Genomic DNA, 288358 nt, shown 5'->3' with positions numbered 1-288358 from the left:
ACATAAATCGGTTCGCAACAACATGCTACTTGCAATTAATTCTTTAAGGCAACCTTCTAGGAAAAACGCAGTTCCATGATTTAAAGTTAGCAGACACATTCCTAACTCGGCCTACACAATCCGTTATCCCCACCTGGGCCTCTGTAAGTTTCGAGATGTCACCCCCTAACTTTGGCAAACAGTTTAGCTTGTTAGGCCTACATCATTATAGTAAAGAAAAGAATACATTTTCCAACTAAACATTTCTATGTCGTTACATGAATACAATAATGAATTACTAAACATGCATTGGAATACATGATGCCTCTCTATGCACGCTTTAACTGAACTAGCATTACTTTCACAAATACATTTCTAGGTTGCATGGCATTAGTATTTCAAAAGCACGTTATGTTGCAGCTATGGAAAATTCTGGTACATGAGTTCATAGCTTTGTGTCACACTTAAACAAGATTATAAGCCTCTACATATGCGGGTGCGGATTACTTGTGAATATGATGCACCCCTACAAATTCTAACATAGTTTTGCGCTCTCTCAACATCATAAAGGAAGAAAACAAGAACCCACAAGAGTAAGATAAAGGGGTGTATGGTAGTGGATTAAAGAGGTACGAGGTGGAAAAAAGACTACACAGCCTTGGAATTGGGCACACCAACATTTAATTGTACTGACTATGGGCTTCTGAGCAGCATTTTGGGCTCCAACGCTCATTCTTTTACAAATTAAGAACTGGGTGTATGTGTAGGTAGCAAGCAAGAGGCTAGCAGGCGACAGGCACACACAGCCATAGTGCTAAGGACTTCACCCCCTGTGACCTGTGTTAGCCAGGGGTGCTGCAGCTTCTAGGACTCACACACACTCACACATGCTGGCCTTCCCTAAGATTGTGGCCTCAGTGAAAGCCTACTACAAAGTATTTCACAATTCATGCAGTATTTTTAATTTAGGGCCTTATTTAGATTTTGGTGGAGGGGTTGCTCCATCACAACGGTGACGGATACGATGTCCGCCAAAATTTAAGTCCCATAATTTTCTATGGGATTTATGTTTCGGCAGATGGGACAGAGTAACCCGCCCACTGAAATCTGACTCAGGCCCTAAGATAGCATGATGATCTAAATTGGTGGGATGCAATTGAATGTCAGATGCCTGAGCAGTCTGCTGCCCCTCATTGATCATCTTCTTTACAAACATACTTATTCAGTGCATGTTCAAGCTAATAATCTGATCAGTTTAGTGCACCATGCTATCTCAATCTCTAGACTAGGTCTCATTTACACGAAACACTTAAGGCCAGATTTAACAATCTTTCATGCAACGCAATGCAGGAAGACAACATGCTGCATGAAAGGGAGAGGGCAGGAATGAGTCATATTTACCAAGATATTGCAGACTCCTGCTCTCTGCCTGTGCTAGCACACAATTAGCTGCCTAGCGCCAATGCAGGCACCTTTGTCCTAAGGCCGTGGTTCCCAAACTGTGCGCCGCGGCGCCCTGGTGCGCCGTTATGACTTGCCAAGGGCGCCGCGGCACGATGTGGGCAACATGCAGAGTGGAGCTGCAGGGGCTCTTAGACAGGGTGAAAAAATAGCATCGCTCATTAACACGCAAATGGTCTTTTAAAGACCTGGAAGCGTTCGGGTGCGGCTGTGTGTGCACCTGGGATGCTGTCTCATCCTGGGCTGCCACACACGAAGGGGAGGCGGAGGGGGGGGGGGGAGCAAGGGGCCTTGTTGCTCCTCGCCAATGTCACAGTGATTGTTCCTTTCTTGTGCAACAGCACACAAACCAGCATGCCAACCCCACCAGCTCAGTGACAAAATGCGGGTTTTAGTCCAAGTTATCCTTCCTGTTTCTTTTCCCAGGTCACCTTAAAGCCCCTCATCTGATTTTTTTTAATGCGTATTTCACACCAGGTTTGGGGCTTTCATCCCACCCCAGTATTAACGTAACTCAGCTTTTCTAACCTCCAACACGTCCCTCTCTCCTTTGTGTGGCCAACGTTGAAGTCCCTTCTGGGTAAACCTGCCAGGTGCCTCTTTCCTTGGCATTGCAGTTACCCTTCCCACCCCATCTGATACTGCAGTTGCTCCTCTCATCCCAGGGTCATTTCCCCCCTGTGCTGGTAGGTCTCCGTTCTCCACAACCTCTATATTAGCTTAACTGGTGCCTCTCACCTGTCTGCTCCTATATCAGAAGCACAGACCACAGCAGGGTGCCCTCTAACACTGTTAAAGCAGTGACATTGAAATATCCTTGGAGTGGACGGACTGGACTGCAGGGGTGCAGGAGGCACCGTACACCCTCGCTGAACTGAATCACACCTATTTCAGGGATCAAATTCGAAAAGGACATCGTCTCCTGGGGTTTGACCGATCGCATCCCTTCCAGCTGAATAGCAGACATGATGTCAACCCCATTCAAACACGCCGAATCTGTAAAACACAGCCTCGACACTAAATGCCTTCTGTCATAGCTCCCTCCTCTTCCCACCCAAATGGATCCCAGCCCCATGAAAAACTTGGCACAGTCCATATCCAGTTTCTAAGCTGCCAGCTTCACAGATTGACACCCGGGGAAGGGGGGACGATGTCGGGGGCTGAAGCCCTGTGAGTCCAATGGGTGTTGCGCACCTGAGTCTGAGGGCACAAAGACAACAGGCATGGAATAATGGATAGAGGGCACAAACACGAAGGGAGCAGACATGGAGGAAAGGGGCAGTCTCAGGGCACGAAGGGAGCAGGATTGGAGGAAAGGGGCAGTCTCAGGGCACAAAGGGAGCAGGCATGGAGAAAAGGGGCAGTCTCAGGGCATAAAGGGAGCAGGCATGGAGGAAAGGGGCAGTCTCAGGGCACGAAGGGAGCAGGCATGGAGGAAAGGGGCAGTCTAAGGGCACGAAGGGAGCAGGCATGGAGGAAAGGGGCAGTCTCAACGCACGAAGGGAGAAGGCATGGAGGAAAGGCATGGACATACGAGGTAGTCTGAGAGCATGAAGGGGGCTGGGATGGACAGAAGGGGAAGTCTGAAAGCACAGTGAGAGCAGGCATTGCCAGACGGGTCAATCAGGGGTACAAATGGAGCAGTCATGGATACAAGTAGCAGACTGAGTGCACGAAGAAAGGAGGCATGCACAGAAGGGGCAATCTGAGGGCGTGGGGGCTGGCATGGACAGAGGGGGCAGTCAGAGCGCACGGGGGCAGGTATGGACAGAAGGGGTAGTCAGGGGTATGGGGGCAGGCACGGACAGAAGGGTAGTCTGAGGGCACAACGGAAGCAGGCAAAACAACAGGAAGTACTACCGAGGTCGGGCTTACATCCCCACCCACCCGTCCACCGGTAAAAAAATGGGGGGGGAGCCACGGCCAACTGCCAATTAGATCAAGGGAGCCACGGGTCAAAAAAGTTTGGGAACCACTGTCCTAAGGTGTTGCAGGCAGGATTGTTTTTGTACAGGAAGAGACACAACTTCCTGCACAAAAAACATCTTTTGAGGCATTTTCCTGTTTCTAGGTGTGCGGTAGAATGCCACACATTTATAAAGAGGAAACAGCGAGGAGAAATTAAGATATTTCTCCCCATTACACCTCCTCTGGGAAAGGATAGCATTTTGATGCATTCCCATGTTTACATGTGGGAGCATCTAGTCTCCGCACATGTAACACCTTCCTGACATAGAGCAATGAAAGGCAGCGATTTGCACTGCCTTGCTTTACTCCTGATTTACCAAACAACACAAGGCCACGCAAGGTGGCCTTGGGTTGCTTAGTAAATCTGACTTTAGTATTGTGTTGCCCTTGCGACACCCAATGCAATACTTTGAAAAACCTGGCAATGATTGGTCAATTATCTATACCGTACACATTCCAGTCCTGAAGATGGTCTCAATTATTCAGTAGGGCAGAGACTGCAACGTCAACGTTGTTCCACTTCTTGTAATAATTAAGGAAACATAAAATAAAGCATGCATAACTGACGGAATAGACTATTGGTACCCGTCGGCAACAGTGGATCAGCATACAGATGTCCAAAACAACTGGATCTACTCATTTGGTTTGCTTCTTATAAGCCAAGTGTACGTTGTTTGCTAGTAATTGCACCCCTCACACATCTTTGTGTGTTCTTTGACTTAAAGAAAGCCTACACATGAAGGGGCTCATTAGGATGGCGGACGGAAGTGCCTCCGCAGCCCCGGAGCATGCGGAACATGGCTATTCTGCGTCCGCCCGTCGCGGACACTCCGTCCGCCAGATCAGGATAGGAAATATGGGCAAAAATCCGTCCGCGGCGGTAGATCACGGTCCGCCGCCCAACTACACCCTACAACGCGGCGGATGAAACCAATCCAGAGACTCCGCCGTACGGACTGACGTCTAGGACCGTCCTCCAAATCAAGATGGCGGAAAATACACATAAAAGCGTTGCGGAAAAACAACCTGCCTGAACACTGCGGATGCCCCACAGCGACCATAACCACCACGAGACGCTCGCCGACATGGACCCAGCACTACACGCTTACCCGATACTCTTCGCGATCCACCACGTCCTAGTCTTGGCCCACCATCGAGGACGACGCAGGTAGGCAACAAACCATTCGCTGTCTGGAGAGGAGTACCTGCAAGGGCCGTGACGTAGGGAGGGGGGAGTGACATGTATCTGAACCCACTGCCTTGAAGTAAATACAAATACACATCAGCATCACACGCGCAAGAATGACTCCGACAACCCACGACACATGATTGACAAGTTTATTTACACATAATCGGGGTAACATCACAGTCTAGGCTTGAGCATGGGCATTGTGGACACCAGAGCAGGTACATCAGAGGCAGCACATGAGAGGGCATACAGCAGTATCAGAACAGCAACAGGGCATTGTGGACACCAGAGCAGGTGCATCAGAGGCAGCACATGAGAGGGCAGAATGCAGTATCAGAACAGCAACAGGGCATAGTGGACACCAGAGCAGGTACATCACAGGCAGCACATGAGAGGGGCTAAGTGCACCAACAGTCCATGGCAAGGCACAGGTCCATCAGAGGCAGTACATGAGAGGGGCTAAGTGCACCAAAAGTCCATGGCAAGGCACAGGTCCATCAGAGGCAGTACATGAGAGGGGCTAAGTGCACCAACAGTCCATGGCAAGGCACAGGTCCATCAGAGGCAGTACATGAGAGGGCATACAGCAGTATCAGAACAGCAACAGGGCATTGTGGACACCAGAACAGGTACATCAGAGGCAGCACATAAGAGGGCATACAGCAGTATCAGAACAGCAACAGGGCATTGTGAACACCAGAGCAGGTACATCAGAGGCAGCACATGAGAGGGCAGAATGCAGTATCAGAACAGCAACAGGGCATAGTGGACACCAGAGCAGGTACATCACAGGCAGCACATGAGAGGGGCTAAGTGCACCAACAGTCCATGGCAAGGCACAGGTCCATCAGAGGCAGTACATGAGAGGGGCTAAGTGCACCAAAAGTCCATGGCAAGGCACAGGTCCATCAGAGGCAGTACATGAGAGGGGCTAAGTGCACCAACAGTCCATGGCAAGGCACAGGTCCATCAGAGGCAGTACATGAGAGGGGCTAAGTGCACCAACAGTCCATGGCAAGGCACAGGTCCATCAGAGGCAGTACATGAGAGGGGCTAAGTGCACCAACAGTCCATGGCAAGGCACAGGTCCATCAGAGGCAGTACATGAGAGGGGCTAAGTGCACCAACAGTCCATGGCAAGGCACAGGTCCATCAGAGGCAGTACATGAGAGGGCATACAGCAGTATCAGAACAGCAACAGGGCATTGTGGACACCAGAACAGGTACATCAGAGGCAGCACATAAGAGGGCATACAGCAGTATCAGAACAGCAACAGGGCATAGTGGACACCAGAGCAGGTACATCACAGGCAGCACATAAGAGGGCATACAGCAGTATCAGAACAGCAACAGGGCATAGTGGACACCAGAGCAGGTACATCACAGGCAGCACATGAGAGGGTCAAAGTGCACCAACGTCCATGGCAAGGCACAGGTCCATCAGAGGCAGTATATGAGAGGGGCTAAGTGCACCAACAGTCCATGGCAAGGCACAGGTCCATCAGAGGCAGTACATGAGAGGGCATACAGCAGTATCAGAACAGCAACAGGGCATTGTGGACACCAGAGCAGGTACATCAGAGGCAGCACATGAGAGGGCATACAGCAGTATCAGAACAACAACAGGGCATTGTGGACACCAGAGCAGGTACATCAGAGGCAGCACATGAGAGGGCAGAATGCAGTATCAGAACAGCAACAGGGCATTGTGGACACCAGAGCAGGTACATCAGAGGCAGCACATGAGAGGGGCTAAGTGCACCAACAGTCCATGGCAAGGCACAGGTCCATCAGAGGCTGTACATGAGAGGGCATACATCAGTATCAGAACAGCAACAGGGCATTGTGGACACCAGAGCAGGTACATCAGAGGCAGCACATGAGAGGGCATACAGCAGTATCAGAACAGCAACAGGGCATTGTGGACACCAGAGCAGGTACATCAGAGGCAGCACATGAGAGGGCAGAATGCAGTATCAGAACAGCAACAGGGCATAGTGGACACCAGAGCAGGTACATCACAGGCAGCACATGAGAGGGCACAATGCAGGATCTGAGGCACCACAAGTACGAATCACAATTAACCCGTCCCAAGGACCACAGCAGTGGAAGACTGTTTACAATGGACAATGTACACACCATGTCCAATGACATGTGAGTGAAGTCAACAGCACCTTACATCACACTATCAGGTGGATTGCATGAAGTACCTGCATCGGACAGACTGCCAGCACCAGAAACCGGAGTGTGACACACAGCCACAGATGTAGTGACTGACACGTGAGCCACAGACCCAGACACACTGCCAGCACCTGATACAGGAGTGTGAGACACAGCCACAGCCTGAGTGACTGACACATGCGCCACAGACCCAGATACACTGCCAGCACCTGATACAGGAGTGTGAGACACAGCCACAGCTTGAGTGACTGACACATGGGCCACAGACCCAGATACACTGCCAGCACCACAAACAGGAGTGTGAGACACAGCCACAGCCCGAGTGACTGACACATGCGCCACAGACCCAGATACACTGCCAGCACCTGATACAGGAGTGTGAGACACAGCCACAGCTCGAGTGACTGACACATGCGCCACAGACCCAGATACACTGCCAGCACCTGATACAGGAGTGTGAGACACAGCCACAGCTCGAGTGACTGACACATGGGCCATAGACCCAGACACACTGCCAGCACCAGAAACAGGAGAGGGCACAACTGATACAGTGCCACTACATGATGCATGACAGCAAACAACAGACACAGTGCCACTATCTGACACATGCGAGTCAACTGCAGCTGCGTCACTGGGACCACTGAAATGATGAGCCACAGGGCTGTATGGGCCAGGAGGCAGGGTGGCTCTGGGAGCGGGGGATAGTTGCAATTGGCCGACATCGGGGTGGGCATGTGTCAATGCTGTGTGTCTACGTTTCTTGGGGACATGTGACTGCACCCTGGACAGAACAGGACTGGCAAGTGGGCCGGACTGAAAAGAAATATCACCCACCATGGGAGTTGCATCTGCTGGTGGGGGAATGCTCTCTGGGGACGTGCTGGAGCCTGCTTGTCGTTTGCTGTGTGGCTGCCTTCTGGCCTCTGCAACTTGTGTCATGGGGGATGCTACTACAGGGTCCACCTGCATCTGCTCCTGACGGGCCCTGATGGGAGTGGAGGTAAGGGGTGACTCCACTGCGGAGACATCTGTATTCCGTTCCCTCAACAACAGCAGCCTCAGTGCATCAAGGGGTGATGTATGCCTGTCCTTGACAGCGCCACTGTCCATGGGAGATGCCTTGGCCCTTGGATGTTCCATTTCCATAGGAGGAATGTCGTCTGTGGACCTTCCCTGTTCCCTGGATGGTGCCCTGTTCCAGGCAGCAGACTTGTCGACTGTGGTATACCTATCCCCAGAACACACCTTCTCCCTGTGTGTGTCCCTGCCCCTGGGAGTGTCCGTGCTCTTCTTAGGTGCGTTTGTCTTGCGACTGTCCTTGTCCCTGCCCTTGGTAGAAGCTCCTTCCTTCCCAGTCTCCCTGCCCTTGGGAGTGGGTCCTTCCTTCCTAGTCTCCCTGCCCTTGGGAGTGGCTCCTTCCTTCCTAGTCTCCGTGCCCTTGGGAGTGGGTCCTTCCTTCCTAGTCTCCCTGCCCTTGGGAGTGGCTCCTTCCTTCCTAGTCTCCCTGCCCTTGGGAGTGGGTCCTTCCTTCCTAGTCTCCCTGCCCTTAGGAGTGGGTCCTTCCTTCCTAGTCTCCCTGCCCTTTGGAGTGGGTCCTTCCTTCCTAGTCTCCCTGCCCTTGGGAGTGGCTCCTTCCTTCCCAGTCTCCCTGCCCTTGGGAGTGCCTCCTTCCTTCCTAGTCTCCCTGGCCTTGGGAGTGTCTCCTTCCTTCCTAGTCTCCGTGCCCTTGGGATCAATCAATCAATCAATCAAAGACATTTATAGAGCGCACTACTTACCCGTAGGGTCTCAAGGCGCTTGGGGGGGGGGGGGGGGGGTGCCGTTACTGCTCGAACAGCCAGGTCTTGAGCTTCTTCCTGAAGGAGAGGTGGTCTTGGGTCAGGCGCAGGTCGGGAGGGAGGGAGTTCCAGGTCTTGGCGGCCAGGTAGGAGAAGGACCTTCCTCCTGTTGTCGCTCTTCGGATGCGGGGGACGGTGGCGAGGGCGTGGCTGGCTGATCGGAGGTGGCGTTTGGGAGCGTAGAAGTTGATTCGGTTGTTGAGGTAGCTCGGGCCTTGATCGTGTAGGGCTTTGTGTGCGTGGGTGAGGAGACGGAAGGTGATTCTTTTGTTGACGGGGAGCCAGTGCAGGTCTCTCAGATGTCCGGAGATGTGGCTGTTTCGTGGGATGTCCAGGATGAGTCTGGCTGAGGCGTTCTGGATCCGCTGGAGTCTCTTCTGGAGCTTGGCGGTGGTACCGGCGTAGAGGGCGTTGCCGTAGTCCAGTCGGCTGGTGACGAGGGCCTGGGTGACGGTCTTCCTGGTCTCGGTGGGGATCCACCAGAAGATCTTCCGTAGCATGCGTAGGATGTTGAAGCACGACGAGGAGACGGCGTTGACTTGCCTGGTCATGGAGAGGGAGGAGTCCAGGATGAAGCCCAGGTTGCGTGCGTGGTCCGTCGGTTTGGGTTGAGGACTTCCGTCTTGTCTGAGTTCAGTTTCAGGCGGCTGGTCGTCATCCACTCGGCTACATCTTTCATCCCTTCGTGCAGATTGGCTTTGGCGGCGGCGGGGTCGTTGGTCAGGGAGAGGATCAGCTGGGTGTCGTCGGCGTAGGAGATTATGTTGAGGTTGTGCTGGCGTGCGATGGCCGCGAGGGGGCTCATGTAGACGTTGAAGAGGGTGGGGCTCAGCGAGGATCCTTGAGGGACGCCGCAGATGACTTCGGTGGCCTCTGACTTGTACGGTGGTATTTATTTTAGAAGTTTTCTATAGCGCTAACAAGACCCGAAGGTAGCAGAGCGCTTTACAGTAAAGGCATGAAAAGGTGGACAAAAAGACAAGTAACAAATAAAGGTGATCATCAAATGACAGTTCGTACAGTAGGACTTCTTGGCAATAGGATACTGAGTTCTCACATAGTTCTGGGGGTGGATGTTGATCCTAGTTACCCAGGACCTAGGGAACGGATGAGGAACAAGGATTTGAGTTGGCTCTTGAATTCCGCATAGGACGGTATGGTTCTGATATGCGGGGGGATAGAGTTCCATATTTTGGGGGCATTTCCTGAGAAGGAGCAGTCCGCAGTTTTCTTCTTTCTGGTTTTTGGTAGGATGAGCAGCAGGGAGTTAGAGCTTCTCAGGATTCTACTTTGGCCAGCTTTTGTGAGTTTGTTTGCCAGGTATTCTGGCTTTCCGGTGTGAAGGGCCTTGTGGGTTAGACAGGCCGTTCTGAAGGTGCTACGCATATCCATCGGGAGCCATTCAAGATCTTTGAGTGCAGGGGAGATGTGGTCGGATTTTTTGCATCCTGTGATCATTCTTGCTGCCGCATGCAATGTTGTTTTTAATGGGGCCAGGTGTGATTTGGGGATGCCTGTTAGGATTGAGTTCCCATAGTCCAGTCTAGATAAAACTAGTGATTGCGTGGCTAGTTTGAGGTCCTTGTTGGGAATGAAAGGTTTGATTTTGTTCAGCAGTCTGAGGTTAAAGAATGCGCTTTTTGCCGAGTTCTTAATGTGGTTTGTCAAGGTTAGTTTGGGGTCTAAGGTGAAGCCCAGAGATTTTACGGAATCAGCTAGCGTGAGAGAACCTTTAAGAGCATCGATCGACTTCAGCCACTCGATGATTTGAGGGTTGTCTTCTTTGTTTGAGATGAGAAGAGTTTCGGTCTTGTCGGGATTGAGTTTCAGGTGGTTCTTTGTCAGCCAATCTTGAACATCATTTAAGACGGCGTTTACTCGGTGGATGTCGTTAATTGAAGAGGTTTCCAGGTAGATCTGTGTGTCATCCGCGTAGAGGTGGAAGTGGATATTGGCATTCCTGAGTAGTTTGGCGAGCGGTTCCATATAGATGTTGAAGAGCTGAGGAGAAAGTACTGATCCTTGGGGGACACCCCTGTTGACTTGCTGGGATTCGGAGGTGAAATTCTTCATTTTTATTATTTGCGAGCGGTTGTGTAGAAAGGAGGAAAACCAATCGAGAACTACCTCGTCGAGGCCAGCTCTTACTTGCAGAGTCTTGATGAGGAGCCTATGGTCCACCGTGTCGAAAGCTGCGGATAAATCAAGGAGTATGAGGAGGCAGCATTTGTCAGCGTCAAGGGAGCCGTGAATATCGTCTATGATGTTCAGCATCGCGGTTTCTGTGCTGCGGCCTTGTCTGAAGCCGGATTGGAGGGGGTCTAGGAGATTGATGTTATCCAGATGATGAGTCAATTGCAGGAGAACGCATCGTTCCAGTGTTTTGGCAAGTAGAGGGAGGTTAGATATCGGTCTGAAATTGTTCAAGTCAGTAGAGTCAAGACCGGGTTTTTTCAGCAAAGGGGTGACTTGTCCCATTTTTAGACAGTCGGGGACCACTCCGCTTTGTAGGGAGCTGTTTATGATTTTGCCCCAGATAGGTGCTAAGGTGAGTTTCATTTTTTTGATTAGTGAGGTGGGAATGGGATCTGAGATGTGAGCTGATGGTTTGGAGGTCGAGATCAGCGAGATTATCTCAGTTTCCTGCACGTGGCGAAAGCTTAGCCAACGGAGGGGGGAGGAGCCGGAAGGTAGGGCCTGAGGGATGGCCGCGTTGTCCTTCGGGAGGTGTGAGTTGTTGATGTCTAGAGATAATTCGATTTTTAGGACTTTGTCGTTGAAGAAGGTGGCGAAGTTATCGCATAGTTCTTTGGACTCCTGCAGGGGTGAGGGTAGAGGCTTGGATGTTTGACGTCTGATAATGTTGTAAAGCTCCTTAGGTCTGTTTTTGGAATTGGCTAGTGCCTCTCGGAAGAAGCTGGATTTCTTGTTTTTGATGTGGTTGTTGTATTTCCTGCGTGCTGTTTTTAGTTGTAAGCGAAGGATGGCTGTTGGGTTGTTTCTCCACTTTCTTTCTTTGGCTCTCAAGGATCTTCTTTCTGCGTTGAGGTCCGCATTGAACCAGGTTCTAGAAGGGGTGGCACGGCTTCTTTTGAGCTTTAGTGGAGCTAGATTATCGAGAATGGAGACTAGCTCGGAGTTGTAGTGGTCGATGAGATCATTGGTCGAGAGGTGCAGAGAGTTGTCTGGAAGAAGTGAACTTAGTTGGCCTTCTAGAATGTCTTGGGGTACTTGGGAGAGGTTTCTTGACCATTTGGGGTGGTCTTGGGGAGGTTTGAGCGGGATGATGGGATGATTGATGTGAAATAGGATCATATGATGATCTGACCAGTCAACAGGTAGTATGTGGTTGACCGTGATTGAGTTCTTTTGTGCGATGATGGCGTCCAATGTGGCTCCTTTGTAGTGCGTCTCCTCAGTGCAATGTTGAGTGAGGTTGTTGTCGGCGAGGAGGCTGGATAGCGATTTGATTAGAGGGTTGTGGATTTCGTTCCATCGGAGATTCAGGTCACCAAGAATTATGTTGTTGGAATCACCGAGGGCGACTTGTGCAATCAGGTTGGATAGTTGATCTCCAAACTCGTTGTTTCTGCCAGGGGGGTGATAGAGTAGATGACACAGTAGAGAGTCGTTGTCTTTGGTTTTGATGACAGCGGATAGATATTCGAATGAGTTGTACTCGAAGGAGGAGGTTTCTGTGATGCTCCAGCTGTCCTTGTGGATGATAGCAACCCCACCTCCTCGTTGATCAATCCTGTCTTTGGAGATGAGGGAGAAACCAGGAGGTACCAGCATGTCAAGGCAGGGAGGAGATGTCTTGTTTAGCCAGGTCTCCGTGAGGAACGCAACGTCAATGTCATGTGTGAGGATAGCTTCGGCTAGGTCCGTTGCATGTAGTGAGGCCGATCTGCAGTTGATTAGGAGGCAGTTGGTGATTTTCTCCTGATTGCTGGTGGTTTTGTCTTTAGCCTCTCTAGGTATAGCGGTGAGGACTGGTAATCTCTGTCGTTTGAAGGTGGGTAGGTCTTTCCGGTAGCTCGTGATTACTTGGATTTTAGATTTAGGTGAAACTGAGATGGTAGGGTCGTAGGAAGTGGCTAGTAAGGCTGCTTCTCTGTCTGACATAGGAGCTTCTGATCTGCGCGGTCTGGAGGTCCGGTGTTTTGAGCCTGCTGGGGAGTGGGAAGAGATAGTGGTCGGGGGCCTGGTGCATGGGGCTCTGGAGTGTTCGAATTTTTTGGGACTGGAGACAGGGTCCTTGGGATATGGATCGATCGGGTGGGCATTGAGGGCTACTGTGGGCCCCTGGGTGGTGTTGGTGTTGGCGTTGGCGGGGAGGGGGGTTCGGAGAGGGGGTTTGTGGGGTTTGCAGGCTATACCGAGGTTAAGAAGGATTTCTATTAAGCCTTGGGTGATAGTGTCGACCTGGTTTTCAAGAGCTGTGAGCCGTTTTGTTATGGAGTCAATGGGGGGGTTGTGAGCAGCTGTGGAGGGGCCGAGCGTGTTATAGTTAGAGAGGGTGGGTTGAGAGATAGGGATCGGGATAGTGGGAGGGGGGGGTTTGGGGAGAGGGCTAGGGGGGGGGTTAGACATGGGAGAGATAGGGAGAGGAACAGGGGGAGGATTGGACAGGGGAGGTTTAAGAGTAGGGGGGAGACTAGAGGGGAGGCTCGTTGGCTGGGGACTGCCTGTTGGCAAGAGGGGAATTGTCCTAGGCGGTGGTCGGTGGTTGTGGCTGGGGGGGGTGAGATGGTTAGAGGGCGGGGTAGGGGGTGAGGGTTGGGATTCCTGTTGGAGGTGGATGGGTGGGCGAGGGGGATGAGATGTGGTGGGCGGGGGGGGAGCCTGGCGGGCTGTGAGTGGATCGAGAAGGGGCGTGTCGAGGTCTTCTCTGTGTGCTGAGAGAGTGGTCGGTGAGGGTGAAGAGGCGAGGTGTGGAGGGGTAGGGAGGGCTGCCTTGAGAGAGGGAAATAAGGAGTCAAAAACTTCCAGGTTATCATTGTTGGCTTGTATGAGGACTGTGCCGTTGGTGAAGATAGTCACGGTAGTATAACCTCTGCCAGCTGATCTGAACGGAAGAATCGCAGTTAGTTTGCAGCTGTGAGGAGTGGAGGTAGTTTTGGCGATGAGCATCCGCGTTCTGATCGTGGAGATCCAGTATTCGGGTCTTTCGGTGTGAAATATTAGATCCATCTTCATCGGTCCTAAGGAGGTCGAGTGGTAGATGTCAGTGATTAGGGTTTCTTTATGTTTGCAGATGAGTTTCTGTTTGAAGGTGCGCCGAAGCTTTGTAGAGAGAAGGGGGGGGTAGATGATGGTGAAGGCGTTCCGACTGTGAGGTTTGAGGTGGGCAGGGGGGGCTGGAGAAGGTGGAGGAGGCTGGTCCCGGGCCATCATGGGGATGGAGAGGGGGTGGGTGGTAGCCTGATTGAGTTGCGATGAGGGGCTTGGCGCTATATGGGCCCAGGGTGGCGAACCGTGGGGTACCAGTGGAGCGAAGAGTAGAGCGAAGAGGGTGAGGCTCCAGGCCTAGGAGGGGGGTCTTAAAGCCCGGGTGATTCTGCTTAGGAGTTTGTGGGTAGCCAGGCTCTAATTGGCAGTTGGACCTTTGTGAGCTAGCACCATGGGACTGGTGTATGGTGGAGACTCTGCGCAGGAGAGGATATGCAAACTGCCTCCCGGGCAAGCACTTCAACAGTCGGAACAGTGCAGGGTCTAGTCTGACGCCGTTCTATGGTTGCTGTAAGTGGGCTCTACCAGCCCTGATCTTTCTGATAGAGCTGCACCCTGTCTGGCGTAGAGGTAGGCTTTAAGTCACAGGACCTCCATGGCTAGTTAGGGGAAAGGTGGTTGTATTTAAAGGGAGAAGGACGTTCCGTTGCCCCCCTGTTTTTTTCCCCGCACGAGTTTAGCAGTCAGTAACTCACAGCGAGGTCAGGCAATGTCCTCCTTGGTCGCCATTTTGAGGTCAGGCACGGAGTCGGCGGCGATGGGGAGCAAAGGGAGCCGGTGAAGAGACTTCTCCTAACAGAAAGGTAGTTAATAAAGAGAGCCCCCCTTAGCGCTGCCCTACACCTGGAACGCGACCGAAGCTCAAGATGGATAAGTGCAGCCTGTCCCGCCTAGGAAAGCAGAGTCCCGCCGCCTGATCTCGCTCTCCGGTGATCGGCGCCCCTCTGCCTTCCTCGCGACCCCAGGACACTCACCCGCTTGCTGCAGACCACCGACCGGATCCAGCATTCCACCATCAGCGCCACCACCAGGAACCACGAACTCCTCAAGCAGGCTCAATTCGCGGAAGATATCTATCTCTCCACCGGAGCTCCGTGACTCCCGGCACTGCTAAACCCCGCGCCTGTCTCCAAAATGGCGGCCAAAAAGGACACCGCCTGACCGGAGCCCCCACCGGAGCCGCCTTCTTCACCCTGCAAGGTCACGGACTGCCCAGCTAGGTCACGGGCGCCAAGTTACAGCCCAGACCATCATTACTAAAAAGCTATTAGTCCCGGTGACTCTCGGCACTGCTTATTACGTTGCTGAGGCGCTGCACTAGGGTGCGGTGGCAGACAGTGTCGAATGCCGAGGAGAGGTCTAGGAGGATGAGGGCCGCTGTATCTCCGTTGTCCATCAGGGCTCGGATGTCGTCGGTGGCAGCGATGAGGGCGGTCTCGGTGCTGTGGTTGGCTCGGAAGCCAGACTGTGAGGGGTCGACGGATCCATTCGTCTCGAGGAAGGTGGCCAGCTGTTTGTTGACGGTCTTCTCGATGACTTTGGCTGGAAACGGGAGGAGCGAGATGGGGCGGTAATTTTTGAGTTCGGTGGGGTCTGCTGTGGGTTTCTTGAGAAGAGCGCTGAGTTCGGCGTGCTTCCAGCTCTCAGGGAAGGTGGCGGTGTCGAAGGAGGTGTTGATAATGTCCCGCAGGTGGGGTGCGATGACAGCGTCGGCCATGTTGAAGACGTGGTGAGGGCAGGGGTCGGTCGGAGATCCGGAGTGGACGGAGTTCATCATGCGGACGGTGTCTTCGGTGCTGATCGGAGTCCAGGCGCAGAGGGTGGTGGTGGGCGGCGTTGCTGCGGTCGTGGCGTGCGTCGGTTGAATGCTGAAGCTGTTGTGTATGTCCGCGATCTTGTTGTGGAAGTAGGAGGCGAGGGAGTTGCAGAGGTCTTGCGATGGGGTGATGTCGTTGTTTCCGGCGTTGGGGTTGGAGAGCTCTTTCACGATGTTGAAGAGTTCCTTGCAGTTGTGTGCGTTGTTGTCCAGCCGGTCCTTGAATGCAGTTTTCTTGGCGGCGCGGATCAGTTGGTGGTGCTTCCGGGTGGCGAGCTTGAGGGTGGTCATGTTGTCCGGTGTTAGTTCCCTTCTCCAGACTTTCTCGAGGGCTCGGCAGTTCTTCTTGGAGCTCTTGAGTTCGTCGGTGAACCATGGGGCTTTCTTGCTGCCGGGTCTGCTGGGCGGGGTCCTCAGAGGGGCGAGTTCGTCCGCGCAGTTGCTGATCCACTTCGAGAGGTTGTCGGCGGCCTGGCTGGGGTTCGCTGAGCTGGCAGGAGGGTGCTGGCTCAGGGAAGCGGCAAGCTGGTCGGCTGTGATCTTGTTCCAGCTTCTTCGGGTAACCTGTTGCTGGTGGTGGTGGATCGTCGTTCTTTTGAAGGTGAAGTGGACACAGCTGTGGTCCGTCCAGTGGAGTTCTGTGGCGTGGCTGAAGGCGATGTCTTTGCTGGATGAGAAGACGGCGTCGAGTGTGTGTCCGGCGAGGTGGGTGGGGGTGGACACCAGCTGCTTGAGTCCAAGGTTGGCGAGGTTGTCGAGCAGGGTGATGGTGTTGCGGTCGTTGTTGTTCTCCAGGTGGAAGTTGAGGTCCACCAGGAGGATGTAGTCAGCGGAGGGGAGGGCATGCGGGCTGACGAAGTCGGCGATGTCCTCGCTGAATTGTGTGCGTGGTCCCGGGGGTCGGTAGATCAGGGTGCCTCTGAGGGTGGTCTTCGGGTCGGTGTGGATCTGGAAGTGCAGGTGTTCGGCGGTCGTTAGGGTGTCGTCGGTGCTGGTCGTGATGCGGATGGTGTTCCTGTGGATGACGGCGATGCCTCCTCCCATCTGGTTGGCGGTGCGGTCCCTCCGGGTGATCTTGTAGCCCTCTGGAATGGCGATGGCGATGTCGGGCGCTGAAGAGGCGTTCATCCAGGTCTCCGTGAGGAAGGCAACGTCAGGGGCTGTGGTGTCGAGGAGGTTCCAGAGTTCGATGGCGTGTCTGTGGACGGAGCGGGTGTTGAGCAGGATGCACTTGAGGTGGTTGCTGCTGGTGTTCGGCTTGGCAGGTGCTGGTGCAGGGCATGTCCGGATGCAGGTGAACTTGAAGGCGTGGCAGCTGAAGGGTCCGTGGGTACGTCGTGGGGTGGCTCGGTAGCATCCTGGGATTCGGCCGGTGTTGAGTGCGATGAGGGTGGCGGCGGTGTACGTCAGGCGGGTGGGCAGGGGTCCTCGGGGGCCAGGGGTTCTGGCACTGGGCGCGGTCCAGACGCGGACGGGCGCAGACGGGCTTACCTTTGGCGCGCCTTCGGCGCACAATCGGAGCGCCCGCTGCGCGTGACCGCTGCGCGTTCGCACGGTCGCCATATATGGCGAAGTGCGCGGGGGGCGGAGCAGCTGGGAGGCGGGAGCGGGGAGGGTACAGAAGGAAAAAAGGGGCGGGGTTAGCGGCGGTGGCGGGAAGCGGGGAGCGGGGAGGGAAGACGAAGGGCAACTTTTAAGCAGGAAAACAGGCACTACAAAAAGAAAAAATACAAAACAATTACTACAATAACAACAGGGGCACAGGGCTAGAAGCGGCGCCCAGGAGCCTGCAGGTCAGGCGAGCACGGACCACGCCGCTCGAAGGCAGGGGGCGTGGTCACGCAGCGGCAGCCGGACAGCGAGGCAGTCAGGCGGGGAGGCACACGCAGCAGCTGGTGGCCGTGCGGCGCGGGGGTGTCCTAAAACTAGGTCACACTCACCTGCGTCGCACGGTCGCCATATATGGCCAAGTGCGCGGGGGGGCGGAGCAGCTGGGAGGCGGGAGCGGGGAGGGTACAGAAGGAAAAAAGGGGCGGGGTTAGCGGCGGTGGCGGGAAGCGGGGAGCGGGGAGGGCAGACGAAGAGCAACTTTTAAGCAGGAAAACAGGCACTACAGAAAGAAAAAATACAAAACAATTACTACAATAACAACAGGGGCACAGGGCTAGAAGCGGCGCCCAGGAGCCTGCAGGTCAGGCGAGCACGGACCACGCCGCTCGAAGGCAGGGGGCGTGGTCACGCGGCGGCAGCCGGGCAGCGAGGCAGTCAGGCGGGGAGGCACACGCAGCAGCTGGTGGCCGTGCGGCGCGGGGGTGTCCTAAAACTAGGTCACACTCACCTGCGTCGCACGGTCGCCATATATGGCCAAGTGCGCGGGGGGGCGGAGCAGCTGGGAGGCGGGAGCGGGGAGGGTACAGAAGGAAAAAGGGGCGGGGTTAGCGGCGGTGGCGGGAAGCGGGGAGCGGGGAGGGAAGACGAAGGGCAACTTTTAAGCAGGAAAACAGGCACTACAGAAAGAAAAAATACAAAACAATTACTACAATAACAACAGGGGCACAGGGCTAGAAGCGGCGCCCAGGAGCCTGCAGGTCAGGCGAGCACGGACCACGCCGCTCGAAGGCAGGGGGCGTGGTCACGCGGCGGCAGCCGGGCAGCGAGGCAGTCAGGCGGGGAGGCACACGCAGCAGCTAGTGGCCGTGCGGCGCGGGGGTGTCCTAAAACTAGGTCACCCAGGGAGTGGGTCCTTCCTTCCTAGTCTCCCAGCCCTTGGGAGTGGCTCCTTCCTTCCTAGTTTCCCTGTCCTTGGGAGTGGCTCCTTCCTTCCTAGTGTCCCTGTCCCTGGGAGCGGCTCCTTCCTTCCTAGTGTCCCTGTCCCTGGGAGTGTCCCTGCTCTCATGAGGTGCCTTCGTCTTCTGACTGTCCTTGTCCAAGGTACTGTCCATGGAACTGGGAGTGAGGCTTGCCTTGGGAGTACCTTGTGTGTGGGATGCCTGTGCAGCATGTGTAGCCATTACACCCAACCCCTCTTTTGGATCCTGTGTGTGTACTCCAGTGTATCTGATGTTGTCTTTGTGAACAGATTTTGCTGACCTAGGGGATGGTGTCTGAGCCCTCCGTGCCTTGACGTGCTGGCTGACGCTGCTTCTAGTGCAATAACCTGTATTAGAGTCCTGGTCAGAATATTCACTCCCCCCTGAGACATCCAGTGTTGTAGATGGTGGAACAGAAGTAGCACCCAGTCCATGCGACTGGACAATGGCAGACGACACACTGTTAGCCAATGACTGCACCAGTCCTGTGTAGACCAGCCAGATCGCCATGCATCCCTTCCATGAAAGCCACCACCTGCCCCAACTTCCTATCGTGGTCTTAGAAAGCATTTATCATATTGGTCTGCCCCACACACAGCTGTCGCAGCAGATCAACAGCCTCTGCACAAAGAGCATTTTGGCTCACCGAGGCTGGGGCAGCGGTGCCGACACCGAACGCCACTCTGCTCCCCCTACTCCTGCGTGCACGAACAGTACATGGTGCAGTTGGCGCCAGGGTGGGCCCTGTGTGCTGTGTCCCGACCGAAGGTGTTGATTGCCCACTCCCAGTCTGTGACAACAGTGCTGACTCACCAACACTGTCAGAAGATGATGACGATGTTGTCTCCACATGCGAGTCCTCCGGGACGGTCCTGTCCCCCTCTCCGGCGCTGGCCTCTTCTGTGTCAGTCTGCGTGTGCGCGACGTCTGATCCGGATGCATTGCCTTCAATCATTTCCTCCGTCTGTGGCTGAGTGCCCTCTGCCAATGCTGCAATGTGGGTGTAAGTCATGGGCACACTCACGTACAGTACTGCTACGGAATCCCTAATGCCATTTATGACAATGTACATCGATCCCCCAACCTGCACACGGGCCACCCCTACCAGTCATCCTCACAGGAAATAAGTGGTGTTGGCAGTGCTATATGTACAGCATGCGGACAGGGCATGAGCACGTACATCTGCACACCAATCTTGCCATGGGGTGACAGAGCACTACAGCATGTGCATCAACACTCAACTGCTTAGCGAGTGGCGTGTCAACATGCCGGACCTGGAAGTGACATTTCACTGCGCCAATGTCACCAACATGCCATTGCAACGAGACACACGATACACGGAAGTCACTAATGTGTCTGCCCAACAATACATGCATTGCACTCACAAGCAACATACACTGACAGTATGCTTACCGCCACGTTGCTGTTCATCCACACGCAACCGCTCGGACAGGTCAGGATGCGTCACAGCAATGATACGGTGCATGAGAGGGGTCATTGAGCGTCGGGCCAGACGTGCCGTTCTTGGAATCATCCCTAGTGTCACTTCCGCTACATTCTTGCTCAGCCTGGAAATGTCGTCCGAGCGTTTGTGGCAGTGTGTATGTCGTCTATTGGAACCCCCACTGCTCATACATCACGTGCAGTGCTCCTTCACACGTCGTTGCGAAGGTGTAGCTTGACCTACCATGATGGGAGACAAAAGGGTGCAAGTCAGTGGACAGTTGGCCAGTCACACAGATAGGGGCAACACGTTTCTCTCTGCAGCCATGCGCATTTCGACTCATGTGTTGGTCCCACATCACACCGCCAACATTCCAGAGCCCAAGTGTCATGGACCACCTCATGCGCACCAACATGTCCCCCACTGCACTTACCACCTGTCCGGGTGCGCCGTACAGGCGTCCGCAGTTGCGGAGCACACCGTCCACGAGGACATCCAGCTCCGCGGCGGTGAAGGGACGAGACCGGATCTCTTTGACTCTCGACATGGCAAGGTCACGGAGTATGGCACTAGAGCGGCAGTCGGTGGTCAGCTCCGCAGCAGCAGGTGGAGGTGATGGTCACAGGCAGCAGTCGGTGGTCAGCTCCGCAGCAGCAGGTGGAGGTGATGTCACAGGCAGCAGTCGGTGGTAAGCTCCGCAGCAGCAGGTGGAGGTGATGGTCACAGGCAGCAGTCGGTGGTCGTCGTAGAATGTGTGCTTTTGCACATCACACATATATAGGGCCCTGTGGCCATGTCAGTGGCATACGGCGCCAGCCATTGGTCAGCCCTGGATGCGTGTTTGGAAATGGGCCAATGACTGGCCCTGGTGTTGCGGTGCACAGCATACGCTACATTCGATTGGGCATACGCGGGCTTTGTTCACACCTCCCATTGGCTGCACGTGCACAGACCGTCACGGTCACACACCGGCACCCGCATGTGGAAGCTTCCGGGACGGATGCTTCATTTGCAACAATGTTCAATCACTGGCGCCAACATGACGGGGCACGTATTCGGCGGGGGAGGTGCAGGCCAACACATCCATTAGCTGATGTCAATGGACATGGCAGGTCATGACCCCCCTTACAGTGACATTGCATCATCCAGCCTACACCGGCCGGCCCAGCCCTGCCCAGGACCGGCGTGCCGGCCATGTCAACTACCGCCATTTCAGGACCCGTCCACTACCGCCGTGCCAGGCCCTGCCCAGGACCGGCGTGCCGGCCATGTCAACTACCACCGTTTCAGGCCCCGTCCACTACCGCTGTGCCAGGCCCTGCCCAGGACCGGCGTGCCGGCCATGTCAACTACCGCCGTTTCAGGCCCCGTCCACTACCGCCGTGCCAGGCCCTGCCCAGGACCGGTGTGCCGGCCATGTAAACTACCGCCGTGCCCTGGCACGGCGGTGGTGGACGGGGCCTGAAACGGCGGTAGTTGACATGGCCGGCACGCCGGTCCTGGGCTGGGCCTGGCACGGCGGTAGTGGACGTGGCCTGAAACGGCGGTAGTTGACATCGCCGGCATGCCGGTCCTGGGCAGGGCCTGGCACGGCGGTAGTTGACATGGCCAGCACGCCGGTCCTGGGCAGGGCCTGGCACGGCGGTAGTTGACATGGCCGGCACGCCGGTCCTGGGCAGGGCCTGGCACGGCGGTAGTTGACATGGCCGGCACGCCGGTCCTGGGCCGGGCTGGGCTGGCCAGTGTAGGCTGGATGATGCAATGTCACTGTAAGGGGGGTCATGACCTGCCATGTCCATTGACATCAGCTAATGGATGTGTTGGCCTGCACCTCCCCCGCCGAATACGTGCCCCACCATGTTGGCGCCAGTGATTGAACATTGTTGCAAGTGAAGCATCCGTCCCGGAGCCTAGCACATGCAGTTGCCGGTGTGTGACTGTGACGGACCGTGCACATGCAGCCAATGGGAAGGTGGAACGCGGGCCGCGTATGCCCAGTCATAAACAGCGGAAGCAGTGCACTGCCATGGGGGGGCCAATGATTGTATCTTTGCTGACGATGCACCTTGTTCCATTGTCTACAGCTGCCTGATGACGGTTGTGTGCGTGATTGCGTGACTCCACATGTCATGCTCTATCCCATGTGTGTCCATACCATGGCCATCGGTGTGCCACAAATGTGCATCACATGTGCATGTCGACATCGGGTATTTCCTTACACAAGTTTGTAGTACCTCACATCTACACAGTAGATCCCGGATGTATCGGCACATTCTGATTCAGTTATCAGTGAGTGGTATATGTGAGATAATGACTATGGAGGGGGTACACTTGTGTTCAGTGCATGTGTGTTGCCTATTGTGTCACCATGCATGTGATGTACGTATGCCCACCATTATTGGTGTTGCCATTGGTGCATGATGAAATGGTGTGTGTGTGTGTGTATCTTTTCGTTTGTGTGCATGCACTTGCATGTGTGTATGTGATGTTGCGCCTACACATTTGGGACATGTCACATGTCTTGTTGGCAGTAATGTTGACCTGAGACAAAGTAGCATTGCACATGTTGAGACACATCATGTTGCTAGTGGCTGCACATTGTGGCTACGTCAATCCATGTTGTAGTGACAATCAGAGATGTCACACATATGGCAATTATGCACTGCATATTACATGTTGGTAGACTTTGTTGACATGTGAGTGAGTTGCACAGATATGCGTTGTATGTGAATTAACTTCCATTCCATCTACTCCCACACAGGAGGGCTCCAAATGTCCATCGCCCATACACTGTGCTTGAGGATATGGTTGACGAGGAGGTGATCAGGAAATTCAGGCTGGATCGACGTCGATTGATGGACCTTGTGAACCAATTGTCTCTTCACCTGCAGCCGCGAAGAACCTATCCAGGTTCCATTACACCCACGGCAAAGGTGATGGCGGCACTCCACTTTTTTGCTACAGGCACATTTCAGTACACAGTTGGACATGCCAGGGGGATGTCACAGTCCATGTTCAGCACGGTACTTCGGGATGTACTGAGAGCCATGATGCTGTACAAGCATGACTACATTCATTTCCCACAGGCGGCAGAGTTGGCAGCGGTCAAAGCAGACTTCTATGCACTGGGTCGAATACCACACGTTGTGGGTTCCATTGATGGCACGCATATCGCAATCATTCCACCACGGGCACGTGAGCAGGTGTTTAGGAATCGGAAGCACTTCCATTCCCTCAACGTGCAGGTGGTGTGCCAGGCCGACAACATAATATCACATGTGTGTGCAAGATTTCCAGGCTCTGCACATGACGCCCACATCATGCGGAGCAGCATTGTCCCCCAACTGATGGCAAATCTGCGTCCGGCACAAGCGTGGCTTGTTGGTGAGTATGCTGTGGTGACAGGAGTGATATCTGTGTGGCATGGTGTGCCCACCAATTCAGGTTGTGATGTTTCTGTCTCTCTCTCTCTCTTCCACCAACATAGGCGACTCGGCTTACCCAAACAGGCCTTGGCTGCTGAGTCCCATACGCAATCCAACTACAGCGGGAGAAATGCGATACAATGATGCCCATGGAAGGACACGTCGAGTGGTAGAACGTACATTTGGCCTGCTTAAGTCTAGGTTTCGGTGCCTGGATAAGACTGGAGGGGCCCTGCCTTACTCATCAGGCAAAGTATGCAGGATCGTGATTGCCTGCTGCATGCTCCACAACCTGGCTGTGGCCAATAACATTGAACTGCTCTTGGACCCTGATGAACAGCAAGTTCCTCGCCCTCCCGAGCCACCCATGTCAACTGATGAGGATAGTGGTGAGGAGGAAGGTGTGGACCAGAGGCGCCAGCTCATTGATTGCTACTTCCCTTGAATGTGAGTGTGCTCCTCTTGTGCTGCTTGTGTATGCCCTGTGTATGTTTGCTGGTGTTGTGTCATTGTGGTGTGCATCATCTATGTGTTCTGCAATGTGATGTATGCATATGGGTGTGTGTGTGTTCATTTATTTGTACATGCAAGTCTCCATGATGTGTCTACTCTCATCCATTCATGTTGTGATGAGTGTGGTTTGTGGAATGTTGCACTGCAGTGTGTTGTGATGAGTGTGAATCTGTTTCCTGACGTGTCTTTGCGGTTTCTATATTTTCCTAGGTCACTCCCGCTGCGGCATGATTCTGTACGAGTTGGATCCCTGAACCTGGTAACGTCTGTTTCTGATGCAATCATGTGAATAAACATGGAGGCAACACATCATTGAGTGAGTAAGTGGTATTTATTTACAGATTGTGCATAGGTGTTGGTGCATATTTACAAATGAGTGAAGGGGTGGGGGAGTGAGAGTTAAAGGTTATGGCAGATGAAATGTCCGTGCTGACACCACATAGGGTGGTGTCTGCTCAGTGCAGCAGGCCTGTGCCAATGATTGGCTAGGTGGGACCGGATAGTTGGCAGGATGAATAGCAGGCTCAGGTAGTGTAACAGTCATTGTCGGCTCCTCTTGGAGCGTGTGGAATGAGCATCCACACTGCTCTCGCCCACTTCCAGCCTCGGACGGCCCCTCCGTCTTTGAGTCGGGACGGAGTCAGCTGGGGGCGCAGGCTGATCAGGTACCACATCCGTCGCCAGGGGCGCAGGTGGCGGTGGTGTTGGTGGCCGTGGCGTTGTTTGAGAGGGTGTGGGGATGGTGGTGTTGGCGGCTATCCATCCCATCCACATGGTATTGTTCAGGGTCAATATGTCCACTAGTTGGCCAAGCCGCCTCTCAATGGCCCCCAACATTGCAGTGTTCTCAACAGAGTCCTGGTGGGCACGGTCTGCCTGCGCCTGGCCACGTTCATAGGTTTCCTGGACCCTGGCTAGTGCTTCCAGTGACTGTTGCACGGCATTGGGTGGGTGTGGTTCCTCAGGATGTCTTTGTGCTGTACTCCTGCCTGCCGGATGTGGCCTTGCATCTCTGCTTTGCCTCACACTCTCCCTGCGTGGCTGGGATGGCGCAGGCCCGGCGTCGTGCGGTGGGTTGGCCAGGGTGACAGGGGCAGGAGTGGTGGTACTGGTGGTGGTGGAGGTGGTGGTGGTGGTGCTGGTGGTAGCTGTGCAGGTCACAGTGGCCGGTGTTGTGGGAATGGCAGAGGCCGTAGTAGTCGGTGCTGGTGTGACCTGGGAGCCAGATGGCCCTAGTTGCCTGCTTGTGCCCGCACCATCCTCAGCACCGGAGCTGGCTGGGCAATCGTCCCCTGAGACTCCTGAGTGAGGCGAGTCTGGAGGCCGGGTGGTGGTTCCAGCTGTCAGATTACGATCACCTGCAAAACAAAAATGTGAAGATGAGTCATGTGGGCATTACGTGTTATTTTCATTTTGTTGACTATTCAGTCGGCACTGGCACTCACCCCACCCACCACCACCGCCATCCCTATGCACATGGGGGCCTGGTGAGAGTTGGACTGAGTGACCTCTCACACACCCCACCCACCACCACCGCCCTCCCTATGGACATGGGGGCCTGGTGGGAGTTGGACTAGTGACCTCTCACACACCCCACCCACCACCACCGCCATCCCTATGCACATGGGGGCCTGTTGGGAGTTGTAGTGCCGTCCCCTCACACACCCCACCCACCACCACCGCCATCCCTATGGACATGGGGGCCTGTTGGGAGTTGTACTAGTGACCTCTCACACACCCACCCACCACCACCGCCCTCCCTATGGACATGGGGGCCTGTTGGGAGTTGTACTACTGACCTCTCACACACCCCACCCACCACCACCGCCCTCCCTATGGAAATTGGAGCCTGTTGGGAGTTGGACTAGTGACTTCTCACACACCCCACCCACCACCACCGCCATCCCTATGCACATGGGGGCCTGTTGGGAGTTGTAGTGCCGTCCCCTCACACACCCCACCCACCACCACCGCCATCCCTATGGACATGGGGGCCTGGTGGGAGTTTGACTAGTGACCTCTCACACACCCCACCCACCACCACTGCCCTCCCTATGGACATGGGGGCCTGGTGGGAGTTGGACTAGTGACCTCTCACACACCCCACCCACCACCACCGCCATCCCTATGCACATGGGGGCCTGTTGGGAGTTGTAGTGCCGTCCCCTCACACACCCCACCCACCACCACCGCCATCCCTATGGACATGGGGGCCTGTTGGGAGTTGTACTAGTGACCTCTCACACACCCCACCCACCACCACCGCCCTCCCTATGGACATGGGGGCCTGTTGGGAGTTGGACTAGTGACCTCTCACACACCCCACCCACCACCACCGCCATCCCTATGCACATGGGGGCCTGTTGGGAGTTGGACTAGTGACCTCTCACACACCCCACCCACCACCACCGCCATCCCTATGCACATGGGGGCCTGTTGGAGTGGTTTAGACGTTGGTGAGTATGTGGACTGCATGCATGGGTTGGTGTCTGGGAGATGTGTCTTCTGAGTTGTGTGAGGCACACCATGTTGTTGTGCTCGTGGTGCTTGGTTTGTACTTACCAGCCTCTTCTCCATCCTCAAGTCCATCAAGGGTCTCAGGGTGCAGGATGCTCAGCACCTTGTCCTCCCACTCGGTGTACGGTAAGGGCTCCGGGGGGGTTCCACCGCCTGTGTGATTAGCCCGGAGATAGTTCTTTGCTCGGATGGATTTGACTCGGGTCTTCAGGTCATGCCACCGCCTCTGAATCTCCTGCTTCGTCCTCGGGACGGTCCCAGACACATTCACCCTGGTGACTATCCGGTCCCACATGTTGTTCTTCCTGGCTATGCTGGTCTGCTGCACTAGGGCCCCGAATAAGTGGGGTTCTACACGTATTATTTCATCTACCATAACCTTTAACTCGGTGTCAGTGAATTTGGGGTTCTTTTTTGGTGCCATGGTGTGTGGTGCTCGGGGTGTGGGTTTGAGTGAATTGGGAGGTGCAGGTGTGTGGTGTGTAGGAATGGTGTGGTGGGTCTTTGTGTAGTGGGTATGTTTGGGTGTGGGTTATGTGTAAGATATCTGTGTTTGCTGTAAGTTCTGTGGTGTCTCCTGCTAGCAGCTATGCTGTGATGCAGAGGATTTCTGGAGTGGGTGGGAGTTATTTCATAGTCTGTGTCTTGGCCCAGTCTGAATGGTTATTGGCAGTCAGGTGCTAGGCGGGTGTGTTGCCAGGTGTGCATTATGTGGTACTAGGGGGTGGGTCATTGTGTCTTGTGATTGGTTTTGATGTTTCAGGTGGGTGGTCGTTCATTTTCCTGTGTTTGGTATTAACTTCCGTCGCAATGTATGGCATTGGTTTGACGGTAGGGATGTTGTTCGTGTTGGCCTTCTGCTGTGGAGCACGGTTTCTCGTAGCATTGGTACCACAGCGGACGTGGATCGCGGTGGTACTTGCGGAGTTATCCTAATTGCGGACAAGGACACTACGCAGGTATCGCGGGGGAAGTGGATGTTCTCGCGGTCATGTGCGTACGTGGCGGTCGGTGTTCTTTCGGTTCCATCCGCCTGCCACGGTCTCAGGTGTACTTCGACCGCCGCGGACGGGGTTTGGTGTGCTCCGTCCGCCGCGATCGGTGTTTCAATCATATATTATCCTAATCGCTATTGCGGTTTTTCCACGGACAGGTCCGGAGTATCTTGCCACCTTCCTCGGCGGACGGAACACGTTTCCGTCCGCGATCCTAATCGACCCCTAAATGTAGCAATATGTGTCTGGTGTTCTACTTTTCTATAGTCTAATACTGGTTCATTGATTCCTCATTCATAGCTTATTTGAGTGTTTGGTAGCACCACCCTTTGGTTTGATGCAAACACTAAGTAATTTGTGAACCTTTTACTAAATGTTCCCCTTGTTTGTTGTTTGCCTCAGTATATACTGACACCCAAGCTCACAAGGGAGGTTGGGTTGCCCTCATTTCTTACTCCTCATTAAGTCTAGGAAGCACCATGTAAATACATATACAATATTTTATTCAAATTTACTTAGACCATAATTCAAGGTACAAATGGCAATTCAGATTGGAATTCTGAAGTGTGAACCAATTACCACACTGCATGTTTCCCCTGATTTAACCAGAAAAAGCCTGAAGAATCTATCAGAGTAAGATGCTAAGATATAAATACAAACCTCACAGTAATCGATGTGGTAACCACCTATTGCTAATTCTGCACCAAGATGCTTTTTGGTGTTCGTTGCCCTTTATAAGTAACTACTCAACTCATATTGTGCATGTATGATTTCTCAATATTTTTAATGGGTACCCTCAGGCACTAAACTAAGAGTCAGTGGTAATTCTAGAAATAATTGAAAACTGAAGACTTAACATATAATTTATGTATAACCAGAGGCCTCTGTCACTTAAAGCAAACACCTCCATGATCAGATAATCATAGTGTATTTGAAGATTGAGCGTTTACCTTGTGCATTTTTCCCAGTAATGGTATCTATGCAGAAGAAATACTCCAGCACTTCCCTTGTGTATGCATTGTATCGCTCTGTCCTGCCTCGCCAAACTGGTCTCGTTTGACAGCAAAATGCTTCTAAAGCCTTATTATGCTGTCAAACTAAGCCTTGGTGTGTCTACAGCAGCATAACTCAGATACTGGTTATAACACCAATAAAAAAGAACTGCACAACGAAAATACTACTTTGTGCATTACTTGTTCCAGTATTACAATGACAAGCTGGTGACCATGTTGTCCATGAGGTCCAGTCCCTTTCACTACCAGGCAGGAAGCAGTAGGCAGCAGGCTAACACAGCAGAGCAAGTTGCAAAGTGGCTATCCCTCCTGTAGCTCAACAATCAGCAGGCCAAGACAGCAGTGGACATAGCAAAGTGGCATCCTTTTCTACGGCACAGCAGCTCTTCTTCCAGTCAGAATGTCCTTGCTTCCAGTAGAGTTCTCATTTGGTGGTGGTGTCAAGGGTCCAGTACTTATACCCAAATGTGCCTTTGAAGTGAGGGAGACATCAAAGGGGTCTTTGAAGATCACAAGGTCCCTGCCTTTCCTGCCCTGGATCCAGACACACTACAGTGGGGAGGCATGCACCTCTTTGTGGGGTAACAAGCACAGCCCTTTGCAGCTCTTTGTGGGGGAACAGACACAGCCCTATTCAGGTTTAAGTGTCAGCTACTCTCTCCCAATCTACCTCAGGAAGGCCTATCAGACTGGTGATGACCCATCAGGTTGCAAATGTAACACCCCAGCTCCCTTTGTGTGACTGACCACAGGGAATGCACAAAGCCCAGCTGTCACCCTAACCCAGACGTGTTTTCAGAGACAGGCAGAGGCACAGAATGGTTAAAGTAAAAAACTGGCAACTTTCTAAAAGAGCAAAAAGAACAACTGATAGATGGACTGCTGAACAATGTCAAAAATTCACCCCGAGTGGGAAACAGCCATTACAATGCAACTTTCACAACGCACTACCATCACAATGAAACTTTTACAACGCAGGATCCATTACAACGCATGTCATTACAACCCAGATGCTATTACAATGCATGCCATTACAACGTAAGTATGGGTTAGTATTTAATTTAATTTTAACCCCTACACTATCCAACACTTACCCTACTATTCCACCCCCTGGAGTTAGAATAGTAATTTTAACCCCTACACTATCCAACACTTACCCTACTATTACACCCCCCTGGAGTTAGAATAGTAATTTTAACCCCTACAATATCCAACATTTACACTACTATTACATTCCCATTATTTAAATATTTTTTAAAAACTTACCCATACTTACGTTGTAATGGCATGCGTTATTTATTTATTTATTTATAACACTTATAAAGCGCGCTAATACCAATCGGTGTCCTGGCGCTGAAGTGGTAACTCCCTGAGATTAGACCTCCCGGGCTAGAGGGTAAAGAGCTAGAGGGTAAAGAGCCATGTTTTCAGGTTTTTTCTGAATGCCAACAGATTGGTGTTTAGTTTAAGGGAAAGGGGAAGGGAGTTCCATGCCTTTGCAGCTCCCCTAACAAAGCTCCTGCCCCCCCAGCGTGCCTTCCTGATCCGAGCTGTTTTAATTAATCCCATACTGGCCGACCTTAGTTGTCTCCCTGGTCTGTACCATTGGAAATGATCCTGAAGGAACAACGGGCCCAAGCCATGCAGTGCCTTGAAGACAATGCAGAGGGCTTTAAACAAAATCCTCTTCCGCACCGGGAACCAGTGCAGCTTCTCCAGTTCCCTAGTAGCTGAGGAAAACTTAAGCAAGCCCCCAAGCAGGCGGGCTGCCGCGTTTTGCAGGACCTGAAGTTTATTGAGCAGCCCCTGTTGGGCCTCAAGAAAAAGGCTGTTACAATAGTCGAGGCGCGAAAGAACGAGTGCTGTCACCACCGTCTTTATGCTTCCATCCGGTAAGAAGGGGAGAACCTTCCTAATAGTTTTCAGAATCCAATGTATGGAGGAGGTCAATGCCTTGACTTGGGGTTTGAAGGAGAGTTGGTTGTCAATGATGACTCCAAGGTTCTTCACCTTTGGAGCCAGAGATGGCGGAGGTCCCATATCTGTAGGCCACCACTTAGAGCTCCAAAGGTTTGTGTTTGACCCAAAAATAAGCACCTCGGTCTTGGTGGAATTCAGTTTTAAACAGCTTTTTTGCCATCCAGGAGCTGACTGCAGACATGCAGTCCTGAAACCTGGCTGCCACACCCAGCTCTTTCCCCGGAAGCACCGAGACCGTTGTAATAGCATCTGCCTTGTAATGGCATGCGTTGTAATGGCATGCGTTGTAATGGATCCTGCGTTGTAAAAGTTTTGTTGTAATGGTATGCGTTGTGAATGTATTCGTTTTAACGTCATACATTCTATGCAAATAAGTCTTGACCCTGCGCCCCATGGAAACAGTGCAACCCGAACTACCAGGCAGGTTCTCCCTGGACCAGAAACAAGCATCCTAGGGCCAGTTTTGGGGTATCACTCCATATCAGTCAGGCTAGCTTGAAGCCAGAGGCATGATGAGCACGGATCTAATTTCTGGGGTGTGGAACAGGTATGCAAAAAAATGCAAAAAGAACAATGGAAGGACGAAATGCTGAACAATCTATTTAAGCTAGCCTAGTTGATGAGGGGTGAAACTTTTCTTGTCCGGAAAGGACCTGGCTTTGCGGTTCAGGCTGGACTGTTCCCATGAGGTGCAGGGTCAAAACTGATTTGCATATGGCTGGGTCAAAACTGGGGTGGCATGGTGAGCAAAAGAACAATGGATTTACCCAGACCTCTGTCTGGGGGTGAATGTTTGATTTGTTCCGCTTTCCGTCCATCATTTGTGTGTCTTTAACTTTCTAAAAGTGGCATTTCCAGACCTGCAATTTCAAAACCAACTTTACTAAAAGATGTGTTTTTAAATTGTGAGTCCAGAGACTCCAAACTCCAATTTTCCATCTGCTCCCAATGGAAAATGACACTTAAAAGATATTTTAAAGGCAAACCCTATGTTAACCTATGGGAAAGATAGCCCTTGCAGTAGCAAACAACACATTCAGCAGTTTTTTACTACCAGGCATGTAAAACTTAAATGTACATGTCCTACATTTTAATTACGCTGCACCCTGCCCATGGGGCTACCTAGGGCCTACCGTAGGGTGACATATATAAGAAAGGGAAGGTTTGGGCCTGGCAAGTGGGTTAACTTGCCAGGTCGAAATGGCTTTTTACAGGCTTTGCAGTTGCAGGCTTGAGCATTGTTTAAAGGGCTACTTGGGTGGGCTGGCATAATCAATGCTGCAGGCCAGCTAGTAGCATTTATTTTACAGGCTCTGGGCACATACAGTGCACTTTACTAGAGACATATAAGTACATTAAATATGCCAAACATGAAAACCAATTATACCATGTTTCAGGGAGAGAGCACATGCACATTAGCACTAGTTAGCAGCGGTAAAGTGCCCAGATTACTAAAGCCCAAAAAATGAATTTAGCAAAAAGGGGAGGAGGAAAGCAAAATGTTTCGGGGTGACCTGTCAGAAAGTGGCATTTCCAACAGCTTTCTTATGAATTCACACCTGGAAGCTACTAAGGTAGCAGTTAAGTCACAAGTATCACCCCAAATCTCTGAATATCTTTGCTCTGAAATTTATGTTCGATTTCCTCCTCTCTTACTGAGGTAAGAGTCTTGGGTGGAATCCTCAGTGTCCTCTAATTTTAGAGGACCTGATTGATTGTTATTTTCAGCGGATGGTGAGGGAGGTTTCCGGGGTGGATGGTACATATAAAGAAAAGGTCTATTACAATGTCATGGCTAGTCGGGTCTTTTTTTAACTGCTTAAAATTTGCCCCTCCCTCAAACAGATCTAAATGTTACTCTAGTTTTGCTAATGAACAGAGTTGAGGGGACTTTCTATAATTGATTTCAAGTCTCTCAATGTTATTAGTTTTCATTTCAAAACTTGCCATGCTATTAACACATCTGACCAAACAGAAATCCACCTGATCCTTTTTATTAAAAATCTGATATACAAGTATCTGTTTTCTTACACAATTCCTTTCTTTTTACTGATAATTTAGGAGTGAATGTGTAGTCTTTCTTTGTGATTTAGTGTTAGTAATTTTCCCGTTTGATCGAAATTAGTGTTGCTTCCTGTATGAGAATTCCTTTCTTGTGGCATGCATGCTTCCTTCCCTCCTAACAAACTCTTTAAGTCCTCCTATAGTTTCTATCATTACTTTTTTCTTGTGAAGGCTGCTTTTTCCTATGCTGTTCTTCAGTATAATAGTACTTATAATTAAGTTGTTGCGCATTAATACTGTCTTATTTTTGCTATTCTCTCTGTTGTACACCTTTGACAATTCTTTTAACCCAGATGAGCTTTTGTTCTTACTAGATTGGGGTGACCAATTTTTCAGGAGTTCTCCCCCACTTGTTACGGATCAGAATTTAAAGTAGCGGCCTGGGGTTCTCTTATTAGGCCACCCATCATTTTAATTTTTTTGTGTTTTTCACAGCAATAGGAATCTTTCGGGATTGGCCCTCAACCAAATTAATATTGGTTGTGGCTTGGGGAATCTTTGGGCCAAAATTTGCAAGGGCTGATTACCAGCTAAATCTATCAGGGTGTTTAGGTGCTATTCTTCTGTACCTACAACTAGTTTTTAATACTTAGCTAATAATTTTGAGAATGATGGAAGGATTGGTTTTACCCCGCTCAGAATATCCTGTTCATTTACGATCTCATTATTTGATCATTGAAAAATATTTTGCATCACATACCAAGTACCACAACCAGTGCATGTTTGAGGAATTGAATGAAAGAATTAATTACATTTTATACAGCACACTATCACCTTGGCATAGAGTATTATGATACTTGGGAGTCAAAACTGACATGCAGGGAGAACACCAATCAGACTGTTATTCAAAGAACATGATTCTAATTTTAGATTCGAGAACAGATTCTTGCGGGGTTGAGTGGAGCAGGTGAGGCAGGGAGAAAGTTTCAGAAATTGGATACCAGAAAAGTGAAAGATCTTCCATCAATGCAGGAGTATTTGATTGCCGGAGTACAGACCAGCTTGGCCGAGAAGGATCTAAGGTGTCTCCTGAGGATCTAAGGCCTGACACAATCCATGAGATATTTTGGTCATCTGTTATTAGGATGTGGAAAACCAGACATGTTATTTTGAACAAGATTTTTAGGTCTCACCTAGGCAGCGTATGCACAATATCTCGAGATATGCTTTATCTACAGTATGGGCTTTTGGCACATCCATCCAATCGATTTGTTTCTTCCTGGGCCATTCGAAATTCCTTTGTTTTTAATGGGGAATAGTGTACATTTGTCCATCCTTTTGCTGTTTTGCTCGTGCCCTGGAGACTGGCTCAGTTTCATGGACCACTTCACTATGGGCCATATAAGGAAGTTTCGGTGCGCTACTTTTTCTTTTGCCTGGGCTTGTTTTGGCTTTCCGAACGTGCTCAGCCGAGGTTTGCAAATCATGTCCTTATCTTGTTTTCCATTTTCTTTGGTTTCACAAGCACTTTTTCAGCCAGAGGCTATGTTGTTTTTCATCTTATAATATTTTTGGTTTAATTAGCGCGAATGTCTAAACCTTAAATAATATACTTACTTAATCGAAGTGTAGTTTAGGAAGACAATCAACCGTAGGATCAACCTATTACATTGTGCTTTTGACAGTGTGATTATTTGGATACAATGAAAGATATACACATGATGTTATTTCTCCATTTTATGAAAATAGAAGGAGTTTTATGTTGCGCACTTTTAACTTTTGATGCTTTCTTTTAGGTTTCAGTGTAGGTGAAATAAAACCAATATCAAGGGATGCCTCCACATGCTCTCCAACCGCAGCATGTAATGTGAGATTACTTAACAATATATTTGCAAATAGACAGTGCAAAACCACTTCAGCACCACTTCAGCATCCCTCAGCATCACTTGAGCAGTACCATCTGAGCATCACTCAATAGCACCTCTGCACCAGACCACCAGCCCACCACCACCTCATCATCATCACTTAGCCCCAGTGCAGCACCAATGTAGCTCCAGCGCAGCACCAGCAAAGCATTGTCTCAGCACCAGTGCTGCACCACCACAGCACCACTACAGCACCACCTCAGCACCAGCACAGAACCACCTCAGCACCAGCACAGAACCACCTCTGCACCAGTGCAGCACCACCTCTGCACCAGTACAGCACCACCTCACTACCGGTGCGGCACTACCTCAGCATCAGTGCAGCACCACCACCTCAGCATCAGTGCAGCACCAGCAACGCATCACTCAGTACCACCACAGCATCACCCAGCACACCTCAGCAGCACCAGCACAGCATATCCTAAGCATCACTCAACACCATCACAGCACCACTTCAGCATCAGCACAGCACCACCTCTGCATCAGTGCACCAGCACAACATCAACTCAACACCAGAGCAGCCCCATCAGAGCATTGGTGCAGCACCACCTCAGCACCAATGCAGCACCAATGCAGAACCACTTCAGCATTATCGCAGCAACACCTCAGCACCAGTGCAGCATGACTTCAGCAGCAGCGCAGTACCAACACAGCACCCCCTGGGCACCAGCTTGACACAAGCATACCACCACCTCATTATCACTCAGCTCCACCTCAAAACCAGCCTAGCATCAGTGCAGCAGTGCAGCAGCACCTAAGCATTGTTGCAGCAGCACATCAGCATCAGGACAGTACCACCTGAGCAACACCACATCACAACCTCAGAAACACCACAGTACCACCTACTCATCAGTGCACCACCACTGCAGCATCAACTCTGTATCAGTGCAGCACCACCTCAACATTAGCACAGCAGCATCGCAGCATCAGCACAGCATCACGTCTGCATCCGTGCACCATCACCAGCGCATCTCCACCTCTGCACCAGCACAGCCCCACCTCAGCAGCAATTCAGCACCAACACAGCACCAATGTAGCATCAGTGCAGCACCACCTCATCATCAGCGCAGCATTACCTGATCATCAGCGCCAACTCAGCATCATTTAGCACTACATGAGAACCAGCTCACCACCCACTTAGCATGACTCAGCACTACCACAGCATGACACAGCACCATCATAGCATGACTGAGCATCACCACAGCACCACTTGAGAACCACCACAGCCCCACCTCAGCATCAGCACAGCACCACCTTCTCATCTGTGCACCACCTCCAGTGCAGCACCAACTCAGCACCATCACAGCCCCACCTCAGCATGACTCAGCACCACCACAGCACCACCTAAGCATCAGCACAGCACCACCTAAGCATCAGTGCATACCTCCAGTGCAGCACCGTCTCAGCACCAGCACAGCTCCACCTCTGCAGCAACTAAGCACCAGTTCAGCATCAGCGCAGAACCACCTCAGAATCAGCGCATCAGCAACTCACTATCACTCAGCACCACCTGAGCACCAGCTCAGCTTCACCTGAGCACCAACTCAGCAGGGCTCTAAATCACAGCCGCAGCCTTACTCAGTTCCTCAACAGCATTACTCAGCACCACCTCAGCACCAGCACAGCATCTCCTCAGCACCAGCGCAGCATCTCCTCAGCATCAATACACCTCCACCCTCATATCTGTGCACCACCACCAGTGCAGCACCACCTTGGCACCAGCCCAGCAGCAATTCAGCACCAATGCAGCACCACTGTAGCATTAGCACAGCACCCCCTCAGCACCATCACATCACCAACTCAGCAACACTCAGCACCACCTGAGCACCAGCACTGCGCCACCATAGAATCACTCAGTCCTACCTCAGTATCATTCAGCACTGCCTGAGCACCATCTGAGCACCACCTTCAAACAAACACACCACCACCTCAGCACCAACTCAGTATCACTCAGCACCACCTCAACATCAGCACAGCGCCACCTAAGCATCAGCGCAGCTCCGCAGCTCCACCTCAGCATCAGCACGGATCCACCTCAGCATCAGCACTGCTCCACCTCAGCATCAGCACTATCTCAGCATCAGCACAGTGCCACCTCACCAGAGCACCACCAGTGCAGCACAACCTCAGCACCAGCACCGCAACACCTCAGCATCAGCACAGCATCATCTCAGCATCAGCACAGCACCACCTCGGCATCAGTGCACCACCACCAGTGCAGCACAGCACTGCACCACCTCCACATCAATGCACCACCACCAGTGCAGCTCCACCTCAGCACCAGCACATCCCCACCTCAACAGCAATTCAGCACCAACACAGCTCACCACCGCAATCAGTGCAGCATCCCCTCAGCACAGCAACCAACTCAGCACCACCTGAGCACCAGTGCAACACCACCACCTCAGCATGACTCAGCACCACAGCATCACTCAGCACCACATGAGTATCACTCACCATCACCCAAGCAGCACCTCTGCACCAGCACACCACCACCTTAGCACCACCTGAGTATCATTCAGCATCACACGAGTTTCACCACCACACCATCACAGCATTACTAAGCACCACCTCAGTCTGTCCTCTGAATCTGGCATCTGTGGATTCTCCCCTTGAGTCTGTCTGCTGATCATGTGGTAATTCAGGTACTATTTCCCAAACGTCACCCTCCCCATTGTTTATGTCCCCCCCATAACAAAAAAAGCTATTAAAACAAGCATTAGATCAGACAGAAAGAAGTTGTCAGCCTTGCAAGGACAAAAAAACGAGAAAACATTTATGGTCATTATTTTTTTAATATGGTCGTTCAGTTGTACATAATTAACCCAGGCGGAGTATGGGTAGTAGAGCTCTGCATAGTTCCACGTAGTAAAAAAAAAAAATCTCCGCTCCGGGAACATCACCCACACAAAGCAATGTCATTTTTTTCTTGACATGTGTGCTCTGTGTACACAGGACCCACTCCTTCCTTGCACTCCTTTCTCTTTCATTCAATTTTTACTCCATAAGTTCAAATGCTTGTTTGTAAATTGTATTCTCATTTTCAAACATGGTTCTGTAGCAAGTTTTTCAATCAGTGTAATTCATATTTCATTCATAGTTTTTACATGATCGTATTTAGTCCCAATGCATTTCAAGCATTACGCTCTTCATCGGGGGATTATTTGTCTGAAAATATAATACACATTATTAAGTACTGAGGTCCATTCTTACAAAAGCTCTGCCTAGAGCTAAATCATATGTACTAACATTTGTATGTATCTGCTAACAATGCAATGTATGCCTACTCCACAAAAAATGCTTATTGTCCATTATTGGTAAACCGTGCACATGTTGCACCTTATAACCCGTGACCACATTAAAACACATATTGCACTGACCTTTACTGCTTCTCGCAGTCGGACTCTGAGGATTCCTTTGCCGTTTTGAAACCCTGATTAACTTTGCCATTTCCGTGACTTGAGAGCCCGTGTGCTCAGTCACAGCGAGGACCAAGGAAATCACGCCCAGCGACCGGGAGCGGGACTGCGAGGACCAGGAGCGCTTGCAGTAAGATCATCCCACGCACATGGTGCCTCTTCCCGCCCCCTCCTCCCTGTGAGTTCAAAACGACTCGCGGCCCCCGCTTCGCGGGAGCCGCTCGCAGTCGGACTCTGAGGATTCCTTTGCCGTTTTGAAACCCTGATTAACTTTGCCATTTCCGTGACTTGGGAGCCCGTGTGCTCAGTCACAGCGAGGACCAAGGAAATCACGCCCAGCGACCGGGAGCGGGACTGCGAGGACCAGGAGCGCTTGCAGTAAGATCATCCCGCGCACCTGGTGCCTCTTACCGCCCCCTCCTCCCTGTGAGTTCAAAACGACTCGCGGCCCCCGCTTCGCGGGAGCCGCTCGCAGTCGGACTCTGAGGATTCCTTTGCCGTTTTGAAACCCTGATTAACTTTGCCATTTCCGTGACTTGGGAGCCCGTGTGCTCAGTCACAGCGAGGACCAAGAAAATCACGCCCAGCGACCGGGAGCGGGACTGCGAGGGCCAGGAGCGCTTGCAGTAAGATCATCCTGCGCACCTGGTGCCTCTTCCCGCCCACCTCCTCCTACTTAGCCCAGCCTCCAAACGCGAACGCGGGACGCGCGCGGACGGCGGCGCGGGCGAAGACCGGGCAAAGAGCGGGCCGTTTGAGGCCGTTCGAGTACGTGAGAGTCCGGTCCGGGCCCTGTCTCTTTGCCACATCAAGGACATTTAAAGACCTGTGAAATGAGTACCAGGGAAACCAGAAGCAAAACATCTTCCTTAGCTGCGGCCGGAGTAGTCAAAGGCCCCATGGATACCTACTTTGCTAAAGCTGGTTCCCTCCTGATTGAGGAAATCGAGGTCCTGGAGCGAAGAATCTCCCAAGAAATAGACTGGGTAAGGAGATCTTCAATGGGCCCAGTGGCCCAAGCTAGAACCCCAGAAGATAGATCTGGTTTTCCAACTAGTGGCAGCACTGACCAGGCAACATGCCTATTTCCAGGTACCTCAACCACCAACCCAGAGTCCACCATCGAGGTCCCGAGTGACTTTGAGGATATGAGCCTCATGACCTTACCCAATACCCAAATCCCCCAACCCACATTAACAGAGAATACTGAGGCAGCCAAAGTCACAGAACCTAACACAGATTGCAATAGGGGGGCTAGAGAAGGGGCTATACAAAAAAAGAAGCGGGGGCCCCAAAACAAAGAAGACAATAGGATTAAATCTCCCAAACCCAAACAACCTAGAGGTAAAGGGGGGAAAGGAGCTACCTCTGTCACCACGCTAGAGAGGACGGGAATGTCATCCCCCTCTAGAACTACTAACTTAACCCCACTACCACAGCCCACTAATACCGCGCCAGTAGATATTACCTCCGATGACATCACACTGGAGGACATAGGTACACTGCTTAGGTCCCTATTGAGTCCCCTTGAGGCTAGATTGATTAAGATCGAAGCTAGACTAATCATCATCGAAAAGGCAACTGTGCAACTTGCCGACTCAAGGAAACTCGATAACAGCAGACCAAAAACAGTAATAGAGGGACCAGGACCAAAGCCCACTAAGGGCAATGGACCTCCTACAACAACAAACAATAAGCTTCCACGACAAACCCCAAAGTTTCACAACCCATACCAAACAATACTCTACAACTAGCAAATGCCAATAAGGCCCCTATCCCAACACAACAAACAGCAACTGCCACCCCAAAAATAATCCCCCCATCGAAAGACAATGTTTTGCCTTCGACTAATGCCAAGGGTGACCCATCCTCTATTGGAGAGAACTCAAATACCTACCGTAAACACAAGCCTATAAACCTCCCCCCGGAGGCAGCACCCTACACCTTAGTTCTGGCGGGGGTCCCGGAATTAAATTCTTCTATATTTGAATCCACTACCTCACTTAAAAACAAAGTCATCAACTGGCTCTCTGTAAATAGACCACTCCCGAGAGGAACAACCAGTGATATCGCTATGGCCAGAAGGGCAACGTGGGTGGGTTACACTAGGAAATCCATCAGGGGAGACTGCATTCTGGTCACCTTCAGAGACCCGAATACAGCCGCATATATTTGCACCTGGGCTTCCGATGAGGATTTTGGCAGCAATATTCAACCACTTCCTCTTTCATTTTTCTACCCCTCAAATCTTTACAACCTAGAGGACCACAGATGGGGGCATCACCAAGAGTTGTTGGAGGGCTGGGAAAATTGCCCTAGGGAAAGTAACGTCCACCCACAATACAGGGGAAGGCCTATAGAGCAATTCTCTTCGTATGGGGATGAGGCTGGCTGGGAAACTGTTACAAGAAGGAGGGGGGGGTGGTGGCTATAGGAGAGGAATCCCTGGGCCACACAGAACACACTATCCAGCCTATCTATCTACCCACAATAGATACAGTAGTTTAGAGACGGTAGACTGACAGGTGGCTGAAGAGGGGAGTGTTCTACAAGCATCTCACATGATCGAGAGCACTTCACTCCCAGCTCCAGATACTCATACTAAGGCATCCAATACAGTTGAACTTAATCAGGTCCCAAGTATGACGGATCCTATCCTATCTCCTGCTAATATACCCTCCGGTACTAATTACTTTCTCACAAGCCAACTGGCGCCCATTGAGCTTATCCCCAACAACTCTGTTTCTACAAACCCAGCCACTACCCAACTGTCACATATAACAGTGATCTCTTGGAACGTGGCAGGCCTAGCCAACAAAATAGATTGCACAGTGTGGGTTTCTTACATCAGCTCCAAAAATATACTCCTTTTTCAAGAGACTTGGGCCCGTGAGGAAATAATATTCCCGGGCTTTGCCTCTTTTTTCAAAGCCGCTAAATGGGGGGGCAGGGGTAGGCCGTCAGGGGGACTCACGACCTGGGTAGCAACGGGCCTAGGATGTCAAGCTACATGTCTAGAGACCGCCTCAGATGACATATTGGCTGTTTTACTTGAGTGGCCAGATTCCACGAAGTTGCTTGTCATTAATATTTATTCAAGGCCGGTACCAATGCATAAAGAATCTGGCACCATAGATGAATTAGCTGGGCTCTTAGAAGGCTTGCCATGTGAACTTGCCTGCCTGGTGGGAGGTGATTTTAATTCCCATTACGAACCACTGCCTGGACTACGCGATGGCCCTTCCCACGAGGAAGATTCATGTTGGTTTATCCCTGAGACGGCGGCCCCACCCCCAAGGGCCTGGACTCCTTTGGCCTTGCAGATAACCGCCCTCACCCTTAACCTAGGTTTAAGGGCGTGCAATGGCCGTTGCAAATCAGATATACCCAGTATCCATACTTTTAACAAATCAGGTAGCGAATCTAGACTGGACTACATTATGGTTAAACTGTTTATGTGGCCAGCAATAGTCGATTTCAAAGTTACTGAAAGAACGGACAGTGACCATAACGCCTTGGAATTGACTTACTCCCTGCCTGGGGGTGAGGCTACATCCCACGGAATGGACAAAGATAAGGTGGGTCTCCTACTTGAAAATAATCGGAGGAAAGTCAAGTGGGAGAAATTGGCCAACAGTCTCGATAGAATACCCCAGCTATATGAAAGGATCATCCCATTTCTGGAGAATGCCTTCCAGTTAGGAAATGAGGTGCAAGATGATGCCAGCAGAGTAAAGCTTGCACAAATACATGCAGATATCATAAACACCCTAGAGCAGGATCTGTTCTCATCCTCAGGGAAAAGGAAAGGCCCCCGCCCAAGAGGTCTTGGTATAATGCCGCTTGCAGGGAAGCCAAGGCCCATCTGTTACTTGCTATAAAGGTACGTCTTAACAGGGAAGAAATCCGCGCCAGGAGAAGATCGTACAAAAATCTCCTGGAGAATGCGCAGGCAGAATGGGGCCATGATTACTGGGAAAATCTTGTTAAAGCACTAACAATCAGAGATTCCCGCAAATTCTGGCGCGTAGTGGCCAATGGCACGGAGGACTTATCCTCCGCAATAGAGCCTAACATAGCCCCTATGGTATGGCAGAGCCACTTCGAGGCGCTGTATGCGGAGGGAGGGGGGAATCAAAATATGGCTGGTATTATAAAGACGCCTAGTCCCACAGGGGTTCCTTTTACAGAAAAAGAGGTGAGGGAGGCCATTAAAGGCTTAGCAGCTGGAAAAGCCCCGGGGCTTGACGGGGTGCCCGGGGACCTGTTCAAGCAGGAACCAGGGATATGGGCACCTTATCTCACTCTGATATTCAATGCCATTCTGGGGGAATGGAGGTACCCGATACTTGGAGGGGAGCAGAGGTGGTCCCAATTTATAAAAAGGGATCCCCTCTGCTTCCCGCCAACTATCGCCCGATCAGTCTCATCGACATATCCCAAAAACTCTTTGGTAGGCTGATTCTAAATCGGCTCCAGGCCTGGATAGAAGAGATGGATATTCTGTCCCCCTATCAGGCAGGATTTAGGCAGGGAGTATCGACTATAGACCAAATCTTCAGGCTAAATCTCCTTTATTGGAGAACAGCTGTAATCGAGGGCGGCACTCTGTATACTATTTTTGTAGACCTCCGTGCCGCCTTCGATTTGGTACCTAGAGCGAGGCTGTGGAGAGTTATGGAAGAGCTGAACGTCCCTGTTGATATTCTGGCAATCCTGATGAGACTACACGATAACAACTACGCCCGCGTAAGGTGTGGCAAAGGTGGCAAGTTAACCGATAGGTTCCCCGTTCGCAGAGGGGTGAGACAGGGTTGTGTGCTTGCACCGACCCTGTTTTGCCTCTTTGTGAACGGGGTTGTTGCCCACCTAAACTGGATTGCCAATACTGATGCCCCAAAGTTGACAGGCAGCAGGGTGCCTGCAATTATGTTTGCAGACGACACCCTGCTGCTGTCTAAATCCCCTATGGGGATTCAACGCATCTTGGATGGTTTTCTAGAGTTCTGCTCTGAACGAGGATTGGAAATAAACCCACAGAAAACTAAATTTATGATTCTGAATCCCAACCCCCAAAATCGAGCCCCACCTAGGCTAGGCACAGTTCAATTAGAACGTGTGCACAACATTGAATACTTGGGGATTACTTTAAATGAACATCTAACATGGACGTCTCACCAGACCAAAGTGACCATCAAACTGGCTCAGTTGGCGGGTGGCACTATGCGTCTGGCGAATAAATCCCCCTATCGTCCACTAACCCCAATCATTCATATCTACAAAACTCAAGCCCGTGCGGGTGTCACATATGGGGGTGAACTGTGGGGACACTCTCAACTCCCTAAACTACAGTCAACCGCAAACAAATTTTTGAGACAGGTCGTTGCCCTCCCCCAGAGTACTCCACTACTTCCCCTCAGATTTGACTTGGGAATTCGACCTATAACGGAAGAGCTTGGACTTAAACCCCTAACATTTTGGAGGCGTCTCTGGTGTAGCCCAGATCTTATAAACTATAGAGAGGAACTACAAGAATTTCTGGAGTTACGGAATGCCAAGAGGATCCCGTGGATGATGTACGTCAAGGGAATGCTAGAGGAAATGGGCCACCCGGAGCTATGGACGGATCCTTTAAACACCTGCCTAAAGACTCCAAAAAAGGTTCTTGTGAGAGCATACCAAGAACTGATGCTTACAAAAGCCATTGATGCCACTCGAGAAGGATCCTTGACACACTTGTTCTTAAAAGCGAAAGACTCCTATTGTCTCGAAAGTACTCTAGACGCTATTTCCCCTGTATTAACGAGGAAATTATTTCTACAGTGGAGATATGGAAGCCTCCCCCTAGCTTCATTTACGGCGTCCTGGTCATCCCGCTCCACCATAGAAACCTGCCCAGTGTGTGCTCATCCGAAGGAGGATGATGTTCACGTTGTTTTCTTCTGCAAGGGATATGAGAGGAGCAGGAAATACTGGTTAGTTCCGTTACTCAGGAATTTGGGCTTTAGATCTTTCCAACCTGCTTACAGAGTTTTAAAGACAGACCTCTCTCCCATTGTAGTGTTTGCCCTCTCGAAATTTTTAACCGCCATGTGGTTCACCCGAAGCCGAGTGGTAAAAAGACTTGTATAATAGCCTCCTCGAAAGTTATATTCTATTTTCACAGTACCCCTTGTTTTTAACAATGTCTTAATCATCGGATCACATCGTGTTTAATCCGTTTTTAATTGTGTATAAATGCTATGTCTCTTTTATGATCTGTGATCGAAATAAAGATTTTGAAATGGAAAATGGCCTCACTTAAACTTTCAAAACTGTGAAAAAGGGGAAAAAAGACCTCTCAGTAAATTTGTTTCTTGGTCTGAGTATAACGCGTGTAAACGCTCGATGTTACAATGCCTTACTCTTACCCGGTACGCGCTCGTGATCTTCTTCCCTCGCTACCTCGGCGTGCGTCGCTCTATCCCTGAGTTTGTTTACAACTCTATATCCTCGTTCCGATCACGTGACTATGTGCGAGTCCGTGTAAAGATTCTAAGAAAATTTAAAGTGACATGCTCTTCTAACGAGAGTTCACATATCTGCATATATATGCATTACATTTAAATCCTAAATTAGGGGTTTAAGGTGACCTGATCTTATAACGCTTGTGCTCTGTGTTTACTACCGATGTTAATGGATACACACATTAGTTTAGTCTATACTTATCAAGGTTTGACACAAAAATACATATATACATATCAAAGCGGAAGCGCAAATCTGATGTTACATGTGTCCTTATAGAAAACAATTAAGATCGATCCGTTCATTAAGACCTTTTGGCTGCATGGTGCATAAAAAGTTTATCCAAAAGACTTCTCTCCTTAATAAGTGGTTGTTATTGTCTCTTCCTGGAATGGTTGCCACTATTTCCAGTATACAGAATTTCAGTTGACTTGCGTTGTGGTTAACTTGATTGAAGTGGGTAGCCACTGTCGATTTTTGATTCTTCAATCTGATGTTGCTCTTATGCTCTATTATGCGTGTTTTTATTTTTCTTTGCGTTTTGCCCACATAGGATAACCCGCATGGACAACGTAGCATATATACCACATTTTCTGTGTTGCATGTGCCGGATACCTTTAAGTTAATAGGAGTACCTTTAGTTGGGTGGTTAATGGTATTTCCTTTGATGATGGCTGAGCAATTACCACAATTATCGCATGGTAGAGTTCCACTGTATTTAATTGTTTCTTGCGTTTTAGGTTGTTTAAGCAGTTCTTTTAAATTCCGTGTTCTTTCATACGCAAAAATTGGAGGTTTGGAAAAAATTCCTTTGAAGTCTTCCTCTAATGCTAATAATGGCCATTGCTTTCTGATGGTCTTTTTTATCTTGACACTTCTGGTGGAAAATTTCGACACAAATACACTTCTTTTTTCTTCTGGTTTTGTTACAGATCTTAGCAAATATTGGCGCTGTAACCCAATCCAATATTCAAAACCTTGACAATCAACCAGGCGCTAGCACATCTGCACAAGCACAGGATAATTTTTTAGGAGTAGGCCAAGAACCACAAACAGAACCAGGAGGAGCAAAAAAACAAACAAGTCGAGAAACTGTAGCTCAAAACACCAGGAGTCAAGTCCTGAAAATCTAGTCATAAACATATCAAGTCAAACTTTATCAGAGCAAGAATTAAAAACATTACAAAAAGGATCATCATACGTCCCCACGTATCATTCTAATCTTTTGGAAACCAAAGTTTGTCTATACAAATTTTTAAGATCATTGAGACTAAAGCATTTTTTTGATAATGTAATTGAACCAATGACTACTCAAAGCAAAGGAAATACACTATTAGGTCTGAGAAGCAAAAGCAAATACATAGCTCCAGTGAGCCATAAAGTGTTAGACGCATTTGAAAAAGTAGTAGTCACAGAAATTGAAGAAATATTCAAATCACCAAGGACAAAACAATCAAACATGACTATTCAAGAAAAAAACATTCTGCAAAAATTAGCGAATAACACTCAAATTACAATCAGGCAAGCAGATAAGGGCGGAGCCTTAGTTATCATGGATACCAGTTACTACCAAAATAAAGTTGAAGCACACGTCCAAGATCCAAATACCTATACCATCATGACAACTGATCCAACTAAAGAATTCATCAAAACTTTGAAGACAATCATTGACAACGCTGTAAGCAAAGGAACTATCGGTCAAAAAGAGAAAGACTATCTCATCAAAGACAATCCAACGGTTCCATATATATATATATGACTCCGAAGATACATAAAGACCTGTATCACCCACCACTACGTCCAATTGTATCAACCATCGGTTCGATACATGAACCCATTGGGAAATATATAGATAAACATCTGCAGAACATAGTTCAAAAAACAAGTACCTCCATAAAGGACACAACCCATTTTCTAAATATTTTGGAAGAAGAGCAAGAAAATTTTACTAAAGATATGATTATGGCAAGTATAGACGTGAAGTCGTTATACACTTCAATTCCTCACGACTTGGGCATATCCGCAGTTGAAAGCTTGCTGATACAGGAAGACAAAACGGAAGATCTCAAAATATTCATAATGGAATTGTTGCACTTTACGCTGTTTCACAGCTATTTTAAGTGGGAAGAAAAATTCTATATACAAGCATCTGGTACTTCCATGGGCAATTGCGCCGCACCGGCCTATGCGAATATATTTATGCACAAATTTGAGGTTGAGCATATATTGGAAAATGACATATGGAAAAACAATCTAATTGTATATAAAAGATATATTGACGATATCTTTGTCCTTTGGAGAGGAAGTGAAACAGCGTTGAAACGAGCATTACATGAATTAAATGCAATAGATGAGAGAATTCAGTTCACGAGCACAATGAGTAACAAAGAATTGTCATTCCTGGACGTGCTTTTAACCAACACAGATGGAAAAATCACAAGTGTGTACACCAAAAATACTGACAGAAATAATTTACTACACTACAACAGTTTTCATCAAACTTCGCTAAAACATCATCTGCCATTTTCGCAAATTCTCAGAATAAAACGAATAGCATCTACTGATGAACTATATTCAAAACATAAACAGGTGATATTACAGAAATTTAAAAAGAGGGGATATCCCGATCCCATTTTGGAATCAGCAGCAAACAGAGCAGACAAATTACAGCACCAACATTTACTAAGATATGTAACAAAACCAGAAGAAAAAAAAGTGTATTTGTGTCGAAATTTTCCACCGGAAGTGTCAAGATAAAAAAGACCATCAGAAAGCATTGGCCATTATTAGCATTAGAGGAAGACTTCAAAGGAATTTTTTCCAAACCTCCAATTTTTGCGTATGAAAGAACACGAAATTTAAAAGAACTGCTTAAACAACCTTAAACGCAAGAAACAATTAAATACAGTGGAACACTACCATGCTATAATTATGGTAATTGCTCAGCCATCATCAAAGGAAATACTATTAACCACCCAACTAAAGGTACTCCTATTAACTTAAAGGTATCCGGCACATGCAACACAGAAAATGTGGTATATATGCTACGTTGTCCATGCGGGTTATCCTATGTGGGCAAAACGCAAAGAAAAATAAAAACACGCATAATAGAGCATAAGAGCAACATCAGATTGAAGAATCAAAAATCGACAGTGGCTACCCACTTCAATCTTCAAACTGCGCATGCGCAGTTCACGCATGACGTAATACCTGCAGGGCGGCGAGGAGAACGGCTCCGGAAGAAGGGAGACACCACAGAGAAGAGGAGGGAAGGTAAGTGGGGTTTAAAAAATAAATTGTATATGGGGCGAGCCTCGTACTCCTCTCTGCCACGGAGGGGGAGATTTGCCCCCCTTAGCATTCCCAGCGGAGCGCGGAGTTGGTATCTCCTCAAACTCCACTGGTGGAGTGGAGTACGGTGCCAGGGGTTATACATAATGTCTTTTTGGTTATATGGCAGGTAACAAAAATGCTTATTACACTTTTTGTTATAACTTTTCAAGATGCTGCACAGCAGCTACAATGCTCTACAAAATAGTTTAAAGACACTGTCAAAGCCAATAGCTCTGGCTAAACACTTATAGGGTCTGAAAGGTGAGAGCTATTGGCTATGCCAATACTAGTTTGTACTGGTAACTAGTGAAGATATTTCAGGTACAATTATGTGAGACAATGAGAAGGTAAGTTGAGAACTAAAGGGGCATCCCCATTTTGGGTTCTCTGGAGTTTAAGTATCCCGAGTTTGGGAATGCACAGATATAGCGAGTTACCGTAGTCCAGTTTAGATGTAAAGAAGGTGTAGACCACAGTTTTTCTGTAGGATACAGGGTGCATCAGAAGCACCCTCCTAAGCATTTTGAGTGAAAGAAAAAGAAAAATACTGAGATACCTTAAAACAAAAAAGGATTTCAGCAAAGAGGAAGAATCCCCATTGGGAAAAGTATCTAAAGATGTCAACCATGCACAGGGGCTTCCAGGGCGCATGTCTGATATCCTAGAGGATAGACAAAGCACCAAATGCCAACAGATGATGCCTAGGGAAATTTAAAAAAAGAGGAAGAGAGGAGTACCAAGAAGATTCCGGGTCAACCACTTTATGGCAGAATAAATCACAGCATGTCAATCCAGACACTCTCCAAGCTGCTAAACTACTCATACTGGTAAATAACCATTGTGTTTTATAACATGAATCCTTTTCTGTACTCAAATGCTGTACATTGATTTAGTATAGTTTTTAGTATAGTTATTATTAAATTAGCGCAGTTACTTAAAACCATTGCTATAAAATATCAGCATTAGCACAATTATCGTATTAGAAAGCGAAACTGGAAAAACAAAGTAGCAAGGTTTAAGATCCTATACATATAAAAACAGTTTTGTAGTTACCAGTGTGATCACATTGCTGTGCTAGGCCTGAAATAAAATTGATTAAGACAGAAGGTACTAAACCAAGGGACAAAAAAAGTCTGTAATGAGTTTTTGCAGGGGAAGAGCTGGGAGCACAGGGTCCAAAGAGGGTAAAAAAAGATTGTCCAAGAGTCTCACAAATTTTCCAGTCCTTGCGAGCACTTTAGTATCTGTGGACGTACAACACAGGGCTGATGCCTCCCAGCATGACCTAATGCCCCATTTTAAATATAATGGTTTTAAGAGAAATCTTCTAGGCGCATCCAGGGCAGGGCAACAGCACAGAAGATGCAGCCATGATTCGGTATTGTAGTTGCACAGTCTGCAGGCCCCCCCTCGCTTGTTGGAGCCCATCGGTTAAAGGCCGTAGAACGCAGACCTAGAAGGCGCATAAACATTATGTTCTTCCAAGCTGCTGCATTTAGATTTTCTAGGAGATAAGATTGCGGTTTCCGGGGAAGGTATGAGGTATTCAGGGGGAGCAAAACGGTAGATGTTTTTAAAGCCTGAAGGTCCATCCAATGGGAGATTAGTTTGACCTGCTTATTATAACCTTTTTCCAGACTAGGTATGGAATAGTGTCTGAAAGTAGTAATGAGTTATTAATCTCTAGCGTTTTTATGTCCTTTATAATCTGACGATTCCATGGGTTTCCTGGACTGGCAAAAGTTTCTTTTAGCCGGGATTTTAAGGTATTATCTGCAGATTTTAGTAACCTTATAAAGTCTTTCAGAGTGTCTGCCTCGCAATAGATTGATTGTCTTTGTAGGCCCAGCTCCAGACGTAGTCTTGCCCGCTGAATGAAATTCGGAAGATGAGGAATTTTTTTATAGGTGGAAACTTGGGCGAGGTCAAGACTAATGGAGCATTCGCCAGGGAATGCCTGATGCCCATAGTGTAAGGCAGGGAGAAGAGTAGCTTTAACCACCTTCAAAATGGGTTCTGCGGAAGGGCTGCTCAGGGACTGGTTTAGTCGGGCCAGGGAGTATGTTATTGCTCCTGCTCTTTTTTTCAAGGCGGCTAAATGAGCTGATGGTCTAGAGGACTCGCTAAACCAGACTCCCAAATAATTATATTTTGAAGTTGTATTGATTTTTGCAGGCCCAATATGCCACTTTAAACTTTTCTTGTTCTCACATTCACCGAATACAGAACCTTGGTCTTTTCCTGGTTGATTTTTAAGGCGTTGGCGGTGTTATATGTATTGAGCATACTTAGCGCTCGTTGAAGACCCGATTTTGCCTGGTCCATTATGACGATATCGTCGGCATATTGTAGTATGTGCAGATTCCTTTTAGCAGGGCCCCATTTTGGCGGGAGAAGTTTACTATTCTCCAGGATTGTTCCAAGGTCGGCAGTGTAAAGATTGAACAAGAGAGGGGCAAGAACACAGTCTTGCTTTAAGCCGTCTTCGATGGCGATTTTTGTAGAGACTGTCTTTGGGCCAGTTTTAATTCGCACCCAGGTGTTCTTGTGCAAGGAGATAAGTGCTCCTAGCAGGCTCTGTGGAATCCCCCACTTATCCAGCTTCCTCCATAGGATGTTACGAGATAATTTATCAGAGGCTGCGCTGTAGTCTATAAAGCAGCAGTAAAGGGGAAGATTATTTTTTTGTGCTGCTTGTTGACTCAGAATGGCTAAGGTTGTGATTTTATCTATTGTGAAGGCTGAGGCTCGAAACCCTGTTTGGAAGTATGGTAGGATGTTGTTTTCTGCTACCCATTTTTCTAGCAACCTAAGAAGACACCGGGCATATGCCTTGGTCTCAAGATCTAATAGGGCAATAAGCCAGTAGTTAGCAGGGAGCGTGGCGTCTCCTTTCTTAAATATGGGGCATAAAATTTAGCCTAACCATGAATCTGGTAGCTGACAGGTCGTAAACATGTTGTTATATAAGGGGGCCAAAAGTTCCACCCACTCTTCCAGAGCACATTTGAATACCCTGGCTGGAAGGCCTTCGGGCCCGGGAGCACCATCATTTTTCATGGCTCTCAGATACTTGGAGACCTCGGCTGCAGTGGTCAGCTCATGGATTTCTGTCTGGGTGGAATCGACACGGTCTCTTAGTTCGATCACCACAGGGTCCGGGGGGTCACAACGGTATAGTTGAGTCATGTGCAGGGCCCATTCTTCTTCACGAACCACGTTTCCTCTGTTGTTGTTCGAGGAACAGACCTTATTCATGTGAGTCCAGAACTGGGACTGATTATTGCCCCTTAGCAAGACGAATATTTTTAGCCACTCAATCTGTTCTTTTAGACTCTTGGCCTCCCATGACGATTTTTTGAAGGCCTTGCGCAATAAGGCCATGTTATTGGCAGAGTGCGCAGTGCCAATCAATTTGTGCAGACGCACGGCCCTCCTTAGGGCTATTCTTTGGGTGGCTAACACTGGATCAAATGTCCACTTCGGACGTGGCCCATTGGATCTGTGTTGAGCCACAGGACCTGTTAGAAGGTCTTGTAATTTGACGATAGCGTTATCCCACCGGTGATGCGAGTCTGTGGGAGCATTGTGCCTGAGGATTGGAGTTTCTCCCATAAGCCAAGAGCCCACCTTGGCAGAACCCGATGAGGCCCATTTGATTCTTCTGACTAAGGTGTGGAGTTCAACCTGCATTGAATGCCCCACTTCAGATGTTTCGGCAGCAACTGGCGTTTGCAGGTGCATTTTTACCATTAAGGGATTATGGTCGCTCTCCGAACGATAGGAGATTTCCATCCTGAATAGTTTATTTCCCAGAAGTGGTGATAGGAAGATATAGTCAATAGTCGAGATGTTCTTAAATGTTGGTAAAAATTGAGCACCCGGGTTCTGTTCCATTGTAATTTGCTGAGCAGAGCGAAGGTTGTGATTAATTAAAAGGGTGGTCATAGCTTCTTGCTCTTTGGTATTAGTGACTGGGAGGGCATTGGTTGCCAGGTCTTTGATGTTGAAGTCCCCTAGTAACAGTACCTCTGCGGATGCAAATTCCAATAGAAGATCTTCCAGATGTTTTATCAATAGATCTGTTGCAGTTGATTTTGTAGTTTTCGCTGTATTATGATAGCAGTTAATTAGGAGCATGGAGAAGGCCTTGCCTGAAGATGAAAGGCCGGTACTTAGTACAGTCTGCCCTGTCTTCAAGTTCCGAAGAATAGGGGTAGCCGCTATCTTACACCTGTGCTTGATGAAAATAGAGAGGCCGCCAGAGGGTCTCCCATGGGAGTTGGCCTGGGTGGCTGATTGAAAGAGTTCGTATTAGCCGAGCAGAGGCGATGGAGATAGAGACCAGGCCTCCTGAAAACAAATGATGTCACTTTTGTTCAGAAATTCCACGGCTGATTTAGAGGCAAAAGTTGACTTTAGCCCGGCCACATTCCAGGACGAGATGGTCAGTTTAGAGTCAGACCAGTTGGCTTTCCCGTTAGGAGGAGCGCTGCTGGGCACATGCGGTTGCAGGCCCTGGTTCAGGATACCCATGGCGGCTGTCAGAAGCATGGGAGACAGGGCGGCTGGATTTGCAGCTTATCAGGCGTTGGTTATTATTACATGAGCTGTTTATGAGATTATCCACTTTCGACGTTTCTGGAAGCCAGGCATGGGTAGCACCCCGGCACCCCTTCAGAAGGCTAATAAGCTGCCTCACTGGGGCCACCGGAAGAAGAACATGGGGATATTTTGTTGTGTAGGAACCCACATTTCTATGCCCCAGTTTTCAAATAGGCTGGCTTCCCTGAAGATTGCGTCCCTAACTTCGCAAAATTCGCCCATGCCTACATCGGTTGTGATGGTCACTATTAGAGCTGGTTGCTTGAAGGACACGCCTAGTGTTATGTTGACCATGTACCACCATGTCATCTCTTCCTGTACCCTTTCAGTTACACCCACTAAATCCTCCCCACTCCCCATTTCCTGTGACCATTGGTTATGGATCCACACTTGAAGTGGTATAATATGTAGTCTTGCATGTGGAATCAGTGGGATGTACTAGGCCATCATGCCCATCATTTTTCCCACAATCCTCACTATGAGAGACTGGCCCTTGTGGTAGTGGTGAGCCTGTTCAGTGATTGGTTGAATTCTTTTGAGAGCAGGAAAGGCTCTCACCCCATGGTCTTTATTCTTGCTCCCAGGAAACAACTCTCTCTCTCTGGATTTGTTGAGACTTTTCTAAGTTGATTGTGAATCCTAGTCTATAAAGGGTGTCCTGGCCTGTCCTGGTGTTCCTTTTGCAATGTAAAAATGAGCTTGCTTTGATTAGCTAGTCATCTAGGTATGGGTAGACATGTATCCCTTTCCTTCTTAGCTTTGCTACCACTGAAGCTAAACATTTTGTCAACACTCTAGGTGCTTACTTGATTCCAAAGTGGAGGGCACTCTGAATTGGCAGTGGTTTTGGTGACTATGAACAGTAGGTATTTTTGTGTTTGCAGTTCATTGGAACGTGTAGGTAAGCATCCTTTGAGTCTATAGTTGCCATAGAGGGATGACCTCCTGCAGTGTGATCATTTTTACTTTTTCCATTTATATAAACTTGTTTAAGAAGCGGAAGTCCAAAATTGGTCTTAGAGACTTGTCCGGTTTTGGGACGAGAAAGTTTGTTGAGTAGTTTCCTTGATTGATTTCTTATGTGGGCACTCTCTATAGTGCCCTCTATTCCAAGAGTTCCTGCAACTCGCATTGTAGGCTGCTCCTCTCCTCCTCTGAGTGCAATCTTTTCTTTGGTCTGACCCCTGGTGATATCTTTATAAGTTCTATGCAGGGATCATGTTGGACGATGTTGAGGTTCCATTTGTGTGACGTGACCCTCCTCCACTCTTGAAGGACGTCCTCTATTCTGCCCCCAATGGTGTTATGTGGTGGGGAAGCTGGTAAATAGTCAATTGGTTGGCAAGCTGGCTCCTCAAGAGGTCTTCCTTTTCCTCTCGCTTGGCCTCAAAAAGGCTGGTACTGTGCTGATTGGGGCTGCCACTGTTGTGTTGATGGTTGCTATGCGGTGTGGTAGGTCACATATGGTGGGGCATTCTGGAAGCATGCCTTTGCAGTTGTCTCCTTAAGGGGGGTTGTCTCTCAGCATTGTTAACCTCAAAACTAAAAAACTACAATGCCGCCATGGCCTTGTACTTAAGTTGTTGCGATGTGTCATCCACTGCTGAGCTGAACAGATATTCTCTGATAAAGGGGGTATTGGTGATGCTAGCCTGTACCACACTATTGGCACACGTAGCCAGCCGTGCCTCCTCAGGGTTGTGCCAGTGACCATCTGTCTGCTAGCTGTGCCGGCTTGATCAAGGGCAGACTTCAGGCATGTATTGGTGATGATCTACCCCTCTTCGACTAGTTTGGCTGGTCACTTGTGGCACTGCAGTGAAAGGTGATTCATCAGCTCTCTCACTTCTTTCAAGTGTGGGTCGGCATATTGAGTTAGAGGGGTAAAGGAATTTTTGGTGTTCCACTGTGTTGCTGCACCTTTCTCCATTTTTCCCCCATTTCCGCTCTCTTTCTCATGGGTAGGCTCGTGGATGTGGGGATGTCGGCTCTTTCTTGCTGTGGCCACGATTAGAGAATCTGCCATTGTATTTCCCCGATGTATAGTGGGTCCTTTAGAGGACTGTTTATACTCCTTTTCACCCTTGAGGTTACTGCAGACTGTTGGCTATCTAAGAGCCTCTTTTCCTTATTCCAGAGTGGCTGGTAGTATTGGGAGGCACTGACTGTTGCTTTACGAGGTCACAAGCATTTCAAGAAGAAAGCAATGTATGTGCCTTCTCCTACTCCAGTTGGACAACATACCTGTCTGCTGCCCTTTTGACCACTGAATTATACATGGCAGTGTCTTCTAGCAGTGATAGCCTCAAGGGGTAGGAATTGACTCCCTCCTCTGGTGAGTCGCGGTTAAGCTCTTGCCACTGGTCGTTGACGCTTTTGGCGTCAGGGAATAATCTCAAGTCCACCTCGAGCATTTCTTGTTCTTCCTCTTGCTGCTCTTGTGTAGTCGTGGTTCGAGTTCAGCTAGGCCTAAGGGGAGTTCACAAAGTGACCAAAAACTCCCCACACTACACGAAGTTCCGCAATCAGCGCAGTGCATTACATTCCGCCATTTGCACTGATTTTTAGCACCTGGTGTTTGTCCGGCGCTGTAAAATCAGCACAAACAGCACCACATGCTGCTCAAGAAAGCGATGCTACTTTCTGCTTCTCTAGTAGATATTCTACTCGAGTGGCAGCTTCCTCTATGCGAATGTAGGATTCTCAACGCGAGCAGTAGCGATCATCTGTGACGGCCCATGTTGAGAAATCGCGCCGGGGGAGGTCTGGAGTAAGATTTTCCTCGCTTGTGCTCACCAACTTAACATTGGCAAGTGCGAGCAGGGAAAAACTCTGCTCCATGTATTTCAGAACTCCGTGCTCTGCGTGGAGTTGTAAAGCTTTTCAAATTCTGCGAGCGGAGTGGAATTTCATGCTCTGGCCTACTCTCAGCTTGGTTCACCAGAAGCCTTTGGTGGGATTCGAAATTCCTGACCAGATGGCTTTGAAATACTTTTTCTTTTGCAGAATAGCCAATATTTCGGCTTTGAGCCGTCTATCCTTTCTTTCGACCTCAAGTGACTTCTCGTCTGCAATGATCACGGTTGGTGGTCTTTCCTTCAGAGCCAGGGCTTTGACGTCTACTGGTTCCTTTGCCCTCTCTTGCACATTTCTCGACGTTGAACGCTTCTCCTGTCGATGTTCTCCACCAGAATCCCTATGATTGGACCAATGGGGCTCTTTGTGTTTTGTCTTCCCTTCGGTCGACGATTCTTTTGGTACGAGGCATTTTTGTGGGACTACTAGCCCGACGTTTTCAGTCAGCTGCTCTATGTTTTCTCCTAATTACCAGAGTGCATCTGTGGAGCTCTCCCTCCTCATGGCTCTTCGACTGGATGTGTATCTACAACTTAGCTCTCTGTGTCGGACCCTTCGCTTATGCTGCTTTTCTACTACCCACATTGTCCTCTTCGCTCAGCAGTCTGAGCTCGCTTAAGCATGAGCTCCCCTTCTGTGTCTTCATAGTGACATAATGTGACGGTCTCTGCTTGGCTGGTGTCCTCAGTGTCTTCAGGAAGAACTGAGCACATGCCTTCCAGCCTTCGGCACTATGATGTCTCGGCAAGCAGAGGTTGCCGACCTGGTGGTTGTCCTTTTAGGCAAACTTATGGTGGTACTTGGATAGAATCTATCTAAAGGGAGTGTTCTCTATTTCCCTTGAAGGATTTTGATGGAAGAGCGCTTAGTAAAACTTGGCTTGGATGTTTTATTCTAGTTTTAGTGGGCTGCTTGTGTCAGTACTGTGTATGTGTAAAGTTTTACTGTAGGTAAGTTGCGTTTGTATACCTAAAGTTCATATCTAGAATTTGCCCATGTAACAATCCAATTATAGGTTGTCCCGGTGATGCTGCATAAAAGCTATTTTACAAAGAAACACTTGTGCAATACGTCACATACCCTGACAGTATCCAATCTGATGCCCGGACTAGCCACAATGAGACACTGTTGCCCTGGTGTCATTCAGTTCCCCGCAGGACTTCATCCTGTGTTGTCCTCCAGTTGGTGCCTTTTTTCTGTTCACCACTGTTTTACTACGAGAGCTCTGCCACGCCTCACTAGTTATCCAGCTTTGTATTATCAAATTTACCACAGGCCTATAATTTACCTTTGCATCCGTTTTTGTGATCCCACAGCAATACTACAGTAGAGGCAGCAGCTATCTGTGCCACCTCCACTGTATATTCATTGCATGGGTACAAACTTAGCACTAGACAATGGCAACTGGGCATTCCCACATTTGCATGTGGAAGTACCACTTTTTTTTAGGTCAAAAAATACCTGACACCGCTGCAGTCTAATTACGAAAAGAAGTCTTGGGGACATTATGAGGGCTTCCCTGGGAATGCATTCCACACATTGCTTACCATTGGCTTTATGGTTTGTAGCTCACATTTGCTAGCTTTATTTGTTTTAAGATGTCAGTATGTCTTTGTCCCTTACCATTGATCCATGCATTCTTCCACCAGTGCTCGCTTTCTGTAAATAGGCTTCTAATTTTGTTCTTATTTTGTCACACTTAATGTGCATTCAAAGACAGAGGTCAAATGTCAGGCTCTGTCTTTGAGAAAGCTTGGTTTTTACTTTTCCTTCACTAACTTCAAAGTGAGAGGATTTATGTTCCAATCCTGCTGGATACTGGTGGTGGGAAATGAATTATTTTTAGCACACATTAACTGTGCACATATTTAAGAATGCCAGAATTAGGAAAGCACAAATGAAGCATATTTATTGAAATTCTGAATTGCAGTGGAAACAAATATTTTAATAAGATTAAAGATGCCATTTTCACATGTTATCATTTGTATGCTGTACAGTGTTATCAGTAAAACTGTATGTGCAAATGTAATGGTAATTTCAATTGAAAATGTGTGGTCTTTAATGACAGTGTGCTACACCATCACCAATTATGTAGCTCCACTCTACGATTCTCTACTCCGCTCTACACCACTCCAATCTATGCTACTCTACTCAATGCCACTCTATGACACTGCAGGCCACTCCACTCTAAGCCACCTCCCTCTAGGCCATTCAATGCCACTTCACTATATGCCACTCTACACAACTTTACTCCACTCTGACACTTTACTTCATGCACCGCCACTCCACGGCACTCCACTCTATGCTACTTTACTCCACTCTTCGCTCCTCCACTCTATGACACTCTACAACACTCTATGCCATTCTACACCATTCCACTCTATGTCTCTACTACACTCTATACCACTTCACTCAATGTCACTGTGGACACTCCCATCTATGAAACTTTACACCACTCTATGCCACTCTACAATACTTTATTCCCACTCTACGCCATACTACTCCACGACAGTCAATGATACTCTATGCCCCTCCTCTCTATGACACTCTACTATGACACTCTCCCGTACGGCATCCTAAAACACTGTATGCAATTTCCTCTATGCCACTTAATGGCACATTACTCCACTCTATGCCACTCCACATACATCACTTTACTCCAGTCTATGCCACTCTATGACACCCTACTCCAATCCACGAAACTACACTCTACTCAATTATATGCGACTGTACTCCCACTCTACGACACCCTACTCCACAACACACCCCTCTACGACACACCGCTCCACTGTATGCCACTCTATGCAACCCCACCCTACACCACTATATGCCACTCCACTCTACGACTTTCCACACAACTCTCCTCTACACCACTTTCGTCTATGCTACTAATGTTTAGCCAAGCTTAACAGCAGCCACGCTGGTGTACAGCATGGTTAAAACACATTGGCAAAGGCTATAGCTTTTGCATAGGCGAGATCTATTGGCTTTCCCAATGCCAGTTTGTTATTGCAGATCATGGAGCATAGCAAGGGTGCAATGGTCCCTAATGCAAGCAAAGAAAATAAGCATGTCTGTCACTTGTGCTCCTTATGAAACTGCCCCTGCTGCATGAACGATAGCAGTCCCATGGAGTGCGTCCCCTCAGAGAATCTGTCTCTAAATGGACCCCGCTTGCCACTGCTAGACTGTTGTTGGCCTACTTGCTGCCTCTATGTTCTGTAATAAGCAACATACTTACACCTTGTAGAAAGCAAATGTTTTAACCTCCAGATTGTGATGCAGAGGGGTAAAAAAATACTCACCCATTATCCTCTTTTGTGACCCAATTTCACTAAATGCAGAGACAAACCATGAGCGAGAATTAATTACATTAAAACAATTGAACAATAGAAAAAATGAGAATGGACACATCTATTTTTTTTACATTTATTTTTTCATTAAAATATTACGGTCTGTCTATACAAACACTTTTAAACTATCAAGCAAATAAGGCACATGTGGGAATGCCAACGTATGGAAAAATCCACAACAAATGTTTAGAGCATTTCGGGAGTCCCGTGAGCTGCCTGTCACTTCGGTGAACAGCAACAGCAAGGGAAAGCCTGACTCTGCCCACTGGTTCAGCTGTACATACAATTCTCTTAAACAAATATATATGCATAGTAATCAGAAAATAAAATATACACAATTACGAGCTGGAGTTCACCATACCTAGTGACAACAACCAGTTATAAAGCAACCCAACACACAACATGTAAACTGGGCTAATACTTAATGCAGTTAGTTTACTATACACTGTAGTGAATGCTCCAAGGGAAAGTACGCAATATCAGCCCTTAGTTGTGAGTACTTTCGGACCTGGTCCGATACAAGTCCGATTGCCATTGTAGAGCGGCCACGGACAGCTTTTAAAAGGATGTCGGGCGGATTGCCCCCGCCAAAAAAACTACAACTGTAAGTGTTAAATGCAGGTATACATACACACAATCTATAATCAAACCATGCTTCCAAAACCAAACCTGTTTATAAACTTATATTTGTATATTTCTATATTTTTGCCCTTTTTACCCTTACAGAGAGGGTTCGCCTGCTAAAGCTTTGCCCCAGGGTGCATTGGACGTTCAGTCAATCACATTCTGCTACTTCTATTACTTTGTGCAAACACCCCAAAAGGAAATCCCAGATACCCCCAAAAATGTGCAAAGGAAAGGGGAGGAGTGAAAGTGGTGAGGGGAGGAGACAGTAAGAGAGAAATGGTAAAGAGGGAAGAAAGACAAAAAAAATTGGCTAACAAGCCACTAATTGGAAGACCAGCCCCTTATGCTCTGAAGGCACTATTCCTATATGGGTGTACGGAAGAGATGTGCCTAATAGGAGCACAGTGTGTTCAAGTAGGTTGCTGAAAACCTCCTGAATGTGTATAGGGGTGAGCTCTACTCCCCAAGAGAATCCACCTGAGTACAAATGTAAGAGCCAAATGTGACGCTATTCCTGCAACCCAAAGAGTGGGCAAGACAAAGCAATGACCCCCCCCCCCCAAGCAGAAAATAAAGTGATTGCATTAATTAGAAGACTTAATTCCTTATGGACTAATCTGCCTACCGTGGTTCTTGTGGAGAAGCACCTTTTAGTGTAATGCACTAAACCAGCATACATTAAAATGTGAGTGTAAGCACTCGGCTAATATATTTGTTACCTAATACTGACAATATTTTTCTCCAAGAGAAAAATGCATATAAAATACATATGGCTTTAAAGACGAGGGTTTTTTCCCCATCAGAAATATGCACCCACCTTCATATAATAATCTGCATAGACATCAATATTTCCTTCTTGCTGTAGTTCTGATGCATACTTTATACAGATAAAAAGCATTGTAAAAAAAATCCTTTTTTTATAAATATGTTCCTTAGGATAAGCCCTTTACTTTGTAATTCTTGAGAAACTCATAGCTCTGATAGGATCCAGCCTTTTTGAAGGCGGTCCACATTGTTAAAAAAAAACAAAACGATGAAAACATTTCTCATAAAACAAAAAAATAATACTCCGATGTTTTTCTTTTTTTTAAAAAGCCCTCGAATATATACAGAATAAAAACCACATTACTGCAAAGAATTTTCGGATCAGAATAGCATAATTCAGTACTATAAGAAATATTTGTAACCATTCAAAATAAAGGACTTTTAACATCTAGAAAGGTTTTTCCAAAATACACACATACATTATTATTTTTCTAAACTGAAAAAGTTACTCTATGTCAAGTATAACTGAAGATAAATACACATCTGCGAGCAAAAATGTAGAATATTTCATACATGGGTAAACATTAATATGAATGCAAATAATACATCCAGTAACACATTTCATGCGATTGTCCCTTTAAACATTGTCTGAAATACAGACGCACCACGTACATACACACACAGGCACATATATACGGCAACTCTCACATTTCACATTCTCTCATACATTTCTTCTCTAGACCATTTTGAACAAAATCTCAGATGAATAAGTTATTTGCTCAAAACGTTATGGTGAACATTGCAAATGTAGATGGCCGTGTGGATGGAGCTCTTTGCCAGAAGACACTCCCATCTCCCCTTTGGCCTTTGATCACCTCTTGTACAGTGACATGGTCTTCCCATATGAATCATGATTGGACTGACCTCCAGGTCGGGCCACTCGCATGATGCCCTCCTAATGTCAGAGTATCTTTGGCAACCTACAGTATCACACAAAAGATGTGTTGCTGCAACAGGTGGGTGATATGTGCATAGGACCATACAGTCACATATCCAGGGTGTGTTGTCACTTAAATCTGTAGTGGTACCAAGGACATTGTCATACTGGTAAGAAGATATTTCCTTCTATTGCTGCCTCTGTAAACCTAACATGAGTCAATACACCCAACACCCAAAAAAATATTGTGTGTCCACAAAATATGATTTATTCTCTTTTATGAGGAGCATCCCACGTACCCTTCAAATGGAATAACGTAATTCGGACACAAGCGTAACTATACAAAAGTCACCCGCTATAGACAAAAAAATATATGTTCTCCACTATAGGGTGCAATGATTGTATGTTAAGAGATCTTGGAATCTTCAACATCACACAACCACGGTCAAGGATTTATGGTTTAGAGACATAGTAATTGAGGTTTAGCCTCCCATTATTTTGCATTTATGGGTTTAGGTCTATGATCGAGAGACTCCTCTTGGTACATCAGAACCCAGCATGTATGTGCAAAAGCTAAAAGGGCATGTACTAATGTTGGGCTGGGGGAGGGAGATTTTGCTGTAAAACATTTCTGATGTATCCTGACAACTAAAAGTGCCTTACAAAAATATAACAGGGATAAAGACTATGTAACGAATGGATGCTATTGCACGTGAGCTGATCATATCTTATTTGGAGGAAACAATCTTTGGGCAATGAGGTATTTGTGTCTAAGAATCTGCACTGTGCCTGGGAAAGTGTGATCGCAGGGCAAAAGAAAACTGTAGGTTTCTCGAGTATTGAACAACAATCCACGAAGTACCAAATCAGATCATATTTTACCATTCTTTTGTAGCTCTAGACTCACTTTTCTTTAAATACATTCAAAATACGCAATCAATACTATCCAAGTTCCATACGAGCTGATGGATTGTTCCACTGAGCCAGTGAACATAGCATCCATAAACTAATATCACAGAGTAAGAATCCAGTCTGGTCAAATTTAAAGCCTCTCCTCTGCCAACCAATATGGTATGGCCACAGTTCTACTTCTCAGGTTGTCTCCACAGTAAAGCAGCAACACAAACTGCAGCCATCCTCACTTTGAGGGGCTGTGAGGGATACATCAAGCCTCTTCACGTACTAAAGCCACACAAGAAAGAGCAAACATCCCTGAGTGCTTTCTGAAACCAGTGACACTACCTTGATAACTACAAAAGTGGATAACAGCAGCTACCCTCACCACTAGTCTCACCGGTGCACATCCTTCTGTCTTGTTTTCCCGATTGCCATAAAGTAAGCATGTCATACCTACAGGTTAAGAAACCATTGGCATCCACCCAACAATCATCCCAAATCAGACTCGGGTTTCAGAGCCTTCCCGCTTCTTCCTAAGATCCATCCTGCTAAATACTGAAATATCAAATCAACTCTGAAGAAACCAACGAGAAAAGTTTGGAAGCCAGAACAATCCTCTACACCTTGATCCTCTCAGTGGCCCGACTCAGATCCCTCAATTCACATAAACAAGACAATCTCATCAGCTGTTCATGATGCGGAATATGTTTTCTTCATTCATCTTCCCATAACAGAAGACAGCTGAGTGTGGACTTACTCATACACGGACCTCTAGCCTAGACCACTGGTTGCACTCTTTCTGAATCGTCATTATTAAGACTTCGCCATAGTGAACAAAATCTGAAAATATATTCTTCAAAAGCCGTACTGAGGATAGGGAAGTGTTAAATGTCAAACTCAGACAATGGCTCAAATAAAACTTAAAAAATTTCTAACGGCATAAGGGAGATCATAGCTCTTCGGGGGTGGGAGGTTGGTCAGTCTACTGACGAATACGATGTCAATCAGATGTTATAAACAGAGATCAATGAGACAAACCACCCCCTATCTATAACTGTTTGTGATGTCAGTGAGAGATTCTTTTATCAATGACTCAGTTTGTGACTCTTTGTGAAGTCATAAAAGGAGATGTGTAAAAAAGCATCATGGTCTCTCATTGTGATATTTCCAAACAGTCAGATGAACGCTCACAGATAAGTCAGTACATATGTATATTTGGATAAACTTAAAGCACGATATGGGATATTAATATGTATTTACGTGTTTAGGTGACACTGGCTCCTCATGAGTAGACGTATACTTAAATAATTTCTCTCACTCTCAATCTAGATACACTTGTTTGAGAATGAACAACTCCAGTTATAAAAAGGACCTGCACCATAATGTCTTTGTTATAGGAGCAACATATTGTGTTTAGTGTTGGAAATTGATTTAGTTTGAAAAGTGGAGAAGGTGTGAGATAACACCAAGTGAACAGTGCATGACTGGACTAACTTTCCGGCTAGTCTTAACAATAGTTCAACCAAGGAGTGACAACCCTTATCAGTCATAGCACCGATTGATTAGAAAGTTAAATTTCATTATATTTGGAGTGCTCTTCACGCATATCCCCATTATCTTTGTTATAGGAGTAACATATTGTGTTTAGTGTTGGAAAAGAAAAATGTCCTCTCTCAGCATCAGAGAGGATGACTAATAATAATAAGTGCTGGGCTTAGGAGTAGAGTTTGGTATGGTGTGGTGAGGAACCTGGGACTACTGTCCCGTTTGTTCAGTGAGACCTTGACATAGTTAAGCGTTCTTAGGGTGAGTAATGTTCATAGCTGTGAACAAGTCAGGATCATAGCCGGGAATAAGTGGGGAGGGTTGGGCGAGTGGTTGCTGAAGGGAAGTGGTGGGGGTTGCCGTGGAGGAGAGATGATGCTGTGTGAAGTGTCTTTAGGTAAGTGGGGTGTATGTTGCTGTGGTGGTAATGGTATCTGCAAAGTAGTGGCATCAGACAGCTAGCAATGAGTGGCGGATTAGGTAGCTGTGGATAGGTAGACGAAGGAGTAGTAGTAGAAGAAAGCTGTATGGTGGTTCTTAGTGTTATGTATTGTAGATATAGCGCTAGTGTGTGGATGGGAGGTTGATCGAGAGATTCAATGCAAGTGTGATTGGGGGTCAACGGTGAATTGCTAGCCCAGGTCACTACTTGTGGGAATTCGTAGGAATGGGTGGGGATTCAGAGATTAAAGTACATTAGGCTTGACTTTGTGAAGTGATGACTTAGTTCTGGATGTTTAAGTGGATGTTTAACTCTTGAAACTGAGATTTATATACTTTAAAGGTATGACAACTAGTTCTAATAAAGGTAAATATTTGTCATAAAAACTAATGGGGACACATCACCTTAGATACTGGATGTTTTCGGAATACCAAAGAAGTCTTGTGTTTATAAAAATATGACCGAACTTTAACCTCAAGTCAATGCATGTCCTATAGAAATGTTACAGAAATTAGGTCCACAAAAGCACCAGTTGCAAACCTTTCACTTCTTGAGGCATCCAAAGGTTGCTTCATTTTTTTGATGTTCGTAGGTAATGACTAATAGGAAAGATGCTCTATACCTTGAATAAACTGTGAAATTGAAGTATTTTCTTATTCTATCATGGTCGACTGAAAATTCTGAAGCTCACTCATCATAGCAAGCAATTTTTCCCTCAACTGACAATTGGCATGTTAAAATATTGATTTGCAATTTTAAGCTCATTTTTAAATGTGAAACTTTACATTATGAGAATTGCTAACACAAACATACTTGACATTGTTGTTAAATGGTGTACTGTGTAGCCTACTGCATGTAAAGATTGAAACATCCCAAATGTCTTTTGCAGGTCTTTTTGCTTTGCATCAAGATCCAGCCTGAGGGTTTTTTTGAAAAGTGAGTAAACAAACTAGCCCTCTTTCTTGAGACCAGAGGGTGCAAGTAGATGAAGGAAGCTTAATTGTGAAGAAGCCCGTCAAAATCAACTGATATGAAGACTGTGATTTTTCTGGGAGGGCGAGAAGAATGACCGCAAGCAGCAAGAGGTCCCAAAATATATTTTTTTCTCCCAGAAGATTCACACCTTTTTACATGAACAACCGAAGGCATGAGGTTTACTGTGAGTACTATCATTTGAAAGCAATATATTGTGATACAGTTGAGGTGTCTGTCACTTCTTGTACGAGAGAAATCATCTTCCACTGTGTGAAACAGGTAATTCTCAAAAGTACAACTCTACTCTTTTATAAACCATAAAAGAGACCTTTTAGGCATCAAGAGTGCATATAGCTCAAAACATGGATTCCTTTGGCAAGGTTAAATCTGCCAGTGTGTGTTACAGATCGTTGGGCGAAAAGAGATCTAGATCGCCCTAAAAAAAAAAGAGTCTACATCGGCTGTGACAGACAAGATAAAAGTTTCAATGGGAGTCTTTTGTGTTCACTGCTGATCCAAAAGGTGGATGATGTCTTTTTCCAAAACTTGCAAATACACTCACTCAGACACAAAAAACAGCAAGCAAACAAACAAGTGTCTTGAGTATTTGAATAAAATCACACTTAAGTCAACCACATCTTCTGGAAATTACTCTGTCAAGCTCTGAAGGTATCATACAAACATTTTTTTTTCTGACCTGGATTATTGTAATCGTGTCCCAGGACTTTACCCAGAATCTTGGCGACTGAACAATGATTCCTCCTACACTGCTGCATTTGCATTTAGAGATTTAGACACATACACATATGCGCTCACGCAGACACACTTACACACACATTCCAGAAAGTGGCTTTCCAAATTAAAAAAAGCTTATAAATAAATGTGTCTAGTCTCAAAATCAGGGATTCCTGGGGGGAAGGTACATTCCAAATCCCACCATGCCCCCTGTTTTTCACAGTAAAAATTTAGTGGCCTAATAAACTATGTGAGTTAGAAACAATATACACACACAGCTCTATTGACGAAAACTCATAATAAAATCACGTATCGCCACGTAGCCAGCGTGTAGGAACCGTGTAAACAAGACCTCCGACGGTGTGCCGCTGTCCATAACACTGTAATGGTAAAAAAGTATCTCTCTAGAGAGGGAGAGAGGCCCTCACACTATATAAATAATATATCTTGCAGTTATACATACACATAGGCAGTGTGTTACACTCTAGTGATAAGGCATATTATTAGGTTGCAGGTGGGTAGGTAACATTGGCGGGGATTTCATCCCAATACGGACTGCTCCGGTTGTCGACAATGGCAGCTGGTGGGAAGATTCCCAGGGCCCCTGCGGAGACCCTGCCTTCATGTCCAGTCAACACTTCCGCTGTTTTATTGAACTCGCCGGCAGTAGTAGCCGAGCACTTTGCACTTTTCACACAGGTGCTGCGGGTGCTCCTTGCTCTGGTCCGATACATCCAGGCCGTCCGGTTTTTCCAGGGGTCTCTGTAGAAGATATCAAATGAAGAACAATTAGATTGTACGCGATCTCCAAGAAATAGGTCATGCAACAGAAGAAGCGACAGGAGGATCTGAGTACTGCCTGAGATAGTTCACACCTTCATACTGGTTTCATAATGCTTTACCTCACTTGTTGGAGACTATGGGCTGGATAATACATTATTTTACTGACATCTCTACCGATAGCTTTTTACATGGCATTGTCAATAGATCTATTAAAGTAAACATGATATACAGAATACAGAACCACAGAATTGTATAAAGCGGTCTGCCAAGAGGCGGGAAGTTGTCCTGATAATTGAAAGTACTCATTGAATCAATATATGACCATGCTTTGGATGCCTGAATGTCAGCAGTCTTTTGAGCAATTAAAAGTTGTGCTTTCCTCTGCTCCTGTGCTTGGCACGCCTGACTATGTGAAGCCGTTAGTGCTGTATGAACACAAGACGGCTGGTTTTGTGCTTTCTGTTTTAACACAGGCCTTTGGAGATGAGCAACAGCTGTGTGCTTATTTTTCTGCTTTGCTTGATCCAGTCGCCAGAGCCCTCCCGAGCTGTCTAAGAGCGGTCGCGGCTGTGACCAGCTCTATAAGGAAGTCAGCTGGGCTCGTACTTGATACTGACCTCACAGTCATGGTGCCCCATGCTGTGGATACCCTATTGAATAAGACCAATACACAGCACCTCACCAGTGCACGTCTGACCGGTTATGAGCTAACTCTCTTTGCACCACATGTCACGATTAAAAGGTGTGCCACTCTAAAACCATCCATGTTACTGCCCCTCCCTTCTAAGTGTGTGGAAATTGACATACATGATTGTCTTTTTCGAACAGAGGAATAGAGGAAGGGACGGGTAGGCCTGGCTGATGTTCCCTTATCTGACCCCTAAGGGGAACTATATGTCGATGGCTCTTTTTTCAAATTACCAAATGGCACCACCACCGCAGCATATGCGCTTATTACATTGCATACGGTAGTTGAGACATCACGTATTCCTTATCAGTCCGCTCAGGCAGCTGAACTGGTCGCCCTTATTAGAGCTTGTGAATTGAGCGAAGGGCTGGCTGATAATATTTATACTGACTGCCAGTACGCCTTCGGGGTCACCCATAATTTTGGGCGCTCTGGGTAGAGGGAGGGTTCCTTACTTCCCGTGGGACGCGTATCAGACATGGTCCTCTTATTCATAAGCTTCTGTCTGCCTTGACACTTCCTAAGAAATTGGCTATAGTAAAGTGCAATGCCCACAAGGTAATTACTGAGGATGTGGGAAGAGGGAATGAATTTGCAGACCAGACAGCTAAGGAGACAGCTCGACAAAAATGAAGAGGATGTTTGTAGCGGGTCCCGCTAGGTGGGTGCCCAAGGTCACTATGTTTGAGGATACTCTAGACAATGTGAAAGAAATCCAAAATGAGGCAATGATTGAGGAGTTAGCAGTATGGCAGGAAAGCACAGCACACTTAGACGAGGATAGATGTTGGACGGACAAGTCAGAAAAACAGAGATGAATGTTACCAGATGCATATGTCCTCCCTGAGGTCACTATGGTGCACGGGCTCGCCCACATTAGTTCAAAAGTTATCTGTAAACTGTTAGATCCTGTATGGCAGAATGACAACATTCCCAAGGTTGCTGCTCATTTAGAAAAGTACTGTATGGTATGAATGATGTATAATCCTGGAAAAGGCACCCCTACACCCCCTGGAAATGTTGCACCGCCTTCCTTCCCTTTCAAGGTCCTTCAAATAGATTTCAGCGAAATAGAATGAGTCAACAATCTGAAATATGTGTTAATGGTTGTTTGTGCATTTAGTAAATGGATTGAGGCTTACCCCACTAAAGAGAACACAGCCATGGAGACAACAAAGGTACTCCTGAAGGAGTTCTTCCTGTGTTTTGGGTTGCCCTGTTTGATTAGGAGTGACAGCGGAAGTCACTTCAATTCCATGGTTAATCAGCTAGTGTGCGACGGTCTGCACATCAAGCAGAAATGTCATGCTGCAAACCACCCCCAGTCAGCAGGTCTGGTTGAGAAGTACAACAGTACTCTCAAACTGAAATTGGCAAAGATTCAGGAGAGCACAGGATTGGAATGACCAGATGCTTTACCATTAGCTCTTTTGTCTACAAGAGCTATGGCTCACTGTAGGACAGGGTTGTCACCATTCAAGGTCGTGTTCGGACGCCTGGCAAATGTCTGGGGCGTCCCACGACCTCAACGGTTTTCAGAAATTGAAAACCCTTTGCTAGTGGATTACCTGTATGAGTTGACTAAAAGCTTACGTTCTATTCACCGACAGATCCACAAAGTCCTACCACCAGCACCTGAAGGGCCAGGACAAGATATTCGGCCTGAGGACTTTACGCTGACCAGGCATTTTCAGAGGAAAGGCACTTTGGAGCCGCACTGGAATGGGCCGAAACAGGTGCTCCTCGCTACCTGCACTGCTGTGAAGGTGGCTGGCTTGAAGAATTTGATTCATTCCCAACACTGCCGCAAAGTGCCTCTCCTTTACCCTATTACCAGTGGGTGCTTGATGGAGTAGGTGACTCCAAAATAGAGCAGGTGCCCCGTTTGGTTCCTTTTTCGGATGCCTGCCGGACGTGAGCAAAATCGGAAGAGGTAAATAATGCAGTGTTGAACGAGGCAGTGCCTCCTGAGATGAGGGCCATCCAGGAGCCTCAATCTGCTTGCCCATCTGTGCTTGAACCCCAGCCTTTGGCCCCTCTGTGTCTGAGCCCCTTTTTACAGACCCCTCTGTCCCTGGAGTAGCTAGGTATAATCTGCACCCCCGACGGAGGAACAGTGCACCAAAGGAAAAGTCAGATGAGTAGGGATGGACTCGATAAGTCAGGCAACAGCAGTATAGGGAGAGAAAAGATTGGTGCATTGCTCGGACACTGGACAGGATTGATCGAGCGTGCTACCCTGGGAAGGGGGGTGCATCATCCTGAGCAACGTGGGTTTATTCAAGAGCTGTTAGGATAGCTCCACTGCCAGTGCTCAACAGCGCCAACACTGATGAACAATACGAGTCTACCAGTGCGGCTCTGAAGGATACTGGGAACATTTGCACCCTTTTGTTTTCTTGTCATTGTCCCCATTGCAAGTCCTTTACTCTGGTTAAAATGTATCTATTTGGTCGCTCCATTATGGAGGGGGCACAGCCATTTGCAGCCCCATGTGTTGGGCAGAGTGAGTCTGGTTGGACCAGTTGGACTACAAAGAGTAAAATAGTTTTTGTGGTAATTGCCCTGATATCCCTGATAGCAGTACTATGGTTTCATGAAGAGAATTAACCTATGCACTCTATGATTGGTACAACGCCTGTTCCCCCTGAACACATATTTGTTACTTTGGCCCAGCAGAAAGGTGAACACTGAAAAAGGTATATTGATAATGTGTTTTTGCAAATGCCCCAACAGGCCCATGATATATCCAATGTCAAAAATTGTTGGATATGCAGACTGCTCCCTTCTGTTACACATAAGAGTGATAGCTTGTTGTTGCTGCCTCTGTCTTATTTAAGCAGCTATGAGGGATGGTTTGAATTGCTCTCTATGGTATACATTCACTATATTTCTTGTAATATGACTATGACATCTGCCGATTATTTCACAGTGTTAGAATATGTACGTGTCCACCAAGGATTTACCCCGGGAGAACAAGGGAACCCTGATACATTATCCCCAGCAGCCTGCATAAATGTTTATGAAACAGAGAAAAATTTAATATGGCTCCAAAATGAACTGTTGAATTTTCAGGGATTTAATGTCACTGAATACTTTCATTCATTCCAGATGTGCAATATTAGTCAAGATGAGGCAATACCGGTGCCAGGAGTCAACACAACAGCTGGGTTTTGTGCTCGTGGGTTTGGGACAGTGAGAGTAGGTGAGAGTAATTGCAACTATACATACACATTGAGCCTGAGTAAGAGCCCGCCTTGGCTCCCACTGCATAATATTTACTTTGTTTGTGGATCTCAAGCTCATGTTTGGCTTCCTTGGGGATGGTCAGGTGTCTGTTATCTCTCTTTCCTCCTTCCCCCAGTGTACAAATCACCGTCCAACTATCATAGGGACCATCAACTGCATTGTTGCAGTGCCTATCGGTTCCGAATTAAAATGGTTATTAAACCCGAAGACATAGACCAGACAGACACCTCTCTGCAGCAGTTCACAGATGCTATGAAGGGTATTTTACCCTTTTGGGGCCCTATGTCCAATAGCCTTAACAATTGTCAACTCACCAGTTGTGGAAAGGGTCATTAATACCACAGCAGGAATTTTGACAAATATTACAGCTGAGCTCCAGGCTACGAGACTTGTTGTTCTTCGGGACAGAATGATGTTAGACGTCATTCTTGCTGATCGGGGAGGGGCCTGTTGCATTATTGTTAGCAATGCTGTGTGTACAAATCGGACCATGCCCCTAATGTATACACTGCTATACAGAAGTTGCATAAGCTTACATCTGACATCCACCAAGAGAATGGTACCGGGACACTTTCTGGTTGGTCCTGAGGTTTAATAACATCCTGGGGGTGGAAGATTCTTATCTTTCTGATAATAATAGCAGGCGTCATTTTCACATGTTGCCTGTGCGTACATTGCCTTCCTGCCTGCTGTGCTTACTGTGTTGGAAAGTTGACACCCACACCAAAGGCCCCAATACATGATGCTAATTCTTCAGCCATGATGATGCTGGCTGTCCAAGACTTAATGTCTATTGATGAGGGTATTTTTGAATATTGACAGTGTATGTATTAACTTATAAAAATTGTTTACTTAATATGTAAGCAGTTATTGGCTTCCTGGCACTAGACATAATTGTTAGCAAATGATAAAAGGAGGGTCTGTTGGACTGAGAATGCGTCTAGCAGACTCCTAGCATTGTGCAAGTTAAGTTAGCATTTGCGGCACCATTTTGTATCCAGTCGCCATTTTGTACTATGAATGGAATTAAGCTTCTGTCACTGAAAAATGATCCAACTGGCAGCTCCACAAGGTCAGACTGAATTTATCATTTGTCAGGTCCAGAGAAGAGTTTTCCTTCTGAAAAACAACAGTCAAGTTTCAGATTGATTTAGAAAATGTTTCAAACTTCCCTACTTCAAAGACTTACTATGACCAATCTACTTGTCTCTAACCAATGCTCCATTGCAGTTGGCCTCAAATCAAGCCTGGGTTCCGTTCTGCAGGGGCCATTAACCAACATTGGTGCTTTATGCTTTTGCCACTATTTTCACTTAAGCCTTTAAAACTGCACATCTCCCCTTCCCCTTTTTTGATTTTTCATTTTAATCTAATTCTAGTTATTACATTTTACAATAATTATCAAAATTGGAGTTAGATTTTTAATGTGTTTCTTTTTCGTCTTTCTAACTGTATTGGTACTTCAAAATGCTTTACGCAGTTTCTCCAAGTTAAGCCTATCTATCCTGTGCCACAACTGCAAGATGTTGAGCTCAGGTTTAAATGACTGAAACCTTTGATAAGACCTAGCAAGAAGGTTACTATTACTTGTGGTGGACACCAATCTACCCCAATTAATAAACCAATTTCTCACAGACACTTTCTTAGACCTACCAGCAGCTCTGTGTGGAGATCTACCCACATGATGTGCTTCAGATGAATTCTTAGTGGAGCACATGCCACCACAATATTGAATACATTTCACTTTTAGTCATTTTGTATAAAAGAATGTGCCCCCAAAAGCATTCTGTAGGTGTGTAAAGAGTGACAGATGCATTTCTTGGACTCAAATTTCACCCATGATTATCCTTTGGTCCAACTTCACTGTGGTAAATATATCCCCAGCTCTTCACTATTGAACTAAAGATATCTATCTTTATACATTTGTTTACTTGGCTTAACTCAGTGCATAGACTTAATATTAATTGATGCATTTCTAAGCACCATAACAAGATGGTCCCACTCACTAACATCAAAAGGTCCAATTTCCTTTGCACACATTCTATCAGACTTCTTCCCTCATGCCTATCAGAATGTTCCTCACTGTCTGTGCCACTAGACTCCCTCCAACAGTTACCATAATCGGGTACACAAGTCCCTTCAGATTTCACTGTCCATTATTAAAAACTCCAGGAAATCCTCCTTCTCCTATCCATGCTTCATACTATTCTCAAAACAGGTTTGGACCTCAGATGAACCACTAAGGTTCATTTTTATTCCTAAGGGTTTCTGCTGCAGCCACCCTGACAAATCATCACCTTCAATTCTGACATAGAACCTACAACCAAATCATTTATTTCTAAAGTCTGTCTTTGCCCCAAAATAACAAACACATCAAAGGGAAATCCACCATACATCCTTGGCCTTATAGTGACTTATCTGAAGACCACTACACACATAAGCAGGTAATGACAACGCTTTTTGGCTAAAGAGGCACATTTTGATACCTAATCTTTCACTATTATAACGTTGCACCTTTTATGTTACACCTCATCCCTAGGGCTGCCATAACCACATTGACCAATGCAAAGACAATTTCTTCAAAGTTCTCCTTCAACTCACTACTACCCTAGGTTTCGGCCTCTGACTACTTTTGCAACACTTCAATCAATTACGTTTACCGCCACAGTTATTGCAGCTTTGCATACAGGCAACCTGTAAAACAAATCAAATGTATTTCACTTCTACACCTAAAACAACATTTTGTTTCCACCACTTCAGTTTTTTCTGTTCTGTTTTTCAACTTCACTTCCTAGAAAATCACCCTCTTTACTGACAATTCAGTATTGCTTCCCTTTCTATCATGATCATGTTCAGTCTCCATTACATTCAATCTCTTTTACTCTTTTACAGATTCCAGGGATTGAGCTATCCCTTTAGAAATGTCCATCCTTTAGCCACAGTGCTTCAAACAATTGAGAAATAATGTAATTACCATGAACTGATCTCTCGGTCTCTGATCATCCTCTGCCTAAAATGTGCATGTCTTGGTCAACTTGCTTATGCTGTAATATAATCCTCTGCATTGTGAATAAATTGGCCATTCCTCAACTTTGATCATTTCCTGGTTGGCTGCAGGCTAAGAAGGTGCTTTTCGAGGTGGAGGGGCTGCCGTGACCCAGTCATAAACTCTCCCACTGCCCAATTCTAGTTATAGCCTCCTGCAGTGTGGGGATAATTTGAACATTTATGGTTTCCTGTATGGCTTGGTCCAGGGTTTCTCGTGATTCTTATTTTCATACTGAAATGATGTCTTTGCAAGTCGGTGCCCACTTTTTGGTGTATACACACACAACATCCCACTGCCCATAAGGCTAGGCTAGTGCTTGTTAGCTGACCATATGTTTAGTCTTTATCACAAATATAGTTTGACAGTCTATCTTTCACATACCCTCAACACAACACGCCATCAGGTGCAGCATCCCATATTATGTCAACCTCATCTTGGTGGACATCATGCATGACATGGAAACACATCCCATAGACGGAAAAGAAAAACACCAAGCATGGTGTAGCTTGCTATCCATGTGGGTAGGCTTTTCAGCAACTAACCTAGGGGTAGTAACCAGTTTATTCTGAAATTAAATGAAAAGACCATTTGTTAAGCGCGATAGCTACCCTTAGGCGTCCTAGCACTACAGACAACGCATGCAGGTGAACAATTGGATACTATTCAGATTTATTAAAAAGCAGGGTTTTTAGATGTTTACGGAAGGGGAGTAAGTTGGGTTCTGGTCGCAGAGGAAGGGGGAGGGAGTTCCAAAGTTTTCCCGAGTTATTGGAGACCGAACGGCCCCCACATCTGGCTCTCTAAATCTTGGGTACTGTGGTGAGGAGAGAAGATGCTGATCTGAGCTGTCTATTCTGGTGGTAGAGGGTGATCAGTGATTGATTGATGAATACGAATACGAAGAATTCGATGGTTTTTGCTTGAAAAATTGACATTTCTTTTTATGGAGGGTCCCTCCGTGGTCTGCAAGTCGCTGGAGAGTGGCTCGCAGCTGAAGGTGATGGTCTTCTATTGTTGCTGAATGTATAAAAATGTCATCGCTGACGTTTAAAACACCTTGAAGCCTCGACAGAACTTCCCTCACAGCATTTTGGAATATTTCTGCAGCTGACGATATTCTGAAGTTCAGCCTCTTGTAGCGTCGAAGCCCCAGATTTGTTGAAAATGAGGCGATATACCTACTTTCTTCTGCTAGCTTCAGCTAATGATAGCCAGCATTTAGATTCCAGTTTAGAAAGCCCTCTAGAGCCGTTGAGGTTGGCTAAGATGTCGTCGACCGTTGGCATCAGATGTCTCTCTCTCTGTATTGCTTGGTTGGGCATTCGCATGTGAATGCAAATTCTGTTTGGTCCTGGTTGCTTTGGCTTTTCAGTTATGACCATGGGAGAGACCCAAGGGGTTGGTCCTGTTACTTTTTCTATTACCCCTTGCTGCTCGAGCTTTTGTAGTTCTTGTTCCACCAACGGACGTAGGTGGAATGGTAAGCGTCAATGCCTCAACGCAATGGGCTTTACTTCTGTGTCGATGTGTAACTTTAAGGCAGGTCTTTTTATGCTTCCTAGACCCTTGAATAATTGTGGGAATAATTAAAGGATGTCTTCTGTTTGTAATGTTTTCACAGAATTCACAAATGTCACTAGGCCCAGGTCTTCGGCAGTGTGACTTCTTACTAATATGTCTACTTCAGTCAACCACATGGAACGTTGTTGTGATTTCGTGATTTTCAGATTTCACGTGGACCGACATTTTTCCTTTCAGTGGAAGCGGCGTTTGGCTCCCATACGCGGGGGGGTTGACTTTGGACGGTGTAAGTGATGGTCTTGGATTTAGTCTTTTGTACTGCTGGCACCCCATGACATTCACCGATGCCCCTGTGTCAATGAGTGCTGTGACTGGCAATCCTGCTATCTCTATGGCACACGTTAGTTGAGGGCGCCGTCTTCGCTTGAGGTCGCTTGCAAAAGATATGAGGTAGCACTCTTCTTCATCATCTGTGGATGAGTCTTCAAGACATTGTTTTCGGTGTGTCTGAGTTGTTGACGTTCTTGCTGCTGCGGGCTCTTCAAATCAGAGGTGTCTTACTGCTTTGAATGGCAGTCTCCTTCCGGGAGTCTCTTTGCTTCGTAGTCCTCATAGGCATGCACTTGCGAAGTGATTGGGTATTCCGCATTTTGCACATGTTTGTCCTCTAGCGGGGCATTCGTCTTGAGGGTGTTCCTCTTTTCCACAATATCCGCACTGTGATCATCGCAGACTCCTACTAGGCCATCGCCCTCCTCCCCCAAGAGTGGGTGTTCGAGCTGCATCTACTCGCACTGTCTTTACTGTCACAGCTTGCTCTGTTGGGTCGGTGAGCACTGCTTTCATGGCTGTTGACCTAGCATCCGACAATTCGTGTGAACGTGCTAGGATGAGTATATCCTCCAGGGTAATACGAGGTTGCCGAAGGATCAGGGTTTGTAGAGTCTTGTTACGGCACCCTTGAATGCTTGTTGTACTTTCCTGTTGCAGATCGTGTTCCTCTGCTTTGCTGATTCCTACGCTTGTGTGGGATTTCAGCACTGCCTTTTTTTTTCCTCTTGCAGTCCCAATGATGGGTGTATCAGGCAACTGCTGGGCATGCGCATTCAGTCCCCATTAATGTATGCTCGACCGGGGCTTCGCCAGGAGCATTAGCGCATTGTCACGCCCATACTTTGCATTGTTCACAGTCTATTGTGTGCAGGCGCATGGTGCCTTACTTGCGTCTCTGATTACCGGCCGGTGATCGTGGTGTCTTCTTGCTGCGGGTGGGCGGGCGATCCGTTTTTTATTCAGCGGCTTCGCTCGTTAGTTATGGGGACAGCGCCTCCGCGGCTCCGATGTTGTGCTGGCAGGCTCGACTGAGCAGCTTTGATTTTGAACCGGTGGAGTCCTAGTCATCCCACCCTCGTCGCCAGTGTCAAGATGTCCACAGGATAGTGGACATATAGGAATAAGATGATTGTGACGCACAGCGGCTAACAAGTAAGAGACACACACACCATGATACTGGTGGTGAGCCGGAAGTCCCGAGCGACTCCGGCCCATTTATTTAAGCTCTCTGGCCACGAATGGCCAGAGAGTGATACAAAGTGTGAGAGAGCTTCCTGCCTGGGGGTCTCGTGGTTGGCGAGCAAATAAACTAGACCGCGACAACACGGTATAAGCTGCATCAATCCATTCTCATTTCCTCCTCCTATGACATCACCGCCTTTCAAGTGGAAACGACCCTCAACATGCTCCAACCTAAAACAATGGAACATTGTGCTACATTGTAAGTAAGATCTGAGTGTTTATCCCTCCCGACAGAGTGATTGCAGAACTGAGCGGAGATGTATTGCCTTCACGGACCCCTTTCAAACAAATTAACTGTAAAGGAAATTCCATACACTCTGGGGCATCCAGTATGGGGAACTACACTTGCCAATTTTCATGCTGTTTTTCTTCTTTGTGACTTTTAATATTCAGTGCTGCCAGGCGCATTTCAACAAGGAATTGGCTTTCGAATTTTAGCAGCACAGAATTCTGTGCGTGTGGAAATCTGAGTTCTTCAAGTGTCAATTGACTCCACTAAGAACTATCGGCCTGATTCATCAATCTCCCGTTTTGCGAGGCCCTAATAGCGAATCATAGCGAATCGCTACTAAGGACTCGCATAACGGGATTCAAGTAGGATTAGCAAAATTTTTTGCGATTCCTACGGATTCCTTATTTGCGATTAGCAAATTGCTAATCGCAAATAAGGAAAAACTCCCCATTCATTCCTATGGGCCAAAAGGCCCATAGGAATGAATGGGGAGTATTCCTTATTTGCGATTAGCAATTTGCTAATCGCAAATAAGATTGCGATTTGAAGGGTGCCAGGGGTGTCCAAAGGACACCCTGTAGCACCCCTCAAATGACATTTGACACAGGTGTTGCACACACACATGTCCAAAGAACATGTGTGTGTGTAACATGCAACTCAGAAAAATGCATTTAAATGCATTTTTCTGAGTTTTCACAATTTACCGCGAGGTTTGACCTCGCGGTAAATTGCGGCCAGAAATTGCGAATTCGCAAAAGAAATGTGGATGATGAATTACATTTAAGGAATCTCAAATAGAGATTCCTTAAATGTAATTCCTCGCAAAATTGCGAGATCGCAATCAGCGATTTTTGCATTTGGGATGATGAATCCCAAATGCAAAAATCGCACTCGCAAAGGGCCAGATTCTCAGAATCTGGCCCTTTGCGAGCCGATTTGGCCTTGATGAATAAGGCTGCAAGAGTTTCTTCTCGAAAAAAATCAAGACGGTAGGAGAAATGTGCATCAGCCAAAAAATGATTTTTCTTTAAAAAAAAAAATCCCCGAGTGTCTTTGAAATATCAGCATTTTGCTTTACCACGTGAACGCCTTTTGTTCCTGTGGTAAAAAGTGTTGTTAAGGCCTAAAGGAATTGGTGTGATTCGCCTTTTCGGAAGAAAAGCTTTTTTTTAAATTTACTTTACAATATATGTGTTTTTCTCCTTTTTACTTGCCACGAACGTACATGTTTTCCATCACAATGCGTGTTTTTTAGGGGTTGTCATGCTTCAGGCTGGGTAATCTTTCTTTGAGAAGTGCGCGAGCAGGCAGAGGCGGGATCATTTTACAGTCCGTCCAAGAGTAGAGAACCCCCGAGAGCCCCCGTTATCCTGTGCTTATTGATATAAACCAGCTTTATTACCTAAGGCCCTGGGAATCATTTTTTTCCCTAGAAATGCCGCAGAGGTCGCTGGGAAAGTCCAGCCAGGCGCCAGCAGCTCCCTGGATCGTGGTCAGAAACAATACTTCGGAGTAGTCCCGCGTGCAAGGCGCTGACCTCGGTGTTCTGGCCCTCAGGCCGTGCGGTTCAATGGGGGCGCTGAGTGGCTGGTGGTTATTGTTGCATGACGGGGTACTCATGGTTGATCCACTTTGCTCCAAGGTCATTTCACTAGATGTATCAAGGCAATTTTTAGTCGCAAACGCTGCGATTCGCAAAAAAGCAGGGTTTGCGACTAAAAATTTGCTAAATGGTATGCATTAGGTATATCGCATCGCAAAATTAAGGAATCGCAAAATTTGCGATTCCTTAAATGCTATGCAACAAACACTTAATTTTTGAGAATTCTCCTTAAGAAATCGCAAATTACCACCAACTTCAAGTTGGTGGTAATTTGCGATTTCTTTCACACATGCACTTTTTGGAATTTGTGAAGGTGCCATATGGCGCATATACGCAGAAATGTTCATTTCAGGGGTGCATCAGGGTGTCCTTATGACACCCTTGCACCCTTGAAATGATTCTCAATTTGCGATTCTCAAATTGCGAATCGCAAATTGAGAATAACTTCCCATCATTCCTATGGGCCTCCAGGCCCATAGAAATTAATGGGAAATTATTCCTTAATTGCGATTCGCAATTTGCTAATCGCAATTAAGGAATTTTAAGAAATCGCAAAAAAATTGCGATTTTCTACATACATCCCTATTTACAAATCTCAAATAGCAATTTCTAAAAAATTGCTACTTTAGATTCGCAAATCAGGATGTTGATACATCTGCCCCTAGGTCAAGGGACATTTGGCTATTTCGTCGACTTTTGTACCTTTGACTCTGTAGAGTCCTGCTGGACACGTCATGCAGCAGCACCCTCCTTGGGGGCAGTCCTAACACCCACCCCCAACCCATCCATCACAGGTGTCACCAGTCAGGTGTCCCTGCCAATACAAAGGGTGGGACAGTGCCCTGGGCCAGTTATACCCACCAATTCGTAGTGTGTGAGTAGTACTCATCCACTACCCGAGGCGTTTCACTCTTCTGTCACTCAGAACACTGATGGTGGGTTGGACCACTCTACATGGGCTGAGTGGGTGGGCGGGGGGGGGAGGGGCAAAAAAGCATTATAAAAATGAGGAGGCAAAACAAACTGTTTTTAATGGAGACTTACATAGAAGCATGTAATATTACATGTGGGATGGAAGGCTCAGGCTGGGTGTGATCTCTCCTCTAGATCCTTCCATGTTGTTTAGGTGATCTCATCATCTAGGCTATGGTTAAGCATCATATCAGTTAATATTCGAGTACTAAATGACAGGTCTAAACGCACCTGGTAAAATGTATTTGCTTAGTCACAGATGCCTTCCTAGCCAAGTCCAGCCATTGGGTGAGGACCAACTAGAAGTAGCATGACACCAGCTGTCAACTCCCATGGGATTATCGACCATAGTGAATTACTTCCCTCTCCAATAAGCTCTATACAGCCAGAAGATTGCAGGTTAAGTTTCAGGCATGGACAACTAAACTTCCCCCCTACCCCCGTCTGAGATAGATAAAACGAGTGCCGCTGAACTGCCTGTACCCAGGGCATGGGATTGATTATGTCTTTAGAGCAACTGGACTATGGACCGATAGGGGCGAATCTATTGCTAGGACGTAAATGAATCAACATAGCATATGAGCAAGTCCAAGCCTACTATTAATGTGCAAGTCCACATCCAATACAAAGCGTGGTAAGCAATACACGACATGCAATATAATGGGCTGGCGTATACGGCCCAACAAACAGGAGTACAGACTTTTTTTCCTAACAGGGAAGGGTCTTCTTTTGCGTAACTGGCTCCAGGTCTCGACCAGCACCACTTGCCATGGTTTTACACTCCGACTTTCCCTCCTTAAGCTCAAAAAACTCTACTTCAACGGCCCAGGAGATACCAACCCTAAAGTAGACGTAACAAACACGCTTGACTCATGTGGCAATCAGGTACCACTCAGAGAGTCTAGACACACAAGCAAAGCTTACGTTCCCTCCCCTTCTGAAGCAGTGGCCGAATGAGTGATCCGCGAGTTCAGCTAGCTCGGAGTGGTGTTGGTTTAAATTACCGGAAGTGGGCGGAAAGATCAGTCAGGGACAAAAACTAAAACAAAATTACACAGAAAATGATTTGAAAAGTAACTTAACAAGCCAGGTGTGAATATTCAATCTAACACTTTTTAAAAAAAATCTAGGTCTTCTACTAACCATCATTGGTTTGAAAGGGGAAAACTACAATACCCAGAATGCACCAAAAAACACAAAACAAGCTACGCTATTTAGAACTGGCATGGGAGTGCAGGGATGCGGAAGGAGCTCACAGAGCCATGAGAAGACCAAGGGAAACTTCTGTAGAGGTAACAAAGTTCATGTTCATACGCAGCATGACCCACTCAGTTTACAAACTATTGTTGAAGCTAGTAGGTGGGCCCAGAGCCCAGCATTACACTTCATGGGTTTAAGGCACGTTTGTTACGACTGGCCGGGTGCGGCTGCACAGGGTCACAGTTCACATTGCTGTTATCCTCCTCAGTAGCCTTCCCGCTGGACTCGTAGATGTGCTGTTTCTGCTGCACACTGGATACCTTCTGCAGCCAATGCTGCCACCCATGGGACTGGGGGCATCACCAGAATACCACCACTGGCCTGATCAAGAAACCACCTAAAACCCATTTGCCCAGGAGGGGAGGAGGGGAGGAGAGGATTAGAGGAACAGAGCAGCAAAAAGGAGGAAAGTTCCCTCATTCTGCCTCCACATCACAAAGGAGTGGAGGGTTCATAGGAGGACACCTGGCTAATGAGGTGCAACCGACCAAGTGTCACTCCCTTAAGAGACCGAGAACCCCAGAGACACCACATTGTTTGCCCAAGCCTGCCAAATGGACACAGTCCAAGGCAGGAGAAGATCCAAGGAAAGTGAGACCGGACCAGAAGGTGGACAGAAGCACACAAGGCCACAACTGTGATCCAGACACTAGGACCACATCATTCTGCATTGTTAAAGCACACCGTGCCACACCCCATGAACCATGTCTGATGGCAGTGACACCTCAAGGTGTAAGTCCTGCTCCAGAATACAATTTTACATAAGAGGGTCTTGGGGACAATATTTACCGACCCTATAGTCTCCACACCCCAAAATATATATATGAGAAACACACAGGGAGACTACCGGTCAACTCTACGTAAACTATACAGATACCCAGAAGGAAAAGGACATCACGCAATCACGAATTGAGTAGCACCTAGCTAAGAAAAAAGTCCCATCAGCCCACCACGCTGGCGGAGCATCATCATATGGGTTGATGATGCTCCGCCAGCATGGTGGGCTGATGGGACTTTTTTCTTAGCTAGGTGCTACTCAATTCGTGATTGCGGCAAGCCCTGCTCCACCTAGAGAAAGGAGACAGAACCACAGCTCTGTACTGCCCAAAGAAGAAGGTCCTGGAAGAGAGAATGCCATGGAGTAGGAGCTCCGACAAATTCCCACAGGAGGGAACGCATGACATATGGCCAGACACCACAGAGCACCAACTGAATGCACAGCGGTGTAACGAATGTTAAGGCCCCCCCAGCAAAAGTACACAGAGAGGCCCCCACTCTGGATATAATCCGGAGCTCTCATTCCTGAGTACTGAGTACTGTGCTGAGGGAGACCCCGGAAGCTCGCCCCCCCCCCCTGCACCGCGGGGGGCTGCCGTCCGTATTGCGCCCCTGGAGACGTTAAGAATTGGACAAGCAACTGCCCTGATCATTACCATGCCGGAGCCCAACACCAGCTGGTGACAGACTATAGAGACATTTGACTACTGAGAGGCCCTGTAGGCTGGCTAGAAGAAGATGCATGGTGCTGCACCTAGAAGGAGTAGAGACTCAAGTGACTAGAAGTCTCACTTGCATAGTCCAGAAAATGGTGCATGCCGCTGCACCCAGAAAAGAGACACTAGCAACAAGAAGTCTCAACTGCATCATTGGAAAGAAGGTGTTTGCGGAAGCACAGAGGAAAAAAGAATAGGAGGACGTGTAAGTGTGACCTGTTGGTTCACAATGGGAAACATAATGACCAGCCAAGCCCACTTGGGAAGATCAAGAGAGGCCAGGCCTGAAAGGCACGCCCAAGAAGACTCGAGCTGCAGACAGAGCCCATGTAGACACTCAAGCAGCAAGCCGCCAAGGTGAAAGAAGGATGATCTTGTGACAGCACAGCAGGAAAACAGAATAAGCTGCAAGCACATACGAACCTATGGGCCTATCAGGATGGCGGACGGACCTGCGTCCATCCGCCACCCCAGAGGAGAAGGGACCGTCGGCAGGGGCAGCGCCGGTCCCTTCGTGCTAATTAGGATGTGACCGCCACCCTGGCGGTCACATCCTGTATTTTTTAACATTGCAGCGGGTGCTGCTTGAAGCAGCACACGCCGCAATGTTAAAAAAAAGCATGTTTTCCTTTGCATACACGAAGATGCAGGCACCGCGCGGTGCCTGCCGCTTCGTGCACGCAAAGGCAGAGGGGTACCATAGGTACCCCCCATGTGCACCCCTCCCACCCCCCCTTCACCCCTGGGGGCCCGAAACGGGCCCCCGAAGACAACACCGTATGCCTTTCCACGGCGGAAATGCCGCCGTGGAAAGGCATAGGACCGCCGCTATCCTAATATGGCTGGCGGTGTCTGATAGACACCTCCAGCCATGTTAGAGCTTTTCCTCCGCGGTCGGAAGGCGACTGCGGCAGAAAAGCGGCGGACGGAAAACAGATCCTCCCCAGCCATCCTAATCCAGCGGGGGGTCTTTTTCCAGTCCGCAACGGATAATCCGCATCCTCTGGCCCGGAGGTGGCTTCCGCCGGCCCGGAGGATGCGGATTATCCGCAATCATAATTGGCCCCCTAGTCTTTGCTCTGTACTTTCCAGCATATCCATCCATGATGGTAACAGATGGCTCAGTACCCAAAATATCCAGGCCCAAGGATGCAGATGCTTTTAAAAAGGAAGAATGGAAACACCTGGCCACATCGCTCCCAATTGTCAACGACCCAATAAAGAAGCCTTGCAACCATCAAGGCACGTTGTTGCCACCTGTTGGACAGGTTTACAACACAACTGGCAACCCCATCATGCCAAACCCTGTCTAGTATGTCATCACTAACATCCATGGAACAGCGAACATCACGAGTGGAGTACAACACCACTATCAGAACTATAGACAAGAAGAACCAGTGACACTCAGAAGAGTCAGTCAACCAGAGACACCCTGATCCCGGTGGCAAGAGTGAGCCTTGACTAAAACCCATCTACCACTGCAGGGGCTCCTCGGCGGACTTGCAGTGGCCCAGATGCAGCACATATGCAGCTCTGGCACAGACCACATGTAGTCCTGTGGCAACTCATCCAGTGGGCCTCCAGAAGAGCAAGAGATGGCCTCAACACTGCCCCACAGATGGATTCCAGGAGTTAGCAAGGTCTTGCAGTGGAAATTTCAACAGATTGCAGCTTACCAAGACCGTCTTCGAGGAGTCAAGCAACACCACCAATGCAATCTTCGCAATGGATTCTGAAAATGCTCCTAACACACCCCGTTGAATTTTTTACACCAACCACAAATCATCCCGCGTATCAGCAGAGTGGCCCAACTCTTATGGACATGATTCCATCAGGTATTTTGCCAGGAGGTCCCTGATGTCTCTGAACCAGCGTTCATGTCCTGAGTCAAACCGGTTTAAATTATGAATGCGAGTGGGGATGTCCTATTGCAGCCAGTGTCACCGGCCCATACGTCCAAAGCGGTCCTGCTGATTGACTCTAGATACTGATGGACTATGTGGTATCTAGTTTGTTTGTTTTGTTTCTACAGGTTGGACTTATTGTCCTTTCCCTTTGGAAGGAATGTAGTATCCTGCTGGACACGTCATGTGACAGCCACCGTCTTGGGGGAAGGCGTAGCTCCCACATCCATCCATCCATCTCAAACATCACCAGCCAGGTGACCCTGCCAATAAAAGGAGGTGGGTGTACTTGCCCTGGGCTAGTTATACCCACCAATGTCTAGTGTGTGTGCCATCCCTTTAGTAGCATGTGGGATGAGGGCCAACAAATCTATAGCCTCCATGTAAAGCCATCTAGTTTGAGCATGGATCCTTCCCAAAACACAACTTTGCTGCACAGAACAAAGGGTACCTTTGCCATAAAGAGAAGCGCAGGACTCATTCACCGCACTTAGGGCTGAGGGCTGTCAGTCAGGCGATGCGTACAAACTCGCCCTCACACACGCTTCAGGGAGACCAGTTAGTTTCTTCTCGTTGCCAAGCAGAGATGTATAGTGGGCCTTTGGCAGAATCAGCACAATCAAAGACAGGCGCCAAGTATTGTGGAAAAAGCAGCTTTCATTTGCTAGTCCTGCGCTCTACAACAAAATTCCAGCAAGTGGCACTACACCCAAATGAACAAAAAAGAATGACCACAAGTTTTTGCACGTTACATTCCCACTTCTTTAACTCTGTCCCAGACCAACAGCAACAACTTGACGCTTGTATGAATGTACCACCCATCCTCTCAAACGCCCAGGAAGATTTTGTTTTCACCGGATCTGTTTAAGAAGATCAGTAGACAGTTACACCATTCTTGAGCAGAACATGACTCAACCTCGCTGTCACTTTGATCAGAGTTGAGGGTGACATTTGAGCACCGCCTAACATTCAAAGATGTTTTTGTGAGTGCCACAGGAACTCACTCAGAAAAGGATGAACCTTTCCAGTACATGAGAACAGACACCAGTACAAGTACATATTATGTATTTCAATTATATTCACTATTTCTGTTTTGTAGTCAAATGCACATGATGTGAAAGGTTTGCTTCAGCTATTGAAACCCAACCAGTGGAGTCTTGTGCACCATACAAGCCTCAACATTCAGAGACAAAAGTGCAATTACTTTGAGGTAACTCAAACATTCCTCAAATTTATCACTTTAATGAACCTTCCGCGCTTACCCGCTATCATGCTATACTCGCAAAGAATTTAAGAAGTTCCAACCTTATTTTGCTTTTCAGCAAGTATCAGATATTAATCTCCCTTAGATCATAGAATGGGATTCAGAGGTGCTTTAACTGAGATGACAAATCAGCTCTCTGTTTTCCGAAGCTATGTATTGGATGGATGGCTACCATATTGTATGTTCATGAATTCCTTGGAGTGAGGAAAGTGGTTTATTATATGGTACGGATGTGCGATCTCACCCTTTTATAAAGTCAGAAATTCATTTCCGGTCCAGCCAGGTTAGTTTGAAAAAAATTAGCTCAATCCGGGGTAGCTGTAGCTCTGAGCAGTAAGGCTTCATCAAAAAATAAGTGTAAAGCATTAGGAAGTACCAAAACAGTTGAATAGTAACAAAATACAACACAATTAAAATCGGACACCAATTTATACGAATGGGTTGTAGTTTTCTCTTTAGATAGACACCTCAACAACAAAAATTCACCGGACGGTCCAAAAGATATTACATTTTTTAAACCACCAATAAATCACAGATTTTTTCTCAGCACAATAAATCACTGTAATCTACCATGACTTACTGTTTAGGGTTAGCCACAACATATAACTTGAAAACAGATATAAAGGCACTCTGGCAGTGACCAGTTCAGGCAGAGAGCAAGTCACTGGGACAAACGAGGTCTAGTAAAACCTTTACCGCACAGTCAAAGCAGTCTCCAGACCAGTTCCAGGCCCTATGGGCAAAGTGGCATTGACTTTAATAGAGTGGTCCTGATGCAAGGGATACCCGACGCTGAAGATGCTCAAGGACGCTGAGCAGTGATGGGGGTCTTGCTGTTGCCCCTCCTTGGTCTATGAACATGATGGAGTGACGTTGGCCACAAGGGTCAATGCCCCTCGTAGTCCAGGTGAAGTTGAGCCAAAAAACGGATGCCACTGGTCTACTGGTCTCCAGTTGCAGCGAAACCAATTGTTGTCTTTAACTGGTGGTAACTTTCTCACAGAGTGACCACACAGCATTCTGACTGCTCACCTGGGTCCAGCAGACCTGTGTGCAACTTTTGAGGGCTGGGTCTGGGTTTCCCAGGCTGCGTTTGGGCAGTCAGTGGCAAGTAGGCATTCTTGGCCACCAACTCTCAAAGGCAGACGTCTTCATTTTTTGTGGCCCTGTGGCTGTAACAGAAAGTTCAGAGTCACTTCTTCTGTGTGTATCTCTGGGATTACTTTTCCTCGAGCAGGCCACTAAAGGCATGGTCCTCTCTTTGATAGTCCAAGAATCAGCAGGTGCAGCCCAGTTTTGGTGCAGCCTTTCTTTGCCGGATTCAAGGAACACCTGGGCAGTCCTTCGGTCCTCTCTCCAGAGCAGATGTGATTTGAGGTCTGTGTGCCAGGAGTGCCACTTTAATGCAAATAACTTACCCTCGGGGATCCACGGACTACTAGCTAATGAGCTACCATGCAGCCCCGATGACGACCTCCTACAAAGTGTGGCATCCAGCTGCCCCAGAAGTGAATATTCTGCCCACTTCCAAGATGGTACGTCCCTTTTCTCAGTGTGTGAAGCATGGTTGCCCACCCTAGAGGTGTAGCTATCTAAGGGCTATACGGGCGAGGGAAAACTGGTTTGGAAAATGTTGCTCCTCTCAGTCCCTGATGCCAACCTGTTTACCAGAATAAAGGAACAACCAGACTCGTGTGTCCACCATGTGCCCTTCAAAGGTGGATTCACCTTTGAAGCTCGCCTTTTGGGTTCACACCTTGCCTTGCCTTCCTGCTAGGGAGAGGCCTCACTTCTTCCAATAGCAGGCTCTTTGTGTTCCTTCATGAAAGTTGTTCACACACCCCCCCAGGAAGGCAGACAGCTGTCTTGTGGCCAGCAACCATAAGCGGTTGCTAGAAATCTTTGGAACATAAAGTGACAAATTCCTGAAGTTGTCATCTGGGCAAAAGTTACATTAAATTCGACTTGAGCCTCATAATGCAACTAAATATGATACAATTTAGTATCATATTTAGAAGTTCCATTCAAAAGTTAGCATTGCTGAATTGTCAGTGTGTAACACTGTACTCAGCAATGGGGCCATTGGTTTCCGGTGCTTGGCACACACACTTAATTGTCAACATTGGTGCTTGTGACAGTCTGCCACAAGGTGGCGCTGTCTAGCTAATTTAGTGGTGACCATAATAAAAGTTAATATTAGATCAATATACATTCAAAATGACTATTACCTGCCACCCAAGCCATTCTTGTAGCTTTGGGGACCTGAAACAGTCTGAATTGTCACACTTGTAGAAGTGTGATGGTTAGTAGTTGTGTTGTTACTATCGTCGGCAGCACGGCAGGGGCAATGTGTGCTGCAGACTGCAGTGGCTCCTGACAAGAGCCATGGCACTTATTTCTTTGCAAATTAGGCACTGGTTGAAATTATTGATACACTTGGTTTATCCTTTGAACTTCCATGTGTTGCCTGATCACTTCTCTCCACAGATATCTACACTTCTAACAACTTTGGTACCAAAAACATTCAAACAGATTCAGGCCCATGTAAACAAATGAGTTTAAATAACCTAAAGCCAAGGGTGGAAGTACCAGTCAACTAACCGCAAACTGGAATATAATTGAATATGAGAAAAAAAAGAAATTAATTTTCCTGGTAAGAAGGGGGTTGCATAATTATCACTGGTGAGCCACTGTCCTAAAAGACCAAACCCCCTGCCTGGCCTGTCAAGAAGCAACAGCAGGTGATCCTACAACAAAGATGAATGCGTCCATATTTGGAAGGGCAGGGGCGGCTTACCTCATATATTACCAGAGCTCTATGAGGTTGTCTTTGCCAGAGGTAAAAGGTGGGCTTCTGCTTTTCTGTTAGAACAAATGTTGCATTAGCTTGTGATATGCAGCTTACATGGCTCAAGGATGGACTTTTCCAACCTTATGAACTCATTCGCAGTCGAACATCTCTCGAAGCTCCTTTGAATTCCTGCCATCTTGAAATCCTGATGCAGTTGTACTGTCAGAGCCAGGGCAGGACTGTGTGTGATGGCTGCTTGGGAATCTTTGAAGAGAGTGACATTATGGGTTGTTTCGACAATTGGGTCAGAGAACTTATAAATGTGCATGTCTGGCTGGCCGGCCCATGACCACTGGCCTAAGGGACATGCGCATTTTAAGGCGCATAGCTCCCTGCTGCTGCCACTCGGCAGCACTGTCCCCACCCCACCCTGACACTTAGTTCAGGATGGGTTGCTGAAAAACAAAACAGTAATAAACAAACGTTATTACTGTTTTATTTTTCAGCTCTGGGCTTGTGGGGCAACGCTCCTCCACTCAAATGGAGGAGCTGTCTTTTATCCTGATTCGCGTCTCATCCCTAGGGTCTTACAAGGTTCTCCTGTTAGCGTTATTTATTATTATCTGCTGCACAAGCCCCGCCTACCAGAGTTTGAAGAATGTTGGTTGAGCATGCCATCCAAAAGCCAAACATAGCACAAACATAACAAACACTAAAGGAGAATGTGATCAGGTTGGGTTGGTATATGTGGAGGTATGGAGGTTTTATAATAAAGTGATGAGTGGAGACACAGAAAATACCATATCACACAGAGGATACAGCCAATTCATACCCAGAACTATTCGAGTACTATGCGGGGCAGAGATGGGAGAATGGGTCACGATGATTAGCAAGTATTGGGAAAGCCAAAAGGTCTGCTTTGCATTTTGAGTCCTGACTAAAATATTTATAATAAATAGTATCCTGCAGTGAAAAAAACAAGTGTCTGTATACAATATATCTATTAGATAAAGAATTGGGTGTAAGATAATTTAGCAACTTTGAGATTTGCAATAGTTTTTTATGCGTTGCAATGCAAGCACTTCTTAGGAGGCGGAGTGATACACTAAATAGCCAAAAGAATGAGGTGAGAGAGTTTTTTATCCTCCATCTGTAGCCAAATACCACACTATGTATATTTTAAAGAATTTGCTTACAATAGATCATTCGGACAGATAAGACAAGTCAGACCTAAAAATGACACAAGGTGTGGGAGGCAGAGGGAGTGGTATAAAGAACTATGTCAAACCAGGTTATTATTATTATGGCACCTGCGCACCAATTCTTTATCTCAGGAACACACCACTGCCTGCCTTCTCGCAACAATATGCGTTGCGTACCTGTTTGTGAGGGTAAACATTGATGTGGCACTTGATACATTCTTGTCCCATGTTGGCCCAGGAATTGCCGCTCATCCATTTTCTCTTGCACTTGGGGCACTTGTATTCGCCAAAGCAGCGCTTCTTGCCCTGATAAGGTGTGAGGCCCTCTCCTTTGGGTCGAGCCTGAAACAAAAAATAGGGGAAAACTGATTTATAACCCAAACCAAATCCAGAAAATGTCACAGCTCAGAGCAGAGCAATCTTGAAGAGAGTCAGTACGCGCTTACCAAAGACTGCGTCATTGGCAGACAGGCTATCGCTGCAAAAATGCCCATAGTACTTCATTACAAATGTAACCGGAGTGGTAGTGGTCCAATACTTTCATCGATCTCACTTTTAACATTATTGAAGAACACATGGAATGGTGCCCAGGTCCTTAAGTAACATATAATGTTGTAATTACGATTGCGTTTATATAATGCTTACTACCGCTGACGAGGCGCCGAAGCGCTTTTTTCGGCAAGTAGCACGCTGCTCCGAAACCCATAAAGGATTAGTGGTGAATTATTATAGTGAAATATGAAAGTAATTTGAGTGGTGGATATGTTAGTCTGTTATTTGGATTGAGAAGGATATTAGAGGGGTAGAAGAAGCTAAAGGTTTACATTTATATAGTGCTTGCTACGCCTGATGAGGTGTTGAAGCACTTTTTGGTGAGTATCATGCTATGAGCAATAGCTAATCTTGGGTGCCTTTGAATGATGCCCCTGCCTCACCAGAGTCAATGAGCTCCTGGTACTATAGCGATAGGTGTTACACGAAAGGGTCATCAATTCTATTTGCAACCTACTAATTTTATAGCTGGATAACCTTACATAATTCATTACTTATGTTCTAAAGATGACTGGGATGGGAAATAGTAGCCAACTACCAACCTTAAGAAGCATGACAAGGAGTGAGTGGAAATTGGCACATGGTATGGCTGTATTACATTACACCGTATGTAATTCGGAGTGAAAAAAAAACACAGATTTACACACAAAACAGAAAAACATTGAGTTATTGGATCGGATCACCTCACTTCACACAGACACAAATGTGCGACAGTGCACATGATCCCATACTCATTTGGGGATAGGCATAGGCAAACAAACCCTGCAACCCTAGCCCGTTGCATGCTCCTCATCCTCTTTCACCATAAGATCAATCCACGAGAATCAATGTCTAAAGGCAACTCTTTACCGATACTGAGCTCTGTCCAACAATCATGGGAAAATTGCCATGAAATCATCATCATTTAGTCAACATGACTACTGGCAACTCCAGTAAGCAGCAATAGCTTCTGCAATGATGTTGCAACAGAATGAATATGCTAACAGTTTTGAGCACTAAGAAAGACCTCTTATTCACTCTACAATGTCAACAGAAGCTCCTATATTGTTGAGCCTGGGCCATATGGAATATCAAATTAATCCAGCATACTTCCATATGGAATATGAAATCAGTCTAGGATACTTCCATATGGAATATGAAATCAGTCCAGGAAAGTTAGATGACTCAGGCGTGTCGGAAGCTTTTGCTGGCCTGGGTAAAAAAACGTCATCTCTGCAAAGATGGTTTCCCTTTATCTAGCATCTAGCCTCATCGAGTCGTGCAGCTGCCATTAGCTTGCCAGGCCTGATTTTTCATTTATAAAACATTTTTGACGGGAACAGCACCCTGAAAAGCTTAAGAACAATGGCAAAAGGGGTTCCTCTGCCCCTCCCTGGTGAAGGACCTGATATAACTTGATTCAAAACAGTCAGCCAGACACCACTAGTCATTTCATAGGGAGATGCTGACATACCTAGCTGGGTGGGAGTGACGGACCCCCCCTACCCCCTAAAAACGCACATATTTACACCATTTTTAATAGTTTGCAGGCAGAGGAAAACCCCAAATGGAAATATAGAGAAAAACATCACATCTTATTCAAATCTATTTAAAAAAATACCTCTTTAGGAAGGAGAACTGGCAAAATTAGGTATACCTGTATTCTAAGAAAAACATGTGGGCAACTCCTCTCATTTCTTTTTGCCAAGTAAATAGCAAACATCAAATTCCTGGTAGATCTTCAAAGAAAACAATCAGATGTGCACTTTTATAGGGTATAAGGCACAAGCTTAGCCTTTCAGAATCTTCTACTCAATACTTTGTGATTAGTCTGTGGCCAGTGAACTGGCACATTTTATTCTTTGGCATTCTCAGGTGCCTCTTGTATTCATTCTACTGGTAATCTCAGTGTGCGGATTCAATTCAAGCCAGGCCTAGATACCCAGCAGTCTCCTGGAGTATTGTAGTGATTCACATGGGCTGATGTATTCATGCTTTCATTTATTCCTTATCAAGTGGATCCAGGCCTAACTCGCTTCTCCTCCCTTACCTCCAATATTCTGTATGTAGACTTTCAGGGATCAAATATTTCCAGATCAACCCACCCCAACAATGAAAATGCCCTTTCACACTGATATTTGTCTGCATTCTCTTCACTGTTCCTGGCATCATAGGCAGGTGAGGCCTCTGGATAATCTCAACACAAAAGTGAAAAGGCTAGACCAAACCTTCATTGACAACACCATCCACCCTCAGACCACCTCTGTAGTCACTGTATGAGACAAAGACCGACGCGCAAGAATGAAAGCAGGATAATGCCTGTGTACATTTTTTGAGGCCTTGAAAGATTTTATGCATCTATCCAGCTAGGGGAACATCCTTTACAACGCAACTTTTACCACGCAGTGCCTTTACGACACAACTATTACAACGCAAACCATTACAACGCATTGTGCTGGGGGGGCGCTCTAAGATAGGGAATAGATTTAATATACTATCCAACACCTTTCCTAGTATCCACGGGGACTGGAGTTGGAATAGTAAATTAAACTATTCACTATCCAGCACCCCAAAGCGCTATGCGTTGTAAAGGTTTTCGTTGTAATACTTGCGTTGTAAAAGCATGCATGGTAAAAGCATGCGTTGTAATGTCATACATCCATCAAGCTACAGCACATATTCATATCTAGCCTTGGGGTATGTGACAAATTTCTATCTGAAGAAATTCATTACAGCTGGTGGTGCAGCAGCAATAAACCTCAGGTTCAAATTCCAATTACCCACCCTGCTGCCCTTGGGAACCTGGCAAGCAACAAACAAGTGTAAGGTCCCTCTAGCTCTATCCAACTGCTGATGAAATGTAAGCGTTCTACATCTTTACTAAAGTGGACTAAAAATGTATTCAGTTGCTGATCAATGCTGAAATAAGCCCCAATGTAAGCAAAGAAAATAAGCCATCTTGACTCGATGTTGGTTATTAAACTACAGCCTTAAAACAGGTACGGGGGGAGGTGGGGGGGGGGCTCACACCTATGATTCTTGGCTTCCTCCCAAATGGCTGAAATAATGATAGCTACGCCCCAGTAAATTCCACCAGGTTTGGGAGTACCCTTCTATTTTGCAAATGTCAGACTCAAGTTGGCAGAGTGGTTGGTTTGTAAGGAGGTTCATGTCACAATGCGAAGTGACACGGGAATGAGGTAAGCGTAGATCTTGTTTAACACTCTCGCCTATGCACGTTCACCACAAAGGATACTCCATCCACTTGCAAGGTCATTTCATTCTGCAACCTCACCCAACTCCTTGAACCCATTACTAACTATGATTAAATGTTATTTCATGGGTGTGTTTATGACTTGGCTATGCCTCACTACATGTTTTTCCGTTTACATCAACAATCCACCCAGCACTCCAGAAAGGAGCTTGTCTACCCTCCCAATGGTATAAAATTGAACCTCAACTTGGATGTAGCAGGCTGGCTCAGAACACAACTTTCTGATGAGGTACTGCACAACATCACAATTTCCAAAGTCAGAGCAGTCTATTGACGCCTTGAGGCATGGGCTGGGGTTTTTGCTGCAACCAAAAGATTAATGAAAATCTGTAACCACCAGACAAAGCAAATGTTAACTCTTTTCCCCAGTAGAGAGTAGCACTGCCTGAAAAATAAAAAAAGAATACAAATAATCCCTCGCGGGAGGCACTTGGTGGAAGTGTTGCAGGACGGCCCGTCAGTGCCTGCTTCGCTCCAGCATAAGGAGGAGTCCCACTGCACAAGAGCCAGAAATACCACAGCGCAGAAGTCATCGCTTCCAGCTGGGCTCGCCCTGAAGGGACCTATAGAAAAAATGGATAGGAAATGGAGACCAGATGAACCGGCCAATACCCCTCCCATCCCGCCGCATGCATTACCACTCCATTTCACAAAGGTCTGGACAATGCTCGGTTAGAAAGTCAAGTCTGTGCACCACAACAAAACCTGGTTTGTAGGCCTCCTCTAAGCTAGCCTTACTCAGTCTGCTTTTAAAAGGGGCCTAGTTTTCAGCTCTTCTGTAAATGGGCTTCGTTTTCAGGTCTGCATCGAAGCAATAATTTGTTAATGGCCAATCTCCAAAATCAATGCCATATTTTCAGATGTTCCTTGGATTAATATCGTACTATCAGACATGCTTGAAATCGATACTACTGATTCACGCTTTCCAAAAAAGCCATGATAAAAACACATATATGCAGGGGTCTTTGCGTTTGCCCTTGTCATCCACTGCTCACTTCAAGTGTTGTCTACATTTGTCTTACACCCACCACAGCATGGGGCAATAGATCCACCCACTACATCCATTGTCTTCCTTGATCTGTGAATTATAAATTAAGTAATTTTACCAGTTCACAAACCCATACTCACCTAAAATATTGATTATTATACAAGATTGCAATAAAACAAAAAACAGCAGACTTGCCAAGGCGGACACATTAGGTTTTTCCAGTGTTTATTTAAAGTATGTTTTAAACAAATTCAATGTCTGGAGTTTTTATTTTTCACATTAATGCATTAACATTGTCAACCCAAAAATGAAGGTGATAGTTGCACTCTTGAAAACATTATTTTCAGTCCTGCCTCATATCAATATCCTAAACACATCGCTCCCTATTTCTGGGGCTTCTTTGCTCATCCAAGCTGACAACTTTAACAAGAATTTGTCCTAAGAAAATTCTATTTTTACGCTGTGTATAACCAGACGAAAACAATTACCTACTTGTGCCCGTGAACATTTTAGAGTCACATGTGCTGGATAGTGAGGCCACTTCGTGCAGCAGGGGAAGGCTCCAAAGAAAAATGGTGGGTCCCTGCAGATATACATACATATATAATGTTGTCAATCCGGGAAAGAATGTTTGCACATATATTTTCTTATTTATGTATGTATACTTGTATCCCGTTGACCTTTGGAAGATTGATGTATATAGATGAATTTATCAGAAAAGAAGGTGAATCATATACACCATATATATTTCTTATATATGAGTATAATGTGATTATAGTAACAAACAATATTATTGTATGTTTTGATCCAAGCCATCATCTTTTTAGGAATATTCTTTATTTAGATGGGTTTTAATTAGGATGTCCTTTGTCAGATCGAATAATATGGCATTGCCAGAGGAATCATAGTGTGATTATTTCATTTCTAGAGGCATTTGCTGTTAGAAAAATTAAAGAATTTAAAACATCTATGTATATAACAATGATTTCGAATCATACGTTTTTTATTCCTGCTTTATGCACCTTATTGTGGATTCTAACGAAGGTAAACACACTAAACGACATGTATTCATTTAAAAGTTTTAAAAACTGACATGTTTAAAGATGGCGACCTCGGGAAGGAGACTCCTAAAATAGCACTTTAAGTTTTGCTTTTTCCATGTCTTCTTTGTAACTAAGTATAAAATGTTATTGAAAAATGACGCTCGTAGTCGTGAACAAGGCTGTGTGTGGCAGCCGGAACGGTGGGTGTTTTCATTTTATGGTGCTTTAAAAAATCTTTGTACGGAGAATTGGCTTGCCTATATTGTTTTGTATAGTTACGACAAGCTATGGGACTTACACACACACCCACCCCCATATATGTGTATATATATATATATATATATATATATATATATATATATATATATATATATATATATATATATATATATATATATATATATATATATATATATATATATTACCTACTGGCGGTCGCCAGTAGGTAGTTATAGTTAGGATTTTTTTCAATGTTAAATCTCAAAATTCTATTTGGAATAACTTTGGCACCGGTTGACGAATCTGCCTGAAAATTTCCTGAAAATGGCCTCGTCAAGCTCCGGTCCTTCCTTTAAAGTTTGGGGGGGATACGTCAAGCGGGGGCCGAGATAAAAGGGGGGTCCCAAAACGCGTTTTCCCCATGTTAATTTCCATAGGGCGGTCGATTTCACTTTTAACCCGAACGGCTGAATGGATTTCCACCAAATTTGGCAAAATTGTAGGGATTGGTAGCCCGATGTGCCTTTGCTATGTCTCAAGATATGTGCTGCAGTGGATTTTGAGTAATTTAGGTTCAAAAAAATATATATATCTATAGCAGCGCACCGGTGCACGTACCAGGGAGCGCTCCGGGCGCGTGACGCGAGGTGCGCATGGAAAGCTGATTGGCTCTCGGGTGTCTGTAAACATTCGAAACAGTCCAGAGCGGCCGCCATCTTGTGTCTCGGTAAAATCGAGACATAAGAGGTGGCTAAAACAAAGGGGGAACTGACCATAAGGCGTCAGGGATAGACCCCTTTGACCCCCTAGGTTTGATGTGGGGGCTATAAAAGGGCCCCGCGGGGCATTTAAAATATTTTTTTTTTCCGTTTTGCGCGGGGGAAGCGCCCGGTACGCGCACCAGGTAGCGCACCGGGGAGCGTAAAATGAGGGAAAAAGATGACAGAGTTTTTAAAAAATGAAGTTTTGATTTAGAAATTGGAGTTAGTTCTAAAAAGAACTTTTTTTTTTCTTCTTTTTGTTGTTTTATATTTTTTTTGTGTTTTTTGAACTTTTTGAACTTTTTTTGGCTTTTCAAAACAGTTTTATATTTTTTTTGTATTTTTTTAGGGGGAGAAACAAAAAAAGGGAATTGAAACTGGCTCAACTGGAGCAAAAAAACAAAAAACCCAAAAAATTACTTCTTTTTGGGGCACTTGTGATTATCACCTGCAAGGACGATGAGCTTAACGCTTTTTTCGCCATAGGCGATAAGCTTGCCACATGCAGAACAAGTGATTTTAAAATCAGCAAATCTCGGCTGAATGCAAGGCATCACCTCGGATGTTTCTGGTTCTGATGAGGTGGGTTGGTTTCTTTGGGAGGGGGTCCTTGATGACTGGGGGAGGTTACTGGCCAGTTCCCTGAACTCTGCACGAGAGTAGTTGTTTGGGTGCTTTCTGGTCATGTGCCGAATCATGGTATAGTTACCAAAAGAATATTTTTTGTTTGGGTTGCCCCGTGAAAGTTCATCATTGCAGATGAGGCAAGTCACCTTGGGCGCATTCACCTTTTTTTTCCCCTCTGGGATTGAAAAAAACTGCCATACAATGTGTGGTTTGGGTTTGTAAGGTGTATTTTCTTCTGGCAGCCATCTTCTTCTCCCCTCCTCCTCTTCCTCTTCCTCCTCCTCCTGTTCTTGACCACCAATATAATTTGGAGCTGGTCCTCTTGGTGGTTGTGGTGGTGGTGGTGGGGCAGATGCACCAGCTGATGCTACTACTGAAGCCATTATTTGGAGCAAAAAAGTAGAGAGAGCAACAAACAGGTCTTCCTCAGTCAAAGGACAAAGTCAGAATAAGGAAAAAAGGTGGGGTCTTTCATCATTTAGAAAAAAAAACTGTCCTGAACCAATGAGAAGTGTTATTTTCAGGTCACAAGACCAGGGGCTTCATCATTATGAAACTAAAACTGTTATGAACCAATGAAAAGTGTTATTTTCTGCTCACATGACCCGACGCGCTTACGCTACGCGCCCGGGGCGCGCCCGGGGGCGCGCAGCGTAAGCGCGTCGGAAGTTTACGTTGTGCGATCGTATTCGCTCGAGTACTTCCGGGTGCGCTTACGCCGTGCGTATCACGCGGTCGCGGCTACGCGATACGTCACGATCATGTTTTCGTTTGCGATATTGGCGCTCACGGGACGCTCCCCGGAGCGCGCAAGGGGGCGCTTTTCAGAAATACGCTTTTCGGGGCGCACTCCGGGGCGCGCTCCGGGAGCGCTCCCCCCAAAAATTAAAAAAAAAAAAAAGGGATAATTGTAGGGACAGGTAGCCCTATTCTGAAGTGGTTTGTAAAAAAATTAACTTTATAAAAATAAGTATTGTGCTACATTGGGCTTAATATATGTTAGAGCCAAAATGTAGCCCAAATGTAGCCCAAAGTAGCCCAATGTAGCCCAAAGATGGCCACCAGAGACCAAAAATTGTAAATGTAGCCCAAATTTCAACTAGATGTAGCCCAACTGTAGCCCAATGACAGAATGTACCAGAGTGTTAAAAAGAACAACTAGAGTGCTAACAGTCTTATTTATAAAGTGAAACTTATAGTTAGGAATTAGCATTAACAAAACCTATGAAATTCTCTGAAAAAACCATAGGTTTCACACCAGTTATAGTTAGGAATTAGCATTTAAAAAACCTATGAAATTCACTGAAAAAACCATAGGTTTCACACCGGTTATAGTTAGGAATTAGCATTTAAAAAACCTATTAAATTCACTGAAAAAACCATAGGTTTCACACCAGTTATAGTTAGCTGGAAATTTTACTGATATAAAACCATTGAAATTCCCACGTTATAGTTAGTCGGACTCACTATAACTTGCGCGTGCAATGCACTGCTGATGACATCACATATTACATCACTCATGACATGGTGAGTGACATCACTCATGACATCACTGATGACACCATCCTTGTGACACAGTGACAGACCTCCTCTCAGTGTAAAGTAACCCTTGAGACACATATTCAAAAATAGAAACTGAAATTTTTAAAAAATGGACATACCTATATCAGTTACAACAAGCAATTCTGTACTTCCACTATCTATATACACATCCACTCATTCACCAACAGTTCTATATAGTCACTCATACATATACTCACTCATCATATGAAGAGATACACCTATACATCCTGTTACACACCGACATTCATCCAAAAGTTACTCACACACATATTCACACGTGCAAATAAACTATTGAACAACCATTTATTTGAATATAGAGTTATACACACACTTCCACCTTACTTCTATTGAAAATTACACATATTTATTCTCTTAAACAATCACTTATAGAAACACATACTTATTTAAACAGGAACTCTTACAATCTCTTACTCTCACATATACTCACTTATATACATCAATATTCATATATACTAGATTAAAACATATGTAGTTACTGATAAAGACACTAGTGAGACAGTCATTCACTCACTAACAAACACATATAGACACTCATCCACCCATACAGTCCTGTACATATGCTGTCTTCAAAACACATACAAAGAGTCAGTCACTCATGCATCTATGTGCTAAGTAATACCCCCACCAAACCATATAGACACTCAAACTGATACTAATAAAAATATCAAATAACCCATATACATACGCATGTAGCTACTTATCAACACATGTAGCCACTTATACACAAAGTGAAACACTAATATATGTATTTAAATATTTAAACATAACTCACTAATATTTATTTTTCAGAAAGACACATATTCACTGGATGGTGTCATCAGTGATGTCATGAGTGATGTCACTCACCATGTCATGAGTGATGTAATATGTGATGTCATCAGCAGTGCATTGCACGCGCAAGTTATAGTGAGTCCGACTAACTATAACGTGGGAATTTCAATGGTTTTATATCAGTAACATTTCCAGCTAACTATAACTGGTGTGAAACCTATGGTTTTTTCAGTGAATTTAATAGGTTTTTTAAATGCTAATTCCTAACTATAACCGGTGTGAAACCTATGGTTTTTTCAGTGAATTTCATAGGTTTTTTAAATGCTAATTCCTAACTATAACTGGTGTGAAACCTATGGTTTTTTCAGTGAATATATATATATATATACTAGCAGCCCGTCCCGACGTTGTCTGGGAGCAATTAGGATTCAGAGCCCCCGCCTGCACGTAGAAAAAGTGATCGGTTAGGCTCTGGGTGTATTTAAACCTTTTCTTTCAGACCATGTTTTGGGTTTGCATAAGAGCCCACTTTTCCACCTCCTGGTCACCTTTTTAGATGCTAGGGCAGCATTCTTTCGACTTCTGTAGACACATCTGCATCATATCTACTCTTGTTAGTTTGCTCACTGACTTTCTGACTGTGCTGAAGGATGATCGTACTGCAAAAGCCCCTATTTGGTTCTCTCTACGCATACCAGCCCTCTCAAGCCTTCTGCCATATCCCTTGCGCTCCAGCTGGCTGTATACATCATAGCTGTTTCCTTCCCAAGCGGCATCTACTACACCTTGTCACCTGTTCCCTTCCCACGCGGCATCTACTACACCTTGTCACAGCACCCCTTCCCGTGCGCTCGGTCTTTGTACCTCAATACCTGCTCCCTGGCCGCCTCAGCATCACGTCACTCCGCCCCCTTCCTAGCGCTGTTGCCTTGTGACTATCACACAAGTGAGTGACCCCTTTCCTGACCCTCTCTTCTACTCGCCACACGTCTCTCGTTTATCGGGTCCCCCTTTCTTCGCCTCTCGGTTGCTCCAATCACGTCTCACCAGTCCTCCAGTCTCCGCTCTTTGCAATCAATGCTCGGACGTCAGCCTACGCCGCTCCTTCCCTCGCTCCTGATGTCATGACGCACCTCACGGCCGGCGCTACTTTCAAGGGACTACTTTTTTTCATGGTAAATTTTTTTAATTACGTTTTTTTTATATATAGCCTATGTCCATCTCCTGGACCTCCCCTTTCCAATGCTGTATTGGGTGTTGTGATTGGTGGTGTACTTTTTGAGTTTACCTGGCTCAAAGGACACAGTTCTCTCTTTATAATAGTAGTGTAGATATATATATATATATATATATATATATATATATATATATATATACACATACACACAAATATATACACACATACACACACTGGAAATTATTGTTGTTGATATATACATATATTTATATACACACACACACACATATATAGATATACACACACATACACACACACACTCATATGTAATAACAACAAACGCTAACAGAAAGCTACTAAAAACACTAAACAAAAACAATACTACTAACAAAAACAATAGCAATAATCAGGAGGGGGGGCTGTTGTAACTCATGAATTCATGAGCTCGGATTAGTCACAAAATCATATTTAGTCTCCCCACTTCTAAACTGGGTCATGAGGTACAGTCTTTTTGTTGAGTTAAATGATTTGATGTACCTGACTAGAATGGCTCAATTTCCGGAGTGAAGGCGGCGTTTTGTTTGGATCGCAGGGTCCTGCTTCGTTAATCTGTCCATCTGCACCACATCCTTCCTAAATGTGGATCTTGGAAAAGCACCATGTTTGTGCGTTTGCTTTACACTGACAACTTGGCATTGTTTGTTGTTTGGCTGCTTGACACTTCTTTCGGGGTCGAAGGCTTAATGGCCAAGATGGAATCAGGTCCTTTGGTGTGGGAAATTCTGTTGATCTTTGCCTGTTCCTGCCTCCACTCTATCCTTAAAGCAGTTTTCAGTGAGGATTTTAGAAGTTTCCAGATCCCACCTTACCAAGAACTGTAGCAAAGTTGTCACAGAAAGGCATTTGCCTCCAAACACCCCAAAACAAATTACGGAACCATTCCATTTTCAAAAATAACTACATCATTTCGCATATGAACCCCATTTATTGTGGATTCCTAAAGAAAATGGTCCTGAAATGCAACATCGGGTCTGCTCACCAGTTGTGATGTACACCTAAAATCCTATACATTCCTCCTGTGTGACTGACTCAAGGGCAGAAGAAATAATCTGAAGATGGCGCCCACACACAAGGACGTCTGCAGCTGTGGTCCACGTTAGACTGAGGTATTTTATATGGACCTTACAGCATGCTTGCTCCACTGAGTCTAACTTTGTGCAGCTACCTCGGGTATCTGATGGCCGAGCTTAAGGGGAGCAGAGGAAATTGAGAAAGCCTGGTTACCAATAAACTGGTACAAGCTCGGGAGCTAATAGAGCGGCAAACAGGGAAACACACAACGTCTTCTGTGAATCAACTGCTTTCATTTTCCTTGCAGAGAGTCGTGAGCACTGAGCTCCGGGTATGCTTATACCTGGGCACCCCCTTCCTTCTTTTGACTGGCGCTGTGGCATAAAATAGCGCACGCCCAGGAGCCATCTTTACTCAATGAAAGTGTAAGTTCAATTAAAAAATGGCATTGCTGGGACTAAAAATGTGTACAGAAATGCAGGGCTCGCACTTGCGCATTGAGGGGCAGATTTACAAGCCCCTTGCGCCACTCGTACGTCACTTTTCTCATGTTAAAAATGACGCAAAAGTGGCGCAAGGGGCTTAATGTAAGTAAGCCCCTAAGAGTTTCCGTGGTATCCCGGCAGATCTAATGCAAAGAATCTCAGCAGTACCTCCATTCTGTGGCACTTTAGTGATGAACTCATTTTCAGATCTATCAGATATGAACGCATTAGCTGCTTACACACTGTACACCCTGCCAACATTGGCCGTTTGTGTACCTGGCACTTCTGCTGAAAAAATGGCCAGGAACACCAGACAACAACATACTCCACTCTCACTGCTCCTGGTAAATAAGACTTTTTAAAAATAAATTCTGTGTACTCCACCCTGCACTGGAGTACACTGTGCCTTTTTGTACCAGCCACGCCCACAGGGATATCACCTTTCTTAGAAAAATCATAGGTCATTTGTTTACGTTGTTCTATTCTGGAACAGCAAAGAGGTGGTAGTTGAACAGCAAACAGGCAGCTGAAAAAGAATTTGAATAAAATTGCCAGGATCTTTTTTTTAGGTGCCAATTAACCCTCTGTTTGCTTTACAAGTCATTTTGAAACAATTTAGACAGCTCTCGAATACTTTAAATTCGTTATGTGTTTGCTGTTCTGGTTTATGTTTCAGAAGGTAAAAATACATGATGTCCCTGTTTTTCCCAATATTTTTACCAGCCTGGACTTAAAATTAAAGGTCAGACGGAAAAAAAAACTGCCAGTTTGCAACCCTATTCCATGACGTCTTATTTCTTAATAGTATTTGTTTGCTACAATGCAATGGCTACTGTATGTTTTACTACGCTAATGTGGTTGGCCAGTGAATATACACAGATCATAGTAGTACGATAAGTGGTTAGGTTCCGGATTAGAGAGGAAGATAAATTACTCCTTTTCTATGTACACAACTTGAACATGTATTTATGTTCTGTCTAAAGGGAGGGAAAACCCTCTGGTGCGACGCCTGACTCATTACGTTACATGTAGATCTTTGGAGGATGTCTGAGGCTGTATGTTCTATTTCCGGAGAATTAGCACTAATGTCTACAGTTAGAACCTATGTGGCCAGTGTCACCTTTAGTATACATCTGCTATGTAAGACTTAAGAAAGTTCATTTTGTCTCACAATATTACATCTATTATTTGAGTGTCAGGACTCTCACTTGCACATATAACAGTTATGACCCACAATAACACTAAAATCATAATACACAGCAGTCAGCATCAAATTGTATCTTATGCCTCTGAAATGCACATAAGAGAAACCTGCTATGAGGTTTGCCCATCACCAACACTGTACAGCCCAAAAAAAAAAAAGAAAAAAAAGATCGCCAAATGAATAGGCATGAAATAACTGTAGAGATCTGTTACATCATGATGGACAATTTGGAGGACTTTAATATAGTCCCCCGCTGCAGGTCTTTAATATCTATACAATCTGACTGCTTCTCGCAAAGACACCCAGATATGGGATGGCAATCAGGCCCGACCCTTGCCGGCCGTTATACCGGGGCGGTGACGTCAGGCGGGGGAGGGGCAGGGTGGGGGGTTTGAAAATGCGGGATATGGACCATTACAGGTAAGTAACGAAAAAAATGAATAAAACTAATTTCGTTGCCCGCGCTGCATCGCCAAATGTGATGCAGCGTAGACAATGAAATTCGTTTTTTTTTTTTAGTTACTTACCAGTAATGGTCCATATCCCGCATTTTCAAACCCCCGACCCTGCCCCTCCCCCGCCTGACGTCACCGCCCCGGTATAACGCCCTGCACGGGCCGGGCCTGATGGCAATTAAAATGTCCATCACAAAAGATCTCTCGACTTCTCTCTCCCTTCTTCCATGGCAGCTCATGACCATGACTATACACATACTCTTAGATCGGAGAACCCAGTGCAGTAACCAGCTAAACAGACTATATCATAAAACAAGCATTGGGAAAACCAATAGTTCTCGCTTATGGAAGAGCTATTGACTTTGCCAATATGTTTTAGCCATGTTCTACACCAGCTTTGCAGCTGTTCAGCGTAACTAAACATTAGTGGCTTAAATGAGAGTGACGTGGAATGTTGTAAAGTAGAGTGTCGTGGAGTAGAGTGGGGAGTTATGGTGTGGCATAGAGAATCGTGGAGTGGTGTGGAGTTTTGTAGAGTGAAGTGGAGTGGAATGTCGTGGAGTGGAGTGGAGTGGCATAGTGCTATGGAGATTTGTGGAGGTAGGAGTGTCGTAGAGTAGCAGGCCATAGAGTGGAGTAAAGTGTAATGGAGTGGAGTGGCAAAGTGTGTTGTGGAGTGGTGTAGAGTGGTCCATTGCAGACTGGAGTGGCTTAGAGGGTGTTGTGTAGAGTAGAGTGTTGTAGAGTAGAGGGGTGCAGAGCGGAGTAGATTGTCATAGAGTAGAGTGGCACAGAGAGTAGTAGTGTAGTAGAGTGGAATGGAATAGAGTGGTATCGGGCCCTCCATTATCCAGCTCAGGATGGCAACACTGGGACCGGTTGGTTGATTTATTTGCATCATTTAAATATTCACAGGGTCACTTCAGAGATAAACAGCCAGTTCCCAGTTATCCATGAGAAGTGGAGATGGCCATTTACCCGACATTTCTGAGGGGCTTCATTTCTTGTAACATTGTTCCTCACTTTGAGAACCTTCACATCACTTATACACCCATTGTATTTGGTGTGTCCATTCATTTAGCTCCATTTGATTGGAACCAAATCTGTAGTAGTTTCAATTGGTGAACACCTTGGTCCCCCTTTCTATTACCTCCCCACGCCCCTCCCCTGTGATATTATTGTTTTTCAGTCCATCTGCACCATGAAGAAGGCAGACCTCAGAGATAGGTCTATACCAAAACTCAAGTCGGGGCTACTTCACAACCATTCAGACTAGGGCATTTATTTAATTTGAGCACCATTGAACTTGGGCATTTTGTATTATGGTTCATTTGAAATCCTGGAATATGTCAAACAGTGATATGTTTCTATCAAACTTATTTCTTCCTGGTCTATAGACTGGTCATTTTGGAAGTTTTTTTTACTAATCTGTGATATTGATGCTTGGATGACTTGAAGTGTGGGATTGGGTCAGTATGCCTGTTTTGCATGAGTGTGAGCTATGATTGAGTGAGCTTGGGAGTTGTTGGTATCTGGGCGTTCTTAGAGATCTCGCCATATATTAATGTATATTTTCTGGATTATTCTCGGTTTTCTACATTGTATAAAAATTGATACAACTTTTTATGTGTTAACAAAAATGAATAAATGCGAAATATTCCATCCCATGAGAACAATTGAGATATGAGATTTGTAGGGATTCTTATCCTGTGACTTTTTGCTCTTTCTAATATACTATCTCATACTTTGTTTATATTTAGCTACCAGGCAGGGTTTGGTTTGTTTGTACATTGGCATATTTCCCCTGAACCTGCTGGTATATCTGTTTGCAGGGGTCCTCTTTTAGTTATTTTTGAAAGAGTGAAGCATTGACATGGAGAAGCATAGAGTGTCAGAGTGGAGTGGCATAGAGTGGAGCACTGGAGTGGAGTAGTGTGTCGTAGAACAGAGTGAAGTAAATTGGGATGGAATGGTGTAGAGGGAGTTGTGTAGAACATCAGAGTGGAGTACAGTGTTGTAGAGTGGAGTGGCATGAAGTAGAGTTTAATGGTGTAGGGCCTGATTCACAGAACTAACTTAAGACATAATCCTAAACGTACTACCATTTTGGTATTCACAGAAGGCACTTTCTCATTTTGGTATTCACAGAAGGCACTTACTAATTTCTGGTATTTACTGGTATTCACAGAAGTTAGGACTCCTAACTTTAGGACTCCTAAATGCCTTCTGTGAATTCCGAAAGTCTAAGGTTAGGATTTTTCTCAATTTAGTAGTAGTAAAGCTAGGACTCCAAACTTTAGGATGCCTAAATGCCTTCTGTGAATACCGAAAGTCTTAAAGTTGGGATTTTTCTCAATTTAGTAGTAGTAAAGTTAGGACTCCTAACTTTAGCACTCCTAAACTGAGAAGAATCCTAACTTTAAGACTTTCGGTATTCACAGAAGGCATTTAGGAGTCCTAAAGCTAGGACTCCTAACTTCTGTGAATACCGAAATGAGTAAGTGCCTTCTGTGAATAACAAAATGAGTAAGTGCCTTCTGTGAATACCAAAATGGTAGTAAGTTTAGGATTTTGTCTTAAGTTAGTTCTGTGAATCGGGGCTGTAGAGAGTCACTGAGTGGAGTGTTGTAAAGTGGAAAAGAGTGGCCTAGAGTGAAGTGGCATAAACTACAGTGGTTCAGAGTAGACTGCTAAGGCTTAGAGTGCAGGGGCTTAAAGCGCATTGTTTTAGAGTAAAGTAGTGTAGAGGGCATTGTCATAGTTTGCAGTGCCGTTGAGTGGTGTAGAGCAGAGTGGCACAGAGTACAGTGGCGCAGAGTAGAGTGGCGCAGAGTACAGAGGCGCAGAGTACAGAGGCGCAGAGTAGAGTGGCACAGAGTAGACTGCAGTGACTTAGAGTTGAGTAGCATAGTGTGGAGTGGTGCAGAGTGGAGTAGAATTGCATTGCGTGTAGTGGTGCAGAGTAGATTAGAGTGGCATAGAGTGCATGGGCATAGAGATGAGTGGTGCAGAGTATGGTGCAGTAGCATAGAGTGCAGTGGTGCAAATTAGTGCAAAGTTCAGTGGCAGAGATTGCAGTCTTGAAGAGTAGAGTGCCTTAGAGTGCAGTAGTGTATAGTGCAGTTGTGTAGAGTGCAGTGCGTGGACTGCAGTGGTGTAAAGTGCAGTGGCATGGAGTGTTGCAGAGTAGAGTGCTGTAGAGAGCAGTGCATACAGTAAAGTGGTGCAGAGTAGAACAGAGTGGCATAGAGTGCAATGACGTAGAGTACAATGGTGGAGAGTGGTGTAGTGTGCAGTGGCGGGGAACATTGTAGAGTAGACTGCTGTAGAGCGCAGTGGCATAGAGTACTGTGGTACAGAGCAGAACAGAGTGACAGAGTGCAGTGATGTAGAGCATAAAGGTGTAGAGTGGCATAGTGGCTTAGAGTGCAGTGGAGTAAAGTATTGCAGAGTAGAGTATAGTGGCAAAGAGTGCAGAGTAGATAACAGAGTGCAGTGGCATGGAGTGCACTGGTTTTGAATAAAGTGGTGCAGTGGTTAAGAGGAGAGTGATGTAGAGTGATGTAGCGTGGCACAGCACAGAGAAGAGTGGCATAGAGTGAGGTGGTGTAGAGTATATTGTTTGAAATTATAGTGAAGTTGTGTAGAGTGGAGTGCGGCTGGTTAGAGTGGAGTGGGATAGAGTAGTGGCATTGAGTGCACTGGCGTTGAATAGAGTTTTACATAGTAGAGTTAATTGGCGTAGATTGCAGTAGCAGAGAGTGCAGGGTTGCAGGGCAGAGTGGCATAGAGAGAAGTAGCGACGAGTGCAGTGGTGCATAATGGAGCGGGATAGAGTGCATTGGCTAAGAGTGATACAGAGTAGAGAGGTATAGACTGAAGTGGCGTAGAGCTGAATGGTACAGAATAGAGGGCAGTGACCCAGTTTGGAGAGTGGAGTAGCCTTGTGTGACTGGTGCAGAGTAGAGTGCAGTGGCGTGCAGGCGCAGCGGTGCAGAGTAGAGTGGGGTAGTGTAAAGCGGAGTATGCATGGTGTGGTAGTGCACTGCCATTACAGACAACACATCTTCAATTGAAATTACCATTACATTTGCACATTACATTTTACTGATACAAATATACAGCATATGCCCTATAATGTGTGAAAATGTTATCAGTGTATTGATGAGTTTTGATGATATTAAAATATCTGTTTCCACCACACTTCAGAATTACCCTCAGTAGCCAGAATGAATGTCACATAAATACTCTCACTTTGAAGTCAGAGAAGGAAACGTAAACACTAACGGCCAGATTCATCATTGTGAAGTTTTGCGAGTCTGAAATAGCGAATCATAAGGAATCGCTATTCCAGACTCGCAAAACGGGATTCATGTAGGAATCGCAATATTTTTTGCGATTCCTACAGATTCCTTATTTGCGATTAGCTAATTGCTAATCGCAAATAAGGAATGACTCCCCATGCATTCCTATGGGCCAAAGGCCCATAGGAATGCATGGGGAGTCATTCCTTATTTGCGATTAGCAATTAGCTAATCGCAAATGAGATTGCGATTTCAAGGGTGCAGGGGTGTCCAAAGGACACCCTGTAACACCCCTGAAATGTCACATTACACAGATGTTACACACACACATGTCCAAAAGACATGTGTGTATGTAACATGCAACTTAGAAAAATGCTTTTAAAAGCATTTTTCTACGTTTTTGCTATTTACCACGAGGTTTTACCTCGCGGTAAATAGCGGCCCAAAATTGCGAAATCGCAATTTTTAATTGTTTCAAAAATAGCATTTAAGGAATCTCTAATAGAGATTCCTTAAATGCTGTTCCTCGCAAATTTGCGAGTTCTGAAATAGCGAATTTTGCATTTGGGATGATGAATCCCAAATGCAAAAATTGCACTCGCAAAGGGCCAGATTCTCAGAATCTGGCCCTTTGCGAACGCAATTACCTTTCATGAATCAGGCTGTAAGCTCCCTGCAAGATGTAGCCTGATATTTGACCTCTGTCTTTGAATGCACAGTAAAAGTGATAAGATAAGAACAAGATTTAAAGACCTGTTTACAGAAAGGGAGCACTTGGAAGGACACTATAAATAAGGTTTGGGCAACTCAAGGGAGGAACTCAAGGTGGACAGCCTAAAACAAATAAAGCCAGCAAATATAAAGCAAACAAATGCGAGTAAAAAAACAAAAAGTCAATGGTAAGCAATGGGCACAATGCATTCCCAGGGAACCTTTCCAAATGTCCTCAGGATACCGTTAGTAAACCAGACAGCTGTGCTATCTGGTGGGCTATTGCCTAAAGTACAGGGACCTTAAGAGCTGTCCAAAACTACCAGCACACTGAAAACAATAAAACTGCACATCTGTCACTCACACTTCATCATCCACCTAATTGCTATGCGCTGCGTCCTATTTCACGATAATAGCAGCTCGTTGGTCCTCACACTTGACTTGAAAACACGTTCTATTTAGAATCAAAAAACAAAGGCAACAGCCTTCCAACCACACACCGTATACAGTGTCGCATGCTACCCACGTAGGCAAGTGCTTCAGGGCCCACATAGGGGTAGTATGCGCAATATAAATACTGCAATACAATGCAAAACAATATACAGACGCCCCAGAGTGTATTTTCCCGGAATGCCTGAGTAACTTGCATCATCATCTCCTTATTTACATGTGGGTTTATTTTATCCAAAATGTAAAATGGCTGGCTGTTTTCCGAGGTGTGTTTAATAAACTGAATATTAATTCAAGATGCCTTTCGGTTTTTTTCTTCAGCGCATCCTTCCTTCGCAGTTTCAGGCCTGGCGGCTGGGGACTAAGACTTCTTGGGCATACAACAAAGCCTTTCATAGTAGCACAGAGGTTACTCCAGGGCATGATGTGAATCGAAAACTCCTTCCGGTGTGTGCGGTGAAACCGCTGCACACGTCTCAACAAGCACAGCTGCCACCAGCACACAAAGCGACAGCTGAGCTGACCGGATCCGGAACAAAAATTCCGTGGAACGGAGGTCGCCATGGAGAAACAGGTGCCTCGGCAAAGGGCATTCCAAAACGGACACGGGCACGCGACACACGGGCCTGGCACGCGCGGTCAGGCTCTTTCTAGATCTCCTCAAGGGCTTCCTTGTGCCAGCAGCCGGCATTTGCTGGCAGCCTCAATTCATCCGACCACCTCTTCCTCCTTTCATTGTGCAAGGGACGAAAGAGATGCAGCTTTATTCGGAATAGGCTCAAAGTGCCAGTTATACTCTCCCACTGTCACAGTCGCTGTATCTGTGAAGGAGGCGCCATCACTTTACTTCTTGATGCAAGATGAGACAGAAACAGGCCTCAAGTCCAAAACAGGAGAACAGTTACTTGAAAAAAAGGCGTTGTGTTTCTAGAATTCTTATACAGGCGGCGACCATGTAATGGCAATCGCAAGCAGGCCTGGGATACCGGACCCTCGGCCAATGCCCGAGTGCCCACCTTACCAATCCGACCCTGGGAAGCAAAGGCCGCGGCCTGCTTGCGTTTGCCAATACCTGTCCCCCCCTTGTATAATATTGGCCAGCAACACCCCCACCCTACTGACCGACATGCCTGTCACGTTTTTATAGAAAATGCCAGTTTGCGTTAGCTGGTTAAGTGGCCCAAATTTCGAAACAAAAGGCAATAGAAGCACAATGAGGTAAGGTCATTGGTTCAGAATCACACAAGTTGATCAAGTCCGAATTAAATGTACTTTACATTAAAAAGCTGCTATTAAACTTCCACCTTCAACAATTGAGCCATTTAGCACCTAAGGTAAAAGCTAAGATGCTATAAAAGCACATTTTCATGATATTCGCATTTAGAAAGCAAACACACATTCTCGATTTTCATTTAAGAAATTAGAATGTTTGCACTGCAAGCAAACGGCCACAGAAATAATAAGAATTTAAACCGGTGTATGCAACATGAGGTTCAAACAAACATTGGTTATGCCAATAGGTCAGCTTTAAAGGAATCTTTTATGAGAATGTGAGGCATTACAGTTACATGGCATGGGAATAAATATGTATTTGTGTGAAAGCAAATAACTGTAGAATAATATTGATGGAGGTTAAAAGGTCGGGTGACAACTGTCAAGAAAGACCTGAAAATTCATGTAGGTTAGTTAATGACTGCCCTCCTTACATCTCTGCTGCTGCCAGAGAAAAACATAAAATATCTAGTTATCTAAGACACTTTAATAGCATTCAAATGTCATTTGCCCCAGAAAGTTCAAGCTAGGCAGCAGGATAAATGAACAAAAATAATCACAGCTGAGTAGTGGGCAAGCACTTTTTTTGGTGGAAGCATACAACTTCTACTCAATCAAAACATGTACTTCTGGATCCCAAAATGTGGGCGCCGCCAAAGCCCATCTCTAGAGGTGCTTACATAATTGTCTTGCGACAGCTGCACTGTCAAGCCAGACCATAACTAGTGATGCTCACATAATTGTTTTGTGACAGCTCAGCTGGAAAGCCAGATCATAAAAAGGTGAAACGTATATTTACCGATAAACAATGCTTATAAAAGTCTGTGCTCTCCAATCTCATGTACATCAAATACACACGTGAAGATAATATGGGAACCAGATCTTGACCTAGGCTGGGCCCTTTTGGGGATATTTTAGAGAAGCATTACTTGTCCTTTGGCAAAGTTTGAATTATTTGATCTGTGCTCCTGGGTATAGGTAATGGTGTACAAGACATGCAATATTGGTAGTACATCATTTATTAGCAATCATTTACGTAGCACATACCACATGTTCTATTGGCCCTAAACTAGTTAATGGTAGCATATAACTTATGGTCATAGGGGCATTGGTGAACATTTAGTCTAATTTATTATAGTCACATAATGCAATAAAAGTTGTGTAGAAAATCTCCTTCAGTGCAGAACATTAACCTGTCTGCTTTCTTGTCTGAAAGGCCACACAGAAATGTCGTCTGTCACGGTCAAACACAGAATCAGCGTCCAGTTCACTGCTCTCACATAACTCAAAGAATCTAAAAATCTATACACCTTCAATTCCAGAGATGGTAAATCTGTGCTTTAAATGGACATAGAGAAATATGACTACTCACTCTGCAGAGCACTTGCTGGATCGTAAGAAGTGCAGGTACTCTCCCATCAAAAGTATTGCAGAAATGCTGAGAAGTGCATGTACTCTCCCTTTTAAATGAAAAAAGTGCAGGTACTCAGTATAGGACAATATCTTCCCAATTAAAGCACTACTGGACATGGAAAGGCTGATTCAAACTCCCCCGAAACATCTTTTTCTGAAAATGAGCTTGTGAAACCTTTGTGAACGTGTGCTAGGCTGAAAGTCGACAGGCCCCTGCATTTTCTCAGTTACTTCAAACTATGGACCATAATATACCTATGTTTGCATCCCAAAGTTAAACAAAGGCAGAAGCTCAAAGGATTTTCTTTCCTTCCAGTTACAGAAAAGAAAGATATATATTTTTTTCCTGAAGCGAACACAGAGCGCTGTAAATAACAGGGGTGCTCCATATCAGACTCGGCTAAAAACTAACCCTGGGCGGTGAACTCCGCTCCGTTCGCAGAGTTTTCTGCACTCCGTGCTTCCTGGAGAACACGGAGTTCCCTAAAATTGTGCTTGGCAGAGCAGAGTTTTTTCCTCGCTCGTCAACGTCAAGTTGGCGAGTGAGGAAAATCCACATCCGATGAGATTATTCCTTGCTCGCACTTTTCAAGGTCTAGTTGGTCAGATAGAGTGAAGAAAATCAACCTCCGGACGAGATTTTTCAACACAGCAATTGGATTTCTCAATGCGAGTGGTGGCTGCAGGTCTAGGTCACCCCCGTTGAGAAACTTTCTGTTTGCATTGAGAAAGCTGCCGCTTGAGTAGAAAATCTACTCCAGCAGCAGAAACGAGGATGTGCCCTCTCGCGCTGCACATGGTGCCGTTTGCGATGATTTTGCCGCATAGGACATAGACCAGGCACTCAAAATCATGGCAAACTGCCTGACCCTAATGCATGCTGCAACTCACGGAACTCCGCGTGGCACAGCAAAGGTTCTTTGTCACTTTGCCGAATTCCGCGTAAACTCAGAGAACTCCATCCAGGCTTACTAATGACCCCAAGCAAGGTGAAAGTGTACGTCAGATGGCCACGACTCACCTTTGACTTACAGATGGCACACAGGCAGTTCCGGACCGGCCAGAGCGGGCACCGGGCAATACCCCGGTGCGCCGCAAGGGTGGGGGGCGGTTTTGAGCCCCTGGGGGCCGACTTTGTTACAGGTCCGTTAGCTGCAAAATTGGCCCTGCAACAAAATCGGCCGAAAACCGTCCCTAGCAAAGCGCTGGGCGGCACCTCCAACCCCCCCCCCCCCTTACCCCCCCCGAATGAGTAGGGGGGGACTGGCCGAGCACTTTGCCAAGGCGGGTTTTGGTTTCCAGTCCGGTCCTCCCTCAGAGCTAAATTACCTAAATGTTTTTGCGGACCCACAGCAGCCGCTTACCACAATGAGGTTGGTTAAATCTTTCCCGCCAACTAATGTCCTTGAGGCTCACACATGAGAGCTTTCAGTTCAGGCCTATAGTGCAGAGGGAAGGGGTGGGGCCAGAGAAAGAGAATGCAAAGGCTTCCAGAGCAGTGCCTAGCTGGGTGCCGGGGGCGCTGATGAAGCAAGGTTGGCCAGAAGACGTCAGCCACATATTGAGACGCAATCTGCTCTCGTGGCCATAATCCCAGAGCCTGCTGGCCTAATGGCAACTACGCCTGGCACTTAAAGAAACTGAACTGCACTTTTGTAAAAAACTTCGAGAGCGCCAGTAAACATGACAAGGAGGAGGACAGATGCGAGAGTGATCTGTAAGGGGCCTTGTCTCTATAACTTAGCTCCTAGAGTCCTCCCATGATGATGAAAATTTGCCAGCGCTGTAACAGGCCTTCCCAAACAATATTCTGCTACAGTTGAGACCACAAAAATACCAAATAACTCAATTTGATCTTTTATTTTCCATGTAGCCGTTGCCCAACTGGGCTACTCGCCAATAACATGATGTGTCTAGAACTCAAGCATACTGAGTGGTTTGAGAGCGCTCCAAAAACGAATGCATTTAAATGAAGCAGCACATTAAGTACAATGATTGCCTAGAGCGTTAGCTTTCAGGACCACACAGATCCCTTGTTTAAATAGTCTCTTTGGAGGCAAAATGTGGCACCTAGGATGACAATGATGAGTAAAGTGAATGAATACATTCCTTTTTCGAGGTGGTGGGCTGCTTGATGCACCCTTGTGGACTGGGCCTGGAAGCTCACGCTGGGTCAAGGACTTTAGGTATCAGTGTACATTTTTCAGGCATCACATGAAAATAAACAGCTGGAAGCTAATCACTTCCCAGGGTATTCATTATGCATAGGGGGAAACTACCTCTACCTGTTTAGGTTATAAGGGCCGAGTCAACAGCAGTGCTTATTTTGTAAAATAATAAAAGCCAGGGCTCTAGTCGGGAGACCACTGCAGCTTGCGCCACACATTATACTGTCATTGGCAGCTGCCAGGGGCAAACACAGCTACAAGTGGCAAGGTATACTATTCCAGGTCCCCAAAGCTATCAGAAAGCCTTGGCAGGCAGGTATTAGTCATTGTAAATGTAAACTAAACTAATAAACAGCTGTTGTTGTGCTCATAACTAAATTAGCCAGACAGCGCCACCATGTGGCAGACTGTCATAAGCCCAAGTACTGGAAATTAGGTGCCGAGCACCAGAAACCACTGTCTCAAATTAAGCACTGGTCAACAGTCCACAAACTTGCTACCCCTCCCATTACTTGTGACTTTATGCTAGTCTTTGTCCCAGTACAGCGCTCCATTACCTCTTGGCTAGGTTTGGGCTATAGAAATACCATATACATGCAGAGAGACTGCTATTTGTACAATACTGATGAAAGAGAGACAGCTAACAAACACACTGTCTATGTTCTGACATCACATTGCTCTGAATGATGTTGTGTTCTTTATCCGCATGCGCGCTAGCGGAATTCCGCTCGCACGCTGGGTTTTTTTAAAAAACGCACTTTACGTGACGAGCTGGGCTCATCATCAGCGTGCGAGGAGGCTACGCCATGACGAGCCCAGCTCGTCATAAACGTCGAAGGGGTTAAAGAGGTGTGCCTTCAGTACTTTCCTATACAGGAGCAGGGCTGGAGTGGACCTGCAGCACACAGGGTTGCTGTACCCTATCCTGAGTGCATAGATGGAGATGGCCTGGTGCCTGCAGTGTGTTCTAATCAACAGTGCTTTAAATTGGCCGGCACTTTCCGGTACTGAGTACCAGCAGATTTTTTTATTTTGAGAGGGAGAGTACCTGCACTTCTCAAATGAGACGTAACACTTTTAATTGAAGAGTACGGCACTTCTCAGAAACATGCAGAGGAGTTGAGATTGGTTGGCAGTGAGAGGAGTTGGGATTGGTTGGCAGTGTGAGGAGCTGGGATTGGTTGGCAGTGTGAGGAGCTGGGATTAGTTGGCAGCTTGAGGATATGGGACGGTTGGCAATGTATAGAGCTTCCTGTGGTGTATTGCCGACATTGGTGGGCAGGGTGAGCTGGCACTGTTGGGCAACACAAGTCTACAATGGTAAGGTTCCTTAGCAGAACTCTTGCGAATGCTGAAGCAGTGACAGGTGAAAGGAGCAGGACAGCATGATTACAAAGGTTAGGCAGAGCGCCTTGGGCATTGGAGAACTTGCACCTGTATTAGCTCTTTCAGGCACATGATTATTTATTTTACCCACGAACTAGCTCACTGTAGTTAATTTGTGCCCGTCATTGCTTGTGCTTGGCACTGGTTCTTATTTCTAAACACTAACACATATAAGAGCTCACCACCTGGTGGTGCTGTGTATCTATTTTCTTTTTAGCAGAATACATCAGTGGAGCGTGAACTGATTTGAAAAACAGTATACAACTAGCACTTCCACGCCACTCCAATAGTGTGAGGGGACAGTAGCGGCTGCTCCTGAACAGTGGTGGTGAGGGGGCGGGGAGGACAAAAGTAAGGGGTGGGAAATTATTAAAATAAAATAAAAAGCACTTACCTATACCTCCGACTCTTCTTCTTCCCTCCTTCTTCCACAAGAAGCACACAGACTCCCAGAATCCGCTTACCAATCACAATGCTGCCTTAGCAGCGTTGTGATTGGTCTGAGCGCCGTGGTTCAGCACTCAGACAGGGGCTAGCAGGCTGTGCACGTTCTCCACGCGGGCTGCATTACAGCCTGCGTGGAGAACATGCAGATGGCGCATGACGCTTTGGGCGGCCTGAGACGCTGCCACCACTCCCCCCCCTGTGACGTGGAGAGCCCAGCACCGCCCCCTGGCTTCAGCTGCTAGTTAAATACAGAAAACAAAATGATAATAACCAAGGTTATTATCATTTTATTTTTTCTATTCAACTTGGAGTTAAAGCAGTGAGCCGACGCTACCACAGGAGAGGGACCCGGAATGAATAGTTCACAAGGACACACTTTTTGAGTGAGATCATTAGCAGGCAGGATTGTATTAACAGCATTATAGGCCCCTGGGGTCAAGCAGTGCACTGGGCCCTGCCTACACTACCACTCGCAGGAATAAAAATGTTTAACAGAAAATAGGGGGCCCCTTTACTCATGGGGACCCCGGGCAACTGCCTAGCGTGCCCATGCGTGAAGACGGCACCATTAGTAGGTAATGCTGGCACTGGAACTCTGCAGCAGTGGCAGGAGCTGTATGTGGTGCCAGCAGCATTGGACTCCTGGGGAAAACCTTTAGACTCCTGGGGGGGGGGGGGGGAGAATAGTAGCCCTGGCATTTTTTTTTTTAATTAAGCACTGATTTCTCACACCTGTAATTTGAGCTGCACACTGCAGAGCATCCAGCTAGAGAATGCAAAATCCTGCTCAGTCTACGTGCGCCGGGTATGCCCAGACGTGAGTCCCGGGCTCACTGTGCCACTGGATTCAAGCTATCCTGGCTGATGAGGCGTGAAACCTCGAAACCGGTCCTAGGATGCTTGCTTCCGGTCAAGGACGGACCTGGCTTGGCAGTTCGGGCTGGACTGTTCTCATGAGGCACAGAGTCAAGACTGATTTGCATATGGCCAGGTCTACACTGAGGTGGCATGGTGAGCAAAAGAATGATGGATTTAACCCAGATCTCTTGACTGGGGTGAATGTTCTGAATTGCTCTGGATTCCATCCATCAATTGTGAGTGTTTTGCTTCTGTGAGTGACATGCACACTCGAAAACCCATCTTTTCATGGATGCCTGCAGGAAAGAGGGAGTTCAGCTTCACAGCAATGCATCAGCGTGACCGCACGAGCCACAGTACATTTCCTCCATAGGGAATTTGCTTGCATTCTCCTGCACTGAACGTTATATTATTTTACTGAGCAGATAGGGCCTAAAAAACATGTACACATTTTCATGAAAAAATATCAATAATTACTAATATTTATGCTTCATAAATTGAAAAAGGCACGCCTTAAATATTTAGAATTCGATTCTCCATTTTAAGACAACACTATAATGTGATCACACCACTCCAACTCATCCATTTTTATTTTATTTTTGATTTTTACAGAGTTTATATAGCGCAAACTTGACCCGAATCAGGTATCAGAGCGCTTTGCATAGCACCAGATGCATTACATGAGGACACATTCATTTTTTGTTAGGCACCGGGGAGATTAAGTGATTTGCCCAGAATCACAGGATGTGCAGCCGAGACTCAAACACAGTTCCCCAGATTCAAGGTCGACCGCCCCAGCCATTAGGCCAACTCCTCTCCCCATTTTACATCATGTTCGAGTTCTGGGCTAACATTTTAAAAGAGTGCATTCTGGGAGGTGTAGTCCTGGTTTATTACAATGGAACCAAATGGACTGAAGTTTTAGATTACCATTTCTAAATATGAAAACTTGGTCTGGAGTATAGTGTCCTGGCTGACATGGACTAATTGGCTAACCATTGACTGCAGCTCCAGTTCTTTTTTTTAAATCAACGAAGGAGATTTTTTACACAGTTACTGTAATTACATGGATAGAATTCTTACCTGTTTTAATATATTTTTGCAACCCAATAGTCCGATTAATCACAATGACAAATCAATCATGAAATCAAATGGCCATGGTTCACATAAGGAAGCGTGAATAAAGTGCGGCAATCACAAATTCAGGACAAATTAAAAAGATTTCAGGATTCTCCTCATTTACAGAACAGGTTTCCTGATTTCTGAACATATTTTTCATTTATGCTTTCTAAGGGCACCTTTCTGATTGGCATGAGTATGAGGAGGTTTTTCTTATTTTACTTTTTGCTGCCGAATTATGGCCAGTTACTTCCAGAATGTCTTTTCAGAGGCCAAAAAAGGAAGATTTCAGCCTGTCCTCAGAGGAACCCCGGTCCCTTCCAGTCCTTTTTGAACAGTTTTACTTCAGCTGAGGAAGAATGAGCTGCCCTGTACTCACTCTCTGCGTTGGGAAAGTGTCCAAGATCAGACTGAGCGCCCGGAGTGGACACAGGAACAACTGATGGACTGGAAATTCTGCCTTTAATGCTACAAAATAGGCCCAAATTCCACGCACGGGGCAGTGAAGGGTCGGTATATGATAAATGCCGACACCTCTGGGTGCGATATTTACTCGGTGCAGTAAGTACCTCATATTCGACGAATCCCCTCGGAAAACTGGTAATTAAAGATGGAAATTTGTGTCTTCCGCGCCAAATCTTCATGGATCATAATTTACCACATAAATTCCAGAGGTACATATTGCCACGGTTGACACAAATTTCTACATTCCTTAGAAGTCCTTAACCTGCGCAAACTCCTCTTGGTGTTGGGACGGGATATTCATTCACCTGAACTCGTATTTGGGACCTTAGTATCCGAACGTGAATGCATCTTGCTATTGTATATAAACATGTATTATTAAGAGGATTCAGCTCACCGTGGCTGACCCATGATTGAATGAATGAGAAGATTAATTGAGCGCAAACAAATACCCGGAGATGAATTTCGTTGCATGCACTGCATCCCCAAATGCGATGCAGTGCGCGCAACGAAATTCGTTTTATTCATTTATATGTTTACTTATCTGTAAACCTCCGTAATACATAGTTTACTACCCCCCACCCTGACCCTCCCTTTCCCTATATCGCCGCCCAGCAGGTACTCCCACTACCGCCCACGGCTGAAAAAAAGGCATTGACATTTACAATGCTAATAGCTTCAACTTTCGCAAATGAGAGAGCTATTGCATTCCGAAATCCTTGAAGGCATCGCGAGCTGCCCCTTCTGTCTCCCACGGCATCTGAAGAGCTCCCGTTTGCTAAGAGTCAAATAAACAAGCCGGTGGTCACAACTGTGCATGAGAGACCCTCCTGCAGTGAGAGAAACTCATTAAAGAAAATAGTGCTTACAGACTAAAGATGACGTACTGTGAAACAACCGAAGTAAAAGGGCCAGTCCTCATGGGAGGTTACAAATGAAAACAATGCGGTACTAAGTAGAGACTAACAAGCCTAATAACGAATTAGAAGCCAACGTTTACGAAGGACAATGGCACAAGCCAATGACAAGCAAATATGGGTGGAGAGTGGGCGGGGCTTCAAGTACATACACCAATACAGCATGGCTCGCAGTGGAGCACATTTGCTGCCCAGGCTCGACCTAAAAAAATGGACTTGATGCTTCACTAAGGCGTGGGCCTGGGAAGCTAATGAGCTCTTAAAATCTGTGTTTCCCTCGTCAGACTGCAAGGTTTGTGTGACGTGCGCTAAGGGCCCCCAAGCATTAAAACCAGCAAGCCTTGCACCATTCGTGCGGCATGCAATGCAAAACACAGATGGGTTGGCTTCCAGCCCACATGCTGGAGTAAATACTCTCTCGGACAACCAAATTGCATGAATCACTCTAAAAATATTTCCTGCTGGTGCCCGCTTCCTCTTCTCTCCACTGCGCACGCGGCCGGGGCCCAGAGTTTGTGTAGCTTAGAAATTACTTTATCTCTCAGTGTAAACATGTTCGCATAAACACCGCCTAACAGCACATGGGGCACCGTGACTCTGCCAAGGAAGTCGGGGCGACCTCGCCTGGGGGTGCCTGCTGACTACCTGACAGCGTCCGGGTCACAGGGAAAGCACGCCACCTGCTGAGGACGCAAATATATGAGCCAAGGCCGGATTGGCCAACTCTGTTATTGGTCATTGGTAAAGGAAGGCCCTGGGCCCGGAGCCAGTGGGGGTCTATTTTTTCACGGTCAGCACCACCCTACCATTCTCTCCTGCTTCCCGTGTGTTAGAGTGGGGGGTCGAACATTTTGAAAGCGCTGCTTTAGGTTCCCAGAGGGCACGTCATACACGTGCAGGTGGGAAAGCCCAATTACTTGACGAAGCCCATAAAATGTGCAAGGTGCGACCAATCAGAGGGTCATGGGCTGGGCTGTGAGCAAGCGGCCACCCAGCTCGACATAAGCTACAAAGTCCTGTGGAACATCCAAACAAAAATTAATTTTATCTTCAGGTTAACCAACACTAACCCTTCTTAATGAAGACCAGGCTTCTCCAACCAGTAGCTCAGGAGCTACCAGTAGCACCCCAGCTCCAAGAAAGTGGCTCTACTTTGTGCAGCCCCACCTAATAAATGAGAGTCTTTTGCTTGGTTGAATTAATATATGTATACCAAAATTGAAAAAATGTGCATTTGAGACAACAATATGTGTATTTTAGAACTCATAAGCTAATGTTTGGAATTCTGAAATGTATTTAAAGCTGACATTTGAGTGATAAATCCATTGGCATAACACACAGGAGTGTGTCATGTTGTGTTTTCACTCATGGTTTGAATCATGTCACACAGTCTGCACTGGCAGTCCGGGTGGCATTTGCATGTGGGTCTCTTAGGGTGGCATAAGATTTGCTTTTAAGATATTTATGTATCGAAATAAAGCATATCACTCACTCACTCAATAAGATTTACTGCAGCCCTTACGGAACCTCTTTAGTACCCCTGCCCATGGTACCATTTACTAGGGACTTGCAGGAGTGCTAAAGTCCTCAGCCAATTGTAGCACAATTAGACTTTACCTCGTTTTAGGGAAGGAGCATTGGCACTGAGGGTCAGGTTAGCAGGCCTCAGTGCACTGTCAGAGACGGAAATCAGCATCTAGTAGCTAAAAGGGAGCAAAAGGGGGTAGGTTACATGCAACAAAAGCCCTGTGCCATACACCTTATTTGGAGGAGTCCAGATTAGGGGTCGGCGGAGCTCACAGAGTTGTACTCCACTGAATTTTGTGGAGTTGCAAGAAAACTAATTGAAATTCCGCAGATTTCCGCTCACTCGTATAGAGTGGTTACGCACTTTTACTCGATACTAAAGTAGTCTAGGGCTGCCAAGAGTCAGAGAATGGTGTCCTGATGGAGGACAACCACTGAATTCTGACTCCATGGATTGGGAAACTCAGACCTATTAACGGAGTTGGGTGCACTTGCTGCCACCAGGCCACTATCAAATATATCCCTCTTACGAGAGACAGCAACATTATCAAGCTTTGATGTTCAAGTGAATGCCCACTGCACAGAGGAGGAAATAACTTCGCCAATGTATCAAGTTTTGTTTGTTCTGTATGCATCCCGTAGGCAAATACTGTCCCTCTAAGCATCAATTGAATTTTATTTATAAACACGGTCACTAGGATATCTCTTTCTGGGTCATGCACTGGAAATAGTTTATTCTCTACCAATCATTGCCCTGCTCGCTGTATTCGCCCTCTCATACCTGTGGGGCTGGGAGCGAAGCGCACCCGAGCCTCAAAGGTATGGCGTCTCCGGCACCCACTGCATTACTCTGGGTCATATGACCTCCATCTACAATTGCTCTCAGAATTTCTGCACACCAAAGGAAGCTGTTAAACAGCTTAAAGGCAAAGCACCGAGGGTTGCCCACTATATAATGTGCAACACCTAGGTCCAGTGAAGAACTAGAGTGCTGACTTCACTTTTATAAGTGCTAGCAGGCTAATGGCATGACATCATGTACCCCTTTATTCACTATATGGCATTGTCTGCGAGAATCCCCATTTAGCTTACTAGTTAGTAATAGATGCCCATTTGCTTCCTCCCACTCCCACCAGGTTCAAACCCACACCAGTTTAATCACTTGCATTCACATAGGTGTTGGAATCATTATAGACATATAGTTCATGGCCTTCTGTTGCCCCCCCCCCCCCAACTCTTTTTCTTTCACCCAACCCACATCCATTCACTGATTTTTATGGTTTTGTACTTCACTTTCAGCAGATCCCCTTGCCTTTACTTCAGCTAAGAGACTAAGAACAATGTTTTTTTTTGCCAAACTCTGTGCTCCAAGTGAAGTGCGGAGTGGGTAAAACTCAGAGACCTCAGCGGGCAGAGTGGAGTTTGCCACCCATCACTGGTCCAGATGCTGTACTGGTACACTTGGGCTCCTTCAGCAGCTATCCATAGGTGAACACCTAATCGTGATTCTGGCAAAAATCGCAATGCTGGTCTCTGCCACTTGCGTAAAAAATGTTGGCTCTTTCACTTCAGAGTGCCCACTATAACCAGAGCAGGGATCCGTCGATGTTCCATTGTACTATTCGGGAACCCATGGAAAACTATTTAAGATGTTCGGAGATCATATCCAAGCATAGGTGTAGTCTTTAAATAAAAGGCGAAAATACACTAATTTGCGTCTTTCTTCGCAGCCACTTTCCGCATAGGCCAAGAACGGAAAGAGCATTTAGGGCCATATGTATCATCAACCTGATTTGCGATTCTGAAATAGCGATTTTTTAGAAATCGCTATTTCAGAATCGCAAATTGGGATGTATGTACAAATCCGCAATCTTTTTGCGAATTCTTAGTATTCCTTAATTGGGATTTGCAAATTGCGAATCGCAATTAAGGAATGCTTTCCCATTCATTTCTTTGGGCCAGGAGAGCCATAGGAAAGAATGGGGAGTTATTCTCAATTTGTGGTTCGCTATTTGAGAATCACAAATTGAGAATAATTTCAAGGGTGCAGGGGTGTCCAAAGGACACCTTGTTGCACCCCTGAAATAAGCATGGGTGCACATGTGGCGCACATACATGCCCTAAGGGCATGTATGCACGTCACATGGCACTTTGAAAAATGCAAAAACTTGCATTTTTCAAGGAATTCGCAACTTACCACCAACTTGAAGTTTTTTTTGTTGTTTCTTTTTACAATAAGAATGTATTTATTTAATGGCAATGATTCTGAATGGACATCGTGATTTACAAATCAGTGGCTGTCCCAGCAATCACTGGCTTTTCCACAGATCTTGGGATAAACCTGCTGGGTTTGCCAAAGATTTTTGTTTTGGCGTGCTAGGTCGTTCATGGATGAAACTGCAGCTTGGCCCTGCAGCTGGCCTTCACCGGGGCAGGGCACAGCCAGGCCTGTGCCAAGCCAAACAGAGGGCACGACGCACATCCCGGCCTATGCGGTTTGAAGTCATTAGCCACAGGGGGTCCTGGTCCCCTTCGTTCTTGTGTTCTCCTCAGAGCGATCCCGGAAGGGGGCTGAGGTAGGCGGGCTCAAGTTCCGAGCGCGCGCCATTGTTTATGCTGATGAAATCCAGATGTAGTGACTGGAGCCAAAAACCCGTGTTCTGCTTGTGAGCGAGATCTGGGGAACTGAAGACGACATTAACTGAGCTGAGCGACACAGGCAGATGCCCATTAGATCAGCCTTTCAATCGGTGCTTAATTTGAGCAGGTGGTGGGCACGGGGGATCATTTTCGGGGAAGAGGAGTTCTTTTACAGAATTAGTCTTTGGCCTGTAGCACAAGAGGGTGGAAAGGGAAGACAAAGGATTAAGATAAAGGGAAACGGCGACGAAGAGAGAAATCAGAGAGATAAAATACACTTCAAGATTGAAATAAAGAGACAGGAAGTCCCTTTGGGTGGAGGAAGAAAGAAGCATGTGGCGGAATCAAGGATAGACAGCACCAATATTGAACATTAATGGCGGCCGGCTTGCGAGGAATACTTTGGATCCGTGTGCTTATTTAATTAGTCATATATTAATTTGTACAAACTAAGCACTGCCTTTCATCCTTCAAGGGTCGATGAAATGAATTCCACTAAACTGCCATTTATATACTAACAAAGCTTCAGAAGGAATGCTTTCTCTATAAAATTAAACACAACAAGATGATGAACGGAGTGCTGAAACATTTCAACCACTCACCCCCAGTCAACAGATCTTGGTTGAATCCATTGTTCCTTTGCTCACTATGCCACCCCAGTTTGGACCCAGCCATATGTAAATCAGTTGTGACTCTGGCGATTAAACCAAGATTCAGACTGAGTAGGATGGGAGGTCGCTCTTTTCGTATTCTGGCGGCTGATTTATGGAATTCCCTCCCTGTACACATTCGTGCCCTAAACAGCCTAACTCTTTTCAGACGCGCCATCAAAACCCACCTGTTCACCTCTGTTAATTGATTCCCTTCTGCTCAGCTTTGCCTGTTATGTTGTGGTACCTGATCAGGCGCCAGGACGCCCCTTCGCTGGGGCAGCTGTGCGCCAAATAAAAGTTATTAACATAACATAACATAACTCTGCTCCTCATGGGAACAGTACAGCCCGCACTGCCAGGCCAGGTCCACCTGGACCAGAATCAAACATCCTGGGACCGGTTTTGGGGTATCACCCCTCATCAGCCAGGCTAGCTTGAATCCAGTGGCACAGCAAGCAAGTGACCTACGTCTGGGCATACCCCCACTTAAGGTGAACAAAGCAAACACAATCAGGTGATGGACAGAGTGCTGAAACTTTTCAACTACTCACTCCCAGTCAACAGATCTGGGTTGAATCAATTGCTCTTTTTCTCACTATGCCAACCCAGTTTGGACCCAGCCTTATGCAAATTAGTCCTGACCCTGCTCCTCATAAAATTAGCAAGACATTTGAACTGAGGCCACTAAAAGCAAGGGTGGCCCCCATGGAAAGGGATGGCTAGAGAAATAGTTAAAACATAGCTCATTATTTTTAGAGGTTGTGGGAAGCCCTAGACCAGCTCTTGGCTCCGTATCCAACTAGCTTTAATAATGGAAATAAAAGCCTAAAGTCAAGTATCCAGGCACTGCAGCTGAGTGTACAAAACACTGCGTGGGCCAAGAGAGCCAGAGGAGGGTCACGTTCATAAATTAGGTCTTTCCAGGCCTGGTGAGAACACACACTTCCCCTTGGAAATGCGGAGGGCAGGTAGAGGCGAGGAGGAGGGAGAGGAGAGAGTGTTCGTCCAAGGGGTTCGGAGGTAAAGACAAAACTCGCAGGACAGACAGTGTGGCTGAGTTAATCAGGGACACATGATCATCCGTAGCTTGAAATGAAAAAATTGAAGGGCAGTACTCGCCAATTAAAAGTATTATACCTCTGCTGAGAAGTGCAGGTACTCTATCAAAATAAAGTGCAGGTACACTCTCTCTCTCTTTCTCTCTATCAAAATAAAGAAAGGCAGGTATTCACAGTAGAGGTTCCTCCGCTAAGACAGAGAAGCATCGCCCCACTGCTTTTCTGCCTGTGAAATCTGGTGAAATTCATTCCCTTTACACCAGCATCACAAAATGTTTTGCCATTCCTTTAGGGGCAACATTTGACAATATTCTCCCCCATGAAATTGGCTCAAGCTGAAAAGGTTTGCAACAGGACAAAAGACTTTTTCTCCTCAAACACGTCCCCTGTCATTACCTTGTATGACTTTTGGACATTTACTATGCCCTCATGTTCAAATACAACATTGTTAGACCTGTCACCCTTAGAGTGGTCTTCCCCCAAACTTTTTGCCTGCTTACCCCCACTTTTTGGTGTATTTTTTGTTGGCCTTAGGACTCTGCGCGCTTAACCACTGCTAACCAGTGCTAAAGTGCATGTGCTTCACACCTAAACATGGTGACATTGTAATGTTACAATGAATGGCAAATTTAGTTTACTTATATGTCCCTTGTGAAGTTGTATACCATATACCCATGGCTTGTAATCTAAATGCTACTAGTACGCCTGCAGCACTGACTGTGCCCCTCACACAAGTAGTCTTTCAAGCCTGTCTCGGACCTGCCATTGCAGGGACTGTGTGTGCTGTTTACTGCCACTTTGACTTGGCATTTAAAACCACTTGCCAAGCTTCAAACACCACTTTTATTACACATAATTCACCCCTCAGGTAGGTCCTAGGTAGCCGGGCACCTATTGTGTGTGCGTGTTGCACAAATACTTTACACATTGCCTCTTTAGATAAGCCTGATTGCTCAGCCAAGCTACCAGATGCTAAGCACAGGTTATCTTTTAGTGTGTATCAAGCTTACCCTAACTAGGGTTGTAGTCCCTACTTGGACAGGGTGCATACCTCTGTCAACTAAAGACCCAATTTCTAACACTGACTATATATCAGCCATGGACTATTTTGTGAATTATACCTAATTGCATGTATTTATCACAAAAATATGTGTTTTGTTTAAAAAAAAGTTGACTTCCCCCATGTAAGACAGGATAATTAAGGTTCTGAGAGTAGGAAATGTGTGGGCCCCTTGCCTTTTAGTATAGTACTTAATTTGGAAAATCTAGGCACTGATTAAGACAAGAATGAAACAGAACTTGCCCATATCAGATAGGTTATAGAACAGCTCTGAATGCATGAAATGTATTTACTTTGCTCATAGTTCATGACGAAATGTACATTAAGCGACCTCGATGGGCTCCAATACAGATTATTAATTGACGCTAGATATAATGCACATTCTACCCATTTTGGTTCCTGTATTTTCATTGCTTTCACTTTAATTAAACTTATTTAAGTGAGATATGGTATTATATGAATAACCAGAGAGAGAAGACAATACTACTGAAGTAGTCAGCAAAGTACAATGTATATGTGTGGACTACAGATACTAAAATGCATCTCCGCAGTTATGATTTTTACTATGTTGGGGCTCATCAGAGAGGTGCAGATAAGGCCTAGAGCAGTGTTAATGCTGTGCTATTCAGTTTTACCCTGCCACCATCACCAGGGTAGAGTGCGCCAAGACACAGTCAGAGATATTGTGGGGGCACAGAGTGAGCATGAAATAGAATACCTGCTGCCCTGAACGTCTTGCAAGGCCAACAGCTTTCTGAAAAAAACATGCATTGCCTTTGACAGGTGACTGCTGACTTACTGGCGTTGCTAGTGCTTCTTTTTTTAGTGTTCTAACATGATGAACCATAAGATCAAAAGAAAAAGCTAAAATGGCTGTCTTACTAAAAGAAGCATGCACCATGTTTTTATTGCAGCATAGCCGCCGTGTGCTCATATGCATGCAAACGTGTCCTAATGCACGATACCAACATGCATCACAACAAGTGAGCACGACGCATGTGTTGCATCTACGTGAATCACCACACATGTATGATGCACGTGTCCCAATGCACAGTAGCAATTTTGGCTTATATTAGTTTTACTTTCCCAGCATTGCCAACATACTCAAATGCAATTTTTTTTAAAGCACTTAGCAGCTACCGGGAGCTCAAAAAAACATAATAGTTAAATAAACCTAAAAAATAGGGAAATTAAGGGCAACGGGCAGGGTTTAGGTAAGGACAAGGAACAATGGATCATGAGTTGGGGTGGGGGAGAAGGAGCATTTAGCTTGCTGACAGGGAGCTGGGGTGGGAGCAGAGTGGGTGGCCTGACTCATCGCATAAAAAACACAACCCCAAAAATTGAATTAATATTAACAGCATTGTTTCTGTGAAATACTTTTCAAGTAGTTTACATCTGTGAAATGTCATGTGCTGTCCCTCAGTGGAAAAAAAGGGCCTTATCAAACAGTGCATAGCAAGACCCTGTATGTGAAGGCAAGGCCGCTACTGATTAATTACACCCGCCTTTCTTAAATTTTCCACTATATACAGTGGAAAATGCTGGGAAGAAGTGTCCTTGCTAATAAAATACGATTGCGCTCAAGGACAGCTTTTGGCACTAGCTGTAATGGAAGCTGAGTGAATGAGACACACTAAGATGAAACCTCAGGAGAGAATTTAGATGTATCTGGACTTGATAGAGCCCACCCAAGATTAGCTGTCATCGAGTATCAGCAAAAAGATGGACACAAAGTTTGGTTGGCTGCCATTTGAAGGGCAGGAGACCACCAGTGTGCAGGGGTGGTCTTGGTTCCAGATGGGTGGTCGGCCATTTTGCCTTCTTCAACCCTGTGTACTATTTAAACGTTTGATTGGAGGTTCTAAGACAATCAGGAGTTAGAAAAGAGATTCTCAACTTTGTGTTTCTAACTATATAGCGACAAGGGCGACTCGCCGGTTCACACTATGTAGATCTTACGTTCTGAAAAAAAGAAATAAAGAGGAGGAGAGTTTGAAGAATCTAGTGTGTTCACTTTTGGATGAGGGTTTAATTGTGAAGTGTAATTATAATAATTATTTATACTTTGTTTTATATGCAGGTATATTTTATACAAATTGGATGTAGTGATGCACTCTCATCTTTTATGTTTGGTGTATAGTATCATCTAAATTGAAATTAGAATTAAGTACATTTTTAGATAACCTCCACAGGTGTGTCCCAAAGTTACAAGAGCATTGATTTTCCACAGTCTAGTCATTTGATGGAAATGAAGGGCTCTACCTCTTCTTTCTAAAAAGGAACTCTTTTTTTGCTTCCTCGCTCTCTTGTGCATTAGATTGTGGGGAGCCTTTAGAACAGTGTGTGCTCCACTGCTTTTGGAACCCGACACAAAATCGATTAATCGATTCTGGCAACTTGTACAAGCAAAATTGAACCTCCTGTCCATCAATGACTGAGAACAATATGCTCCATTAGTGGCAAGATCAAAGCTGTCACATTACCGTCTAGGGCGCTACGTGAACACACAAAATGCATGTTAGACACATTTTGCGACAAATTGTAGGCTGAACTAGGTACCAGCTTAGTCAGGGTGAATGGACAAGTGCACTGAGAGCAGCCCTAAAATATACAGAAATACAAGATGTATGACAATCCCCTTCTTCTACTTCCACAGAGTGCACATGGCCCTCAAGAGGATTAACAGGATGTTCTCTGGAGTGGGTGTGCAACGCAGAAGATGCAAAGATGGAGATTCAGATTGCGCCCGCTTGCTATGGGGCTGCATAGTACTAAGAGAATTCTGGGATCAAAAGGTAGAGGTCTTAAGTGCAGCAATTGACAGATATGTCCAGCAAGAGCCAGTGGCCTGCATACTGGGTCTGTTTCACAGATCAAATTCTAACGGGATAACAAGTAGACTTATTAACCGTGCTTTGATACTGGCGAAATATAACATTACAATGCATTGGGAACGATGCAGGACTAGCCAGGCTCCAACTCTGGAGACAGGGAATTACTAAAATAGACAGAGAGTGGAAGTAGATCTCTACACAAGGAGGTGCCAACAAGGCTTACACAAAGGGAGGGGTCCTGAGGATGGAACTCCATAATCCCAGCAATGACGAGCAATCGGATGACAGGAACGAGCCAATAGAATAAATGCACGCCATCCATGCTTCAGAGCAGATATCTTATCTACCCAACATGTAAATTGGAACCACGCCTGAGGAGTTGGAATTGATGTAGGCTACTCTTACAACATCTCCGTTTCCTTCACCATACCCTCCCCTACTTTTTGTAGTCTCTCCTATCCCTTTTCCCAGCTTAGCCATGCCTGAATTGCAGTATCCTGTTCATGTCTATCCTCCATTTGCTGACAAAATTCTAGAAGAGATCACTAGTTTATCTATCCATTTTATTGTTTTGCTTAATTTTCAGTTGTATTCGACTCTTTCTTGATACTTCAGTTAGCTAATATGGCTGCAAATGTTAGCTATTACTCCTGTGGGCTAGGTAGTGCCCTGACTGCACAATAATGTCATCCTTAATAAACTGGGTCAGCATCAGGCTTTGCTCCGTGTGCTTGCTGGAGACCACCCATGATGTACATTATGCCATGCCACCTATGTTAGTGTTTATCAAACCATTTTTTTTCATACATCAATATTCCTAGAAAAACTGATGCCTAAAGTGGCCCACGCATCCAAAATAAACCAATAAAGTTAAAACATATGTAAAAAGATGTACACATACCACTGAGCGGGATGGGACGAAAACTCACGTAGAAGTGCCCCACATGCTACGAAGGTCTACTGCGCATCCCCAATGGGTAAAATAACCTAAGAAACTGATGAACTGTTCAAATACTTTCATGAGGGGACCAAATCATAAGCAACCAATAACTCTCCTTATGCTACCACTGAATACTCTAATAATTTACCCCTTCTCTGATAAGATTGAGAAAATGCAGGAGTGCATCGATGTCAGGTTTAAAAACTCACTATTCTACCACTCGTCACCATCTAACCCCAAGCAACTTTCTTCACTTTCTCTACAACAGCTAAAGGAATCACTAAAATCACATTGACATCCTCCTGGCCCATAACAAACTAACCAAACTAACACTGATCACCCCTCCTTCAATTGGCATAGTATCAAAGGCCCTGAAATGGACAATCATTCCAATCCTGTTGGAAAAGGAACCTACAGCTGATTCAGAAAACCTGAAAAACTATGGTCACATCTCCAGCCTCCGTTTCCAAAGTTAGTCATATAGGGGAATACTACATGCCAAAACCAAGACTACGTGGTGGCAAATTACTTCCTCCAAGACGATCCATCACGTTTTAACCATTCAGGAGCCCTGAATCAGCTGTAGCAACTTTTGAGGTGACCAGCTCACTTGAAATTGAAGAATTGGGAAACCCTGATCTTTCTGGTTTCTTTAGTTAAGTTATGATCTTGTTGACATAAAAATCCTGATGCATTGCTCGGAAAAGTGCACAAACTCAAACTACCTTGAACACGTGCCTGAGAAAGCTACAGTGGCTACTCGCCTTCCCGAAATCTTATGAAGTGCCTCTTCAAAGAGGCATTCATCCTAACGCAGTCAGCTTCGGGACCACCCTCCGGCCCCTGAAAAGAGGGACTCCTATCTTCCGAAAGTAGGTACCACCAGGCAATTTTCACTCAAAAATCCTTCACACTGTGAAATCGGTACAAGGTAACATGCCAACATCCTATCAACTAATAACTGAGTTGCTTGTGCTGCAATGGACCTAGTTAGAACCTACAATACCTCCCTTATTACCACACTTTGCAAACAGCTCTTCAGTTACCAGTAAAGTCCTCTAAAAACTTAGCTTCAATGCTGCCCTATGATTTGCTTTCCAGTCCACACCACTGTCTTCAAGGGTTGGGCTCTTGGTATTAGCTCCTCCACTGCCTAGCAGTGCCACCAGCCCTGTCACGCTTTTTTCACTATGCTTACCAGCCCTACCAGGACAGGACTAGGATTGAAAGCGGAAACTACTAAATTAAAAGTGGCCCTATTATTGAATCCATTAGCTAAACAAAATGGCCCTCGTTTGCAACTCAAGCCAGTTTTAAAGACAAGCTGTATAGGTGTTTTGGAAGGTATGGGAGACTGTGCATTTATGCTTGCTGTAGGCAATGTTTTTGGTAATATGAAGGAAATCAACCTTAAAAACCAGTCTACCAGACCATAAAACAGGCCCTCAAAGAGCTCCAAAATTAGCCCAAATACTGATCTGTGAGACAGTGCTTTGGGCATTGCCAGATTGTCCTATATGCCATTCGGACCCCAAGTCCTACACAGTGAGCATCACAGAACTTTGAGGAGTCCAGGTCACAGATGAAAGACCCAATCTTTATCTGACGCTCCTGTGTCTGCAGGCATCCCCAAATGTAACCACAGATCAGGGCGGCTGCTCTGTAATGGCGGAGAAGCATCGCCCCACTGGTCAGTCAGTTAGCGGTGAAGCAAAAATAAAAGGAACTTTGACTGACTGAGCCAATGCAAGCAGTGTAGGGAGGGGCAGGGCTGGGCCTGGCATGGAGGAGTGGTAGGTGTACAGTAGGTGCGCATGTCTGTTTGCCTGTCCGGCTTAGACCGGCCAAATAGACATGCACACTTAGGTTTCTCCAACCCAGCTGTGTTGGACATCCAGGTTGGAGAAACGTCACAGGCTTCTTGGCACTGTCTGAGCGGAAAGTCTCGCCGCACAGACCAATCCTGGCGCTGCTCATATGCTACGTGTAGTATGAGAGACGCGCCAGGATTGGGTGGGGAGCCTGTGCCCAAGTGCATGCTGACCGAGGTGGCCGCTTCATCAGGTAAGTTAAAAAAAATATATTATTCCCCATCCCGCATCCCCCCACAAAAGTATTGCGGCAGCCGCCACTGCCAAAGACGCTCAAACATTTCCATTCTGAGGCTGACGAAGTGTCAACACACAATTTCTTTCGAACTTCTGCAGGTTTCCCTCGAGTTCAGGACAAGCTCATAGAGCGGTCTGTGATGAGTGACGGAGACCTGGCCTCAAGTGAGGGTTCACAGGCCTAACCTCCATAGTCCTTTGTGCTTTGGATAAAACCTCCCATAGAGACGCCAGAGCAGCAACAGGAAGTACAGGTTGGGTAAGTGCCCTGTTCATCAGCCAGGAAAATCAATTTTCTCTTTTAACTCCAAGCTTGCGTTGGCTGCTCAGCTGCTGCCTTTGTCAAAGGAAACACAGAGACCCCCCAAAACATGAGTTATGTCAGTTTCCTGTGCATAGTTCATGACTGAATCCCGCCTAGGTCTGAGTCAGACCCAACCCTGGGTGCTGGAATGAATCAACAGGGGGAAGCAGTCGTTAACCCTCTTGTAACGACCGGAATGGATTACAATACTTGGAGCGTGCAGGAGAGTTCCTTTCATTAGAACTGTTGCTTGTGTGTAAGGTATCTATTGAGTGCCTATGGTAAGTCACAATGGAATAAGATAATTTATATACGCCCCAGCCGTTAATACTTACCCACCACATGGAATGAGCAACAGGTGAGGTCTTAAGAATTTAAATGCATGTAATTCTCTAAAGCAAAGCCAAGGTGCATGCAGTAATGAGTTCAGGTCTATAGTATTGGCCTAATTTCACAAATGGGTAATATATGGAAAACCATTTAGTGTGCACTGAAAGACGGGTTGTGTGTGAAATAAATACGCATACAGACAAGACTAAAGGCGTGTTTTTATTGACAACACATTACTAGCATAACTGACTATTAAGCTCTTAAATGCTTGCCAAAATGTAACCTTGGACCTGACCAGGAAGTATGTTCTAGCACTTTCCCCTGTGGTGCTGCTCTGGGCACCAGCTTCAGGCCACCAAGATTTCAGAGGCCCCAACTCTTCAGGGGGGGGGCTCCACTCAGCCCATGGCCAATGAACATTTGTGTCATATGAGTGACTCAGGGCCCCCTTTATCATATTCTGCAGGGGAGCCTCATCAACGTGGGTTATGCCACTGGCTACAGGTGACAATACATTACATTCCGGCTCGCTCACTGAGGAAATGGGGGGGGAGTGGAGGGGTGTGTTGGTGTGTGTGCGTGTGAGTGTGTGAGTGATGAGTAGGGTTCTGAAATTAATGAATGCTCTTGAGTGAAGGATGACGACTCTTGGTCTGTGTGTGTGTCTAAAGGCATGTTAAGAGTATGTGTATGCGGTTGTGGTATGCATGACTAGGGGGTCTCGCATTTTTATGCAAATGCGTATTAGTATAGGTAGGTGATGTCATTCACTGATGTGGATGCAATTGTAGGCAGGAAAAAGTTAAGGTAATGCCATGTTTTGTATTGAAATCGGAAGTTCCCACCTGAATTGATAAGGCCACTTTTTATATTAAAATCGGAAGTTCCCCACCTGAATTGAGCGCGGTGGACTTATACTGTTTCCTGTGCGTGTGCGTTTGTGTGTGTGGTGGATGGGTTGGGCCAATGTGCATTAATATGGAAGCTTATCTGTATGTATAGATGGTTTGTTGGTTGGGGGTCCTATCTGAGGGAGACTGTGTGTGTTTGTTTATATATAGAGGGGGAAGTGTGAACCTCTACTTCCTTGGAGAGAGTCATTTTCACCTACAAGCGATTGGTCCAATTTCTCAATTGGACACTTTAATTTTAATTTCTTAACAAATAGATTTTTTTACTCCAGTTTTATACTTAAATCGATTGATAAGTAGGGACGGGATCACAAACCAGCAACAATGCAGTGCAAGTGAAAATAAGTGAATGTAAAAGTGCCCTTGTGCTATACAATCTATGTACATATAATAGTGACTGATCCAGGATGCTTAAGTAGTTTGTACACACTCAATCAAAGAGTGAAATGCTCCAGAATCAAAGTAAACACAGAACACTATTATTGTGTCAAGCCAAAGTTTCAACCCTAATCTGTTTTACTTTATTAATAGATTACTCAGGTCCCAGGGTTACTAGGTTGCCCCTTTTCTTACACATCCATGTGTTCATATAAACGGAATTGAAACAGGGGTGGTTCTAGGCTCATGGCGGCCCTGGGCAGGGAGCGTAGGTAGGGGGCCCCTGAAGAGTGGGTCCGGGCGGGGCGGAGCGCGGAGGCCAGTGAAGAGGAGGGGGTCAGGGTGTTTGGAACTGGAACAGAGCCGGAGGCCGCCAAATCCCTGCTAGGGGCCGCCACGCAAATATGTATCCATCCTCAGAGGATTATTATATTAAGGATATATATTGGCTTGGTGGCCCCTGGGGTTTGGTGGGCCTGTGCAGGTGCGCAGCTTGCACATGCCTAAGGCCGCCCCTGATTGAAAATGGTAAATTGTTCCCTGAATCTAAAGAAATTTGAGATTGAACACTGACATTTTAATTGGTATCATTACATGGATATGTGAAGGCAGTGCTAGTATGGCAAACAGAATCTAGTGTGACTAAAGCACTCAATTGAAAGGAACACTGTTTTGGCTGACCAAAAAAAGGGCGTGCCTTAGGAGCAAAACAGACAAAGTAATACGCTACAGTCTAGAATATTGCTTGGTCTTTCAGAAATAAAGCACCATTTTGAAATGCTCCAGCCTTCCCTTTAAAATTTGATGCATATATTTTGTTTGTGAACTAAAACAAAACAGTTCATATTTTGTGTGTTAATTGATATATATATGTTTCTGCATTTTTGCGTTTTACATTGGGGTTCGAACCATAGCCCTTTCTCAGACCGTGGGTCCTACCTTCCAGTTGTGATTCACTGGAGGCCCACAGAAAGTGAAAGGTTAATAACCACTAGACCAGATGAAGTCCTTGTATGAAACAGGGTCCAGCACTGGGAGTACAGAAGGTTGTGGGGACTACCAACATTATATCACTGCAGACCTAGAAGCAGCCTATATGATTAAACGTTGTTGCAAAAATTTGAAAGGTGCTACATAAAACTGCAAATATACGAAGTCTTTCATGTATCATACAGAGGGTATTTAGTCACAGTGGATTTCAGCTCTATCTGCAAATGATTCTTACGTCTGTTTTCATGCCTGATAAAACTGTTTAGTCGTTACAACCGGCTAATGCCTGTTTTTCAGCATCATGGAAAGCTGGATTTTAGAACTGGAGAATTAATGGACAGAACAAAGTTTTAAGGTATTTTAACAACTTCAGAACAATAACAAACTATATCAACCGTGAGAGGAATAAACGCCATCCTAACAGGGACACCAAAAGCTCACCTAGCCCCACTAAGGTCATTCCTTAACATGGCAGCCCGACTCATAACTGATGCAAAAAGATTTGAACACATCTCACCAACCCTTTTCACACTCAACTGGCTTCCCATAGAAGGTAGATGTATTTTCAAACTGGCCTGCATCACTCACAAGAACCTTGACACCCAATTCCCAAACTACCTAAACAGCAAACTAGTAAAATCAGGGAAATCCAGAACCCTGAGAAGCACCAACTCACTTCTGCTCATCCCTCCGAAACTGAAAAAGAAAACAACCCAGTACCGGTCCTTCTCTGGCAACGTACCCAGGATGTGGAACGCACTCCTGATTGGCCTCAGATGCAACCCCTCCTTCTCTTTCTTCAAAAAGGACCTGAAACTCTTTCTTCTCAATCAATACTTTACTGACCAAGGCCACAGTCCCAGGCATCAATAACCTAGTGGACTCCCCGCTCACTTTGACCTTCAAGGATGGTGATTCTCTGACTGCGTCAGCCACCTTAGTCCTTTCCTCCTCGCTGGATACATAAGTACTATGTCTATGCTTTTGTCTTTATGCATCTGCATGTACAACGATATTTTGCAATTCTTTTTCTTTTCCTTTGTGTACGTAAAGCGCTCTGATATTCATGGGTCTAGGTAGTGCTATATAAAACTTTATAAATAAATAAATAAATAAAAAGCTTATGAGGTGCATGAAGCATGGTTTACAGAAGCCTATCAATGGCAGGAACAATCGTGCAAATGGCATATGTTGTATAAAGGCTGGTCGTGCTCTTACTTTGGGTAAAATGTAAATATATCCTACCCCTGGAGAAGTCTGAGTAAATGGTTTACACCATTTTGTAGAATACTATGCTGAACTGGCCACGTTTCTTTCACGCCTTACCTATTTACATGCAAAATGTCCTCAAGAATTGTGTAAAGTTAAGGACACTGTAACCAGCATACATACGGGTGTACGAATCTCATGTCTGTTTACACAGCCGTTATCTCAAAGCAAGCCATGGATAAACTGGAAAGGCTTTCAAAGGGAGACAGATTACGCTCATCGTGGGACCGTCCACTAAAGGAGTGCGGGGGGCGAGCTCCGAAGAGAAGGGAGATAAAGGACAGACTGCAGACGAGGGGGAGAAGTGCTGGAAAGCTTTACAAGACCACAGATGCAACTCTTTAGTTGTTCTTGGGTAACCCTCACTAGCCCGATTCCAGGACTAGGGACTGCGGGCAAACTGCCAACACTACCAGCACCTCCCCATGGCCACACAACATGGCCCCTCCCTCATGGCCACTCAACAGCTGCTAGTAAACAAACAAAATGGCCGACGGCACTGAAACCTCAAAAGCTGGCAGTGGTACCAAACACTAGTGCTGAAGAAGAGCTTGGGGGCATGTCAGCAGTGTTTGGGTAATTTATTTATTTAATGTATTTTACATATTGTTCTTATATAGCGTTTTATTTAGCGTTTGCAGGGAGAAAGTAATTGATTGGGAAGAGATGCGTGCCAGCCTGCCCTGATAGCTGTGGGAAATGCATTTTGCATGTCTGACAAAGTCGAACTTGATCATTTTGAGTCCTCTAAAGTGCCCTGCGATTATGCGGTCATCTGCTTACTCACAGCTGCACCCATAGTACAAGATTCGACTCATGAGGGTGGATACTGCAGGTTCTAGTTTATCCCCTTCGCTGCGGCGGCAATTCCGCCGCAGCGCTAGGGGGGGGGGACGAGCGGCCATCGCATGCTCGTGACGGAGCTGCTCCGTCACGAGACGCGGTTGCGCTGTGCTCATGACGGAGCAGTTCCGTTATGGCCCCGCCCGCTTAATAGAAGGCGCCGCGAAGGCGCGAAAACCGCTCCGTCATGAGCACAGCGCAACCGCGGCTCATGACGGAGCGGCTCCGTCATGAGCATACAAGGGGTTAAGGGGACTCTATTGGCTGATAGCAGTCGATTCTAAATGCAGGGGCACAGGTTTTTTGGCCTCTACACCAGAAGGGGAGAAAGCCTACCCAATTTCCTGGACAATGCCCATGAGTGCGGTCCCCACTATTATCATAATTTTGAGTCTACGGTGTTACGTGCGTACATAGTGTCCATGCCCATTATTTGCAGGGTTCCAAAGCACTTTCAAATAATCTGGGCACTCTTTACACTTCAGAAATTCTTGCAGACACCAGTCAATGTGGGCTGCTGAAATTGTGTCTAATTGTGTTGCATTGTTCTGTGTGTTGTATCATACTTTATTACTGAGTTACTGATTATTATGTTGAGGATGATTACTGTACTTTAGGGAGCATGACGAGTGCCTACACAAAATGATGTTATTACCTGTTCTGTTTCTTTCTGCACACTGTCATCTTACTCTAAAGTGTGCATCCAACCAATGTCATGGGCCCTACACCTACAACCGCCAATTACATGTATACTTTGCAAGTTAGTTGCATTCAGTGGTAGGATTTAGCTTAGTTTTATTTGACGCATATCCAGAGGTTACAAATTGCAAGTGGTACGGGTATCCAAACTGGGTGTAAAGGGTTTCAGGCGCTCATACAGATTTAACACTGTTTCTCAATATGCATAGTAATTTTTAGTGTCATGTGGTGCCTTCAACATGGGGAATAACACCCAAATCCCCAAAACTCAATCAAAGATTGATTAAACTATTTATGATTGTTGAAGCACACACATGTTATAATATATCACAGTACGATAGCATGTAATAAGTTGGGCTTCTGTTCTTTCTTTTATTGTCAATGGATCATCCACTCCCAGTGCGTTTCATCGCAATAGGGATTGACCCAAACTACTTCCTCAGGGCTTAAATGTCATCCAAATCAATTGTCTCTAAGAGGTCATATCCTCCACTCAAGAGCCTTTATAATGACTTTTAATTTCCAAATTTTACCTGTATCCGTGTATAGGGAGCATTAAGAGGTTCCCCGTACTTCAGGGACCTGTTGAAATTATCGGAGGGACTGCTCCGTGCCATATAAAAACGTTGTTACAATTGTTCCAAAGAAGTGAAGCCTCTGTTGAGGCATCCCAAATATGACGGATCGACAGTAAACTATTTGAAGGGATAGTACCCAATTTTGACATTAAAGGAGATCTTTAAAACTCTTGTCTTCGTGATTTCATGAAGCGGAGGGTCGTATATCAAAATTGAACTTGGAAATTAAAAGTCATTATAAAGGATCTTGAGTGGAGGATATGACCTCTTAGAGACATTTACTGTTTTACCGTGCATGAAGCAGTGAAAGGGTGCAGTACCACAGGCTGTCACTCAGTGTCCCATGGGACCTTTTTGGCCACATATGGTACTGCACCCTGCAACATGGATAGGGAAAGGATATGGCCCAGCGGTGAGAGCTGCCGACTGGAGAGCTGGGGATCTGTGTTCCGAGTCTGATGTTGGCTCAACATCCTGTGATTATGGGCTGATTCTTTAATTCCCAACCCACCCACAAGTGCCTGGATAGCTGTGCTATATAAGGGAAATCTACTAATTTAAAATAACTATAAGAAAGCAATACAACGATCTTGGAGGTGGGGGCGGGCAAGCACTGTTGTGCAAGGGGCGTGTGGGGAAATGGCAAAGGGAGATTAAATACACTGCACTGCAAATCAGTACAAAAGGGGGTGGTGATGGACGGAGCATCTGAACCAATCAAACACTCACACCCAGTCAACAGATCTGGGTTTAACCCATCACCGTTCTTTAGCCCACTCTGCCACCCAAGTTCAGACATGGCCATATGCAAATCAGTCTGACTCTGTCCCTCATGGGAACAGTCCAGCCCAAACTGCCAAGCCATGCCTTCCCTGGAACGGAAACAAGCTTCCGGGGACCGGTTTCTGGCATTTCAGTGTCTTCAGCCTGGCTTGCTTGAATCCAGTGGCAAAGTGAGCAAGGGACTCACGTTTGAGCATACCCTGCCAACTTATGGCGAACAAAGCGGTACAAAAGGGGGTGATGATTTGCATATGGCCATGCCTGAACTGGGTTGGCAGAGTGGGCTAAAGAATGGTGATGGATCAAACCCAGACCTGTTGACTGGGTGTGAGTGTTTGATTGGTTTGGATGCTCCGTCCATCACCACCCCCTTTTGTACCACTTTGTTCGCCATAAGTTTGGCAGGGTATGCTCAGACGTGAGTCCCTTGCTCACTTTGCCACTGGATTCAAGCAAGCCTGGCTGAAGCCGGCTGTAATGCCAGAAACCGGTCCTAGGAAGCTTGTTTCCGGTCCAGGGAAGGCATGGCTTGGCAGTTCGGGCTGGACTGTTCCCATGAGGCACAGGGTCAGGCTGATTTGCATATGGCCATGCCTGAACTGGGTTGGCAGAGTGGGCTAAAGAACGGTGATGGATCAAACCCAGATCTGTTGACTGGGTGTGAGTGTTTGATTGGTTCGGATGCTCTGTCCATCACCACCCCCTTTTGTACCGTTTTGTTCGCCATAAGTTTGGCAGGGTATGCTCAGACGTGAGTCCCTTGCTCACTTTGCCACTGGATTCAAGCAAGTCTGGCTGAAGACGGCTGTAATGCCAGAAACCGGTCCTAGGAAGCTTGTTTCCGGTCCAGGGAAGGCATGGCTTGGCAGCTCAGGCTGGACTGATCCCATGAGGCACAGGGTCAGACTGATTTGCATATGGCCATGCAACAACTGGGTAGGCAGAGTGGGCTAAAGAACGGTGATGGATCAAACCCAGATCTATTGACTGGGTGTGAGTGTTTGATTGGTTCAGATGCTCCGTCCATCACCACCCACTTTTGTACCGCTGCACTGCAAATCATGCATAAATTAACAAAAAGAAAAAACAAGCAAAACAAGCAGTGGCCTCTGTGCGGGCCTGCGAGCAGTGTTGTGGGAGGGCCATGGGGGAGGCACAAGTAGATGAAGAGACGGCAAGCAAATGAAGCAAACTGAAGTTTCATTACACAAGTAATCAGAACACTTACCGAGAAAATAGGAAGGCCAATCAAAAAAAGAGTGCTCTCAAAGTATAAATAACCTGAAGAGTAAGAACACATGTAACATGGGCAGTCCTCATGGGAGGATACAAAATTCCAAAAGGAGGGACCACTAAGTGTATTTACCAAAGAAAATCCAGCATTTCTAAAGGACAGAAAGAGGAACCAATGAATTTTTTGAAGCCCATATCCTAGATACAGCATGTCTCAATGAGATAGCCACATGTGCTGAATAGGTGAGACCTACAATATAGGCTAATATTTACAAATCAGCATAGTTTTAAATTAGTAAAGACATGCTGTATGGGTGTTTTGAATGCACATCTATGCTTGCTGCAGGGAACGTTTGCAACAATATAGCAGAGAAATCAATAGTAAAATACCGGCCCACTACACCATAAAACAGCTCCACAAAGAGCCAAAAAAACAGCTTATACACTGATCTGTCAGACTAGCCTTTCAGGCACTGTCTGATTGTCCAATAGGCCTGTCTGACTGACAGGATATATGCTGTCTGAAAGCCAGTTTACCAGAGGTCACCAGTCATGAGGTATGACTGGACTGCCATGCATTTTCTCCACTTGCTGTAACTGCATGTGCTAGTTCTTGGTAGCCGAGGATAGCAATAATTATGAATGCCTGGCATTTGTTTGCTCAGACATCCGACTTACAGTGCCTCCACAAATGGCCACAAGATGGCACAAGATAGAAACAAATGTCCTAAAAGTAGCTTCATTTCCGAGGAAAAAGGAGCTCTCAAACAGCAAAAATAATTTTATCTAGGGACACAAAAAGAAACATGCACCAAAGTATATCTCAGTTACAAACTATTGATCCTTTCCATGGATGTATGGAAATCATAGGAGACTGCTCACAGCATGAGCCTATGGAGTCAATGTGAGACTGTGTGCTCTTGGACTATAGCACACATTTGTCAATGCCATAGGGGAAAAGGGTTCAAGACCCAGCATAACCTCCAGCACTTTAATTCAAAATCGTGGCCCATGCAGCCTTTCGAATTCATCTTGTGTTTTTTTTCGCGCGCAACAATTGAAAGATGTTTTGTTTTGAAACGCCCTAACAAATTCAGCAATTGTGTCAATCCACACCTGGATTCACATTATTATTAATCGCTCTGTCAAAGCTCATTCTCAAACTGGCCAGAATCATAAGGACGGGTACTGGGCGAAATAAATAGGATAAATACAGCAATGCTGTTTGATTGGTGCAGCTCGGTTGTCTTCCTTGCCGCAAGGTATTAAACCAGTGAAATGGATCCCTGTAGAGGGGGAGAGGAGTGCCTATATGATGCAAAGGAGGCAGATCTCCCATTTCTCCTATATATCTGGTCTTTTATTAACAAAGCTCTAGAGACTTTAACAGTGAGCGGACTGCTTTTATTGGGCACTAACACACTGGGGATATTGCCAGTTTCAGAAGCATACCTCTGGCTGGTTTGGGGGAAAATGTGATATTTTGCCACCTTGTTGGAACGACAACTTTCCTTGTTTGAGTGCATGGAGATGTAAGATGATGGCACACAACTTTATCCCTACATCCAGTCTCACCTCTCAAGAGGTCTTTCTGGGGCCAGGATAGGCGTTCCTAAAATCTAAGGGCCCACAGAGGAGCCATTCAGGATTTTTTGGCCCATCAAATCCAATTTCACAGGTGTGAGATTTCAGCAAAATGTATGCGGCAACTGAGGATGGTAGGGATTGAGACCACTGAGTTCAATGCTCTGACGACGAGCAGGATTTGTATGCGGCCACTGAGGGTGGGAACAATTGAGACCATTTACATACTGTTCAATGCTCTTACGATTAGCGTGATTTGTATATGGCCATTGAGGGTGGCAATGATTGAGACCGCTTACGTACTGTACAATGCTCTTACGATGAGCGTGATTTGTATATGGCAATTGAGGGTGGCAATGATTGAGACCACTTATGTACTGTACAATGCTCTTACGATGAGCGTGATTTGTATATGGCCACTGAGGGTGGCAATGATTGAGACCACTTACGTACTGCACAATGCTCTTATGATGAGCGTGATTTGTATACGGCCACTGAGGGTGGCAAGGATTGAGACCACTTACGTACTGTACAATGCTCTTACGATGAGCGTGATTTGTATATGGCCATTGAGGGTGGCAATGATTGAGACCACTTACGTACTGTACAATGCTCTTACGATGAGCGTGATTTGTATATGGCCACTGAGGGTGGCAAGGATTGAGACCACTTACGTACTGTACAATGCTCTTACGATGAGCGTGATTTGTATATGGCCACTGAGGGTGGCAATGATTGAGACCACTTACGTACTGTACAATGCTCTTATGATGAGCGTGATATGTATATGGCAATTGAGGGTGGCAATGATTGAGACCACTTACGTACTGTACAATGCTCTTACGATGAGCGTGATTTGTATACGGCCACTGAGGGTGGCAATGATTGAGACCACTTACGTACTGCACAATGCTCTTATGATGAGCGTGATTTGTATACGGCCACTGAGGGTGGCAAGGATTGAGACCACTTACGTACTGTACAATGCTCTTACGATGAGCGTGATTTGTATATGGCCACTGAGGGTGGCAATGATTGAGACCACTTACGTACTGCACAATGCTCTTATGATGAGCGTGATTTGTATACGGCCACTGAGGGTGGCAAGGATTGAGACCACTTACGTACTGTACAATGCTCTTACGATGAGCGTGATTTGTATATGGCCACTGAGGGTGGCAATGATTGAGACCACTTACATACTGTACAATGCTCTTATGATGAGCGTGATATGTATATGGCAATTGAGGGTGGCAATGATTGAGACCACTTACGTACTGTACAATGCTCTTATGATGAGCGTGATATGTATATGGCAATTGAGGGTGGCAATGATTGAGACCACTTACGTACTGTACAATGCTCTTACGATGAGCGTGATTTGTATACGGCCACTGAGGGTGGCAATGATTGAGACCACTTACGTACTGCACAATGCTCTTATGATGAGCGTGATTTGTATACGGCCACTGAGGGTGGCAAGGATTGAGACCACTTACGTACTGTACAATGCTCTTACGATGAGCGTGATTTGTATATGGCCACTGAGGGTGGCAATGATTGAGACAACTTACGTACTGCACAATGCTCTTATGATGAGCGTGATTTGTACACGGCCACTGAGGGTGGCAACGATTGAGACCACTTACGTACTGTACAATGCTCTTATGATGAGCGTGATTTGTATACGGCCACTGAGGGTGGCAGCGATTGAGACCACTTTCAAGGTGTTCAATGCTCTTACGATGAGCGTAATTTGTATGCAGCCACTGATGGTGGCAATAATTGAGACCACTTGCATACTGTTCAATACTCTTACGATGAGTGTGATTTGTATGCGGCCACTGATGGTGGCAATAATTGAGACCACTTGCATGGTGATCAATGCTCTTATGATGAGTGTGATTCGTATAGGGCGACTGAGGGTGTCAGGGATTGAGACCACTGGCATGGTGATCAATGTTGTTATGATGAGCGTGATTTGCCGAGTGTGGGTTTACTTGGGTTGCTTAGCAAGGCCTTTCCGGCACACTGAGACGACAGTTGTTTTGTGTGGTTTGTGTGAGCATTCTCCTAAATGCAGGCCCACAAATACCAGTGCAAGAATAGTAAAAAGATGAGCGCCCAAAAATAAAGATATGAAGCTCTATCTTCACCAGAGTCAAATGTGCAGCACGGGCCCGGACACGCTTGATGGATTAGTGACCAACGGCTGCCACATACAGTGCTATTTTAAAATAGAAAGGACTTTCACAGGTTGCAAGTTGGTCAGGATGTTGTGAAACTGCACCTGTGCAGCACAACTCCATACATCAGAATTTATCTGAACAGCTGCATGTGCTACTTCAGACTGGCATATAGATCAGTGGCTCTTAACCTTTGGTCGGCAAACCCTAAGGGGTCCACGGATATTTCGAAAATTAAATACCATTAGCCTATAACTAAGAAATATATAAAGAAGAAAAATGCATAATTTAACATTTTAAAACTGGTTGCATACGTAAAGGTATTTGAAATTAAAAAATAAGTTGGTAAGACCTCAATGTTTGGCTTTGAACAGAGATGGTGCTGTCATCTCTGCATAAGATAACTGGGTCTGTCCCCGACTCCCCACGAAAGATGTGGGGTTAGTCAATGCTGAGGGAAGGTGCTGAAGTCTTGGATGGAGTTGGTGAGGGCATTAAGAGGGACAGACCTTATGTTTATCCTCATCACCTTAAAGGGGCTTTCTTATCCTGCCTGATTTGTTGTGCGCAGCTGCTGGGAAGAAATCTGCTGTAGCCCCATTGGGTGCTCTGATGAAGTCCGTTTCGACCTGCATCAGGCGGCGAGCCACCTCAAATCCATCTCTTCCGCTCTTGCCAGCGTTAAAAGACAAGCAAGCATGTGCAGTCTGTGTAACTCTGTCTCCGGTGCCTAGTGTGTGATAAGTGATACACCCAGGGCACAAGTCTTAAAAAAAGAAGTGGGGGGACGCTGACATCACGACAGGAAGTGACGTCACGAAAGGTAGCTTGCACCATCAGACTCATTGCCTCCCCTCGCTCACCCCTTAGATGCGATTGCATCAGAGAAGCCAGCGCATGAGCAGCGTTCTGAATGAGCTCCGATCTCGCCCCAGAGAGGCCAAAGAGTGAATGTGTAGCTCCATTTGCTCCAGTTATCGCGCTCCCGGTAAAATAAGTGGGGGGATGCTGTCCCCCCACGTGGTACCCCGATTCGAGCCCTGGTTACACCGGAGCCCCGATTCCAGAGTTGAAATTGCACCAAAGCATGCCCGCCAATTGGAGACCCAGGAAAAATTCTAGAATTAGCCTGGGTTTGAACACCTTCACTGAGTGAAAGACATCGAAGACCACAGCAAAGACCACCAGTGAGCGCTGTACAGACAGAGCCCCAGCTGCATCCCACTTCATGGAAGAAGATGGCTGACATTGCAGTCTGCTGCAAGCAAGAGGACCACGAAGACCATACAGCATCAGAGCCCTTTCAATTGGCTAGAATTCTCAGAAGGTTGACAAGGAGGAGAGGTGGATGGGTGTTCTCATTGGTTGATACCAATCTCATTTCCAATTGGTGGAAGACTAACTCACTCCCCTTTGGAAAAGGGATGTGCAGCAAGCTGAGCTTCTACCAGCTGGACTCCTCCATAGAGCACAGCGAGCACCAACTCGCAAGCATCAGAGTGTAGGGGGCTGGTAAGCAGGATGACATAGGCAGGATGGACAAATAAAAATGCCACAATTTAATAAAAAGAACAGTGTGCCAAATGGGATGAGAAGGGAAAAAATCCAGGATCATTTCATTAGAACACGAGTTCAACTGTGTCAGTTAATGAAATGGCATTCAGTGCACAGACTGCTAAAGGTTACTGACACGGTTCAAGAATCTACGACCCGGACTAAAAATTAAACTCAAATCAAAATCTGAGAATGTTTGCTTGGGGTGGAAACAGTATGGAACAACATAAGGGGGCTTGCAGCTGACCTCATCTTTGTGTTTTTTCATCTGCACTCTTTTCAAGTCATGATGTAGTACTGTTGGGAGACCTGCAGAACTGCACAAGGCACACTGTGTCCTGAAGAGGGGTTTCAAGGAAATGTTATTATCTCGTGGGGGTGGCGGAGGCGGGGTGGGGAGGGGGTTGAGGGATTGTATGACACAGAAACGCGTCAGAGTGCACACAGTAAACCTCTTTTATAACAGCAACTGTTCGCCACACCCGCTGTACTCATTCTAAGATTGTCAACAGAGAAGGCAAACAGATGTTGCCACAGACATAGAAAGAGGACATCGTATCATTTGTGGTTCGAAGTCTGAGTTTGATCAAACTTGTTTGCAATCATCATTGTGTTTTTTAGTAAGAACTGCAGCGTGACAGCTCGTGCTCAAGGTAATTTCACAACAAATATGTCTAATGTTATGCATTATTTGTGAAGCTGGGGTTACCACTGACCCAGAGAAAAATAACAGTTGTGTGTTCACATTTTAAGACTCTACAAAGACAGAGGCACAATAGTTAAATAAAGTTTAATATAAAAAAAATCTGCATTCATTTTTGTTATGACCATGTTTATTATTAGGATGAAAAACTAGGAGGTCTCTAAAAGAGTTGCAGCAAATCTGTTGAAGGGGCATGGCCAACAGAATTGGGGGTGTGGCCTAAATCATGAGAACTAAAATCGTGTGCTAAAGAAATTCATGAAGTCCCATCCAACAAAGGATAGCAAAAAGTTACATGAGACATGTGCACAGCCAGGCAAGTGACACAAATTAGCATGGATAAAACAATAGTGGTGTAGCCAGTGTGTCATGGTCCCTAGTACAAGGAAGGAAATGGCCCCCCTGGCTGAAGTTTGAACTGTGAACTACAGTAATAATCAAGGTGCAGTGGGTGCCTCAGGCCTGTAGGCCCCAGTGCCACTGTACCTGCCTCACCAATGAAAGCTGCACTCCTGTTTTGACAAGTGGCGATGGCGAGGCAGCCGTGCAGGAAAAGAGTGGCAAAGACTGCAGAGGTTAAATGGCTGTAGCATGGAATTAATGCGTGCAGCTGATTTATAGAGTGCATGGCTACTCAGAGTATCCCAACACTGAGGACTATCGGGAGTCCCAAAAAGAAACAAGAAACAAGCATTGGCAAAGCGAATAGGTCTCGCCTATGCAAGAGCTATTGGCTTTGCCAATGAGTTTTAGCTATGTTGTACACCAGCGTGACTGCTGTACATCATGGCTAAAAGTTAGTGACATATGGAGAGTGGTGTGGAGTCAGAGTGGAGTGGCGAAGATTTGAGTAGAGTGGCATAAAGTGTTGTATATTGGAGTGACATAGAATGGAGTTGAGCAACGTGGCATACAGAGGAGTAGAGTGGACTGGTGTAGAGTGCAGTGGTGTAGAGTGTTGCAGAGTAAAGTGGCATAGTGTGCAGTGGCATAGAATTCAGCGGTGTACAATCCAGCATTTTAGAATGCAGCAGCGTAGATTAGAGTGTTGCACAGAAGAGTGTAATGAGTAGAGTGCAGTGATCAAGAGTAGGGTATCAAAGTGCAGTAGTGAAGAACTTAGCAAGTCCCCATATTCAACTCTTGAAAAGCCCTCTTGTATATTGCCCTATTAACTCAAAGTGCAAACTACTTAGAAAGGTATACAGTGTAAAACATACAGTGAAAACAAGAAATTAAAAAAACATTGTTTGGTGTTTAAAAATTGAGCAATTTATTACAAATCAATAAAATAGATGTTAAATAACAACAATACAGTGCCATACATTAAGAATTATGTGTTTTTAAAAATTTGCCGATACATGTATAGACCAGTTAAAAAATCACAAAATTCAGAGTTGTCAAAGTTGTCGACGCAGCGTTTCGGTGTATTGCGATATCACCTTCATCAGGACAAACATTTCTGTGAAAGTTAATTATCCCTCTCGTTTTAATTGGAGGTTGTCTGTTCGTGGTATTTCAAAGGATAGAGGCTCAGGTTTAACAAATCATGTGTGGAATTCCTTTCTGTGAAATTCAGGAAGTCAGTAGTGAGGATAAGGCCGGAGGGGGGCCACCGTATTTTAGAGAATATCACCTTGAAACAGGGTTATGTGGCCCTCACAGCAGCGTGACTGGATTCTTTTAATTTCTACCAGAGCTGAATTTTCATTTGCAGAGTCTCTTTCAATTTGACCTGGTTGTTTTGAATCGGCCTCCCTGCACCCCTCACGGCTCCTCGCGGTCTGGATGCAATCGCAATGTAGAAATTAAAAGAACAGCACTGGCTGCTGGTGCGAGATTCTGGCTGCTGCTGAGGTGGTTACTGAGCAATGCAGTTTCTGCTGGGTGAATAGTGGCTGCAGGAACCTGGAAATGTTTACGGGTTCAGACTGTGTTCCACGAAGTGAGAGTTACAAACAGTGAGTGAGGCTGTGCTGCAAGATGCAACAGTCACTCCAGAGGCGGGACATTACGCAGACAATTCTGAGGCGTGTGGTTTGTGCGGTTTTGCTAAGTGTGAGACTAGAGTGGTTAATGCTATTGTAGCTGGGTCCATTGAGAGAGACTGCACCAAATCAGTAAGGAGGACAGTCTAAAAACTAGACTCTTGAAGTGAGACTTTCCCCCAATGAGTGAGCCTCTGGTTAACGGATGAGACCTGCAGCCAATTAGAACAGCGTTAATTCTTAGCCTCTGATGTCTCCCTATTCTTGTATTCTGTTTGCTTCCCTCTGGCGTGTGGGGTTTCCCTCTCTGTTCACTTGCTGTTCAGCCCTGCTCCTTTCTGTGCTTGCTGCCTCGTCCTGTTGATCTCCCTATCCTGTGTGCGGCTAGCCTGTGGTCGAGCAAATGAAGCCTCTCCCTGGGCAGACTCCGCTTCCTGAGGCTAAGGTAGGACCCTGCAGCACCAGAAAAGGTACAGTGTCACAGATTTGTCACATATAGGTGGAAAAGTGCTTCAAAAAGCTCTGGTTGGTTGGTTGTGGAAACTAATTGGGGAGAACCACCTCAACCCTGAGGGAGATTAGAAAGTAGCCATGCAGCAGAGCAACAATGTTTTATGTAGCCAAGCAGTGGGGCTGTGTACAAAGGAAAACAAGCATTGGCTCACGGAGAACATCAAAGCGGCTGTGCGGCTGCGAAAGTGAAAGCGATCGCAATAAAGCGCAGCGCGCGCCCGCGCACATGCGCTCAAGCTCTAGGCCGACCATGGTAGCATTTTTTTAAGCCCTTACTAAAAGTCTCGCAAGACCAGTGCAAGCTCAGAGTCGGACTGGCCTTAAGGCTGAGCCTGGAGGGCGGTCTGGTCTGGCCACTGTATGGGCTGTTTTTGGGCCCTCTGGTGGGCTTACCATTGATTTCCTAGATATTGAAACGAACATTGTCTGCAGCATGCTCGTATCTATACCTTGCAAAACTCTTATACAGTGTGTCTTTACAAGTAAAAAGCTGCCCAATTTGCAAATATGGACCACTTTTTTTTAGCTGTCTCATACTCCAAAGGGGGCATTTTTATTTTGTCACCTGGGCCCATTTTCTGTCCCAGTCTGATCCTACCCATACTTTAATCTTATCTTACAAGAACTAAGGACGGAGCATTAACCTCTGAAATAATTAAGAGATAGATACACATAGGGCTAATGCTAGGATTAGGCGCAAAAAGGGCCTAAGCAATGCTCCATTTCACCGAGCCTCCCTTTTGCGCATTATCATATATGAGAGCACCTTCAAACAAGCAAGTTCAAGATATGCCCTGTAAAAAAACACTTGTGTTTATTTTTAAAACGTATAATGTTGCTCTATGTATAATAACCGAGGCCAAATTTAGGGCACATGGGCTTGCCTCTTAATTCTCTAATAACATTGGCATCAAGACTGGGCTAGGAATGCTTCTCAGAGCATGCTTAAAACATTCACTTTCAATATGCGCCTCTCAATTCCTTGATATTATGTGATGCACTAAAGTCAAAGAAATGCAATTCTAAAAAAAATGTTGAAGACAATTTATCATATTCAAAGATAAGGTTTGTTGCTCGATTTACATTTACATTCCGATCCTGACCACAGCAGAGTACACATCGTCCTTGGAGGACGCGAAGCCATGCACGCAAAAGGCAAGGGGATCCCAGCAGAAGCTTACCCAGCTATATAGTGCCTTAAATTCTGATTTTTTTACTTAACATCATGTGCAATTGCCATAAATAGCACACGTGGATCAGTGTGCAGTGTTGAAAGCAAGCCTCCATCTCATTGTTGAGTGTGCGGTGGCGGCACAAAACTTCAAGCTTACCTGGCTGCCTTTGAGCAATGGCAGTACCAGTCAACTAATAAATAAACATTAAATGTTGATAATCGATGCCACACAGAAGGGTCACTTCTCCATACCACATAGATTGCATAACTTGTCTTCTTATAGTAAGATCTGGAGAGATTGGCATTCATGGCTCGACATCAGCTTTAAGGCTAAACTGCAACCGCATTTGTGATCTGGCAATATCAGGCAGTGAGGATGTTCAAAAGGCCAATGGCGGCCGGCACGGATCGGTGGTGGCGGCACATCGGTGGGAAGGGTGGGGGGGACGTTGGGGAAGGGGGTGTTAAAAAAGAAACAAATTTATATCCTCTCTGCTTCTCTCCTCCGTAGTCCCTCACTCCGCCTAGAACAGGAAGCACACCAAGGCTCCTAGTCAGCCAATCATAAAGCTACAATGTAGCATTGTGATTGGTCTGAGCGCAGTGGTTCGGCACGGGGACGCTCAGTGGGAGCCTGGGCATGTTCTCCATGCAGGCTGTAATGCAGCCTGCATGTAGAACATCTACAGGGGAAACAGCCTTTAGCATGATGCCAGAATCGCGATGTGCCATTACAGCACCGGCAATTGAATGAATTTGTCATAAACACGCATTCGTTTAGCACGCAAGAACAATAACTTGCTTTAGGGGGGTGTATTGGTGCAGAGGTGTTAAGTTTAAAATCCAACACCTTCCCAAATGATGTGCAGGCTGGGGTTGGATTAGTAAATTATACTAATCCAAAGTCCAGCGGCCCTCTAGGGAAAGTCATTGTAATGACTTGCGTGCAAAAGAAGCGTATCGTTACGATGCGTTTGTACTAATGATGGTATTAAAAAGGCACGCGTTTTTGATGCATGCGTAGTTTCGACATACAATCCAAGCAAAGTGCGTATGACTGTTTGGCCGGCTCAAGACGGCCAAAGAAAAACACAAGGAGACCCTAGAAGTCTGAAGGGGCCAATGGTGGACATATGTTAAGAGCAACAGTGGTCCCATACAGATTAGATTGGTACAATATCACAATTTTTAAAATCAAAAAATGGAAATACAAGTGTATCTAATAGAAAGATAGAACAGTGCCAAAATGGTATTGCGATCGAGGCCTGAATAGGCGCAATATGTGAATGCCGGACAAATGCTTCTTGCATTTCGGCTGCAACAAGCGTGGTTGAGGATCACGTGTTAAGCCCGCAGCCAATGGTACGAGACGACAGGCCAAACATTCATGCGCTCTTACAGTGTGCTCACCACTCCCCTGCATCCCTGTCCTCCGTCTTCAGGTAACTTTTCATGCCCTGGATAAATGATGGAAGTGTTAGTGTGACCCACGTAGCAATGCGTGAGCCATGTTTCTTAGGTCTGCCCTTCACCACGGCGTGGCACAAAAGTCCGTCATAAAAACAGAGCGTGATAGGGGCCAGTTTCGATGCCTCAATTAAAAAACTTCCAGTGCTCAACCCCGGCAGGACCCGGCCCACTTAAAGCCCGGAATATGGCCTTTCTGTCTTTCTTCACTTTAATTATCAGTCAGGGATCATTAAGGCATCTCTAGAATGCAGTGCAAGTTTGCACTGCCTTTTACACTGACTGCCTTGTGCAAAAGCGAAATTTGCCCCAACCGCCGGTCACAAACATTGCATTTTAGTAGTCATTGGGTGCAAATTTTGACGCTTTAGTTTAAAAAATGTGCAATCACGCGTCTGGTCTGCAGGATCTGATTTCAGTGTGGAAACATACATTTTTCAAGATGTAAACATGATCTCACAACCACATGTGGAGAAGGATGACGCTGGCTGAATAGCGCGCATGAGAATTGTGAGACTGCTCCGACACACCAGACCATACGAAAGACTGGTATGGCTCTAGTCCGTTAGTCACATATCACATGCGCCCGACATGTGACTAACTGTGCCCCAGAACCCTCCCACATGCCTGCCCAGTTTGAGGTATAAGCAACCCGTTGTGTGTGCAAACCCTTTTGAGTGCTACTCGCGGCCCATACCCATGGCTGACCAGGTGAACCAGTTCACTTGTGACAATGTTTTCAAAGATCAGCATGAAAACAAAATTGCGACTTAAAAAAATTCAAATTGAACATAGAGTAATGAGGCTCAAGCCGAGGTATCCAAAAACATCACTGTAAGATCGAATCCGGCAGCTAAGGAAGAGCAGACGGGTGTGAGGCAAAGGAAGACTTGGAGGTAAAACAGTGCTTAATTTGTGCCAGTGGTTTCCGGTGCTCCGCACCAGCATATAATTGCCAATACAGGCACTTAAGACAGTGTGTCACGTGGTGGGGTTTTTATTTTTTTTTATTTTTTTAGAGGTGAACCTAACAACAGTGGTTTATTAATTCAACATACAACAAAATGACTAATACATGCCACCCAAGACATTCTTATAGCTTTTCAGGTCTGAAATAGTCTGAATTGTCCCACTTGTAGGAGTGTGATGGTTAGTAATTGTGTAGGTAATGTCATTTGGCAGCACTGGCAGGGGTAACAGGTGGCCCAAGCTACAGTGGCTTCCTGACGAGGGTCTCAGCACTTCTTTGTGATTTTTTACAAATTAACCACTGAGGTAAAGCACCCCTTGAAAATGTGTTCATACAATTCCCATATTTGCAAGTGAGTGTAGCAAGTGAGTCTGACAGTCTCTAGGAGGATTTTGGAGCAAGTTGTATACGGGTTTACAAGACAATTGTGTGTATTTCCTCAGGGGGGGACTTTTCCATCCACCACTAAAAGATGACCCAGGTCCTTGGCTCCCCAGATGTCTTCCAATGTCCCATTGCCCTGGAAGGATGGAAGCTTCTAGAATATTCTCCTAGACCTGCGCTTTCCTGTCATGCTAGATGCTCAAACATGTATGCACAGGCGTCCCTAAATATGTCAAGAGTGCTCTACGTCCAGCTGCCTCGCCTCATTGGTGCTGCCGAGGGCCATTATTGAGGCTTGTGAACAATGGATGAAAGCCGGTAAAAATTAGGATCACGTTTTTAGGCCAAACTTTTCGTTGGAGCCTTACATAAAACTTCCAGAGCTGTAACAAGCACCAATGTCGAAGGCTGCGTGTTTTCACTAAGGGTTTAAACCCCCTCTTTGGAAGCCAAGCACGGCAAGAGCACATGTAACAAGTACCAGACGTGGGGCCTTAGAGTTTGGCACATGGGAGACTCCATCACAAATGTAGGAGATGTCCCATCCGCCGGATTACAAGTACATTATATATGACAACACTCATAGTACATTGGATAGGGTATCCGTCGTGGTTCGACAGAGAACTCCATCTGCCAAACTCTAAAAGAGACCCTTAATGTATTAATTGTATCGACATCAAAAGAATGAATGGTCTAGTGGGCCCCACTGGGATTGGAACCTTCATACACCCGTCTGCCTCGGGCACATGAAGCTAACACACTCTGTCACAACTAAGGAAACAAAAGACAATCTCTTCTTGTGTTTGATTCGCAGTACAACAGAAAATCACACTGGTTGCCTTAATGAATGACAAGATGCATAAACTGCTTAGAGTGGGGCTATTTACCCCCCCCATTTTACATGCCATTTGCTCCATAACTTTTTGCACTAATCAGTGCTTTTATGAGACAGCACCGTTTCAGTGCGCTTGTTTTTTTTTATTTTATTTTTTTATAATAAACTATGCACATAGTAATTTTGCTGTTCCAAGGCTGCTGTAATTCGCATTAAAATGCTTTAGCGAGCTACATGCCAGATCGTCCTATTGGCGCATGCATGGGCCTCTACTTGATAGTTTGAAAAAAGAAATTGAAATTGGTGGAAAAGTGGAAAATTATTTTTGCAGACGAGAGAGATATTTTTCGATCTGTTATTGTGCGCTCCTCAGAAGGTCTCGACGACCTCGCAACGCATCTCTAGCGCTTTGTAGTTTGGACTTTGGCATTTGATTCTTGGCCCGACCATCATCTAGACACAGGGGAAAGGCAGAGCACAGTCCAGCCGTGCACCAGTTAAAGCCACCCTTAAGTCATTGCGTGTTTCTCTGCATACGAGCTGCCATTGCTTAATTTGTGCCGGTGGTTGCAGATGGTGGGCACCCGCTCTCTTGTTTGGACCCCAGGCCCTATTTTCACCAGCATATTTTGACACTGCGCTAGACTGAAAAAAAGTGAAAAAGAAAAGCGAAGATAAATATAGAAAATAAGGGACAAAAGGAGAAAACAGGGCTAAATAAAAAGAGGGGGATAAAACAACTGGGAGTGAAGGGTGATGGATGAAAGTGTGGGGTGGCATCAAGGGAGGCAACATTAACATTCATCATTCTCAGATCAGTCAGTGCCCTCGTTGGGCTCCCAATTAAAACACTGGGCCCTGCACTTTCTTATTTTTCTTATTTATTTTTATGTATTTTTTACTGTAAGGATATTTAATCCTAGTAATAGTAGCCATGGCACAAAGTCCGTTTCTTGCCCGTCCTGCCCTCTTTTGCCTCTACTAATGTCCTCAGCAATGAAACAATGACCCCTTTGTTAGGCGGTCTGCAGTACAACAGAAAAGCAGCGGGTATTCCACCGAACTTTGTTGCTTGTGGTGTTTTACTGCCATTTTGTTGAGAGTGGAGTTCAATTTATGTAAGTGGTACCTTCTGCTGCCACCTGTTTTACTATGTTCAATGAGGAGTAACCTCGCGGGATTTGGAAATATTGGCTTTAAATGAGCCAGACCCACAATATGAGAGAGGAGTAGTTTAAGCCTCTGGTCTGCTGAGATTTCATGCTATTTCTTTCCTCGGCTCCTTGAAATGAGACACTAAGGTCAACTGGCTCAGTCTAGCCACCTGTGGCTAGAGGGGCAGCCGTGACCCTTGAACTTCCTGCTTGTCAGTGAAGTCCCTCTAATGCTCTCTGTGAGTTTTATTTTTTCAGAAATCTGGCCCTGCCACTCACACCACGTAGGCACCAACTGTTGCCCTGCACAGCTCAGCCAATCTTCAGGGCCTATTGATGGAAAGACATATGGCCCAAGCACTAAAGCGAGGGGTCACGCAAAAGGGCCTGACAGAGACTTTGACGCCCTACCTTGACTGAAAAAGGCATGGCCATGACTCATGAGATACAGAGACAGCTCTGCTAGCCACCCCATGCGATGACCAGCCACAGTCTTGAAGGAGATGGTTATCGTATGTGATGGCCGGTCAGCTTTTCAAAGATTGTGCCACCCTGTATGGAGAAGGGGGCCCTCTAGCAGTGGCTACGGGAACAACAAGAGTGGAGGGGCATGTGATGACCAAGAAGAGACGGAGAGGACGATTTGTGGTTACCAGGTTCCAGATTGTTACTGAATTTCTAATAGCATGCCCAGCGTAGTCAGAATTTGGGTACCTTCATGCCCGGCTCGGGTCTTCTCGTGGGTACCATGGGCAGACGAAAGTGTGGGCTGTCTCATGAAGGCCAGTTGTAGTTGAAGGAGTGTGCCATTATTTTATTGTGTTGCAGATTTATATAGTGCAAACTCGATTGAAGGTATTGGAGAACTTTACATGAGCACCAGTTATGTTACACAAGGACACATACATTTTTTTTCCTTTTGGTAGGAACGGGGAGATTAAGTGATTTGCCCAGAATCACAGGATGCTGAGCAGAAGCCAAGGCTCGAACCTTGTTCCCTGGCTCCAAAGTCGGCAGCTCTGGCCGTAAGGTCACATCATGGTGTGATGATCAGGACCACATGAAGAAAGGGAGGGCCAAGAGGTGGTGATTAGGTGTACATCAAGAAGAGGAGGGGATGTCACGATGACCGGGGCTAAAGATAGGCGTTAAGGGTATCATTATTGAGACATCAATTATAAAGCTCATAGTTCTCCAAATACAGGGAGGTGAAGATGAAGGTAGTAAGCGCTGTACGCTTTGCTGTAGATCCTCTCAGAGGTCAGGCCAGCTCCTCACTGCTTCTACCAAACACTCCCATGTCGTGGGCTATGAGTCTAGCTACACCCAGTACTTTTATTTGGGGGAAAAAAGAGAATAAATTATAAAAAAAATAAGTTCAGGGGCCCAATGATTTTCTCAGATGCTGCCGCCGGCGATGCTGGGGTTGCTAGTCAGTCAGTCAGTCAGTCAGGATTCTTTATTCGATGATTAAAAATCACCATAAAAGCACAAACATACAGTAGTTTTTTTAAAAAGCAATTAAATTACCATATGAATCCCAATGTTAATACAATCAAAGTCACTGAGCCAGAAAAAAGATAATAACTGTACACATTAAAACCTATCACTAAAATCTTACAGTCATCCCCCCCCCCCCCCCCCCTGGTTACCCTTAATCTAACCGCCGGGGTTGCTAAATATCAAGGCTTTATAGTCTTGATTCCATCTTAAGCCTGTTTCTTCCCTTCTCTTCAACTCACTGATGCAAAAAAAATTCCTCCCTGCTTTCTCTCTTTGTTAATGTTTTCCCAACTTTCTCTTCCACTTTTCCCCTATTTCTGCCATTGTTTTTTTGCTGTTGGTCAAAATCTGATGATGGAAAATAACTCTCATTCTACAAACATGACTGCTGGAGCCCAGCATCTGCAACCACCAGTACAAATTAAGAACTGGCTATACCTGGGCTTCTGGTTCAACTGCTCAGAGCCCAACCTGACAAGAAGCCTGTTTTCATCCGGCGCTTAAATCTTGAGGAGGATTGTTTCTTCTCCCAGACACCCAGACCTCCCCTGTGAAAACCTCTGTGGGTGGCACCATATAAGCTGTGCCAGGCCTCTGCTCAGCAAACATATGTCATGTAATGGAAATCTGCTGCGCATGTTTCATAAAACAAACTTAAGTCGCACCAGAATTTGCTTGTTGTTATCCGAAACTAACTAGAGTGTAAAAGTAGAAAAAGTGCAGCCGAAACCCAGAGCATCTGGTATCTGCTTGCTCGCGCCGGCTGAGGAAAAGCAGGTAATAACGACACCTGCTGAAGTTTAGGGACCCCTGGAAGAAATGACCTGGTGTCGAAGTCCATTTGATGGCCTAGTTTGAGACATACAAAGCCTCCGCCCTCCACATCCATGTGTCTGTACACGAAGCAACTCATCCTCGCAGTGCGAACCAATGACACTCTCGGTGCTGTCCTCAAATGAAGACAATATGTCAATAACCAACTTCAGAGTCGGGAAACGTATGATTTAATCCTGGCTTCCCAAATAGATGCCATACTCTTATCATGGGCAGAGGGCGCCACCTGCCTCGGCTTCCTTCATTTTCAGAAACAAATAGAGTGTTCAAACAAAAAGTCGGTTTATGCACTGAGTAAAGGAAATCAAGTGGGGTTTGTTGAAAGCGAAATGATGAAAGGGAGTGCGTGGAATGGTTTGCGAAGAAATGTTGGTAGGAAAATCGCTAACTCATGGAAGAGAAAACCAGACAAGTCTCTAGTGAACTTGGAAAGACAGGAGAAAGGGAGTCAGGCCACCCCCCCCCTCGCTGCCTTTAGCCCCGAGATGATTTTCTTGCTGCCAGCAGCGTATTTTCCCCAGCCCTTCCACCACTGTTGCTTCTGTGCCTGCTTTCTTTGCTGTGCCTTGTGTTTTTTGAGCCTGTACCGGTCTGTTTACTTGTCACTTATGCTTTCTTTAGCCTTTGTTTTCTCTCTGTTGCCTGCATTTCTGAATCTGGGTCTGGTTATCTGTTTAATCTGTGCCGGGTAACTTTGAATTTCGCCAGATTAAACAGATAACCGGGCTCATGATGGCGATCTTGGCTTGAGTTGTGAGAGGGTCCCAATGGGTGAGAAGGTTTTCAGGGTTTGTGTTCGTCGGTGTGAGGAGGCTGATCCGGTCGGTTCCGTCGGCTGGGGTTTGAAGTTTTCGTAGATGGCTGAGATACTGTCATGGAAGAAGTCCACCAGAGTGTCACACAGTTCTTGGGAAGGGGCGATGTCACTCTCGGCAGGTGCGAGGTTGGAGAACTCCTTCACCATGGTGAAGAGCTCCTTGCTGCGGTTTGTGCTGACTTCTATGCAGTCTGCTAAGGCAGTCTTCTTTGTATCTTTCGGGAGGCAGTGGTACTGGATAAGTGCTGCCTTGAAGATGGTATGGTCTCCTGACTTTGCTGGTGTGCCACATCCTTTCTAGTTGCTGGCAGTTGCATTTGGTGGATTTCAGCTCCATGGTGAACCAGCTGGCTCCTCTGGCAGGTCTTTTGGATTTGACTGGCTTGGCGTGGGCAATTGTGTCAGCACACTCTGTGATCCACTGGGAGATGATCTTTAGAGCCTGATCTGGTTGAGTGTTGTTTCTGGGAGGTGGGAGTTGAGAGCATTGTTGCACTGGTCTTCTGATATCTTATTCCAGTTTCTGTGCATGGAGCTGGGGGGCATGGTGCCAGTGTTGGTAGGTCTGAAATGGTGAAGTGGATGCTGTAGTGGTCTATGTGAGGTGTGAGATGTGGTTGTACTTGACTCAGTCACAGGACGTGAAAATGGGGTCAAGCATGTGTCCTGAGATAAGGGTAGAGTCGGTGACAAGTTGATTGAGGTCGATGTTGCTCATGCTTTCCAGGAGGTCAGTAGTGTTTGTGTCACTGGGACATTGAGTTGAGATCCCTTAGGAAGATGTAGTGCTTGAAGTCGATGGTGATCCGGGCGATGAGGTCAGGGATGGTGTTGCAGAAGGTGGGGCATGGTCCTGGTGATCTGTAGGCAAGTGTGCCTCTGATGGTGATTTTTCCATCTGTGTGAAGTTGGAAGTTGAGATGCTCCATAATCGGGGTCCTGTTGTCTGAGGAGACCGTACAGCAGATGGTGTCCTTGTAGATGAAAGCAATTCCACCTCCGTGTTTGTTGGTTTGGTCCCGGTGTATTATTTGATATAGACTTAGGGGTTGGTGATTTCCGATGCAGAGGCGGGGTTCAGCCAGGTCTCTGTGATGAAGATGATGTCCGGGTGAGGAATGAGATTGTGTGGCAGATCTCCATGGTGTGTTTGTCGAGTGACTGTGTGTGCATTCAGTAGAATGCACTGGAGTTGCGCTGTGCTGGTCTCAGTTGGTGTGGTGGGTGTAATCGTGTTTGCAATGTCTCCAGCGTTGTTGGTTGCTTTGTTGTTGCAGGAGAAGCAGCAGTGCTGGCAGGACAACGGACCTCTGATGGTGCATGGAGGAGTGCGACAGCAGAAGTTGTTGTCATAGCACCCTGGATCCAGCGCTCAGAGGTCTGCAGTGCTGTAGCTGTGCCGTGTGAAAGAACCAGAGCTCCTGGCGGCTCCACACGGCTGATTTGCAGTGCTTTATTAAATCCGGATTGATTGATAGTACTAAAATTCTAAATCGGACTACAATGAAGTAAATATCCAGAGGAAAGTAGACTATTATGCTGCAGTATTGACTTACTTTACATAGTGCTTCTTAAACCTTGATGTAACAAATATTTAATTCTGAAAATCTAGTTTATTTTAAAAATAAGAGTATTACCAGCAGTAAACTCACCATGCTTCCCTGTTCGGGAGCGGTAAACAATTTGCAAAAGGAAAGGGATAGAGATGGGGCGAGCCAACAAATTAACAGGGAGAGCCATGATCGAGCCAAGCCAATGGCCAGGCTATAAGAGCCGTGCATGAATCGAGCACTGTATATGTTTGGCATGTAAATCATACAACACAAGTCATGTCAAAATGTGACAATCTCTCAAAAATTCAAGGAACTGTATTTATTTGGTACGGAGAAGCATTTCACTTTAGGACAGCAGATTATATCACTGCACTGAGAAGGATTTATAAAGCATAAACTTGAAAACATTCCCGCTCTCGCTACAATGGCATTAGTAAACTGAGAGGCAACTCAGTTGTCATGTATACTCTAAACATTTTCCCGGATTCTTGTAATAAATGGAGCAACATTGTAGACTATCAATTCAAACACAAAGTGGTTTTGGACAGCCACATCCTGAACTCATATCTGAAGGTGCTGGGAGAGGGTTAAAAAAGGTGCTCCAAACACGAGTCAGCGATATATTATTACCTGTGCATAAGCATGAGCTGTGAGAAAAAAATACTTAGCATAATTTAACAATTCTCCATAGAGATGGCATACAAATGTAACCAGCTCACCCATTTACAGCAGAAAAGCCAGTGTATATTTCTGGTTTTCCAATTGCTTGTCTTACGTATTAAGTGGGCGCCAGGCCAAATTGACATCTGACTGCCAATTACTTGTCCTAAGTTTTAAGTGGTCACCAGATCAAAATAACAGCTAATGGCAAATTACTTGTCCTTAGTTTTAAGGGGGCACCAGGCCAAAATAACATCTGACAGCTGTATCCTGAAGCAGCCTTGGAGGTTGGGACGCATCTGTTTGAAAATAATATTCTGAGTTTTTATATGGTGTTTCTTACCACACATCTGCCATTCCCGAATTTAGCTTTTACAGAATTTAAATAATAAAGGATAGACTTTGGCCTTGCTGGGATTCAAGGTTTTGATCCGACAGCAACATAGGTTTTCACAGGTCGTCAGATTAGGCTATGGGAGGCAGAAGCAAACCTCACAGCCTTCTCCTGGGACATCTGGAAGAATAGAGATGTTCGGATGTGCTGTAATTTTTCTTCTTTTTTTATTTAAAAAAGGCCACAACCACAGCCAATGTAGGCCAATAATCCTAACTTCTGCAGTAAACAATAATAATAGCAAAACACCGAAATAAAGCTAGGGTTTAAACAGTGAAATGAGATTCAGTTGATGCTGCAAATCCCCAATGAAGATTATGGCAGAGGAGGGGCTCTGAGGTAGTAAGAGCCAATCTATGTTACCTAACACTTGTGTTGACTGAGCTCGTAAGGTGTGCCAATGGCGGCAAGGGGTGGGTATTGCAAAGTATTTTGGGGGACTGGGATTTCTTTTTCATCATCAGATGTCAACCCAGAGGAAGAGAGAAAGGCAGGGGGAAAGTGCCAAAGGGAGAAAATGGGATGAAAAAGACCCCGAAAGACAGAGATAATGACAGGAAGTGTGTGATGGTGGAAGAAAAAGGCATGAGGTGAAATCAAGACTAGGCAGCCTTCATACCTGCCAACTTGAACAATCTCACAGTGTAAGGAGGGGGTGGGACCTTGTGCCGAGAAGTACCTTCGAGGCACCTTTGAACTCTAACCCGCCCCCAGGCCCCCTTATCCCAAAATAAAAGAGAATAAAAAACCTTGCTGAGGCTGGTGCCCTCTCCAGGGGTGTTTTCACACCCCTTAATGGAAGTTAGCAGTTCAAAGCCTCAGAAAATGAGCTAGAACACCACTATTTACAGTGGTTTCAGCTCATTTCCCTGTCACCATGTGATATCGGCTCCTCACCAGAGGACCTTGTGATGTGAGACGATATTGTGTGTCACACGGTGGCACGGTGTGAGTTGGCAGGTATGAGCGTTGGTACTCAGAAATGCCTATATTCAACAGCTCCTACATTGGGCCAGTCCTGTGTGGCACAAGTAGAAGGATTGAAATGGACAAGACACTGGAGGTTTGCAAGGAGCCAAGGCTCCAACGTGTGGGGTATGCGCTTTCCTGCAGCGTGAACTGGATTGGCTGTGCCCACTGGTATGTCTGTAAAAAATAACAAAAAACAAACGGGAGTCCTAGAGACCACTCAGAAATGAGAATACAAACCGTTTTCCTGATTGGACGTGGCTGGCTTCTGAGAAAACGGTGTTATTGCGGCTCAAATTTCTGAGTGTCCTTTCAGCTCCCAGGGTCATAGATTTAGATCGGAGTGAAGAAACAAGCATTTACAATGCAATGGTTTCGCCTTTGGAAAAGTTAGAGCTATTGGCATTGCTCATGACATTTCTTTTTTTTTTTTTTACTTATAAATAAATGGCATTGTTATTTACATTTCCAACAGCTCTCACAGCCCACACAGCTCTCACAGTCCACACAGCTCTCACAGCCCACACAGCTCTCACAGCCCACACAGCTCTCACAGCCCACACAGCCCACACAGTCCACACAGCCCACACAGCCCACACAGCCCACACAGCTCACACAGCTCACACAGCTCTCACAGCCCACACAGCCCACACAGCTTTCACAGCCCACACAGCTCTCACAGCTCTCACAGCCCACACAGCTCTCACACCCACACAGCTCTCACAGCCCACACAGCTCTCACAGCCCACACAGCTCTCACAGCCCACACAGCCCTCACAGCCCACACAGCTCTCACAGCCCACACAGCCCACACAGCCCACACAGCTCACAGCCCACATAGCTCTCACAGCCCACACAGCCCTCACAGCTCTCACAGCCCACACAGCTCACAGCTCACAGCTCACAGCCCACACAGCTCTCACAGCCCACACAGCTCTCACAGCTCTCATAGCCCACACTATGCTGCTGTCTCTAAGAAAAGCACTTCCCAAATTCAAAACAGATCTCAGTTTCAGAGATTCATTCCCCAAATGCAACTACAGACATGTGCTTTCCCAAGGAAATATACTGCAAAAATAAAACAAGCATTTACAAGTGGGGCCGGAGACACGGACAGCGGGAGGGGGGGCAGGAACGGGCACACGGACAGCGGGAGGGGGGCGGGAACAGGCACAGGCACAATCAAAAGGCAGAAGGCAAGAAAAAACAAAACAAAGTTGTATCTGTTATTTTGGTGCAGGCTAGAACCTACTTGCATGAGCTAGCTGCACAAAGGCGGAGTCTCATTTCAGGCCTGGAGGGACTCCCTGCACAGGGAGGGAGACTGGGGACAGGCCTGAAGGGACTCACTGCACACAGAGGGAGACTGAGGACAGGCCTGGAGGGACTCACTGCACACAGAGGGAGACTGAGGACAAGCATGGGGGGGACTCACTGCACACAGGGGGAGACTGAGGACAAGCATGGGGGTGACTCACTGCACACAGAGTGAGACTGAGGACAAGTCTTGAGGGACTCACTGCACAGAGAGGGAGACTGAGGACAAGCCTGGAGGGACTCACTGCACACAAAGGGAGACTGAGGACAAGCCTGGAGGGACTCACTGCACACAGAGGGAGACTGAGGACAAGCCTGAAGGGACTCACTGCACACAGAGGGAGACTGAGGACAGGCCTGGAGGGACTCACTGCACACAGAGGGAGACTGAGGACAAGCCTAGGAGGGACTCACTGCACACAGAGGGAGACTGAGGACAAGCCTGGAGGTTTAGAAATGGTTAGAAACTGCGCAGAGTATCTCTCTCGGACTTCTGTGTAACTGGAGCTTCGCAAAAAATGGGCAACATAGGAAAGCAAACATTAGCAAAGCCAATCCATCTAGCGTTGGGTTCCAGGCTTTGGGTTTGGTTAATAGTTGTTCTGTATTGCCATCGATTGCATAAAACGCCGCCGTGGAAGTTGCCAGGCCTTCACTAATATTTTTTAAAAATATAAACACGCATTTTTTCTCGAAACAAACACAGTGTCAAAGTGGCCCCTGAGGGGGTGCTACTTTGTGTGTGGATGTGTTCATTTTGACAGGGTTTGCTTTTGCCCTCGCTTAGGATGCAGTAAGCCAATGGCTGAAGTGGGCTTGGCCAGGGGGTTCAAAGCAGCGAGCAGAAGAGAAGTGTGAATGGCACAACAGCAGACCAATGTCATCCTTTGCTACTAATGCCCTCAAATAACATCGAAAAACCGTGATGCCTATGGGAGGTTTTACTATATGGTAGGGGTTATTACTTATAGGTGTGCATGCCTCTAATTTGCAATCTAGCAACTGTTTTCAAACGTCACGAGCTTCACCAAGTTTAAGCTTGTAAAGTTTATTTTCTATAAGGGGCAAGTCCAGTGTCCCTCCGCAGAAGCAAGAAGAGTTTCCGCTGCCATGAGGGGCGAGTGGGCGACTCAACCCAACAGGCAGACACAGGTGCTGCTTGTCAGCAACCCCCGCCTCTGCTCAGAGGCGCCTCTGTAAAGCCTAAACCCCCCTGAGGCTTCAACGCCCACCATCCTGCCCCCAGGCCCCCCTCTCTCCGGCACCATCACGGCCCAGTTCAAGCTGATCGCCGCACCCTCAAAAACGAAACCCAACTGGGGTCACCTGTCCCACTCCCGCATCGTCGCTACCTGGTGAGCTATGCATGCGTCGCGCGCGCACACACATACGCGCAGGGACACACACATATACACGCACACATTCGCTCTCTAGCCCCCACCCCCCTCCTCCACCCCACGGGGTTTCCTAACCCTGCCAAAGCTGCGTTTTGCTTTCCCCCAGAGAAATATCACTCTGATACCCCCAGTATAGAGACAGTGCTCTCAGCAAGGGATCAATACACACAGGAAGTTTCCCGCCGCACAATGCAGATAGCAGCGTCGTGCTCACTTCCAACGGGGAGCGCAGGGAGTGTTTGCTGGCACTTTAAAAAAAATCCTTAAGATGCTATAAAGCCGCTGAGGTATAAAATGGAAAGTGCTTAGCCTGCGTTAGTCATTTATTTGGATTACGATTGTCAAACTCAAGCTCCGCCCCTCGTGACCACCCCCTTTGCTCTGCCACTCGTTGACCGCCAATTTCAGCATTCCGAGAGTATTTTTCCCAATTCCACTACCGGAAAGCGCTTTATAAATGCTCCGATACAAATACATTACAATGCCGACATTCTCCCTCAGTATCTATACTCAGCCCATTCGGGCGGGAGACCCGGATTAAGCTCCGCTGCATGTTTTACCGCTTCAAAGGCCTCTCTTCACTTCTCTATGAGAAGGATCGCCCCTCTAGTCCCCGGAATGCTGTTTTTCCAGTCACTGACACCCAATCGCGATAACAGCGTGCGTCATTTCACGGTAGAACGCGGGGACGGGCACACGGAGGGGGGAGGGGGGACGGCGGGAGGGGGGACACGGAGGAAGGCAGGACCACACGGAGAGCGGGAGGGGGGACGGCGGGAGGAGGGAAACGGAGGAAGGCAGGACAGCAGCAAGCACGGCCCGGCCGGACCAGATTCGGGGGCGTTCCCGGCTTTTGGCTGACGTAGCATGACGTAGCCAAAAGCCAAAAATTCTCGGGAACGCCCCCGAATCTGGTCCGGCCATGACGGACGCCTCTCTGTTCCAATGGCTAGCCTCCATTTATGGAGCTAGCCAATGGAACAGAGGGCGGATTCCCGAGCAACATACTGTAACTCATTAGATTTCTCCTGCGCAAAAGCTGCTTGCGCAGCTTTTTTGCAGTCGAAACCTAAAAAGCTAATATCTGCATCACACGGCAAACCCGTGACAAACTCAGTGGCAGGGTCAGAGACAATACCCTGTGATGTGGTCTAATGGGCAGAGGCGGAACCCCGTTATGGCGGAGGAGCGCCCCCCGCTGAAAGCCAGCAGATGCAAGGACATACATAAAATTATAATATAACGTTTTTATTATCATTTTATTTTTCATCCTGCAGGCAGCCTCCAGCTGACCCGAGGGAGCAGTGGGGACAACCACCGTGACGCTACAGCAACAGGGAGTAGGGGGGAGTCGTGGGCACTGCTAAATGCTCATGATGGTTTGGCCGGAGCCAGAGGGCAGGCCTAACTGCCACGTGCACTTTGCTTTTCTCCACCTAGCTGTGTTGTACAGCTGGGTGGAGAAACCAACACAGGCTCTCTGTCTATGTCTGAACGCCGAACCAGGGTGCTCAGACCAATCCCAGTGCTCCTCACATGCTGGGAATTGTATTCCCAGCATGTGAGCAGTGCTGGGATTGGGAGCTAGGAACTTGTGCAGTGTGCAGTAGCTCCCACTGGACGTGAGGATTGGGAGCAAAGTGGCGGCCGTCGGAACAAGGTAAGTGAAATTTTAATTCTTTTTTAAATGTCCTTTTTTGTGTGTCCCCCCGTCCCTGCACCCCACCACATCTCAGTACAAGCAGCCGCTCCTGCTAATGGGAGGAACCACAGGTGTTTGCACTGATCCCAGCTGTCACAGTTTGTCATTCTGACATAGAATGCGAAGAGAGTCCATTATTAGTCTTTTTTTACCCAAAACATCAGCTAGCTCTTGAAAAAACTGATCAGACTATTTCTGATGTATAAACTGGAAACTGCCTCTGTCAGTGCCTAGTTTGTATTGAGCTCTATAACAAAGCTTAATGTGTGATTAATAATACATTTGACAATTGAAGCTACAGCCCTCTCCACCTGAAAGATCAGCTTCTCAAGAGAAACTGCAGAAAGATGTAGCCGACTCTATTTTTAGGTCTTGTCTAGCAGACAGTGCTGTGACCTTTTCTGGGATTTTCCAAAACTAACATTTCCAGTAGATTTACAGTTTGCCCACTGCTTACCGTTAATTGACTTACTTGTCACGCTGATTTGCTTGCTTCGTATACGATGGCTTGCCTTCCTCTTCTTGCCTTTCTCACTCTCGGACGCACATCCTCTTTGCCATCACTAGTATAATTTCACTGCTCACTTTTAGCAAACAAACTACTTTTTAGGTCTCAGCCTGCGATGGCTGCGCTTGCGTTGTCTCGCTGGCGAGATTTAATGAGATAGAGGAGAACATCACTAGCGAGGTTAAGCCCCGCCCCTCTTCTCCATTGGCTGGCCTCCTAAACGGTGGCCAGCCATTGGAGAAGAGGTCCTAGTGACGTTCTTCTTTCTATCTAAGCCCCATCCTTTTCAGACTGGGGGGCATGTTTTTGACTGTTGTTTACATTCTTTGATGTTTTTAGGTCTCCGCCTATGAAAGACTGCGCACATGCGCAGTCGAGCCGGCGAAGACCTAAAAACATCAAAGAATGTAAACAACAGTCAAAAACACGCCCCCAGTCTGAAAAGGACTGTCTTACAGACAAAAGGCTGTGTGCAAACATCACGTGCAAAGTCGGGAACTCGCCTGTTGCAGCAGTGGGTCTTTAGCTGCAGGCCGGGGTTTGCGCCGAGGGGGGGTCACTTCTCCAGCGCAGCGGTCTCCCGGTGTAGCCCAAATCTTACATGCATGTAGACACCGTCTGCCCCTGGGTCTCGTCGGCACTGTAGCGGTGTGGGGCAGGGCCAGGGTATAGTTAAGAATTGATGCAGTGTGCTGGGGGTCTCATGCTTGCAGCGGTCTCGTCAATCCGCTTGCACTATCGATGTCGGGATGTTCGAGGAGTGAGGCATGGCGGGGCCGGGTGGCTCGGGGCACAGCCGGGCGTGCAGGTTCCTTTAATTAAAGGGGCACTGTCTCCTTCTGCCCTGTTTCATCATTGTCAGAGGCCTTGCCTTCACATAGGGTTTGTAAGGACTTTTCACCATTTATGATCTACACGTTGAAGGTCTCGTGCCCCGCGGTGTCTCGTGCACATTGCTGACGGGCATTTGCCCGGCTGGGAATGGTGAATAGGGACATGTTGCCTATCATCCGCGAGAGTATGGCGCCCAAAGGACGGGGCATACAGACAAAAGGCTGTGTGCAAACATCACGTGCAAAGTCGGGAACTCGCCTGTTGCAGCAGCGGGTCTTTAGTTGCAGGCCGGGGTTTGCGCCGGAAGGGGGGGGGTCACTTCTCCAGTGCAGCGGTCTCCCGGTGTAGCCCGGATCTCACATACATGTAGACGCCGTCTCCCCCTGGGTCTTGTCGGCACTGTAGCGGTGTGGGGCAGGGCCAGTGTATAGTTAAGAATTGATGCAGTGTGCTGGGGGCCTCATGCTTGCAGCGGTCTTGTTGATCTGATTGCACTATCAATGTCGGGATGTTCGAGGAGTGAGGCATGGCGGGGCCAGGTGGCTCGGGGCACAGCTGGGCACGCAGGCTCCTTTAATTAAAGAGGCACTGTCTACTTTCGCCCCGTTTCATCATAGGGTTTGTAAGGACTCTTCACCATTTATGATCTACACGTTGAAGGTCTCTTGCCCCGCGGTGCCTCGTGCACATTGCTGACGGGAGTTTGCCCAGCTGGGAACGGGTGAATAGGGACATGTTGCCTATCATCCGCGAGAGTATGGCGCTCGGGTGTGGCCACGGACTTAGCCAGGTGTTGTGAGGCTGCGAGGGCAGTGGATATGGAGCAATTTAGAGGACACCCCGGAATGGCTCGGGGTTTTGTGAGAGCGCACAAAAAAGATGTGTGCTTATGGGCATTTCTACAGTCACTGTTGTTGCACTGTATAGTACCTCAGAGCGCCAGTGCTGGGCGGCATACTGGTGCTGGTGGCTGGAGTTCCACATGCTATGGCCCTGCGGGAGATCTGTGACATGGCTGTAGGAGCAGCGTTATATAGGGGACGGGTGGTTGTGTCACATTGCACGGCCCTGTGGAGATAGCACTGTGGAAGGAAGGGCAGCATTATAATAGCATTATAATAGAGGGTGCTAGATGGGAGGCAGGTGAAGTCTACACACTCTATGGTCCGCCTAAAGAGAACAGTGGATGCAATGGCAGCGTTATATAGGGGGGGAGGGACTGCAAAATGCATGGCCCTGCGGAGATCAGCTCTATAGGTGTGGCTCTGTGTGTGGCTCTGTGTGTGTGTGTGGCTCTGTGTGTGTGTGTGGCTCTGTGTGTGTGGCTCTGTGTGTGTGTGTGGCTCTGTGTGTGTGTGTGTGGCTCTGTGTGTGGCTCTGTGTGTGGCTCTGTGTGTGTGTGGCTCTGTATGTGTGTGTGGCTCTGTGTGTGTGTGTTTCTGTGTGTGTGTGTGTGGCTCTGTGTGTGTGTGTGGCTCTGTGCGTATGTGTGGCTCTCTGTGTGTGTGGCTCTGTGTGTGTGTGTGGCGGCTCTGTGTGTGTAGCTCTGTGTGTATAGGGCTCTGTGTGTGGGGCTCTGTGTGTGGGGCTCTTTGTGTGTGGGGGGCTCTGTTTGTGTGGAGGGCTGTGTGTGTGGGGGTGGGGGTCTGTGTGTGGGGCTCTGTGTGTGGCTGTGTGTGTCTGGCTCTGTGTGTGTGTGGCTCTGTGTGTGGGGGGGCTCCGTGTATGTGGGGGCTCTGTGTGTGTGTGTGGCTCTGTGTGTGGCTGTGTGTGTGTGTGGGGAGGGCTCTGTGTGTGTGTGGCTCTGTGCGTGTGTGTGGCTCTGTGTGTGTGGGGGGGGCTCTGTGTGTGTGTGTTGCTCTGTGTGTGTGTATGTATGGGGCTCTGTGTCTGAGTGTGGAGCTCTGTGTGTGTGTGGGCCTCTGTGTGTGGGGGTCTGTAAGTGTGTGGGTGTGGGTCTGTGTGTTTGTGTGTGGTATTTGCGAGAGATTAAGCTATTGGCATTGTAAATGACAATGCCATTTATTTATCTGTTTTCAAAAGCAACACATAAATAAAAATGTCATTTACAATGCCAATAGCTCTAACTTTTGCAAAGGCGAGACCGTTGCATTGTAAATGCTTGTTCTTTTTGGCTAAGCGATCCATGTTAGACCATGTGTTTTCCAGCTTTCTCTCTCATGAGCTTCCCATTCTGCCAAATACCTGACCCCTGCACTTGTGTTTCTTGTTGCTCTCTTCTTTGCATGGTGCTCGCGCTCATTCTTGTGTGCTTGTCCCCCACAAGCTCCTCGACCCCTGTCGCTCTCAATCATATACTTCTCTTCCACCCAGTGTTGATCTCTCCATAGTGCACTGCTTGCTCATATGCCTCTCCCCTCAAACTCCTCATCGCTCCACGTTGTTCTCACCATCCTGTGTTTCTACTCCCACAATCGTGTTCCACTCACTATTGTGTACTGACTTTCCTCTCCCCTCCCCATCTGCTCCTCCGTTGTTCCTTCGCACCCATGGTAATCCTTCTTTTGCGCTTTCACTCTAAAAATAATTACATTTTATATTTACAGACTCAAGTAGTGTCTGCCAACTGAGATGGGTAAATGAAACAAGGAAAGCAAATGTTTAAAGCTCCCATCATGCTTTTTCTCTTTTCTTCTTTTTAATTATTATTATTTTTTTAAATATAGCTCTTTGGCCAGATCTGCGCAGCATCGGTAAAACCATTGGGTCAGCAGACAAGACCTTCTCTTTAGAGACAGTGGCTTTTGACCCAACATTCCTTTTTATGCATCCAACATTCCTTTTCATGCCTTCGTTTTGAGCACCTCATCTTCTACCAGGCATTAGGTTTAACCCCATCATCTGTTTCAAGGCTCCCTATTTGGCTTTATCTTCTTGCTACATTTCTCTCTCAAGGTCATTGGATTGGCTCATTTATTTCTTGCCTTGATTTCTGAACAATTATTATTATTTTGTATTCAGTCTGGTCGTAGTCTCTCTTGCTAGGCCTTAGGTTTGACTTCATTAATTATTTCCTCGTCTTGGGATTGGCTGCCTCGTTTCTTTCTATGCCGTGAGTTTATTTCAAACAACTCTTCTGGGCCTTGCAGTTAAGGTTCATTGGTCTCTGGTCTTTGAATGTAAACGTAATAAACTTAAGCCTGTGGAGAAACGGGCCCTAAGCAGATATGCCAAGGGAAGTTGTGCATTGACTTCAGATCCCCAGGTGCAGTCCAGAGGGTTGTGTATTTGTGTGAGTCTCATTACTTACAGGCATAGGCAGGGCTTCAAATGGAAAAATAGAAGTGCAGGTACTCGGTACCAGAGTACCTGCTCGTTTCTGAGAAGTGCTGGTACTCTCCAATTAAAAGTATTACATTTCTCTTGAGAAGTGCCGCTACTCTCCCTATCAAAATAAAAAAAAAGTGCTGTACCGGCCCATTTAAAGCACTGGGCCTAGGATGATGTTAGATGGGAGTGTTCTGCTACGTCGCCCAGCTGGCAGGATTCCCGCTATTGTTCGTTGTCTTCTTGTTTCAGCTCCTCATCCTGCTACTCTCAGACACCCTTGCTTTCCCTAGCAATTCACTCCCTGAGACCTCCTCTCCCGGTTCCTTCCTCCCTTCCTCTTTGGATCCCCTTTCCTTGTCCCTTCTCTCATTCACCCTTTCTCTCATTTCATCTCTTAGACTTCTCCCAAATGCTCTTCTCTCCACTCTCGCCCATTTTCTCTCCTCCTACCTAACAGTTTGTCCTGGCACACAATCTTCCCTCTTCCATTTTCTCCCTCCTCTAATGCCTCTTCCGTAGTCAATATATTATGTTCCCTCTCTACCACTCTCTTTACCTCATCCAATCCCGTCTTGCGCCCCCGTCTTGGTTGCTCCTCTCATTGCATGTTCCCTTCCTGTGGGACTCTGCTCTGAGTGAGGTCAGCCTCCAGTTTTCTCGGTCAATCCGGGGCCCTTCTCTTTCGTACTGACCATGCGCAGTGGACTTCTTGCGTCACGGTACGTCTGGCTCCGTACCAGTCATTGTTTTCATGTCTGACACCGGATGTAGCTACTTTCTAAGAACCCCATAAACTTTGATAAAATAGCCTCGCTACGGCTGCGATTTTAACAGCGACTGGCCTCGTTAAAACTCAGAACCAAGGAATATGGGCCACGAAAGTAAACCTAAGCTGTTTGGCCAATCACATCAGAAAACCGCGGTGTAACATCAAGGCCCCAGTGTGCGTCATCCTGGGTGTACACCACAGTGCTGCTGAGGACTCTAGTATCTGTGCCCCTCACCGAAGGCCCACAGAGAATTGCTAGCTGGACCCCTGCGTCACTATCCATCAGACTTTTATTTATTAAGGAGTTTTGTAATGCTTAAGACTACATATCACATTAATAATATATATATATATATATATATAACGAAAAACTCTTCCCAAGATTCTTTTTTTGAAAAAGAAAGAGAGCGGACCACTGAGGCTAGTCAGCTGCGATTTTTATTGGTATTCCATCGGAAGCGCAGCAGCAGCCATGACGCGTTTCGTCCCTCATAGGGGACTTGATCACATGACGCGCTCATGGTTCAACAGTTGGCTTAAATACTTTGTCTTTTTCTAATGCTTATACCATGTGACTTATACCTTAAAGTGCTAGTGCAAAACAGTGAATTAACCCCTTCTGTGCTCATGACGGAGCCGCTCCGTCATGAGCCTCGGTTGAGCTGTGCTCATGACGGAGCGGTTCCGTCATGGCCCGCTCGGCGCGCCTGCGCGGCGCGTTCTATTGAGCGGGCGCGTTCGTGACAGAACCGCTCCGTCTCGAGCACAGCTCAACCGCGGCTCGGGCTCCGTCACGAGCATGCGAGCGCTGCTCGACCCCCCCGCCCCCTTAGCGCTGCGGCGGGATTCCCGCCGCAGCGAAGGGGTTAAAGCGATTGTGCAATGATTACATTCCTGTACAAAATTTATTTTGTAATAATTATTTTTGTTTCAACTCAAAATTGATGCTTGAATGCATGGAGATTCCGACCTAGACTATTATATATATATATATATATATATATATATATATATATATATATACATATAGAAATATTAAAACCAGCCAATTCATATGAATAATTTACATAAAAAGCTGTTTCTTATAAAACAAATATTCATCTAAAATTGTCCTGTTTTCATAAATACTGATTAGCTGATTTCTACAGAAATTCATAAATATAGGTCTGTGCATATCAATCATCTTGTGTCAATAAGTAGTTGTCAACTGTCCATCAAAATAAACAAAATTTCTATCATTTGGGATTGATCTTTGTTACAAATTGAAACTCATCATGATCTGTATATATGCAGTCAGCTATTGTTGTGGTCATCTCCGCATCCGCTCAACATTTATTCCTATTCTGTTTTAAACATTTGAAATACTGTTATATATTACAATTGAATGTCCAGGAAATTAAAAAATCACTTGTGGTATATGTTAAAAAAGTGGTTTAAAACTAGTTTAAAATTGGCTTGAGTGGGCTGGCTTATCGCAAGCTCAGGTACAGGGAGTCTGTGCTGTTTCTCTAACCTGGCTGTGCAATACAGCCGATTTAGAGAAAAACTAACTGTGCATGTCTGTTTGGCCGGCCTAAGGCGGCCCACCAAACAGACATGTGCAGTTAAAAGTGCACATGTACACCATTCCTCCTCCCTCCCATAGCCCGGCCCCTCCCTACACACACTGGCCTGGGCCAGCTGCTGTAAAAGAAATCTATAATACAATATTGGTTTATTTTTCAGCTACTGGCTCTGAGCCAGTGGGGTGACTGCTCCTCCACCATTGCAGAGGAGCGGCCGCTGATATCTGTGCCCTCTAACTAACATCCCTGCATCGCAGTGCTAGTGAGGGACTCCATAATATTGAGTCCTTCTTCCCTGTGCCGTCATGACAATGCTTCAAACAGAGTCATATTCTAACTCTAGAAGACCAGTCACCACTGTGGCACTCTCAAGGGAGCAAATCTTTATGAAAAGATCTTCACCCAGAAATGTACGCGCCATGGCCTCGCAGTGCTGCGTTTTGAAGACACAGCTGAGGCTCCCTACTGGAGACATTTCCCTTTCAACATCTTCTGTACTTTAGTGTGGTGCCGCCGATCTTTAGTGGAAACACGTACTTCAGTGTCAACAGCACGTATGGGAGATGGTGATCTTGAGATCTTGGATTGGAGGGCTACTTGTTACTCTTTGTTCTTTCTTTTTCCTACTACCCTTTCTGCTGGCTCTTCTTTTCCATCTCTGCCTCTGCTCCTCACTTCTTTAGCTCCTTAAATGATTCAAAGGTTGGTGTAATACGCTATGCAAATCAGTAGAATACCATTGCATAGCTGAAGCTTTCTTCTGAAATGACCCAGACTTTTCCTAGCTTCTGTGGCTTGCATTACAATGGTTATGTCCAGTGCTTCCATAGTGTCACAGAGAAGCATGGTCTCTTTTAACATATCTACAAGCATGTTTGAAGAGTGAGATTTAGTTTTGTCCTATTTTGATTTGGATGTATTTCTAAACCAGAATTCAGCATCCCTGCATATGGCATCACAGGCTGTTTTGCGGCAAAGTGCCTCTTGCATCTCTGCACTTGGTTGTATTGTTCTAGCTGTTGGTGGTTCTCAGCACTGGAGTTGCATGGGTTGATGCTGGTCAGACATGAGGTAAGGTAGTCCACCATGCTGCAAAGTTTGGTCCTCCATTTCTGCATAATTCCAATATTCCTGACCATATGTATGTTATCTTAATGTTTGATCATGTCTCTGGCTCCATTCAGCAATTCTTATTAGCTAATTAAAAGACATTATGGTAACCAGAAAGGACCCATTGGGGGGACTGAGGCCCTCCTACAACCTCCCAAAAATCACTTAGCCAGACACACTGGGAAGCCGATCTTTAGTGGATACATGTACTTCGGTGTCAACAGCACGTATGGGAGATGGTGATCTTGAGATCTTGGATTGGAGGGATACTTGGTACTCTATGTGCTTGTGAGAGAGCAGAGGCGTTAGGGTCTAAAAAGGAATACACCACAGAGAACTGAAAGGTTCGGTCAAAGCATTCACTGCAGTCAAACACAGAAGGACTCAATTCCTGCTTCATCGGCTGTTGTAGACTGAGTCATCAGCTGTGGAGAAATCTCCACTTAACAGCAGGTAAATCTTGCCTCAGTTTTAGCGTCTCTTGGCATCCAATGGTTTCAGCTCCCAATTTGACTAAATATCACACATTTTTTTTGTAAGAGGTATAGAGTCTATTGTCCAAAATATTATATGAATCAGCGACACGGAGTACACTATTGTGCTCATTTTATGAGTGGGTTTGATAAAGATTCAGACATGGGTCAACTTTTGCATTTAAGTAAATATTTCCCATCTAGAAACCAAAGAGGGCAATGCAGTGTGCCATGGTCGAAGTGTGTGTGTGTGTGTGGGTGGGGGGGGGGGGGGGGGGGGGTCATGTTAGGGGCTCGAAGTGCCCATAATTTTTTAATTCAGAAAAACAGTTCCCCTATTCTCTGTAAAAAGAGGACCGTTCCAGGACGGTTGAATCTGCCATTTGAAATGCTTCAGAGTGTAACAGAGAGCCCAAGGGAGGGGGAGACAACTAAGCAAGCTTTCTTGCCAGGGTGAAAGAAGTGTAAATGTCCACAACTGGTTAACCTGCAGATCGAAAGGGTGCATTTGAAGTCAGTTTTGGCTTTAATTGATGGAATCACTTGAAGTTTCCTGAAGACACATGTTTATTCTTTTTCAGGATTATTGTAAAGAAGCTACAACTGTGAAGTGTTTGCTTTTAAAAGAGATATATATATATATATATATATATATATATATATATATATATATATATATATATATATATATATATATATATATATATATATATATATATATATATATCTTTATCTTTGCACTATGTACAGTCTGGGTATTATTAAAATCTATATTTTGAAAGCACTCTTTAGCTTAAATCTTTATACGAATTTTGTAGCAGACTATACTATATTGTGAGGAAGTGTAACATAATGACTTACATGCTCACAGTGCTTCTGCCACAGACTAGGACCTCGTAGCACTAAACGTACACAAGTCACTATTCTCCACTGCACCAACCAGGATTCGATTGTGTGGCTCTCTGGTGCAGTACAATAACTATAAGAGGCTTCATAATGTCTGATAGGCCATGTCCAACTAACTAACCTAACTTGCATTTAATTGCATTTGGTTTAGTTCAACCCTAAAGGCTCGGCGGCCCTCCTCTTGCTGACCCCTCTATTGCCTCCCACGTGAGAATATAGGCACCGCCTTTCCACGGCCCTTCTCCTCCACAACAAACTACTACCTTGAACTTTCACACCGAGAGATATCCAACACCGCAGCAGCTGTGCTGACCCCAGCTGTCCCCGAAACCTTGTCCAAACAACTGCTAACTAACAGTAATGCCTTCTGGCTACGCGGACACATGGCGGCCTGGGCCAGGGTCGCTGGCCGGCAGCTGCTGTCAGGAGGAATGCAACGCCACCCTCTTCCGGCTTGTGCTGCCACTCACTACAAGGCACAGCGAAACCCTTAGCCAATCAAAATGCTAGGCGGGAGATAACGGCCAATCAAAAATTTAGACCGCGTGAACTAACCGGCACTAGTTATTATTGCCCCTTTCAAGTCAACACGACAAAGAGTTTTGGCAGCAGCGCAGTTTTGAAGAGGTCGGCGCTTTTAGAGCAGTGAATAATGTCTCAGTACTGCTAAGAGTTTTGTAAATTAATAAAGCACGTAAGCGTATGTTTTTTATTTATTTTATTTAATGCGATTTTATATAGCGCGAACATTACCCGAAGGTGTCAACACCATCCCTACCGTAATCATGGTAACATTGGAAGAAGTACTGGGTTCTGAAGCGTGTGCCTATGAGTGTAGCATGCATGTGAGACATGCGGGTGGGTGTTTGGAAGAATGATAATGTGCTATGAGCCGATGTGGGCCAAGTTTCCAATAACCTACATGCTGAGCCGAGGTACATTCACCGTGTTATGGGACGAGTGCTTCGATATGCGAAGTATGAGGAAGTGTGGAAGGTGAATGCACATAGTGCGTTATGCTGGTAGCTCTGATTAGCTCTTCAGGTATCTTTGTTGTGCTGTTTAATGTATCCCTTCTTCTAGATCTTTTTTTCTCTGTGGGTTGCGGCGGTGGGTTGTTCACTCTGTGTTCTTGTGGATCCCCAGCAGGTAAAAGGTGTTAATAAAGAGTGGGGGGTCAGAGATCTCTCTGGACAGACCCTGCTACTGTCCACCTTTACATAATTGCCACTATGAGAAGTCAACTGAAGAAATTTGCCAAGATGGACTGCGTTATAGTCATCCTTTTTGTCGTTATAGTATGTCAGTGCTTAGAGCATGTGACAATTCGGTACCTGCAGGGTGGACTGTGTTCGAGTTCACAGGTGACGGACCTCTATGGTCTCGGCAAGCGTAGCTGGTTTGTACTGCGTGGTTATTTAAGTGGGCTGGTATAGTCTGTATCGGTGCCATCCAGTTGCCAGAAAGGTACAGCAGGGACTTTCATACATGATATGCATGACCTGTTGACGATGAGGGATCAGGGAATGAATTGGTGTAGGAAATCATTAGGCAACATGGATCATACCAAACTGATACTGGGGGACTGTCGTAGACTACAGACACTGCTCCATCTTGTGATTAGATGTATATGGTGGGGTAGACATAGAAATGTGGCTAAAACACTTCACCTAGACCTTCAAAATAAAAAAAGATGTGGATAGGCATTCTGGATCTTATTCTAAATGTCTGTGGATATACATGTGTGTGTAAAATCTCTTCAAAGAAAGTAAATTGGGATGCAATAGTATTAATTTAGTGGCCACTAAAAGTAAGTACAAAGTACAGTACTGGATCGCCAGCCGCATACTTTACAAACCGTGGCACAAGGGGGAATGGTGCTTCCTCACCTCACATCATACTACCAAGATGCTCACCTCCGAGTCCTCGAGGGATCTGGCAAGTAATATCCGCAAACATAATAGTTCCATATCGATGAACTCATAGCGGACCTTCAACTGTGACAAGTCACCTAGATGAAGAAATCCCATCTCGACAGGGACCTCTGCTCCTCACCAGTTACGAGGACTGCCCTGTCGGTCTGGGATACAGTTGCATCTCATCCGGGTTTCACCTCGTTCCTGCCCCCATTTACACCCAACTCTTTTAACTCAGATTTTTCCCCAGCACAGTCACCCTCCCAGTTTAGCACCTGGAGGGAACATAAATGTCTCATGGTAAGCTCTCTCTTCAAGGCCCTGGAAATTCTCTCCTTTGAGTAGGTTAAACAGTGATTTAGGCTTCCTAAATGCGAACAGTTTGCAAATACTCAAATCTGGCATTGGTGCTTCCATTCCTCCTTGTGGGAGGGAGCAGCTAGATCACTTATGGCCCAATAGCAATGGTTCGAAGTCGGACCCCAAAACAAAGCTCTGGTATACACTCTTTACTGCTTTCTAACATAATCCCCCAGTGAGGATAAGACACCAAGGCAGAAATGAGGGGGAGAGGGGACTAGGGTATGAGATTATACAGAAGGACTGGGACGAAATATTCGTTAAAAGACACAGCTGTGCTGCTGATGTGCGCCAGTGGGAAACCCAATACAAAATCCTGACATAATGATATAAAACAACCGACAAACTGCACAGAGGAAACTAGCAACTTCAGCCCAATTCTAGGGGGAGTGCGGAGCCACACCCACACTCCTGTACCTACTGAGGCGTTGTCGCAAACTCCATAGCTATTGGGAGAGGCTGCTTAAGGAGATCGGGGACCACTTTAAAACATACATTCTGTGCGACCCAGCCGTTATCTTTTTTGTCAAACCCTACCTACTTGAGCACTCCCCCAAATCGGTTTGGGGGAATCATTTAGTCATAAAACTAGTAACTGCCGTTTAGAGTATTCTTACATTTTGGGAACTACTACGACACCCACACTTCATGACTGGATTGGCCGCCTCTGGGAAACACAGGCAATAGTATAGTTGGCGATGGCGACCCAACCCTCTATCCATGCATATGAAGTTACTTAGGTCCCTTCATCCACATTTTATTGTGTGACTTCTGGGAATTAAGATGCCCAAAATATCTAAAGGTGTTACGTCTCATTCCAGGTGAGCGGTCTCAGCTGCTTTCCTCTAGTGCCTAGCACGCTTCAACTCTCCAGAGTCAAAGTACGTCGACCCACTACACTCCAACAGACAACTTTCAAGCACATGGTAGACGCTGGATGCGGGAGGGGGTTATCTGGAGTATTTGTTCCTTTCGTTGTTCTTTTGATACGTGCCTTCTTACACACAGCTTTCCTCGCCAGCCATTGGGTTGTGGGCAATGGATTGTGTTAAGGTCAATACTTAAACCTCAATAAAAACAGTTAAACCAAAGTACAGGACTGTGTGCAGGCACTTTTAGAAATATGGAGTATTACGGCTAAGCACAGGCAAAGTGGGAAAAAGCTTCAGTGCATAGGTATGTACTCAGTAGAACACTTGTATAGTGCTCTCTATGCATAGGCATGTCTAGCATTGGAATGCTAGTCGACTTATAAATGCTGATAACATAACATGATGGATAGAAAAATTATTCTATGAACAAGGCATTGAGCAATCAAATGAACCTTTGGTGGGAGGGTTTATGGGTATAGTCAGGTCATTCTACAGTTGTGGGGCAGCTGTTGAAAAACTAAGCAGACACATCAGGGCTCATGTAGGGTGAAATATTTGAGGCAGGGCATTGGAGACCATAAAGCAGTAAATTTTCGGAGAGCAGAAGGCTTTTCTCATCAATATGCGAGGTGCTAGGCTATTCACTGCTTCATCCACCAAACATCCAATTAACCATAATCCTGACCTCTACTTTATTATGCAGAGCTAAGCTCAAGGAGATACTGGGGGTCGGTTTTGTAGCAGCGCAGCACTTTTAAAAGCACCCCTTCAGTATTCCTTGTATATCCAACAATTTTCAGGCAACAATAAAAAATGTCAGGATAACTCTGGTGATTAATGTACCTGCGGGAGAGAGATCAGAGTTTTGTCTAGTGACAGTTTTGGCTCATCTAAGGTAGTGCAGATGGTTAATATGCTTGCTGAAAGGAACATGAATCATGCAGATCACAGAACACTATTTATTGGGCATAGCTCAGTGGGTTACTGCTTTTGTCACAAAGATTCTTTTGTTACAGTGCTAGATTACGATTGTAAAGTATGTACTGCACAGTGAGCTATGAAGTGCCATCAAAGAACTGCATGCAAACTGCCCAATTCTGGTAAGAAAGTTATATTTTTACCCAGTCTTTCATTGTCCTAATTCTTCTAAAAAAGGGTTTATTTTGCTATAAATAAACTCTTATTAGTAAAGCCAACCCTAACTACTGTGTTACGATTGGAATCCTGAGTTTGTGCTACTTCAGACCAAAAACTCTTACAAAATGCCAACCAGTATGAATGACGTGAATCCTACACCTTGTAGTCCCCTTTGTTTTACGTAACATTTTCTTTACTCTGATTTACACACACATAATTCATTGTCTCTGTATGTGTGCATGATGTAAAGTGCTACAACACCCTACGCTGGTATGAGAGGTGCTATAAAACAAATGAAATACATGTGAGAGAGGGGCTATGGAGAGATGAGAGGCTGTTGGAGGGTGATAGTGAGAGAATCATTGAAGAGCCCCAACCAAGACTGTCGTAACTTGATACACTGTAAGGCCATCCTTTACTATGCTTTAAAAGCGAAAAAATTTAATTTATAATGAAAAATGTGTTTCAGAATGCACCATTGTTGCCATTGTTCCCACATTATCTTGTGGGAGGAGAACCCCCCACCCCAAAGTCCTACTGTAGTGGTCAGGCTCAGTCACTGTGCTTGCTTGCTCTACCCCTTTAAGGGGCTAGTCTGACAAAATGTGCCTGGGCTGCTTTGGGTTCCGAGTCCACCCCTGCAATTGGCACAAAATGGGTAATAGAATTCAAAATTCAAAAATATTTCTAAAAAGAAGGACCCAAATGAATCTTTGTAATTATGCTGATTTTATACTTCCAGCAGATCCACACTGGGCCGCAGGAGATGGGGTAGGGTTGTCTAGAAAAGTCCATGTACTATTTTGACACCCAAGCTACACTTTGATCTCCACTACAGCAAAATAAACAGTGAATGGAAATATACCAAACCTCTCAAACTGAAGCATTCAGTGGAGTGCCTTTATTTTCGTGGAGTGGGGTTGAGTTTGAGAAAGTTCTGTTAAAAAATAGGTGAGAAAGGTCTTTGAAGTGTTAAATTTAGAATTAATGTTCTATATCTTTACCATAAGTATTCAGATCCTTTAAGAATCCTCAAACTCTCCGAAGATAATACATTCCAAAAATAAACCGACCTGGTTAGAAGAGGGAGCATTTTTTCCCTTCATCTAAGTAGAGGTCTATGGAGGATTCAAGGATCCAGGCCATTAGATTGGATGGCAGGAACTGAACATTTTTGTTACAATGGCCACTATAGGGTACCAGGCAATGAGGCCAGCATCCTGATTTTGTGTCTAAGGTTATATAAGGGGGCTTAGGAGGAATCACCTGATGATAGGAAGTATAGGGGTGGGGACTATAAGGGGAGAGGTGTCAGGGAGACAGAGAGTGTTCTCATTAGAAATTTTTTAAAAAAATCTTTTGGCTCGCTAATCAAATTTCAGGTCCATGAGTCTGCAAATTTGCAAGTAGATCTAATAATAAAAAAAGACACAAAAAACATCATTTGTTTTGCAAACCCTGAACTAAAAGTTGAAACAAAAGTTCAAATATCCATGGCAAAGACAATAAACCACATACCAAATGCAAAGCAAATCCTCACACAATATTCATACCAATAAATAACTGATTTACGCAACATTATTAAATAACAAAAATATTCAAGAATATAAATGTTTCTATATCCATGGTGAGGTCATTGTTAATGTCCGTGCTGAGGTGAGATGTAATTTCATCGATGTCGTTTGTGATGTATATGTCACATTAACGGTGAGGTCATGAGCACAGTTTTTGATGTGAGATTTGAGGTAAGCATTATGGTCTGTATGGCACGGTGCAAATTATGGTGTGATCAATGAACAATAACTGCTCAATTCAAAGAGTCTGGTTTTATACAACTATATGTCTGTATATGCACAGACACATTTATCTCAAGAGCAGTTGGAAGTTAAAACTCATCACAATCTTGTAACCATGTGCTGCTGGGGAGGAAGATAAGATGGGGTGAGGACGGGGAGGAAGGAAAGAGTGGAGGAAGCCGCTACATAGATCACAACTTCAGAGGAAACAGATGATCTGCGTGAACCAGTACCTCCTGGGTTTACTAGTTCACAAAAGAAAGCCTTGTTGGTCCAGGAGGAAGTAGACTAAGATGGGGTGTTAATACCTTTTATTGGCTGATTTTTGTTTTAATCAATATCACAAATAAGGGGAGCACCAGCCCATTAATGTCTTTAGCAAGATGACCAGGGGCGTCAAATAGGGGCGCCATCTGCTACCCCTGGTTTGCACCTTGGCTTGGAAAAAATAAACAGGGCTAAGCGGAGATGGCTATTGGATTCCTACTATAAGAACACAAAATGTCTTAACAATTTAGAGTTTTATTACCACCACCTAATTGGCATGGATGCTAAAATTAGTAGGTGTTCATTATCAACAATCTATGTAAGTGAGTACCCCTTGATACTCCCCATGAGGGACTACCTAAACGATATTGTCGTTAAACAGACCACTCAAATCTCCGTGCATGGCCAGGTGTATTGAAATCCCAAGTGGTTACGCCAACAAATGTCATCATAGGGACGAATTAACCAAGGAATATATTAACCCCAAACAGTCACTCAACATGAAAAGTATACACTTCTGTGGTACGACGTTATCCAACTCCTGCAACCTTTTTGTTGATGGCATTTTGTTTTGGCCAAACACTGTAATAAAGGACTGGATAGGTTGAGGCATTTCTAGCAAATCCTACGGGGATTCTGAGAGACCTCAGTAGAGAATGGCATGCAAGACCCAGGGGTAATGGGGGCTGCAGAATTTAAGACAACAAATATCCAGAGTCTAATCTCGTTGGAAGCAGGTGAGGAGACATAAGAAATCCTGACCCTGTCAATGAAACAGGTGTTTAGGCAGAAAACATAGACTTCATATGTCCCCGTAGAAATTTGAAACGTTCTGTTGATTTTTGGGGGATTTCCTGCAGATTTTCTGTCTCTGCCTTAATTTTCCAACAGAATGAAAGGATTTAAAACAGTGAAGAAACAAGAAGAAATGTCTAGGAGGAAAAGGAAGGCAGGTAGCTGTGGCAAATGTAGAGAAGTGCTAGCAGCTCCGATAAGAATTTCATTTAAGAGCAGCTCAGCAGATGGTCAGGTTGGACTGAGAAGGCTGGTCCCCAGTGCTTAATATGAGCCGGTGGATTCCGGTGCTCGGCATCTGCACTTAATTGTCAACGCCGACACTTATGACAGTCTGCCACATGGTGGAGCTGTTTGTCTAATTTAGAGATGAGCACAACAACAATTGTTTATTAATTCAACATACATTAAAAATGACTAATACCTGCCATACCTACAGCTGTGGGGGCCTGGAATAGTCAGAATTGTCATTATTGTAGGAGCGTGATAGTTGGCAGCTGTGTTACTGTAATTGGCATCGCTGACAGCAGCAATGGGCTGAGCAAGTGGAAGCTGCCTTCTGACTAGGGCCCTGGCACTTTTAAAAAAACTAATTAAGCACTGTAGCTCCCTATCTGTCCAAAACAGGAAAGCAACTGTTGCTCCCCTGTACTATGTCAATAAACCTTCTCCCTTGCCTTACACCTGCTGACTTGGCGGAGACATTTTCTTAGGTATGAATTTCTCTGGGCTTCATATTTTCTACTCTTGGGTTAAAATACTCAGAAGAGGGAGGGGTACCCTAGCCTTCACTCTTCCTGTAGCCAACCTGTCCAATGATCCTCATCGTAGGTCATCGTAGGCCATCGTAGGCCATGCCTGCGCATTTATTGTAACAGCAGCTCCTCCGCGTGCCAGGGTGGACTGAGGGGTGAACATCCCTAGGAGGGTAACGCAAAATGATGCCCCTCTCCTCCCATGTAGAATGCGATAAGGCGCCAGACTGTGTTATACCTCAAAAAAATTAGCAGACTTTTTGCTGAATGGGGACCCCATAAGGGGTTAGGGGCTTTCTCAAAGGCTGCCCCCCCCGTGCATCAAGGTGCTGCAGAGGCATGCGTTACACCCTTGCTTCCAGATTGTATAATTCTACAAGGAACCAAATCAACCAGAGGCACTCAGTCCTACCCTGCCTCCTTGACTACATCTTGCAAGATGTTGTGTGTTTTGAGTGGCACAAAGAGGTGAAAGGGTCGAGATGGGAGAGAGGGAAGACGCCCTACCATCAGAGCAAAGGGAAACAGATCAGGTGTGTGACCTGTACAGAGTCCTTGACATTTGAACATGTAAATAATGGAGACTGAAAAAAAATTAGGATAAGTGGGACAAAGTCCCTATATGTTTAACATTAAGAAATGCAGCATGTTGTTTAACCAGGACTATTTAGGGCAATACATTGAGAACCTTAATAAAATGTTCAGTGTAGTCTCGGCAGATTCCCAAGCCTTTCCCCACTTATTTTCCATGATTCCCATTCTCAGATTTCTGAGAACATTTCTCCAAATGTTAATATATTTTTCTGAGAAGTTGGGTTGCCTTTTTCTAACGATTGAAGGCAGATGGGCTGCGTCCCTTGACCCAGCAAAGCAAAAGATACATAAATAAAAACAAATGAAGCAAAAGAAAAAAATACAAGTTGCTTTATTTGTCTTCAATGTTTATCTTGTGCAGACAGGCGGAGAGGAAAAAGAACAGTCAGTATTTTTACAACAGAGGCAGTACATTAACAAACACAATCTGAATAGCTATAATAACCCAGAGGGGAAGTCAAAGATGCTAAGCACAAGAACAGGGGGTGCAGATATATGAATCACACTATTGAAAGCAAAGCGGTCTCTGTTGAAACAATACACCAAAGTTGGTGGACTCAGAGAAAGACAATGTACGAGGCGGGTATTACAGGAAGACAGCAGGGCAGCTTACTGCCCAAACAATGGAAATCCGGCTGGATGTAGGCATTCCCAAGAAGGACAGAGGCAGGAGTATGGCTGGATATGTTAATATGAGCTCCAGCTGAGCTACCACCACATCCCTCCCAGAAAGCACCAAAAAGCCCAACCAATGATCATCTTGTGTCTCAAACTTGGCAGTAAGTATGGCCCAATGTATGCCCTTCCTTCTTTACGACGTTTTTAGGTTGAAGCCTACCAGCACAGCTGTCTGATTGCTAACAACATCTTGGAGACATTGGGAAAGCTTCCCTGGGAATGCATTCCACCCATTGATTACCATTGGCTTTGTGGTTTGTAACTTGCATTTGGATGATGCTTTCTACTTGCTGGTTCTATTTGATTTAGACTCTCCAGCTTGAGATTTTCTTTTCCGTTGCCTAAAACCTATTTACTGTATTCTTCCGCCCATACTAGGTTTCTGTAAACAGACCTTTAAATCTTGTTTTATATTGTCAAATTTGCTGTGCTTTCAAAGACAGAGGTCAAATGTCAGACGTTGTCCTCCAGGGAGTTTGGTGTTTACTTTCCTTTCTCCTACTTTCAAGTGAGAGGATGTATGTGACAATCATGCTGGCTGCTGGGGGTGCACTTGAGGAAGGCGGTAGGATGGTATTTGTTTTCCTAGCACACAAATTTTAAATGTCGGTAAATGAATCAAATAATATCTAGAATTAGAAAAGTACAAATGAAGCACATTTTGGGTAATTCTGAAGTGTTATCATTTGTGCATTGTATACTTTTATCAGTAAAACTATATGTCGGTGGAAATGTAATGGTCATTTCAACTGAAAATGTGATCTCTAATGGTAGTACGCTACTACACCATGCATACTCCACTTTACTCCACTCCACTCTACTCAACTCTGCATCACTTCACACAAAATGTTATATATATCCTCCTGGCCTACTTTAAAAGTAGCACAGTGCTTGAGGAAGTGTTTGTCAATTTACATGGGTGAACTTTTTAAGGGTGCAATTTTAATAATAAATAAATAAATAAATAAACCCAGTTAAATGCCAGTATGCATGATTTCTTCCAGGCCACATTTTTACCTTTGTGGTGTCAACTATGATAACAGTCTGGTCCATGACAAGAAAAGCACGTAATGACTGGGCCATTACAGAAGCCTTGGTTCGTAGCGCATATCTAAAATATATGTACCATCAAGATAACCTTGTGCACGTTTACAACATGGTGGGGAAGTTAAGAAACATGGAAAGGGATACTAAACTGCACATTTTGGGCATGCCGAGGTCTGCAAACAGAAGACTTCAGACCTTTAGAGCACTTTCTCACAAACACACATACGTGACAATTTTGAGCAGACACCCAAGTAGGGTCAAAAGCCATTTGAGATCACCAAAGGGCTAAAGAAATTACAAAACATTCATAGAAGTGTAGACAGAAACAGCACACAGAAAAAGGATCCCAAAGGTGGTGTCGAAACTCAAACTTTGGCCATGTATGGATGAAGTCATTTTGATTTTCCCAGACCGAAGACAGAAAACACAAGAGGATTGAGGTGTAGGTTGTGAGGGCTAAATGGAGATGAAAGTATAGGTGACTCATATATAGTCTGAAGTAACCTCAATCTTCCTTTCACACAAGTGACTAAGCATACACTTTTGTATGTATATATGTAGTATTTGTTTATTGTGAACCTAGCCAAAAGGCAGTGGAGCACTATCCAGGGGTAAAGGCAGAATTCTCATCAATAAATGAAGCGGTGGCTGGCTTATGGGGTCTGTAGTGTATTGTTACCAAAGACACTTGAAGGCATGAGCAAAGTGGGCACTTGCCCACGGCCCCCTCAGAAAGTCATATTTCTCTCTACATCACCCCTACCTCTTTCTCTTTCTGAACCTTTGTCCTTCTCCCTACTTACCTTTGACTTTGTCTCCCTCCTCCCAGCGTCATCGTAACGACTTTGGGCCCCGCTCAAGACATATTTTGGGAGTTTTGTGTGACATTGTTTTGGAAAGTTTAAGAATGTAACCAGTGGCCTAATATATAATGATGGGGCACCCCTGCAGCATGTGAAAAGGTCTCCCACATCTGGGTCTCCCACATCTCAGATTCATTAGCATTGAGCGAAATGAGGCCCCTCTGAAAAGTTTGGCGGCCCTGAATGTAACGTATAATTCAGTATGGTTTGGTATCACGTTTTACTATAATTCACAGAAAATGGCTAAGAAAATGTAAAGTCGTTTCCAGGAGGGGGCTTCAAAATATATCGTGCCTTGGGCCCCCACGACCCTTAAGATGACAGTGACTTACTGCATTGTGATCAAGTGCTCTCTAAAAAGATGCATTTCTGGGAAAGATTTGAGGTGACGTCAAAAGGCTCTACCATTAGGACGACTCATAAATGTTGGCAGTTCTGCAACCATGTTGGTTTGTTTGGTCGGTCTTAAGTTGAAATTCCCACACTTTTCAGTTTTTTTCCCCTTCCTAAAGTTTCTTTTCTGTGGGCCGCGGCCAACGAAGATGCTCCAAATGACTTCCCTGTGCAAAAGACGGGCTGGCAGAAGGCTATCATAGCAGGTGGGAAAAGAGAAGTCTCTGGAGGCTGGCGTGCCATCTTTTGTATCTGTGAGCTGTCTAATGGGTCCAACTGTTATTCAGTTTTCAGTGGGTATATGAGCTGCCCGTAGAGTATAGGCGGCTGCCAGTGGAAACCGTTTTCTATCAGCCTTCCAGGAACAACAGACCATTCTAAAATGTTATAACAGAAAAAAAAATGCATCATGTACACAATATCAATATTTAACAACTATTAGACAATTGGAATGTGGAGCACTCCTTTGAATACAATGGAGTGTTCCGTGCTTCTACGGGCCAGTAAAGGTCCGCAGAGCAATATTCCAATGTTATTTGAACAAAGCCCTCTCGGATCCAGAGGGGATTTCAATCCCCTCGGGCTCTGAGAGGCCTTTGTTTTATTTATTAGAACATTCTGCCCTCTAGTGGCAGAATGTTCTAACAGCCTTATAGCCCTTTGTAGCTGGGCTATACCGGCTATTAAAGTCCCGCTCCCTTGTTAAAGGCCCGAGCCGAGAGTGGGCCTTTAATAGCCGATATAGCCTGCTATGCCTAAGTGGTCTATGCATTTCCCACCTGTCATGGCATTTCAAGACTCGGATGCGCGAGTCTCATCATTAGTCTGGCTTGAAAGTGCAGCTGCCTCAAATATTTATGGTTAGGTTACCAATTATTAAATATATAGCAAGAGTGAGATTAGGACCTGTAAAGAGGAGTACAACTCTCCCACCACATAGGATTGCATGTTTGGTGTATCATTCTTCCTCCTGTAGAGTGTTTGCATTGCCATGGAAGGGGGACTATTTTACATGTCAAAGGTACGCTGAACTGCCACACAGTAAATTCTTAACTCCTTTATGCGTTGGAAAAGGAAGCAATCAGTTTTAATTTTATTTTCTCACTTCTGCATGTTTATTAAAATGTTTTATTTTCAGTACTCAAACGGCAAGCCAGGCCAATTGGCTGTGTCAATGCTAGTCTTATCTTTATCACAGATCTAGTTAAAGTTTCTAGGTACAGAAAGTGGACTAGGGGAATCTAGCTTAAAACCATGAGCCAGCAAACAGAAAACATAGTAGCACAAAATTGTAAATTTCCCAACAGTTAGGTCAGATTACTATAACAATGCATTGTCCTGTTTGGTCTGCCCTTCTTATGTGATGCTCTCTGGTGACTTTCAGCAGTACGCATGCGCAATGGCAGTCTCTAACCTTTCAAGATGAACTAGGGATCATTTACCAAAAGCTATGCCTCTAAGAACCTTTTCTCAGGCAATCAACGAGCGGACTAACAACTTAAAAATAATGTTCTTGCCTTTTGAGATATGAAAGACCTCGAACCTCCCCGCTCACACTTATTCGAATAGACCCATATTCATTCATTCCTTTTTTTTTTTAAATGCGAGCCCGATCCTCACTATTGTAATGGTCTACAAACAGCAACAGCCACGAATTTTGTAACATGCCCAACAGGGAGGCTCATAGAAAGTGCAAGACAAGTGTAAAAGCATCATTGGGATGGTTTCAAAACTAACGAATGATGTGTTCTAGTGGTTTAGTTGCGGAATTATAAAAATCGAAGAACTGGGCTCTTATCCTGGCTTTAGCATCTGGACATAGCAGGTGGAAAGGAAAATAATACATCCCCTGGTGGGAAATGAAATAAGCATATAGTAAGAACCATGGACCTTGTGGATTAGAGCCCTAGCAGGTTCCCCACTTTCCTCACCAACTAGAGGTGGTCCGAAGGGCGTGTGGCAGTTTTAATTAAAGCAGCACGTGAGCAGTGAGTTATTTTTTTGTTACATTAAAATCTTGTGGTATGAGATTGAAGTGAAGGTATAGCTCTGCTGAGCCTTATGTTTGATAGCATTTAGGTGGTCCCGCTCCGCGGTTCTGCTGACCAGTGAAATTGAATTTCGCTTAATTGGAGAGGTAAGATGTATAGAGGTGGTTGTTGAGCCAAATAGCAGTGTCCCATATGGTTAGAACCCAACAACTAACACAGGTCTCCCCCTCTTTTCATTTACAGTATGTGGTCCTGATGAGAACTCCACATTAAGGAGAGTTCGAAACGCGTAGACCTTGTTGTTTTACAGCCATAAGGATATAGCAAAGATGAAATTTGTAAAATACTGATTTATGTGTATATTATATCCTATGGCTATGTGAAAATTTATTTTCTGAAATATTATTGTATTGAAGATTGTAAATAAGAGTGGTGTGATTGAGAGTATGTTTGGAGAGTGCCTGACAGAGATCTGTAGTGATAGTGAGTATGAATGACATGAAGGGGTTGTTTTAATGTATAAAATGGTTTTTCATGTATTGTGTGATATATGTTTTCTTTTGAAATGTAAAAAAATTGGTAAATAAAGGACCAAAATAGTTGAAATGAAGTAAAATAAAATAAAAAGAAGGATTTATTCAAAAAACAAAGGTATTCTCATTTAGTGTTCTATTCATAGGTGAGACAGAAAAACAGGTAGGTCATTCAGAGAGGCAGCATTGGCATTTTTTTGATTGTATAGACAGCAGTTTTAATTAAAGCAAGGTACGAAGTTAAAACGTCAGCAATTTGATGTTGTATCTCATTTGTGCTAATGACAACCGCATAAGATGTTTTAATACATTATTTTTCATCTCTTTACCACTAGCATGCCTTATTGAGCACCTGTTGCAGATATTTGCCATTACCTGCAAGTCAGGAGTTTAAATCTGGCACGGCCAACTCCTCCTTTCATCCTTCCAAAGTTGATGAATTGAGTATGTTATGTTATGTTATTTATTTTGATAATGCGCATTGATACTCCGGAGAGTGTGCCAGCGCGAGCCTTGAGGAGTAGGGTGAGTCTATTTAAACAAAGAGAAATATTTTCAGATTTTTCTTGAAAAGAGTGAGGTCCTGAGTGCTACATAGAGCAAAAGGCAAAGAATTCCAGTACCCTTTAATTGGATAACTGTGCCATATGTTATTTGTACAGGGCTTAGAAAAGACTATAAATGTGGCGAGATATAGTGTAAAAAACAATGCATCTCAATAATGTGTACCTTGAAATATGTGATCCCCAGAGAACCTAGCCTTATTGTTAGAACATCTTTTTCGGGGAAACATTTAAGATAGTTTTTATCATTTCAACTAATTTTGATGCTGAGATTTTGACGTGTGATACATCTTCAGAAAGCCATATAGCCTGGGGTTGGGGACGAGTGTGCCTAGGGGTGTATCCAGTGCTTAATTTGTGCCAGTGTTAAGAATTAAGTACCGGTGCTGAGAGGCAAACACTTTTTATGATAGTCTACCACATGGTGGCATGGTCTGCCTATTTTTCAGCAGAGTACATCAGTGCAGCAATATAAAATACACTAAAAATAATAGCAGCACATTTAGGCCATTGGTACCAACATTTTACATCTCTGCCAGGGGCAGTAGGTGGTGCAAGCTGTATTGTATTGCATTTATATAGTGCTTACTACCCCTGACGAGGCATCGAAGCGCTTTTTCGGCTGTAGTTCGAAGCTATGTAGTAACATGATCCCTGGCACTTCTTTTTCATAATTAAGTACTGGACATATCAGAAGTCATTGATGAATAAAAGAGAAGAACACATAATGCATTTATTCAGCCCAGTTATCTGCTAATGTCACATGGTTGGTGTTTGCTTATCCAGCTGGCTTAAAGTACCCCAACTGGCTTGCTATCGACTTCCATGATAGACTAAAACTTTGTGTTTGGTTCCCATGGAGTAAACATCAGAACATATACCTAGAAACACAGCCAGAGAACCAGCAACAGGGAGTAAGCATCAAAGATATGGGCAATCATCACAGTCTCAGAAGTAGTCCAGACTCAGGTTGATACTGTTTCTGTCCGAATTACGATTATGACGAGTGCCCAGCATTTCTGATACTTGGAACTCAAACACCGGTTCCTGTTATACTCCATTGCATAGGTGAAACCCCATAGTAACTTTAAGACTATAGTAACACGTTTTAAGAATACAGTAACATATTTTAGTCTATAGTAACCATTTTGGTATTTAGTGACATAGTTTAAGACTATAGTAACATGATTTAAGACTATAGTAACATGGTTTTAGTCTATAGTAACATAGTGTTAGTCTATAGTAACATCAGTTTAGTCTATAGTAACATCATTTTAGTCTATGGTAACATAGTTTTAGTCTATAGTACCATGGTTGAAGACTAGCAACATAGTTTTAGACTGTAGTAACATCGTTTTAGTCCATAGTAACAGTTTTAGTCTATAGTAATATAGTTTTAGTTTATGCTGACAGTGTTAGTCTATAGTAACATAGTTTTAGCCTATAGTAACATAATTTTACTCTATAATATACATTTAATCTATAGTAACCGTTTTAGTTTATAGTAACTGTTTTAGGTTATAGTAACAGTTAAAGAATGTAGCAGCAGCATTTTAGTCTATTGCAACATAGTTTTACTCTGTAGTAACATGGTTATAGTTTATAGTAACAAAGTTGTGTGCTGGCAACATAGTTTTACTCTGTAGTAACATGGTTTTAGTTTATAGTAACAAAGTTGCGGGCTGGCAACGTAGTTTTAGTCTGTAGTAACTTGGTTTTAGTTTATAGTAACAAAGTTGCGGGCTGGCAACGTAGTTTTAGTCTGCAGTAACATGGTTTTAGTCTATAGTACCATAGTTTTAGTTTATACTAACAGTTTCAGTCTATAGCAACATAGTTGAAGAATATAGCAACATAGTTTAAAATAAGAGTACATCTGTAGAATGTCTGTAGAAGGCATGCAGGGAAATTAAAATCCAGATTATCAGAGGGAAGAAGGTCCGTGCTGACTCCTGGTCTCCAGACAAGAGGGGCAGTGGGTAGAATTAAGACTCACGAGTGGGTGTAGCGCACGAGTGACGCTGAATCTATCACCACGGTCCTCTATGTTGGTGTCACAGAGAACACTATCACGACTTTAACAACCAGCATATTTTAATTTGAACTAAAGTTCGTCTTTGGTCGTCGACACTCTGTGCAATATCGAACTTTTCAGGGCTCGAGTCGGGGTACCACGCGGGTGGACGGCATCCCCCCACTTATATTACTGGGAGTTCGATAACTGGGTCAAATGGAGCCACACATTCACTCTTTGGCCTCTCTGGGGCGAGGTCTCGTCCCAGAGAGGCCAAAGAGTGAATGTGTTGCTCCATTTGCTAAGGTGTGAGCGAGGGGAGGCAATGAGTCTGATGGTGCAAGTCACCTTTCGTGACGTCACTTCCTGTCGTGACGTCAGCGTCCCCCACTTCTTTTTTTATGACTTGTGCACTGGAACTTTTTGAAAAATTATAAACTTTACTAAGACCAGTTAAGGAGTGCCTTTCGAAGCATCATGCAGACCCCCCGAGGGCTGTATATTGTTTACAACCGTTATGTCTGTAAAGAGTGCTATGAAGTTATCGCTCGATGGCAACAGGCGCTTTACAAATACACAAATGTTTCTGTTTTTAATGGAAGCCGATTTTTCCATTGTGCTCTCTGTGTTTTCTCCTTGTCACACTCACCCCCAGCTGCTCCCCAACTCCCTCCCCCCCACCTACTCCCTCTGAGCCCCACTCCAGCTGGCTGGCTGCCCTCCAGACTAAATTTTACACACTGCAGTGTTGGGTTTCTGGTCTTCCAGGAATCTCTCCAGATTCAGGCATGAAATCCCCCAGAAACATGATCCAGCAGCTGGGTGCGGGAGAGGTTCCTTGGCTTCGTGTATTCCCTCCTTCTCGCAGACATCTGGCTTGGATTTGCAGTGTCGGACGTGCTGAATCAGGGTTGGTTGGGCGGCCGGGGTATGGGAGGGGGGGGGGGGGGGGTGTTCTTTCCTCTCCCCTAGGCTTGGGCCGGACTACTCGATCTTCCTAGCCACAAGTTTGCAGGTTGTTCTGTGTGGCCCAGGCTCAGACTCCAACAGCCAGGAGGGCCACTGGAATTATGCGGCAAATGGATCAAATTAGAAGTCGGGGCGGACTAAATTAAGCAGCAATAAAAGGCAAATTGAGCAGTCTAAGAGAAACTAGGAAGTGTTGTAAATCCATCCCCGCCGGTCTATGCTTAGCTAGCATCTGCAGAAACCTCCTCTCTTCGGTGCCTGCAGCTCTGGTGGTATGATCTGCAACGCATGTGCTTTCTATAATTGAGCAATTAACCCGTCGAAGAAAACAAACGGTAACTACTTCGACAACCTTTAAAGCGCTCGAAAATATCGGTGCTGTAGAAACAAGCATTGGCAAAGCCAATATGTCCAGGCAATGCGCAGGGGCGGCCTTAAGCATGTGCAAGCTGTGCACCTGCACAGGGCCGGCAAACCCCAGGGGCCGCCACGCCAATATATATCCTTAATATAATAATCCTCTGAGGATGGATACATATTTGCGTGGTGGCCCCTGGCAGGCATTTGGCGGCCTCCGGCTCTGTAACACCTTGCTGAGCTCCGGGGGGCTCCGCCCCTCCCGGCCCCCCTCTTCCGGGGACCCTACCTACTCTCCCTGCCCAGGGCCGCCATGAGCCTAGAGCCGCCCCTGCAATGCGAGAGACTTTGGCTTTGTCAATGTCAATGTCTTTTAACCCTGTTGTATGGCTGAAAGTCATCGGGAAAAGCGCTATGACTTGGGCAGCCCTGGCCGCATCACAGCGCATTTCTGACTACAGGAGGGAGGTAACAAGTAGCACAAAACAGTGGTGGGGCAAGCAGCACAACACGGGTAGGGTGAAGGGCGGCTGGGGAGGAGGAAAACAAGATGGCGACAGACCGAGGTGGAGCGCAGGCGATGGGAGGTAAGAAGGCATAGGGGACGGGGATCAGAGGAACAGTGGTGGTGAATACGAGGGAATTACCTGGGGGGAGGGGAACTGGTAAAAAGTAGTGGTGCATTCAACATATTTGCAGTGAGAATCTGATTACTAACAACAAGGTAGTGATAGTAAAGGAGGCATGAGCAAACCTTAGGCCAGGATAACTGTGCTAATTTGATGCAAGCAGGAAGTGGCTCTGTTAGAGGACAGGAGTGTCCTTGCGGATGAGAAGGCGCTAGGTTAATGGTATGCAGGATGTTGCGATGTATGATATCTGGCATGGGATATGATTAGTACTTTTATGTAACACACTTGCATAAAATGAGTGAGCAGACAGACAGGCGAAAAGCCATACACGAACACAGGGGAAAAACTATACACAAAGACAGGTGGGTGCAGGTGGTGAACAGGGTCGAGTGGGGGTGGAGAAGAAATAAACGGGGGATGGGCTGGGAGGGAAAAAAGCAGCATGGACGGGATGGGTGGGAGGTAAAAGCAGCAGCATGGATGGGTGAGAGGGAAAAGAAGCAGCATGGACGGGTGTATGGTAGAGGGCTTGAAAACCCAAGCACTCCTATGAAGTGCTTCAGCACAAAAATTAGCTCCAAAAACAGGAGCAGTGGAACAACACAAGTACTTAGTGCATGCTCCAGGGGAGGGACAAACACAAGAAGAGGAGGTGCCACATGTATGCTTGACAAATGGGAAAGAAGAGAAAGAGAGCAGCGCTGAAACAAACTAATCGTACACGAAGGGCGGGCTGTAAGCCCTCAATGTGTAAACAAAATGTCTCGAAGAAGCTGCACATGTAATTTCTAGCCAAGACCAAAAAATGAAACACAAACATGGTTGAATCAGATTACAGGTGTTTTTAAAACAAGTGAACCCCTTAGTGTCAGGTCTTTTAGTATGTTATGGTTTATGCACTTGATGAATTGCTATCTATTAGCGTGATGCTGCCTAGAGTTTTCTTCAAAAATTTTAAAAAAAATGATCGCCTGTTTCTAAGTGTCCAAAGCTTTTCTTCAGCCCACAAAGTTACCGAATTTTGCCCTTGGTTTTAATACAACCCATTCAACCCAATACACCCTGCTTGCATGGTTGCAACAAAAAGTAAGCCTGTAAATTGCAGGCATTTCTCTCCTTAAATGTTGGCATTACAAAAGTACATCTTCTGCATACCTTTTATTTTCTTTTTCTTTATTCAGAAGTTTTGCTTCAAAGAAGCTTCAAACTTTGCAAAGCAGGACAAAGCTTTCCATAAACCTTCACGAAAGTTGTAGAAAAAAAACGTCACAATTTCCCACACACCCACCTGTTTGAGGACACTTCTTGGAAGGTTATTGGGAATTAACGAGTCTGCTAGATTACTTCAACTTTGTAGCTAATTGCCTGAAGCAGCCATATCTTGTGAACGCCAGCACCTAAGCACAGATTACCTCAAAGCTTTGCTTTTTTTCACTACTCAGCTCTTGCTTTCAGATTTTACCCTCTTCTACATCTGGGTTACAACAGGCCGAGCAAAGCTTTGCATGTAAGTCACGGATTGGCACACTTAACCCCTTCGCCGCGGGGCTAATTCCCCCGCGGTTCGGGGGGGAGGGGGGCCGCGCACGGCGCCGCTGTGCTGATGACGAGCCCAGGCTCGTCATGCAGCACGGTGCTCGTGTGCTCATGACGAGCCTGGGCTCGTCATGAACCCGCCCGCGCAATGGAACGCTCAGCACAGCGGGGGAATTAGCCCCGCGTGTGAGCGTTCCACGGCTCATGACGAGCCCAGGCTCGTCATGAGCACACGAGCACCGTGCTGCATGACGAGCCTGGGCTCGTCATCAGCACTGAAGGGGTTAAATATGAGGTCTAAAGAAAAAACATAAACATTTGGAGCCTTTATCTGGAACTAGGATTTCAGAGCAGGTCAGAGATGCTTTCTATTGTCCAAGTGGAGTAGTTGGTGAAAGTTCAGAATCCTGAAACACAAAGTCAAGCTTTTTCTGGTGTCCACTCGCCCATGAAGTAGTGCTGTGATGTCGGCAGGAGCCAGAAATACCACACAGTTGTTTTGTGACTGACTTTCAGGCTCTTGGGACATTAAGACCTTTCCCAGATGGGTTGGTCTGCATCTCCAGAAATTGAAAGACGCTGCATTTGTAATTTTATTTATACTTGGATCTGGTTGGGGGCAGGCCCGGCTCCAGGAATTTTTAATTGGGTGGGCCAAGGGCGCCTTTGGGTGGGCCACTGCGGGCTCGATTTGTCGCATATATGTCTAGGCAGGCCTGCTTAAGGGCCCTCCTTTATCTCTTCTTAGTCTTACAAGGCCCAGTAAAACTCACTTTTTTCCAAATCTCTTTTTAATATTATCACTCACAAAAAGTGTTTTTTCCATGCAATGTTCCTTTGATGGGAAGAGGAGGTTTCTGAGGTGGGAGTATCAGGCAAGTGACACTTCTCGGGCTCCCTTTGTGCGAGCCTTCAGGGAGAAACCCTCTTCATTACTACCTCCACCTGACCATGGACTCTTCAACGCACTCCCTTACAAGCTTGATTAGTCACTATTCCTCTCCAGTGCCCCTTACCTCACAGATGACCTTGGGCCCGCCCCATATCAGGCACCATCTCCCGCTAAAAACATTGGTAAAATCACCTTCATACTTAAAACATTGAATAGAGTAATAAATATAATTAGCACTCACTTTAAAGTATGTTCCACAGTGGCACTTATGGCCCGACTGCAAATTAAATAAACAAAAACAGAAAGGCCATGACAGGGCAGGCTTCAGCACTGATGCAAAAGTCTTTTTTGGCGCTGCACCAAAAACCTCTTTCACCGTAAAAACCTTTACTACCACCTTCCAACAGTATACCTCATCCATCCATGCCCCCCCCTATTGACCTCTTCCTCTGATTCCCTCACTGCCACACGCCACTAGTGCCCCTCATCTCCCCATAGCCCCTCCCCTTTATGACCTCCTCCTCAGATTCCCTCACTGCCACCCTCCCCCAGTGCCCCAGTCTCTCTGTAGCCCCTCCCCCTCATGACCTCCTCATCAGACTCCCTCACTGCCACACTCCACCAGTGCCCCTTATCTCTCTGTAGCCCATCCCCTCATGACCTCCTCCTCAGACTCCCTCACTACCACCCTCCATCAGTGCCCCTCATCTCTCCCTAGCTCCTCCCTTCACCCCATGACCTCTTCCTCGGATTCCCTCACTGCCACCCTCCAACAGTGCCCCTCATCGGTCCATAGCCTCTCCCACTACCACCTCCTCAGATTCCCTCCCTGCCACCCTCCACCAGCGCCCCACATGTTTACGTATCCCCTCTCTCCTATGCATTTAATTTGTTGTATAGCGCTGCCCATATCAATGTAGTGCGTGTCAGTACTTTACACCACGCACACACTTACAGAGACAATGAATCATACAAGTATGTAAATCAGTCTACAGGGAATGTCACATAAGCCAATGAGGATTACAAGGTGTAGGAATCATATGTCATCCATTCTGGTGGGCAGTATATTTTAAGAGGGTTTGATCTGAGGAAACACAACCTTAGAATTTAAAGAGTATTCCATGGGGTCAGCTTTACTGATAAAAATGTATATCTGCCCAAACATACTCATTTTAGCAACATTAGAATAATGAAAAGCCTTGGGAAGTTCTAACTATATCACAAAACAAAAAAAGCGAAGTTCTAATTATACCATTCATGTTTGTTTGCAGCTCCTTGGTGGCAGTTCGTTCTTCACTGCCTTTTGTTAGGATTGTAACTTCTGAAGTAACACAAGGATCTCTGTGACAAAGGCAGTAACCCACTGAGCTATCCACATAAAATACAGTGCATCTGCATTTAAAAAATACTAACAGACAAACGATTGCTCTAAAGCAGGTTCATTAATCACCAGCTTTATCTGGGCATTTTGTATTGTTTTATTGTTGACCAGCATTGGCTATGATGAAATGATAAAAACTGTTCAAATGAAGCACATACGAAGTATGTGTCCTGCTGGGGCTGTCAGATTTTAAAAAGATTTTTTTTGTAACACATTCTCTTACCTACTCCATTAGTCATACTTTGTGTCACAGCCTTATGTGATAAGCAGCTGCAGGGTTCAGGGGGTGACTAGGAATACAATGACCACTTTTCCCCTGCGCTGCACAGAAAAAGAAATATCAACGCAGCAGGGACGTAGGTTGTCCCCTTTCACCATGCAGAGATGAAGGGGTAAAGAACTAAACAAAGCCTCCTTAACGTGTGAATGGTCTTTTAAAGACCTGTTAAGTACTTTGCTGCGGCTGCGATCATCTTAAACTGTCTGTGTGCGCCCGAGAAGCTGTCTCCCCGGGCTGACGCACACGAACTGTGCGTTGCACGCCTGCCTTCAAGCCCTCACTGCGAGGGCCAAGGCTCCTGTTTGGGTGGGCCAGGCTCATATTTGGGTGGGCCTGGCCCACCCGGCCCACCCGCTAGAACCGGGCCTGGTTGGGGGACAAATTCAGAACTAGTGAGGAAACGGTGTGGTCTTTCTCTAAAATTTGATTGAGCTGTGTCACAGGTCAGGCTGTTCTAATGTAAAAATCATTAATTCCCAAGAGTTCGACCAAGCATTCAGGTTTTTTCCAAGTGCCCAGAACTATTTAATGTGCATAAACTTCATTTTCACAAGAACTGTACTCTGGTTGTTTTTATAGGGTTGTAATACTGAATATCAAACCCCAGAACATTGCGGTACAAGAATATCGAAGGACAAAATATCAAAAAGGTAGTGTACAATATATATATTTACTATTCCTAACCCCACATCTATATTAATTGGAGATATATGCATGCATAGCTATATATATATATATATATATATATATATATATATATATATATATATATATATATATATATATATATATATATATATATATATATATATATATATATATATATATATATATATATATATATATATATGTGGAGCTAGGTATAAAAGAGCTAGACCTTTAACAAATATATATTTTGCCATTGTTATTGTGTCACAACAATATTCTGGGGTTGATGTCCAGGGTGCACAACATTTTAGGTCGAGTCTAGGCAGCACTTGCACAGATTCTTCAAAACATGTATACATTTTGTGGGCTTACAGCCCGCCCACTGACATTTTATTTGTTACTTTGATTGTCCTTTAAAAAGGCTTGCTTGTTATTGACTAATCCTTCCTCTTTGTTCCTTCTTTTTTTGTGTTGTGTTGCCTCTCATGGAGCACTGCCCAATTACTGGTATCTTTACGCTTTGGAGTTTAAGTGTTTGCTTTGGGGATCTATTTTTTCTTTGTTTCCTGCTGATGTTTGCCTGTGTCTGCACTTGTCCCTGCCTCGCCACACTTCAGTCCTTGCACATGGCCCACCCCCATCATGGATAAGTTGCTTACTCCCCTAATTGCTTGTTTTATTTAGGTTCGGGCATTTGAGCACGGAAGAGGCCTGGACGTGCTACCATTGCTGCGCGTCCAGGCACTAGGGCACTCAGGTAAGATGCAGTATGCTAGGCTCACTTTGCATGTGCCTCGAATGCTTGTCTCCTCTGCAGGAGCAACGTTTTCCATCTGTAGTTGCTTGTGACTCTCTGTGATCCCCAAATATAGTGAGTTTTGGGCTCAGATTGTTCTTTCACTGTCCTCAATTTATTACGCCACAACATTACACATTTTATGAAAATGTTTCTCTGCTGCAGCTGGTGAGAGTCGGACACAAGTTTCCCTTTGTGTCAGTGACGGCAGAGGCATTTTCCTCATCACAAAGAGCATGGAACGCTGAATAGCTGAGAGGTATTTATACATAATGTAGCCTGCTCTGTGTTGACTTGCCGAATAACCGACAATCTGTGCATCCACTTCTTGAGATCACACAAAAGTAGCCAATTGGAAGGGAGGATTGATTCATCGGCGTAACATATGTATGGTGGGCAGGTGATAGGATTGCAGCATGTGTGGACATGACCAGACACTGGTGAAAGAGAGTAGGATCAGCAGCCGTAGTGTCTGTTAAAGTTTACGGGCCTCATTTATGAGGCCGTGCGTCACTTTTTACGCTGCCGGTGCGTCACTTTTTGTGACGCACAAGCAGCGTAAAAAATGTGCCTAGATGCATTATATTTACAAAGTGACGCATCTAGGTAGATGTGTCACTTTGTAAACTCCTGCGTTATATTACACCTGCGCCAGGTATAATGTATGCAGGGGGGCGTTCTGACGCAAGAAAAGGTCCTAGAATTGACGCAGTGAAATCTATAAGATTTCACTGCACCACTTCTAGGACACAAATGCGTCAATTTCTTATACCTGCCTCACAGCAGGCGTAAGACTGACGCAGGTCCTTTCACATGGGGCTTGCCCCAAGTGAAAGGATACATTGCTGGAGTTGCGTCATTTTTGTGACACACTCCAGCAATGCATCATTTTACAGATACATCAGAAATACTGACGTATCTGTAACTCCTTGCGCAATGATGCGTCATACTGTAAATATGACGCATCATTGGTGTCGCAAGGAGGGCGCACTGAAAAGTGATGCATCGCTGTTTTCACGCAGCAATGCGTCACTTTTCATAAATGAGGCTCTACAAGTCAATTGAGAAGTCTGTTTTTAAAGCAGAAATTTAAAGGCATGGATTATTTTCATTTGACGTAAGCACCACGCAAATACATTATGCTTTGTGTTTATGAGCAGGTAAACAAACGTACTTTTACAGAGGTATAGTTTTTGTGTCTGATTCACATTCTGCTTTAATACTGTCATATTTCATGTTTGCTCCTGAATCTAAAGCTGCAGCATTTTATGTGAGGATTCAATAATGTATGTTGACATCAGGCGCGCAACGCCCATTAGTTTAAAAGGGTTTAGTATCTGACTCAGATCTTGGAGCCAAGCACGAGCCAAGGCCTGAAAATGTTTGCTATGTAAGTCACACAACAAACCACGTAAAGTTTGAACCCACTTCAAAATTCAAGACTGCGTATTTCCTTAACATGTGAAGCTTTGACATTAATAAATCACATTATAGCAGTGCACCAAGAAGTACTTATAAAAACCTATGTTTTTTAAACATGAACCATTAGTGCACTAAGAGGCAAGATAATTGTGATGTAAACACTGTCCGTGACCCAAATTATTAGAGAGCAACATTATAGTCAATTAAATCAAACACAATAGGTTTTTGTAAAGCTGGTATTCTGAACTCACATATTTGAAAATGCTTTCATATGTACTGATAAAAAAAAGAGTTTTGATTAAATAAAATATTTGGCCGATATCACACAATTTAAGCATGGATGCCGCATTTTAGCCAGTTTTTCATTTTGTACAAATCAGCCAGAAAATGGGAATCTGTCTTCATTTTGCTAAAGCTTTGTTTACCTTTTTTGTGCCTCTTCTACAAATTTTTATGTAGTGTGAACTCAAACCGAAGGTATTAGAGCACCTTATGTGAGCATTAATTATATTACGGAACACCAGGCACAAGTCAGAAGCCAAAGTTAATTTTTAAATCAGATTTAAAAGAATATAGCTAAAATACTAAGCTGGCTCAAGCAGATTTTTCTTTTTTTTACAGGCAGAATCGGCAACCCTGCTGCACGCTACCCAATTTACCCCACTCCTTGCCTACCCCACTCCAAGCTACTTGAAACCAACTTAAACCTTCCATGCCACCCCAGCCTTACCACTCCACGCTACTTCAATCCACCCCATTCTACTCTACCTCAATCCAATCTACCCCACCCCACATAACGCCCTAATGTTTAGCCATGCTGAACAGCAGCCACACTGGTGTACAACATAGCTAAAACACATTGCCAATGCCAATAGTTCTCACATAGGGAAGACTTCTTAGCTTTGCCAAGGCTTGCTACATATTCTATCAGCATTTCCTGAACTTTCTTAGGTAGGTCGTCTGTGCTGTATAAACTACTTCCGTTACGCTTCTGTTCATTTTTCTGGATTGGATATTTTTCCACCAGAGTTGAAGTTCATCTCGATTAACGCGCATTATGAGATAAATATCTAGAATGGCCCTGTCGGCTACACGCGGGCCTGATTCGAAAATTGGCTTTTAATTTTGAAGACGGAGCTGTTGCGATTTAGTGTCTACATTTTCAACAGTTGACCTAGGATACATGAGTTCTAAACATGGCTGCTTCTCTTGACCAAAATAGTTTGATTTTGGACATATCATGTCCATGTGCCTCACTTCTTCTGTGAGCCAAAACATGGGTCTGGGGGCTTAGAAGTGGCTGCGTCCCCTATATTAGGAGCTATATTAAAGACTGCCTGTACTGCATGTGCCATCTTTAGGAACACTGCTTATTTGCTGCAGGACCTGCTAATGCACTACCGCTAAGCGAATACAGATGCAAATGTTGACTCATAACAAGGGCGGCCACAACAACCATCTCGCGCCAAGTTTCTTGTTTCTTCTTATTTTTTTCCCCGCTTTCAAGCACAAATTCCCCACAATACTTATATAAAGAAAAACTCTGGGCACTCCCATGCTACAGGCGACTGGGGTGCCCTTTTAACACCATCCAAAACAATAACTCATCATTGTCCTAGGAGAATTAAAACATGCATGTATCCAAAGTAATTCAGACCCGCCCTTGTTAACCAGTAACAGACCATGTTAAATGTAATGCCAAACTGTAGGCTTAATGTAATACACTTCAAATCACCCAACTAATGTACATTTGTAAAAAAAATATTTTAAAAATATTTTGTGGAAGGCTAAACAGGAACTAGGTCAGACAACTGCATTTAAACAAGCATTTGCAATGCAATAGGTCTCGCATTAGGAAAGTTTGAGCTATTGGTACTGTAAATGACAATTTTTTTATTTATGTGTTGGTTTTGAAAATAGCGAAATTAATAGCTTTGTCATTTACAATGCCAATATTTTTAACTTTCGCAAATGTGACACCTATAGCATTTGTAATGCAATATGTGTTGTATTTACGTGACCTACATGTATTGATATTACAAATAAAAATGGCTTTTAATTTTTTTGAGAATTAATACTTAAATAAAAGTTATTGTAATTTATAATGGCAATAGCTTTTGTAAATATTTAACGATTATGTTCATTGTATTTTATTGTGACGGAAATCCAAGAACAGAAGTGAAATATTAACATCTTTTTGTGACATTTGTAATAAAGCTTGAAACATTGAGAGAACATATTTGAACCAGTTGTTGTTGAATGGTTGCACATATTGATGCTGTGGTGGCGCTCAGTGATGTTGTGGTGGTGACGAGTGATGCTGTGGCATTCAGTGATGCTGTGGTAGCGCATAGTGATGTTGTGGTGGCCCTGAGTGATGCTGTGGTGGCCCTGAGTGATGCTGTAGTGATGCGCTAGCTAGATAGAGTGAATGCGATAGATAGAGTAAGTGCGATAGATAGATAGAGGGAGGGCGATAGATAGATAGACAGATAAAGTGAATTTATGTTGCATTGAGTAGAGTGTAAGTATGAGGTGTGCAATTATGTTGCATATAATTATGTGGCACTGAGTGGTATTTGGAGTGTATGTCCCATTACAGAGTGTGTGAGGGTGCAGAGTGTGTGAGGGTGCAGAGTGTGTGAGGGTGCAGAGTGTGTGAGGGTGCAGAGTGTGTGAGGGTGCAGAGTGTGTGAGGGTGCAGAGTGTGTGCGGGTGCAGAGTGTGTGCGGGTGCAGAGTGTGTGCGGGTGCAGAGTGTGTGCGGGTGCAGAGTGTGTGCGGGTGCAGTGTGTGTGCGGGTGCAGTGTGTGTGCGGGTGCAGTGTGTGTGCGGGTGCAGTGTGTGTGCGGGTGCAGTGTGTGTGAGGGTGCGGTGTGTGTGAGGGTGCGGTGTGTGAGGGTGCGGTGTGTGAGGGTGCAGTGTGTGTGAGGGTGCAGTGTGTGTGAGGGTGCAGTGTGTGTGAGGGTGCAGTGTGTGTGAGGGTGCAGTGTGTGTGAGGGTGCAGTGTGTGTGAGGGTGCAGTGTGTGTCAGGGTGCAGTGTGTGTCAGGGTGCAGTGTGTGTCAGGGTGCAGTGTGTGTCAGGGTGCAGTGTGTGTCAGGGTGCAGTGTGTGTGTGCGGGTGCAGTGTGTGTGTGCGGGTGCAGTGTGTGTGTTCGGGTGCAGTGTGTGTGTGCGGGTGCAGTGTGTGTGTGCGGGTGCAGTGTGTGTGTGCGGGTGCAGTGTGTGTGTTCGGGTGCAGTGTGTGTGTTCGGGTGCAGTGTGTGTGTTCGGGTGCAGTGTGTGTGTTCGGGTGCAGTGTGTGTGTTCGGGTGCAGTGTGTGTGTTCGGGTGCAGTGTGTGTGTTCGGGTGCAGTGTGTGTGTTCGGGTGCAGTGTGTGTGTTCGGGTGCAGTGTGTGTGTTCGGGTGCAGTGTGTGTGTTCGGGTGCGGTGTGTTCGGGTGCGGTGTGTTCGGGTGCGGTGTGTTCGGGTGCGGTGTGTTCGGGTGCGGGGTGTGAGGGTGCGGTGTGTGAGGGTGCAGGGTGTGAGGGTGTGGCATGTGAGGGGGTAGTGTGTGTATGGGTGCAGTGTGTGTGTATGGGTGCGTTGTGTGAGGGTGCGGTGTGTGTGTGGGTGCGGTGTGTGTGGGTGCGGTGTGTGTGAGGGTGCGGTGTGTGTGAGGGTGCGGTGTGTGTGAGGGTGCGGTGTGTGTGAGGGTGCGGTGTGTGTGAGGGTGTGGTGTGTGAGGGTGCAGTGTGTGAGGGTGCAGTGTGTGAGGGTGCAGTGTGTGAGGGTGCAGTGTGTGAGGGTGCAGTGTGTGTGAGGGTGCAGTGTGTGTGAGGGTGTGTGAGGGTGCAGTGTGTGTGAGGGTGTGTGTGAGGGTGCAGTGTGTGTGAGGGTGTGTGTGAGGGTGTGGTGTGTGTGAGGGTGTGGTGTGAGGGTGCAGTGTGTGTGAGGGTGCAGTGTGTGTGAGGGTGCAGTGTGGCTATAGACATGATCTATCAGCCATAAACAGGACCAGGCAGCTGTGCTCAGATCTTAAAGGGAGCAAACTTTCCAATGAATGAAGAAAATAACAAATAAGCTGTGTGTGAGGGTGCATAGTGTGTGAGGGTGCATAGTGTGTGAGGGCGCAGAGTGTGTGAGGGCACAGAGTGTGTGAGGGCGCAGAGTGTGTGAGGGCGCAGAGTGTGTGAGGGCGCAGAGTGTGTGAGGGCGCAGAGTGTGTGAGGGCGCAGAGTGTGTGAGGGCGCAGAGTGTGTGAGGGCGCGGTGTGTGTGGGTGCGGTGTGTGTGGGTGCGGTGTGTGTGGGTGCGGTGTGTGTGGGTGCGGTGTGTGTGGGTGCGTGTGTGTGTGTGGGTGCGGTGTGTGTGTGTGTGTGGGTGTGGGTGCGGTGTGTGAGTGTGCAGTGTGTGAGTGTTCAATGTGTGTGAGGGTGCGTTGTGTAAGGGTGCGGTATGTGAGGCTGCGGTGTGTGAAGGTGCAGTGTGTGTGTGAGGGTGCAGTTTGTGCGTGAGGGAATAGTGTGTGCGAGGGTGCGGTGTGTGAGGGTGCATGGTCTGTGAGGGTGCAGTGTGTGTGAGGGTGCAGTGTGTGTAAGGTTGCGGTGTGTAAGTGTGCGGTGTGTGAGGGTGCGGTGTGTGTGAGGGTGCAGTGTGGCTACAGACATGATCTATTAGCCATAAACAGGACCAGGCAGCTGTGTTCAGATCTTAAAGGGAGTAAACTTTCTAATAAATTAAGAAAATAACAGATAAGCTGTGTGTGAGGGTGCAGAGTGTGTGAGGGTGCAGAGTGTGTGAGGGTGCAGAGTGTGTGTGGGTGCGGTGTGTGTGTGGGTGCGGTGTGTGTGTGGGTGCGGTGTGTGTGTGTGGGTACAGTGTGTGCAGTGTGGGTGGGTGTGGGTCAAACTCACATGTGCTTCTAAAGCAATTATGTGGCTCTAAAAATCTTTACGCTTTGATATGGATGCAGACTGCCTTTTGTCTCATTCACTATGAGCCCACGCTGTCCTGCAAACATACTGCAAGAGTGAAACTCATCACTTACATGTTGTGAAGCTATATGAAGACATGAATGCGAACCAGCCACAGCAAGATAATCATCTACAGGGGAGAGACCGGAGTGTGAGTGCTACCGTTCAAGATATACCCAACTAAATACACAACTGTGACCAAGAAGATGCCAAGTTGCATTGCTGAACGACGCCGGTCTAAAGATGTTTCCTACATTTTTTCAATGTGGTCAGACATTGTCATTGAGCAGTTCAAGAAACAGGGGAGTGTCTCGTTTTTTTCAAGGCATAAATGCCCAGAAAATAGTTCTCTATGATTTTGGTTGGTTTTTATTATGAGGATCATGGTTCAAGCCTGATGTAACAGGAAATGCAGCCGACACATGTTTCGCCCAAAGTGGCTGGCACACCCAGGTCTTTCTCAAAGCAAAATATCAGAAATAACAGTGTTTCAGTCTTAGTTTAGTCTTCACAGCACATGAAAATATAAAGATCTCTACGCTTGTCATAGAGCAGGAGGGGCTGGTCAACAGAGGCTCAGGTGACCCTACCTGTTGACAGCGGGTGGTTCAGCGTTAGAGATACTAATCTTTCAGCAATTCTAATGAATCAGTTATCATTACAGTAAGTAAACACACTGTTACACAACTGCTGGGGTGAAAAACAGGTGTGGCACAGGCATGTGATTACCCTACGAGTCAGTGTTCTAATAACAGTGCTGTGCACAGTGTGAGTTTTACAGGTTCTCTTAAACATATGTACATTTTAAGTGTGATGAATCCGCACGGGGAGATTCCAAGGTACGGAATGTTACCACCCGTGCTCCGTGTTATTCCCAGGACTTCCGGTCGTGATCCATGGCAGACTAGGAGGGATGGGTTCAGAAGCTGTCTGTCTCCATGGCGCCTCAGACACAGTGCTGCGCTGGTGCCTTGAAGAAGGATGCTCTCCTTGCAGGCACTACTTAAGATCAGACCTTCTGTTCCCGTGTCTGCCAGCCCGCAACCTTGGTGACTAGCGCGAGGCCGTACGGGCAGCAAGAGATGCTACGGTGCCTGTGCCCAGTGACACTGCCCTGCCTAGCACAACATTCGCACTCGTACACGGAGGCGAGAGAGTGGGGCTAAATGCCCGCAGTGCTGCAATGAGCAAAACCGTAATTTGGACAAAGTCACAGCTCGACAGGACTCTATGTTCAGTTTAGGTCACAGGGCAGCAGAGTCCAGAAAACGTCACTGAGTCCTGAGCGTAGAGCAGTTAAGGCGGCTGGCTTCTTTCAGGGCAAGGGACCTTTCAAGCGGCCTCATTATCTGAGGGAATATAAACTGGTGCCACAGCTCTCTCTATAATATCCCCACACTGGACACCGCGTCAGGGGAAGCCTGTCCTCCCCAAAGTGTGACTTAGCTCCGCAGGGTTCCCCGCTCTAGTCGGCTAATGACATCTACACTTGTTAGGCCCCCTGGAGGGCTCGTCATCTACATCTTCATGTGTAGGTAGACTTCTGATGTGCGGGGCGGGAGCATCGACTTCATCGGCGTGACGTGTACTGTAAGGTCATCTGTGACGTCGATATGGAGAGCTGTTTCGAAATGGGGTTTACCTTACCTTTGGAAACGAGCATTTGACGTCAAGGAACACTGACCCACGTATGGAAAAGTCAATGTTTTAGCAGCTGCAGTGGAAAGATAAGAGCCGCTGTTGCTGCCGGCGATATCGACAGTAATGACACGTTTTTGACGCAAAGGAAGTTAAATCGGAGAGAAAAGTTTCTTTAGAGATTGAACTCCCCTCGGAGATGCTGACTTCCACCCCGCCCTTTCTTTTTGCTGGTGGCAGCTTTGTTTTTTTCTAGATTTATACAGCGGGAACTCGACCCGGAGTTATCGGAGAGCCTACATGAGCACCAGTTACACAGGGACACATTCGGGGAGAAGCTGAGTAGACGCCGAGCTCAAACCTGGTTCAACAGCTTCGAAGTCGGCAGCTCTGGCCGTAAGGCAGCCTCTCCCCATGGCAGTCTCGGAGAAGAACCTCGCTTCACATACCAGCCAACGGGACAGGCGATAACGCCTTCAAAATGTGGGGCCTGCGACACGTGTGTCCCTCAGCCAGAAAAAAATGGGATCCTCCTATTCTGAAAGACTACCCAAAATAAAATGCCAACAAATGCAATTCCTTTTCCATTCATAGTAACTTCAAAAACATCTTTGCAACCTAGCGCACTTATACTTATTCAAAAACAGCAAGTAGTGCGACGTAAAACACAGACAACTAATGCACCCCAGAAGAGAAAAATGCATAAATAAATAAATACCGCAAATCACCGCCGTCACTCTGCCGGCCTGCGACCAGGAAGTCAGGCAGGCCGGCGCGACAACAGGAAACAGGAAGTAGGAGGGCGGGAGCCTACCCCGCCTCCCACGGAAGAGCCGCGATTGGACGGGGCCGTGTTTGGAGCACCGGAGCAGGCAGGAGCCTACCCTGTGCCCCGGTGCCGAAGGAGGGAAGAAGAGTCCTGCTGCCGGGCCCTGCAGCTGAGAAGAGCCGCCGCACGAAGGAAGCCGGTGAGTGGGTTGCTGACGGGGTGGGGGGGAAGGGGGCGGGGAGCATGTGCGAGTGCGGGCGGGGGCGGGCGGGCTTTGTATGTATGTGTGCGTGCGTGTGACTGTGGGGGAGGTGTGTGTGTGTGTGAGCGAGTGTCTGTGTGCCTGCGTGTGCATGCGCTCGCCTGTGTGTGCGTGCGTGCATGCATGCATGCAGAGGGGTGGGGGCTGCCTGCCTGCGTCTGTGCAAGGGCTGTGAGTTACTCTGCGCATGCGCGGGGACTCTGCGCATGCGCGGATCAGACGCGCGCTCCCGCGGTAAAAACTGCGAGCTCGTAACAGATTGGTGTCCTCATTCCCAGCATTCTCACTAACGGGCCACAATAGGTCTGAAGCAGACACCTTCAATGCTCACGCATTGAGGGTAGGTCTGCTCGACCTAAAAAGCTCTGCCTTAGGCATAGTCTTAATGAAGGTGGAGTTCGTGGGTCAGGTATCGGACAGAGCCGAGAGGTTGTACTAGAATCCTTCTCCATGAAATGAGTCCAATAAGGGGGGAAGCTCCTGAGGGGAGGGACTGGACCTCTTATCTGGCCCTGCTCTGACCTTGCAAACTGGAGGCTATGCCTTCAGAAAGATGGTGGGAAAAATCTCCCATTGCCGAGCTTTGTAACATTGTGTCCCTCCAGTCTAGTCTACAATGGGAGCATCTCTAAAGAAAACCTATACCCGGTGTTTCCATTTTAACAGTAGAAAGATGAGCTAGAGGTGGGTAAGACAACAAATTAACAGGGAGAACCGACCCAGAGCCGGGTCTGGCTCGAATCTTAGAACCCGTGCACGAGTCGAGCTCTGCAAAAGTTTGTTTTGTAAATCATACAACAAACATGTAAAGTATGGTAAAGTCTCTTCAAATGTCAATAACATGTAGAAGCTTTGACAATAATACGTCACACAATATGACTGCAAAGAGAAGTATTTATTAACAGTGATAGTTTCTAAACATGAACAGTTAGTGAACTAAGAATCAAGACAATTGTCATGTGAACCTTGTAGTGGTTCAGAGTACTCTAGGGCAACATTATAGCCTACAAGATCACACACAGTGGGTTTTTTAACATCTGGTATTCTGGACTCGCATATTTGAAAGTGCTTTCATGCGTGATATGAAGACAAAAAAAAGTTTTTGTGAAATAAAAAACGTGCCTAAGATCACACTATTCAAGAGGGGAAGCTACAATTTATCTAGGCTTTCTGGTTTCACTTTGTACAAATCAGACAGTAAGTCGGTATCTATTTGCAGGGCCACTGGAATTATGCAGAAGGAGAGAGCCAAATTATGCAGCAGGGTTGATGAAGTTATGCGGCAAGAAAAGACAAATTATGCAGCTTAATGCGGCACATTTTTAAATAGTTTAACTTCATTGTTGTATCCCATCTACACTTGTTAACACTGTCTGGGCAGAAGTTACACCTTATTAGTACCAGGTTAACACCCAAACATAGCCATACACAACAGAAATGTGACCAGTTAAACTATGCAAATGACCTTACACTGCGTGGGAGCATGTGTTGCTGCGATTTTAGTAACTTTTGAACCATTTGGACTAGAAACAATTATTTTTGTTAAAATCTGTAGATTATGCAGCAAATGAGGGATTATGTGTCAAATGTAGCAGATCTATATTCATGTGGAAAATGCAGCACCCGCACAATTGCATAATTTTAGTGGCCCTGTCTAATTGTCTTTTATATAGCACAAATTGACCCAAAAGGTATTGGAGCACTTTACTTGAGCACCAGTTACATGACACAAGGCCACCATTCAGTGTTTATAGACATGGAGAGGTCAAGCGATTTGCCCAGAATCACAGGTTTTTGAGCCGACGAAGAGACTGAAACCTTATTCCCCAGTTCCAAAGTCGGCAGCTCTGGCCATTACGCCACATCCTGCGTAAAGGGAGAGTGGCAGGCAGAAGCAACATAAAAGATCTGTTCGTTATGGGCTTGTGGTTTCAACAGGATCTTGAACTGTGGTAGAGCCAGGCTTCAGGCTTGAACCTGCCTCGAGCTTTCAGTACATCGCCCACTTCTAAGATGAGTTTTAGGAAATGGAGGTTTGGATACGGATTACACAATTTTATTCTTAACTGATGAACCATACCCTATAGCCCGATTTTTAAGAATGTGTCATTTATAAGTAGTTACCCAAATAGTTCAATAAAATGGCACATCTATAAATCAAAGACGACAACTCGAAAATATAGATGAAAGGGATGAAGAGAATATTATCAAGCAGGAGCGTAATTTTAAAAAATATACATTTTCTCACAAACTGGTACTTGCAAGCATGCAAAAAAGGAGGAAAGATCTTTTGTTTTTTACTGATTCATTACAAATCCCTTGTCACATCTCTTCAACATTACACAACAGGTGTTCCATAAAATTGGCTGTGGACGGGCTGATTGTTCTACAAGTTATCTTAAAAACTCCCTGAAAAAGGCATTAAACTGGGAACATACTAAGGAAAGACTCAGTAATGATCTAGGTTCCCTTGAATGTGTGCTATGCATTAAGGTTGCATGCTTGGTGTGTAAACTGCGCTTGAGAAACATGTAATTAAAAAAATATATAAAAATGAATTAGCCTGCTCAAAGATTGACATAATCAGGCTGGAGGGGGGCAGCTTTGCTGGAAATCCTCTCAGCGTTGTTTTACACTATACACTTTTCACAGATCACGGACAAAATTGAATTTGTAACATGTTACTGACTAAGCCCCACTTTTTCATTTTCGTTAAACAACCAGTGGATGTGGCTTCCCCAAAGACATATCTCCAAAAGCCAATGATATGAAAGAATATGGGATCTGTAGGCTGCTTGTACTCAATACATATAGGGATGGATTATGCTACAAGTTGTTGGGAATCGCCATACTTCTTGGTCCATCATTTCTCACCCACTGACTTGGTCACCTCTAAACTCCACACTGCCTACCTGCTTTTCTCCCCTCCCTCCAACCCATGTACTCTGTGATTGACCACTTTAAAAATAGTGTTGTAAAAAGGTTTAAGTTGCAAACCAAACTCTTGATTGTTGGTAAAACAGTAGGGTTGGCCCCTTGAGGGTTCTGACCTGGTGCCGACAGTAAGGTAACTTACAACTGGCTGTCAAGCAGTGGAATGAGTCATAAATACGGATTGTTGAGCGGTTGGGATGGGGCATCTGTGAGCAGAAAGATGCTGACAATCCAGTGAGGTTGGAGGCAGTGGCGTAACGCAAAATGATGGGACCCCTGCAGAATGCGGTGAGGGACCCCAGGGCCTCCCAGATCGCTCAGATATTCAGCCTTACCTGTGGGCAGTCCTTGATGTAGTGCCCCTTGTTGAAGCAGAGGTGACACAAGTAGTTGGGGGGAGGCCTCTTGCTGGGTTTCCTGGCATCTGAAGAGAGGGAAAGGTCCGAGAAATGTTCTGTCAGAGAGTTGAGTCCATCCACAATGTTGTTAAGGGAGTCGTAAGGAGACACGTTCTTGTACAAGCTGTTGTTCAGTACCTGCAGGAAAGAAGAAGAGTCGGCCATCAGAACCAGCAGAGAGGACAAATACCTCTGACCCATCTCCTGAGACATATATAAACTCAGGGCAGTTACTAAAGAACACCTTGGATATAGGAGTTAGAAAAATATATGTAATTCACAGGACGCAAGTAATACCACGATCGATTCCAAGGATTCAACGCTGTCCACAACCATCATTGTGCCCCTACTGGCCACTAGGCCGCCTCGCCCACTACAATGCTATAGTTCTCAACTGTGTTAGAAAGGTACATCAAGACTATCCTGGACTAAACCAAATATGACATACAACATTCGTCATTTACCTCCCTAACATACTACCAGCGCACAGAATCGGTCGAAGAACTGTGGTGAACACTGGTAAGTGGTAAAATATGTGGCATGCTCTACGGAAAACCTGAAATCACACTTCATAACGCGCTATAGGCATTTCTAAGGGCTGCCAATACTGGGTGTTACCATTACCCAGTATAACAGTACTTAGTAAGGACATAAGGCATGCACACCGTGAGACCGAGAGAGGAAGCACGTGGCAGATGGAAATATTGAGAAAACTGTGCATGTCAGAAGACAGTAAGTCACATAAGACAGTAACTCACATGTTGTACACCTTTGTAGAGGAAACACAAAGATATAGACTCGCCTTTTGAAGAAAAGTGTTGTGAGGCCAGGTGGAGAGAAATATGTACAAAGGGGAGGAGAGAAAGTGGCGAAATAGGCATACCCCAGATAAGGAAAAATATAACAGCCCATTTACACAAAGAGCAAAGAAATCGATGTGTAAACTCTGAGTGAAAATAGGGCAGGGAACTGGGTACACTAAAGGAACAAGCAGTGGCACAACATATAGGTCTCATATTTTGTCTTTGCATCACATTGTCAGATTTTTTTCCCATGATACCGTGCAGTATTGTGAAAAAGAAAATAAATGGCAACTGAAAATGCTGAACAGCAATGGCAAAAAAGGAGCCACCACAGCCACTTATGTGCTTGTATGCATCATGGCGCTATGGTGGCCCTAGCATATTGACAAATGCGATCATCCTTGCATAGGTGTCACCACAAACATACATCACAATGCAGGACAAAGTGGGCATTTTTTTTTTACTTACTGTTCCAAGATGGCAGGCACCAATGTTGGAGTGGTAAATTTAAAAGAAGGGCCTGGGTCAAATTGAGGAGCACTTAGGGAGAAATAAAACAAAAGCCGAGCAGGACGAAGTGCAGTGGGGAAAAACATGACAGGCCTGGTGGGTGGGAGACCGAGTGCATGGGTGGAGGGGGTGTGAAGGCAGAATTAGCACAAAGAGGAGAGCTCAAGAAAATACATGCACTCCCAAAACGTGCAGAAAGCTAAAGAATAATACAAAACAATAATCCCGTAAATGTAAGGAGAGGAAGGACACAAGTCATACCAAAACCATGATCAGAAAAAAACAACCACTTATAAGCAATGGGCAGACCCAAAGACCACTGTTTTTGTTGGTACTGTGCTCTAAAAGTGTTTGACAACAGACGCCTGAAGCGTTCTATTGGCGAGGCCTAAATAGGTGGGGAAGAAGTTAGAGGAAGGTCCCACGAATGGAACAGAAACAGCTTGAGCCTCTTCGAACGCCCCTCACCCCACCACTCACAAATGCTTGCTCCCCTCTGCCCTCACCATTTGGTAGAGTCTGACAGGTGTAGACCAATTAATGTGAAAAACACTAAGTGCGCAGCTGTTTCCTGAAACGAGGGGAGGATGCGGGGGGGGGGGGGGCGGCAGCGGGGTTGCTGTTTCGGTATTTAAAATAGCCTAGTTGATGGGGCGAGTTCAAAGTTAAGAGCTGACTACTACATACAGGCTTCGGGTGGGAAAACTGGAAAGCAAATACTGGGCCTGGATGGGCCTACCCACCCAGGGGAAAGGGCTCAACCATCACATTGCTGGGTCTATCAACACTGTTTTGATCGATAGCTCTTCTGTGCGATCCAAGACCCATCTTTGCAAGCATCTGTTCTTGAAAGACAGCTGTTTAGGGGGGATGATCAGACATCTGCGAGCAACCAGGGTGCCTTTGAGCTTTTCTTGTGAAGATTTGCCCTCAACAAACACGCAGCTGTCCTTCACAACACCGAGCTACTAACACTATGATCAGAAAAGAGAACTACCCAGGATCACACAACACGACAAAGAGGCTAGCTGGGATCTATGACCACCTTGGTTCCACAACGGCCAACTTGACCACTAGACCGCGTCATCTTCCAGAGTGAACAGTCAGGGAAAGGAGAGTACCGAGGCTTCTCTGCACAATATGTTACGGGGCCTTGGATATTGTAGAGAGGCTGACTACCAAACATCAAAGTGTCACCCTAAAAAATCCTCACATTTTAATAAAAGCGGAGTGGTTTCTTACAGTGTCCAAGACCCTCAGCTTTGATGAAAGTGGGGGTCAAACCAGCTGGCAGTGGCTTCGGAGCATTAGTCCAAAACAGAAAGCGAGGAGCAGTTTCAAAAGTTTGCTTACACCAAAAGCTCTTGCTACTTGTGAATCACTCTGACGCGATCACATTAGTGGGCAGATGAGAGGAAGAATGAGAGAACCCTGGTAGAGAGTTTCGCATGAGATGGGCCAGCGAGATGAATGAACTCAAGATCTCTGCACTTTCTACAGTGAAGATTACAACATCAGACACTAGGAATCCTCAGATATGAGCAGCCTGGAACAAGAATCCATGAGACCTATATTAAGCAATAGGCAGACTGGTCCCACTGGCTGGTAACCATGGAAACCACCCATCAGCACTTGACTCCTATTGAAGGACACATGGCACAACCTATAGTGTTCTCCACAGGTGGAATATCGCTTGGCACATTGCTAGATCCTCGTGTAGGCAGTGCCTCACTTCAATAGGGGCACGTAACCAAGGCCAGCCCTCTTCATCTACAACCACTCTTGCAGACTTCCAATTAGAGTGCAGCAGAGGCGGGGTGAAACACATGCCAGAATTAGTTCAATGGTGTTCTCTTCCTCCACTGAGTGGTTGTTCCATTCGGCAAGTCTAGTTTCCCTTATGAATCTCCAAATAAGCCATATTTACACAGTTTGATTATACTGTTGAAAATACTACATGCTGAATGCATGTGCATTATATATATGGCTCCCGGTTGTATGGTATTTATTTTTGGGACATTTCTGTCTGTATCCATATTTACTTTTTGTCAACTTTATCTGTATTTATCCATATTTATTATAGGTTTTGGGAAAAAATACAGCTGAAACTGGTATATTTCCACATTTATTTAACCAATAAAGGTGCAGTCATGCCTGAATGCTTGCAAGGTTTCAGTGATATGAACACCCGCAGAAGATAAATCAATGTACTTATATGAAAATATGCACATTTCAGTATCAGCCTTGTGCATATCTACTTCTGTTTAAGCCTCTTTACTAACATTTCTTTTTTTTAACTACCTTACCTATCATTCCACACAGCTATTGGCCTGGCAGTCATAGCAACGTGTATTTAGAATCACTCAAAAATTACCCAATTTTTTTTTTATCCAATAAATACAGACAAGAAAATAAATGGCTTTCTATCTGTATTTATCTGTAAAGTGCGGTAAAAACGGAAAAAACAGGGAGCCTTCATTTATATAATAGACAGAGATGCGTTTCAAAAAAGCCTGCTCTTTGAGACGCCTAAATGTTCTCGCACCACAGAAAGAACACACTTTTCTACCAAAATCATCATGTAATAGGTTATGTTCAGAGCCACATGAATTATGCGCCAGAGGAGCACCAAATTATGGGGCAGAGTTGACTACGTTATGCGCCAAGAAAAGGCAAATTATGTAGCACATTTTTTGATTGCATTACTTCATTACTTTATAATATTTACACACATAAATACTGTCTAGGCGAAACATTCACCTCAGTGGTACCCGTTAAACAACCAAATACAGAAAGTACTGAAATATGACAAGTTAACCTTTGCGAAGGGCCTTCCACTGCTCATGCACACATTTTGCAACGCTTTTAGTAACTTTTGATTTGCTTGCAGTAGAAAAAAAAATTGGGGGTTAAAATCTACAGATAATGTAGCAGATAATGGATCATGTGGCAAATGTGGGAGAATCCATAATTATGCGAGAAACACTTCAGTCGCAGAATCACATAATTCCACTGGCCCTGGTGATAATTCAAAAGATATATCTCAGTTCATACGTTAGGTGGCATGCTTTCAATTGTTGGGAATGTACACTCTTGAGCAGCACTTGTTCCAAATGTTATCTTATGTTAATCAGAACTTGTAGAGTGCTCATTCACCAACAGGTTTCTTGGCCAAATCATAACAGCTACATCCACGGATGATGTTTGACTCCTCCGTATAAAGGATACCAACACTACCAACACTACCGGGATGTATTTTATCATCCATTAATTGTGCAGGGTATTCACAGACCCCTGAACAAGAGTGCCAACTCAAGAAGACCCAGTCCCCCTATCAACATACCCACCTTTCAAATTACTTTCATATTTTCACTATATTAATTCACCACTAATTCTTTCTGGGTTCCAAAGTAGCGTGCTACCCTCCAAAAAAACACTTCAACACCCCATCAAGGGTAACAAGCGCTATATGATACAAACCTTTTTCACTTTTCTATCCCTCCACTATCCTTCTCAATCCAAAAAACTGACTAACATATCCAACACTCAAATTACTTTCATATTTCCACTATACTAATTCACCACTAATCCTTTATGGGATCCAGAGTACGAAAAAGTGTTTTGACACCTCATCAGGGTAGTAAGCACTATACGATTCGGGTCAAGTTTGCGCTACATAAAATTCTGTAAAATAAAATAAATATAATAATATAATTGCAATTACAATACAATACAATTAATAGCTAAACCACCTGAAATGAATTAAATTACAATTCATTTCTTTTCCCTAAAGGATTATATGATTACCACATATGCCCTTGAAGTTAGTACTATGGTGGGGATACCAGTGGCAGACTTTACATAAGGGTACCCCAAATCTAAATCAAACAAGCATTTGCAATGCAATGGTCTCGGCATCATTAAAGGTAGAGCTATTGGCATTGCTCATGACATTTTTTTTCTTTAAATCAAAAATAAATGGGCATTGTCATTAACATTGCCAATACACAGCACTCTGCACTCAACAGCACACAATGCTCTGCACACTTGCTCTGCACTCACCACTCTGCACTCACCACTCACCACTCTGCACTCACCACTCACCACTCACCACTCTGCACTCACCACTCTGCACTCACCACTCTGCACTCACCACTCTGCACTCACCACTCTGCACTCACCACTCTGCACTCTGCACTCTGCACTCTGCACTCACCACTCACCACTCTGCACTCACCACTCTGCACTCACCACTCTGCACTCACCACTCTGCACTCACCACTCTGCACTCACCACTCTGCACTCACCACTCTGCACTCACCACTCTGCACTCACCACTCACCACTCTGCACTCACCACTCTGCACTCACCACTCTGCACTCACCACTCTGCACTCACCACTCACCACTCTGCACTCTGCACTCACCACTCTGCACTCACCACTCTGCACTCACCACTCTGCACTCACCACTCACCACTCTGCACTCACCACTCTGCACTCTGCACTCACCACTCACCACTCTGCACTCACCACTCTGCACTCACCACTCTGCACTCTGCACTCACCACTCTGCACTCACCACTCTGCACTCACCACTCTGCACTCACCACTCTGCACTCACCACTCTGCACTCACCACTCTGCACTCACCACTCTGCACTCTGCACTCACCACTCTGCACTCACCACTCACCACTCTGCACTCACCACTCTGCACTCACCACTCTGCACTCACCACTCTGCACTCACCACTCTGCACTCACCACTCTGCACTCTGCACTCACCACTCTGCACTCACCACTCTGCACTCACCACTCTGCACTCACCACTCTGCACTCACCACTCACCACTCTGCACTCACCACTCACCACTCTGCACTCACCACTCACCACTCACCACTCTGCACTCACCACTCACCACTCTGCACTCACCACTCTGCACTCACCACTCTGCACTCACCACTCTGCACTCACCACTCTGCACTCACCACTCACCACTCTGCACTCACCACTCACCACTCTGCACTCACCACTCACCACTCTGCACTCACCACTCTGCACTCACCACTCACCACTCTGCACTCACCACTCACCACTCTGCACTCACCACTCACCACTCACCACTCACCACTCTGCACTCACCACTCACCACTCTGCACTCACCACTCTGCACTCACCACTCACCACTCTGCACTCACCACTCTGCACTCACCACTCACCACTCTGCACTCACCACTCTGCACTCTGCACTCACCACTCTGCACTCACCACTCTGCACTCACCACTCTGCACTCACCACTCTGCACTCACCACTCTGCACTCACCACTCTGCACTCACCACTCACCACTCTGCACTCACCACTCTGCACTCACCACTCTGCACTCACCACTCTGCACTCACCACTCTGCACTCACCACTCTGCGCTCACCACTCTGCGCTCACCGCTCTGCACTCACCACTCTGCACTCTGCACTCACCACTCTGCACTCACCACTCTGCACTCACCACTCTGCACTCACCACTCACCACTCTGCACTCACCACTCTGCACTCACCACTCTGCACTCACCACTCTGCACTCACCACTCTGCACTCACCACTCTGCACTCTGCACTCACCACTCTGCACTCACCACTCTGCACTCACCACTCTGCACTCTGCACTCACCACTCTGCACTCACCACTCTGCACTCACCACTCTGCACTCACCACTCTGCACTCACCACTCTGCACTCACCACTCTGCACTCACCACTCACCACTCTGCACTCACCACTCTGCACTCACCACTCTGCACTCTGCACTCACCACTCTGCACTCACCACTCTGCACTCACCACTCTGCACTCACCACTCTGCACTCACCACTCTGCACTCTGCACTCTGCACTCACCACTCTGCACTCACCACTCTGCACTCACCACTCTGCACTCACCACTCTGCACTCACCACTCTGCACTCACCACTCTGCACTCACCACTCACCACTCTGCACTCACCACTCACCACTCTGCACTCACCACTCACCACTCTGCACTCACCACTCTGCACTCACCACTCTGCACTCACCACTCTGCACTCACCACTCTGCACTCACCACTCACCACTCTGCACTCACCACTCTGCACTCACCACTCTGCACTCACCACTCTGCACTCACCACTCTGCACTCACCACTCACCACTCTGCACTCACCACTCTGCACTCACCACTCTGCACTCACCACTCTGCACTCACCACTCTGCACTCACCACTCTGCACTCACCACTCACCACTCTGCACTCACCACTCACCACTCTGCACTCACCACTCTGCACTCACCACTCTGCACTCACCACTCTGCACTCACCACTCACCACTCTGCACTCACCACTCTGCACTCACCACTCTGCACTCACCACTCTGCACTCACCACTCACCACTCTGCACTCACCACTCTGCACTCACCACTCTGCACTCACCACTCTGCACTCACCACTCACCACTCACCACTCACCACTCTGCACTCACCACTCTGCACTCACCACTCACCACTCTGCACTCACCACTCTGCACTCACCACTCTGCACTCACCACTCTGCACTCACCACTCTGCACTCACCTAAGACCTAAAAAGCATACCTTTAATTATCAAATTTGAAAAAAAACTCTCAAAATGTATAGGTTTATTCTCGATAGATTGAGCTTTTCAATTTAGAAAAAATCGTCCTGTGGAAGGAACTAAGTAAAGTACAGTAAAGAAGTGTTTGTTCGTCATTATGACATGTCCTGTCTCTTTCCGTGACTTGATTTTAAGCATATAAATTCAACATGGTATTGAATACGTTTTCCTCGAGCAATCTAACACAATAGACAGATTTTTAACAAATGTAAAAATGTTTTACAGTGTATTACATTGCTGATGTAATTTTACAAGCTTTTAGTATATCATATCTTCCACTCCACTCCTCTTGAGTTCCACTTCGTGTTTTTTATGCTTTGCAGCACTGAGATCGCTCAAATTATAGGAAAAAACATGCCAACAGTGGAAGGGAAGCGGATTACCGCTATTATTGACTGCCATTATTTTTAAATCATTAAAAAATACATTATTGTTCGGCCCCGTGGGAAGAAAAGACCTGCCCATTTGTTTACAGAATGGAGCTTTATTCCCCATGGCTTCGTTATACTTATGGCTGGTGCATTAATTGTGTTGCAATACATCTGTAGTTCATTTTTATTTCAAAGGCTTTCTGAAAATCTTGCAGATATCGAAGCGGTGCCTTCATGGTTCCCTGGCAGGTTAACACGCCGAGCTTCCAAAATGTCTGCCAGAGAGACCACGGCTAGTTGAAGGATGAGGTTTGCAAATAAAATAGCCCTGGCCATTTGGGAAGCAGAAACAAATATGCTGTAGGCCCGGCTTTTGTCATAGACAGATAGTTCTCCGGGTAACAGGCCCAGGAGTATTTAGAACGTCCCGGCAAAGTCCAATGGAGTGTCAGCCCCGGCGTGGCGATCACTTATCGCCGGCTGGAATCGTCATCACTTACAGCCATCACCGCGAAAAATTGCCGATGATTGATACTGACGGCAAAGATGATCACTCTTGCAACGAGCTTAATTAAAATAATTAAGTACTTTTGCGCATTGCTTGCTTCTTGCGCCGGCAGGATAATGTATAAGACGCGCAAAGAAGTCACCAGTCCACCGAGCGCTCATATTTCATCAGTGACACGGCTGGGGAGCTAGGCAAGCATTGTGTTGTGTGCCCGCGTGTTTTCTTGCCACATAATTGCCTGAATAAGAATGGCAACTTGTCGTCTGTCCCCTCATTATGAAGAGCCATCCGCTGAAGGGAGAAGGCCTATCACTCAGGAGCACCTACTTCCGGTTTGGCCGACAATGCTTCCGGGTCGCCGCAGGCAGCGCGGCGGCCCGACCTGCACGGGGAAGGGAGGCAGCTTTCGAGCAGGACAGCACCTGGCCGCGAGCGCGTTCTCGTGCGCGTGGCCTTAACAAATCGCTGCGCGCGGCCAGTGCTGTCCTCCTGGGAAGCTGAGCCGCTAACAATAAGGTCTCTGGCGAGAGCGAGCTTCGCTCGCTTCTAGCCGAGACCTAAAAAGAGATGAATACTAAAAGAAAAACACAAAATTTGAACTTGCCAACTTTCTGATGGCCTTCTTGAAAACAGAACATTTTGAACCTTTACAAGAAAAAACATGCAATAAGTGCTTAATTTGTGCCAGTGGTGTGTGTCCTGGGTTCTGAGATGTACCTGTCATAATTAGCCTTTGGACCTGAGCAAGAGAGGTGACACCAGGAAAGGCAATAAAAAAGGGAAGATGAAGATAGCAAAAACAGTGACCAAGGGAGAAAGCAGGGATGTAAAAGAATTTGCAAGAGTGAGATAAAGAGACAGGTGACAATTTTGGAGAGCAGTACTTAAAATGTTTTTTTTCCATACTCTTACATGCCTTTTTGAATTGGACTAAAAATACTAAAAATGTGAATGTTCAGGAAATATCATGTTCTGTTAGTGCAAAGAGAAAGTACTTGTGCCCACTGGACGTTTTGGAAAAAGATTCACAAAGGCATGTAATAGTACCTAATAAAGTACTCCTGTAGCACTGCTTTCTGTACTCCTAATTGCTTTTGTGAACCTGCCCAAGGAAGTGTAGGGCAGTGGAAGAAAGGCATGATGTTAAATGAAGACGAGGGAATATTGGTATTTGTCAGCCCCAGTTTTTCGGCAGCGCTGGTGGCAGGTTCCTAAGAAAACTTTAACCCCCAAAACCTAATTATTTGAATAGTTTCATGTAATCTGGTCATATAATTTGTAGAAATAAATAAATATCAAAACCCAGCAAAACCAACATTAGAAAAACTCAGTGGGGAAAAAAATATCTTTTTTGCTTTTAGGCACAGGAATGATTTTTATACTGTTGGGAAATTAGACACCACTTACTCCAATGTGGCCCGTGTGAATAGATGGAGGCCTCTTGTGATTCTCTCTAGTTTCCTACAAGGAGTGCACTTCACTTGTCCTCTGCACTCCTTATGCCTACCCAGGAACCACCCTTCCACTTCCTCCTGTATCAATAAAGGGCAAAAAATCTGGGGGGGGGGGGGGGGGGGGATCTGACACCCCAGAGACTACAAAGGGGCCTGGCTAGCACCTCAGAAGAGTGAAATTCAACAGCTGCCCAGCTTCTCCCTCTCAGCACCTTCTGTTCCCCCGTAACCTCCACCTTCCCCATGAAGGCGCAGGGGGGAGGTGGGGGCCCGTTGCAGGAACGCCTCGGAAAAGTGCCTGAGTGAAATCTACAAGATGATTTCACTCAGTCACTTTTCCGACACCGCTGCGTCAAAACCTTGCGCTTGCTTGAAGCAGGCGTAAGGCGTGATGCACCATGTTGAGGATAGGTCAGGTTGGAACAGTGCTGGAGTTGCGTGGCGTGCCCGCTCCAGCACTGCGCCAACCTTGCGCCGACAGATGCAACACGCATCTGTTTATCCTTTCGCCATGATGTGCCGCATTGTAAATGCAGCGCCTCTGTGGTGGCGCAAGGGTAAACTTGCGTCATGCATCTTTCCTGGCACATCCCTGCTGATTTGCAGCGAAGCGCCAAGAAACATATATCTTCCCCATAGTATGTGCATTAGGTTCATGAAATGATGAATGATAATGATGCACAATGTATTTAGACGTAAAATCCTGTGCAATGTATTTTTAGGTCTAGCCTAGGCAGTGCTCATGCGTTGTCGGCAAGACCTGTTGTTATCTCCTCTATCGGCTTTTGGCATGCCCTTGAATTGCCATTTGTTTGTTGTTGTTCCATTTAGAAATATAAGGTTTTTATTGTGGCATTGGGTCTGATTCTCCCGCCTTTGCATACTTGGGTCAGGCCCAGGTGATTTCATTCATTGTTTGCTTGTGATGGCCATCCCAATACATCTGTGGTTCCTCCTGTCATCTTGAGCTGCCCTTTATTAACATCATTTTAGGCTTTCAGGCCTTTTCACGTTTCACGGAGCAATGCGCTTGTCGGCAACTGCAAAGTGGCAATTTCTGTCCGGTAGCGGTTGAGCTATGCCAATAGCTCTAACTAAAAAAAAAATGCGAGACCTATTGCATTTGCAATGCTTTTTTTCAGTGAATAGGTCCCACAGACAGACAGCTCTCCCTCAGCTCGAATTTGTACCTCCGATACAAAAAAGCAAGATGCTGCTTTCCTTTTTTTCTCTAAGGAAGCTTTGATTTTTATTTTGTGATGTTATTGAAACTTGAATTTGTAATAGCGCACACAAACCACTCCTGTGGAGTCAAGGCACTCTTGCTTTCTCAAATTAGCTGTAAGCCAAACCATTCAATCATGCATGGTTGGAGGAATATGCGATGGACTACCCAAGTGGAAAGGAAGAGCATAAAGTTGTAAGCGTGGCCCCTAGGTCTGCTTTGAAAATGTGGAGGAAAAGTGTCATAAAAAGCTTATTGTGCCACATTTCAGTCAGGGGCTTCTTAAGGATTTCGGGGGGGCCTGGACCAAAGGTATTTTGGGGGCTCCTATTTGGAACAGCTTTGAATTAATGATCCAGTTTCAGGTCTTGTATGCCCTCTTTGGCCAGTGCACAGGCACACTGGTCCAAATTCTAAATCTGTTTGCATCCAATAGTCATGACATGTTTTTTTCAATTTTATAATGCAGCAGCAGCTCACTAATATTACTGCAAATAATCAAAGTGAGCCCCTCCTATTTCTCATATGTAAAGTCCTGTTTTGATCTAAAACAAGGTTATTTTTTTAATGGCTACTGCATAGTCACATCACTCACATACAAAATAAATTAGAGGAAAACAGTATTAAAAACAATTTGTTTAAAAACTGTTGAAGGTCACTAGGGCAATACTCTCTACAGAACAGAGCTGGCTCTATCAGGGACCCTCTCTGAAAGGCTGGGGCCCGGGGTTAGGGCCCCCTTTACCCATGCCTTAAAACGTCTGATTTCTGTGCATGCTTAGGACCTTGCTTTATGTCTTACAAAGTGTCAAATGTCTTTGTAGACACAACCATGTAGCAGAAAGTGTCTGCAACTACTGCTCTCAGGCGATAGTGCAGAGACAATCTAAGCTTTGCCAGGCACTCTCTAACCTATTCTGTGATCACTCAGTCTGTATTTGGTGAGCACCTGCCTTCATAATTCATTAGTGCCTTTCGAAACCGGTGGTGGACATGGACACTCGCCTTTAGGAGACCAGGACTTACTGTACTCCATCAGCAAAAGAAAAGCAGAAAACTGAGGAAGAAGGATGAAAAGAATGACAAAGGAAACATGCATATATGAGAAATAACCTGCAAGAATGAGACAGCAACAGTAATATGGGGTTTTGAAAGGAAAGAGGCATGAGGCTGAATCAACACTAGCCACTGCTTAATTGGAGCCAGTGCCAGCTGAAACAAGCTATCCGGACTTGTTTTTCGGGCCCTTATTTTCCTGTATCAGATAATTACTGAGAGTAAGAGAGGGAAACAATCACGAATCAGAAAGACAGAGCAAGAAAAAGAAGATGAAACCATCACAAAGGGAGAATGCAGGAACTAGCAAGTGTGGGATATGGTGCAGGGAGTGTCTGGTACTGGATTAAAGAGGCAGGAGGGGGCTTAAGGCTACCAACCTTGGTATTCGGTGCATCGGCGTGGGCACCAGCTCCTACGGAAAACTTTGAGCCCCTGCATTTTTAGGTTGAGGCTAGGCATGTTGTATTCAGTATGGACTTGAAGCCACACCCATTTCCTGCCCATCTTTTTGTTCCTGAACCTGTCCTTTTTAGGTCTCGGCTAGAGTAGGCTGCGCACATGCGCAGTCGCGCTGGCGAGATTTTATGTTTTAGAGTACGTTTCACTAGCGGGGGTTAAGCCCCGCCACTCTTTTCCATTGGCTGGCGTCACCGTTCACGGAAAACGGTGGCCAGCCATTGAAAAAGAGCGTCCTCTGCTGTACACTTTTCACTTTGTAGTCCGTCCCACTTGGACGGACTTCCCCGACTTATTGCTGGCGTAAAAGGTGTCTTATCTTCTTTATGAGGCGAAACAGATGGCTTTATTTTAGAACACTTCATTTCATGTACTTCACTAGTATTTTTGGGTATCCCTCTCCTGCTTCACGTTTGGAGCCCTCCTCTAACCCTCCAAGAAAAAACGCAGAGTTCCCCTCCCCATCGCAGCATTTCCCTCCCCCACCTCCTCCCTTTCAGTGTGCTTAGAGTGAGGCTGAAAGAGCATGGACATCCAGTAAACAAAAATACTTATTAACAAGCATTTGCAATGCAATAGGTCTCGCATTTGCACAAGTTTGAGCTATTGGCATTGTAAATGACAATGAGTTTTATTTATATGTTGGTTTTCAAAACCAATAAATAAAAAGCATTGTCATTTACAGTGGCAATAGCTTAACAAATGTTTGTTTTCTTTATGTATGTACAATGCAAGCACTGATTTGTCTTTGAGAACATTGATAAATACACATAGCTACTAGCTACTAAGACAACGCATGTAAAGTGTGACATCCTCAGTTGGTAATGACTTTTAGGATACTCCTATTTTTTTGCCTTGAGTACGCCCACAGGGCAGCACTTTCTCCAACTCAAAATTACTACTTTCTTCAAAATATTCCAGGACTGGAGTTCGAATAGTAAATAAGCCTCCCGTAATATGTGGGGAAAATTGCTCTTTCACCATATATTCATGGACTGGAGTCAGAAATGTAAATGTTACCTTGCATGTGTCCGCCACGCCCACTGATGCCCTGAGGGTGCATTTCAAAGCAAGAAAGACAGACGAACTTCCACTTTCAGCCAAACACACTTGGCATGCTGAGCCTTCTTAGATAAAAATGTTAATGGATAATAAGCAAATACAAGTCCCCGTCGCTCCTGATGCTGGATAAGGTGTCAGAGTGACCGAAGGAGTCTTATATGACACTCAGCCACTTGGCAGCTATGAACTGGACAGAAACATGAGCCTGAGGCTGCCAGCCGGTCCACTGCTATGTGTGAAGTCTATCCCCTCCTGTCTTTTTAGTTAACCGCTCTGCATGCTGGGACTTGCAGGAAAATGTCAAACTACAAGTCCTAAAACACAATGTTTTATTGCTTTAAGAACCAGGGGGGGAGAAATGTCTGCAGTGATATGGACTCACATACTACATACGTGTTGCACCGCTGCTGCTTGTCGTGCTACAGCTGTGCTGAGTGCGGTATTAAAGCTTTAAAAAATATCTGAATATACAAGGGACAAAACAATTGATTTTTTGGTAATGAGTAGGTTTTAGTTTTCAGAGCCCCTTGATACGGACTTTCCTGTTGGACTATGCACCCACATCCTAACTGAAAAGATTGCGAGGCCGACAACAAACTAGAGGAGGCCTGTCAGCCTGCGACACTCTACTGCAAGGGCAGTATTAAATCAACAGGGCACTGTTAGATAACCCCCAAAAAACAGACACTAACTATCGCCTAAAGACTATGGGCCTGATTATGACTTTGGATGTGTGGGAGTGGGCTGCCAAGCCAGCGACCTGCTCTCACGCCCACACCGCAAAAGCCATAGTAACACCGCCCACCAGATTACAAATTTCCTTGCATCTGGAGGGCGGTGCTTTGGCACTGCAAATTAAAAAGGCACTGCAATGGGAGCATCAAAGGCCGTTCCTGCACAGCATGGATGTGCAGTTCATGTTGTGCAGGAAAGGATGTGAATGCACGCGGGGGGCACAACATGCTGCAGCAGCACCGCCATCATATTAGGGCCTCGTACCACTGCGACCGCTGTGGGGCCCATGATCCCCGGTGACAATGGCAGGTCTGTGGGTGTCCCACCGCCGTAATCATAATACGGTAGGTGGACCACCAGTCTGGCAGTCCAGGGACCACATGACAGGTTTAGCTGTCCGATGGACCACCAAACTTGTAAGCCCCTAAATCAGGCACACTAGAATGTTAATGTCCCTACCACACACACACACACACACACATCAATAAAGCCTACCAGACACCTAGAAACTAACAGGTAGACAGCAGGAACATTGCCATCACTGCTTACTTAAAGCCTGGTGCCACGTCAAGCTAAGTGGCCTAATTGCTCTCCATCACTAGGTGCTAGAAGACCCAACAGTCACTCCCTTCAACACAAAAAAATCAGAACACTTCCATCTCATAATATATAAAGCTATATCAGATTATAATATAAATATTACATTATCACTAGAATATCTAACGCCAAAGCTGTGTGTGATGTACACATGTCGAAGATGTATTATAGGAGCAAGGCTGACTTGAAACCAACAACCAACGCAGGGAAGTGGCAGACAAGGGATGAATGGTGTAACGTTATATGCTTGAGTTGTTGGTATGCATGGCAACCACTTCCATTTCATTTTGTAGACCAACAAATCATTTGTGTCACATGTGTGGGAAAAGTAGGCACTTGTTCAAGTACATACTCTGAAAAGTGGTAAAGAAGTAGAAAAAAACGATAGAAGAGGCTTGTGGCAGCCTGAATGAGCGGGGAGTAACAGGCGAGGGAGATGAACCATACTGAGAAGGCGTAAACTGGGGAAGCCAGCAAATATCCAGGCAAATGATCTGTGGGTACCTTGATTGGTAAGAACTCCTGAGGGGAAATATTGCAGGAGAACTTTGAAGTGTTGCAAGCTCTGGAGATCAAGTCCTGGGCCTTGGATCATGTCCCTTTGAGCTATTAGGAGTGAGAATGATGGACATCCAGGCAATGGGAAGGAAAGTGTGTGGGAAAGGTTTTTTGTGATTTAGTGAGGGGTTGATACCCTGGGTGGATAATAAGAAAGACTTGGGTTTAAAGATGTAGCAACAAAGTAGTGTGCGGTAGGGGCAGTGGGTGAGACCGCTGATGGTGCAGATACATTTGTGAGATTTCCAAAGAATATAGGTTTACCTAATCGGTCTTCTCATAGACTTGCATACAAGAGGAGAGCTGGCTCAAGCAAGCACATGGCCAGACTAGATCCACATCTCTTGAAGTGCCCACAGTGGCAGAGTTTGATCGTCTTGTTCAGGAAAGGATTATTAAAAGCATTGCTTAATTTGTCCAGGTGGCCGCAGGTGCTGGGCACCTGAACTCACTTTCAGGGTCGGGGACTTATCTCTCAACATCAGACTTACACAGAGCAAGATAAAGAAAGACCAAATAGATAGAAAGACAGAAATATCGAGTAGTGGAATAAAGAGGCTTGATTTCGAATCAAAACTAGGCAACCTTGGTAATTGACAACCCTCTCATTCCCCAGCAGGATCCTAAAAAAATATTTATTCCCCTGCCTTTTACATAATAATAATAATAGTAAACCATAAAAATAATCAAAAACTATTAACCTCTTGCCCGCGACCAGAATTCCGCTCCTGTGTGGCACATTTCAATCGCGGGCGTGGTCATGACGGCTGGGAGCCGTCATCAGCATGGAAGGGGTTAAAGCAAGTAACAATAATATTAATAATGTCAACAACAACAGCAACAAAACACTGGTTGAAGACAATAAATCCTCAGAAAGGTTAGTTCTGGTTGTAGAGGCCATCAAAGAGGGAAGTTCTATTGAACAGAGCATTGATCAGAGCTGTTCTAAGTGTTGAGCAAAGCACTGTGTAAAGATTGAAGAGAACAGATGTTAAGATGGAGCCACAACGGAGAGACATGAAGGAGATCTAGAGGACTCAATTTTTATGAGTTGCTGGTGCTCATGGTGTAAAGAGCAGTTGAGGAGTAGTCCGAGTGATGTCCGTGCTGGAGAAAAGAGGTCCTGGTGGTTGTAGTATCAGAAGCTACCAACAGACCCAGTAGCCCACAGAGGCAGCGTGGAGTAGGTGTTATCAAGTGCTTCATTGACTATGTGGATAGATACAGTTTATTAACTACATCAGGGGCAGGCGTCTGTATGGCACTAGTGTCACTATGCGGTTGCAAATAAATTGCTACTGCAAAACTGCATTTCATTCAGTTTCACTTGGGGAGACAATGAGAGGTACCTGGAGAGTTATACACTGTCTAGGTGTTCTTAGGGGGCATAGAGGGTCTAATTTCATTTTAACAATAAATAATATAAACAATATAGAGGGCGTGCCTTGCCGAATGATAGAGGAATCCTTAATATGTTCATAAGAGTCGTGTTTGATAGATCCAGGGATGTTGGAGGGATCAGCTGAAGTTGTGTGGGCCTACAGTTGGTTTGGTACTTTCAGTCGGTATTCGCTCTGAATATTTTGTGGTTTTCCATGTAGCGCTTTTATTATGTATTTCCTTTTTACATCATGAAAAGATGCAGATAGAATTGACGATAACCTTTTCATAAAAGCTTACTCTGTTCTCTGACTAGGCTTTAGGCAATAGGGCCTTTGTGTCCACAAAAGGGGGCAGCATGAGGGTGGTCAGGGTTTTTCTGGTCTTTAAAGCCAACTATTTTCTTTTGAATCATAATTCAATTTTCAGAGCCACAATTAGGGACTGCGGTTGGGAAGGGGGTTGTAAGGAGACAATTCATTGTCAGATTTGTAATTCTCATATGATCAATCCATTTAACCAGCGTCAAGAAAACTATAGGACCATCCAGTCCTCATCTGTTTAAAAATAAAAAATTGATCCGTGTATCATATAGCCCGCTGTATCCCACGCCAACTACCTTCAGTGTGACATTATGAACAGTTGTATTCTTCATAAGGGATTGCTTATGATTGGTGCTAAAATCAGAAACTCTTTGCAAGTGCACGTGATCTTGCCTGCAAGGCACACACCATAAACCGGGAGCACTTTATGCACGGGGAGAGAGTTCATGATGTGGACTTTGTGCTATTGCAGAGTGCCAGACTGACACCATTTAAACAGCTGTGCAAGCGACTTGGACTGTCAACCAGTTTCTATCAAACCAGCAGAAGTAGATGACAGATACTGTGTACATCCAGTCCTTGGCCTCCTTTTTTAAAAACTGGTTATAAATTAATGTAAGATGGAATTCTGAAAGAAAGCTCAAGAAATAACCCTCTAGTGCAAAGTCAGCCACAGGGCTCAAAGTGACCAGTACATTGGCTCTACCAGAGAAAAATCCAGGGGGGCATCAGGGCACAGAATATGCCACATTTTTCTCCAGTGCCACTGGAAGTCCATTGGAAATGCAGCACCCAGAAAAAAGTAGGATAGCTCCATTTATCTGAAAAAGGATTATATTAAAAAATCCAAGTATTTAAACAATGTTGGACTTGGCCCTTCTGGCTGGTTCACCCCTGAACGTTTTGCCTTTTAACGTTACCTCATTATAGTGATTTCTGGTCTTTGCACACTTTAGCACTGTGGCGCAGTGTAAAGTGCGTGCGCACTCTGAGTGCATGTTGTGAGATAGGCCTGCCCTCCCATAGGAATGCATGGGGAATGTATGTGCCCATGTTAGTTCCTGATGTGTGGGGAGTGCAGGGTCGAGTTTGGTATGTGCGGACTCTTGTGATTAAATGCTGCGCGATGATGTGTGCGGCATAAATGTGTCTAGTGTGGAAGTGCCACTTCTAGAAGTTGGCCTCTCTGTGTAATAAAGGTGAAATGACTGTCTGGCTTGTGATTGGCTGGAGCTAGCTGGTGTGCCTGGCTCCAGGAAGTCAGGATGGGTCTTCCCCGGTGGTGAGTGGAGAGATCTGCATATTGATGTGAGGGAGGGGTGCACCTGGGACCTAAATAGGGCTCGGCTTTCCCTACACAATGCTGGCTCCACCTCCTGTGGTGCGTCTGATGTCCCTAGCCTGGCCAGTGAATGGGAAGAGGGGCTGAGCACAACAGAGTGCTCCAAAATCAGCTGCGTCTGGTTTTTCCCCCACCCTGCACCCTAGAGACAAAGGGATTTTGTGTATAAAAAGAGGCTGTGACCTCATGTTAAATGTTCTTGTTTTCCTGACTAGAATCTACCAGGGGCGTGCTGCTGCTGGGGCCCAGGGGAAAGCTTGCCTCCCTTGGCCCTGCCCAGCCCCTGGATGCCTGATGGACTTTGTTGCTGGATGACTTCTCTCTGGGACCCTTCTGCCTTTCCTGGGGGACTGGAGGACTCCCCTTTGCTGAGGAGCTGGTTGCTCCCTTTCTTTGCCCCAGGACCATGCTGCCTCTTTTAGTGTCCTAGGAGCGCTGTGCTTGTTCTGGTCTTTTTGACCCTTTAGGGCGGAATCCCCTGGTGAGGGATTCCCCCCGTGATCCTGCCTGGCGGGTGCCCACCCCGCTAATTGATATATTTTGCTGGCAGGAGCCTACCCTGCATTATGCCAGCATTTGTATTTTTAAATTTGGGTGCCTATCCCAATTATGGCCGCAGTTGTATTTTTATTTAAGGGTACCACCCATTTTTATAGGCCCCTTAACGGGTGCCCACCCTGTTTCTACTTTTATTTTATTATTATTGATCAAACCACCTGCCCCAGTGTTCAGGTGGTTTGATCGCACTTGCTCGAAGGCACACTCGGCTTTGTTGAAAGCCCTTAAACAATCGCCCAGAGATAGGTCTCTGGTGGCACAGTTGAGAAGAGAATATGCTATGGCGGTTAAACTACGAAAAAAAGCCATTAAAGATGAAGCATGGGATTCCTTAATGGATTCCACAACTCTCAAATAAAGCTCCAAATTTTGGGCCATAATTAATAATCCTTTGTTTGCTAATACTAATAACATGGATCTTGATATAAATATCCCTGAAGCAGACTAGATTAATCACTTTTCCAATATATATGGCTCAAATGAAACAGTTGAGGCGTTTGCAATACCCTACTCCCTATCCTATCCCACTAAGTTAATTTTTAGCAAATCAGAAGTAGAACTGGCAATTTTAGGCTCTGCTGCCAACAAAGCTCCGGGCACAGATGGGGTACCTCTGGACCTCTACAAACTTAACCCTGAGTTGTGGGCTGAGATCTTAGCTAATGTTTTTAATTTATGCATGAGGGGGGGTTTGCCAAAAACCTGGGCATGTTCAATTATAGTACCCATTTTTAAAAAGGGCCAAAGAAGTGACCCCAAGTGTTTTCGACCAATTTCTTTATTGGATTCTTCTATGAAGATTTTGGGCAAGGTTCTGTTAGCTAGAATTAACACTTGGTCCCTAGAAAACGACATTCTAGCTGATGCCCAGTATGGGTTTCGCGCAGGTAAAGGGACAGAGGACCAATGCTTAAATCTTCATTTGATAATTTCGAAATACACTATTGCTAAAAAGGGGTCAATTTTTGTTGCTTTTATGGACCTGTCCACGGCCTTTGATTTAGTTAATAGAGCCCGGCTGTGGACCATGTTGTTAAAATTGGGACTTGATCCACCCCTTGTATATTTTCTGGCAGAACTACACAAGGATTTAAAAGCTTCCATTAGGATGGACCAAGATGGTAATTGTACAGCTTGGTTCAAATCGAGTAGGGGCGTGCGGCAGGGTTGCATTCTCGCTCCCATGCTGTTCACTCTTTATATAAATTCACTTGAGAAGATTCTTTTAACTGCTACCTTGGACATTCCGCGTGCAGGGGATACCCGTATTCCTGTTCTCCTGTACGCGGATGACGCAGCTTTAATAGCTCGTACCCCCATAGGTTTGCAAAGACTTTTAAATGGTTTTAATGACTTTATGTCTTCATTGGACTTAGTGATAAATAACTCCAAATCTCACGTCATGGCTTTTGGGGCTGTTAAAAACAATTCTAAACAGTTCTACTGCAATGGCGACGTGATCACTAACGTCAACATTTTTACTTATCTGGGTGTGATTTTTGACACCAAGGGGAGCTGGGCTCCCCAAATTACAGCTAAAACTAAAGCAGTTAGGAGCTCGGCTAACGCTATTTTAAGTTTCTCCAGGAGACTGGGTGGGAAGCCAACTGGTGCTTTATTAAACTTGTATAGGGCGAAATCTGTGGCAATAGCCAGGTATGGCTCAGGTTTGTGGGGTTATGTGAATGGCGAATCGGTCCAAAGGGAAGAAAATAAGTTCCTTCGATCCATATTAGGGCTTCCCCAATCCACAGCCACGTTCTCAGTCCATCAGGAACTTGGTCTAGGGTACATTTCAGACACCCTTCTAATGGCCCCCATTTTGCTATGGATAAGGACCTGGACCAATAACAATCTAGGCCTGAACCATAAAATACTGGCGGACTGTCTAAAACTGGACAATTTCAAAAACATTGCTTGGCTATCATACATTGAAAAGTGTTCTTCGGACCTTGGACGTCCCGATATTTTCTCGGTCCCTCAAGGTCTAAAGAAATCTGATTTAGATTGGGTTAAGCTCAACTTTATTAAAATTAAAAATGTGGAGAGGGAGGAACGACAACTGACTATAACCACGGTCAGAGCCCATTACCTGACCATTACCCGCCTCACTATACAACCATACCTTACTATTGTTAACATCCCCTTTCACAGGTGGCTTCTGGTTAAATTTCGGTTTAACCAGATTTATACAGTTCTTTGTAATAGTAAAGGGTGGTATAAGGAGGAGGACGCCCCTGTTTGCAACTGCGACAACTTCTCACTACAAGATAATATGCACTTTATGTTGTTCTGTCATTTTTTTACTGTGCCCAGACAGAAATACCTGGTTCCATTATTGAAGGATAAAGCCTTCCATCAGGCAAAACCTGCCCTCCTGTATCTCCAATTATTGGATTCTGCTTTGGCTATGTTTAGCGTGGCCAATTATCTTGTTGCTGCGGTTAGGATCAGGAGAAGAAGACTCAAAATGTAACACATGGGTTTTTGCACGGAAGGTTGAAATGGATAATGTTTTGTGTATTTGTAAATTTTTAGCGAAATACTTACTCCTTTTTTTAGCTGTATTTTTAAATTGTGAATATATTAATTATACTGATGCTTTTTAATTATTTTTTAATATTGTGAATATGTAAATATTATTGACCTATTGACTTTGTAATTTCTCATGAATTTGTATCGCCCCTTCTTTGTGAATTTAGAATGCTTTTATGATTTTTAACTAAATCGAATAAAGTGGTTTTGACTTGACTTGACTACTTTTATTTTAAACCTCGAGGGTGCCTACCCGTCTCTGTGCCCCGAAAATCACAGCTGCGGCCCTCGCGCTGCACACAGGAAGTCAGGCACCGTAGTGCCTGACGCGGGACGGATCTTCCGGCTTTGAAGAGAAGTCCCGCCAGCAGCCGCGCTCTGATTGGGGGAGCGCTGGAAGGAGGAAGGCCCGCGAAAGAGAAGCCGCCGAGCCGCACAAGCTCCACTCTGAGTCCCGGTCCCGAGATGGGGGACCGGGTGAACAAGGGCGCTGTCGGGCGGGGCTCCCAGGGATCGGGAGAGCTCCGCTACCGCTGCCTGTGTCTGGAGATGGGGGGGGGGGGCGCAAGGCACATTGCCGGTGTCTGCCCCCCCTGCGCATTTGAGAGGAGTGTTGCCCTGGAGCCCAGTAAGAAGAGGGCTCGGGGTTGTTTCCTCCGCGGGCGGCCCCGGGCAGCGGGCCGCCCCAGCAGTGGTGCCAACAGTTCTGAAAGCCAGATGGCTCCACCGACGGGGGCATTGGTTTAGAGCCCACAAGGCTCCAAGGGGCCACATTTCATTTTCGAGCCCGATAGGCTCCAACCACGGGGGCATTTCACGGGATAGAGCAGCCCCGGTTGGCAGCGGGCCGCTCCCCCAGTTTGGAGAAGCACATTTCTTTCGAGCCCACAAGGCTCCTGAAGCCCCAGTTGTTTGTTTCGAGCCCACAAGGCTACAGGGAGCATTTGTTCTAGAGCCCACGAGGCTCCATTGTTGTTCTTGGGGGCACAGTTGTTTAAGAGCCTAGACGGGCTCCCCAAGATGCCCATTGGTGACCAGAGCCTAGAGGGCTCCCAAAAATGTGCATATGTTTGTTCCAGAGCCAGAGGGCTCCAACGTTTTGGCGCAGTTTTTGTTCTGAGGGCTATCGAGAGCCCCTGTCGCAGTTTTGTCCTCAGCTGCCCAGCAAGTAGTGGGCAGCTGCACCGTTTAGGTTTTCCTTCCTAGGGACATGTCTTTGGACTCAGGAGTGAGTCACACTCCTTCGCCCCTACCTTGGCCTTCCACAGCTGTGCAGCACTTGGTGCCAGCTGCAGCGTTTAGGCCCTGTTCTTGTCCTCAGCTGCCCAGCAAGTAGTGGGCAGCTGCTACGTTTAGGTTTTGGCGCAGTGGCGCAACCTGGACCCTAATGTGATTTATGTGCTATGCTGATTTGTGTGATGATGCTTTTGGGTGTTAGGAAATGTACTGTGTGTAGTATGTTTTGCGCACCCTGTGTTTTGATACCTCTGAATATGGTTTCTGCATAGGAGGTTGTTTTACCTGTTTAGGTTGTGTTAGGAAGATTATACTTCCCTGTGTGATTTACTCTTCTAGTGTAAGGTTTTACTTAGGTGGTGAGGGTCTAATGTAGTTAGACTGATGGGATACTGTGTATGATGGATTTCATGGCGCAGGCTGTTGCAAAGTACAGTGATTTACCAGTAGATACTGGTTGTGTGCTACATTTGCTATTTGGTGCTACAAGTATTATATGTTCTAGAAGTGCTAGTTCTAAAAGTGCTTATTCCTGACAGTGGTCCATGTGGTTCTGTCCTCTGTACATAATCCCTTGTAAATATTGCCTGTGCCAGTTGGCACAATGTATATGGTGTGATTACTATCTGATGTGTTTTGATAATACAAAGGCTATTTTTGATATACCCTGGTGTGGAGTTCCTTTTGTGGGGGGCCTTGGATGTTGTTGCTGGTGGGTGCGTGCGCAAATGCTTTACACACTGCCTCCGGGATAAGCCTGACTGCTCTTGCCAAGCTACCAAGGGGGTGAGCAGGGGTTATTTTGGCGGGTGACTTCCTTGCCCTGACATAGAATGGTGGTTTCTGCCTGGCTTTGGCGCAAGCCTTAGCCAACCAGAAATCGCCATTTCTAACAAACAATTATACTCGTTTGTCAATAAATACACAGTGGCCTAACAGTTGCCACAGTAAACCAAGTTGCTTGGCCACAGGTCACCGGCCCACGAGTTGCTAGGCCACGGGGCAATGGCCCACGGGTTGCTAGGCCACGGGACACCGGCCCACGGGTTGCTAGGCCACAGGACACCGGCCCACGGGTTGCTGGGCCACAGGCCCACGAGCTAATAGTCCACAGGTCACCGGCTCATGAGTTGCTGGTCCAAAGGACACCAGCCCACCAGTAGCTGGGCCACAGGACACTGGCCCATTGGTTACTATGCATGGTATGTCTGCCTATGAGTTAATGTGCCTCAGAATGCCAGAGTGTCAATTTCTCCTCACAGATTGTCTGTAATTCTATTCCATCGCCATGTAAAGGTCTGGCCATTGGTTATCACACAGAATGCCTGTTTTAAAAAAAACTGGACTCCTTAAGTGTGGTTTTCCACACTAAGGTACCCTCATCGCTACCTCTGGTGGGACAAGACGTTTGGGAGATGCTCATTTGAAAGGCACAAGTCAGTTCTTATCATGAGGCATCATCACGGTATACTGTGGCTGTAAACACTAAGGAAGCCTTGAAAAACGTTTGGAGTGCTACTCGCAGAAAAAGCACTTTGACACCACATCAGGGGGAGTAAGCACTATATAAATGCAATGACAATTACACTTTAGACACTTATGTGTACACTTGGCTTGCATCCAAATGGAACAAGTATAAATGGTGCTGAAAACAAAGGAAAGTGTCTCCATCTCCCAAGTATTTGGAGTGGCAGTTTCACAAGTTTACACGATCTACTCATGCAGAATGCATAAACTGCCTTTTGCCCCCTCACATAGGGTATACAAAATAAGTGTAAATCTCCAATGAATTACTTGCTAAAATCCACATACATTAGGATAGTGATACTCAAAGTAAGGCCTGGAGGACGCATGCTGCCCTACTGACTTAGATGCAGCACCCGAGTCAACAGCAGCACTGGGCTGCTGTTTATTCGACTCCGCACTAACATGAAAAATAAATGCTAAATAAATAGGAAAGAATGTATTTAAAGGTTAATTGAAGTTTAATAAAGGAAATAACTAGGATGTTCTGTGTGCTAAACTTTAGAAACACCTTCATTTTTAAAGGCATCTAGCAGCAAAAGGGTATAAGCATGACAAAGTATTTTCAAAATTCAAAAATTGTATTTCATTAACATGCAGAACCGTTTCACCTTAGTACATCAGATTATATGTGTGTTAAAAAGCATTTTTGTAAAAGTGATAATTTTCAAACATGAATTTAGAAACATTCATTCTCCCCCCTAGCCAATAGTGAACGAAGAGGCAAATCAGTTGTAATGTGAACTGTTTGGGTGGCCAGGGTTTTTATTATACCTGAACATTATAGTTAATTAAATCAAACACAGAAATGTTTTGCAACACATCCTGAAGTCATATATGTGATAATGAAGAAAAAGGAGGTAAAGTGAAATAAAACAATTGCCTAGGATCAAACAATTTGGTTAAGTGGAGAAGCTGGGATTAATCCAAAGCTTTTGGTTTCACATTGTGCAATTCAGAATCTATATGTGTATGCTTTGCTTCTCCTATACCCACCTTGCCACAAACTCTCCCTCGCCCTCCACTCCCCCGCCACCACCCTGCTGGCATGGATGCAGCCCTCGGTCACATCGCAGACCAAACTTTGCAGCTTTGAAAATGTTTGCGAGTACCCATGCTTTAGGACATGCAAACTGACAGAAGCGCAGCGAGAAAATGCAATCTGGCTCCCACTCGACAAAACCGCAACACACACTGAACGTCCGAAAGGAGGACACGTGACCTAATAAATGGCGTGTTTGGGGAAGGTTTGCCGCACCACATCACCCACAACATTTCCTTTTCCTGCACAGCACAGGAAGAAGTTCCCCTGCTTAGGGTTGGCGGGTTACAAGGCTTCGTATAACAATCCTTGCTGCCCGGCAGGAAGCACTCTTCCTCGGGAAGGAAGGTGTTCAGTTCACACCATGAAGAAGTCGCATCATGGCTGCTCGGCCTCAGGGTGAGCCAGTATTAGCTGGGAGCTGGACTAGGGACATAGCCTTTGGCAAGGACGTCAGTGAACTCTGACCCACAGGCAAATACTCCCAGAGTTGTCATGTAAACTTGGCTTACTTACTCCGGAAGTAATCAAGGTTTTTTTTTTTAATTGGACCTGTCACCCAGAAGTAAATGTTGATTGCTGGAACAGAATGGTCGATGTATGCTGGAAATGCCCCCAGAATGTTTTCCGTGACCCGGTCGATGTATGCTGGAAATGTCCCCAGAATGTTTTCCGTGACCCGGAAGGAATCAGTCACATTAACAGTCCACCTTGATGAGGGACTCAAGGTTAAGGAGTGCAAGAACAAGTGATAGACAGCTATGCAAGGGGATTTTTCCCGTTTGCCTTTACCCAGCATAACGGAGGCTGTTAGTTTGGTTTTCGAGGTAGGCCACAATGGGAGTTGTCAGTGTTAGCAAGGGAGTGTGTATAGGTGTCAGTGTCTAGCTGAAGGAGTAGTGGTTGTGAGGGAACATGGTTTGTACATATGTTTGACATTTGTTTTTGTTGGTGGTAGTGGAGTCATGGATAGTGAAAGGGGGCAGGCAGTGTTGGGAGTCCTTGAGAGTCCTAAGAGGGGAAATGTCTTTCAGGTGAAGCCGGAATCACGTTGTGCGAACACGGCACCAGCAATAGAACAAACGCGGCATTAGCACACATTCATTCAGCATGCAAGTCGGAACTGCAACTTGCTTTTAGAGGGGTGCATTGGTGGAAAGGTGGTGGATTTAAAGTCCAACATCTTCCCTACTGTTGCGCAGACTGGAGTTGGAAAAGTAAATTAAACTATTCCAACATCCAGCACCTGCTAAGGAAAGTCATTGCTTGCTGAACAAGTGTGTCCTAAAGACGCGTTCGTACAAAAGACAGCGTTCAGAATGCATGCGTCCTAAATGCATGCAGAATACCGTCATACATTCTCCTAAGAGGAGTGGTGCAAGAATATCTGTTAGCCCCAGGTTGACGAAGGAACCTTGGTGAAGGCCAGGGTGTGCCAACTGTAGCGGTTGGCTGGTGGTCTGCCGTCATATGTGTTGACTTGCTCGCTGCCACATCAGGGAATTAGAGTGAGGTCAATGGATTCAGACCTGGGTGTGGAAGGAGATCATTAGACATCAGGGTTACAATTGGAGGACAGGCCTGGGTGAGAAGGTGCCAATCCACATCACCCAAGTGGAGGTTCCTGTCCATGCTGTGGTACTGTCCAGGAAGGGGAATGGAGCAGCGGGAGGTTCAAGATAAGTCAGTGCACAACATGAAAGATGGGCCACGCAAGAAGACAAATCAGACAACTGACAGATGATACCAAGTGAAGCGGTGGGTTGTGTGGCAGTGCAGGACTGTTCAGTGCTGAAGGTTGTAGTGGAGGAAGAGTGTGCAGGTTCACTTAAGATTTTTGCAGTGGGTCCACGGAGGTAGGGGTGTGAGACAGTAGTACCTCCACAGTAAAGGGACCTGGAGAGCTCGCACAGGCACAGGCAGTGCGCCACCCTGAGCAGAGAAACAGAATCATCAGCAGCCGGCACTGTGGGAAGTGACATGGCCAGCATAGTGTCCTGTGTGTAGCACAGCGAGAGCACGCAGAGATAATGGAGTTTGGAAGCAGATCACCTGCAATAGGGCAGTATGATACAGTGGCCGTGGCCTCTGTAGTTATGAGTCAGTTTCCATAGGAAAAGCATTCTTGTTTTGCTAATATCTGGCGCAGTTTGACAAACCTTCCTGAAACTTTCCCAAAAAGTTCATCCACCTCAGCTCCTTCCTGGAAAGTCAGTTCCATATAACTGGCAAATTTCCCTGCTTTTCTATTTGCAAACTACTTGTTTTTCAGTGAATTTCTAAGGTTGTTTTTTAACACAAGTTAAAACCTTACTGGATTTGATTTCCCAATTATAACTCAACTTTGAGCTTTTTTTTAGGGAATATATATATATATATATGTATATATATATATATATATATATATATATATATGGATTCTGCTTGCCTTTGTTTGATGAAATATATTGTTTTTGTAACGGTCTAACAAGGGACATAAGCCGATCCACGGCAAAACTATTTTGATACCACTGTATTTTGATTAATTGTTCGTAATAAAGAATTCAAAGTCGGTGCCAATCCATGGCTAAATCACAAGTTTGCATAAGCAAAAAAACATGTTCCAGTATGGCGCCCATGTTATGTACAGTGGTTTGTTGTCCTTTGTTTGTGACCATGACCAAAAACATCAACACATACAACTTTATAAACATGTTTGACGCTCGGCGATGGTAACACCGAGGAAGGCAATATGCCAAAACGCGTCTGTTCGCTTGGCAAGAATAACTCAATCAAATTTGCCTTACACGTTACCCCACGAGTGCGGCTTTTCGTTTGTAGACACGAAGGAACTTTGGAGCTTTATATATATATATATATATATATATATATATATATATATATATATATATATATATATATATATATATATATATATATCTACAGTGAAGGTATGGCATGTTATAAATGATCGAGGGTAGCATTATTTCAGGGTAAAATGGTAGATGTTTGGCTAAGAAGCAAAAAGGAGGTAGTATGCAGGGGGAATGCTAAGAAGGGTGAAGGAGAACTCCTCAGGTGAAGGGCAAGGCATACACTTAGTAGGGAGTAATTATGCAGGCAGTTGTGAAGTTGTGGCAGAGTGGCAAGAACCCGTCTGGTGTTTATGGGTGGCACAGTGCAGATGTGGGTTGCTGTGACGTGAGAACCATTTATGGGGGCCCATTGGGTTCTTGGGGGTGCAGCTCTGCTATGGTGGCCAGATGAGACAAGCATTGGCAAAGCCAATAAGTCTCTCCCACAGGCGAGCTACTACGTTTGCCAATCAGATAGGGGGAAAAGGGAGGGAACAACAGGAGCCTGGTGGGAGATGGAGAACAGATGGGTGGGTGTTAGTTAACGGGATGGTGGCCACAACAATGTGTTTTTTGTTTCCTGTTGACTGTTGTGGGGGATAAGAAACATGGCAGGGGAAAGATGCAGAAACACGCACCTAGTACTGTGGGTGAGACAGGGAAGAAATGGGAAATAAAGAATGCTTTAACAAAAATGTTACTCTAGTCGTCATCCTGTCGGCCAAAAACAAAACATTTCACTGCAGCACTGGAACCTTAGGAGATGTCCTGTGCTGCAGCGGAGATCAGCTAATGAGATACAGAGTCCATCTGCCACTGAATCACATGGCGAGCAGAGGATGGACAGCAGAAGGACACTAATCAAAGTAAATTAATCTGTACTTGGTCCGTGCGCCCTTTGGAACAAAAAAAGTAGTGAGGCGTGGCAAGTGCAGACCAATGAGAGGACAGCAAAGAAGTGCGACAATGATGCCATTGAATGGTAATTAATGGGTGGGTTCTAAGCCTATTATCAGACACAAGATTCTTGCAGGCAAGAGCGTATCCGCTAACACCAGCTCTATCAGGCTCGAAATGAAAGAGAAGATAATGGGTAAAGGCTAGTGAAAGGTTCCATTTGCTATCTTCTGAGGGGTGGGGCTTGCGTGCACCAGTACAAAGAGAAGGCTGGGTCCAGTGCAATTCAACAGACGTTTACAGTGAAACAAAGAATTTTCTGTGAAGCAAAGAAATTTGGAATTGATGAACAGGGCAATGAAAGATGGAAAAGTGTCTGTGTGGTGGTGGTATGTTATGCGAACAAAGTGGTGGACACTGTTCCTCTACGGGTTGTGTCTAGGGAATCAAGAAGTGGGAACCAACCACCAGCAAATCAGTGGTGGTGGGGTTGGGGTGGAGGGGTGATTTCTGAATACACTAGGAGGAAGAGGGATGTGGGAATCCCGCTTTTGCGGAACTAGGGTCCTCACACACCCAGCAAGCTAGGTGTCATGCTTCATCATCTGGACCTGCTCCTCATTGGGCCGGCGATGCAATGCCCAACAAGCATCCGCGAAGGGGTTCTTTATCTGAGATCTTTTATTCCTTTGCCGTATGATGAAGTGAGGTTGTGTGGCCCATGGAGGTGTAGATATGGTGGAGTGCAGTGAGTGCGTTAAAAAAGGTTGATATTCCAAATAACGTTTTATTCCGGCTGGTAATCCACCTTGTTAAAAAGGTATAGAGTGGCAATGCCCCTATGGAGGGGTGGTCAGTTGACACTATGCTCTGCTCTCAGGGTCGACATATTTCTTGCCTGATGGTTAAAAAATACTGTGGCAATTCTTCAGGACCTATAATGTGAAAAAGTGGAAAAAGAATATATATATATCTACACTAAATGGTGCTGCTAATAGCTAACTACCATCCAGGAGGCACTACTTTGTAGTGTCTGTATGAGGACCTCCCTATTATCAGAGAACTGCCTCAGCTGGTATGGAAAGTGGCACAGGCGCCTCCAAGGTAGGTGCCATGTCCAAGGGGGAACCGCGCTGGATCACCTACCCTCGCTGCCCGTACCAGGAACGAAGTGGTGGGATGTTAGCCATTGTGTAACTGTTATGGGGACAAAGGGAAGAGGAACTGGGGCACTAGGAAGATGAGATGGTGGAGGATTTGGAAGAAGGAAAAATGAACACTGTATGTTGAGGGAGATAGTTAAGGACACAGCAAAGAAAGGAAAGGAGGAAAAGGCAATGGCTATTGATGGCCAGGAAAAAAGCTGTAAATGTGCACAGGGGTTTGGTGTGGTGGTTTTTAGGAACATGGAGCAGAAGTCCTCCCATGGAGGAGGAAGAGCAGGCCAGGAGACAGAATATGAAGGGATTCAAGGCAAGTGGATTAAACTACCTTCTCTGGGGAGTACAACCATTGGAGGCAGGTCTTTTTGGCAACAACAGAAGAAAACGTCTGATGTTTTGAAACTGTTACACAGAGAAGTTAGAGGCCACAGCGTTCGAAGAAGAATGAGCAGCCATTGGGGAGGAAATCCAAGATGTGGGTGCATTTTTTTAATGCGAGTGTTTAGTGTGAGCGTGATCAGAAAAGGTAAATTACATGACTTACTTACACAGATGTTATAGGGAAGGACCTGATGAATTTCAGAGGCATGCTACTGGCGCGGTCGGGCAAAGAACTCAGAGCAGGAGTCGGTGTGGATCCGGGGGTACATTTGGGGAGCTAAATATATCTGCAGACGATGATGCCGATGAGGCCAGTGCCACCGTCCAGTAGGTGTCCTTTAAATGACCCCTTAAAACCCTTGCACAATGCAAACCGACCGAGCAATGTTTCTTTACACAAGTGATCGCTGTTTAAAGAAACTTAGCTAACACGATGATGTTCACAATCTATTTTAACTACTTACACGTTCCTGTGCGTCTCATCTACTCCCAAAATAATTTTCTGGGTGTAAAAATAAAGGCCTGGTATGATTAACCCATATTGACGTGATTGGCAGACCCCGCAGAGACAAGCCCAGACACTGCCACCCCTCGCGCTGCAGGAGGCCTGTCGTCCACAGAATGCAAACAGCTGCCTCCCCGGGAGGAGGAAGCGACGGAGCACACACGGGCACTATATTTGAGACAAGAGCGGCCATTCAGGCAGGGACAGCAAATGATGGCTGTGCATCCGCGTGCGAGGGGGCGGGGCTGATCCAGCATGCGCCCGCAGTCACGTGATACAGACCGCTGACCTCACTAAGATTAGGATGGAGAGGAGCGAGCGTCCCTCCCAGTAAATGAGTGAAAGTATCAAGGAAGGGAGCCTAAAATAAGGATGCGAGATGGAATCAGGGAGAGAGAGAGACATCAAAGGGAGAAGCGGAAGAGAAGGGGGTTGTTAGAGAGAGAAAACCTGTGATTTAAAGAGGGGCCACAGGGATGGGAAGTGGGAGAGAAAACGGAAATAGGAAGCAAAATAGTGAACAAAAAGATACCGAAAGAAGCAGACATTAAAAAGATGCTGAAAAGAGTATGAGTGTGAAATACTGTGCGACATAAAGGCGATAATGGAGAGGGTATGAGAGGGGGGGAATTACAATTAAAATATGGATGCAGAGAACAGATGGTTCAGTTGCGAACTTGCGTAGCTAGAAGTTAAGGTAGTTGGGAGCAGTAGCTCGCCTATCTGGCCACGGACTTGTGAGGCCTCGATTCTGCAAAATTAATGTGAAGTGCTACATGCTGTGGCTTCACATACAATGCACTTCAGTATATTCCGAGCTGCTCAAGTGTGGATTGCACCAAACCTGAAGGAACGGTCTCATGGGATTGAGGCAATAGGGTTTTGTGTGTGAATATTTATATATATATAGCCATTTTTCTGCAGTAAAGAAAACTACATGGCTGACACCTAAACAAATGGGATTTGTACATTGCAACAAATGCAAAGCTTGCAAAATCGGAAAAACAATATCCAAACTGAAAGATGGAAGAGGCAAATTTTTCGAAATCAGAGAAAAAAATCGCTTGTGAGACACCGTACGTAGTCTATATGCTGGAATGTACATGTGGAATGCGCTACATAGGAAGCACTATTTGCCCCTCGAAAAAGCGCATCTTGGAACATCTAAGGGCAATTCATAACAAAGACATGTCATATGAATTTCTAAACATCTTCATCTACAACATCAAACTAATTGGGAAGATATTTGTTACTTTGGGATTGCTACAGTGCCGGTAAATGAAAGAGGCGGCAATCGAACTTTGAAACTGAGAAAATTTAAATCACGTCCCATCATTCGTTTCAAAACTAAGACCCCGTATGGGTTGAACCGGGATGAAGAAATGCATGTTCATTTATAATATTTTCAAAAATAAGTAACCCTACGAGTTGTAAATGTCATTATTGTCAAAGGTACTATACCTCATAGCAGACCAACAATAGATCTTGGGTACTAACCAGAGACATATCTGCAGAGTAAACGACTGCTAATATGCTGCTGTATAGACTAGAATGCAGTGGCGGTTTTACCGTGGGGGCGTTTGGGCGCCGCCCCCCCTGTTTTCTCGCCGTGCGAGAAGAAGGCAGAAACAAATGGTAGTTATTTATTTATAACTACCATTTGTTTCTGCCTGCCCTTCTCGCACGGCGAGAAATCAGTCAGCAAACTTCCTCGAGCTCGAGCCTCAGGGCAGGTGGGAGTGGCTTGGGGGAGTGGCCTGCCCACTGTTGTGAATACGGACTGTTTGGACAGCCTGAGAGGCTGTCCAAACAGACAGTATTAGCAACAGTGGGCAAGCCGCTCCCCCAAGCCTCCTCCCACTCTCCGTTCTGCATCATGCAGACCAGAGGAATGACGTGTTTAGGGCAGCCGGCCGAACCAATCAGCGCCGGCTGCCATGGAGGGGAGGGAGGCTGCCTGCAGCCTTCAGTGACGACGAGGCATTCAAAAAAATCCAGGATGGCGCGCGGGAGTCTGCAGTCTCGGCCCTCGGGACAGGACTCGAGTCGAGAGCCAGAGCGGGAAGCCAAGCCAAGGTAAGTTTTTTTTTACATTTATTTTATTATTTTATTATTATGAGGCTGTCTGTTATTATTGTCCAGCCACTGCCAATTTTACGCCCCGCCTATTTCAAATGTCACCAGCCGCGACTGCTAGAATGAATGTTACAATAATTGCATAATTTAATAATAATGCATCCGACTCAGAAAATGACAATGAATGCGTAAATAATCGCCTTTTTCGACAATGATAAACGTACCATAACATGCGAAAAGTAAATGCAGGAAGAGCTTCATGCATGCTATACACTGGATAAAGTTTTATCTGAAACAAATTGAAAAAGAAATATGTATAAGGAGGCTGATGTTTTTATAAAAATACAGGGACCAGAGTGCACTGTTCTGGCTTTTTAACTTAAACCTATAAGTACTGAAAGTAAAGGAGGACTCACGATACAGTGAGAAAGAACATCTTTTGTTCGAAACGTTGGTGGGTGATGGTGGCGGTTTCAACTATGCAATAAAGACGCTTCAAAACGAAAAGCTTCGTGTTCAGGAGTGCAATTTCTACAAAGTTTGCTGGTCAAAAAAAAAAAAAAATATATATATATATATATATATATATATATATATATATATATATATATATATATATATATATATATATATATATATATATATATATATATATATATATATATATATATATATAGCATGCCCTGTAGACAGAGCCCCTGGAATTGTGCAGCGGGCACAACCAAATTATACAGCAGGGTAGACTAAATTGTGTGGCAAAAAAGGCTAATTGTGCGGCACCTTTTACAGCAATATTACTTCATTTTCTCATTTTCACAATCTGGGAAAGTTTTGACCTCAGTTTAGCACCAATATACAGCAAGCACCAACTGAAAGGTGACCAGTTAACCTTTTCAAAAGGACGGCCATAGCACAGAAAAATATATGCTAGCAGTTTTAGTATTTTATGATCCATTTGAGCAAATTATGCAGCAGATGATGGATTATGTGGCAAGTGTGGCAACCCCGGGAATGGGGGCCAAATTCCCTGCTGGCATTAGAGCCCAGGAGCCATTACTACATCACTGATACATGGGATACCATACACCCTGTATATAAGCATGTCTCTAAAATCCTTATTTCAGATGACTTGTGACATATCTAGTCGATTGTAATAAAGAAAGGAGGTAGCTGTTCAACTGGAACAACTTATTATAATTGAGTCCCGACATCACAATGTCTGCTGCCAGCAAGATAGATCACAGAGTATACATAAAGCTGCAGTTTAAATGACGAAAGCAAAACCTGACCTTTCCTACTTCTGCTATGTTTTCTGAGCTAAGTAGAAAGGAGATATTTATGGATACAGATTTATTTTCTGCATGCGCTTAGTAATTATAGGAAAGACAGAATCTCTTGTTTCTTTATATTCTGAGCTACAGTGATTTCGTATTTTTATTCTGGCTTGTATTCAAGCTGATTTTAATGAATTTTTTGCAACAAACATCTAACTTTTTTTGCAGTGTTTTTAGATTTGCACTAGAAAGTCTAAATGTATTGTTCATAGTATAAACACACTATCTCTTTCATATAAAAGAGCAATGCACCAAGGATTTAAGCAGATTGTGGGAAGAGGGATGGCGTGACCATGTATTATAAGGAATAAAGTACCTAGCCCTGTATAAGAATATTGCAAGTCACCTTGGAGTTCCACAACCTCATAAAGGAACTCTGCCTTCAACCTCGTTCCTTTGTATGGTCACATACATTCTCATTGACTTGCAATATCCTTATAATGTACAGCGGGTGAACTTTACCCTATAAAAAAAAACACAAACAGAGCACGCCACAGACACACACATATTACAAACACTGAGTCTGGGTGACCTTTCCTCTATATGCAGTAAAGAGAGAGAGCAGAGTGGGGGAGAAAGGAGACAATATGTAATTTTCCTGCCTTTATTCTTTCTCAGGAATCCAGTTTGCACAAGTCGTGTTTTCTTCCTGCAGGAAGCGGGGTAAGAATCTAAGCCTGGGTCTGAACACAGCTCAGATGTCTCTGCTGGTCTTGACGCTGCTCTGAAAAGCAACACCCGAAATAGAAAGTGTCTATGCATGTGTCTATTTAAACACAGACCCTCCAGCACTCTCCCTTCGCCCTGGAATCAAAGTATCCAAGCATGCTGGCTCGCATGGCAGCCTGGACCTCATCTTTTCTCTAGGCCATGGGCAAGGTTAAGAGGTTAAAGTAAAATGGCAAGTCCTTTTATCTAAGGGAACTGATAGTCCCAATTTCAAGAAATATAATTAGAATTTTAAAAAAGGTACCACACAATAGTTTAATTTTAAGCTATATATAGCAGACTTGAACCCAGATTAATGGTTTGAGCTCGCTTGACTCTAGACTGTGCAATCAGCAGCATCAATCGACTTTCCTAAACCAAAAAAAAGTTTGTGCCAAAAGCTTACATTTACGAACTGTCAAAATCAATTTACATCATGAATTACCATCCATCTGTTATTCAGTGCAAATGGTCATGCGGAGCGGGCCAAATACCTCCTGGATGTTAGGCAAAGTTAGATCAGCTAAAATAGCCTGCATGCCTTTCTGTTTGCAGGAACAAAGCAGCAGACAAGCTGTATATTGCATGAAATACATATGAGTAACTTGTAATTTATATTAAATTACAGAAGGTAGTCCTGGCCCCTTGATATACCTCCGTAAAAAAAATTCCAAAGATTTTCATTTTTTATATGTGTTATTGTGTTTAGTATCATTAGAGATGTAATTTAGCTTGGGTAGACATTGCAATCTAGGCTTAATTTTTCTGGACAACATTTTTAAAGATGGCGAATGTGTTGCAGTGTGATGTAATATTTCAGGAACCATAAAACCTATATACTTAATTTTGGTGTCAAAACATAGGTTTTCAGGGTCAAGTAGTCTTATAGGGACAGAAAATAACTCCTCAGAGCAACGCTTCCGTTATTTTCCAAAATGGCGGCTCTATAATGATGTGTTTTCCAGGAGTGGCTCATGTCAGGCAGGCGGGTCGGGGGGATGGATGGGGGACAATGGAAATACAAAATAAAAAAAAAGAACTTACCTGCCAACCCTCAGCATTGCACTTTTCTGCTACTCTCCACAGCAGGCAGGCACAGGCTCCCAGACTACCATATGGCCAATCCTGAAGCTCATACATGAGAACAGCTTCAGGATTCGCCTGAGCCCTTGAATTAGCGCTCCCAGAGAGAGTGGTAGCCTGTGCCTGCTCTCTCTAACCCGGTAACGCAGCCCTGGTTGGAGAGAGCTTCAGTGCACAGGATGGTTTGGCTGGCCTGAGATGGCCAGCCACACTATCATTCGCACCGATAACTGACGAAATGACAATGTTTTGCTATTTTGTTTGTGCTTTGTTCTCGTGTGAAGTTAGCATTAGCGGCACTATTTTACGTTCAGCCGCCATTTTTAATCATGTCGTCAGCTACGTATTCTCTGACTAGAGAAGCAGGCTGTGGAAATTTAAATTTCTCCAAGGTTAGACCTTGCTCTGCTAATGAATACACTGTTTATATTCACATAGATAGAGCCTTTCTCCCACTAGCCTAGCAATAGACATGAACAGAACGAATTTGGTATAAAGATATTGTGTGTCCGGTCTCAGAGTCGAAACTCATCTTTCTGGGCTTCTTTGTTTTAGCTGCACCTGTTAGTAGATTTCCATTATGGGTGGGACATTCTTGGTTCAGAAACATACAAAATGTATCCCTTTTTACTGAAGTCAGTCCCTCTGCACCACTCCTAAGAGGCGGTCAGACTGGACTCCGCTCAAGTGTACCTGAAAAAAATATACTTAGTTGTATTCTCTACAGTCTGACCAACTCCTTATTTGTATGGAAGGCTGAGATGTGGTGGCAAGTGACCCGGGTCACTTCCTTCATAACAGTGCCCGACACTTCCCCTCCAGTACAGTCACCCCCCAGGCCCTCCGCCCAAGACTCGGCATACAGTCATGTTGCAGAAAAATAAAATGAGTTTTAAATCCATTATTATTATTTAATTTTTCAAATTTTTGAGGGTGCTGGCAGGTGGGCCACACTCCTCCACCATAGCGTAGGAGCCGCCACTGGTGTTTTAGCTATCATAAGGGTAATTATTTTTCTATTGTTTTATGTTTCAGGTTTTCCATTGATTCAAATTTGTAAACATGAGTGAAGCAGGTGCTAGTTGAGGATCTTTACCCCTGACAGAGTGTTTCTTACTACAAAATCTGAGGACTCCTTTAATAAAGAAAAATGTGTCATGTGCAAAACGAATCTGAAAGAAGAGCTAAGCTCAACTGTGACTGGACAGAAGAGAGTTTTAGATGCTGCAGAAATATGGCAAGACAAAGTTCACAAAAGATTGAAACTGATGGGTGAAGAGGATCAAATGTTTTAACATTGTAACAACAAGTGTTACAAGTCGTATACAATGGAACAAAGCCTGGAAAAAAAATTGTCACAAAATAGCAGAAGCCAGTGAATCACAAAAAGAATCTGAGTCTTCTGAGAAAGCAACAACAACCAAACTCAGTGCCCATCCACTCAGAAGATTGATGGCCACCCCTCGTCCACCTCCAACAACTGATCAGAAAGTCGAGGATCTTCAATGTGTTATCTGTGGTTTAGCCAGAACAAGGACCAAAGGGATGGACATAAGAACAAAGTACAGAGTATGTGAGTCTCAAAAGGCAAACATGTTTTTATCTGCAGCTAGTTTCTTGCAAGATGAAGTTTTCAGCCGAGTCGCTGATCTAAACAGTGAGGTGAATGTATTTTCAGCAGATTCGTATGATCCCCCCCGAACTTCAAGCATGCGTACATTCAGAAATATGAACGTACAATGAGCTCTCAGTAACAACGTAACCTCCAGCCTTTAGTTAAGTTTGCACTCTTTGAAAAAGAAAATTAAGTTTTAAAGCCACTCTTGAGTGCTGGCTGTGGGTTCACACTCAGAGAGATTAGCAAAATAATTGTCAACATTGATGGAACTGTATTGAACCATAATAATGACATTCATATTTTTCTGGTGATAATTTGTTTTTGTCAGTCTAACAAAAAGAATGAGCCACTTATGGTGTTCTCTGCTCATTTGATTTCTGAAGTTCTTTCTACCAAAATAAGACCACAGGATACAGTAAAATCAGCAGGTACCAGTTTAAGAACCACCCTGAAAGATTAAGAATTTGGACTTAATTACACATTTTGTGATGCCTTAGAGCTCTGCAAAAATGTCTGATCTTGTCTCAACAATGTTTACATCATTGTGTAATATCAGCATAGCAAAACTATTACAAACCAAAGTTCTTGAGTTCAGAACAGAAGCAGACAACATTGATAATGGCTTTTTATTTTTTGGAAAGTTTTATAAAGTGAAAACAAGACCCATGCGGGTATCAGAGCGCTTTACACTATGAGCAGAACAATGATCAATAAAACATTTAAAACATGGTAAAAGGTACATACGGTTGAGCAGAAAAACAACTAGTAATAAAGAGGAGAGAGATTGAGAATCTAAACTAGGAATCTGTTAATTAATAAGAGTTTGACTTTTTTCTTGAAGGAGATACTGGAGGAAGTCAGTCTTATCTCAGGGGGAAGAGCATTCCAAATTCTGGGAGCAAGGCCTGAGACAGATCTGTAGTAGGTTTTTTTCTTGTTGAAACACTGTGGCTTTAGCAGTAGGGTGGAAGCACTTCTGGTAGACATGAGTGAACATGAGTGAACAGTTTTAACCCCATGATGAGCCTTGCCCTCGAGTTGACTGAAGCCCTTAAGGGGGCTGTTTTGGCCATAGTTAGATAAATGACAGTAACGTTTCCATAATCCAATCTGGGGATTACGGGTGCTTGCACTGCCAGTTTGAAGTCTGTTTTGGGGATGAAACGTTTTAGTTTATGTAGTATACTCAGTGGTAAGTTTACTCCTTTGGTGGTGCACTGATATGTTCCCGCATATTAAAAGTTTTGTCCAAGGTTATACCTAGTGACTTGGCTGATTCAATGATTTGTGGTATGTAATTTGAAAGTTCTTAAATGCTCCATCTAATCCTTTCTTGAGTGTATCTGGTTAGGTGGGGCGATTAGGAGGAATTCTCTTTTTTGAGTGTTGAGTTTGAATTGGTTACAAGCTAACCAATTTTGAGTGTTTTGTAGGATGCGATTGAGAGATCGGATGTCTTTGAAGATATAATTGAAAAAGCGAAGGACAATGCCATGAAGCGACAGGCTTATACTGTGCAAATGTACTGTATTTTACAACTCATGTTTTATGAATTATATCACAGCAAAAAAAAACTTCACTACAAATGATGACATGCAATCTATGACAAGTGCAAAAGTAGAGAGCTAATCACTTCAATGAATAGGATTGGTGTATCAACAAGTTATAATTCTCATGCTGTAATATCTTATGAATGCGACAGCACACCACTTCCAAGTCACTTCACCAGGAAAGGATTTACAATTGCTGCTCTTGATAATTTTGATTTTGAAAACAGTTCTTCTTTGTCTGGAGCCTCCAGCACACATGATACTGCAATGGTGCTTTTTCAAGAGTGTACCAATGAATTAGCTACTGGAAACAAGCAATGTCAGCTGTAGGTATATACGAACGAAGCTGCAAACGTATAACCCAACTCACTAAAAGCCATGAACACGTCCTAGTCTACCAGAAAGTTTTAAACTGGCTGAGGACATGGACGCTCTTCTTCCTGATGCTGCGGTCCACAAAGCTGATTTAACTGAAATTATCATATTGCTTATTCTGTGCGGACTGAAGGATGAAGACAAGCCAGTTCCTCTGTGGGCTGGAATTCATGTTCTGATCTCACAGAATACCGTCCCACTGAAGAAATTTGGGTTTTTACCAACAATACATTCTCCAGTCACAAACTGCGGAACAGTATACACAGCTAAAAAAAAATTCCAAAATGTGAGTGCTCAAATTGAAGAACAGTCTATCCTGCCAATATCCTATGATGAGGGTGTTTTCCATATTGTAGCTGACATATTATTGAGCAATCCAGTAGAATTTGATGATCTTCATCCATCAGACTGATTTGCATGTGGACATGTCTGAACTGGGGTGGTGGAGTGAGCTAAAGAATGATGATGTATTAAACCCAGATCAGTTGACTGGGGACGAGTGTTTGATTTGTTCAAGCACTCCGTCCATTATCCCCTTTATTATCGCTTTGTTCGCCCTAAGTTGGCAGGGTATCCCCAGACGTGGGTCCCTTGCTCACTTTGCCACTGGATTCAAGCTAGCCTGGCTGATGATGGCTGATTAGCCAGAAACCGGTCCCAAGACGCTTGTTTCAAGTCCAGAGAAGACATGGATTAGCAGTTCGGGCTGGACTGTTCCCATGAAGCACAGGGTCAGACTGATTTGCATATGGCCATGTCTGAACTGGGGTGGTGGAGTGAGCTAAATAATGATGATGGATTAAACCCAGATCAGTTGACTGGGGGTGAGTGTTTGATTTACTCGAGTGCTCCGTCCATTATCCCCTTTGGTATTGCTTCATCCAATGATGGGCATTTTCCACATGGCAAAAGTTGTGGTGCTGTGTGCAGCAAGTTCTCAGTGGATGTGGCATAGACGATGTACTTATTGAGGCTGAAATCTTTGAAAGCAAAACTGTCCAGTCAGTATTGAGCTGAACTCATTATGTTTGTTCGTTACAAGGTATGCTCGTCATATCGGAGGCTATGGAAACCTTACATTGGAATTCTTACTGGAACAAGAATGCCAAATTAGGTTTTGCATATCTTATCTCAGAAGTGAACAAGGCACAGGGTTCACTTCATTCAAAAGACATAATGCAAAGCCAGGCCATCTTCAATACACTCAAATCAGAAAACCAAGTTCATAAGGTTGTCAAAGAATGTGAAGAAAAATAACGATATAAAGGCACGTCTATTAAATGCCCTGCAACATGAATCAAAATTATACGCAGAACTGAAGCAGGAGAGATTTGTATTGAAAGAAAAAAAGCTGTTTGACATAATCAGTATAGCTAAACTTCCACACTTTCATTGCCATAGTTAGAGTTTCGTCCAACCAGCCATTGCAAAATAAATCACAAAAAACAACTTTCGAAACCACAAGAGTGATGGATTTTTGCAAAAGGAAGGGGTAAAGTTATCAAGGACGTTTTGTTGCATGATCTTCTTCCAAGAAACGCATTATTTGATGGAGATGCTGCAACTAAACCAGTGAAGCACAAACTCATACAAGAGGTCGAAAAAAAAAACTTTCACCCGAAGAATTTTTATTTGAGTAGGTGTTGTCATTGAAAACTGCTTTGGTTGTGGACAATATATATCACAAATGCAAATGATCAAAATTTCATTCATACAACACTTCTGAAAGGTTTTCAGACTGTTCTACAGATATCAAAGTAAGCGTGCACCTTGAAAGAACTGCACATTGACTTTGACAGTTATCTTGAACTATCTGTCAAAGAATGTGAGAGAATCAGACGGCTCTCTACAAGTGGAACTAGTGACCTTGCCTGCATCAAACATTCAACACCTATATCTGTGCAACTTGATAAATTCTGGTCATCACCTTAGAAAAAGATGAACTTGGAGATGTTGACTTGCCAAAACATTGCTAATGCTTCAGTGAGCGATGGATTTCCAATTATCGCAAATGGAACGAATGTCAATGAGGAGTTGGTGCTTGCAGAGATATATTCAAAAGGTATCAGCCATATTGTTCAAGAACTTAACAGCAAATTGGAGGAAGCTGGCCTTCATGTTTTGCCACCTGTTGAGCAGGCGGTCTGAAATGGTCCCATTCAAGTCATTGTACTGTCAAATGAATGACACAAGTGTTATTATTGTGCTACTTACATTTGTTGTAATGTTTATAAGTCAAGGATTGTCAGAATTAAGGATATGTTATGGAACAGGCCAGAGAAGACACTTCATATTCTGGACAATAAATTTGACCCAGAGATGCCCAGTGTTTGGTCAAGGCACATACTCTTATGGGTGATGGCACTATGCATGGAACAAAGCTTGGAGCTTTAACTGCTGAACCTGAGAAGTTTCAAAAGGATTTACTGAGACAGAAGAATGCGACTTTGAAGACATATAAAAATACCATGTACGTGTGTGGAAAATGAGTTCTGACAGTCACACATTTGATGATCTTCGGTACAGTGAGTTCAAGAGATCAGACTCGCTAAGTCACCTTCTACCGACGCCATTCTGTGCGAGGACACATTAAAAGAGCGTTCTACTTGATCAGAAGATGTGTAAATATTTTGGACCATGCATATGTAGAGAAAGATCTGTGTGATCAGAACTTACACGAACATGTATTTGCAAAACGTGTGCTACAAAAGATGTCCCTGTTGAAATGCTCTTCTTAAATATTCAAAATTCTGCAAATGTACCACTAGTGATTGCCGATACTAATAAATAAAGTGAACTATATATTACATCATCAGTGCAACACATGTGCCGTTTTAAAAATGTCATTGTGAAAAAAATTGGCCTGGATCAGCAAAGTCTACCCAGGCTAAATTACTTCTCTAATGTTCCAAAAACAGAAAATCAAAAATGAAAATCTCTGGACAACAATTTATTTTACGGGCCAGGATTAATGTATTTGTTTCTGAATTTGTACTGGAGAGTGCACCTGAAACAGAAAGTCCATGCTAGACACATCTAGCTTGAATTTCCCTATAGAACAAGGATGAATGATGCACAAAACTGACTGATCACAGCTGATGACATCATCAGCCTAGGGAATAAAGAAGCAAAGTTCTGAAATCCCTGAGTTAGACTTCGCAAACATGTACTCTACATAGAGAAATAAGTAACCCTTTGATGCACTGGAGTGGAGAAGAGTTTTAGATCGGGTGGTATGGTGGGTATTCAAGAAGGCTGGATCCAAATCAGATTTTCAAGATAATTGCAAAAGATTAGCCTATATACAAAGAATATGAATGGAACACTTTGTATAGTTTGTGGTTATCCTCAGAAAATGGGTTCTATACAAACTTCCATGATGTATGCCTAACACCCATAGGTCAGAACGGGGCAGATAATCAGGTAATCAGGGGTAATATCAAAGAAAATAGATACTGTGTCACTATTAACATTCAGAACTCATGACTAATGCAGTAATGACGCTGAGCATTTTTAAAAGTGCATAATATTTCTCACTGGGCTTCAAAATGAAATAAACAGTGCTGAAGAGATTGGAATTGAAGGGCTTTCTGTAATAAGAAATATTACACATCTACTGAAAGTCTCCTTTAATGTTTCTGCAGTAAATTTACAGAATTCCCTAAGTAACTTCATGGTATCCCTCAGACCACAATTAACATCAAAACATAACTTCACAAAGCTCTCATTGTTGCTTAGCAAAACACTCTTAAGATTACAATTGCTAACTTGGTGACTTAGGAAAGGTCACTTCCTTGCTTTGCCAAGCTCAGCTCATATCATATTTTATATTTAATATTTTAAGTTCACAGATCCTGTTTGGCTTGTATAGCTCAGGGGAGGAAATGATGGGTGGCGTTATCTGAAAACTACAATAGAAATGCAAAATGGTGTGGGAAAGTCAATCAGTGGGCAGGGGGAATATAGTGAAGATTTGTTGTTGTTGTATCATAAAGCCTTCCATATAAGAGGAAGAATCTCAGATGGAGAGCCAACTCATTCCAGAGCCTTGGGAAATTGAGAACACCTAGTTTTGTTGTTGGTCTCTTTTTCTTACTTTAAGGATTTAAGCCTTGTCATCTTCATAAATTTCCTCTTAGAACGTCACACTATGAAATGGTAGGGGCAAATTAAAATGCAGTGTGGTCAAACTTGTTTTTAGTATAAAGGGTTTTCTGAAAGGAAACCAAATAAGATTTGTCTGAATGCCCATCTATAGCTTAACTTTCATTTTGACTATTACTTCAAAAAACTTCTTTGACTACCATTACTACCTTAACTGACTGTTATACACACCAGTAAAAGAGCCCAGATTTGCTAGGACTGGATTTATAATGGCTTTAACTGTGATGCTGCTGATGGCCAGGTCCTCAAAGATGAAGCAAGTCTTATATAGGTAAAGGTGCAGTAAATCTGAAGTTCCGTTGGCAAAAATAGAACAATATTCCTGAAGGTAAATACCAGTTCCTGGTGCTTTTTCTCCTGGACAGGCAAATAACAGAACAAGAAGACTGGCAGAATGCTCGTCCCTTTCTCCATTTCAGTAGAGTGAAGAACAAGGAAGCAGAGGTTACAGAATGTTGTTGAGAGAATGGGAATTTAAAACCAAAATTTACCGCTTTTTAATGAAGAGCCAACTTTTGTCACATATATATATTTCAACTAGAGTATCTCTTCCATGGGGTTTCATTCGTTTTAAGACTTTTCCCCCAGACAAACGTATTTGACCGATATTCTTGTCAACTAATGTTTTCCCCTAATTTACCTACATCAGAATTTTTCCTAAGCCTCACAGCACCTTGAGTTACAGATCCTTACCTCAGGGGCAAGGAAAACAGAGTTGACTCCCATGGACACGATCCAGGCAAAAACCCAGGTGCTGGTTCTGGTGAAAGGAGAACAGATGAACACTATTCTATAATATACCATAGGCGAATTCCAAAGAGAAGTCAGGAATACCGACTTGGAACAACCACCTCATATTTCACCCCAAAAGCGAGATATAACTAAAGATGTGGCCTCAGACTACATAATAGTAAAATGCCAATTGGATTGGTTCATAGAATTGAACAGGATATTGCTTAAAAATGTTTGTATGCCTGGCTAAAAGTTTCACCAATAGGTGCTACCATTCTATCAAAGTATGTCTGCCTACTTGTATATCCTGTAGGGATATACATTCCTGAAGCATGTTCTTAAGTCGTCTACAAATGACCCAATCCAGAAGCCTCTAAGGACTTTGACTAGAGGTCAGTATACTGTGTATGTACTGATCACGCATACCATATGCATACTAATCACCTTTACTTTAAATTTGATATGTATGTAGAGGATATGACTGGTAAGGCCCTCTAACTCCTTCCATGTTATAATGGACACCCTTCCTGTGGTTAAGTAGTGAAATGGTTATATCATGATCAAAACAGGGAAGAAGTCTCAAAGGAGCACTGAGGGAACAGAGAAGTGAGTGGTGTAGCAGGACAGGCTGTTTGAATTGGCTTTGTCTCCAGTGCAATGGAGAAGAACAACTAACAACCAATGGTGGTCCAAAGTAGCTTGCAAACAGTTCAGTTTACCAAACTGGAAAGAGCAACAAGCAACAACACAGCAAATTTAGCTGCAGGCATCAATCAATATAGCGCAGAAAGAGTTAAGGTCAAAAGAACAAAATTGAAATTCTAAATTAAAGTCACTGCATATGCAGGACAAGAGCAATTTGAAGAAGCTTTATGTTACCCAAGTCTCAAAAGTGATTCTCTTATATTGGGCTGTTTGCGTGGGTGGCACAATCCAGTGCTGCAGCCCACCAACAGCATTTGATTCATAGGCCCTGGCACTAGCAGTGTACTTTAACAGGGGCTGACACATAAATCAAATAGGCCAATCATGGAAACACCAATCCAGAACACATATTATACAGGAGCCCCTGCACTTTTCCAATTGACAGCAGTGAGGAAAGTGCGCAGAATCATTACACCAGCAAAAACAGAGACAAAACGGGAGGTCAGAAAGCAAAAAGTCAGGGGAAACACGCCAATAGATGCCAAGTCTAACAGTCACACACACCATTTAGAGAAAGAATTGTTAGTCCATTTCTTCATTTGCCATAAGCTCCTCTGCCACAGATGCTTCGCCTTATGAATCTGACCATGAATAAGCCAACTTGAGGTTGCCCTATATGGCATACAAGAGCTAATTTTAAAAACTGTGATTGCACAAGCATGAACATGAAGTGGAAAGTTGTTAAGGCACACTCTCTAACAGCTGATTAGGCTCACATATCAACTTCAGTGGGAGAATCCATTCTGGTGGCAGACTGCACATACACAACTTAGTATCTGCCATGTTAAGTCATGACAGAGCTTGAAACGCCAAAGGAACACACATTTTCACTACAAGAGGTGTCACAGGTCAGCAAGGAACCCAGTGAATTCGAAAATAATAATCACACATGTCGGAATTCCCAATTTGAACGAGAAACTCGCCATTTTACGACAGACGTATTTATTTTAGTGGTCTCCAAATTAATTATTCCTCCATTCCAAATCTAGTTAATGATGAAATGAAATTCCCCACTATTTAATTTAAATATCCTTCTCATCCTTTCCCAAATGTTGGCCTAGACGAAATGTACCGATTATAGTTGTTATGGCTTAGAAAGAAAATTAAGCATGTTTTCCGGTATATAACACGTTTCTGTATGTGGGTCTAAAGAGTTGCAGCATTTTGGGGCAATGCATGACACCCTGACCTTTTAAAATAAAAATAAAAATACCCAAAGAACATCTAAAAATGAAATTGCTGTGGATTGGCAAGGTATAACTATTAATGTAATGTAATGCTAATGCACTTTGGCAAAGATGCGCCTGTCCAGGCAACACCCCATCTATCGTGGATAAGCGCTGACAGCCTCTCCTACCCCCACGCCACCCCCTAATTCCATACTCCCATGGCTCATGGAGGTCAGTTCACCAAAATGCCAGCAGTAGAGTAAGTGACATCACACACTTTTAACCCTTAATGACATCACATTGGTAACCTCTTGTCCCTTACACAGCCTTTTAGAAGCCTGCTAGCTGCTGCTGAATGGTTCGTGAAAAGGGCACAATGAGGAAACAACAGAAAGTAAACTGATCCCAAAAGCTTGGTTTATATTTATTTATTTATAAAGTTTTATATAGCGCGAACTTGATCCCGAAGGATATCAGAGTGCTTTACAATTTGAGGCAAAGGTAACAAATCAGAACATTAGTCTAACATTGGGAATCTAATGGGCATGTGGTGTGTGTTATCAGATGATATGGAGAGAGTATGTAGTGTGTGTTATCAGATGATGTGGAGAGGGCATGTGGTATGTCTAACTGATGTGGAGAGAGCATGAGGCGTGTGTTATCAGATGATGTGGAGAGAGCAAGTGGTATGTCTAACTGATGTGGAGAGAGCATGTGGCGTGTGTTATCAGATGATGTGGAGAGAGCATGTGGTATGTCTAACTGATGTGGAGAGAGCATGAGGCCTGTGTTATCAGATGATGTGGAGAGAGCAAGTGGTATGTCTAACTGATGTGGAGAGAGCATGTGGCGTGTGTTATCAGATGATGTGGAGAGAGCAAGTGGTATGTCTAACTGATGTGGAGAGAGCATGTGGCGTGTGTTATCAGATGATGTGGAGAGAGCAAGTGGTATGTCTAACTGATGTGGAGAGAGCATGTGGCGTGTGTTATCAGATGATGTGGAGAGAGCATGTGGTATGTCTAACTGATGTGGAGAGAGCATGAGGCCTGTGTTATCAGATGATGTGGAGAGAGCAAGTGGTATGTCTAACTGATGTGGAGAGAGCATGTGGCGTGTGTTATCAGATGATGTGGAGAGAGCATGTTGTGTGTAATCAGATAATGTGGAGAGAGCATGTGATGTGTCTAACTGATTTATTCCTTTCCTTTTGCTGCCTTTCAACTCTAGCTACCCGTAAATGACATTTGTAGGAAGATGGCTCTTTATATAGTGGACCAAAATGAGGTACACTGTGTAAAGAGTCCAGGCAAACCCCAATTGGCTCACAGAGGCACAGATGATAACCCAAATGCTCTCCTTTATTGTAGTGTGGGTGAGCAGGTAGGCTTATCAGAGGTTAGCGCTATATGTTTATCAGACACACAAAGGCAGTAAGTGAGACACACACTCAATAAAGCAATCCAACACCAATTTATAACACTAACACCTCTTTTTATTTGAATTTAGATACCAAGATCATCAGAATCAGGTAAGTACTTTTGAGTTATTAATTGTTATGTGTTTCAAACGTTGACAGTGCAATTTCTGGAGCTGTAGTTATCCTATGGGGGAAAAACATATACTGCAGTTGGGCACTTAGCAAAGACTTACAGGACCCTTCTATGGGACTTTAGGTGAAAATGGGGCAAGGTCCAAGGCCACACCAACCGGTCCACTCGCGGCTGTCTGGGGCATTCAGGTGTGGAAGTGAGTTACAGCGTCAGGTGCCTCAATCAATTCAATGGAGATGTGTCTGGTCAGACAGAGGCTGTGAGCAGGGACTGGGGGGGGGGGGGGGGGGGGGGCTAGACTGGGAAAACCCATAGGGGGACTCAAATTTTGAGATGCTTGGTCACATAGGGACATTTTTGGCCAACTTCTATTTGGGCTGTGGACCTCAGGGGCAATGGTGGCTTTTGGCGACGGGATGCGTGTTGGAGTCACTCACAGTTGGAGGGGGCCTGTAGAAAGAGCCTACAGGCGATGACTGGAAGTCTAGTCTAGGTAAACCCAAAAGTGGGTTCAGCCTTACAGGGTCTCAGGACCCTGTTGAAACGATCACCTCCCTCGGTCTCGGGCTTAGGGGGCGCCAGTGCAGAGATGCTTTGAGGTGGTGGCTGTCAGAGGCTCTCTCTCTTTGTCTTTGTTTCTGCTCAAGAGGGGCCACTCATGATGTGGTCTCACTGTCCTTGAAGTCCCTCAACATGCAGGTCAGTTTCCCTCGCTCGGCGTTGGTGTTCGGATTGGACACAACAAGCCTTGGCTGCTGCAAGGGGTCTGTTACCCCAGGTATTGGTACTGTACAGCTCCGGTCGACACTGGAGTCCCCGCACTTGAAGTGAGGATGGGTCTGACCTGTGGAAGCAAGTCTACCTTTGTCTAGACAGCTGCAGCATTGGTAGTCCCGGTAAGAGGCAGGTCAGTGAACTGGTCCTTTCTTCTTTTGGTGCTTGCAGCTGCGGGGAAGTAGCTCCTCTACTCGAGGGGAATTCTTTGGTGATTTCGGAAGCACTGGAAGCCCTCTAGGTTTCTTGGCATTTGTGCAGTGGCAGGAAAAGTCAGTTTCCCCACAAGAGTCAGGTGCAGCAGTCAGGCTGGCAGGGTTGGCACCAAGTCAGTCATGCTCCTCAGATATCGGGTCTGCAAACGTCAGTCCACTTTTTCTGGTCCACTGAATATTAAGTCCTGGCATCAGGGGTGCTACCTAAATACTGTATTTAGGGGTGTTACAGGAAGTTTCAGGTAGCAGCCAAAGCGCTACCAACCTTTAGGGGGACTACACCATCTATATGACCACTCCCTGTGGAAAGTGGGCATAACACCGACCCAGAGGACCCAATGCCACCCCAAAACCAAGATTTTCCTACTTGTGTTCACTTCAGGTAGCCCACCTTAGGGGTGGTACTAGCCTGAGGGTGAATACGCCTCCTGACTAGCTAATTTCCCCACCTGTCTTGGTGCCAAATGGGCCCTGGGCAGGGGGTGGCATTTCCTCAGTCTGAGGGAATCCCGGGTTGCATATCACAAGCGGTGAAAGCATTTGAAGCCTCCTGCTTTGATGTGCAGAATACTAGCCATCCTGCTTGGAGAGGTGACAACACTTCCTGTCAGAGCAGGCTTCATTTCCGAACTGAGAGAATGTGGGCTCTCACCTCCAGGGAGTGAGAAACATGTCTGTGGTGGCAGGCTGGACAGGACCAGCCAGTCAACAAACTAGAGGTTGGTAGGTTTACAGGTTTACAGGTTTACAGGGGTACATCTAAGGTATCCTCTGAGTGCATGTATTAACCCCTTTACCGTGGCGAAGAATCCGCCACAGTGTGGAGGTTTCCATGCACGCGGGGGGGGGGGGGATCCCGCGTCAGCCAACGTACGTGCGCAGCACTCCGAATGTAGTGTTCGCGACGGCCGTCGGCCAACGCCAGCACACAACGGGTTAATATATCCATCACTGGAATCAGTGTGGATTTATTAACAAAAGGCGTTTTTTACCAAACACGATAGGTTTCCGTGAAGCTATTATTTAGCTGGGAAACTCGTTTTGACCAGTGCCCAGGACATATCTTAAGATAGCCTCCCTGTTGACTTGTACTGTCAGTAATTGAACTATCCAGCACAGGGGCATATCTGCTCACGCAGATATGTCTTCATAGGCAATGTAGCGCATCCTGCTGCAAGGCCTGATGTAGGGGTGACTTACAAATATTACATGCAGTGTTACAGGACATGGCACGCAGGGTGTGCCATGTCGTGTTTTCACTTTCTAGAGCACCTTGTCACACAGCCTGCAGTGGCAGTCTGCATGGGTTTGGTGCTGGGTCCCTTAGAGTGGCACAATATTTGCTGCAGCTCTTAGGGACCCTTTTTAGAACCCTTTCCCTACGTGCTAGAGGTACCACTTACTAGGGCCTTTCAGAGGTGCTAAAGGCCTGGTCAATTGGTGTTCAATTGACCCGTCAGCCTGTTTTAGGGAAAGGACCCAGGCACTGGGGACCTGGCTAGCAGGAGCCCAGTGCACTTCAGTCAAGTCTGCATCAAACACCAGGCAAAAAGTGTGGGGGGTGACTACTGCATCAAAAACCCAGTTTCTTACAACATCCAAGCCTGGAACACTGGCAGGTGATAATCAATTGTTCACTTCTTGCTCTTGGACTACTCTTGTTGTCTACCCTATTACCATATACAGAGGTTCAGAACTACAACTGACACACAACTCCATGAGGTGGCCAAATACCCTTGGGATGGAAGAAGTGAAGCGTAGGAGAAGGGGATGCCGGCAATACAACCCATTTCCCATAGTGCTGTGGAGTTATAGGGCCTCTAGGAGCATAACGTTTTCTGATTTGAACGGAAACTAGGCTTGTGGGTGGAGACAGGTCGTGGATGGGTGAAAGATAAGTCTAGTCAGGGCCATTCACAAGGATTGGCAGCTGCCACCTGTGACCTACCTTTAGGTCACATTTGCCATCCGTCACCAGTAGTAATACAAACCAGGAAGAGCGTGGGGTGGGCTCTGCTGGAAAGAAACACCCTTGGATGGGACAGAACTGAATTAAAATGAAGACATTAATAGTGAAAATGCCCAGGAAGAGAAATAATCCTTCATGAATTTGCAACATCTTCTCTGAGCAGCAAATGTACTGATGGAGGTGTGGGCAACAAATGTACCGAATTTCAAAAAGCCTTCATTTGACAAAGGGGAGCTGTAGTGGAACAACTCAGGGACCAACTATGGACTTGAAATACATGTATGGATGCCATACACCCACGACACATTTGTGACCTTTTTTTTTAAAAAGTGTTAAAGCAAAGAAACAGTGGTTTGTGTCTTACAAGTGAATTATATTCCCATTATTTTGCTTAATAAAATAAATCTGCAAATTACAGATTCAGACAAAATTAAATCAAGGCATTTTATGTGAAATAGAAAAAATGCAAAAAGGGTACGTGTCTAATGGCCAACAAAGACACCTTAGGCTTCTGAGTGCATCTGAAAACCACTCAGCCTATTGGCTGTGGGCTTTATCATCGCCCCACCAGAATACCTCAATATCAGCAAAGAGATAGGTGTTACATATAAAAAAAATAAGCAGCTATTATTTTGGGTGCTATGTTGCTCTTGAAAATGCTTTAAAGTGGGAGTAAATGCGCATAATATGGATTTTATCAGTTCAGTTTGCAACACTTGACAACCCGAGCCTTTCCTGCTCCATTGGCGAACAGCAGATATCTCAACCTTTGCTTCCTTAAACGTACAATGGGCCTTTGGGCCACAAACAGCTGTATACCTCAAACAGCTGCTTATCTGAAAGGGCCATTGTGGAGGAAGCCGTCTGGAGGCAGCCATCTTGGTTAGCTTGTGAGGGAGCTCTGTGGTTCTCGAGGTTAGCATGCCAGTCACATCCTCGTGCTACGGACGCGCAGAATGCCAACTTTTGCTTGCAAGAACTGCTCTTCAAATCTCGACAGCACACAGTGACTTCATTCAGGAAGAGCAACGGTAACGCCGAAAGTGTACCGGAAAGACGCCTTCGAGGCAGTAACCAAACAAAAATAAAAAAAACACCACACACACATCACATAGTCCTCAAATCTAATCTTGTTCTGGCGACGCGGCACAGCATACCTTTCGAGTTAAAATATGTGTTAATTATTTCCAGGCTGAAGTGCAAAATCACTTTTGGCTAGGCTTTTGCAGGCCACATACTAATCACTCCGTGCACATCATTTTCGTTTCGTGTGATGTAGCACTATAACTAGTGCACAAAAACAAATGCAACTGACTTTAGATTTCTTACTTCCGTCTCTCGGTTTTGACCAATTTAAAAGAAGAAAAAAATCACTTTGGCGGTGACTTAATTCCTTCAAGGCAGAAGCACTATAAAGTAGTGCATGTGAGCAGCACTAGTTATAACTGGTGAAGAAAGGCGCTTTAAAAGCACCCATTTTGTGTTAAAATGGAGAAAAGTTTCCATCTGAAGCATTTGCCGCACTTTTCCCACTGCCTCATTTCTATAGCTAGTCATGGATTGGCAAGGCCAGTAGACCTGGCCTGTTGGTGAAAGTGCCTCTTCATAGACTGTTGAATAAGTATGTGGTATTGTAGATAGAAGAGTCAGTAAATGCAAGAACGAGTCAGTGGGTGGAGAAATGGATGCATGGGTGCAAGGACGAGTGACCAAGTGCATGGTGGGAGTATCCTTCCATCCTCCCCATTGAATTATTCTTGCATCCGCCCTTCCACAATACAGTACGCACTACCAAACAATGAAGAGACACTTTCAGTTTAAACCAGAGTTTTTGGGTTTGGCAATTCTTGCTATGTCATCTGTGGACTATGGGAACAAAGAATTTTACAGCACTGCAGCTACACTTTATGGAAACTCCTTGTCGAGCTCAGTTTATGTTTAGAAAATAGTTACAAGGATGGACAGCTTTTGTAGAAGGGCTGAATCAAGTAGCAGTAAAAAGGGAAAGTCTGAAGCTTCAAGAATCTGTAAATAATCCATTGTGTTGTGCCTGCCGCATTTACATGATTCCCATGCTCGAGTTAGAACACAGACCCTGCAGACAAAAGTCCTCTGCAGAGAGAAGTTTCTAGCAGCTATTTTGTTGTGTTGTGTTGTGTTAAGGAGTTTGAAAATCGTGGCAAACACCCAGCTGGTGTCCTAAGTGAAATAAGGGGAAGGTAACCACATAGCAGAGTGAATAGGATGCGCGAAAGCTACTGAAAGAGACATGTCTTGAGATTCTCCCTGAAGGTAGTAGGACAGGAAGTGGATTTCAGGGACACCAGAAGGAAGTACCAGAGTATGGATTCAAGATATGTGAGGAAACGACTACCAATGCATGCCTTCCTGACATGGGTCAGCAAGGGGTGGAAGGGTCTGGGAGATGTCAATGATGAGGGATTTTTTTGTGGGGTTTTTAGTGGAATATTCTGTAATGCTCATATAAATCCAGCATAGAAAGGGGATTGGAGTCTCTGTCACAAGTGTCCCTTTGATTGTTATTCCCCACCATAAAAACCTCACTTACCACTAAAAGAACATAACAAGCATTAGCAAAGCCAATCGCTCTGGCTTTAATGTGATCATGCTTGTAGCATTAGCGCATTAGTATTAAAACACACAAAATAGAGCCACGAGGAGTGGATAGAAAGGGTTATATTTGTATAGTAGTACCTCATGAAGTTCAAAGGAAACACTTCCGTGGAAGTGGAAGGACACATCAAAGCAGCCAATAGCATTACGTAAAAGATGAATACTACGATTTGCTGAACCAAGACGTTTTTGACAAAATCTTGCACCAATGTTTGAAAGAGGAAGGTAAAAGAAAACCAATAGTTGAAAGCGGTGGGCCCAAAGCCCACTCTATGTTTATTGTTAGCAATGTGTCTGTTGGACAGTCGTTTCGGTCAAACCCAGACCTAATGAAAATCCATGCGAAATGCAGGAGACAGATCAAACCAAGGCCTGTGCACAGGGCCATCAAACAATCTTCCTTTCATAGCATCTGGATTTTGAAACAATAGCTCATTAAACTTAGGGGCTTAGGGATCCTAGGACTCAGAACTTGCAGCAGTGCCTCTAAGCACTCCAAGCCTTTTATACACCACCGAAAGGCCTAGACATGTGCTGCTACTCGCCAGCTGGCACCGAGCACCAAACAAACAGTAAGCCGAGCCCAACGAGGATGGAAAAGATGTACAAACACACCATCAACAAATTAAAATACCACAGAAAATGGTGAGTCTGGCCAACTCGCAAACAAAACCCTGGGTTCGGCATCGGAGGGGCATGGCAGCCTTGCCAAGCCCTAGAAACCCAGCCCAAATACCAATAGGGAATTACCACAAAACACTCAAATATGTGAAAGAGAACACAACACAACATGACATGGTGAAGACTCAGCCGCCAAGACAGCACCAGATGAAGTGAAGTTGCTCCCATAACCAATTGCACAAAACCATTGATTTGCCTCCATAAAACCACAAAGAATCAGCCATTGAACAACCACTACAGAGGACCATGATACACATTCCTTAGTTTCTGAGGCTCCTAGATACAAAACTTGCACAAAGGAGCATGAAACATCCTAAGTGAAGTTCTACCTATGCAGACCACGACAAAACTTAGCCGCCTCTGTTTTCGCCCTTGGTTGCTATTTTGGAACCCATGAGGTCACAGTTAAAATTGCTGCACAGACACATATCAGTCATAGCTCAAGTTTAGCCTGCCATGTTCCATGCAGAATCACACAAATATATATATTTTTAAAACTATTCTAATTTACGCCAGATACAAAAAAGGCAGTGCTTGTATCGGATAGGAGACAATACCAGAACTGTGGAGGGAAGTTGGTAATCTGAGGCCCCCCACTTGGAACAATGGAGACTAAAAAGCGGGTGCCTTTGTACACCCACAACCGTTAAAATAACAATTCAATTTCAAGTTTGTGTTCACAGGAGGATCCATAACGCGGGTAGACCTTGGATTTCTATTTGAACCTGTCTAGGCGGTACAGAGACGGGCACAGCTGCTAAGTGACCCCATGTCATGATCATGGCTTCAGCCCACAATGCCTTAAATGGGCCACCCTTTGTAGAGAAATAAAAAACGGTTCTCTTAGCCCAGACCTGCATTTCTAACGAAGAGCATTCTGGAATGTTGATGGTTTGAGGATGTCAGCCTGGCTTTTTAGATCTACGGTGGCATAATTGCCGGATGGCCTCTTAAAAAAAAAAGCGCTTGATCGAGGAAACCTGAAAGCCAGTGCTTGTTTGTAAACAAACAAGGATACGCCACAGTCTTCAGCATTCATAGCCCTGTTGACAAAAAATAGTCAGACTAAGGTGTCTAGCTAGCTCTATATAAGACTCTTAAATAAATAAATAATAAACTGGTGCCATTGGCCGTGTGCAGTAGGCAGCCAATGCATGAGTATTTTTTTCCCAGAGTGCAATGTGAGAGGTTTTAGCTAGTAGCGTGGCTGTGTTCAGCAAGCAGGAGACTGGTAAAAAAGGCTCAGTGGCTGCAGCCGAGACCTACCTGTTCATTTCCTACTCAAAGGTTTGCATCCGGCCTTTCATTCTTCTAAGGTGGATGCAAATACTTAAAGTTGGATATGATTATTAATTAACAATAGGCCTAAAATGTGGGCATTACCTACTGATGCTCGCCTGCATTCTAAACCTTCCTGAGTTCAGTGCCAGGAAGTGGGGACATTATGTGCATGTGTGGGGTGTGAGACTGGAGGGATGGACGCCCACACACTGATTATCTACACAATGGAAACCAGAAAGAGCTATTCCGCAGCAACTGTATCAAGTGGTCATAGGTCACGCTGGTGACCTTGAAAGAGGCCGCAATCTCAATTGTGTAAGCAGCTAGGAAACAACAGAGCTAAACATGTGTAACATTTAAATGTCCAAAATAAATACTATCAGACATGAGCCAGGATAGATTTTTACAGCATACATATCAAGTGGCCTACATCACGCTGGTGACTTTTCGCATTTTGAATTTTCAGTCAACAGTACCAAGCATGCCCTCACTTGTAGTATTTGCATTTTAAATTACACATTGACGTGTAAAGAGATCCCATCATTCCTTGTGTTTTGGTAAAAATAAAAAAAAACGAGGACTAACGGGCGAACACATCTACACACTGAAGCGAGACACCTTCTGTGCCACAAATGTTATGTTATTAATAAGATACTGTTTGTATCTTTCGCATGGTGTTGCGATACAATATGGCCAAGTTCGATTTAAGGTTATTTTATACTTGAATATATTAACACACGTGCTTCAAACTCCTTCCAAAATATGTACCCTGGTCAGTGTTGGCTTGTGGCTGAGAAATAAAACTTGGTGAATACATTTTACACTAAAGTTACTAGACATGACCCTACGCGTAGCTCTACTCCTAGCCTTTCAACAACTTCATGAATTGCGGCAGCGGTTGGTCAGGGTTGTAATTCTGATTATTCTGAATGACACCAGTGTGGCTAAACAAACCGAATACAATGTTATGGTGAATCCTTGGACTGGAACGTTGCGACCATGATGACATGGAGTCATCGGGTCAACTTATTTTACCCTGACACGCACACACTGTTAGCAGATAAGGCCTGTTGGCTCGTTGCAGCTTACCCAGTGCCCACTGCCCTGCCAGCTGAAGCACCCAGGATCCTGCTCAGCCTCCAACTCAGTCTTTGCAGACTTCTATTCCTTTTCCTCTCACAGACCACTAAGTTCTGATGAACATAATTGGATGCTCCTACTCCAAATGTTGCCCCAATTTTCGAGAGCCTTTCCTCCAACCCGCATCTTCTCATGTTATCTGTCTGCTACCACATATATCGCTTCTGGCCTAGTTTTCCGGCTACTTTTGTTTTTTCTTTGCTATCTAGCACTTGTCTTGAAATCATCAAAACACACAACTAACCCACTCAGATGCAGAAAAAAGTAAAGAACGAAAATTGATTAAATTAAAAAAAAAGTTCAATTCTTAATGTTGGGAAACAGGTGACATAGGTAAGTTGGGGGGGGGTGTTGCATAGATGAGAAGGTTTTGTTGGCCATTCAATGACCAAAGAGCTGTTGAGTGTAATATACCCTTTAAAAGGAGCGTGCATTCAACAGCTGGCCAATGTTCCACAGGCTTCTCCTGAGGTCATTATCCCAACCTTGCGCGCAGTATAATAGCCAGCATTTACCGGATAGGAGAGACGGTCACCCCCTCAAACCACAACTGGTTTACGTACAGTTAATAATAAATAAAAGAGCAAGCAACATCAAGAATCCTCTGAGAACTCTTATCTACACATATTCAGATGCAAGTTATTATCAGGGGATTTTCTTTACTTTACTTTTGCCCATGTTCTTATGACGAAACCAACTAATAATGCAGCCCATGCGGTCATTTGATACACTATACAATTCCTCAATAATGTTCCCTCTTAGCCAGATAGCAAAGTCCACAGAGGGATTTCCTTCTGTGGCACGTTTCGCCTGTGGAGATCCACTTGTTGCGGTACCTGACAGAGGTGAGGCGGGGTTATCATAAGCTCTGAAGGAAGGAGGCATCAACCTGTGGGAGAAGGCGCTCTCTCCAGGCTGTGCTAGGGGGCCTATACGTGCATGTGGATGGGAGAGTGCTCCACAAAGAGAAAGGGAAGGTGCTATCTAGAAGCAGGATGAGAAGGTGGTCAACAAAGGCAGGGGAAGATGATCTGTACGTGTTCTGTGCACACCGAGACCTTGTACCTGATCACAAACAACTTGCTATGAGACCTCCATGCTTTCATAATTCTTCATGAAGTGGAGGTGGGATAACCAGGGCCGTCTTACCAGCATTATAGGCCCCCAGCCAAAGCAGTCCACTGGGCCATGCCTACACAACCACTCAGAGGAATGAGAATGTTGCATAGGTTATCATGGGGCCCCTATGATTGTGGGGCCCCTGGGCAACTGCCCAGAGTGCCCACGCGTTACGACGCCACTGGGGCTAACCGAACAATTGCACCAATCGGTGACACCCAAGGCACCAGTCTCCAAAACTCTTTTACACATCATGAAATCATGGATTGACATAGATGGAAGCCTTCTCCAATGGTCGGCATGATTCTGTGCGCGAAATGTAAACATAATACTGTAGCCAAAATTCTTCAATATAGCCATTGAGCGCCAATGTGAGCAAATAAGAGCTATACAACTTGACATCCACCAATAAGCTGAGGATAAGCAGCTTTGCCTCAAGGTGACAGCTCACTCATCACCTAGGTAAACTAAAGAGCTGGCTGGACCGTTACCTGTAAGAGGCTGAAAAAGTCAGAATTCCTACTATTGCCTCATCCTCATCAAACGTACCCATTTAGAAGTGGATGTCTTCTCTTAATGACCTACTACTCGTTCCAAACCTAGTCACTTTCACAAAATCGTTAGGTCTTGTGCTTGGTATCAAAATCACACAAAAGGGCACACAAACCCAGCTCCATTGAGGAATATAAAGTAATACATCACAGTCTCTGACCTGCACTCAGTTGTTTAGAACCCCCTAATGTGTAGGCTGAATTGGGCAAAGCCCTTATAGGCCACACAAAGGCATGTTTGGCACCCCTGAGCAGCTCTCCCATTTCCAAGAACCCCTCCTTCTGATAACACCGTTGCAGCTCTAATCTCAGTGCATTGGTTCCAGAAGAATGCCACATTTTCTAGCTGATCTGACTAATCACCACTGAACTCCACTTAAGCTCGCCCAACCCCTGGCTGACTAGCTCACCGCAGCAAAAGTAACCTGCACCAAGCGATCCCTAAACTCAAGAAGCAACAAACCTTGACCCGATCCCGTTTTGGCAGTTTCATAAACATATGGGAACTTGCTCCCCCCGCGATACACCTCTTTCCTTACCACATTCTGTAGAGCGCTCAAGATTGGACTCGCCAAGAAACATCTAACTCCGAAGACTTAGATGCTCATTACTACTGAACACTGCTGTAAATTTGGTCCAGTAATTGCAAAACCACAATATGCTTTGCGGTGATGTGGTAATTAGTAGATGTACAATTACTGAACCTTTATGACTTTCGGACCTCACAATGTGGGATAATGCGCTAACAGTGCAAACTTTCTTCGGCTCCAAGGCTGAGCAAAATCCAAATTTCCGCTCTTTGCTAGCTTGAGCTTAGTTAGAGTTTACGTGCCGAAAATCATGTGAACAAAAACTAAAACCCCACATTTGTACACAACTTATAATTCCGAAGAAGGGTTACAGGCCTACTTGAAATGAGGGCCTTAATCTTAAACCATTTCATCCGCAATCAGGAAACCTCAAGAAAGACAACTATAGATTGGCCCGCAATGAACCTCTACTTAGCAACCCCTGTCTCTCTGCTGCCTCTTCCGATACATCTCCACACCATCTTCTGAGAACAATTGAGGGGGCCTTTTTTTTATAACATCAGCATAGTCTGCCCTGCCTCACTCTTTCAGCTATGAGTATCGCTTATCGCTTCACTAGTGTCTCCATTGTGTGCTTTTCTGCACTCTGCAACTCATGGAGAACAGTGTAACTGCTGGCATCCCCAACCCTTTGTTTACTTTCTTCTCACCACACTCTGCTTCAAATACTATTTCCAAGGCTTTGGGGTTGACTGCCAGCTTTACCCTATTTCCCTTTACCCTTGAACTCACCACATACACCTCTTCTGCCGAAGGCCTGGGCCTGCTGCTATGCCCCTTACTTACTGCTAAAACAACAGTTGATGGACAGAATGCAGAACTATGTCATACATACATCCCAGTACAGAGATCTGGGCCTAAATCCATCGTTTTTTGCACTCCACACCACTCCAGTTCAGATATGGCCATATGCAAATCAGCCGTGACCCTGTGCCTTATGGGAACAGTCCAGCCCGAACTGCCAAGCCATGTCTTTCCTCGAGCGGAATCAAGCATCCTAGGACAGGTTTCTGGCTATCAGCCGTCTTCAGCCAGGATAGCTTGACTTGGCAGCTCGGGCTGGACTGTTCCCATGAGGCACTGGGTCAAGGCTGATTTGCATATGGCCATGTCTGAACTGGGGGGGTGTGGTGAGCAAAAAAATGACGGATTTAGGCCCAGATCGCTGTACTGGGGTGAATGTATGACATTGTTCTGCATTCTGTCCATCAACTGTTGTTTTTGCATTTGTCACCCCGAGTGGGACGGGTATGCTCAGACGTGAGTCCCAAGACGGCTGATAGCCAGAAACCGGTCCTAGGATGCTTGATTCTGGTTGTTGTTGGTAGCAACAAAACTAAAGTTTTGTTGCTATCATATTCTAATAGTTTTTTTTATTGTGAATATATATATATATATGGCCAACTATTCAGCATTTACTGTTCAGCAACTCAATGCCTATTTGGGCCTGGTTGACGGTAGGAAAACAAAACTGCAAAAAATAACTAAATTAAAAAGAATAGGGATGGTCTGGGCAAGGGTTCTTACAAGTGCGGGGGGAGGGGGTGTAGGAAGGATGAAAGTATTGAATGGCGGCTTCCATTAAGGTGGGGAGGTTCTGTGTCTCAATAGTGAACCAAGGTGGTGGTGCGGAGGTTTCAGTGTCTCAGTGGTAAGAAGGCACTGCACTTGGGGCATATTTAGAAGCCCTCATTGCCACCAGAGCGTCACTTTATGTGACGCTCTGGTGGAACAGCGCCATTTTCCATATTTACAAGGTGGCGCAAAGCCACCTGTGTGGTCTGGATGCCACCTTGTTAAGAAGCCCCTTTCTACCGCAGTCTGCTGCATCAAAGAGGTGTGCAGTGGGTTTTGCTTTGGGCGTTCCACAGCAACACCCATTGCTTTTTGATGCTGCCCCTGATTTCCAGGGCTGAGATAGCGCCAAAAATGAGTGCCATGGTATACCAGGCGTTCGAATGGCGATACGAAGAGAAATGTGCTGCATTCTGAAGTACACATAGAAAGTGCAAAATTGCCATTATTGAATGTTGATGTGCAGGAAGGAGTCCCTTCCTGCACATAACCAATCGTCTCTACAGGGCAGGCACACTTGAAACATGATTCAGAAAAGGGGGTGGTGATGAACAGAGTGTCTGAATTAAGCAGACCACTCTTACCCAGTCCAAAGATCAGGGCTTGATCCATCACCATTATTTATCTCACTGCACCATCCCAGCTCAGAACCTGGCTATATGCAATTCAGTCTGTCCCTGGCCCAGTGCATCATGGGAACAGGGCAGGTAGCTTGTTTCCTTCCCAGTATAAGAATTGGCTTGGTAGTTTGGTCTGCCCTGTTCCCATGATGCACTGGGCCAGGGTCAGACTAATTTGCATATAGCCAAGTTCTGAGCTGGGATGGTGCAGTGAGCTAAAAAAACGGTGATGCATCAAGCCCTGATCTTTGGACTGGGTTAGAGTGGTCTGCTTAATTCAGACACTCTGTTCATCACCACCCCCTTTTCTGAATCACACTTGAAACATGGCGGCACGGTGCCTGCGCTGACACTAGCCAGTTTTTTTTGCACTAGGGGAAACACAGGGGTGCACAGTATTCTTGTGAATACGGTACATCCCTGCGCTTTGAAAATGTCAGAGCGCGGCGCTACCGAATTTGGCGCAGCAACGCATTCCGAAGTTTTATTGTAAATATGCCCCTTGGTTTTGGAAAAGGGGACCACACTTATTAAGGGGCAACAGACGTCCCTTTAGCTGAGAGAAAGATGGGTTTCAGAAGAGAAATTGCTTCAAGTGGTCTTCAGGCATGCAGTTTTTTGCAAAAAATGTAACGTGGGGCCACGAGTTGTCTAATAGAATGCTACAAGATGAAAGAGGGAATCTCACAAACTAGGGAAAGCGGTTTTGGGCGATCTCCCAAGTAAAACGGAGAAATTCGTTTTTCCTATGCTGACACTAACATCCCCCCTCTGAGGGAGAGACCCTGGCTGGAGCGTGCAGTGACTCTCACATGGCACGTGATCAGGGTGAGGGTCACAGCATGGGCATAGGGCTTCCAGTCACACTACCCTGATACCCCCAATTCCAGGATGCACATGTCGATCTCGAAAGTGTTTTCTTACTTGTCAGCTTTCCCTGATAAGTTTCACAGGCGGGGGGCTCGCCAGAAAGAGCACTAAAGACCCCTCTACTAGTTTTCACACTTTGGGGTGGGGGAGGGACCGCATTATACTGCGACACTGTCACTGCATACAAATTCTGCGCCCGCCCCCATCTCTCCCTCCACCCAAATTCAGCACCCAAGGACATTATCCACGGCGTTTGTGTCGCTTTGAAATGGGAATGTTTCTCCTTTCTGTTTTTAAGCAGATAAGTTACCAAGTTGTAGTACACACACAGAGTACAAACTTGAAACATTTTAGGTGGTTCATTCAAAGGGAAAATCCCGAGCTGGGGGGCTGCCAATTTCAAGACTTTCAATCAGTGTCGCTGAAATAGCTGCACTGTTGAAAGGCGACACCAGGTTGGAGGAGTCGCCTGGCTCTGGAGAAGCAGGGAACGTACACAAGTCCCCTAGAGATCAGTTTTCATTCTTAGAAAGAACTTCCATTATGCATAACAGTTTTTATTAAAGTCTTTCTTCAGAACTGAAGCCTGGCGGGGTGGGGGGGGGGGGGGGGGGGGGGGGGGAGAGGGGGCTTGGAAGTGCGGGGTCCGTGGAACGCCGATGGAAGTGCCTAGAGTGCCTGGAAACAAGTGAAACCCCTCGCGGCGCCTTTTGCAGCCAAGAAAACAAAAGGCCTCAATCTCTGACAATTCATTTTTTTTCCCGGAGACGTCTTCAGCAGCCCTTCTCAGCTGCGGCGCTGTACTTTTAAGGGAAAACGTAGCAGCACCATCACACAGCAAGCTGCTGCGCTGCCAATAAGGAGCGCTCCTGCACCGGGCCGGGCAGCCAGAGTGCCAGCACTTCTCAGCAGGACGTCTGCACTTTTAAAGAGGCAGTGCCAGGAACTCTCAGCAGGGATGCGGTACATTTCACAGGAAAGTACAGGCGCTGCTGTCACTGCAGAGGTCGCGCGATGTCTAATCTACAAAACAGGCGGAGTCCGATTCAGTCCCAGGGCTGGTAAATCTCAGGCAGCGCAGCGACACCCCCGACTACCGCCTGCCCTGCACTGGGGCAGCAGTCTCCGGAAAGTATCACAGAAAAGCTTCGCACCCCCCTCCACTCAGAAATGCGCACCAAACACCACCAATCCCGTGTCTCAGACATCATGGCGGCGCAGCGCTCGCTGACAGTCCGAAAGTTTCCCTGGACACGCCTGCGCTACTCCCACCAAAGACAGACAGACAGACAGACAGACAGACAGACAAATAGAGAAAGACAAAAACAGTTCGCTGCGACACCCAAGCATCCTGACCCTCCACGACACACACACAGGACAGAGAGTATTTGTGATTGTGAGTCGTGCTCCACAGCCCCTGGCAGGAGTGCTTTGCAGGCAGGGAAAAGTTTGGAAAGAATCATCTTTTCGGACACACACTGATATGGGAAAGCCGGAAAAGAGGTGGGGGTGAGGGGGGACAAGAGGACAGGGAAAGGGGCCCAACCAAGGAAGAGATAGGCAAGAGAGACAGGAGAAACCAGAGGACATCGTTAAACAGAAGGGAAGGGCAGTGGGCAGAGCAGGGGAACGGGGCACACGCAGTAGGCACGAGAGGGCACAGAAGGGAATGTGGGGGCGGGGGGGGGGGGGTGTTCGGAGACCCACCTCACTCCTCTGGAGCTGCAGGAAGCTGCTGAGGTAGCTGGAGCTGAGAGACGGGCCCAGGTCTTGGCTACTCTTGCTGCTGCTGTAGCTGCCCAGGTCCTGGTGCTGGGGGGAGCCCGGGGAGGGCCTGAAGGCGTCGAAGGCGCTCCCCTGCTGGTGCTGCTGCTGGTGCTGCTGCTGGTGGGAGTCCTGCAGGGACAGGTAGACCCAGTTCAGGAGCTGGGCCGGCTGGTAGACGGAGGCGCTGCTGTCTATGGCTGACAGCAGGCTCATCTTGACGCACAATCAGGCTGGCCACAAGTGAACCCCCTTCCCACCCCCTGGACCCTCAGTCCGCTTCAGCTTGCCCCCCCCTTGTTGTGGCGCCCGTTCGCCCGCTCTCTAGCCCCCAGACTCCCCTCTTTCGGTGTCTCCGGGCCTCCCCCCCGCGGTGTCACGGAGCTCCGGGAGCGCACAAACTGAATTGGCTCAGGACAGACATAGCTGCAAAGTTCTGCTCCGAAACTCTTCTGGGGCCGCTGCCTCCCCCTGGCCCCCCCTTCTCTTGGAGCCTGCAGATCCGCTATCTGCCTTCATTCCCAAAGCCACCCTCCCTCCCTCTGATTGGTCGCCTCATCTGCATATGTAGCAGAGGGTTGGATCCATGGAGGCCTAGAACGCCCCTCCGCCCCTTCTGCCACATTCCAGCGCAGCTGCTCGGGGAGTTTCTCAGAATGAATGCGTTTTCTGAGCCATTTCGGAAGAGGAGAACAGTTCTTGAGACTGAAAGTTGGAGGTGGGCGAGCCACTGAAAGCTCAAGCCAGCGGTTTAGATCTGGCTCAGCTCGAGCTTTTAAAACAATGGAGCCCCCCCCCCCCCCCCAAATGAACATTCATGTGGGGGCGATGTGGCCTAGACACTACAGCTGCCTCCTATGTAACAGGGGAAGACAAGTTCGAATCTCGGCGCTGGCTGAGTGTCCTATGTATCCTGGCAAATCTCACTGTGCTGAGAAATACAAGTGGACTGTGCAAGGTTTGTTATGTAAAACTGCCAAAAATAAAATGTGGTTTCTGAACGTCACACAAGCTCACTCTTAATCTCTTAGAATTAAGGAAAAAGAATTAACATTTGATGTCAGAATGAGATAACGATGTAGTGGGTTAACTCCAGTGTGAAACTGGAAAGTCTGGGATCAATCCTGGTTTCCCTGCTTGGCTGAACTGTGTGATTCTAGGCAAATTCTTTATTTGTCCTGGAGTCAGTGTTTTAAATGGGCGGGTACTCATCGGTACTGAGTACCGGCACGTCTTAGATTTACCACTCTGAGTACCGGCACATCTCTACTGCTGAGGAGAGTACTGGTACTCATGAAATGGGAGGTTCATTGGCTGCAAGTGCTGGAGAGCACGAGTGGTACCTGTATCTGGCAGCCAAGGCGCTGCTACTGTAGCCCTGACCTGAGCCCCAACTGAGCTATTCAGCAGGGCTCATTTGACTTTTTTTTTATAGCGTGATCTCGACCCAAAGTATTGCAGCGCTTTACATGAGCACCGTATTTACATTACACATTCAGGCACGGGGAGATTAAGTGATTTGCCCAGAATCACAGGATGTGGACGCGACCCCGAGGCTCGAACCCTGGTTTCTAGCACCAGGGCCGATTCTAGGATTTGCGAAGCCCTGGGACAAGGACCCCTTGCAAGGAGACGATTCAGAGACACTGCGGGAGGCCCATAGTTCAGTATTTTAGCGCCCCCACAGTTTTAACTTTCAGGACACAAGCAATTCTCACTCCTTCCACCCGATAGGTGTGAGAATTACTTGTGGGCTAAATGTTAAAACTGTGGTGGGCTGGAATGCTGGACAGTGGGCATCCCGCAGTGTCTCTGAATGGTCTACTTGCAATTGGGACAAGAGAAAGCCTCTCCCTCCCCTAGGCCTCCAGATACCGTCCCTGAGAGGCCCAGGGAGGGGGCCCTTCCCATGGACTCTAATTGCAAGGAAACACATGTCGTGGATGATGGATGAGCGAAAAGAGGGATGGAGTGAAATGGTTGATAAAATGAAAGGGTGGAGGGAATGAAGGAGTGAAAGGGTTGATGGATAGATGAGCAAAAGGATTGATGGATGAGTGGAAGGGTGGATAAAGAGATGGATGAGTGGATGGATGGATAGGTTTGGAGATAGATGGATCGGTTTGGATATGGAAGCGTTGACAGACGTAATGTTGAAAAACTGTATGATGGATGAAAGACTGAATAGACACCAAAATTGAAGGTTACATGGTGGACACCAGCAAGTAAATGATAGGATGAAAGGATGAATGGATAGATCGATGGAAGAGACAAAAGAGATCTTCTGGGAAGGGTCATGATGAGTTGCTTCATTTGCTTGGTGCTATAAGAGCTTTGTTTCGAAGTGGGGGTATTTTCAGTTTTCTCTTACTCATGTGCTCAAAAATATATAGTATTGTGCCAAACAACAGCAAGTAACAGTATGGCATTATGAAGGTGCAACTATTTCAAAAAAAGGAAATGTTAACATATTATGGCATTTGTCTTTCATTTTGTGTAATGAGTTAACCTGCTTTAATTATATAAACACATTTCCCATGTGTTTTGGTGTGTGCTGCAACTATTATAGAAGTCGCTAAGTATCATCATGTCTTTCCCTTAGCCCCGCCCACTCACTACACCTCTAGCTCATTTTAATGAGTACCTGCACTTATATTTCCCATTTAAAGCACTGCCTGGCCTTCATTTTGTTCATTATTTCATTTGAGAGTACTTTTGAATGCTTGAATTTTAGACCCAAGCTCTAATAAAAACTATCTTTGATTTAATAAACTAAAATGTTGGTCTATGTATAATAAGCATCTAGACTAGCCCATGATATGGAGGGTACGCATTGCTCCTGTCTTACCTCTTAGTTCATTAAGAGCACTGCTATCAGTATTTGGGCAGGAATGTTCCTCAATTCATGCTTTAAAACTCTCCCTTTTAATAAATAGTTCACAATCTAATGATTGCAATGTGCATATTTGAACTATATAGGGGAATAGGGTGGGAAGGTATTTAATTGTCTCAAATTGTAAAGCGCTCTGATGTCCTTCTGGATCAAGTTCGCGCTATATAAAACTTTATAAATAATAAATAAAATAAATATAATATGATTTGATTGGATGAAACACTTCAGATTATTGAAGAAATAAACTTTTTAGAATTTTGAAGATCATTTATCATATTCTAAAATTGTCTTTGTGGCATAATTTACATGACAAATATTTTTAAGGATGGGCTCGTGCAGGGGCTCTCAGAGCCAGAGACAATCCTTGGCATGGCTCTGGCTTGGTTCTCCCGGTTAATTTGTAAACAAGCTGAGGGTCATAGGACCATTATACTCCTTCATTTCCCCTCACCATAATTATCTATAGTATATTTATTTTTTTAGTGCACATCCACCCTAATAAAAAAGGGATACCTGGGCATTGATGAGTCATTTTAACTATTAACCCTTGCTCACTATATAAACAAGCATTTGCAATGCAATACATCTTGCATTACTGAAACTTTGAGCTATTGGCGTTGCTTTATTTTTTGCACCGCCAATCGCTCAAACTTTCAGTAATGCGAGGCCGATTGCTCTGTATTTTTATTATCTGTATTTATTATCTGTATTTTTAACCTTTTTTTTCTCACTGCTCAGAGACTGCACTTTTGCACTTTTGAATAGAAAAAGTTCAGAAAAGGAGATATTTGCAGCCAAAGTGGATTATTTTTTGTTTTTAGGATTCATTTTATAGGGGATCAAATAAAGAAAAGGAGAGGAAAGAGAGAGAGTAATAACCATTTGAAGTAATGGTTTTCAGCAAGTGCGGAAGAGCGAGACAGAGACAGAAAGAGGGAATAAGAGGAGGAGGAAGATAGAGAGGGGCAGTGGCACAGCAGAAGAAGGAAACATTGTTTAAAGAAAGAAGAAAAAACGAAAGTAGAGCTTCCCTGACAAATTCTGTAAAGTGGCATGGGTGAGTGAAAGGGTGGATGTATAGATGGATGGATGAATGAATGGATGGATGAGTGAAAGAATGTATGGATGGGTGAAAGAGGGTGGATTATTGGATAAAAGGGCGAATGATGGGTGGATAAGTGAAAGATTGGATGGATGAATGAAAAGGAGGGAGGATGGATGAAAGGGTGGATGATGGATGAGCGAAAAGAGGGATGGAGTGAAAGGGTGGATGAAATGAAAGGGTGGATGGAATGAAGGAGTGAAAGAGTTGATGGATAGATGAGCAAAAGGATTGATGGATGAGTGAAAGGGTGGATAAAGAGACGGATGAGTGGATGGATGGATAGGCTTGGAGATGGATGGATAGGTTTGGATATAGAAGGGTGGACAGACGGAATGGTGAAAAACTGAATGATGGATGAAAGACTGAATAGACCTCAGAATGTGAAGGTTAAATGGTGGACATCAGCAGTTAAATGAGAGGATGAAAGGATGAATGGATAGATCAATGGAAGAGACAAGAGAGATCTTCTGGGAATGGTCATGATGAGTTGCTTAATTTGCTTGGTGCCATAAGAGCTTTGGTTCGAATTGGGGGTATTTTCCGTTTCTTCCTACTCATGTGCTCAAAAAAATATATATAGTATTGTGCCAAACAACAGCAATTAACAGTATGGAATTATGAGGTGCAACTATTGCAAAAAAAGGAAATGTTAACATATTATTTCATTTGTCTTTCATTTTGTGTAATGAGTTAACCTGCTTTGTTTTTATGAACACATTTCTCATGTGCTTTGTTATGTGCTGCAAATAATATAGAAGTTGTTATGTATCAGCATGTCTTGCCCTTAGCCCCGCCCACTTACTACACCTCTAGCTCATTTTAACCTGCACTTATTTTTCCCATTTAAAGCACTGCCTGGCCTTCGTTTTGTTCATTATTTCATTTGAGAGTACTTTTAAATGCTTGAATTTAAGACCATCGCTCTAATAAAAACTATCTTTGATTTAATAAACGAAAATGTTGGTCTATGTATAATAAGCATCTAGCCCATGATAGGGAGGGTACACATGACTCCTTTCTTACCTCTTAATTCATTAAGAGCATTGTGATCAATATTTGGGGAGGAATGTTCCTCAAGCCATGCTTTAAAACTCTCCCTTTTAATAAAGAGTTCACAATGTAATAATATAATCTGATGTGATTGGATGAAACACTTCAGCTTATTGAAGAAATACACTTTTTAGAATATTGAAGATCATTTATCATATGCTAGGGGCTCTCAGAGCCAGAGACAATCCTTGGCATGGTTCTCCCAGTTAATTTGCAAGCAAGATGAGGCTCATTGGACCATTATACACCTTCATTGCCCCACACCATCATTATCAATAGTATAATTATTTTTATAATGCACATCCACTCTAATAAAAAAGGGATACCTGGGCATGGATGAGTCATTTTAAATATTAACCCCTGCTCACTATATAAACAAACATTTGCAATGCAGTACATCTTGCATTACTGAAAGTTTGAGCTATTGGCGTTGCATTATTATTTGCAATGCCAATCGCTCAAACCTTCAGTAATGAGAGACCTATTGCTCTGTATTTTTATTATCTGTATTTACCATCTGTATTTTAACCTTTTTTTCTCACTGCTCAGAGACTGCACTTTTGAATAGAAACAGTTCTGAAAAGGAGATATTTGTAGCCAAAGTGGATTCTTTTTTGTTTTTGGATCAATTTCACAAGGGATCAAATAAAGGAAAGGAGAGGAAAGAGAGAGAGTAAGAGCCATTTGTTGAAATAATAGTTTTCAGCAAGTGCGGAGGAGTGAGACAGAGACAGAAAGAGGGAATAAGAGGAGGAGGAAGATAGAGAGGGGCAGTGGCAGAGCAGAAGAAGGGAACATTGTTGTTTAAAGAAAGAAGAGAAAACAAAAGTAAAGCTTCACTGACAAACTCTGTAAAGTGGTACTAATGTGTTTGGTTGTGAATCAAACCACCATTAAAAGCCTACACTGCTCCCATCAAACACCATGCTTCTTCACCCATCATTCTCAAAAACACAAATACATGAACAAATGCCCAGACGCCTACAATTAAGTCAGAGGTGGGAGGCACATGTACAAACTGAGTTGCACATCTAGACAACATAGTGGAAAGCACTGGGTGCTACAGTGTAGTTTAAGGGCTGACCCCGGAAATGGAACCAGCAAAGTATGGCTAGAGACATCACAGGGTAAGCCATTGGTAAAGAGGCTGGAACTAGGTTACGAAAGAAAGCGGCAGATCAAGCAAAGCTGTACGGCTGGTATTTTGACAGGGCAGGAGGACATAGCTAAGCGGCAAAAAGAACTCAGCTGCTCCACAAGGCAGTACATATCAGCTTCATTTAAAAAATACAAGCATATACTATCAATACATACAATAACTTTAGCACGTCCTTACTCTAAAAAAAAAGAATACAATTGAATTCCCCCAAAAACTTCAAGTTAAAAGTGCGCGCACATTGACTTAAACACTCACAGTGTTCAAATTCCGAAAAAAACAACCTTCCTGCTACAGATGTTTCTAACTATTGCCTTATATTGCTTCTTCCCTGGGCTAGTAAAATAATAGAAAGCAATATCAATAAAAAACTGATGGAATACCTTGAGTCTAGCAGGATACTCGATCAATCCCAGTCAGGCTTTAGACCAATGCACAGCATCAAAACTGCACTCTTAACTGTTACAGATCATATTAGATGCTGTCAAGCCAAAAATCTCCCATCTATGCTTGTGCTGTTACACTTGTCTGCGACCTTCGATACAATATCTCATCCAAGACTGATACAGAGATTGGAGGAGATAGGCATCCAGGGCCAGGTGCTACAGTGGTTTAGAAACTATCTGTCCGACCGAACTCAAACCATCCATCTGGGACCTTTTCGGTCATGCATCATGATAATTAATAAAGGAGTGCCCAAGGGCTCTTGCCTGAGTCCCACACTGTTTAACATATATGTTACTTCTTTTGCAAACATCATAAGAACCCATGGTTTCATACCTATCTTATATGCGGACGATACTCAACTTCTGCTAACTTTTGATAAAGACCCGTCCAAGACTAGAGACCATTTTACCAAATGCATGAAAGCTATCACAGCTTGGATGGCCGCTAACTTTCTAAAGCTAAATAGTGGATACACTGAAATCATGCTCTTCGGGTGCTGCTCAACTGTAGTGGTCGCCTGAGTGGTGTCCGCCCGAATTAGGATCATCACCTATTCCAAAATCTTCAGTGAAAATTCTGGGCATAAAACCCGACCAGAATTTAACCATGAAAGACCAAGTGACATCTACCACTGGCTCCTGCTTTCATTTTATGAGGAAACTACGAAGAGTTTTTCCAATTCTCCCGGCACTAGTGATTAGTTGCCCGGACTATGGAAATGCTCTTCTGGCCGCGGTCAACAAATCTCTCCTGGATAAATTCCAGGTGGTCCAAAATACAGTGGCTCGTTTAATTCATAATCTACCAGCAAGGTCTGCCTCTGCCTCTTTACTACCTGCACTGCACTGGCTGCCTATGTGGAAGAGTATCACTTTCAAAATCTGTTGCCTAGTGCAAAAAGCGCTTAATGGCAAGGGACCCAGCTATTTGAAGGAAAAACGTATCCTCTATCGACCAACAAGGTCCTTAAGATCTATGAACAAGTCTCTTCTCACCATACCACGCATCAAGAAAACCCGCTCAGGAGGCTGTGCATTTACATTCCTAGCCCCCCATCTTTGGAATAAACTTCTCCTTTACCTATGAGAATGTACTGCCCACTTCAATTTTAGGAAATTATTAAAAACGGAATTATTTTAACCTCTAGGCTTCTGCCTGACTTTTTTGTTCCCGCTGCGACTAGATATCCCTTTGGGGATGATTCATGCACATTATAAAACAAATAAATAAATTATAAAACATATAAATAAACAGTGTCTGCGTCACAAATACTAAGACAATAAACCAGGGAAAATTCAGTCTGGTCACTTCTCTCCCTGTTTCAGCGATGCGTCACTTCTCAGTGCGCACTACTTACGACATTCCTGATGCGTCATATTTACTGTATGACGCATCATGTACAAGGAGTTACAGATACCTCAGTATTTCTGACGTATCTGTAATCGCAAAAGTGACGCATTGCTGGAGTGTGTGACAAAAGTGACGCAACTCCAGCAATGCGTTCTTTCACATGGGGCAAGCCCCATGTGAAAGTGCCTGCGTCAGTCTTACACCTGCTGTGAGGCAGGCGCAAGATTTTGACGAAATGGCATCCTAAAAGTGACGCAGTGAAATCTCATAGATTTCACTGCATCACTTCTACGACCCTTCCTTGCGTCGATACGCCCCTTGCATACATTATACCTGGCACAGGTATAATGTGGCACAGGGGATTACAAAGTGACGCAACTACCTAGATGCATCACTTTGTAAATATGGCGCAACAAGGCGCATTTTTTACACCACTGGTGCGTCACAAAAAGTGACGCACCAGCGGCATAAAAGTGACGCACAGCCACATAAATGAGGCCCAAGGTATTTACATACACCTGTCTTTACACATAAAATCTCTGAATGCCACAGGGTTCCAAGCACCTATAGTTGGTTGATTAGAACATGCTGTATTTTGTGAATGTTATATTACATAAATGGAGCATAAATTAAATATCATCATGACAATTGACACAACTGTCCAGTAGAGGGATGCATTGACAACTTCTAAGCGTTACTTCATTTGTTTCTTCTTCCTCTAACAAAAGAAAATTATCTGAACAAGTGATTTTTTTTTCCTGTCTGAAAGGGCATTGGAATCCAGGCTAGTCAGTCACCATAACATTTTCAAAATATAAACTTTTGCATTTGCACTTGATCTGATCTTGACTTTGCCCTTTGCGTGATTGTAAATTGTGTGTTTAGCCCTCTTTGCGAACTCGCGACCTGCTGTAGAAAGACCCATTTGTAAAAATGGAGGTGTAGTTTGTACACAGACTGGTTTATAAACGGATGAGAAACCTGGGATGCAACCTTTTAACTAATTGGCCACATTGCAAACTGCCCATTCGAAAAGGGGTTGCAACACAGCTTGCCTATTGAATATTAATTGGGCAGCACCTGACTTGTGATGCTCTGAGATTGGCTGCAGATGCAGTGATAGATGCCTTTAAGAGACAGCGGTCATACTGCAGCCCCTGAATTTGCATTACCCAAACGAGAAACATTTTTCAACATGCATTGGCAAAGCCAGTAGTTCTTGCCTTTGAGACCTATTAGCTTTGCCATTTCTTGTTGGTGATGCTGTGCAGCATCTTTAAAGAAAGGAGAAAAAAACATTGCATGATGAAGTGGCAGGCACATAGCACGTAGCATCATGATGCTACTGGCATTGTATCATTTAATAAGTGCAAACATGTCTAATTATATGTGTGCATGCATGCATCACCCCGATCCTATTGATTGGTTTGGAGCAATTTTCTGTAATATTTTGATTTAGTGATCAAGGACAGCAGATGCTACTTGGTGTGGTAAATATAAATATTTTTTTTTACATGTGTGAAATCCCTTTCTTAAAAGAAGAGTTCCCTGGCAGCAAATGGCTGTTTCTGACTGACAAAACATATATACGGGCAGATTTACAAGCCTCTTGCGCCACTTTTGCGTCATATTTAACATGGGAAAAATGACGCAAAAGTGGCGCAAGGGGCTTGTAAATCTGCCCCATCGTTTTTAATGACAGCGAGGAGTAAGGTAACAATGAAAGAGTGGGTGGGAGGTAAGCAATAGAGAGTGGGCGGAGGCAGTAGACAGGGGAAGGAAGCAGCAATAGATAGGGTGGTAGGAGGAGGGGCAACAGAGTGCACGTGGTAGGAGGTGGGTGTGGGACAGAAAGGACACAAGGGATGAAGCAAGTATAAGGAGGACAGATCAACATGGCATTCTCATGGAGAAGGTGCAGGGATATTGGGTGGAGGAAGCAGAAAATGAGATAGAGGTTGTGAAAGCACATGCACTGTTGTGGAGTGCTTGAAGAAAAAGAAAAAAAAGAAGTTCCTTATAGTGGAAGGATACACGAGACAATCAAAACAAAAGTGAAAAGGACAGGCTCCAACAGAAGATGAACATAAGAAGAGAAAGGCAGGTCATTGAATAAGAATCGAGCAAATGAGACAGAAAATCTCAGAGTGTATGACCTCTTGGTGATGGGCACACACCATCTTGAAACCATAAGTTGAAAACATGAGGGTCACATTATGTAATATGTACGCACAGACTATGGGAGACACATGCACACTGGGCCACCCTAGTATCTAGATATGTTCCCAATATTTAATGACCCATGCATGTATACACAGAGGCGGCAGACCCGAGAGCAGAGGACGGCCCGGGACCAGGGTTCGATTCCCGGCGCGGCAGGTTTCTGGACCAGGGTCAGCGGACTCGATAATTCTCTCGCCGATTCTCTCGCCTCGGTGCCCACTCTGATCAGCGATCACACTCGGCAACTCTGGGCATTAGCTTGCCTCATCTTCACTAACGGCCCCACCAGACCGCCGGGGATGCCTGGTCTCACCCTGGAGATACCCATTAAGGGACCATCTCTCAGGGAAGCCAGGAAGGGTTTCGCAGCGGTCGAAGCGCCTTGGGACCCTACGGGTAAGTAGTGCGCTATATAAATGCCTATACATATACATACATCATCACACTTTTTTTTTAATCAATGCTGCGTAGCATCAGCCAGCAAACATTTTTTTCTTTTTACCAATGCAGAATAGAAACAGCAAAAGACATTGTCAAAGCCAAGAGAACTGCATTTGCAAAGTCAAAGGTGATACCTTTTGGCTTTGCCAATGCTTGTTAGGTCTGGGTTTTGACAGTGCAGCTGTCCAACAAACAGGGCCACTGGAATTATGGAGCAGGGGAGAGCAAAATTATGCGTAACGTTTGAATAAATTATGCAGCAAGTAAAGGCAAATTATGGAGCAAAATGCTGCACATTTTGCGATAGTATTATTCCATTCTTTTTATCATATTTTACTAAGTTTAACATTACCTGGGCGAAGGTTTCACCTCATTAGTAACAGTTTAACACATAAACACATCAATAAACAACAGAAAGTGTACCAGTCAACCTATGCAAACAGGCCTTCAACTGCGAAACACCACATTTAGGAGCATTTTTAGACATTTTGATCATTTCTACCTAGAAGAATTAATTTTGTTAAAAGCTACAGATTTTGCAGCAGATAATAAATTATGTGTCAAATGCAGCAAATACATAATCATGCAGAAAAAACAGTGGCCACAAAATTGCATAATTCCGGTTGCCCTGAAAATACTTAGAGTGAGCTTTAGGTCCTCCCTTTTCATACATTGGCTTTCTTCAACCAGCCTCTTTCATCCTTTGGCTTCAGACATTGTCAATCACATCTTGGCTCACCCCAGTGGAGCCTCACTTAATGCTATTGACTATTTGGTGTACTTTCCTCCTCTACAGGAGTGCTTTCATTAAACTGCCAAAGGGACCACTTTACTAGTATAAAATTATCTTCTGCTCCTACAGCCTCGGTCTGTTTTGTCTATTCAGATATCCAAATGCTTCAGGTGTTAACACATTACATCTAGACTGCTTGGCTTTTCCATTGCTTGTTTATCATACAACTTTTCTAATACTTTCTAAAATTAGTCTCAGTAAAGCTGTTTGCAGAGTGAGAGAAATGTGTGTCTGCCCAGTACCTCAGCATAGGTAGTTACAACTGCTTCCCAGAAAAACCTCAGGACTCGGCAACTTCAAACTGTTTGGTGTAGGTTTTCATACACTGCTTGGTTCTGGAGACACATTGATGAGTAGTCTCTATGAATGTGCACAACTTTGTCCTAGTGTAGTATATACAATGTAATTATTTCAATTGTATAAGTCAAAATATTGCTCCAGTGGAGACTTGTCTGTGTGCTTCTTGTCGCTCTGTGTCCTCCAGGAGACCCTCATCTTTTTCCCAGGCTTCGAAGAAGGTGCAAAATTTGTTGGTGTGTTCATAACAATTAATGTATACATTTTGGAGATCTTCTTCCCTCCCTCCATTTCCACCTCGCTTCGAGGGGAATGAAGTTGGGCAATATGCCTCATTGAGCAATGTAGGAGGTTATTGAATGCTTACATTTTAAGGATTTGGAAAAGTATGACTTCAGAAATTCAACTTCTTTTTGGAGCACCACAAAAGACTTTAATATATTTTGTGTATCCACACTCCCAGAGTAGATTTTCCATGCCTGCCCCATCCCGCAAAATCTTGTAGGGCGGGCACTAGGAGAAGCAGTGTGCCCGACGCTGGTGCTGGAAACCAGGGTTCGAGCCTTAAGGTCGCGTCCACTTCCTGTGATTCTGGGCAAATCACTTAATCTCCCCGTGCCTGAATGTGTAATGTAAATACAGTGCTCATGTAAAGTGCTCCAATACCTTCGGGTCGAGTTCGCGCTATATAAAATATGCAAAAAAATAAAAAAAAAGCATCTTTAAAAAGGTTGAAGAACATTTTAGTCACCGGAGGAGTATCACAGGGGCTCTC

General features: G+C 45.4%; 1 protein-coding gene across 1 annotated transcript; it reads right to left on the bottom strand.

The window, feature by feature from the left end:
• Nucleotides 1-63803: 63803 nt before the first annotated feature.
• Nucleotides 63804-276311, bottom strand: ZCCHC24 (zinc finger CCHC-type containing 24). The gene is made up of 4 exons (XM_086922432.1): nt 275772-276311; nt 211202-211402; nt 89047-89211; nt 63804-66045 (listed from the first exon to the last, which is right to left on the bottom strand). Exons 1-4 carry the CDS (start codon nt 276042-276044, stop codon nt 65932-65934), a joined length of 753 nt encoding a protein of 250 aa, XP_086778558.1. The 5' UTR covers nt 276045-276311; the 3' UTR covers nt 63804-65931.
• Nucleotides 276312-288358: the final 12047 nt, after the last annotated feature.

This window comes from Lissotriton vulgaris, chromosome 5 (genome assembly GCF_964263255.1).
Source record: "Lissotriton vulgaris chromosome 5, aLisVul1.2, whole genome shotgun sequence".
In the NCBI taxonomy this organism is placed as follows: domain Eukaryota; kingdom Metazoa; phylum Chordata; class Amphibia; order Caudata; family Salamandridae; genus Lissotriton; species Lissotriton vulgaris.
Note: the sequence above shows the minus strand (reverse complement) of the source record. Positions and strands in the feature narration are given on the sequence as shown.

Coding starts and splice junctions, on each gene's coding strand:
- ZCCHC24 (XM_086922432.1), bottom strand. CDS start 276,044: ATGAGCCTGCTGTCAGCCATAGACAGCAGCGCCTCCGTCTACCAGCCG. Junction 211,403..275,771: donor TGCAGCTCCAGAGGAGTGAG/GTGGGTCTCCGA, acceptor TCTTTCCTGCAG/GTACTGAACAACAGCTTGTA. Junction 89,212..211,201: donor ACATCAAGGACTGCCCACAG/GTAAGGCTGAAT, acceptor TTTTTGTTTCAG/GCTCGACCCAAAGGAGAGGG.